Source organism: Nymphaea colorata, chromosome 9 (genome assembly GCF_008831285.2).
Source record: "Nymphaea colorata isolate Beijing-Zhang1983 chromosome 9, ASM883128v2, whole genome shotgun sequence".
Taxonomy (NCBI): domain Eukaryota; kingdom Viridiplantae; phylum Streptophyta; class Magnoliopsida; order Nymphaeales; family Nymphaeaceae; genus Nymphaea; species Nymphaea colorata.
In genome coordinates this window covers 15,334,715-15,613,839 of record NC_045146.1, presented here as the reverse complement: position 1 = coordinate 15,613,839, position 279,125 = coordinate 15,334,715, and the positions used below count along the sequence as shown (strand labels likewise).

General features: G+C 39.8%; 29 protein-coding genes, 4 long non-coding RNA genes, 1 other non-coding gene and 1 pseudogene across 52 annotated transcripts in view; 18 read left to right on the top strand and 17 right to left on the bottom strand.

Moving 5' to 3' along the window:
• LOC116259958 (damage-control phosphatase At2g17340-like) overlaps positions 1–1,144 on the bottom strand; it is a 6,319-nt gene extending 5,175 nt beyond the window's left edge. The window contains exons 1-2 of the mRNA XM_031637996.2: positions 732–1,144; positions 1–38 (exon numbers count right to left, since the gene is read on the bottom strand). The exon at positions 1–38 is cut by the window's left edge and continues 28 nt beyond it. Of these exons, the coding sequence (XP_031493856.1) occupies positions 1–38; positions 732–901 (208 nt within the window). The 5' untranslated portion in view covers positions 902–1,144. The remainder of the gene's footprint in view (positions 39–731) is intronic.
• A 1,174-nt stretch (positions 1,145–2,318) lies between these two features.
• Positions 2,319–6,183, top strand: LOC116261556 (uncharacterized). Its single transcript, XM_031640379.2, has 3 exons — positions 2,319–2,743; positions 5,158–5,307; positions 5,401–6,183. Exons 1-3 carry the CDS (start codon positions 2,522–2,524, stop codon positions 5,479–5,481), a joined length of 453 nt encoding a protein of 150 aa, XP_031496239.1. The 5' UTR covers positions 2,319–2,521; the 3' UTR covers positions 5,482–6,183.
• A 1,817-nt stretch (positions 6,184–8,000) lies between these two features.
• LOC116259867 (uncharacterized) lies at positions 8,001–12,494 on the bottom strand. Its single transcript, XM_031637829.2, has 6 exons — positions 12,222–12,494; positions 12,068–12,127; positions 9,774–9,927; positions 8,720–8,817; positions 8,585–8,650; positions 8,001–8,311 (listed from the first exon to the last, which is right to left on the bottom strand). Exons 1-6 carry the CDS (start codon positions 12,363–12,365, stop codon positions 8,273–8,275), a joined length of 561 nt encoding a protein of 186 aa, XP_031493689.1. The 5' UTR covers positions 12,366–12,494; the 3' UTR covers positions 8,001–8,272.
• A 2,877-nt stretch (positions 12,495–15,371) lies between these two features.
• LOC116261170 (probable folate-biopterin transporter 2) lies at positions 15,372–20,557 on the top strand. Its single transcript, XM_031639801.2, has 5 exons — positions 15,372–16,297; positions 18,955–19,214; positions 19,412–19,507; positions 19,595–19,765; positions 19,924–20,557. Exons 1-5 carry the CDS (start codon positions 15,919–15,921, stop codon positions 20,515–20,517), a joined length of 1,500 nt encoding a protein of 499 aa, XP_031495661.1. The 5' UTR covers positions 15,372–15,918; the 3' UTR covers positions 20,518–20,557.
• A 3,606-nt stretch (positions 20,558–24,163) lies between these two features.
• On the top strand, positions 24,164–26,184 carry LOC116260022 (aspartyl protease family protein At5g10770-like). Its single transcript, XM_031638082.2, has 2 exons — positions 24,164–24,423; positions 24,625–26,184. Exons 1-2 carry the CDS (start codon positions 24,264–24,266, stop codon positions 25,932–25,934), a joined length of 1,470 nt encoding a protein of 489 aa, XP_031493942.1. The 5' UTR covers positions 24,164–24,263; the 3' UTR covers positions 25,935–26,184.
• Positions 26,185–33,184: 7,000 nt separating this feature from the next.
• Positions 33,185–38,659, top strand: LOC116260480 (uncharacterized). 2 transcript variants are annotated; one of them, XM_031638861.2, is made up of 7 exons: positions 33,185–33,724; positions 34,522–34,803; positions 34,973–35,146; positions 35,259–35,365; positions 36,482–36,816; positions 37,198–37,834; positions 38,099–38,659. In XM_031638861.2, exons 1-7 carry the CDS (start codon positions 33,530–33,532, stop codon positions 38,109–38,111), a joined length of 1,743 nt encoding a protein of 580 aa, XP_031494721.1. In that variant the 5' UTR covers positions 33,185–33,529; the 3' UTR covers positions 38,112–38,659. The 2 variants fall into 2 exon arrangements, with proteins under 2 accessions (XP_031494721.1, XP_031494720.1); XM_031638860.2 differs by having other exon boundaries at positions 33,186–33,724; positions 38,112–38,659.
• Positions 38,660–41,501: 2,842 nt separating this feature from the next.
• LOC116260998 (protein transport protein SEC13 homolog B-like) lies at positions 41,502–42,872 on the bottom strand. The gene has a single exon (XM_031639568.1). It carries the CDS (start codon positions 42,855–42,857, stop codon positions 41,739–41,741), a length of 1,119 nt encoding a protein of 372 aa, XP_031495428.1. The 5' UTR covers positions 42,858–42,872; the 3' UTR covers positions 41,502–41,738.
• A 25-nt stretch (positions 42,873–42,897) lies between these two features.
• LOC116260999 (uncharacterized) lies at positions 42,898–44,055 on the top strand. Its single transcript, XR_004174219.2, has 3 exons — positions 42,898–42,976; positions 43,158–43,329; positions 43,416–44,055. It is a non-coding gene; the product is annotated as an uncharacterized LOC116260999 (long non-coding RNA).
• Positions 43,992–47,368, bottom strand: LOC116260997 (probable folate-biopterin transporter 6). The gene is made up of 5 exons (XM_031639567.2): positions 46,912–47,368; positions 45,663–45,919; positions 45,435–45,530; positions 44,829–44,999; positions 43,992–44,720 (listed from the first exon to the last, which is right to left on the bottom strand). Exons 1-5 carry the CDS (start codon positions 47,315–47,317, stop codon positions 44,136–44,138), a joined length of 1,515 nt encoding a protein of 504 aa, XP_031495427.1. The 5' UTR covers positions 47,318–47,368; the 3' UTR covers positions 43,992–44,135.
• A 3,457-nt stretch (positions 47,369–50,825) lies between these two features.
• On the bottom strand, positions 50,826–54,767 carry LOC116261541 (uncharacterized). Of its 3 annotated transcripts, XR_004174305.2 has the most exons (6): positions 54,312–54,765; positions 54,109–54,214; positions 53,146–53,826; positions 52,344–52,539; positions 51,466–51,556; positions 50,826–51,174 (listed from the first exon to the last, which is right to left on the bottom strand). XR_004174305.2 is itself a non-coding variant. In XM_031640358.2 (5 exons), exons 1-5 carry the CDS (start codon positions 54,386–54,388, stop codon positions 51,107–51,109), a joined length of 1,128 nt encoding a protein of 375 aa, XP_031496218.1. In that variant the 5' UTR covers positions 54,389–54,766; the 3' UTR covers positions 50,826–51,106. The 3 variants fall into 3 exon arrangements, 2 of the variants coding, with proteins under 2 accessions (XP_031496218.1, XP_031496216.1); XM_031640358.2 differs by lacking the exon at positions 51,466–51,556 and having other exon boundaries at positions 54,312–54,766; XM_031640356.2 differs by lacking the exons at positions 50,826–51,174; positions 51,466–51,556 and adding an exon at positions 51,563–52,055 and having other exon boundaries at positions 54,312–54,767.
• Positions 54,768–59,466: 4,699 nt separating this feature from the next.
• Positions 59,467–63,891, top strand: LOC116261296 (serine carboxypeptidase II-2). The gene is made up of 10 exons (XM_031639993.2): positions 59,467–59,848; positions 59,923–60,030; positions 60,543–60,638; positions 60,725–60,817; positions 60,930–61,015; positions 61,169–61,435; positions 61,664–61,797; positions 62,406–62,501; positions 62,767–62,872; positions 63,581–63,891. The coding sequence occupies exons 1-10, from the start codon at positions 59,572–59,574 to the stop codon at positions 63,752–63,754; spliced, it is 1,437 nt and encodes a 478-aa protein (XP_031495853.1). The 5' UTR covers positions 59,467–59,571; the 3' UTR covers positions 63,755–63,891.
• Positions 63,892–69,999: 6,108 nt separating this feature from the next.
• On the top strand, positions 70,000–77,380 carry LOC116260435 (autophagy-related protein 11). Of its 2 annotated transcripts, XM_031638774.2 has the most exons (7): positions 70,000–70,307; positions 70,411–70,458; positions 70,630–71,681; positions 73,147–74,851; positions 75,567–75,787; positions 76,471–76,684; positions 76,770–77,380. In XM_031638774.2, exons 3-7 carry the CDS (start codon positions 70,726–70,728, stop codon positions 77,184–77,186), a joined length of 3,513 nt encoding a protein of 1,170 aa, XP_031494634.1. In that variant the 5' UTR covers positions 70,000–70,307; positions 70,411–70,458; positions 70,630–70,725; the 3' UTR covers positions 77,187–77,380. The 2 variants fall into 2 exon arrangements, with proteins under 2 accessions (XP_031494634.1, XP_031494633.1); XM_031638773.2 differs by lacking the exon at positions 70,411–70,458.
• Positions 77,381–82,346: 4,966 nt separating this feature from the next.
• LOC116260042 (protein arginine N-methyltransferase 2) lies at positions 82,347–85,816 on the bottom strand. Its single transcript, XM_031638115.2, has 3 exons — positions 85,370–85,816; positions 84,879–85,295; positions 82,347–82,884 (listed from the first exon to the last, which is right to left on the bottom strand). Exons 1-3 carry the CDS (start codon positions 85,644–85,646, stop codon positions 82,556–82,558), a joined length of 1,023 nt encoding a protein of 340 aa, XP_031493975.1. The 5' UTR covers positions 85,647–85,816; the 3' UTR covers positions 82,347–82,555.
• A 3,551-nt stretch (positions 85,817–89,367) lies between these two features.
• Positions 89,368–93,976, top strand: LOC116261508 (protein CONSERVED IN THE GREEN LINEAGE AND DIATOMS 27, chloroplastic). Of its 3 annotated transcripts, XM_031640295.2 has the most exons (8): positions 89,374–89,765; positions 89,870–90,022; positions 90,999–91,076; positions 91,827–91,922; positions 92,823–92,858; positions 93,053–93,228; positions 93,322–93,487; positions 93,634–93,976. In XM_031640295.2, the coding sequence occupies exons 1-7, from the start codon at positions 89,520–89,522 to the stop codon at positions 93,482–93,484; spliced, it is 948 nt and encodes a 315-aa protein (XP_031496155.1). In that variant the 5' UTR covers positions 89,374–89,519; the 3' UTR covers positions 93,485–93,487; positions 93,634–93,976. The 3 variants fall into 3 exon arrangements, with proteins under 3 accessions (XP_031496158.1, XP_031496156.1, XP_031496155.1); XM_031640298.2 differs by lacking the exon at positions 93,634–93,976 and having other exon boundaries at positions 89,368–89,765; positions 93,290–93,563; XM_031640296.2 differs by lacking the exon at positions 93,634–93,976 and having other exon boundaries at positions 89,373–89,765; positions 93,322–93,563.
• Positions 93,977–95,120: 1,144 nt separating this feature from the next.
• On the top strand, positions 95,121–110,293 carry LOC116260620 (uncharacterized). The gene is made up of 9 exons (XM_050079606.1): positions 95,121–95,257; positions 95,386–95,425; positions 95,968–97,309; positions 98,373–98,833; positions 101,322–102,212; positions 102,364–102,453; positions 103,605–103,728; positions 103,871–104,017; positions 108,605–110,293. Exons 3-9 carry the CDS (start codon positions 96,082–96,084, stop codon positions 110,023–110,025), a joined length of 4,362 nt encoding a protein of 1,453 aa, XP_049935563.1. The 5' UTR covers positions 95,121–95,257; positions 95,386–95,425; positions 95,968–96,081; the 3' UTR covers positions 110,026–110,293.
• LOC116259918 (putative F-box protein At1g32420) lies at positions 100,328–104,313 on the top strand. Its single transcript, XM_031637918.2, has 3 exons — positions 100,328–100,869; positions 101,202–102,547; positions 103,605–104,313. Exon 2 carries the CDS (start codon positions 101,316–101,318, stop codon positions 102,234–102,236), a length of 921 nt encoding a protein of 306 aa, XP_031493778.1. The 5' UTR covers positions 100,328–100,869; positions 101,202–101,315; the 3' UTR covers positions 102,237–102,547; positions 103,605–104,313.
• Positions 110,294–112,077: 1,784 nt separating the features above from the next.
• Positions 112,078–113,673, top strand: LOC116259917 (putative F-box protein At1g32420). The gene has a single exon (XM_031637915.2). It carries the CDS (start codon positions 112,316–112,318, stop codon positions 113,612–113,614), a length of 1,299 nt encoding a protein of 432 aa, XP_031493775.1. The 5' UTR covers positions 112,078–112,315; the 3' UTR covers positions 113,615–113,673.
• Positions 113,674–115,156: 1,483 nt separating this feature from the next.
• Positions 115,157–118,997, bottom strand: LOC116260031 (probable prolyl 4-hydroxylase 9). 2 transcript variants are annotated; one of them, XM_031638094.2, is made up of 8 exons: positions 118,531–118,997; positions 118,348–118,441; positions 118,051–118,162; positions 117,614–117,716; positions 117,030–117,125; positions 116,288–116,353; positions 116,093–116,209; positions 115,157–115,467 (listed from the first exon to the last, which is right to left on the bottom strand). In XM_031638094.2, the coding sequence occupies exons 1-8, from the start codon at positions 118,657–118,659 to the stop codon at positions 115,384–115,386; spliced, it is 801 nt and encodes a 266-aa protein (XP_031493954.1). In that variant the 5' UTR covers positions 118,660–118,997; the 3' UTR covers positions 115,157–115,383. The 2 variants fall into 2 exon arrangements, with proteins under 2 accessions (XP_031493954.1, XP_031493953.1); XM_031638093.2 differs by having other exon boundaries at positions 118,051–118,208; positions 118,316–118,441; positions 118,531–118,988.
• An 8,629-nt stretch (positions 118,998–127,626) lies between these two features.
• On the top strand, positions 127,627–128,997 carry LOC116260619 (subtilisin-like protease SBT1.7). The gene is made up of 2 exons (XM_031639070.1): positions 127,627–128,104; positions 128,645–128,997. Exons 1-2 carry the CDS (start codon positions 127,627–127,629, stop codon positions 128,995–128,997), a joined length of 831 nt encoding a protein of 276 aa, XP_031494930.1.
• Positions 128,998–134,400: 5,403 nt separating this feature from the next.
• On the bottom strand, positions 134,401–136,886 carry LOC116261177 (subtilisin-like protease SBT1.7). Its single transcript, XM_031639808.2, has one exon. The coding sequence runs from the start codon at positions 136,767–136,769 to the stop codon at positions 134,472–134,474; it is 2,298 nt and encodes a 765-aa protein (XP_031495668.1). The 5' UTR covers positions 136,770–136,886; the 3' UTR covers positions 134,401–134,471.
• Positions 136,887–141,337: 4,451 nt separating this feature from the next.
• LOC116260618 (subtilisin-like protease SBT1.7) lies at positions 141,338–147,165 on the bottom strand. Its single transcript, XM_031639069.1, has 3 exons — positions 147,119–147,165; positions 143,684–143,738; positions 141,338–143,542 (listed from the first exon to the last, which is right to left on the bottom strand). Exons 1-3 carry the CDS (start codon positions 147,163–147,165, stop codon positions 141,338–141,340), a joined length of 2,307 nt encoding a protein of 768 aa, XP_031494929.1.
• A 490-nt stretch (positions 147,166–147,655) lies between these two features.
• LOC116260853 (uncharacterized) lies at positions 147,656–165,140 on the top strand. 3 transcript variants are annotated; one of them, XR_004174182.2, is made up of 4 exons: positions 147,656–147,924; positions 150,697–150,895; positions 162,998–163,975; positions 164,519–165,140. It is a non-coding gene; the product is annotated as an uncharacterized LOC116260853 (long non-coding RNA). The 3 variants fall into 3 exon arrangements; XR_004174180.2 differs by lacking the exon at positions 147,656–147,924 and adding an exon at positions 149,188–149,453; XR_007574171.1 differs by lacking the exon at positions 150,697–150,895 and having other exon boundaries at positions 147,658–147,924.
• Positions 148,356–148,439, top strand: LOC116261614 (small nucleolar RNA Z159/U59). Its single transcript, XR_004174317.1, has one exon. It is a non-coding gene; the product is annotated as a small nucleolar RNA Z159/U59 (small nucleolar RNA).
• Positions 165,141–166,302: 1,162 nt separating the features above from the next.
• Positions 166,303–169,025, bottom strand: LOC116261014 (subtilisin-like protease SBT1.7). The gene has a single exon (XM_031639587.1). The coding sequence runs from the start codon at positions 168,775–168,777 to the stop codon at positions 166,504–166,506; it is 2,274 nt and encodes a 757-aa protein (XP_031495447.1). The 5' UTR covers positions 168,778–169,025; the 3' UTR covers positions 166,303–166,503.
• Positions 169,026–173,205: 4,180 nt separating this feature from the next.
• On the bottom strand, positions 173,206–180,338 carry LOC116260145 (subtilisin-like protease SBT1.7; annotated as a pseudogene).
• Positions 180,339–182,217: 1,879 nt separating this feature from the next.
• LOC116261400 (uncharacterized protein At2g23090-like) lies at positions 182,218–185,362 on the top strand. The gene is made up of 3 exons (XM_031640136.2): positions 182,218–182,581; positions 182,663–182,703; positions 184,975–185,362. Exons 1-3 carry the CDS (start codon positions 182,509–182,511, stop codon positions 185,092–185,094), a joined length of 234 nt encoding a protein of 77 aa, XP_031495996.1. The 5' UTR covers positions 182,218–182,508; the 3' UTR covers positions 185,095–185,362.
• A 1,740-nt stretch (positions 185,363–187,102) lies between these two features.
• On the bottom strand, positions 187,103–194,957 carry LOC116260819 (casein kinase II subunit alpha-2-like). 2 transcript variants are annotated; one of them, XM_031639326.2, is made up of 10 exons: positions 194,313–194,935; positions 194,036–194,165; positions 192,355–192,549; positions 191,108–191,265; positions 189,506–189,596; positions 189,258–189,323; positions 188,460–188,542; positions 188,250–188,313; positions 188,059–188,127; positions 187,103–187,412 (listed from the first exon to the last, which is right to left on the bottom strand). In XM_031639326.2, exons 1-10 carry the CDS (start codon positions 194,696–194,698, stop codon positions 187,353–187,355), a joined length of 1,302 nt encoding a protein of 433 aa, XP_031495186.1. In that variant the 5' UTR covers positions 194,699–194,935; the 3' UTR covers positions 187,103–187,352. The 2 variants fall into 2 exon arrangements, with proteins under 2 accessions (XP_031495186.1, XP_031495187.1); XM_031639327.2 differs by lacking the exon at positions 192,355–192,549 and having other exon boundaries at positions 194,313–194,957.
• Positions 194,958–200,713: 5,756 nt separating this feature from the next.
• On the bottom strand, positions 200,714–204,184 carry LOC116261054 (uncharacterized). Of its 3 annotated transcripts, none has more exons than XM_031639650.2 (3): positions 203,728–204,184; positions 201,639–201,859; positions 200,714–201,433 (listed from the first exon to the last, which is right to left on the bottom strand). In XM_031639650.2, the coding sequence occupies exons 2-3, from the start codon at positions 201,717–201,719 to the stop codon at positions 200,870–200,872; spliced, it is 645 nt and encodes a 214-aa protein (XP_031495510.1). In that variant the 5' UTR covers positions 201,720–201,859; positions 203,728–204,184; the 3' UTR covers positions 200,714–200,869. The 3 variants fall into 3 exon arrangements, with proteins under 3 accessions (XP_031495510.1, XP_031495512.1, XP_031495513.1); XM_031639652.2 differs by having other exon boundaries at positions 204,037–204,182; XM_031639653.2 differs by having other exon boundaries at positions 204,055–204,165.
• Positions 204,185–209,805: 5,621 nt separating this feature from the next.
• On the top strand, positions 209,806–212,449 carry LOC116261053 (probable polyamine transporter At3g19553). Its single transcript, XM_031639649.2, has 2 exons — positions 209,806–211,481; positions 211,645–212,449. Exons 1-2 carry the CDS (start codon positions 210,478–210,480, stop codon positions 212,177–212,179), a joined length of 1,539 nt encoding a protein of 512 aa, XP_031495509.1. The 5' UTR covers positions 209,806–210,477; the 3' UTR covers positions 212,180–212,449.
• A 2,888-nt stretch (positions 212,450–215,337) lies between these two features.
• Positions 215,338–225,096, top strand: LOC116260525 (uncharacterized). Of its 5 annotated transcripts, none has more exons than XR_004174121.2 (5): positions 215,338–215,804; positions 218,304–220,254; positions 220,352–220,510; positions 223,714–223,814; positions 224,135–225,096. XR_004174121.2 is itself a non-coding variant. In XM_031638949.2 (2 exons), the coding sequence occupies exon 2, from the start codon at positions 216,354–216,356 to the stop codon at positions 217,527–217,529; it is 1,176 nt and encodes a 391-aa protein (XP_031494809.1). In that variant the 5' UTR covers positions 215,355–215,804; positions 216,352–216,353; the 3' UTR covers positions 217,530–218,001. The 5 variants fall into 5 exon arrangements, 1 of the variants encoding a protein (XP_031494809.1); XR_007574280.1 differs by having other exon boundaries at positions 218,304–220,258; positions 220,352–220,500; XR_004174120.2 differs by having other exon boundaries at positions 218,304–220,258.
• A 12,770-nt stretch (positions 225,097–237,866) lies between these two features.
• On the top strand, positions 237,867–241,047 carry LOC116260317 (1-aminocyclopropane-1-carboxylate synthase CMA101-like). Its single transcript, XM_031638565.2, has 4 exons — positions 237,867–238,180; positions 238,307–238,438; positions 238,673–238,833; positions 239,819–241,047. The coding sequence occupies exons 1-4, from the start codon at positions 238,025–238,027 to the stop codon at positions 240,780–240,782; spliced, it is 1,413 nt and encodes a 470-aa protein (XP_031494425.1). The 5' UTR covers positions 237,867–238,024; the 3' UTR covers positions 240,783–241,047.
• A 1,025-nt stretch (positions 241,048–242,072) lies between these two features.
• Positions 242,073–247,830, bottom strand: LOC116260319 (uncharacterized). Its single transcript, XR_004174082.2, has 3 exons — positions 247,688–247,830; positions 245,825–246,948; positions 242,073–243,110 (listed from the first exon to the last, which is right to left on the bottom strand). It is a non-coding gene; the product is annotated as an uncharacterized LOC116260319 (long non-coding RNA).
• On the bottom strand, positions 247,825–253,045 carry LOC116260318 (uncharacterized). Of its 3 annotated transcripts, none has more exons than XR_007574247.1 (4): positions 249,964–253,045; positions 248,467–249,879; positions 248,092–248,343; positions 247,825–247,962 (listed from the first exon to the last, which is right to left on the bottom strand). It is a non-coding gene; the product is annotated as an uncharacterized LOC116260318 (long non-coding RNA). The 3 variants fall into 3 exon arrangements; XR_004174081.2 differs by having other exon boundaries at positions 248,467–250,112; positions 250,221–253,045; XR_007574246.1 differs by having other exon boundaries at positions 248,467–253,045.
• A 451-nt stretch (positions 253,046–253,496) lies between these two features.
• LOC116261172 (probable xyloglucan endotransglucosylase/hydrolase protein 23) lies at positions 253,497–255,249 on the bottom strand. The gene is made up of 3 exons (XM_031639802.2): positions 254,861–255,249; positions 254,454–254,647; positions 253,497–254,068 (listed from the first exon to the last, which is right to left on the bottom strand). Exons 1-3 carry the CDS (start codon positions 255,116–255,118, stop codon positions 253,687–253,689), a joined length of 834 nt encoding a protein of 277 aa, XP_031495662.1. The 5' UTR covers positions 255,119–255,249; the 3' UTR covers positions 253,497–253,686.
• Positions 255,250–260,198: 4,949 nt separating this feature from the next.
• LOC116260806 (putative xyloglucan endotransglucosylase/hydrolase protein 13) lies at positions 260,199–261,785 on the bottom strand. The gene is made up of 3 exons (XM_031639308.2): positions 261,347–261,785; positions 261,039–261,232; positions 260,199–260,825 (listed from the first exon to the last, which is right to left on the bottom strand). The coding sequence occupies exons 1-3, from the start codon at positions 261,614–261,616 to the stop codon at positions 260,447–260,449; spliced, it is 843 nt and encodes a 280-aa protein (XP_031495168.1). The 5' UTR covers positions 261,617–261,785; the 3' UTR covers positions 260,199–260,446.
• Positions 261,786–279,125: the final 17,340 nt, after the last annotated feature.

The window sequence follows — 279,125 nt, the reverse complement described above, 5'->3', positions numbered from 1 at the left end:
AAGCGTCAGCAACCGAATCGTCTTCCTCCGCCCGCTTCCTATACAGGCATCACCATCAGTAGCAGGCATGCATCAGTAAAACAGTATCCAATTAAGAAATTTAGGGCAAAAGAGATGTGTTTACACCAAATCAGCTTATGAGAGAGAGAACAAGGAGATGGAAAAAAATAATAGTAATAAAAAATAAAAGAACAGGCAAGCTGCATATTTGCGCTGCAATGCCTACTCTAAACCCATCTACTTCTGTCTGGATAACTGGGTATCCACAAAGATATAACAATAACTCACAGGAAGACGCCCGGTTACCCACATAAGCAGGAAAAAACTAGGAAATCGGCATTTGGTTTGTTATACTACAAAGATATAAATAGACTCGCTGACTGCCCCTAAACTTCCACTAAATCGAATCAACATCTCGAGAAACGACATACTCACCCAGGAAAAGTAGAGAAACCCAAGATATCTGCATGTCCTTAGCAGATGACATAAGCCGGGTGTTGCCCTTCATTTCTAGACAAATGGGGTGGCATAGGAATCTTAAAAACCGACCTCCACTTATCTAAAACATTGGAATCTGGAAATTAGAATATATTTGCAAACACGCCGACCCTTTATATGTTTCTGGAGAAATGGGCGTCCTAAGATACCCCTCAAAATGTATCAAACTCTTGGCGAGACGGCAACCCAAATGCCAACTCGTTGAGTCAGGAGGCTGGATGAAGACAACATACCTGAACGAGGGAATGGATCTGCGAAAGACTTCGATCCACTCAAGCTCGGTGGCCGTAGCCTTGCGGGGATCATCCGAGGGGAAGCGATACGGAATTGTACAGGGCCGATACGTCAACTCGACAGGCTCAACCAGCAACGGAAACGGGACCATAGCCGAGAATGGCTCCATTGTTCTTCTTCTTCTTCTTCTTCCCTTTCTCTCTCTCTGGTTTTGAGCCTTCTGCTACTTCTCGCAGAATCTACCCGTCTAGCGATCGACAGGTAGCGATTGCTAACAGCATCGGATCGACGGCCGGTGAATCTTGAAGTGTTCAGCCGATCCAAGTGGCTTATTCTGCGCGGAAATGCTCCGTCGGGCGGGACGCCCTCCCAGAGGTGGCGGCAAACTTTTGCCAACGTCTTTCGCGGGGAAAACCACGCGACATCTGACAAAAATATCTGAAAAATATCGGGCAGGCGGAATGACCAACAGAAAAAAAAAATGTTTATTTCTCCCTAATTTTTTGTTGTCACGTAGTTAATACTTGCCATAAACGAAGAACAAAAAAAAGTAATTAGTATAAAAGGAAAAAGGAAATGAAGGCGAGACCAACTAAAATTGAGCATGAATCTGAGCATGAAATGAATTGGAACACGTCATAATAACATGATAAATAAATAAGTAACATGATGAAAACAAATGTTAAGTAAAAATGGAATAATTGTTTAACGCAATGTAACAAAAGGACAATTAATGTAAAGATATAAACGATTTCTAGTCAGCCAATAGAATTCAAATTATTCTACATCCCCATTTTGCTAATCGGACTCAGATTTGGACCAGGATTTTTAAAATTAATTTTCAAAGTCCAACTTTTATGTATAAGCGGGTCAGGTCATTATTGGGTTTCGGACTCTAATTCAGATTCAGTTAACCGAACCATCTTTTTTGCAACACCGACTTATTTTCATCTTTATGTCCAACTTTACTTAGGTCCCAGTTTCGAAACTGGATTCGTTAGATCAGTCACACTCATGTTTGGGCCGAACCTAGTTGCGTTCCGCCTGGCTCTCTATCTACCGGAACGGACCCAACCCAGCTTTGTGCTATGCCTTTCTTTTTCTTCACATTTGGATTAGGGACGGCCCATCTTATCAGACTGTGGTTTCGAATCCTATGGGTGTCATTTTCTTTCCATTCACAACCATAGAAAAAGAGAAAACCATGGTCGCAATTATTCGTTTTACACCTGGCAAGAACATCAAGGGATATTGTTCAGGCACCATTTCGCTTTTTTTTTTTTTCTGGAACCCTTCTGTTTGGTAGATATATGTTGATGTGCCAAGATTTCTTTTTTCTTTAAACGTCAGCTCTAGTTTATTTTGCCTTTTAATCCTTAAGCGCTAATAAATTCAAAGTATTTTTTTTTGTAACATGTAAATTAAGCTTTTAACAGTTTCGGCTTGAAACTTTAGTTGATTTGCAATATATTATCCGTTAGTCTGTATGATTATATTGTTAGAAAACAACTTAAAAAGCAAGATTACCACTTTATAGTATATATATATATAGGGGTTGGTATGAGAATGTTTTCACTTTTTCTGTTCCCCAACTTTCAGAAAATTAAATTAGAAAAAGGAAAAACGAGAAACTACAACAAACATTCAGAGCAGGAAGTTTCAGGAGCGCTAAGTCCCCACGGTTTCGTATTCCTTAATCTGAAAAATTCAACTCTCTCTCTCTGCCGTTTTGTGAGAAACGATCACAGGGAGGTTGGCGATAGAGGGTGCCAGAGGAGGAGGAAAGGAGATGTCAATTGGTTGGTGGTGTTGTAGCACAAGGGAGCCCGTCCTTCTGAATCCGTCTTTGTTGAGGGGTTTCTTTGGTCGGAAGGGAAGGGTGGTGGGGTGGACGATGCTCCCCAACAAGAGGTTTCTTAGACAATCAGGGGCGAGGGCGTCGGCCGTCGATTCCCAAGAGAGCTCTTCGGATTTCGTCAAGCGTATGGAGCAAGCGTGGTTGATCTCTCAGGTGCTCCCTCTTTCTATCACATCCACTAGAACGGTTTTTCAATATTGGGATGTTAGATTTTGGTGTATCATGCCATGTTCCATTTTGTCCCGCTTTTTTAAGCAGTCGTTACGTGAAAAAGCTCGTGAATGATGAATTAGGTGATTGTTTGAGTTTCCGTTCTTGTACGTCATGCTTATTGAGGTCTAACTCTATGAGAAAAATGAAATGATATGGTCGCCCATGGACTTCTAATCGGTATTTGCTCTTCTAGACAAAGGGAAGTGAACAAAATAATTATCAATTGAGGTCTAATTCTATGAGAAAAATTAAATGATATGGTCGCCCGTGAACTTCCAATCAATATTTGTTTTTCTAGAGAAAGGGAATTGAACAAAACAATTACCAATCTTTGTTTTTGGTAATTAAAATTCATTTTTAGTTTTGGAAGAGGAACAAAGGCTAAAACTAGAACGGTTATATCAATCAGAAGTTGATGGAATCTCATGCAGTGATTTTGGAGATATCTGAAATCTATGTTGGTGGATTGGGAAAGATGAACCACGGGAGTCCTTCGTGTCAGAGGCTTAATTAGCTTTGGTTGGGAGGTGACCTCTGCATTGATTGCTTACATGCCCATAATCTTTTGCGGTTGGAGTACTTTTGTAGCTTCTGCGGCTCACAGTCTTGATGTTACAATTACGTTTGGAAACCTTTTGCTCTTGTTCTTTTGCTAGGAGGCGGAGTTTAATAATACATGGGCTAATTTTTGAAAGCACACACTTATTAGTTAGCAAGTATATGTATAGGACTTTTTTGGGATGAACATAGTTGCATCTTCAATTGTTAAGTTTCAACAAGCATATTTCGTGGGCATTCCTCATGCGTTAATTTCGTTATCACTTGCAAGCAATGTCTTACTAGCGTAGGATTATTGTTTTTTTGGAACATTGTCCTCTTTGCTATTCTTACACGATCTTCTCCGGAGCCTGGGGTACAGGTAAAATACTTCTTTATCTCCTTAAAGTGTGTCATGCATGATGAATGACAAAATTATGACTGAGCAAGAGTCCTTAAAATTTTTGTTGTGCCAAGCCGGCATAATCACATATCTGTGTCTGAATTTTTGAACTACATATGGGATTGCAATGTAGGTGAGGGATATTTTGGCTGCCCTTGTCAATGTTGTGGTGGTCAGCTAATTCACTTTCTTATTTCTAAGAACCAATCCATGCAAGAGTGTTCATCTTCACACTTATGCTGGATGTATTGTCGACAAGGTGGGATCCACCTCTGGAGTCTGCTTTTGTATATGAAGTCTGCACATGTGAAGTCCCATTAAGTAAATTTCGAATTTTTATTTCTATAGACTATGGTCGACCAGGTTTTATTGCACTGAAATCGTAGAGTGAGAGAGAGAGAGAGAGAGAGAGAGAGAGATTTATCTTTTGCTTATTAGACTGTGGATGTGCAGCTTTGAACAGAAATTGGATAGGTGAGATAAATTCACTTTGGCTTGTATCTTTCTATAAGAAGCTAGGGTGTCACTGAATAAGCAAATTTGTGCACACTTTTATGACATACTACCATGGATAATTATAGCAAGCATGAAGTTATTTCTCATCCAGCGAGACTAATATAATTTCTGGAAGTTAGGGCACATACTGGCATCCATTGTGAGTAGTAAAAGAAAATTTATTAACCCTGCTGTCTTGGTCATTGGGGAAAGAGTTTGAAAAACCAGTGTTCTACGTATCGTATGATACGGGACCGTATCGTACGATACGTATCATCGCGTTTCAAAAATGTGATACGATACACCACCTATATCGTACAGTTACGATACAGGCATGATACGGAATAATACAGTTATGATACGGAATGATACAGCTACGATACGTTACGATACAGTTACGATACACTAATTTTTATTGATTTTTTCAGAATTTTTTCTATTTTTTCTGATTAATTTTTGTTTTTTTAAAAAATATGATACAGTTATGATACGTTACGATATTTTACGATACATTGTATCTTAAAGCCAAACCGATATGGCTTACGATACGCTTTTTACAACATTGTGAAAAACCCTTGAGACGTGATCTACAGTGATCGGAATTAAAAAGTTGGCAATATATGAACATTTTATGGTTGTCCAGTCATACCAACATTGGTATTGTAACATCTGTATTCATCCAGAAGGCATTACAAATGTGGCATAGATGTTTGAATATCAAGCAGAAAATAAATTGCTTTTCCCTGATGTTCACTTTGTTTGACTTTTACAGTTTGGAGTAAATCATTAGTAGGTAGTCACCTAGTTTGTAGATGCTTTTAGCGTTACAAGCTAAATGGCAGTTTAACATCATCTTGATCAGTTTAAAAAGAATTATGTGTTATATATATCATTAAGATCGTGAATCACCTGGCTACAGCAACCAAGGCCAGTAGTTTGCAGTACTTGCAACTCAAAAGGGTATGTGGAATGCAAATGGTGTGGAGGTACCGGCTTCTTCATTCTTGGGGACAACATGCTTTGTCAAGTGCCATCAAGGAACACCAGCTGCGTTATTTGTGCAGGAAAGGTGATACAGTACCTCACGTTATCAAATACTCAAGTCTCTAATGTTTCACATGCATAGTATCATTTGAACATTTGCATCCCTTGCATTTTTTAGGGCTCTGCATGCTGCTCCAGTTGTAAAGGCACAGGCTTCCGTGCTAAGTGGCTTGAGCAAAGGACTTCAAGCAACCCTTGACTGGTACTTGAAAGAAGAAGCTGCGTTAACTTCTCGAGAAGGGTCGGCCATCATGATTTCAGATGATGTTGGTTACTAAAGTGAAACTTCGTGGTTTTATGAAGACAGGATATTATTTTCCATTCTAGACTACAGACCCTGCTAGTACATTGGAGAGGCGGGAGCTTATGACTCACTATTTGTATAATGCGAAATAACTGAAGTCCAACAAAACTTTACTCAGAAAATATAATTTTGTGAGCCAATATCGAAGGCATTGGGCAGATAAATTCAGCAGAAAATCTGCAAACTGAAAGAAACTGTTAAAATGAACTCTGAATCGCCTTACCTGCAGATATCTGGTTTATTCAAGGGAGGATGCTCTGGCCTTCACCAGGTTGTGGGATTCTCCTCACGCACACCCAATAAAAACATGCAAGTACAGGCATTTATTAGCATGAAGTGAGCAGGGGCATCTACATGGGCATTGAATCAGACAAGTGTTTTGAGGGCCGTTTATTCGAGAAGCACACTTTCCCTACTCTGTTGTTGGACATCTATATGAAATTTAACATGCTACCAACTTTCAGAGTGCAACTAAGTTTTTCCACATTTATAATTGTAGTTTCAGCTTTCTAGGCATCAATTAGAACTTGTTGCTTTGTTTATTAGTCATGATTTGTAAATGTTATTAATTAGTAACAAGTTGATGAGTTAGTTGCCTGTGGAGGTTGTCTGATTTTGTCCTAATTAATTGCACTTCACAAATGATGTCAATGCCCAAGTAGTTGCCGAAGCTGAGCTTGACTATTTTGATCACCTGAACTCACTTGCTGGTATAACGGAAACTGTAAATGCAACTCAAATATGTTGACCAATGACTACCGTTTATTGAATGCATGGAAAAGGTAACATATATGTAAATGCACTGAAACATCCCTTACTCGCATGCACGAAAAAGAAACAAAAATGCAAAACCATATATGTGAAGAAATATTTCTTAAACGGTGTTCCAGATTACTGTAAAATGCAAGACAAATGGAGCAGTGTTTTGTCGTAGGAGATGGCCGTTACTTTAGATGGTAAGTTTAACCCTTAGATTTGAGAGGTAACCTAGCAGTGTCTGTGATCCTGGTTCCTATGAGCTCCTCTAGCCACGTCTGTCTTGGTTACCCTGCCATTGTCACCACGCACAAGGAGTGGATGGCACGATATGGCCTAACGAACACTCACACCGCTGATGAGGAGGAACATACACCATGGAGAATGGGGAAACGGAAGAACTATTTAGAGAGCATGCCATGTTCATCCAAACTTTTGATGCTCAAATCGACTCTTACAAATTGAATGTGAACTCGGTCCGAGGGGCTATGTGTTTCTTATAATGTTGGACACAACGGGCTTGTTGCTAGGCCATCGGTTCCGGTAATGACTTTTATGCGTTTGGCTTCCGAAGGCTTGCCGTAGGGTATCCAACTGGAGAAAGTTTAGTGCCGCTACACCAGTCAAAAGTCAGTCAGAATGTCGTTAAGTAATGTTTTTCATCTCTTCAAAAAGCATAGAGTTGATCACCAGGTTGGCTGCAGGCTGGATGGGGGGTTGCCTTCGAGTATGATAAGACAGAAATGGAACCAGCAGCAAAGACTGTTACCCATATACCTGGACGACTCAAGTGAAACCTGAAAAAGTTTTATAGGGGTGTTTGATTAATTCAAATTTAAAATCCACAGATCTAATATGCATATGACATGACTTGATTTGCTGATGTGGCAAAAAATCCATGATAAAATTCATGATTCATCAAACTAGGAATCTTAAGTCAGACCTAAGAACCATATTTAAGATCCTTATTTTGCTTCTTTGTACTGAAAAAAGGCCACATTTAAAATAAAAAGGGAAAGGGTATGAATATGATCTTAAATCCTCGGTTCTCAAATCCTGATGCTCTTAAATCCAAAGCTATCAAACACCCCTTAAGGGATGATCCCTTCTTTATCTGTAGCATCCAGTGCCAAAGACGAATGAGCCTCAGATTGTAAATGCAGTTGCCCGCCAGCCTATGTCTGTTGCCATTGATGTGAGCCCAGACTTCTTTAGGTCCCACATCTGTGGGTTCTTTACTGGACTTTGTGGAAGCCAGGTCAAAAATGGGGTGGCAGATGGTGAGTGTAGGACATCTGATGATGGGGTCCAAGTACTTACTGGTGAAGAGCCCATGGGTCCCCGCTGGGGAGAACAGGGTAATTCAACATGCTAAGATGTGCTACTACCAATCCAGACTGCACCTGCAGAAACACAGGATGCAGACCCAATGGGACAGATACATGGAAGTGTATCGCAGTATTCCTGCTTACAGAATGCCCCTTCACGAGAACAACTTTCACGAGTAGCAGTAAAACGCCTGTGGTGTCCCTCCCCACCTCCATCACCTCACAGGTGCGACCTGTGGTAGTTGAATCGCAGTTGCCTGCACGACAAGCATAGACCGTGCAAGCCTAAACAATTTCAATGCTGCACTGTATCATGAAAAGATACAAGGCTTGGCCAAAAAAAAAAACCATTTACTTCTAAAATTTCACATTGTTCAATTGTGCTGACACAAGAAAATGCTTCACTACAGCACCCAAAGATAAAGCTGACGACAAAAAGGAAAAACACGAAGCAGCAAGAATCACTCAAGAGCATGAGTTGATTGTTTAGTTCATCCATTAATACAGCTTCTTTGCCTCAAAAGGCTGTTCTACTAGCACAAATAATGCAATTCTGCCTATGTCTAAATAATTTCTGCTCCTGATTCAACTCTTGGATGCTCTTAGAGAAACGGAAGACCTCCACTAGAATACTCAACCTCCTGCAAAGTGAAGCCAGATATGAGAAATATGGAGTCGCGAATAGAAAGAGAGAAGTTACTAAAGTAAACAATCATACTCATACTGAAAAAACTTTTAGTTTCGTAGCAAAGTAAAATTTATGGGGGAGTACAAAAAAGAGATAAGGAACTGCTACAAGCAGCTGATTCCCGGCCAAGTTTGTGGGAAGTAGCAGTATACTGCGTCCACTAATTCAGCTCTTCATTATGACTTCAATTAGCAAGAAAAATAAGACTAGAACTTTATGAGCATACCTGAGCGGGTGGTAGGGATGAAACCCAATCAGATGCATGTGTGGGGAGAAGACCTAAAGCGTTAAGCTGCCAAGAAAATTTAAATTGGATGAGAAACTCGAACAATTGCACTGAGAAAACTAGACATGACTTTACCTTCCAAACACCCAATCCCATTGCCGCAAGATTAAGGGCAATAAAGACCAACTTAGGTGCAACGGTGTCTACTCTTGAATCCTTGTAAGGTTCAAAAACTGGAAAATGACGAAATGCAAGAGATAAGTAGGATACAATATAAACAAAACAGCATCCAAAGAGCTCGCAATCAAACATACCAGCAAATTCAACAAATGGTATTAGTAAGAGTTAATGACAATGACTAAGTATGAAATTGTCACCCAAAAACAAATGTCTAGAATAATCAGCATCAATTACCATTATAGCTAGCAACAAGTTGTCTTTATTATGCAGATTAATTGCATCCCAATATGAGCATTTGCATCCAGGAATTTTACTACTTTTCGTAATGAATGACCAATTCAAAATTATATTTCCTTCATGATGAGAAACTGGCCTTCTAGTTGGAAGCCAGGCATATGAAGAGTCCCACAATAAAGGGCAACCCTACAAGTTTGGAATCAGGAAATACCACCCCAGAGAAAGTATTTTTCTGACTGTAACTTTGGAAAAATTAAGGAGGGTGTCTCAGTTTTGCACATATTTAGTTATTTACAGTTGAGGATCCTGGCAATTACTTCCTCAATTTTGCGTATGTTCACAGTTTTGCTCAAACAACCATTTTCATATGAGTTCGAGAATATCATGAGTCCTGCAACAAACTTCTAGAGGGTCATTACTAGTACAGGGTGACATCATGCTAGACAGTCTTCATGGTCCTCCATCTTCCTAGAGGACTTTGACGAAAAACAGGAGGTTTTTTTGTTTTTTGTTTTTTTTTTTGGGTTTGGAGGGGGGGGGTGGCGGGGAGGGTGGTTTGTTGAGGCCTTGAGGGTTATTCTGGTGTTATCAGATGAACAAAATGTCAGCATTTGACAAGACCAACTTACACAACCATGTGCTTGATACGAGCAATATCCCCTTAAAAAGTACAATTTAAACTGGACGAATAATGAATTAGACAAGTTCAAATATAATTAGAGGGAGCATATTTAATTTACATAAGGGTCCTAAAAAAGCCAAGGGATCATACCTTTACCAACACTTTGTAGTGCACTTATTGGCTGCCAAAGAGCTGAGAATGTGATGCCGATACTAAATAAATGCACTGTATTTCCAGCCATCCACATCATGAAACCCATCATGAACAGATTCTTAAAAGGGGCTTGTGCCACTTCCCAGGCTTTCTGCCCATGCAAAATAAAAGGATATGTCATGGATACAAGGACAACTTCTAGAAGAACACTAGCAAATTGAACATGCTATTTACCCCTTCAACTTTTCAAGGAACGCCATGTCCATGTCATTTATATAATTACAAATTTACAACTTAATTCCTTCGCACATATTTATGAAAAAGTTTCAGCATCTGATTCACCATATTCTAGCTTTTCCAAATGAACATAGCACACTTAGGCCTCAGGTTGCATGTTTCTCATTCTTTGCTTGGTACATCTACTGATCTAAGCTACTATTTACTGTTATAAGGTGAAGCAAAGAAATTTATTTTAAAACACCCATGAAGATTTCTGCAATGATGCATCTATGTAATGTGGCTATTCAATTTCTACTTGCTTTATACAGTCAACTATGTAAATTTCACATTTGGAAAATGTGAAAAGAAGGCCCATCCCTGTATCTGCAACCGTATCCATGTGATATAGATGTATATACTTTCTAACTCAGAGGTGCACAGAACACTAAAGACTTCAATGCTTGCAAAAAGCTTCTAATAGCACAGGTGGTTAACAAGAGATATGCTTATGAATTTAGACACTTACAAACAAAATTAATGGCACTTTGGAAGAACTAATGCAATTCAAACATGTGGCACAATGAGCATAAATTATGCATCTAAAGCACATTTTCATGTTAGTTAAGGAACTCACTATATATCTGTCTTATGAACTTGTGAATCCTCTTATTCAGATCAATGGTGGAAAAAAGTTTCTAGAGATACTTTGATGTTATTCTCCTTTTCACGGAACATGTTGAGTCAGACGAGCAAAGCTGCTAGATTAAGTAATCACAATTTTTTCCAAACACCAACGATAAAAAAAAAAACCAGGGAAATCATAATTGAATAAGTTTGCATTTGTCACATACATGAGGATTCAGGCAAACTCTAAGTCTTATTATTTTTAGGTTCTCAAACTACAAATTTCTTAATTTTTGGTGTCTGCACTTATAAGTTATAACCTTAAAAATTTAGAATGCCCTCAATAGTTAGTAGTTTACGGAGAAATAAAAAGCACCATAACAGCTGGCAGACCATATGATATTGACAACATAAACATAGCTGAAGGGTGAAGGTAAAAAGGCATAAACTATTGAATGACAATGTTGACTAGAGACGCATGTTGGCTGAATTCCTAGAAGTGCATCTGTAGTGGGATCTAACAGATAGATTTGATACAGTCGGATGCTTTTTCTATTGTTATTTTCTACAAGATTTCCAATTACAGCTATAGATGTAACTTTATATTTTTTACGAACCCTATGGTGACCTTACGAATTCACTCTAATGGATTATAATGTTCATTGCAGTTCTTATGTTCCACATAGCATTAAGGAACAGATGGGAGATCTGAAACCAAAATGGACATATTTACAATGTTCAGACTTCAGACATTCTTTTGATTTTTTCTTTTCAATTGTTATTGCAGATGCAAATCACAACATTTTCCTCAATTTTTGACAAGTGAGAAGGAGAGCAAGCTGCAATCATAATTATCATTTTAGGATGATCATGGAGAAAACCTGTGCGTCTTACTCTCCATTTAGAACTTGTGTCCAACAGTCACAACTTTTATTTTCTCAATCGCAAATTGTTCATGCCTAGTGACTACAAATAAAAATACAGTACATCTAATAAAGAAGCTTAACAACGATTGGCTTAACGGCTATAAAGAAGACATTGTCTTGGTAATCCTCCATAAATCATTGATCTTCTCTCTGTCAACAAGCATTGAGATCATACTGCAGACTATAGGACATCAAAAAGATCCAAATACCACAAAAGACAACAAACGCAAAAGAGATATTCCCAAAACCACGATGACTTTGCTACCAGGGACGGTCCAACTAGAAAGTAGCGCAGATATTTTCAGAGTCAAAGGACTTTGCAAAAGAAATATCAAAGGCTAACTGAATCGGAAACTAAATGCACAAGGATCTGACAACCATCTCAAGAATCACCAAAAGTTCACCAATTTAAAAGCCACGAAATTGATCAAATCACCCGATGTTTCCAAAAAAAATCACTACCATGAAGCAGGTCAGAGTGGAAAAACGAGAGGAATGGAGGGAGGAGCATCAAGTGGGTACCTGCGCCTTCCAAGCTGCCTCTGTTTCCTTCCTCTGTCGGCTTCCTCCAGCACCATCCTCCTAAAATTGAAAAAATAAGCGTAATTTTCACCGAAGAAAGCAAAAATATCGTGGGTCTTCAAATAGAGGCAAAGAGAGAGAAAGAGAGGCATACGGGTTCTTGGGAGGAGCGGGTGAAGCCAAGAGGATCAGGGACGTCGCGAGTAGAAGAGGAAGAGGAGTAATCGTTGTTGGTTAGATCGATCGCCCACTTGCGAGAGTATCCTCCTCCCCTGCTGCTGCTCCCACCCTTCTCCATCCCCTCTCTCTCTCTCTCTCCCTGCGACCTAAGCAAATCTCAGGTTAATTACAGAAACCCTTCTTCACGGGAAAAAAGGAAGATATCGGTGATGAACTTCTCAATTGGCGCCCTCTCTCTCTCTGTGTCTCGCTTTTCAATTTTTCCTGTCACTGTTGTTAATCTTGGTTCATGAAAGCAAACATTTTTTTCCTAACAAGATTCGAAAATCGACCTAATGCAACAAAAGTAGAACCATGTTTCAATAGAAAGAGCTTTAGAGATTCAGTTTTCGATTTTTTTTTTGGAAAGATACAAAGATAAGAAAAGTTCTATAAGAATTCAAATGGCTTGATGACATAGAATAGTTAATAGTTCATAAAGTTGAGTAAAAATAAAACAAAAAAAAAAATCAGTTGCACCTAAAAACAAGTTTTATGGTGACAAACATGTCGGTTAAATTCGGCGAAATGCATTGGAGGGCGAGTAAGAATCTTTTATAGGGACATTGCTACTGGATTGAATTTGGATCACAGTTCTGATCAAACTTCTTCAAAAAAAATTCTACTATCAACAAAAAATACCACCTGAGTAACAAATTGGATCATAAGTAAATAATGGCATCTGATCAAATTTGGATTTGAATGTGGTTTTAAATACATATCTGATTAGATTTGGATGAAAATTCAAGTTCGGTTTGAAGTGCATATCTCATCCAAATTCCTGTACATTTTGAAAATTGGTTCTTAGTATATCATAAATTCATATTGCAGTTCAAATGCGGTTGTGTATTTAAAAGGCATATCAGATCCAGATGTGGATTTAAAAGTTATATTCAGATTAGATTTATTGTAAATTTAAAAATTCAGAATATAATTTTTCTTTATTCTATTTAAAGTCAAATTAGAATTTAATATATGAACTAATAAAAGGTACATCTGACTAATATAATTTCTTTAACATCCCCACATACATGTAAAAATGACAAAAACCTCTAAATTTTAAGGATCAAGTCATTTAATGAGTACCTTATGAGAGTAAGACAATATTAGTATCTTATCCAAAGCCTTTACCTTTTTAGGTGAGCAAGATGAGTATTTTATCTTACCGTTCAAAAGAGAGTCAAAGCTTTCACCCAACCCTTTTATCTTATAATACATACCAAGGTCTTGCTTTTGGTGTCTTGGGGTACCAAACTCTTGCCGTTCTTTAACTTTATGTCGGTGGTTTTTTTTTTGCAACACAAAGAGTTGATGTCCTAGAGTTAAGCAAGTACTTTTTCTTTAAAAAAATTTGTGTATAAATTTTGCTTACATATAAGTTATAGAGAGTGGGGGAACCAAAAATTAATAATGAACTAGTTTAACGTTTATCTGCTTCAAATAAAAGCAAAAAAAAAAAAAAAATTCTTGAAGATTAAAATTCAACAAGCTCATATCATATTTTTAGGTGGGTTGATAATATATAATAAGTCTTCTGTTGACTATTATGCTGAGTAGTTAGCCAAAGTTTGATTATAAAATGTTGAAAAAGCCAAAAGCTGGTTAAAATTTGTCACTCTGAATCAGGCGCGGGTGCAAATGAAGCTACATTAGCCACACGAATCCAATCTTATTAAAATTTCATCTTTTAAACTCGTTTTTACGTGCGACCAAATCAGTTCCTCAGTAAAATCGATCTAATCCATTGCACCCAGCCTTACACATACAGCAATTAAATGAAAATATATTCAGCTAAAAAATTTGTTGTTAGAAATGAGAAAGAAAAGATGAGTAATACGCTGCTTTTCTTGTTGTTGCACAACAAGTATCAATTAATTATTGTGTATTTAAACTTAGTTTTTAGATTTAATTTACATCAAAGTCCAGCCACTCTAATAATTGTGAGGAAACCAAAATTAAGTTAGATTATCATTACTGGGCTTGACAATACCAACTGTACTTTTTTATGGGATCTAAAAGTATTCAGTTATAGATTTACAATTATTTTGAACTGGGTGTTGGTTAACCGGATCTAAGTGTTGATTAACTGAAAGGTTCGATTAATCATTAGCTGATTAACTAGGGAACGCATCGGTAATATTTCTTACAAATTGAATTGATTTAAGAAACAAGGTAGCAGTGAACAAAGATTTATATAATAAGCTTAAGAGAGATGTATAAAGATGCTAAAAAGGCGCACTGTGTGTTCAAACTTTAGCTTGGCTTTGCTTTTTGAATCTTGTGGTGGGCTCCCTAATCTATGTCCTTTTCCTCGATAGCCGCCTATATATATATTGACGGTGAGTGGTTCATTCCACCGCCCCTAAGAGAGCCCACTGCTCTCCTGTGCCTGCCCTCTCTGGGTTTTTACAGAGCATGTTTCGTGATTTTTTACGATCAAAATATATAATATCAAAATATATAATATACTGGGACATGATAATGATAATAAAAGAGCCGAATCACATAAAGTGATATACTAAAAACAAGGTTGAAAATATTTTGGCAGGGGTCTGAACATTTTGGTAGCGTGATTAAGAGTAACCCACCACCTAAATAAAAGCTGTACCTCACCTTGGGGCCTGTCGGTGCATGGAGTGGAGCCCCCAATATATATGTAAGAGGAAGAGAAAGTCAAGTGATCTAAAAACCTATAATTGGATCACATTGATCATCATCGCTTTTATTTTTTGTTACAAATACAAGGAAAGTCTATAATATACAACTCATAATGAGAATGGCGTTAGAACTATTTAAAATAATTTTTAACTAAGACGATGTTTGACTGCAGCCCGCATTTGATAGGTTTAGAATGGTCAGATCTGAACCGTTTACGTGACTATCTAAGCAGTGAGTCTGGCCTTTGTCCCTTTATGCCGACGCTTATGTGTTATAATCTTCTGGACCGAGCAGTTGACTGGGTTAGTGTGGGCTCGGAGTGGCTCGAGCCCACCAGGGCAAGGGTGGCTCGCTCGCAGAAGGAGTCTGTTTTTTAGTTGCCGCCGGCAGAAGGGAAGGAGTGGGCAGGCTGGCTTCCACCTGTTCTTATCCGCGGGGCAAGGAAGATGTACGGGACGAGGCGCCAGCAGCAGCCTTTGTCTGGTTCGGTTGACTGTCGAGGGAACGGAAGTAACGAGCCGACGTGGGAGGAGGAGAAGGTGGTCGTTCCTCGTTTCTTGTCGATGTGACGTCAACCAATAGATAATCCGCAATCGCGATCTCTTTCTCTCTCTCTCTCTGTCTCCGTGTTCTATGGGAGATCGGAATCACGTCCGACCCAGTTTCCTGCATTTTTAACGAGATCGGTATCTGAGATTCCGTGAGGATCTCCGCTTCGCCTTGTGCGCGTGATCTCTCTCTTTCTCTCTCTCTCTCTCTCTCTTTTAGTTTTCTCTCTTTTAGTTTTCTACTCTGGTTCACGCTTGAATGAGATGGACGTGTGAGATTTCAGCCTCTTCTTGCCGTCACCGCCCTTCTCTCTTTCCATCTGACACCATTTTCTTCTCTTGTTCATACAATTAACGAGTTGGGTATCCGACATTCTGTGAGAAATTTGAACGGTTCTTTGGGTTTTGGGTAGTGGGGAGCCAAGAATGGGGGAGGAGGAAATGGGGAAGGATGGCGAGGAAGAAACGCTCGTTGGGTCTGATGAAGTGAAGGAAAAGAGGAAGGCTTTCCTGTTGGGAATTGCATCACCTGTTCTCTGGTTGAGGATGCTGGCGAGTGAGATGCATTGGAGCTTCGTGGCTGGGGTGATCGTGGTGTATGGGGTCGGCCAGGGGATCGGCGGATCGCTGAACCGATTGGCGTCAGATTATTACTGGAAGGACGTACAGATGGTTCAACCGTCTGCTGCCCAGGTTTACCAGGGGATCACAGGCTTCCCATGGATGGTGAAGCCCCTCTGGGGTCTTCTCACCGACGTTCTCCCCATATTCGGGTACCGGAGACGGCCATACTTCGTGTTTGCCGGTAAGAATCATACTTGATTTCTTCTGAACTTTGCATATGTCGGGTATTGCTTGGTATCTTTTCGTTTCCTCATTTCTGGTATCTGGTCAGGAGTGTTTTCTCTATTTTGTTGTCTCTTGATTTTCGTTTCCACTTAATCATGTCCTTTTTGTTTGCTTTTAACTTCTTGTTCTTTTTTCCCCCACATTTTGTGGGAATCTTGGTATCTTTATTGTGAACTTAGTGGAGAAGGAAAATCTTAGCAGATGACTTGAGAGAGTTCACGTCACCTGACAATTGCACCGTCTCCGACAAAAAAAGAAAAAGAAAAGGTGCCTTGTTCCACTTACTTAAAGCAGGGGAGAGAGAGAGAGAGAGAGAGAGAGAGAGAGAGAGAGAGAGGAGAGTATGTGTGTATACAGAAGGCTGATAAGAGTTGTCTCAGCGGGAGCCACATGGTGGCTTGAGCAGAAAGAAAAGAATATGGATTTGCTTGGCCCACCTTCACTAGGCTTGCAAGATCAGAGTAATTGTTTATAAAAGGCTAAAAGAAGAAGCATGGAGCTGCTTGTCCTAGCTTGTGGAGGAGAGGCTGTGAATTCCATCGATGACTTGACTCCAGAATGTCTTGGAGGGGCTGTGGGACTGAACCGCTTAGGAAGTATAGCAGAGAGAGAGAAAAAAAAATACCTAGGTCCCCTACATATGAATGTATGACGAACCTCTAAGCTTAGCAGATTAGTAAGGCATGAAACTTTGAAATCTAATGGGAACTTTTTTGCAACCTGATGCCCGAGTAGATTTAGGGGAAAGTAAGGTATGTTGAAGGATTTCCAGAAAAATATCCTGTCCTAATTGCTACGCATGGATTCCAGTTTATTGTATTGCAATGATGCCTTGTACGTCTAATTGATTATGGTTTTGCATCTGGCACCTGCAATATTACCATGTGATAACCTCAGTTTTCTTTCCTAATGATGAAGGAAACTGTTGAGATTTGTCATGTCAAATCTGCTGACCAGGAAGTGCATATCTGCTATGCCATATCCTAGTTGTTTTTCGGTGTAAAACTCCTGGGTGCAGCTCCCTTGCCCAATAGGAAGGTCTTCCTGTTTGGCCTTATGGCGAAGGTTGCATCCCTGAGTTCTGAATTCTAGACCTTCAATTTGGAGGCGTTAGACTAATACACCTACCGAACTGTAAAGAAGCCCTTGTAGGTTATATGATAGCCTCATTTGCTAGATATGGTTTACCTTGTTGAGCAGTGCAACCAAATTCACTTTCTTTATGTGTACAGAAATTTGCGCATTTTGGTAGCTCAGAATGCCAGCTTGGAAGTTATTCCTTGGAATTTACTGAGAAGCTACCTTTTATTGTTCTGGCAATGTAAACTGGGACAAGACATGTACGAGTATTTAAACATTAATCTTACACACAAAGAAATGGCCAATGTAAGGTGATCAAAGAAGATGTCAGGAGTCATGCTTAAATGGAACCTGATTGATCTAATGGCCTTTTTAATGCTTTTAATTCTGTTTAGTGTTTAGTTGATCTCGCATAGTTCTTAGGTGAACCAATCAAAGCCTCGAATTCGTACCGAAATGATGACCTTCAACCACTTTATGGAGCTTGTTTCAACCAATTGAACCAATCAGCTACAGCTTGGTGAAAGAATTCATTAACCATGAGGTCCATCTAACTGCTCTCTAGTGATATTTTTGAGTTTTGGCTTCTGTAATTTGATTCTCTGAAAGTACATTCTTGCACTTAAGGTTGATCTTCAATTGGTCCTGCAATAGGGATAAGAAAATATCAGTTTATCTGCTAATATGCTCTGGTTTACAGAACCCATACGATATTTTAGTTTCACTCCTTCCTTTCGTTTTGTTCACCTAGAGTCCTTTCATGTCAGAGTTTCACATATTTCCTAGTCATCCAGCTTCTTAACTGTTGACACGACCTCCTAGGTTTCCAAATTAGATCTAATGAACACTTTCCATGGATATATTACTCCGTGCCACAGATTTTTGGTCCACAAAATTCATCAATGCCCTGACATGCCTCTTGTTAAGGTTCGTCTTCACATGAAGGACAGAAAAATGTGTGCACACACATGAATGAACATGTAACTGAGAATGGCTATATCCACTGCTATTTCCTATTTCTGAACACACATGCAGTACTTTCTAGTCACAAGGGTATTTCTGCTATTAACAGGTTAACAGCTTTATACCAGCATAATCAATTGGCATTTTCTTTGAAGGCTTCTGTCTTTCACTAGCAGCAAGTGTGACAACTTAAACTCCCTTGCACCAGTCCTTTTCTCATATGAATATTCTATATCAGTTTTATTCTTCATCTTCTGCCGGTTTGTTAATTTACTGGGAGTTAACTCAGCAAGGATCAAACACATCCGAATTCTCTTGTGACTTTTCTGGCAGTACTGCTTAGGTGTTATCCTTTGGTTGAACATGTTTGTGTCCTTGGAATGTTGATTGATATTTACAAGTTTAAAGATGCACACACTCTTCTGGTTTTATCATATGCATGTTCTCTCTCTCTCCTTCCTCTTCTCTGCATGCTATCCAAGGCCGAATTTGTTCTTGTTTGCTTCACTATTAGTGAATCTGGCTCAGAACAGGTTGTGAAATCTAATGGTTGCTTTCCATGGAAAATAGGTATCATAGGAGTCTTTTCCATGCTTCTGTTAGCGCTGCACAAACAGCTGCATGTTCTGTTTGCATTGCTAGCTCTGATTGGTGGAAGTGCTGGGGCGGCAATAGCTGATGTGACCATAGATGCATGTGTGGCACAAAATAGTATACATCATCCTCCACTGGCTGCTGACATGCAAAGCTTGTGCGGATTTAGCTCTTCCATTGGAGCATTGCTTGGATTTTCTGTCAGCGGGTTTCTGGTTCATCACATAGGTGCCCAGGTTTACTTCATTCTCATCTTTGGAATAATTAGAACTTAGAAGTTTGTTATGTGGCATATGCAGAGACATTCATCATGTCACATAATGCTTGGCCATTTGTAATTGTTAAAGGCTGAAGAGTTCCAATAGCCTGCCTTCCCTGCTGTTTTGTTATATATAAATTGTACCTACCTGAACACATTATATGATGCTGATAGGGAGTGCTTGGGCTGCTGAGTGTCCCAGCTGCACTTGTCTTTATGATTGGACTGGTGCTAGATGAACCACATGTTCCAAGAGATTCCATCAGTCAGGCAAGAATGTGCATTTAGAAATCTAATTGCACTGATTGCATTTGTCTGAGACTTGATATCTCTTTTTCTTTTATCGTGGTAATTTAGGTGTATGAAAGGCTTCTGGAAGCTGCGGGGTCCATGTGGAAAACATTGAAATGTCCAGTGGTTTGGAGGCCATGCTTGTACATGTATCTTTCTCTTGCTTTGAGCCTGAACATTCACGAGGGGATGTTTTATTGGTATACAGACTCTAAATCTGGCCCCAGCTTTTCTCAGGTACACCGGTATTTTGTTCCTTTTTCATGGGTTCAACTTCAACATCATGAACTATTGCTGTCTCCTAGTGGATCCAGAATTTATTGCATATACCGTTTCCACAGAAAGAAAACCTTGATTACTTATGCACTTGTTTTTCTTACCGTCATCTTTTACAGGAGATCATTGGATTTATATATTGCATTGGTGCTGTTGGTTCTCTTCTTGGGGTGCTTCTTTACCATAATATACTAAAGAATTATTCATTTCGAAGCCTGCTATTCTGGAGTCAGCTGCTTTATGGTCTCTCAGGAATGCTGGATTTGGCTTTAGTATTGAGGCTTAACTTAAAGTACAACATGCCTGATTATCTTTTTGTCGTGATTGATGAAGGCGTATCACAAATGATCAATCGCATCAAGTGGTTGCCTCTTCTTGTACTCAGTGCCAAACTTTGTCCTACAGGGATTGAAGGAACATTTTTTGCATTGCTAATGTCTATCGACAACATTGGTGTATTCAGTTCATCATGGGGTGGAGGACTGCTGCTCCATATCCTCAACGTTACGCGTACTGAATTCAGTAATTTGTGGGTGGCCATAATTTTGCGCAATCTATTGAGATTATTACCACTTTCATTGCTGTTTTTGGTGCCCAAAAGTGACAATAATTCTCAGATACTTCCTACAGAGTTTTCCTCACCCAAAGAAGCTATAGAAATGCTTGAATCAGATAAGATAGAATTAGTTTCCCTTGTTCACAACACTCAATGATTCGGATATAACAGAAGTTGTATAATTTTGTATTTGCAAATTGATATTCAATGCAATCATTCTTTATGCGCAGTGTGAGCATATTTTATGTGTCATCTGATCACCATTCTAACTTCTTTTCAAAATGCTCATGTACAGTGAATGCGTGTAATTGCAGACACTGTAGTTTGGTAATATGGGATTGCCACTTCTGCTGATTTCACTGGTTGCTGCATCACCCATGAAGTACTTTTTTTTTTCCCTGAAATGTGAAAGGAAAAAGAAAAAGTTTGCTGTATCAGCAGCATCTGGATGAGTTCATATCCTTTCGAGCATCAAGCCCTCTAAAACAGCTGAGCTTCTTTGGAAAGCGTGCGATAGTTCCCCCCACCTTATAAACAGTCTGTAAGCTAAACATGACAGATTTTCTTCTGCAACTATTTTTGAATCTCATAGACTCATACCTTCAATAAGCTAAGCCCATCCGCATTTCAATTGACCCCAAATAAATATGAAAATTATAAGAACTGACCACTAGCAGTTCAACCAATTTGATTGATTATTCTAATTTGGTTACCATGTATTCAAAGATGAAAACTCATATATACACAAAGTAAATATAAGGACCATGTGAAGTCATATGTTTAGTTTGATTGATGATCAACTATTGTCATGCGACTACCCAATATGAAGCCATCCTGGTAGTTCAGCTGGGTTCTGGTCAGTTATTTGCAATCTGATCCCACTATCGTGGTCAGATTACTCAAACCTGTATATCTTTAAAAAATCATAAAAAATTCCACGGAGAATGAGTTCTCGTAAAGGTGTCACAAAACTGTAATGAGCTTGATCATGTCATAAAATCCAATCTATAAATAGTAGATTCCGTGATTTTCGTTTCCAAAGTTTTGGATATTCCACTGTATCTGTGGAGTGAGGTTATTGAAAAGCTAGAATGCAGCCAAAGAGCCTGGACGCCTATTGAACGACTAAATCAAAATAATCCCTCCCTTCCCGTCTGTCTACACACACACACTATATCATACATATGTGCCTATGTGTATGAGATAGAGAGCAAGAGAGAGAGAGAGAGGGGAGGGGGGGAGAGATAGAGAAAATGTGCATAGTCCATACTAAACTTAAGATAATTCTATTTATTTTTGTTTGTCAGTAACCATGCAGATGTTATCAATATAACTGATTCCAAAAGAATCTGTACCTACATCAACTAATTGCAAATGCAAATAATTTTGTGCAGACTGGAAAATAGATGGCTTATAATTTTCATAGACATGGTTGAAGTGTCCATTCCTAGCAAATGAACCAAAGGAAACATGTCTAGCGTGCTGTGTACTTTTACAAATTCGTAATATAAAGTATACCTAATATACATACATAAATATACATTCATATTTTTGTATGAAATTGATAAACTATCTAAATTTAATTCATAATATTTAAAATCACATTTATACTACGATGATCCAAACATACAAATAATTTATGCAGGTACGTACATGTAAAGGAAGGAAAAGGAAAAATCAAATTAAACCCACTGAAATAATTGAGGAGAGAAACTCTGGAAAGTTTAGTTAAAGCTGACAATTTTCTGAAGATGTATGTGTGAGAGAGATGGTTTTGCTTGAATTTTTTTTAGAAACTGACTTGTTCTTTACGAAGATAAAATTTACCACATTGCCCGTGCGCTTATTGAATAATTTTTTGGGGATTTCATGTGTACCATAAATGTTAAAGAAGCAAGCAACTACTAGCGAGAAGTTGACGACATCTTCAAGACGCATTAAATCCAATGTTCTTGCTGCGTTAATTGCTAATACCCACACACTTAGAAGACTCCATGCACAGGTACAAACACAAATTGCGAATGCTTCTGGTCTATGATCTAATCTCTATAAACTACCAAACATCAAATATTTCTTCACTAAAACTAAGCAACTTTCTAGAAAAGATTTAGTGACGAGCAGGTAGCAACCCTCCAAAGGGCACGATCGTTCTTCCAAGAAGGTGAAAAGCCAAATTAGCATATTTCATTATAATAATGCAACGGGCGAGACGTCTCATTCATATTGCAGCACTAAAGAACATGACCCAACTGTTATCTGCAAAAAACCAGTAAATAATCATTCTATTGGTGTCACACTGCATGTTTGCCTTCATTATTTAAATGCATCACGTACAGTTGAAGATTCGTTCTTGGCCTTTCTTCCTTGATTTATTCTCCACTTGACCTCACCTTTTCCTTTACAAGAAACTATTTGAGGGCAGTTCTAGATTAATACCAACTTCTGGCCCATAATGCTGACGATGGGCTTCAATTTTTTCCAAAAGAGAACAGTGCTTTTCTGATTACCAAAATGATCAATATATCATCCGATTTGGATTGGATATCTGATTGAACTGTTTCAAAAAAGTCAGATATAGAAAAAAAAAATGATATCCGACTAAGAAATCAGATCCAATTCAGGTTTAAGAAATGACATTCAAGCAGATTTGGATATACATAAATATCTGATTGGATTTGGATATGGATTCATATCGGATTTATTTTAGATAAACATTATATATCCCATACTCTTACATTTTAAAAATCAGCTAAATTCTGTTAAAAGTTTCGATTTAGATTCGAACATAAATGAAAATCAGATTCAGATTGTGAATTTCTTTATTTATATTGGAATCTGAGTATGTGAATATCTGAAAAAGTAGATACAATTAAAGATATATCTGACTCGAACCGGATCTGGTGACATCTCTATCTAAGACCCTCTTTTAGAAGTTACTGTAAAAAAAATATGCATGTACCAGGAAATTTAGAAATGTGACACTGGTTTTAGAGATTAGGTTCGAAAGGTTGAGCCCCATGGAAACCTACCACAATGTTTTTTGACGGCCGATGGCTCTCTGCCACCAAAAGGACGAAAAAAAGAATCAGGTACGGTGGAAACTTATCTTAGGTCTTTTGAAATTCACTCAGCTTTCATCATTTCTTGCTCACGAAGAACAAGGAACTTAGACTATAGTTTCTTTTGCCACCAGCATCGCCATACTCAGATTTTGTTTAAAGGTGAGAAAAGGGAAATGGAGGTAAGGCAAAACCTGATTTTCACCTAAATAATTGAATACATGTGGTTGGTGCGTGATGTATTGGTAGGTTCATGCCCAAATTAAAATTATTAGCTGCCGCCGCCGCTGGCGGCAGCCGATATTGGCGGCATGGTGGCAACAATGTGAGCCAAGGCATTGGGTTATCAGAACCAGTGGCTTATGTCTGGCTTATGAATGTGTTTACACATGACTTTTTGCACCTCCCATCAATTCAAACTTTGTATATAAGTGGCCCCTGGGGCTAAATTTCTATCTCCACCACTGCATGTAAGTCAAGGTGATGGACTTGCTGACAATTTATTTTAGGTGCGGACCCATTAAGTGATCTGGTTCTTGGTGGGCTTTCCCGATCAGGGAAAGGAAAAAAAAAAAAAAAACCAAAAAATTCATTAGCACACCAGCGTTTTGTTTTCAAATGAAGAAAAAAGTGAGTTTCACGCATTTGGTGCCAAAACTTCTGCATGTGAATGAGAACAATAATTGAGCCCCACAGTCTATTTGAGTGGGTCTCCATGACAACCCTTCCCCCCTTGTTATCATCCATAATTCCAAGAACATCAAGAATCTTCTCCTGCCTTTTTCTCTACTTTCCTCTTCCTTCTCTCTTACCACTCCAACCAACTCAATTCTGCCCAGAGCCAATGGCATCTTGTGCTCTTCCCTTGTGCCTTCTCTTCACCATTTTCACACTTTCCACAGTCTTTCCAGCCAACTGCATGCGATCATGGGGAAAGCACACAGTTCTTCTGAACCAGTTGATACGCCGAGATCGTGCATTGGAACCGCAAATGGTGAAGCCTGGTAAGGCTCCCTTCTTTACTAAATCCTAATGGGATATGGGTGTTCTCGAACTTTGGACATTGACATAGTTATGCACATGTTATGCAGTGAGCAGCAGGCTATTTTTTATCATTGCTGACAAATTACTGTTTACATAGTTTGTACAGTTCAATTTGAAAGTGTTTTGATCTAAGATTTTCAATTTGTTCCATGTTTTGTCAGTGTCATGGTCAGGCGTAAGAAGAGAAAGTGAAGGTGCCATTTTCCTCGAGTTGAAAAAACTCCGGCATTGGAACCAAAAAGGCCAAAACAGAGCTCTGGAATTTGATGCTGCCCGCGTGCTCTTCTTACAGAACACACTGAGGGAAAATGGTGGGCAAGGCACGTTGGTTGATTCATCAAAAGAGACTAGAATTCCTTTGACATCTGGGAGGAAGCTGGACACTCTCAATTATGTGGCGAGGATTGGAATTGGGAAGCAAGAGATGAATGTTCTTGTTGATACAGGGAGTGACCTTACCTGGGTGCAGTGCTCACCCTGCAGTAACTGCTACCAACAGATGGACTCACTCTATAGTCCCTCCTCCTCTTACATCCCAATTCCTTGCAATTCCTCTTCATGTGGATCCCTTCAGATATCTTCTGGCTGTGCTTCTGCTACTGCTACTTCTTCTGCTGCTGGTACTTGTTCATATGATGTAAGTTATGGTGACGGCTCCTCCACACATGGGGATATAGCAACAGACACACTAACACTTGGCACCGATACTATTGGAGATTTTATATTTGGATGCGGACACAATAATCGAGGGCTCTTTGGTGGAGCAGCTGGGCTGTTAGGCCTTGGGAGAGGCTCCCCGTCTTTGACCTTTCAGGCTTTTAACAGATACAATGGAGTTTTCTCCTATTGCCTGCCTTCCTCTCAAGAGACTACAGGTTCCTTGGTTCTAGGGGATCCTTTCTCCACTTCTGGTTACAACTCTACTGCCTTTATTTATGCTTCCATGATTCAGGATCCCCAAGTTCCAACATACTATTTACTTAATTTAACTGGTGTTAGCGTTGGTGGAGTTTATATAAGTGCTCCTTCATCTTCTACTCTTGGAACTGCAAGCAGTGGCAGGACTTTGATTGATTCGGGCACAGTCATAACAAGACTAGGCCCTTCTCTATACAAGGCGGTGAGGGATGAATTTGTCAAGCAAGCAATTGGGCTTCCTCCGGCATCCAGCTTTTCGATCCTTGATACGTGCTTCAACTTGAGTGGATTCGCTGCAGTGAACATACCAACTCTGCAATTTCACTTGAGCAGTAGTCATGGCGCCCCTGGTGGTGATGTTCAGATGAGTGTGGATTCATCTGGGATACTGTATGTAGTGAACAATGATGCTTCACAAGCATGTTTGGCTCTCGCGAGCTTACAGTCCGAGTCCGAGTATCAAATAATTGGAAATTACCAACAGCAGAACTTGAGGATTATCTATGATGTAAAGGAGTCCAAGGTAGGATTTGCACCAGAGACCTGCAGATAGGCACACCCATTAACTCTTTTTAATTTCTGATTCATGATCTGTTTTGTTGGTGCATCTCCAATCATCCTTTCTCTCTCTTCTCTTATTAAATGTGTATTAATTTTCTCAAATGCAGAAAAGGGATTTGAAGGAATTCCTCGATTGTATTGATTATATGTTTGTATGATTTGTTTTCTTCTGCTAAATGAAGTGCAACTTGTAAGGTGGGAGTGCTTCTTGTCAAGCAGTAAAAGATGAATATTTTGTTTCATGTGAGGGCACTTTCATGGGATGCAGTGGGCTCAGGGCTGTACAAGTATTGATCTGTGAAGTGGGTGTTACAGCTAGGCCCCTCTATCTCTTGGTCTGTATGTCTGAATTTCACCAGTGCTTGTCCCCTTAAGTTGCTCATTGCAAACAGGGGAGTCTTGTGTGTCGGTGCAGCCATGCGCTCTCAGCTGCTCGTGGTGTGAGTAGATTGGCCCCAACTGATGTGACCCCATGTGCCCCATCCCAAAAACTGTCGAAATAAGATTATTGGTGCAGAGTATATATAGTCTGTCTAACCAGAAAAATCTTTCTCTTTATATGGAAACGTGAGTGCTGTTCATCATATGGTTACTGTGGCTGAATGATTATTTTTTTGATATAATATAATATATATATATATATATGAAATCATAGATATAATGATGTTACAAAACGACACATGCCCTGCCATCTTAGCATATTACGTCCTTTCTCATCATTTTCTGCGAAGGCCAAGCCAAATTTTATGCAGTGCGCCGTACTGCAATCTTACATGCGCCTTTGCAAAAGTGATGAGAAAAGCTGTAAGGTGCTAAGATGGCAGGCGTACGTTGATGAGAAAGGCTGTAATGTGCTAAAATAGCAGGCGTGTGTCGTTTTGTAATGGCATTGCATCTATGATTGATTTAGTGTGTGTGTGTGTAAATGTCCAAAACATTAACATTAAATGAAGCACCAAAACTGTATATGAATCGGATTTTACAAGGGTCAGCTTTCTTAAACCCATTTAAAAATTGTGAGCTTTAACACACACACATGCATGTAAGCTAAAAATCTCTGATCTCTGGCCATTTTGAGCGGCATTCAATCACGGCCACTCAATCCATTATAAAAACGAGCATCCAATGCATTATAAAAACGAGCATGAATAAACACACTGCCCGATGCAATGCTGTAAGAGAAATCGGCAAAAAGTGCAATGACTTAACTTTTTCTGCACAACAGCAATGCTGAGATCAATTTTCCGATTGTCTCGAAAACACAATACATTGATCAAATGTTCATCTAGGAAGAAGGCGGTTGCAAGGACTGAGCTCCCCCTTATTCCTGATATAAGACTCAAATTATTGGACTTGATGATCAGATTCCACGAGTTCCTCATAATCAAGATTGGAAAGCCATCTGATACATACATGACTTGCACTACATAAAAATACATCTATTACCGACGGCCAGAAGTTGGTTGTTTCCTACTGACTTCATTTGGAACAATGTGGTAGAAGGCAAGAGGCGACTTAAAATGACATCATCTGGTTTCGGTTTTTCTCACTTGTCATTTTCAATAAGGATGTTCTTGGCTCTACATATTTTGGTTTGTATCACTACTGCTTCACATTGTTGGGGTGTAGTGGGTGTGGAACTCGATGATGAGTGTAAGACAACTTTTTCTCTTTTCACCTTTACCTTCAGTTACAGTGGTTGGCAATTTACGGCTCATTTGCTGTTGATGGTGAGTCTGGAAGAGTGCAACAATCGAATGTCCAAGACACGGCAGCTAGCGTTGCTTCAGTTGAATGCATCGTAAAGCCAAATATCCACATTGGCAGCAAGGATGACTCCAGCTTCTGACTAGCTCTCTTTCTCGCTTCCCTTCTTCTTCCTCTTCCTTTTGTTCTTGCTCGGGTTTATGTTCCTCACATTATTTGTTCTTATTTTCTTTGTTAAATTTTCTCTTATGTCACTTTTATCTTCTTCTTTTGCCTCTCTTTTATCTTCTTCTTTTGCCTTCTGTAAATTGGTGACGCCTTGTCATCATATTTTGTTTTTAATGAATTTCCATTTGGTCAGTTCTTTCTCGCTCTCTCTTTCATATTTTTGTTCCTTCTCTTTTGTTTGGTCGCTTCTTTGTTAACTTTGTTTTCTTTACTTTTTTTTTTTGCTGACTTTTTGTTTTTTGTTTAGTGACTACTCAGTCACCTAATTTTGTTAATGAATTCTCATTTTATTGGCTTTCTTTTCTATATACATGTGTGAGTAGTGTGTGCCTGTGTATAAGAAAAAACAATTTCTTTTGAGATTGGTTTCTTAAGACCCATCAATTAATTTAGTGAGTATATATATATATATATACCATCCTGCTAGAGAGGTAACATGCTGATTTCAAATTCACACACACACACACATATATATATGTGTGTTTGAATTTGAAATCAGCATGTTACCTCTCTAGCAGGATGGTTATTTTTTTTTTAAATTTTGTATCATTCGCTAAAAACTGTTGCAAAAGATGTATTCCATCCTTGAAAATACATGGAAATTTTGAAATTAGCAGGTTACCTCTTTGATCAGATGGCCACTTTTTTATTTTGTTTAAAAACTTTTGCAAAAGGCTTATTCTGTCATTGAAATCCATGGCCAAACAATAGGCAGTCACATATATACCTTTTGTGATGATTTTTAACCATACAAAATAAAAAAAAATTCATCTGGCCACATAAGTATGTAGCTGATTTCAATTCTTGTTGATTTAAACCGATTTTATATTTGAACGAGACAACAAATGCAAAGAAAAAAAGTTGACTGAGAAAGTTAAACAGAGAAGAGAAAGAATCTTTTATATATATATATATATATATATATATATATATATATATTGCACTTAACAAACCATTATCTCCATTTAAGTCATCAATGGGAACCAATAATAGACATTCATCGAGGACCCATGGTTCACCTATATATATATATATATATATATATATATATATATATATATATATATATGAGAGAGAGAGAGAGAGCCAACAAAATGGAAATTCATTTAAAACAAAATGTAATGACAAGACATCACTAAACAATAGTATAAAAAGAAAAAAGAAAAAAGTAGCACAAAAAATAGCAAAGCAAACAGAGGACAATGAGGAGAGACTGAAGGTGAAGTCATCATACGGCTAATGTGAAGGGTGAGGTGGACATCTGATTTTACAATACATCTAACTGAGCAACACTCGCTGTTTCTGAACATGCCATTGTTGCACTTTTCCCAAACCCGCCACCAACAGCAAATGAGCTAATGAGCTAAGCTCGTCAGGTAAATTGCCAACTATTGCTGATGAATGTGAAGGTAAAAAGATAATAAGCTGCCTCAGACAGAGGGGTGGAAAGGCCAAACGGTGGCAAACAAGTGACAAGAGAAATGACAATTAGCAAAAAGGTGGTCCATTCAGGAAGGCAAAATAGACATTGGTTAGCTAAGTAGGTCCCAAGGCACAAGACATTAGTTAGCTAAGTAGGTCCCAAAGCGCAAGAGATAGTATAAGGTATTGATGTGACCAACAATAACGAGCTAAGAAAAAAACCATGACACATGACAAAGGGCCAAAGAACCAAAGGGCACAATGAGAGAGCCATGGGACGGCCAACCCTAAAGTATCAAGTGACATGAGGCAAAGGTAAATGAGACAAAGGATGAAATGAGACAAGTAGGGGCAAGGTTTGAGGGTAGGTGAGAGCCAAGTAGATGAAAGTCGGCACGACAGAAAAAATGTTCTTTCATATGTTTAATGTGGAATAGACCGGACTAAGAGTGTGTCATGTGTGAGGGGTAGGGAAAACATATTTGGACCAAAGAAAAGAGGAAAAGAAGCTGGTAGAGATAGTTAGATGCCATAACTAAGAACAAAGAAAGATAGTATAGGTACGTCTGAGGTAAAGGATGCCGGAACCGCGCAAGAGCTGAGGACGGAGTATCAACCTTCAACTGCACAAGATGATCCGAGGAACGACCACCTCCCCAAGAGAGAGACAGAGAGTTTATATGTGTGTGCATGTGCGCTACAAATCTAGATTTATAGAATTCTCAAATGATGTTCCCCGGATATTATGTTATATCTTACTTTCAGGGTCATAGAATTTAATCCAACAACATATTTTGGATCCTTCTTCTTAAGCATGACGCTCACACACTCTCTCTTGTGTAGATACCTCTTAAAATTTTCCACAAGTTGGCAACGATCAATATTAAAAGAGTTACGGATCTGACCAAGAATAGAAACAACCACATGGGCTATAATGTGAGGAAACATTGGAACACATGCCATTGCACATGGCTTCCCCACAAGTGTTCGGATAGAAAAGAATCCCAAGGGAAAAAAAAATAAAAAAAAAAAAGGATAAACTCATATCTGATCCGGTGGATGGCCAACGTGGCTCTCCACGATTTATTAAAGAAACCAAAGAAATCTGGCATATCCACAGAAGTTGGAAACACCAAAATAAAGAAACCCAAAGTATCAGGACAAACAAGTTCCAATGAAGAAGGAGAAGATATAATGCATCATTCAATCCTCAAAGTATTCTAATATTATTGGAGGTTTTGCGTGTGCACGTACACGTGCATGCCACACACACATGCCTTTATATTTGTATACATGTATGCGCATTTACTTACATATATTCATACATACACACACTTACATAAGGATAGAGCCAGAAATTTTTCATGAGGAAAACTAAATTAAAGTTTGTAAATTTTGATTAAGGGCGAAATATCATTTTCAAAATTTTTGTATAGAACAAGGTGAAATTTTCTATAATTTACACATAATTTTTTTTTTTGAGGTAGAACCAGAGTTCATATGAGCTTTACCTTGACTCTGCCCTATACATACTTACATACACATACATAGTATGGTCTTTGCTGTCATGCTTTTTCTTATAGTCACATCAAGCAGGTTATATGGTCGAGCCCCCAAAATGCGGCGCCCACTTGTAGCTATCAACATTCAATGAATTTGGCGGGACCTATCTTTCCCTTCGTCTCATTTGCTTATATGAAAGGTTTGTGATGTTACAAGGTGTTTTGTTGGAGCACGGAATTGTGGTGAACTAAAACGCGTCGTCAATTCGTCTTAAGTCAAGCACAGATGTGAATGGGTTGAATTCGTTTCATTTATTGTCTACTCAATTTTCAATCCAATTATGATTAATAAAACAGTTGAGTTTGATCAGCATTTGTTCCTATTCAATTTTGATGGCTAAAACATATTGTGCCGTCATAAAGAGAGTAAATTTCAGAGTTAAAAGTCTCAATAACGAGAGAGAGAGAGAGCCGATAAAATGAAAATATATAACAAAATTTGGGGACATAAAGTTCCCTAACTATAAGAACAAATCGTAAAAGCAAAATAGAAGAACAGAATATACAACTTAGTAGCAGCACAAAAAAACATAATAAAATGAATGGAGAGAGAGTAGATAGACGGAGCAGCAGAGTCACCCAATAGTAGACGAATGACGGCGCCGTAGCCGAATAGCAAAATAAACATCTCCCTGCACAAGGCGTGCCACAGACTCTAACGATGAGAAGATGCTCCTGAAGACCCTGTTGTTGCGTTCCTTCCAATCGCGCCACCAAGAAGAAATAAGCCACAACCTCCAGTTACGACCCCAGGTAAAAGACACGTTAGATGAATGACAAAAGAGAGGAAAAAAATGAATAGAGGGTAGGTTTGAGATGTTACTAACAAAGAAAAGCCATGCAGAATTAAGGACACTATAGAAGAAAGAACAAGAGGTAAAAAGGTGAACCCGAAACTCAGTCGATGCGTGACAGAGGAGACATTGGAGACATTGGTTAGTTAAACCAATACCGAGGCACTGTAGAGAGAGAGAAAAAGATGTGTCATCAAAGTTGTTCTTATTTTCAGAATTCATTGCTTTGTTAAAATATTATTTTTCCACTTAGGCAGACGGTTGTTGGGAATCGTCGGCGGCTTTTGCCAATGAATACATGGTTATGGATCTAGCCTTGACAACATGTCCAATAAATATAAGTGGTTCATCTCATCCCAGCTCAGAGGTTGCAGCATCACATTCCTTGCATGAATCTTGTCCTTGTTAGCTACTCCTTCATCGTCAGTACTCACTCCTTTCCGCTTGATGTAATAATCAAGCAACGTTGAAACGACAACCTTTAGATGCAAGTGACAACCTTTAGATGCAAGTCACTTATTAAGTGTACTTCTCACGCTTTGGCTAAGTGCGCAGCCGCCTAAAAGCCTTTAACATAGGCTGTCCTCGTAAGGGGTGAAGCCAAGAATTATAATTTCAAAATTTTAATAAGAGTTAAAATATAATTTTTTTAAAATTTATATATATGACAGATAAAATTTTGTAAAATTTACCTGGCTAGGACCCTGCCGATCGACCAATGACTTATTGGTTGACTAGGTTTCCAACAGTTTTGTTGGGTCTAAATGAAAGAATCTAAGAGCTCTTTTGACAAACAACACAATTTTTAACTGTTTCTTAAATCTACAAACACTTTTTAATGTGTTTTGTTCATCATTTGCCAAACAAGCTCTAAAAGACCATTTGGTATTCAAAATAATGAGTAAGTGTTATGTAAATCTAACATTTAAATTAGGATAGATTCATTAAAACTCTTGAACAAGTGTTCCACAAATCGGTTGTTATTTTGGGCAGATCCATGAAAGGCTTATGTTGTGTTGTGACACTAAAAATGTGGTTAAGCAACCAAAATTATTTCAAAAAATGATGAAAAAACCAAGTTCTTCATTATTTTTACAGAACAAACCCTAAATTTTGTGCGTTTAATAAGGTAGATAGTTGAGTTTAATATTTACCGCTACTCCATTAAAACAAAAATAAAGGAGCAAACACCATATAAATAACGATTTGAATAATTTTTATCGTCATATAAATGCTGTTATGACTTTCTCATGGATAGAAATTTCTCGCTCTCCTACGGATCTAAGACCCGGAGTTGACCCGTATTCGACGCTTGGAGTCGGACTTCCCAAGGCCAAATGAATATATGGTAAGAAAAGTATAAGACGGCACTTGGGTTGGGTTGGGCGTCACGGAGATCCAAGTTGAGTCACTAAATTACTATAAAGTCCTCACCTTCTCTTCTCTGATCGGTCATTCGGCCTGAATTTTTCAGGTGCTTCGTGAGGGCAATGTCGGCACGATGGCCCTATAAAGAACCCCATGGCGGCTCGTTTGGCGGAAGGAATCAGCGTCTTTCTCTTTCTCTGTGTATTTTATCCACTCCGCCGTCTACCGAGCTGATCACGCACGTGCGAGCTTCTACACGAGCGAGAACGAGGAAGGGAAGGTTTTGGTTTGGAGAGAAGTGCGATCGCCGTGATCTTAGCGAGCGCTCACCGGCGTCCGATGCCGTCGAGTCCCATCGACGTTTGCCCTCGGACGTAGATCTCGGACCTCTGGGCCCCGCCTGCGATATTCTCGCGGCATTGTCTGGCCTTTCTGTCCTTAAGACGGAGAAGGACGGAAGAGAGAGGGAGGGTTTCTAGGGTCTCAGGGGACTTCTCTTGCTCCGGATGGTTCAGATGGTTGAGTCCTCCGGCCTGGAGCCGAAGAACGCGGCGGTGAAGCCGATGGCGGCGACGACGATGGCTATCGGGGAACCGGATTCGCTGAAGAGGTTGGCCGTGAAATTGGAGGCCGAGGATCCCGAAGAGGAGGAAAGCGGGCCGCCCGGCAAGAGGTCTAGGTACGAGGCGCCGTACCAGCAGGTATAAGGGGGCCCTTTCGGCCTGTTGGTTTCCCGTTTGTTGCTCTGATTTTGTTCTCTTCTTTATTTGCTTTGGGGGAGAGGATTGTGATACTCTTATTCTGCATCTGCTAAGAAGGAATTGGGAGTCTCGTTTGTTGTGCCTTCATTTCGGTTGTTGGAATAATTGGGTCTGCTTCATCATTTTCATTTGCTTCTTGTGCATCAGCGTCTGCTGTTGGAGGAATTATAGGGTCTCTTTGGCTTATCTCGATTAGTTGTTAGAATTGTCTGGGATCGAAAACTACTCAGGAAACAAATCCCCTAATAATCATGAGGTTGACGTTTGATTTCTTTCGTGATTACGATTCGGAAATTTGTCTTATGGAACGATCGTCTTTGATGGCCTTGAAGAGCCCAGAACCACGGGTCCACGGTTGGTTGGCAGCCCATTGTAAGTTCGCAGTTAGGCACCATTAATTTTCAGTGATACTGATGCTACTATTCATGCTGTCGCCACATCTTTCCCGTGCCGGAGTGTCCATATGTTGTGAAAGTGCTGGTACTTCTGTTGCTTTATTTGATATTCTTTCTTTCTGGTATGGAAATGGTAGTTGTTGAACAATGTGGTAGGTCTGCTTGCCGTCTAGAATATTTTTGTGGATATTTGTTAATTCAATTCGTCAAGGGCGGTCGACCTACAAGTCGAGTTTACAATACGCAGCAGGACAGGAGTTTCATGTCAGCTAACCTGAACGGAGTACTAGTTGGTAGTTTGCATCTCTGGTCTTTTCTTATTCTTCCGTGTTTATTTCGCAGTGCACCATGGGCACAACTGCAATTTCAACCCAGTCAGCAATATATAATCCGCTCGATGAACCTAGTCCACTTGGATTAAGGCTGAGGAAAAGTCCGTCATTGTTGGATTTGATTCAGATGCGACTTTCTCAAGGCGATGCTGCAACATTTGGAGTTGATGGCAGTGGAAACTTGGACCCAACAAAGAAAAGGGATTTGAAAAGTTCAGTTACGTCAGCTGCAACTGACAAACTGAAGGCTTCCAACTTTCCTGCCTCACTTTTAAGGATTGGTTCTTGGGAGGTAGATCTTTCTTGTAATTGAATCATTTCAGTCAATGAAGATTAGTCAATACTACCTTATTTTTTGCCATTCTTGTCCATTTCTGGTAGCCACTTTTGATGGAGTTTTTTAGCTTTCTACGTGGTTGATAGCTTTTTAACATTTTTTATCCATTTGGTACCTAATACAGTGTGTGTCAAGGTATGAGGGTGACCTGGTCGCGAAGTGCTATTTTGCAAAGCATAAGCTTGTCTGGGAAGTTCTTGATGGTGGTCTCAAAAGCAAAATTGAGATCCAGTGGTCGGATATCACTGCCTTGAAGGCAACTTTCCCAGAAAATGGGCCTAGCACCCTTGATGTAGTGGTAATACTGCTTAACGATGATTGAACTTCATGTATTTTATTCGCTTGTCTTGCTCTTCATAGTTGAAGATCTTGATAGGTTTTTATCGTTTTTATATATGTATTTGATCCAGTTGGCCAGGCAGCCTCTGTTCTTCAGAGAGACCAACCCTCAGCCAAGGAAGCACACCCTATGGCAAGCAACATCAGATTTTACGGGAGGCCAAGCAACCATACATAGGTAGTTATTTCTATTTACTTGTCATCTAGGGCAACTATACTGAGGTAATATATTTCTTACAGTATAGTGAATCTTATTCTTGAGACCTATCATTCTAGTAAAATAAATTTTTGCTCGTCCCCTTGTGTTTCCTCAATAAGGATACTTCTTTTGTTGGGTTGTGTTTTGAACTCATCCATGTCGCACAAGCCAAATTCTATAGACAGGTGTCACCTATATGCATAACCATATAATGAAGGGGTTTGAGATTGCATTTGTCACGCAATTACCGATTGTTTTGTGCATGTTAAGGCCACAATAAATCTTGTTTATTTAAATTTATGAAGATTTCTGTACCTTGAGGAGTAATTAGATTAGAAGTAACAGTGTTTTTCTTTTTCCCACCTAATTATTTGCAGACAAATAATTAAGCCTGTGTAGTGCGAAAAATCACTATACTATTTCTTTGGTATATGATGCTGGATGTCCACAAGTCTTTCCATCACCATGAACACATTGGGAAACTGTGCAGTCAGATAAAATGTGAATGATATGCATATATGGTGATTATAGTGTGCGGTTATCACAAACTTGACATCGGGAGAGTTCTGTGATCTGTGTTCCAAGTATACAATTTAATGGATGCTCTGGATGAACGTTGCCTGCATCTTGTGGAACTAGCAAATGTCTCCGAACCGTGTCCACGTTCTGTTAAGACCTAAGCTTGTCTTCACACCCTTTTGGTGTAATGGTTGATGATGAATTGGATTTCATTTTGCGGTTATCACAAACTTATCGGGAGAGTTCTGTGATCTGTGTTCCAAGTATACAATTTAATGGATGCTCTGGATGAACGTTGCCTGCATCTTGTGGAACTAGCAAATGTCTCTGAACCGTGTCCACGTTCTGTTAAGACCTAAGCTTGTCTTCACACCCTTTTGGTGTAATAGTTGATGATGAATTGGATTTCATTTTCTTTGTTATTTCTTACACAACAAGTTCTTCAGAATGGCATTAATTACCTGCTTATAAATGTTATGTATTTTGCAAGACTGCTTGTCCCAAATAAAACATAATGCCTGCCATCATGGTTTTATAACTCATTATTACTTTGCTATGATGAAACTATGTGTGCAGGAGACATTTCTTGCAGGTTCCTCATGGATTGCTTAACAAACATTTTGAGAAGCTTATTCAGTGTGATCCTCGTTTAAACTTGCTGAGTCAGAGACAAGATATACCAGTAGATTCACCATACTTTGATTCCAGGGGATCTGCATTTGATGACCAAGAAGAGTCTAAATGCCATGGATTTGATCATATGAAAAATGAGTACATGTCACCGTTTTCTGGGTTTCAGGACTCTGCATCAACAGCTACTGCCCAGACATCAGGCTCCAAGAGTGAGGCCATGGATCCTGCTAGCAGGTTGCGCGAGCCTGTGTCTCAGGAAACTCCATCTCCTAGTTCTGGTATGCACCTGTGCTTTTTTCCTATTTTTTCCTTCTCCAATATGATTTTAAAACTGTAAAATTAAGTGGTTTAAGCAGGCACGTATTTGTGCATAGATTGAATCAAGTCATATATATTTGCTTTGCATGGCAAAATAATCATGTCATTTATCAAAGTTGCACAAGTCATATACATTTGCTTTGCATGGGAAATAATCGTGTGATTTATCCAAGTTGCAATGGTTGATGATAACCACCAAAAAGGAAAAAAAAAATGATGTCTAATAAAGCCGGGGCTTAGTTTTCTTTGAATCTTCTTTGTTTATCGGGAATAAGAAAAACCTAGCCTTATGAAGTACTTCAGCCTTCTATCGCCTAAGAGGATTTTAAATTTGGGTGTAGTTATGGATTCAAGGGCTATTGAAGAACATGGAAGCATCGGAAATGATAAATCAAAAGGGTCAGATCTTTGGGAACAGTTCAGGAATCCTGCACTCCGTTCATCGATGTCAATGAGTGATTTGGTAAATCACATTGAGAACTGTATCACAGAACAGATGACGTCTGGCAATCCTCTTCCAGCTGGTGAAGGCCCCTGGAGCAAGGATGCATTGGATGAGATAGCTCAGTATCTGCTGAGTGATTCTCAGAATCAGACGGCATCTGATGAGCAGTGTCTCATGACAAGAGTGAACTCTCTCTACTGTCTCATGCAGAAAGATACAGGTACTGATCAAGAAACACATGCAACCAGTGAAAACAGGGGCAATGCCCAGGTACAAACAGATGGTCAATCTGATGATGATGATGATGATGATGATGATGATGATGATGCTATTTCTCCGTTAGGAGGCTATGGAAAAATGGCCAAATATGTTGCATCATCTAATGCTGAGATTGAAGATGGACCTGACCGCAAGCAGAGTACTACAATGTCTAGAAAGGACTCCCTTAGTGATTTGCTGCTTAATCTCCCTCGGATAGCATCGCTTCCCCAGTTTTTGTTCAACATTTCAGATGATGTTGGTGATCGAGCCAGGTAACAGGACTTGCTCTTTGTCTCCAAACTCCACATAGAAATTGTGTCAAACAGGTTTCTGACAATTAGTCTTGCAATTGTATCATCTTTGTTCGACTGGATTTAGATGTTGCAATGCTTGGATGTCAGGATTCAGATAACCGAATGTGATGAGTCCTGTACGAAATGTTTATCGTTTGGTATTTTTCTGTATGTCATTGTAAATTATTCACTTGCAGCCTCTGTCTTGCTTGTCTGTTTGCTGAATCTATTCATTTACCTAAGGTTTCTTTGGTAGTTCTGGAGAGCCATGTGAATGACAACAACAGAATGGCCAGCCGACTCAGATTGAGTCCACCTTATGTGCCTGCATTTCTGGAGGTGATATCTTCTTCTATGAGCCAAGGGTGCCTTTCTGCTGCAGAACATGGATGAAGTGTTACAGCCTGGACACGTCCTCTTTTATATACAAGCTGGAGCCACTGCGAGCATGAGTAGTTTCATGCACATCTAGGCGCTCTTTAAAAAATTGCAGTATTCTTCTGCGAGCCAAATTACTCCCGTGGACCGTGACACAGGCAACGTGTTGGAGGAGAACCTGAAAGCAACATTTGCCGCTGAATCCATGTCAAGAATTCTCTCAACTGTGCCATCTTTATTTGTCAAGACTTGATGAGGTTTAGGCTTAACACCGAAAAGCCAGTAGGCATGGCGTGAAGGATGTGAACTCGAAGAGTTGGCTGGGCCTGGAATCACCTTATCCATTGAGTTTTGCGGCAAGTGTTTGTACATATCTCTCTATTGAATGTTGTGCCTTTTATGGTCAAACATGATTTTATCTCGTAATCGTGACTACTTCACGCTACAGACCTTAAAAAGTCTTGAGCTTGCCAATCAAAGGAAAAACAAAGAAATAATAACTTGTGTTTCGGAAATAAGAAAATCATGACAGAATATGGAGATTGGAAGCTTTTTAGAATGATCTTGATAGGTTTAGCAGTGGGCGCGGTGTTGTCAATCTCGGTGCCTGAACGGGTAGTGCCCTGGCCCATGTGAACTGTCGAGCTTTGGAGCTTGTTCGGTTGTGGGAGCTGGCGCTCTCGCAACTCCAGTGATTCTTTCAAGGTAGTCTCTTTGTTTGGTTTTCTTAATTACTCCTTATATGTGTCTAATCTTCTCCCTACCAATGGACCATGTCGTTGAATGAGGTGTTTGATTTCGAATGCAGGTTACAAAAGGGCTGGGTAAGTGTCAGGTCATAACTGGGAACAGAAAACGGCAAATTTCTCAAACCGCATGTGGCCCGCTTGCAACCTTAGTCCTAACAATCAAGGATCATTTTATGAGGGTTGTTAATCTCCTTCGAATTACTTGAAATGACAGTACGCTTTTCTTTTTAGGCGTTGTGCCTTTTTTGTCACCGAGTCAGACCTTGTATGCTTGGTGTTGCCGTAGGTGCTTCAAACATCACTTTTCCCGGATTAGTCTCATCTTCAAACATCTTAAGGATACCCACCAAGATTTCCTTAGCATATCGGATGTTAGTTCCAGTATGTGGGCATGAACTGGTCTTAAAAAGCACTGTCATTCTCCAACATTGTGGGAAGCACCTGCCATTTATGCCTTGTATTAGATCAGCAGATACCCGCGTTTCACTTAACATCTATGAGCCCAAATAATTGATGCAACCACAACTTGTCAAGTAATCGTACCGATCTGCTACATGGTTGCACGTATCCCTATGCAATTAGCAAAAGTTAAGGTAAATGGGGACACTCAATAACCAGGAGGCCGGAATATATCACGTCATTTCTTTAAGCTGAAGCAATTTCCTTATTTGCATCGGGTCAGCTGTGGCACTTGCATGATACGTGAGACTCCAGAAGTTTATGGATTAGGTGAGCAATAGAGAGTCACTTCTTCATCCTCTATGGTGTACTAATAAATTTGTGGACCATCTTCATAAAAGAGTTGCAGGTGATCTGGAAGATGAACGTTTTTGGTACTTTTGCAGAACCCAGAGCAGAAGAGATTGTGCAGGTGCTTGTAGCACCATATCAGGTATAAGTCTCTGCCTCTTCCTGCAAAGAGGCGCACATTTAAACTTAATTGAATCATTGAATGCCGTTTAATGGGCAAAACGTTTTCCACTCTCACAAGGACCCTTAGCGAAGGTGAGTTGCAGCTTACCCCCTGCGTAGATTGAACACGTCAAAACAGCATGTTCGTTTAAGGGACAGAATTGTTGCAGAATCAGATGTGCACATCTCGTTTACTGCGGACGATTTAGCTATTGTTCTTAGTAAGGTAGTCACTTCTTTGAATATAGACGACGTTAAGAAGCCAATTAAAAAGTCAGAGAATAAAATACAGAAAGCCTTCAGAATTTTCACGGCATATGATGACTATATCAATCCCTTTTGCATTTTGATGATTAAAGCACATGCTCCAAACTAATGTTGTTACAATTGGTTTCTGAGTCTATTCTGTCTTCAAAATGATTCAGGGAATCAGCTGAACTGGAATAATTTAAAATTGGTAAAAACTTATTTATATAAGCAAAAAAAAAAACAAAATATAAAAAAATGCAAACATGAAAGATAATAAGAAACAAGTGATACCCTTGAATCGGAGACGAATTCGGTTCAAATCCGCCGATTCACGCAGATTTTGATGTTAATGCTCCCAAAAGAGTTCCCAATATGATTACATCCGCTAGCATAACGATCAATCCGTGTATGTGACGCTACTTGTTCTCAAATTGCTAAAAAACATGTCCAGGTGGATTTACGGCAAGATTTATTGCAAACAACGCTACTTTTAAAATTGGTGCAAGGTTTATAGTGGGTATGTCCTCTATAAGTGCAGCTACCCAAATAAGCAGATGAGACGAAAATTTCTTTGGAAAAAAAATGCACGCTCAGTAAGAAAAGGTAGACAAAGACATCTAGATGGACTTTCGGTTCCTTTGTCCTTCAGGTTCATCAATTTTAACTTCCAAAGGGAACTACAATACCATCTACCTCCCATGCTAAAAAATGATATTCAGTTCCTACTGCAACCATTCATTTTCAGATATTTCTTCAGAGTAGCAAATTTGAAAAACTCTGTTACAAGAAAATAACCGAGAAAGAAATAAGAAGGGAAAAAAAGCAAGAAAGAGAAAAATCGTTTCAATATGCACAGAGAAACGATATCAGGATGTTGTCAATTCTGGTAGAAGCTTGATCACATTCTTCACTGGATATGAAGGAGGCATTTTGTGAAGTGAAGAACAGAAGTTAGTGCTTGAGCACTTCTTCCTTTCTTCATCTCCAAAAATAATGCAATCTCAGGAATTTGTCAGCAAGTCCTTCGCTCCAACGGAGTCTAACCTACATTCTAAGTTTTTCCACAAACAGTCTTTCGAACTTCATACAGGAAGAATTGAACCAATTAAAAAACCAGCTACGATCGAGTAATGTTGCAAACACACACAGAGAAAGCCAACTTCATTTTCCCACACAGAAGAAAACCTTTCCGACCAATCGTATGAAACAATACAGAGATGTCATCTATTGGCCAACCACTACTGCAGAATAAACTTGCAATAACTATGATTGAAGCGAATAGGGCAACGATGAAACGCTACAAAGTATTGCAGATTTTTAGGTAACTGCAGCCATTTCCAGTAACAATTAGAAAAAAATTGACAATCAAACCACCACTAGCTAATTTATGCAGTGAATTCATCAAATACCAAAAAAATTTGTCCTCATTCCTCAAAGATAAACAAAAAAAAAAAACCTGGAGAACAAATAAAGTCACATAACACATTTCGTTCCTATCTGTGCAAAATCGAAGAAAACTGCTACTTAAAACAGAAGGAAGTATGAGATGGAGCAGACACAACCAATGAAGAGGGAAAAAGCAAGAAGATCGACCGTCACGCAGCAGGATCGACGGTAGTGACCTGCTGCCACTCTCCATCAACGACCTCCTTCCAGAGAGTGACCTCATTCTTACCGTCGGCGACGGCGAGGATGTTGCCGGTGAGCGACCACGACAACCTCCACACGGGCGCTTTGAAGTCGTTCATCACCTTCCCTTCCCATTGATCCCCTTCCTTCCCCACCGTCCAGACGACCACCGTTCCATCCTGCGACGCGCTGGCGATCGTCGACTTTGGTAGCCCCAGATTGGGCGCCCAGGCGACGTCCCTAACCCAATCGGAGTGCTTCTGCAGCGCTGGAAAGCAGTCCATCTTCCACACCCCGTTCTGGAGCTTCCACACCTTCACGGTGTTGTCGCACCCCCCAGAAGCAAGCTTCTGAACGGCGTCGGAGGGTGAATTGCTGACAAGGGAGCCGGGGGCTGTGGCGGGAGCCCAGGAGACGGCCGTGACGCCTACCGGGTGGGCCTGGTCGATGCGGGCGGTGTCCCAGCCGCCGTCGGACCGAGCGGTGTGGATGGTGATGGAGCCATCCGAGGATCCGCAGGCGAGGCAGAGCCCCAATTCGTGGGGAGCCCATGAGACGGAGTTAACCGATGAGGAGTGATCGGAGAAGACATGGGCTTGAGTCCACTGGTTGGGAGAGGCGGGATCTTCCCTCCAGACGATGACCCGGCCATCGTATGAGCAAGAAGCCAGGACGGAGCCGAACTTGGGGTGCGCCCAGGAGACCTGCCACACGGAGCCCTGGTGGCCGGAGAGGGTGGCGAGAGGCTGACCTGAGGCAGAAGAGGAGGAGACGCCGACGATCTTGATGGTTGTGTCGGAGGAGGCCGTGGCGAGCCGCTTGCCGTAGTAATCCATTGCGATGTCGTGGACGATGTCCTGGTGACCGGATTCGATCTTCTGAGAAGGCATCGTGGCGGCGGACACAGGGGGCCAAGCGGTCCGGTGGTTGGTCGGTGCCGGTGTTCTCAGATGCAGATATTGATGCGTTTTCCTGCTCCTCTCCTCCTCCTTCCTCCCCCCATTCTTATGGTCTCCATTCCAGTTTCTGTCTTGACGGCAGCCTGTCGACCGTCCTTGTGCGGGTCGGATCCTCATAAGATCCATGGACTTAATTCTCGTGAGAAGGACCCGGTGGTGCCTGCAGGTCCGCAGGAGGATTTATGTTCTCCTCAGGCAAAATCTTGTGACAAACGTTAGCAGGGGAAAGCCACAACCTGAACAAGGTATCCTATTTACAACTCATGAAGATCAATGTTCCTTGGTATATTTGAAATATATCACAAATAAGGTCGAATAGTTTTTAGTGTTAAGAAAAGCAAGATTATATACCAAAAAATTTATGATTCAAAGTGTATTTTTGTTTAAAGATAAACACTCCCTGACTATGATCATTATTTTGTTTAGCCCTTGACTGAGGGAGGCCCACTAATTCCGATGGAGAGCAAGCGTCTTCCAGTTCACAGGTCTCATTTTCTGAAAAGAACTTGTGAGAAAATGTGTGATAATTTAGAAAATCGGCCATCGGTTTTGTCCTCTGCAGTTACTCTGCTTGTCAAACATTGACGCTGTTCTTAAGGTTTTGTATTCTTTTATCTTGAATTTCTAAACGCTTTTCGACATGTTTGTGGCAGTCTTATTCATCGTTTCTGAACTGAACTTCAGATTTTTTAGGTGTTGACGCTGAGCATTACTGGGACCTGATAGATCACAAAAGAAGGCGGATTCAACTAAACCCAAGCCAATGACAGAGCAATCAGTGAGTTTTCTGCACTTTTCTCCACGAAACGCTTTTTCCTTTCAATTTTGGCTTTTAAAAATGCCCGTATTTCTCTCTCCACTTTATTTCTTTTAATTTTGGTTGTTGCAATTAATAACTTAGGAAGTCTCCCTTTCATTGCTTACATTAACCTTTTTTTGTAACCCATTTGACGAAAGCCCTGCCGTTTGTCTGAGCTTTCATTGCTGTCCTCCTGAAGCTTGGTAATCGAGGGTCACCCTTATCTTCGGGGGAAAAAAAAAATTTCCTTCTGACTAAAGTGGAAAACTTTTGAGATTACCTACCTGCTAAAATACACCAAGCTAAAATACACCAAGCTTCAACCTGATGGCAAAGGGCTCCTCCTACGCGCTTTGAAATTATGACACCCAAGTTGGCGGTAGCCTGGGAAAACTTTGCAGGCATCCTTTTATTGACTACCCAAACTGAAAACTTGTGTAGAGAAGGTTGTAAGTGCTGTAATATATGAGTTGCATAATTGTTATCAGTACAAACGATGGAATTCATGACTCTCTCTCTCTCTCTCTCTCTCTCTCTGTGTGTTGAAAAAAATATACACCGAAAGACATCTAAAACTGCTCCAGGTACCACAACTACGGATGAATTTATGCCCTGTCATTCATGGAAACCAACTGCAGGCGTTCGTCTTTCTCATCACTTCCATCGGCCTCCAACATCTGACTAGGAAGCAGAGCATCAGTAGGCCCTGTCTTAGGCACCAGAAAAATCAAGGCCAAAGTTGAGATCCTCAAGATATTCCTTATGAGAACAGCCAACCACAAGTTCTTGAAGTTGGTCCTTGTGACCTTCAACAGATGCAGAGCAAGACTTCCACTCCATTTGCTGCACAACCATCCAATGCTATCTATGCACATTAGTAGTGCAAAGAAGGTCCCTTCTATGCCAAGAGGGCACAATCTTGTACTAAGTACCATCATGGGCATCCATCTGAGACGAGAAACAATACGACCACTCATTTCTTCTATGACAACAAACATGTAGTCTGGCAGGCCTAATCTGAGATTGAGTCTCAGCACAAATGTGAGGTCAAGCATTCCTGATACAAAATACAGAAGCTGTGCAAGGAAGAGGACTGTTCTAAATGGATAGTTCTTGAAGACTTTTTGATACAAAATCACCCCCAGAATTGATCCAACAGCACCTATGGCATATATTATTCCAACAAACTCCTGCAAATGAACACCGAAGGAAGAGCTGGAGGCTTTGCATTTCGAAGATGCATGTGAACAAACTCAAAGAGTCGAACAATTTCATATTTGTTTTGTGAACACAGTTACCTTTGGAAATGCTGGGCCTGCTTTAGGATCAGTATACCAGTAGAAATGGCCTTCATGAGTGCTGTAGCTGAGAGCTATGGAGAGAAACATGTAAAGTGAAGGCTTCCATACTTCAGGACACTTCATTGTCTTAATCATGTTTCGTAATGCTCCATTTACCATCATAAACACCTTGGCACGAGTTGAAGATGCAAGGATAACATGTTGAGAGAACATTTCAGTAACAAATTTTGTACCCTAGTGATTATTATCAAAAGTTTAAGGTGCAATTCAAAGCATATTTCGTGTATACAAGACAAGAGAAAAACTGCCACTAGAAAAAGAAGGGGATGTTCAAAGTTGAGGCACTAAACTGGTTCAATTAGCGGGACACCAGCCTGTCACTCTGACCAGTTCCAGAGAAGCAGCAGCTTCCACACAGATACTGCTTAAGCACAGGCTTTTTCTGCTTATATTCATTCATTACCTACAAGGGCATTAACCCCAGAGTCCCAATATTCTACTGCCAGTAAAATCTATCTACTTTGTATTTTTGTGTTCCCAATGGCAAAATATGCTTCCACCCTGTAAGCAGAAAAAGATGCATCTAGTTTCTTGATTTAGTACCTGTCTGTCTGGTCGACTACTAGTTTTGCTCTCATTCAAAGTAAATCCTAGAGCGACGAGCATTGCAAGGGGAAAAGTGAGTAAAGCCAGTGCTCCCTGCATCAAACAGATAAGAACCAATCAGTGTTGATTATCAGAAACCAAAATAAAAACTGATGACAAGCATTCCAAGTGGGAAAGAGAAATTTTCTTTTAAGTAGGTAATGCTACTCTAGCTTGCAACCATACCTGCGCTCCCAGAATGCGAACTAGTATCCCACTACTGGAATATCCCAAAATGGCCCCAGTAGAGGAGCAGAACCCACAAAGGCTCTGCATATCTGATGCTAACGCAGGATACTTGATGCTATTCCGAGCTATACACGCATCTATGGTAACATCTGCTATAGAAATTGCAGTGCTAATGCCAATCAAAGTGCTCAGTGCAAACAGAATAGGAGGCTTCTTCTGCAGCAGTAGCAGTGCACACACGCTCCCAATAGTACCTGCCTGATACAACAGAATCAATTAAGCTCTCCTTTGAGAATATATCAAGAGATACAAAACAAACAATTTGACATCTTCCCTTGAGACTGAAATTTATAAACTTGCATATGTCATAATCCGTAAGGAGTAAGGATCTAATCTGAAAGGCTCATAAACAGTACAGTCTTGATCACTTAGACGCTAAGAAAGTGGGGAGAGGTGATATTCTAAGCCCCTGTCACTTGCAGCAAGTGTCTGCACAGAACAGAACCACCATACGGTGCAAAATGCCTCAGTGGTTGTTGAATGGCTCGCTTTTCAGCCTTTTCTGGCATGAATATTGACAACGACCTTCCTTCAACAAAGGATATGCATAACCCATTGATAGTCTTGATCACTTTGGACGCTAGGAAAGTGGGTAGAGGTGATAGTCTAAGCCTCTGTCACTTGCAACAAGTGCCTGCACAGATACAACCACCATATGATGCAAAATGCCTCGGTCGTTGTTGAATGGCTCGCTTTTCAGCCTTTTCTGACATGAATATTGATAAGGACCTCCCTTCCCTACACGTATCCAGCGATGAAAACGGTAGTCTACTATAGCAAAAGATATGCATAACCCATTGATTTTGAAGTAGTATTCACCATCGTGTTTGATCAAAACCACCAAACCCTTTCGTTATTGACATATTAAACTTGACATACTGTCCTTGAAAGCAAAAATTTGGTCTTCAGAGCACGATGACAAACATTTGGTATCCACACAATGATTCAGTATCCGCCTTTTTTACACCGTTCAACTTGAGACACTCTATGCTCTACGCTTAATCATCTACAAAGCAACAAAATGTTTGCTTATAATTTGCTGATATGACTAGTGAGATTGAAAATTATTATACCAATAGTTATTCGCGGGAACGGCTCATAAATGAAAGAGGCATGACTCGTAGCTCAAGTTTGTAATCTCAGAAGTAAGCCAGCTAGAAAGAGTAAGAAAAGGCATGCAGCCCACCTGCAAGGACAAAGTACGGCCGGCGTTTGTAGCCGGAAATCGGAAAAACGTCGGTCAGAAGTCCCCAAGCAGGTTTCAAGATCCAAGGCAAAGCGTAGAGACCTTGATACAGCTGAACCGCCGAGGGCTGAACCTGCTGGACATCCTTCCAGTAGTAATCAGACACCACCCGGAAGAAAGACGCAGCGAATCCCTGGCTGAAGCCATATACCAATATGACGGCGAAGACGAAGCCTGTTTCAAGCTCCCCACACAGCATGCGCAACCATTCAAAAGGCTCATTCAGGAGACCAACCAACCTAATGCATCCATCTGTCTTAACAGTTTCTTGGTCTTCTCGATCGACCAACATGCCATCTGCAACTAGAGGTCGCATTTCTTGTGACCCCTCTACCCTTGCAGCCATGGCGCTCTCTGCCTCTCTCTCTCTCTCTCTCTCTCTCTCGCTCTCGTGTAATAGGATTGACTCTTGAGTAGCAAAAACTGTGTTGACTACTATAAAAAAACAATTAAAGAATGCAGTAAAATGAGCCCACAAGACCTTTTCCTTTTCTTTATTTTTCTTTGACCAAGATGAACTAACAAATCCTTCTTTGTTGTCACTGACAATTCATTGGCTGCTTTTAGTCTAGTTACGTGGACATGTTGTGATTTGACCCGTCAATTAAGGCATTTTTACACTTAGAAAAAATAAATTAATTAAATATGGAAACAAAAGCATAGTTTTTTTTTTTTCATTTTGCTGAGAACATATTAATAGTAACTGACAGCTCACACAGCTGTGGTTAGTGTGACAAAAAATGGTTCTTCTTGGAAGCACAAATGTTAGGGATAGCTGCATTTTTCTGTAAAATAGTAAAGAATTTTCTTATCTGCTAAAAAAATTAGTTACCAACTAATCAACGTTGAGCAGAAGAACGTCAACTTTGAGGTGGTTGCAAAACATGAATGCGGTAGGGTTTCTTCTTGTCTACAGGTCTGACCTTTCTCACCTTTGTTTTTTCTGGGCAAAAAGCTGTGGATAGGGCCACCTTCTTACCAGATTATGTCAATGAAAATTTGCCACGAAGACCTAAGTTTTTTGACTTAGACTTCACCGTATGTCGTCGGTGCCGGCCAGACGGCACCTTATTGGCCTCTGACCAGCAACCCGGAGCCAAAGGCCTTGTTCACGTTCAGATGAACGTTGGTAGTGGAACATGAGCGACCATCTTTGCAGCACTCAGCACACAGAACCCAGGTGCATTCGCACTCAATAAAAGATTTCCTGGATGCCAAGGCACCAATTGCAGGTGTGGTGCTCTCAAGGTCCTTCCGGACTGAGGGGATGAAATTGATCATCTCCAGCAAGGCTTCAGACAGTTTGGGAGAAAGTATTATCAATACGATTGGTTCGAAAGAAGCGCATTTGCCGCTGATCTACTTAGGGGTGCCTTTGTTTACAGGTAAGCCAAAGGAGGAGCACTGTGCAGGTCTGATCAGAAAATTTGAAAATAAGTTGTCTTTGTGTAACGCAAATCTATTGTCTAATGCGGGTCAGTTGTGTTTAATTAACACAATCTAGCCTCAATATGTACTTATTGGATGACTTTTAGAATACCCAAAAGTGTTATCCTTAAACTTGAAAGATGTATCTGCAGATTCCTGTGGGAACTGGTGTTAATCGGAAAGGATTTCAGTTAGTTTCTTGGAAAGCTATCTGCAGACCCAAAGAAGAAGGGGGGGAGGGATTAGACCCTTGGAGAAGTTGAGTAAAGCCCTCCTAGCAAACAGGGTGTGCAATGTTTTCAACAAGGAGCCATGCAAGTCATGCATGGATGACTACATGGCTGGAAAAGAACTATATTTCTAGAACCAGGTAAGAGTCGTTGGACTCTAACATGACCATGAAAAGGAGCATGGCTGGCGAAGTTTGGGGTAGGGATGGAGCCGGATAGAAAATAATGTTCTTTGGGAGGTTGGAGATGGTACTATGATCAAAAGCCAGGAACAACGTAGCAAAGACAGCGATGACTGTTCCAGAGGCAAAGACACTACCTTTACATTTTACAGGAGCATAGTATGCCCTACAATTTGTTGCAACTGATCAGCCTAAGGTAGTGCCGTGATCAGCTCAAATGGTCATCTAATGAAGTTAATTGACTCAAAAGCGGAGATACTTGGGATGCTAGAAGTTTGAGAGGGGATAACCAAGTTGGTATCTCAGAATATATAAAAATAAGGCCCCTAAAAGAGCTTCCTGTCTCCTATACATAGCAAGCAGGAACAGACTGCCCACGTAGGACGGACGGAAAGAATGGGGCCTTCAGCTAGTAAACAGATGTCCCCTTTGTAAATGTCCAGAGGTATCCAACTCATTGGATGCAAAGTAGCTAGGGGAGTTTGGAAATGGGCGAGTAACCGTTTTGGAAGAAATAGAATTCCATGGTTAGACATTAATAAAACATTTCAATTCTGGTGCAGGATAGATCTGAGCTCATCGTGGCTTAAAAAATGTTGGCTCCCTTGTTTTCAAATTGTGAGCTGGAGAATCTGATGGCGCAGGAACAAAGAGGTGCATGGTGGTGAAGAGAGCATGTCACTTGCCAACGCCAATAAAATTGTGGGGCAGTCTTGTATTGACACATTTAGAGGCCTTCATTGGAGTGGAGGAGAGAACTATGCTGAATGTATGGCTTAAGACTGGTATCACATGTGCTACTAATGAGGAACTAAATAAAGATCGAAACGTAATTCAAATTTTGAAGCCTCGAAGCAAGGAAGCGTAGATAATTTATGGCAGTTTGGGTTGATAGTCTAGATGAAGATTTAAAATGGAAGCAGGTCAAGACTTTGCTGAGATGGAACTTCTCAGTTTCTGGCTATCTTTCAAGCAAGGATCACCCGGGAGAAGAAGGTAGTTACTACCAACCAAAGCTGGAAAAAGTGGGTGAATGGTTACATAAAGGGCAGCAGGTGGATTCCAGGACAATGGAAGGACATAAAAGAAAACAGGCAGAATATCGTATTCCTGAATTCCCTTCCCAATGAAAGCCAACGTGGATGGAAGGTATGATGCTGGCTTAGTAGTTTTGTGATTAATGTACAGCTTTTGTAACGGTTTTTTTTTGTCACAAAGGCGTCATTGATTGTTCTTTTTGTTTTCTTTCATGTATTTGTTGCAGCTGGTTCTTTTGTCCGCAGCTGATGCACAGCATCTACCTCCACCAAACTCTTCATTGGAACCAGAGGCCAGCAGACTGTAGATTTAATCCCTGAGAGTGTAAATTAGGTTATCGCCACATATGCAGAACTGGGCTTTCCCTGTTTACTAGTTTATAAGCATAAATAAAAGTGCATTTGACCGTTTGTTATAAACAAACGTCTTAATTTCATCCAAATAACACTAAACTTAAATCGAAAGACAGTGACCAATGTCTTCATAGTCGTAAGGTGGAATCGAAATGGTGATAATGGTGGCACTGCTAAACTAACGGCAGCAGTGGTGATGGCAACACCAGCGAAGTAGTTGACTGTTAGGGGGCAAAAATGGAAGTAGAAGTAGGAGAGCGGCCATGGTGGTGGCAAACTTATGGTGCTGTCGTGGCTGCAGCTATAAATAGTGACGGTGGCTGGGGGAAGCCAGTGGTGGAGGCGAAATTTATGCGGGTGAAAGCTGGTATAGTAGCAGGCCAGCAACGATGCTGCTGGTAGAGACGGTGATCATAATAAGATGGTCACCACAAACTTTGCTTCAAACAACCATGACACACACTTTCTTGCTAGCGATACCCAATAGACCTGTGGAGTCCCCCGTGGCTGTCATTTTACAATAACCACAAGACTTGCACAATCAAAGCCACAAATTTTCATAGGCAAAATGATCTGTGAGCAGCAAATATGGATCGTTGTTTCATATACACAAGAAGCAGGCGTAGATTACTAATCTTTAATCAATGAAGTCATGTACTTTTCAGCTGTTCAAAATGGTGGGTCGGGATACCAACAGTTTTTCTTCAGGGAAATTCCCTCACATATTAAATTCAAGCTAAGCCTTATTCTATTGTCTCATCTGCCAATGCCACTGATTATATTATTTACTGCTGCATCACAGACAGCTGATTTCATAAATGAAAAAAACTCCAAAACTCCCATACATATAAAAGGGCTTCAAGGCACACGTATACAATTTGTTGACATCCTCCCTTGGTTGTAATTATAGGTTTTGTGGTCTCCTGCCGCCGAATCTCCCAGCGAATACAATGACAAGCAATTCAACCACACCTGGAGAGAAGTTACAGCAGTAAAGTCAGCACATGCCGGTTTCTTCTTTTGTGCAGTGTAAACAATAATGGTAAATTGCATCTCACTTTTTTAAGAAACAAGGTAATGTGCAAATTTTTGTCTCTTACGAGAGAAAAGAAACATCTCAATACAAGTTTGGAACTAAATGTGTTGTCTGTTGAGGAAAAACAAAAATCTGGTGTATTATGTGTGCGTCAAACCCTTGCCGGTCCAAAAAAAAAGTACAGTTAATCAAAGAATCGATTGCATAATTTGTTCATAAATTATTACCCAAATCCGTAGTCCCATCACGAAGTGAGCATGAGCAAAACATTTGATGAATTGCGTTCCTTGTTCCTTTAAACTGCATGTGCTATGAACACTGCACAATCCAATCATTACCAAGTTATAAGAAAATTCTCTTTTCCTGCTGTACAGTTCAAAGGATTGATCAATGAATGCTGCTTATAGACATTATCACCAGTTGTAGGACGCTAGGTAATGCAAGGTTTGCTTCTTATAGACATATAACCAGTTGTAGGACGCTAGGTAACGCAAGGTTTTTGTAGTGATTACATTTTAAGTATCCGCCAGCAGATTTGCAGCATGCAGTCATAGGATAACATCACATTTTCTAAGATATTTTGGTTGGATACCTCGCTGAACTTGTCAAGAAAGCTTCCTTAAGCCATCAACAACCTTTTCTACTGAGGAAGTGGTCATTCAAATACACACTGGTGGTAGTACCAGCTTTCCTTTTGCGGTTTACACTTTAGGTTCTCCTTGGTTCATGACTCAGCAACTTCAAGAGCATGAAGCTTCAAAAATTTTCTTTCCAAAGCATTTATATACCTGATCTATGAAGCTCATAGTGATAAATCCTGCACCAGGAAGTACGAAAATAAATTTGTTACTTTGCAACATCACTATTTGGTGAATTTGAAACATCCTTTCTGCCACTACATATTTTCAGTTCTATAAATCCTTGCCATTGTGTTTTTCATTGCTTCCCCTCTTTTATTTAACTTCATTACATTAGGGCAATTGGTACAGCCATATTTTGTAGATCATATATTCCACTTCAAATAGTTTACAGCATGTGTTTATGTACAATGCTGATTACATGCATCACTTTAAAATCCAATTACCAAACAATATCATGCACTTACCAATCAAGCAAACTGCCAGTATCAACCAAAATGCTACTTGAAAATGACGACTATATTGAATGTGGTATTGTGATCTTTGAAGCTGCCTCTGGATTGCTCCAAGCCACCCATGAAGTTGCTTGTCATAAGAAATTTCAGGCTCTATACTGCATGAATCAAGGCAGCTGCTGCTTCTTTCATAACATGCATGCATAGCCTGCTTAAAATAGCACCCAAGATGGTCTGTTAGATCCACAAGTTTTTTGCACATCGTTGACTTAATTGGAAAAATGAACTGAGGAAAATGCAAACGAAAGGAAATGTAAACAAAAACAAATTTACAAACAGCAAAAAGAAACACTCCGAAAAGCCTGTATATGTGTATACACGTATGTTGCACGCATTATCAGAGAATCTACCTATATGAAGTATAAACTTGAGCGCTCAAAAGCCTCACGTCTACGCGTCCTAGCATATTGCCAGTAATTTGACCAAGATGGATGATTACACAGAACAAAATGTGAAAATATGACAGTTTAGATCAGAATGCAAAACAGGATCTTAAACCAACATGTTCAAATAACCCCAATTTCCCTCCCCGAAGGTTCTTCTCAAGTTTTATAACTATGACGTTCAGAACGTAAGCCGATAACCAGTCAATTTTGTCCTCCTTAAACAATGTTATCTAGCTTGAGAGAGAATTAGTCTGTTTCCATAGCATCATTTTTATTAAGCTGGTGCATAAAAAGAAGTAGATCGCATGGTCAAAATAGGTATTTAAAAAAGAAAAGAAACAAAACAACTCAAAAATCAGAGAAATTACCCTGCTCAATGGATGAGATCGACATCCCAAGACATTATCAGTTAGATGGTGATCCGCATTTTTCATTTTCTTGAAGCCATTCTTTGACCACTTCAACTTGGAGGAAGCCTCAATGTGCTTGATTAAGCCACTAAGGTTAACGATCTTGGACGGAGATGCTGCTAAAAGCTCATCATCAGCAACAGCAATCTTCCACACCCCGAAATCAGCATTTGCACTTGCAGCTCTCCTATGCCCATTCATAATCCGCTCACTCTTACCACCGTTAAGCCTCCTATCGTCCTTTTCACGAACATTAGAAGCATCAGCCAAATCGAGGACAACAGCATAATTCAAATCACAACGTCCTTCATCCCTGCTTGTTTGTAATACACCAGACTTCTGTACCGAAGACTCTTTGTCCAACGTCCCTGGTTTGTCATCCATTCCTCCAATGACCCCAACACGCCCATGGCTGCCCGAATCTCCAGCAAGAAACAAGGCAAGCTCATCGCGCTCCCCTTCATCAAATTGTACCCAAGGAAGAGAAGTCTTGCCATCCTTGAGAACTGATTCCTTCAATGAATCCTCAATCCTAGAAATCTGACCTCGTAGTGCAACGACGAATTGTTTATGCCTGGCCACCGTTCCCTTGGCCTGGCTGTTCTTGCCCAATCCAACAGCCTTCTCAAATTCCTCCAACTGCACTTATTCAGACAAACGCCCCCAAGAAAAGGAGAAAAGCATCATTGACATATCCAAATACAAAATTCCTTCTTCGACAGTTTTTCTGAAACAAGTCGGAGTTGCCTTTTTGCTTGAAGGCTTTAAAGAATTTATCGTACGAAGGCTAAAGCCTTCGAAGCATTCAACATATGGAGAGAACATGCAAGACAATGAATGAGAAAAAGTCCGGATCTCAAATTGGAAAAAATTTGAAGAAAAGGAGAGAAGGGAAAAAAAAAACAGAGAAATGGAGCTAACCTGCCATTTGGTGGTACCTAAGCCGGTTTGGAGCTCTCTTTGCAGCTCATGAGAGCTCAAATTTTTCTCGCGATCATGCGCCCACTCCCTAAACGTCGATTCCATCCTGAAAATGAAAAACCCAGATAAGAAAATTCAGCCCTATAATGGTCAAGAAAAGAACAACTAACAAAGGAAGAGAAACAAGAGAGAGAGAGAGAGACCTATCAGCGGAATCCTGGACCTCCTCAGCGGCGGGGAAGAAGGGATCCTTCTCCCACCGGTCGAAATTCGAAGCCATCGATGATGACAACTAATGTTTTTGAAAGAATGGCCAATAAATAATGTAAGATGATAAACAATGGAGAGATAGAAGGGAAATGGCTGCCTCTCTTCTTTCTCCAGCTGTTTTCCCTCAAACCGAACGAAACCAACTTCTTCCTCCCGACCTAGCAGCCCTCGGATTCCCACGTAGCTTCACCGATCCGATCACCCCCGTTTAGCTCTTCAACCATCTCTCTCTCTCTCCCTCCAACCCTCCGGTTGTTCGTTCATATGTAGGGAACCAAATTACACCTGTCCCTCTCCACTTCAAACAATGCCGACCGTCCGATCATATCTTTTTGCCGACAGAGGGGCGTCCAAGTCATCTGCCCTTCTCCTTCCTGCCGTCTTCTTTTTCCTCAGATCCTACCATGAATCTTCATTCTTGTTTTTATTGCCCTCTCTTTTCTCTCCCCTGAAAAAAATTATTTTGCCGTATTTTCTAAAAATTGACCTTTTTTTTTCTTTCTTTTTTAAGTTTTACCTTATGCCGGCGAGAAGAAGCAGCGTTTAATTTGCAGTCTTTCCTTTTTGGTGATTCAATACTAGAATTGGTTTCTCTTTCTACAGTAAATATTCCAAACAAAAATTAACCGTCTACCAACCACTGTTCTGTTCCGATCATTACGTTAAGTAGACCTTACCTCACTATATATTGTCTTAAATTAAAATTGATAAGTTTATTGTGAACGTAAATAGCTTCTTTCTCAACCCATTTGTATCATAATCATTTTTTATTATCTTCTTAATAATGTGTTAATTGCTAAGGAAGAGATCAGCTTAAGTTTCAACGGCAACATACTTGACAGAAACCAGTTCATCTCACCATAGAAAGCAGTAAATTATGTTATTTAATACTCATCTGTTTCGTAATATTTTTTACCATCTCTCAAAAATCTGTGCTTGTTGAGTATCGGTAGGGGTGGAACCAAGGTATGGCTTCCTTCAAAACTTTTAAAATATATATATATATATATTAGAAAATTTTATTTGTTTTATATAAAAATTTTGAAAAATGATATTTCAACTATAATCAAAATTTAAAAACTTTAATTCACTCTCTTCATAAAAATTTTTTTTGCTCTACCTCGCCATGGATAGAAGGAAATGGAGACCTAAACACTTCCCTAAAAAGTATTAGAAAAAAATACATATTGTAACGAATCCGTCCATATTTTTCTCGTTCTAAAGTTTTTTGAATTTAAAAAACAATTTAAACATTTTAAATTGATTATAATAAAAAATGGTTTGAAAACGACGTGATTTAACTTCAAATTCCGTTCGACTCTGGCCACTAAAATATGAAATCTAGGTTTCACCAGAAAAGTGGAGTTTCTAAATAGGAACATCTCCAAAATCTTCTCGCCTTCAGCTGTTCATCTTATCGAAGAAAAAAAAAAAAGAGAAAGTTGGTGTTAATTTATTCCTTTCTTGAGTCAAAGTTGGAGACGCAGACTCTGTCAACGTGGACAACATTTTTTACATTTGCTTCTCTTTTTTCTTCTCAATATTCAACCGATTGCGTGTTGAATCATCCTAAGTGCGTGGCTGGACCTCTCCGTCAAATTCGAAACCAATGATTTGAGTTAAATTAGCATGAGGAAAGGAGAAAATGGAAGATGGATACTCATATTTCCCGGATAATGTGTCGACCAAGAAATTTTCCGATGAATTGACGATGATCAATTGCTAATAAAATGCACACTTAGAATTATATTCTCTAAAAGAAAATGTTTCAATCTTGAAAGATTTCAAAAATTATTAGTTGTTTGACATTATAGTATTTGTGAAGCGGCAGAGTCAGAAAAATTGATTGATTGAAGGAGCACTCGTTTAAAAATACTCATACCTGCTGGAACGCTTTTAAGAGACTAGTGTGGGCAACGGCCCACACCAGCAGTCACCATGTGGTTCCGCCACTACTACTGCTATTTAATATTAAAGTTAAAAGATAAGCATTTTCATTTAAAAATTATGGCTTATAACTTTTATAGTTTATGCTTTTTTTTAATGTTTTCCTAACAAGGACATTTTACATTATTTAAGAAAAACAGAGATTTTAAATTATCATGTGTCATTTTAACACAAAGAGTGTCTTCACGTTAAAATTTCTCCCTAGAGGGTGTGTACCCACATTGCACCAAACAAGTAGGTTAAAAATCTTAACTTGGACATATTATCCCCATATTTACATTGAGAGTAAAATCTGCCGTAGATCTAAAGGATGGGAACATTTTGCCTTGTGACAAGTTCTTAAGTTTGCCTTCAACGCCTAGTTTTTTCATGTTCTAAACTTTAAAGACACTAATAAAGTGTATGGTTGACACAATTTTTTTTTTTTAAAGAATGCTATTAATTCAAAAGCTTATACTTTTTTAATACATTATAAAATGATTGAATGACACAAATATCTCAAAGAGGCAATTTAGGACTTGGTTGAAGAGCAGAACACTCATCAACTAAATGTCGTGCACTCACCATTTACAGTATAGAAAAGTAACATATATGAAAATCGAACTATCGACCGGCCTTCACCACTCCTCTTCAGAGCTAACCAAATGAAATGGTTGAGGGGCGGTAATATTTGAATAAGCAAATGATTGAGAATAATTCATGTATAAATACATATATATTGTGCGATTATGTGGGCAAATGTGACTGTCAGTGCTGCCTAGCTGTCTTAATACACCACGTTGTTGTCTTTAAGGAACACATATACATAACATTTACCAACTTTTGATTGTTAAATCTGAAAATAATATAAGTAATTATGTCATATTTCCTGAAACAAAAACATGATGGGTCTAAATCATGTATTCTGAAACCTGTATTTCAGGAACATAATATTCTTCTCATCATACGCCTTCTTAAGCTATGCAGTGCTCTAAAACGCAACAAAATAAGTAGAAGTATTTCATATCGCTTGGCTGAAAGTGGAAGCCCTCGTCTTCTCGGGATATCAAGATTACTTTCGGTGCTTCGAGGTGTAGTCCTCATATTGGCAGTTAGACTTGTTCTGACGTATTCGGGGCTGTAGTGCCTTGAAAGCTTTAGCCTAAGAAATGAAGAACAAGTTTATCATCCATTATTGCATTCCAGGCCAACGAGGCGTTGAAGCAAGAGGTAACTTTTAAGCAATCTGAACACAAGCTTCATGAACTCGAAGAGTAAAGCATTGAATCAAAAATAAAAAATAAAACGAGCAACTGCTTAATTCAATTCTCTTTTATGTTCACTTGTTCTTCCTGTCCCAGTTTGGAACCCAATTTTTCTTGTTCCCCTTTCCTCTCTCTTCCTTCCTTCCTCTCTCATTTCTCTATCTTCATTCTACCTTTTCTTTTTTTGGTGTCAAACTTGTGATTCCGGTCCTAATTTGGAACCGAATTTTCTAGTCCAACCTTACAACTCTCTCTCTCTCTCTCTTTCTCTTTCTCTCTCTCTTTCTCTTTCTCTCTCTCTCTCTCTCTCTCTCTCTCTCTATATATATATATATATATATATATATATATATATATTCCATTTTAACTGCTAAAATAGTTCAGGTTTGGAATGCCAACCCGATCAACTACTGCCGTATCTCACCTTATTGTTAATCGGACTGGGTTCATATTCAAATTTGGATTTGAAAAATTCTAAACCGAATCCAAATTCCTGCATGTAACTGGACTTGAATGTTTGTCATAATTAGAAATATGTTAGATTTGGAACAAAAAAAAAAAAAAAAACTTGTACCAAATTGGGATCAGATTATGAATTGAATTTGATTTCTTTAGTCTAATTTGAGTGAACATAATCTGAAATGGGACCCTTCTTATTAGGTTTGCTATTTTTGGCAAATATTTTCTTGTTGTTATCACTACAAAAGTAGGGAAGGAACTCCAAAAGTAGGGAAGTAGATTAATTCTTCAAGAGACGGCAGCAAGCAAATTCCTCCGAGCAACAAAAAGGATAAAAGTGATCAAACATGTGGTACCAGGCCGGGCCCGCTGGGTACCTGGTATCCGGCTCGATCGGGCCCGGGCTCGGGTCGAGAAAACGGGCTATCGGGCCGGGCTCGTGCCCGGTTGCGTGGCCCGATCGGCTCGGCCCGATCTGGCCCAATAATAATTTATAAAAAATAATTTTTATTATTTTTTATACTTAATAATGTGTATTTTATAATTAAAATATATTTTATAATTAAAAATAATTATTTTATAATTAAAAATATATATTTTTATTATCAAACAAACCGAACCTAGTCCGGCTCGATGGGCCGTCCGGGGCCGGGTCTTACCGGGCCGAGCTGGCCCGATGCCTACCCCTACAAACATGTGACCGGGAGAAGCATCACACGTCTCCTTCAGCTTGGCTTTCATAATCACATGGTAAATAATCAATTATGTGATGCTTATAAAATTAGGATACCCCTTAATGATAGTTAAAACTATGCTTTAACAATCAGCATTATTTAAGTAATATGACAAACTCAACTTGTTTCGTGCAAGGCAGCTGCTGCGAGACAATTCACGATGTCTATAAAGAACACAATATTTTTGGAAAGTAGACGTCATGTTTGTGTTATTGTTCTTGCTTTCGTTTTGTTTTTGTTTTTTTTTTCTCGTTTAATTAATTGAAATGCTTAATGTTGGGCAGGTGGATTGATCTTACATTTTTTTGTTATTTGGTTTTATTTTTAAAATGAAAGGGTTTTGATAAATAATTTGCATTTTGAATATTGAATATAAAAAAAGATGCACACACGAACATACGCATATATATTATATAACCCGTGAAATGCATGAGAAAATGTCAACAAATTATTGGGGGAAACATTTTCTTGATTATCATACTATGCACTAATGGAAAAAAACTGGAGTTTATCTAATGAGCGAATTTGAAACGGGATTGAAACAAGTGAATAAACAATTTTGAAAGGTTCGCGCAGGATTCTTTTGGTGAAACAGTCCTGATGGAGGCTGGGGTAAAAGTTTCTGACTAACCAACGAAAAAAGGCTCATACTAAAAGTACAAGACAGAGACCTCAAATCGTTTCTGTTGTAAAACTTTTCAGAAACTAAAAAGAATTCCTACCCAGAAAGCCGCCCAATAGAAAAGTCGGTCCCTTTATCATCTCCAAATCAGGTACGAAACACCGGAGAGAGTTGTCTCCAAGAAGTGATGGACAAATGGGGTTCTCTGGTTGTGCTCCTGGGCATCCTGCTGGTGTTCTTCTTGGAAGTCAAAGGCACCACCCTTGTGGAAGATGGGGATCCCATTTCCCAACAAGAGAAGGATAGGGTGCTTGAGCTACCTGGCCAGTTCTTCAATGTAAGTTTTGCTCATTATGCTGGGTATGTTACAGTTGACGAGGAAGCTGGGAGGGCTCTGTTTTATTGGTTCTTTGAGGCTGTGGACGACCCATCGTCAAAGCCTCTCGTCTTGTGGCTTAATGGAGGTGAACCAACTTCATTTCCCAACTGTTCCTTTCTGTATACATATATTTTTTTCTCATCTGGTTGTGCCGTTCAGGTCCTGGCTGTTCTTCTATTGCTTATGGAGAGGCTGAAGAGATTGGTCCTTTCCATATCAAGCCAGACGGAAGGACCCTTTACTTGAATCCATACTCATGGAATCAAGGTGAGGAGAATGATAACAACTTAAAGTTCTCTTCGAATCTATTCAATTATTCGTTGGGTTTTTTTTTTTTTTTTTTTGCTTTATCATCTATTTGAGTCCGTGCACGTGGAATCAAGATGGAGTTCTCGTTTAATCCATCTTGTGTTTGGTTTCTTTCCTCTTTCTGTTGGACCATTATTAGGACACTCGTTATGGAAGATTTAATGATTCAATTCTGTTTTTGGAGATTGCTTTTGTACCAAATGAGCATAGTGCAAATTTTTATTGTAATGGACGAGTACGCTGACTCTGTGAGGCAGACGTTTTTCATGCATGCCAGGGCATGTTTCTAATTTCCCCTCTTTAGTCCTTTCTGGCTTATTTTATTGGAGATTTCTGATTGATTTTCTAGCAAATACAGTTAATATGTCATGGAGTTGCATATTGTATAGAAATAAGGAAACATATATTTACTTGATGCTGAGGAGCTCAATTTCGTTTGATAATTTGACCCACTTCTTACCATATTTCAGAGGCCAACATCCTCTTCGTAGATTCACCCGTTGGTGTTGGTTTTTCTTATGCACACAATACTGAGGATCTATTGAACAATGGAGATAGACGAACTGGTAATTTTGGGTCGTTTCTTGATGCTTCTTTCTGGTTTCTGCTGCCCAAGTATGTTTCAGATTGACTTCTCCATGCAATTTTGCAGCGGAAGACTCCCTAAATTTTCTGAAAAATTGGTTCAAGCGGTTTCCGCAGTATAAAGGAAGAGATTTCTATATCACTGGGGAGAGCTATGCAGGTCTTGCCAATCTGGTTCACAAACTCGTATGCATATATATTGACATATTGTTCATATGCACGTAAAAAGCACAAGATGCATTTTATGATCAGGCCTGAAACTCGTGTAACAGGACACTATGTTCCTCAGCTGGCACATGCTATAGTGAGATATCAAAGCTCAACTGGCAAAAATGATATCAGCCTTAAAGGTTACATGGTAGTGTGTCCTTCTTTGTTCTAAAACATATAATAATGTTTCAGTGTTTCTATCACAGGTTATGTTTCTAATATCTTGTGAAACATTTAGCTTCATTTGTCGTCATAACTAGCTGAGAATGCAGCTAATAATATTCATATATACTGGATGCAGGTTGGAAATGCACTTACAGATGATTTCTATGATCATTTGGGGGTTTTTCAGTTTATGTGGTCAACTGGTTTGATATCTGATCAGACATACAAGCTGCTTAACGTTTTTTGTGATTTCCAGTCCTTCGTGCATACTTCTGACCAGTGTGATAGTGTTCTTGAACTTGCTGAGAAAGAACTTGGAAATATTGATGAATACAGTATCTATACTGCTACCTGTCAAATAAGCAATGCAACTTTCTCGAGTCGGCTGCACAGAAAAATGCACGTGGGTGACATCTCTAGCCACTTGATTTAATCACCACAATGATTTTCTTGCGTGGTTCTCCATCCTGCTACCTCCGTTTGACTGGGGCATTATATTAATTTAAGGGAAAAGAAATCTGCTTGAAGAAATGCAAGAACATGTGCAGTTCCTTTTTGAATACTTTATCGCACTTCTTTCTTATGTTTGTTTCCTTTTACTGGATATGACGTGCTGCCCTTCTTTGCACAGTCATTTGGTCGAATAAGTGAACAATACGATCCTTGTACTGAGAAACACTCAACCATCTACTTCAATCTGCCTGAGGTCCAAGAAGCACTACATGTGAACCCTGCATTTGCACCTCCACACTGGGAAACTTGCAGGTTTTGTTTTATTCCTTCTTCTGCATTAATCTTGAGACCAGTAGATTATCCAGGAGTTCCTTGCAATGGCCGATTATGTGCTCTGCTCACATGATTAACTGTATCTGTTTGGTAAGTCAGATTGACTTGAAAAAATGACAGTTAGTCTGTTGATCGTTCCTCTACTGGTCTACCCTCAAAAATGGCGAAAACTAGTGCAAGTAACATTCCTATTTGGCTCCATATTGGTGTACCCAATGTTACCTGCTAATATATCCTTATGTAGAGGCACCTTTCTCTTTCAGGTAGGTGTCCATGAAAGTTGACATAATATATTCTTACCCGGGGACAACTGTTCTTTGTCGTCCTGTTTCCTTGATTGTGAAACTTTTGCATAGTTTCTAGGATTTGCAGTTACCTTTTTGTAGATGGACTTGTCACACTTCACACTTATTTCCATATTTTCAGTTAACCTTTTATATACGGACAATGTGTTGGCTTTGTATTTGTCTCCATAGTTGGATCAATTAATCTTTTTTGTTCTTTCTATGAGAGCTTTCAACTGAATATATTGCAAGTCTATTTTCAAAAGCTATTTGCTAATATTCTTTCGTTTGGATTATATGCAGCGACATGGTTTCTGAACATTGGAAGGATTCTCCAAGATCGATTCTCCCTATATACCATGAGCTTATTAAATTGGGCCTTCGGATTTGGATGTTCAGGTAAATTTCAAGCATTTCAATCTCTCTAATGCTCAAAAAGTCCACTATGATAAACACGAGGCTTGTTTGCTTGTTGTTTCTCGTGCGTAATCTTGCAGGTACTGCTTTATATCTGCACCCTATAGTTACATAATTCCTGTAGGTTCATCATATTTTGAGAACATTATGGAAACCTGATTTTGTGGCTCACTTTTGCTTACATAGCCTAGATGCATTTTAGTAATTCAAATTATGATGCAGTAATTCTTCTTTCCCTATATTGTAGTGGTGATACAGATGCTGTTATCCCTGTTACATCAACAAGATATAACATAGATGCTTTGGGGCTTCCCCCCGTGACTCCTTGGCGTGCTTGGTATGTTGATGGGCAGGTATGCTATCATTGATGAACCATCCTTTCATTCATTATAGAAATATTTTCCTACTCTTTCTGCTTAAGGCTAGGGGTTGATGGCGTTGGATCTCAGACCTAAGGCTACCACACTGTGGTCTGCCCACCTCCCCTCTTCAGGACCAAGAGCCACTGGTTTCACCATGTAATGTCCATCCGTAATCCATACTTGTGAAATCCATGGTTTGCTTTAACCATGGATTTTCCCCAACACAGATTACAGGATCTAAGATCTGAGGCTATCAAACATAGCCTAAAGGTTCTTCTGAAATGAATGGTTTTAGAACAAGCTTCTGTACTTTATAATAGGCCTATTTAATTGCACATTATTCATCCCATGAATGTGGGCATTTGTAAAACCTTCAGAAGCAAAATAAAGCTTAGAAAACATAAAGTCAGATAAGATGTACATAAAAAAGCTTTGCATATGGTTTTTTAGATAGTTCATTTTGATCTTCTAATGCAGTTTGTCATTCGCTTTATACATTTAGCACTCTTGCCACTAAAATTGGAAATATTCTTTAGAAGTTAAAGTGAAGAAACTTCTGTTCCAATTTTTCTGACAATCAGGTCCTCTTGGTACTACCTTATATGCATACTTAGGTATAAGAAAAGAAAAGTCATAGTTACCTGTTCCTTGATCAACTTGTCATTTGATATGACTCCAACTATGTGGAATTGCAAGCAGGTAGGAGGATGGAGTCAAGGATACAAGGGGCTAACATTCGTAACTGTGAGAGGTGCGGGCCATGAAGTTCCTTTGCATAGACCAAAGCAGGCTCTTGTACTCTTTAAGGCATTTCTATCTGGAAGCACAATGCCGTCTTCACCACCACATTTTCAATTGGTTGATTCAATATAAGCTTCTTTCCTACTGCTTTAGTGGTGAACCTATTTTATATTTCACATTATTTGAAATAGGCAGATACTGTATGAACATGGGGCCATGGCAATTGGGAATAAGATCACATAAGCTGTGACTTTTCTTTTGTTTAATAACTTTTTGTTTGTGGCAATTACTTGTTGAACGTTTGTATACTTGCTAGTACATTTCAACAAGGCAGATTCAATCCAATTGTGCGTCGGACTAAACTTAACAAGGAGGGAAAACAAGCCTCCCTGCTGGACGAAATCAGTAAAATAGAAAAAGAAATGTTTTTCTTAAATGACAATTTCACCATAAGAAAATGAAAAATACAAAAAGGTAAATGGCATCATGCCCCCGTCTGAACAAAGCAAATCCTTACGACATCAGATCGACTTTGAACTGGTGTTTCAAATCATCATATTCATCTGATATGGTATTGTGAACCTCTGTTACCTAAAGCAACTTCAACCCCTATATTCTGTTGCCCAGACAACTTTAATATGGTAAATTTTCTTTTGGAATTCATAGCCGACCAACCAGCTAAGCTTTCAAAAGCTTGTTTGTTTTCTTTATAATGTAATTAAGAACCTCATTTGGTACTGAGCACTAAGGCGTGGCATTGCCAATCAAGGCAAACATTCTCAAACCATGTATGCAAGTGTTACACTCTTTCGCTCAACTTGTAAAGTCACTTTCTTCATTTGTTGAGGAGTTACGCATCTGCTTTTTCTTGCCTTCGGAGCCAGTAAGGGGTTGACCAACTGTGTGATATCTTATTTGATTTTATGTATCCACGAAAGTTTTCTGCAATGGCGACATGGGTTTTCATTTTGTTTTCTTTGCAACTGCACTATTACTGACTGGTGGATTTTGTGGAGCGTCATTTCCTTCTACAATGCTGAGGTGATCCTTCAGTTTTTCAAGTTCTTATTTTAGGATTTCATGAACCTGCTAGTAGAGCAAATCTTGCAATTACATAAACTTTTGAGACAAATGCGATACTCTTTCCTTCTGATATCCTACCGTTCGTCTTTCCAAATCCATGGATTTCTCAATTTCCTAGTATCCTCTCAGACTCTGTGAGAACATTTTGCTTCCTGCTGTGAGGACCTTGTGGCTTTCTTCTGGAAGATCTGTGAGGAATCCTGGTGGTTACCAATGTTGCGCGCCAGGATTCCTTGTCTCAACATTATGACACCTCTGCTGGTTCAAGAAGCTCAGTCTCACGAGTTTTGAGTCAAGTCCAGTGTCTCTCAATGGATCATGAACTTTGAAATAAACAAGTCAGCATTGTGATATGCTTCTAGTCTAAGTACATGGTACACCACACGATACGAGGGCTTTCCTTCTCCACGCATTATGCTTCCGGTGGATAACCAGGTAAGCAAATGCTGATTTTTGGTAGTGGGTAGGTACTTTACTGTCTCACCTGTCAATTTGCCTGGACATTTTGGACACCATGTCGTACCCTGAGCTTCCATCTTACAGAAACAACTGATACATACTTTGAATACTATTACCAGGAGTGAGGAGTGAGGAGCTCGTTTGAGCTATGACCTCTGTGTAAAGGGACGTGTGAGAACATGGGTGGCATTTGACCACATACTAGAAATTTCTCCACATTGTTTCAGGAGGGAGATTTCCATTCATGGTCTACCTTTTGGCTGCAATTCCCGAAAACATGCCTCACATGTATTATTTTTCCGGAGGAAGACTTCCTTTGGCAAATGAAAGGTTACTTTTACCATTGTCCTACATTCCTAGTTAACATGTTAGTTCAGTGGAATGAGATGGATTCTTGTCTTTTGTCCAAAAGTGAAGACCACTTCTAACTTAAAATGACTACTGTGACAAGTTAGCAAAAGCGGGATTTGTACTCTAAGGAAATCTAAAGAGGAGATACACTTTTGATATCATCGGCAAAAGCGATCTCCGTGGCTGACATTTCCCAATAAATATGACAGCCTTTATAAAAGTGGGCACTCAAAATTTCGCTCTAGACCAACTCTTAATTTTCTAGAATCCACTTGTCTGTAGCCAACTTTCATCTTTTCTTTTCTCACTGCTTGGCCGGGAAAAGAGATTCGTTTCGTGGCAAATAATTAAATTGCTGCTACTCTTGCCTCTTTTGCAGGTGGAAAAATGAAGGACCCCCATGATTCATGGAGCCACGTGAATGTCTATGTCTCTTAGGCCCTTCATCCCCCTAAATTTATCCTGCACCAGCACTTATGGCCATGAGATGTCGCCATCCATCGTCATGCATGCAAGGACAACCATTCAACATGGGTTGTCTCACCACATTGTGTCTGATATGTGATCTTAACACATGGCAGTGCACATGGAGCATGCCATCCAAAAAAAAGGAAAAAGTTCTTGGTCTTTGAATGCTTATCAAATTTGTAGGCATATGTGTGTGTGCGGAAGAGAGAGAGAGAGAGAGAGAGAGAGAGAGAGAGAGAGAGAGAGAGAGCCAAGTATTCTAATGAGGGATCCAGTCCTATGGTTCTTCTTCAAACTTGATATAGGATAATTTGATGTCCTAAAAAAGGTAGATATGCAGTGACAGGTGAGGATGTGTACACAGAGAGCAGAGGACAGAATGGTTTTTGGACAGCTTATTAAGCAGAGGAAGTACAAGAATGAACTCTATTCATAATTGGAGTCACCCTTCCGCCTATCAAGAAAGTCCCATCATCACTTTAGTCTTGCAGCAAAAGATGCGTACTTTGATAAACAAGCTCTTGATCAACGCCTGAGAGATATTTAGTGATGTAAACGGAATGTATTGAAGTCTATTTTACAAGTTCAAAATTTAAGTATTCTGACTTGGCAGCTTGCTTCTAACTTAATTGAAGCTCGAGGTGAAACTTTGTATTTGAATCGGATTCAAAACTAACTATGGTTTCATGAAATGTTTGATCTTAACTAGCCAATTGTAGGATTGGTTTTAGCTGACCCCGTCCATGGCCGGTCTTAGAGATTAGCCGATAATACCTATATGAAGCAGAAACCTGACTCTCTTACGTTTACTTTCCGCTACTTCGTCCAGGTGGGACCTTGGAAGCTTATTTGTTTATTCATTCAGTCAAGGCTGTGCTAATGTGCGGCTGAGGAAGAGTTCGCCATGGCCTACTGAGAGAAAAAAAAAAGTTAGAAATGGTGCCACTATGTCACCACTTTTGTAGATAGTATCTTATTAACACCGCCAAGTTGGACACTTGATCCTGAACCCTTGAGGAAGCAACGATAAAACTTTTTGGGGTTGTTTGGCAGCGTGGGCATCCTGTTGTAAGTGTTTCATGAACTTGCCCTACTAGTTGTAGTGTTTTGTCAACCTGCCCCCATTTTAGGGGCCGGTTTATGGAACACACGGTTCATGGAACACTCATAGAATGGAGACAGATTCATGAAACAATAGTTGTATTGTTCCATGAATCTGCCCTTATTTTTCGGGCAGATTAATGGAAGACTCACAGAGTGTCCATGCTGCCAAATGATCCCTTTGAGATGACTTCCTCTTTCAAGGATGATGACACCCATGGGACTCGAAGTGAGGACCTCCTGCCCAAGAGTCACACAGCCTCGTCCTCAGGCCAAACCTTTTGGGTCTTGACATCACCAAGCTGGTGGGGGAAAAAAAAAAACAGAGTTTGAACATCATGAAACAGTGTCCTATACAGGAAGATTGAAGCCAATTGGGTGCATGCTTGAATCCAAGATGACAAACTCAAAAGTTCTACCAATCAAATGCCTGTCAATATAGCAGGAGTCAAGATTGAGGGGCTTTCCTCAAGCCACATAACTATTGCTCCTCTCATCATGTTGGAAACTAAAAATTAGATGTTCTTGTTGGACTTAGTTGCCCAATTTACTTCAAACTTAGGTCCATCCTTGGTTCAATCTTCCACTTATTGAGAGTTGGTGAGATGCATCCAAAGTGGCTTGCAAGCCTATCTTTGGACCACACTAGTGGCTGAGTTAATGCTGTCATGTTTATGGCAGAAACATGTGAAAAGGATGTCATCCTTGTGGACTCTTGCTTGTATTTTTTGTCACATTTTCTTTGACTCATAGACATTAATTTCTAAGGGAAATTATTTGGGCATTTATATATTGAGTACCATACTCTCTAGTGAAGTCACATTTTTCAACTTGTCTGGACAATCCAGCCTTATAAGTGTGTCTGACAAGTCTCATTTGATGAAGAGATGTCTTTGAATGAGGTGATTTTAATCTTGGTTCATCTTTTTCTTTAAAAGAAATCACGGATTTAGTTTTTGGGGACCATTGATTTTTAAGTCGCTTGAATTTATTTGGATATCACCGTCATGTTATCCAAAAAAGGATTGAGAAAATTGTTGAGATTACGGGTGTTATGTTATCAATGACAGTTAAATTATATCTCTGCCTATTTTCTATTTTTATATGTTTGAAAGAAAACTAATTTAAACTAATTCGATTATTGGACAAACTAATCCCAACCAACAATAACAGAGATACAACCTAGTCAGAATTCCTAATTGCATCTTTTATTGGCTCAATTGGACCCTTGGGATGTGTCAGGATCTGCTTAGGGAAGGTTTTGCCTTAGATTTATGATTGTGAAAAGTAATCCCAACTACATCGGGTGAGCACGAGGTTACCAACCCACCGCCTGGAAAAGAAAGGCCCAAAGACCCCCTCACTCCCTCTGCCTCCAGGGTCCTGGACTACATCGGCATCAGCGATGCATCTTTCTTTTTTAAAAAATAATTGGTATGGGCAGATTTCTACTAACTACAATTGTGTTCTTAGTATTAAACTTTTGACATCATTCAAATTAAGGACTTAAATTCAACATCTAGCCTAGTGCACCCCTGCATTATTGTCATGTCGCAGATGTATATTGAACATGCATTATCTTCAACATCTTGAAAGGGTTAAATGTCACAGCCTCGTTATGAGAGCTGGGTTACTTCTATAAACTGATTCGACCTATCTCTAGTTCAGATCTAAAATCTTGTAAACTGTAACAAGAAAAAACTAAAATCACTAGACAACATCTACCATTAACTGTACAGCAGATTAAACGGTATTGTTTCTCCTAAAGATGCCTGGATTGGAAGGTGAAAATGGAAAAGTTTCGAGTCCGTCTCCTGATTCTCTCTAAATAGAACAACAAATGCAGTAATGAGTTGGCCAATGTAGAATTGCTTCGTACATGATATTTTTCGAAAGCCCATTTAAATGGCTTCAATGTTTTTCCCAAATAGAGACTTGGGCAGCAACCTTGAATCTATGTTTCCAAATGAAGTTAGAATATATATTGGTCCCATATTATTACTTGACAAAAGGAAAGCTTGCACATGAGGAACGAGAGTTTGCCATTTTTGTCATACTCAACATGTTACACAAATAAATACACGAACCATGTGTTTTTAACATAGAGAGGTTAGTCGCAGTAACAAATTCTAGACCATAAACAACCCTTTAGTTCGAAAATGAAGTGAGGAAATTGAAAACTCTAAAATTCTCCTTTCCACATGGAACAAAAATAGGATGCTTTGTAGGAATATCATAACGTGTGTGATAGTCTAATAAAGCATGCCAACCATTTTATAAATGAAACACCGAGGAAGATTCCCAATTAGATTCTACACAGAGTCCAGCTTTTATTTCTTTATTAGGCAACACATAGTTCAGTTGGTCCACCAAAATTTCCGTGTAGAAGTTTTTCCATGAAACCAAACTCTGTATTAACAAGTCAAATCATCTATTTGGCTGGAGCTTCAAACTAAGCAAGAAAATGATCTAACATCCAATCATTCGTTCGTAATAACTGCACATGCATCATGAAAACAACATTTACAGCAGAAGAAGCGAAACAGCAACAGGACTCTTCTATTTCCAAGGAAAAAGAAAGGGACTGGTGAGTCGCATTATGGGGAGATTCTCATAATATTTTAACAAACAGGTTTCTTGAGAAGCTATTTATATATAGGAACTGCATCCTTGTCATATCAGCATAACGGAAGGACATACGGAGAAGACCATATTTATTAAAACAAGGCAGGCTCTTGAAAATATTGCGTTTTTAATTGAATTATGCATTTAAAAATTTACGATATTTTCCATATTAACGGTGCTGCTTGTGAATTGTGAGTGTCGTAATATTTATTATTTATTGTTCTTGTTTGTGCGTCAAACTAAAATTGGAAGTGATTAAAGACAGGAAAAAAAAAAGGAAATACTTCATCGCTTCAAAGATAACTTGACAAAGACCATCCGTTATTTAATTTTCTTCGTAGGAACATCTTGCTGTTGGGGAGGGGAAGGTCTTCTGCTGTGGGTGACGAGAGGGGTAGCTTGTTGCAGAAGTATCTCATCCATCTCCTCCGAATAAGTAAACCCAATAAATTGTATGAGGTAATTAAAACTGTGAAGATAACGAGGAGAAGAGGGGAAGGAGAAGGAACCGGGTTGCTTGAAGGTGAAATTCTTGTGGCACCGGTTGGGAATCAAGCGTTCGACCATCCTCCTTCTTCGAGGGGGTTGCGTGATTGAGGTAAGCTTATCGTTTGTGGAATTCGATTCTCATCATAGCTTGCGGTCTTGCGGTTTTATTTGATGATGGGTTTTGTTTTCTTTCTTTATTACGGGAAATGAAGATGATGGGGGATTGTAAAGTGGAGAAAATAAGGATTCTCCTTTTTTAGGTAATGATCAGTATTCTTGAAGAGAGGTGCCCATTTGGAGTTGACGATCTGTTTCTACAGAAATTCTGTCGAATTATCATATTTTTCTATATCCGGCACGTCATGAATGATCAGCGATAGACGGATTTTCTATTTTGATGAAAACACTGTTTTTTTTTTCTCTTATGATAGGGAATGGGGTTCGAGTAAATCCGATTTGGGGATTGTGTATACGTGGTGATTTTTGAAGGAAGTTTTCGTGCTGTGGCTTCTGGTGTGCCGGCAGCAATGAGTTCCGTCGGGAGCGAGTATGTGAGTGGTGATGGTGATGGTGGTGGGAAATTGGTGGTTCATGTTGCAGAAAACGGCCGCAGTTTCGAAGTCGATTGTGATGAAGGAATGTCTGTCGCGGCAGTTCAGGCTTGCTTGGAGTTGCTTTCCGGGATTCCTTCCAATGTACAGCTTCTCCTATGTGGGGATATGAAGCTCGAGACAAGTCGGGCTCTGTCGGCTTACAAACTCCCCTGTTATGGGCGCGATTTGTTTTTGTATAATCGAGCTAGATTGGTTCCTGATTCTCCCCCACCAGCCCCTGAGCGGATTGAAATGCCAGAAATTACGGAGCCTCCATCACCTTCGTCGTCTCGGAATCCCCATCCATTGGACGATGCACCAGATCCAGCATTGAAGGCACTGCCTTCTTATGAGAGGCAGTTCCGCTACCATTTCCAGAAGGGACATTCTATCTACGGATCATCTCAAGCAAAATTCGATATATGTAGACGGCTTCTAAGAGAGCAGAAAGTGCAAGAGAAAGCACTGGAGACGGCTAGGGGAAATATGAGCCATTTTTACCAAATCATTAATCAGATGTACATGGATTTCATGAGATTCTTCTCCCATCAGCATCGATGCCACTTGGATCTCTTGACAAACTTGGACAAGGAAGTGGAGAAATTGAGGTCGTGCAAACTACATCCTGCTCTGCAGACTGATTCACGCAAATGTCTACTGGATTTCATCAAAGAGGATGGCCTGCGGAAGACTGCTGAGAATTGTGCTAGCTCACACAAGCAGTTTGAATCAAAAGTTTTGCAGCTGAAAACTATGTATTCTGAACTGAAATACAGAGTTGATGATCTGCTGTTAAATAAATCCTCCATTGGCATTAGGGAAGTGGAGCACATGATAAAAGACCACCAACACCATCTAGATGAGCAGACCTGTATAATGCAGTCACTGAGGTTTGTTATATGCTCTTCTCTGTTGACTCAGATTATTGTGATATGAGATCTTGTTTACATCTTATTTGGCAAGCAATCTCAGCTACCATCTTATAAAACCCCAAGCACTTTATGCAATTTATGGAATTAGATTGTGTACAAGCTAGAATTCCCATTGTCCTTTTTGTTCCTGGCTTCATCCTTGATATTGTCTTTTGAAACCCTAACTTCTGTCCAATTATTATTTATAATTATGTCCCCTAATTTACTAAACCTGTTCTTGTTGAAGAAATAGGAAGTAATGTTGACTTGTTAAGTTTTATAAACTTGAATTGTATGTGTGCAATTTGACTTCTGCTCATTGCTTTTTCAGATGTCATTTTGTACTTTAGTTTGGCAGAAGTGTGAACTGAGAACACTAGTCTCTTCTCTTTGGAAGCCGAGGGTCTCAAATCCTTGTCTCTCTTACATGCTTCCACCAAATGGAGGATCTGAGACCCTCAAGTTTCAGAATCTTAGATCCTCATTTATATGCCAAAAAGGAAAAGGTCAGATCAAAAAGACGGTTCCTTTCGCGTTCCATTGCAAGTTTAGTGTAACTGAGATCCTCTGCATCTCAGGCACATGGCTGTTGAATGGGGCCTTCGTGTATGTACTTGTTCAGTGTCAACATAATGAAAAATATGCAAGTTTTACATTTATACATGCCAGTATTGTAGAATTTTTTCTTCTCTCTGGGAAGTGGTGAATTTAAGACAGTTACAAATGTCATTCTCAGTTCTCAGGTTTTTAGTGGTGAGGTTTTTCTCGGACATATTTTGGTAAAGTTGTTTGTCTTGGGAAAACTTTAGGAAAATCTCGACAATTTTTTTGGAAAAGGAAAGTTTTTTAAATCAGGTAAAAATAAAACAAATTAGAAACTAATAAGAAAAATTTTAAAATAACTAGATAAAATGATAAAAAGGATGTTTTTTAGTAATGACATGAATGAAGATAAATAATTTCACTTTTAAACTTTAAGGCAAAAGTTACACTAAAATAACACAGAAAAAAATGTGATCAGAATGTGAAATAGATGTGTTAAATTTATTTTGGAATTTAAAAAAATAAAACGGGTGTTTTCATATTAATGTTTTCTAATGCAATTGTCAGGTCTTTTTGGAAAAAGACACAATATTTATGACAGTGGAATTTAGTTCTCATTGGCTGGAACATTCCCCTGTTGGCTGTTTTTAGCTTTATATGGCAACTCAACATGCTCCATCTAGGTGAAAATTGAAAAAAGTAAGAAATGATGTGCCAAAGTTCATAAAAATGTTCAACTCCTCTCAAGTTCTGAAGTGATTATGGCGTAGACAAGGCCACAAGGAAATGCATGTTCCGGTCAATACTTTAAGATTTGCCCTTGCTCTGTTTATGAAACACACTGCGCCTTATGTTAGTAATTGGCAACATAGAGGTTCTGAAACTTACTTATGTGCTGCAGCAAGGATGTTAACACTGTCAAGAAACTCGTTGATGATTGTTTAAGCTGCCAGTTGTCTGCATCAATTCGTCCTCATGATGCAGTTTCAGCTCTCGGTCCAATGTATGATGTCCATCATAAAAGTCACATTCCCAAGATGCAAGCCTGTGATCGTGCTATTGGCAAGCTTCTTGAATTTTGTAGGGTTAAAAAGAATGACATGAACTTATTTCTACATAATACTATGCAAAAGATAGCATCAGTTCAATCATGTATCAGAGACATCCGTTTACAACTTCCAGCATTTAAGGAAGCAATGGGGCGCCAAGATGAGCTCTTTGGTGATCTCAAAATAGTACGTAGAATTGGTCCTGCCTACAGGGCTTGTCTTGCTGAAATAGTCAGGAGAAAGGCTTGCATGAAACTCTACATGGGCCTAGCTGGACAATTAGCAGAAAGACTGGCAAGGGAAAGGGAGGCTGAAGTTAGAAGACGAGATGAATTCTTAAAAGCACACAGTCCATACATCCCTAGAGACATACTTTCATTGATGGGGTTATTTGACTCCCCTAGTCAATGTGATGTTAATATAGTTCCTTTTGACACAAATTTACTTCAGATTGATGTGGCAGATATAGATCGTTATGCACCTGAATATATATCAGCATTGTCATCAAAACTGGAGAAGCATGCAGCAACATCAAAGGATTCATTTGCCACTTCAACTTCAAGTTGCCAGTTAGGACAGATTAGCGAAACGTCTGTAGATACACTTCAGAAGAATGAAACAGAAGAGCTCCTGGAGGGCTGTGACTCTGTTGAGATTGCTGGAACAAGCAAAATGGAAGTTGAAAATGCTTGGCTCAAAGCAGAGCTGGCTTCAGCGGTGGCTCTAATCTGCTCATTTAACCCTGATATCAGTTATGAATATCTGGATGATAGCAAGGTGGAGAATTTATTAAAAGTTAATGCAGAAAAAACAGCAGAAGCATTGCATCTGAAGGATGAATATTGCAAACACCTCCAAGACATGATAAAGGTGAAGCAGATGCAATGCGTCTCCTATGAAAAACGTATTCAGGAGCTTGAACAGAGGTTATCTGAACAGTATCTTCAGGTGCATCATGTAACGGATGAGAAAAATGCATCTCAGTCATCATTGAAGAATGATAATTATGGTTCAGTTATATCTGCAGGGGCAGAAGGACCAGGCCCCTACGGTTCTTCTGATCCCATGGATGAGGTCTCTTGCACCTCAGCTCCAACAGATGCTAAGGAAGACCATTTGACTGGCCAGCTAACTAAGCTTCAAGAAGGAATGGATGAAAATATGGCTGAACTTTCAGCCTTGCCACAATTACATGCAGATGCTTTGCCTTGTTCATCTGATGCATCGATGTTAGATACACGTCGAGATGAACTTCTGACAAGTGATAAAGATGGAATGGATGGTACAGCAAAGCAATTGTTAGGAAAAACAAAAATTGGCACAAATGGGAAAATAAATGATCAACTTGAGACAGGTTCTCAGGAAGTTAATGCTACTGAACAATCCAACGGGGCTTCCAAAGTGGCAGAGGCACTAATTGTAGAACTTAGAGATGCACTGGAAAAGAAATCAAATGAATACAACGAGACTGAATCAAAGCTTAACTCTGCTTTGGAGGAAGTTGAATCTCTCAGAAAAGAACTTGAAGTTAGTCTGAAGCTCTTGGATGAATCTCAGGTGTGTTAACCAGAAACCTTCTTTCATTGCACCTACTAAAAGTGCTCAGTGGGGCCATCACTTTCCCTTTGCAACTGTTGCTGTATCTGGTCTATCTTTAGTTTTTTCTTTTCATGGTATTATTTCAGTTCTTTTTTTCAGGTTCCTCAAAATGTTTTTTAAGTTGTGTATTTTTTTTTGCCTCATTTGAAAGTTCTTCTACTTAATTCCATAGACCATACAGCCATAAGGTAGAAGATACACATGATTGTTTGGGGTAATTCTTGTGGTACATGCGTTAGCTCTTGCTAACAAGCTGCCACTTTATTTACTCACACCACTATGAAAGCCCAGCTCTCACTTAATCGAGCTGTTTGTCATTTACTTTTAGGGTAAAGTTCCACGGATTATGTACAAGTATCGTGGGTTGGGCTTATTACATGCTAAGGTTCTCCACCCGACCTGATTCATCTCACTAGGAGATGGAACCTATCATCTACTAAGGACTTTGGATCCCACTAATTGGGTCCGACTCTTAACAATATGAGACGTGAACAACTTGAGTTTAAGGCAACTATGTATGGTGGTTTATGTTGTTTCTTGCACCAAAATGTTAGAATGTTGTCATGTAATGTTCCATAGTCTGATGTATGGTCACACATGCCATTTTCTGCTTATTTCTAGTTGTTTTTGTTGCTATGACAAGTGCACAAGTTGATTTTTTTCTGTTGAGCAGATGAACTGTGCACATTTGGAGAATTGCTTGCATGAGGCAAGAGAAGAAGCACATACTAATCTATGTGCAGCAGATAGGCGAGCTTCTGAGTATAACACTTTGCGTGCTTCTGCTGTCAAAATACGTGGGTTATTTGAAAGACTTCGTAGTTGCATAGCTGGATCAGCAGGAGTAGGTGGATTTCCTGAATCATTACGGTCTCTGGCTCTTTCTTTGGGAAGGTACATAGTTTTTCTCGAATGATTAGCTTGCAAGATAGTTTAATTGGATGAAGTTGGTCCTATATAGAACCTCTAAAAAGGATCTCTATTCCAGTTTCCTTTTTTTTTCTTTTCCTCATATACCATGGGAAACTAAATGCTCCATGTTCATTTCCTTGTACTTCATTTTGATCCTTGCAAACTGACAGTTGCCCATCGATCATTGTAATCCTCATATTCATCTAATTTAATTATCATTATTAATATCTGAATGAAATAAGTAGGCCATGTTTACTGGAATGAATTTATTCTTGAATGTTGCAATGCCAAATCACTCTTGTGAAAAACAGTTGTCGGTGCTAACTGCCACTTTTATTTGGCAAATTTTTTTTTCTGAATGGCACGAGTTCATACCAAGCCCAATTTTTGTGGCATGTTTTCTAGCATCACATCTCTTTGTGGTGGTATTGGATCTCATGATTTGGAGAAGCAAATAAATGCTTGTGCCTCACACCAGTTTTAGGATGCTTTTTTTTTTTTTTGCTTGTCTTTCTTTTCCGGCTTGCTGCGGTGTTGCATATTGGTGTCTGCAAATTCATTAAGCATGACTGCTTTCCTTTTTCTGCAACAGTGTCATGATGTACTTTTGTATCATAACATTCTGTTGGTGATTCTTTTTTGCACTCTTCTGAATTTCGTTTCAGCTCTGCCAATGAGAGCGAGGATGACATTGGTACAGAACTTCATGTCTGTATTCGGGTTCTTGCTGACAAAGTGGGTTACATTTCTCGGCAACGTTCTGAGTTTCAAGAGCGTGGTGCAAGAGCCGAAGCTGCAGAGGCACATCTCCTGAAGGAATTAGAAGGGAGCAATGAATTGGTTAAAAATTTGTTTGCAAAGCTCAAGCTTGAGAAGCAGGTTAGTATCGCTTATTTGTCTTGATGTTAATTTTACTAATTGGTTCAATGTACTAATCAAGCGCATTTGCAAAACTATGTTACAGGCAAACAAGGATAAGATTTCCATCGGTCGCTTGGAGGTTCAAGGGATCGCTGCTTTCATTCTCAATTCTGAGGGACATTATGAAGCTATTAACAGAAACTATTGTAATTATTTTCTTTCATCAGAGTCAGTTGCCCTATTTGCGGAAAACCTGCCAAACAAACCAAGTTATATAATTGGGCAGATCGTGCATATGGAGCACAAGGTAGTAAGGGCAGCAATTCCCTTTGGAGAGGAAGTAGTCACATCAGATCCATTGGACGGAGCTGATATCTCAAAGCTTCCCGTGATAGGCAGGTCCACATGCATTGGTAGAGAACCAACGGGTTCCATTTGTAATCCTTACAACCTCCCGATTGGCAGCGAATATTTTGTCGTGACAGTCGCCATGTTACCTGATCCTATTCAATCTTCTTAGGCAGGGGTCCGTCCTACTAATCAATAGCCATTAAGGGTGTAAATAAGTTCTGTTGCTAAACTTTCTTTTGTACAGTTACAGTTCTCTTTGACTGATCTCGTTGCTCGACATGTTTTTCTCTCTTACTGTACAGCCAAATCAACATTGTAATTATTTGTGAATAACTTCCTGGTGGACTATTTGAAAGTCGTTAAGATTGGTGCCTTTTATAGCCTCTGTGTGTGCCTGTGTTGGGTGGGGGTTGGGTGGGGGAGAGGAGGAGATCCTTGATCATTAATTCTTGGTTGAGATCTTCAGGAGAAGCATCTTCCTACAATTGGCAAGTGGGAACTTCCACTCTCCCCACAATGAAGGAAAGCTTGGGTAAATTCGTTTTCTCAGTGAAGGGAGTCCGTTTCTTAGTCGGAAGACCTCCACTCAACTACTCTCTTGATTCCAGTGTATTATCTGCGTCCTTATTTTCTCCTCCCACTCCGTCCATATTTGTGTTTTGCATGTTCAATTTTTTTTCTCACTCAATCCTTACGCTGCTGCTTGTATTTATGTTCGCTTCAATTTTTTTCGATCAAGTATCCAGCTTCGCAGAATCGACCCTTCTACAGCTGCACTTCTTGCATCCATTTTATACAGGGGTGGCTTATTGAGAGTTGAGATACATTCAAAATAGGTTCCTTACCGTTTGCATTAAAAAGAGCAATTAGTATTTTACAAATTATAGATGATCTTATGCAGGCTAAACGTCATACGTAGTGGATGGATGCCTGAATTTCCAGCATTCACATGAACTTATATGAGATTCATACAAAAATCATATGAATCTTCCAAAAACTTCTGTAATAAGAAGCACCGGCCATTATCATGGCTACCTTATAGTTTGTATAAATCAAGTTACTCTGAAAAATCGAAGCAACATAGCGGTAGCTTTATTTAGGATATTATACAGGTTCAATTATATATCCATCATCAACTTATACAGTCAGGGAACCCAGGGAGATGCTTAGTGCTGTCCCATTGAACTTGTCGCTTAGCCGCTTAGGCCTGTGAATACCAGTCATATATCATGAGCTAAAAGGGCCCAGTAGCTGTCGAGTCCCTTGCATTTAGATGATGTGGGAGACTGTCGTAATGACAAGCATGGCTATTAAAGAGTAGTGGGGTTCGGTAATGCCGACGAAAGGCTGCTGGGAGTTATGCTCCTTCCATTTATTGAAGAAGCAATGACATGTACAGGGCAAACGATACAAACAATGCAAAGCATCCAAACCAGTTAGCACAATTCTCTGGCAAACAAAAACAAAAACTCTGATGCCCCTACATTGATGCTCAGTAATAGACACCCTACCAAAACTGACAAAACAAAGATCGCGATTAATCCTTCGCAACAATACTCCCTGACTCCTCATCCATTGTCCTTCCATCTGTCCTGCTCCCAAGGGGTGAGGAGTTGCCTCCCTGCTTCTTTTGTAGGCAAAAGAGTGGAGATAGCTATCCTCTTGGTGCCCCCACCTAGCATGCTGTCACCGTTCGTCCAGGCCACGCGGCCTCCAAGCCTACTTTTCAAGGACAGTGGACTCCTCGTCCCCTCCAGAGAACCATCTCTCCTTCAACAGCTCCATTTCCAGCTTCTCCTCACCTTAACCCGACCCTGATACAAGGCTGGTCACCAACGCCCTGACTTCTTCATTCCATCAAACGGCCAAGAGGATCCTCTTTCTCCCTGACCTGAATGTAACCATCTGAATTGTACAATTGACCGCTGCGACCTCCTCTAGACTCCCCTGGCAAATAACCCCAGTTCTCGTCCATATTTTCAACAATTCCGCTTCCTCCGTTTTACATATGGAGCTGAAGACATCTCTACAAGTATCCCAGACTTCAGCATGAATTAGTCGATGTTAGGAACTGCAAAATTGTCATGGCTCATACGGTTTCTAATGCTTCAGATCTTCCAAATTACCATGTCAAAAGTGGCATTCCAGCACTTACGCACTCAGTTAGGCCTGATACGGGAATGTTACCAGAATTGAAACCCATTACAGATAGTCTGCCATGGAATGCGAGACCTTCTAAAGACTCTGACTACTCTTTTCCACATATTCTGTGCAACATTACATTTGATAAGGACTTCATTACTTTCTTTCACCTTGCCACAGAGATAGCATCGGTTGGCAAATTGAAATGCATGCTTTTTGACCCTGTCTTGCGTGTGAATCTTGGAGTGCGAATTCCACATTCAACTTGTCCCCGCTGGTAGTAGGAAAGAGTGCCTTCATTCTGACACAGTCCCAAAAGTCTCTAGCAGACAAACCCTTCAAAAGCGTGGAGTAGCTAGCAAGCTGGTCCTCCGCTAGCTTGAACCCAGCCTGATCAACCATCCCCCTCACCAAGGAATCAGCGCATCTGAACTCCTGGCCAAGCCTCTGAGCCTCATTTAGTGTCAGATTGATCTGATTCCCTACAGCACTGTACACTTCTCCGCAGATATTTTGTATAAGCATATCTTCCCTCCACCTGTCTGGCCATCTTTTTAAACCATTTTCTACTTCCACATGACTTTATCCTTGATTTTGCTCCAGGCCCATCCAAAACTTCTCAGCACCAAGACCCGTGCCATAGACTCTTGAGTGTCCACAAGCTTTGGCCTCTGCCGAAATGCTTCCTTTCTATCCAAACAGCAAGCAGAGAATTACTATTGAAGGAAGCACAAAGCCTACTGGCTAACATGCCCACGTTAAAGGATTCCAGCGATTTCAGTCCTACCTCTCCCTCCTCCATTGGTTTGCTCAGGGTCTTCCACGAGATCTGTCTGATGCTTTTCTTCCTTCGTTATCAGCCTATAAAAAGCTGGCCATGCTGCATTCAAGCCTGTGAGGACAGATTTGGGGATCTTCAAGGCAAGCATCCAATAAACTATAGTTATGTTTGATGAGGCAAAGGCGTCCTGCGTAGGACCAACACTGCCCCTTCCATCGACCCAATTTTCGTTCAAATTTGACGACTAAGCTTGAGCATAGATCCTCAGCTAACTTTTCTGCAAAAAGTTGGAGACCTAGATAGGTCATGGCAGCTTTGCCACTCTCCATCCTCCAATACGGGCCAATCCTCTTTTTTACCAGCACCGACATTGAAGCAAACAAGCGACGACTTTGCATGGTTGATAGCCAGCCCTGCTTTGGCTTCAATGTCCTCCAGGAAGCCTCTTAACATTCCTCAGCGACTTGCGGGTAGCTGACTAGCTGTACTAAAGACCAAAAAAATCGTCAACATTGAGGCACTTGAGGTCCTGTATACGGTCCAGACATCTAGGCACTTGAATCAGTCGGTTGAAGTTGCACTGGATCAACTTTCTATTACTGACCTCCATTACTAAGATGGAGAGGTAAGGGGATAATGGGTCACCCTGATGCAGACCCCTCTTGATCCCAAAACTTCCACTCCTACTGCCGTTGAGCATAACTTCATGAGATGTAGATGAAATGTACGTTACAATCCGCTGCACCCAGATCGAGTGAAGAACAAGCAATCTCAAACTGTGGCTGATAAAACCCCAAGATCATCTATCATACGCTTTAGATATATCTAACTTCAAACATACCGCCTTGTCCTTACAGTTTGCAGGGTGAAAATCATTTCATTTGCTAGCGCAATCTGATCTTGGATAATCCGCCTTTTAACAAAGGCTCTTTGGGACTTACCCACGATTCGGGATTAGATCTTTTGCATTCTTGCCACCATAACCTTAACAATAACCTTATAGAGACTGTTGCAGAGGACCATGGGGCGGAAGTCCTCAACTCTCGAGGCTCCTCTGAACTTAGGGATCAGTAGGAGCACTGTTTTATTAACAAATTTCACGATCTTTTCTTATTTGAGAAAGGTCGATACTACTGCCCAAAAGGTCGATACATGCTCTTAAAGAAAGCATTAGGGAATCCGTCAAGCTCTAGGACATTGTCCTTGTCCAGACCTTCCACCACATTCCTCATTTCTATAAGAGAGACCTAGAGTTCTCATCTAAAACCGTTTCCCCTGCAGACAATTCCCCAAGGAGGGTGCCTGAAGCAGAGTCATCATTCATGAATCTCTCGAAGTACTGAGTAGCTGCCTCAATAGCACTGTTTGTGGAAGAGTATGCTGCGCCGTCTACTGCCAGGAGACCAATCCGATTTTCCTTCCTCTTATTATTTGCGGCTGCTTGAAAGAAACGAATGTTTCTATCTCCTGCCCGAAGCCATTTAACCCTGGCTTTCTCCCTTCATTTCACTTCCTCTAGATGAAGCATGGAGATAAGATTCTTCCTCAGCTGATCCTTCTCATCCGTAATACCTGCCCTCTTGTCTCATTAGCTAACTGAATTTCCTTGAGCCTCGTACATGTATCTTTCACCTCGCTTTCTATTCTGCCAAAGACCTCTTGTTCCACTCTAGCAAGGAATCGAAGCATCGGACAACCCTCCAGGTAGACCTGCCAGTCACTAGTAATTAGCTGTTTGGCTTCTGGGACCAGCAGACACGGAGGGAACAGACGGAACTGCCTCTTCCTGATTCCGCTGCTAATAGAACTGTTCATACAAATTATTAGGGCGTAGATCTGACGTTAGGGCAATGTTCGTGAAGTAGCGTTCCATTCAGACACTGGTCATGACGATTGGTGAGATGATGTAGGTGATTAGATGACCATGACGAATATGGCCTAGATCTTCAGGCCGTCGGCACCATACCGATGACAATGAGGGTTCAAAACTTACTCAGAAATCATGTTGCTTTAAACTACTATCCGTACTCTACACATTACAGCAAATTAATTGCGGACCTTATGCTTCCAGCACCTGGCAACAAATAATTTCTCCAGGTTCTGACGCGACTTTAAAAGACCTCCATCCACCTCCCATACACTCGTTAGATCCGACTTTGAGTTTGTTGTAGTTAAACGGGTCACAAACTCATACATTTCACTAGTTTAATACAATGTTTTTGGCTTTGCTATGTACAATTTCTAAAATTTTTTGTGTGTGTGGGTGTGGGTGTGTGTGTGTAGAGAGAGAGAGAGAGAGAGAGAGAGAGAATATCCTGGCCCTACACCCAAGTTTTTTTGAAATAGAATTGTACCTGTGCCAGAACCTGCATTCATATGACAAAGAAACCCGACATGGGTTATCCATTGCCAAGCAACTTCCATCATTCAATTTCAGTAATAAAAGTATAAACGAGAAGAACAAGCTAACTTACAGGAGTTGGTAAAGGTGCAAATTCCAGAAACACAATAAATGACTGGGTAAGGCAACTTCCCAAAGATTGAAAATCTTTGACATACTTGACTCACAATTCACCATGTACCCATAGGAGAAAAAAGAAAAGAAGCAAAGTTCACTACTCCGCCGGCAAAGAATCAGCATCACAAGGGATATGACAAACAGGAAGGTAATATGTATCCAACTGCCAATATTTCTGTCTTACGCCTTCCCATACTTTTTCTTCCAGGCAAGCCTTTACAGGCAAGGGCACGAATTCTGTGGAGTAACCCAACTGCCCAAGTTCTAGAGCAACCAACTGACAGTAAACAACATGAAAAAATGCGTTATCTCCACAGAGACCATTAAAGAATGAATACACTCCATCAGGCTTAAGAAGCGTGGGAAGGAGCTCATGGAACTCTCTGAGATCTTCATAATACTCCCCATAGGTGTCGAAGAAAATACCTGGATAGAGATAAATGGATCAACAAGCTTGGCAACAAAAGCTCACCATTTGGTATTCTTTCGAGTTTCAACTTTGAACAGGTCAATTAAATAATATGCATTATTCGACATAAATATGCAGTATTTCAGCCTGCGCTAGATGGCTACTTAATTACACAAAGAATGGGTCGCCTCTTGTCTAATAATGTGTTATGGAGGAACTATAAATAGAACCACGACATGATATGCATTTGCAAGTTCTCCAACAAAGATACTCAACAAGAAAAGGTTTGTTCACTGAACATATTGGTGAAGGAAGCAACAGTCATTTAATAAGGTAAAATAAGCAATCCTAGATGATCTTGGAGAAGAACACTTGGTCATGCTTCTTCAGGCTCTTTCAGAGTTAAATACAAGGAAAAAGAGAGCCTACGTCCACATTTTTCAAAAAAATTGGGTCGAGTGAACTGTGTTCTAAATGATAAAAAAGGAAAAGAAAAGAAATGTTAACACAGGTAAGGGCTAAAATCTTGTGTCAGTGGAATCTAACTGAAAGCAACATGATTTTTATTTAGAAAAAGGCCTTCAAACAATAATAATGCTCAGCATCACTCCTGTGGAACATCAAACTTCAGAATTAATCTTCAGGTGCTTAACCATAGTTCCAAATTTATATTCACTCCTTCTGGAACATCACACTTCCTAATAAATCTTCAGTTAACTGTGGTTCTAAATTAACATTCCTCCTGGTACATAAAACTTCTGAATAGATCTTCAAACAGTTAGCCAGGGTTCTAAATTATGCAACCAGAACAATCTAGAGATCCTATATCAGAAAAGAGTACAAAGTAGCACTTGATCTTCATCTTCCTTGATAGAGAGAGAAAAAAATCTGCTGCATAGTGATATTAGGAGTCAGGATTAAGGATCCACAAGATGATCAAGTGGGAGATACAAGTTATAACCGCTAACTGCTAAGGCTGGCAATTTGTTGACCGAATCCTTGAACTTTCTAAACATGCTAGCATCCGAGACATCATAAACAAAACAATGTTACAACTCCAAGTAGAGTAATAGTCCTATTTCCTGAATTGAGAGCAGTACCAAGTGTTGCCCTAGGAAAAACAATCAAAGTATGCTCACTAGGGCTCCAGGATTTAAAATGGTTACGTTTCCAATATGGATGCGAAACTGACTCATTCTTGTGTTAACTTTCTACAGCATAAAAACTGACTTGCTAAACACCGTGCAACCTTCTCTCTAACATGGTTCATTGAGAAGTAACAAGAATACGAAGGAAACTATACATATCCGAACTTGTTGAGACAACACATGCCACTGAAGAATAGTGAGAGCGGTCAATAATAAAGTCACCCAACCATTACATGAGATCAATGATCATACCACAAAAATACTGAATATTTAATTTAAGATTCATGAAGTGTTTCATAAGCACCAAAAGAGAATGATAGGCACAAAGGCTTAGCATCCACAGAGACCTTGTACAGGTAGCCAACTGAAGTGGATAACTCAAATTACAAAGCACACTCGTAGTCACCAACTGGATAGCAACTTGCCTCGTAGAATTTACATGATGGAACTAATAAAACTTAAAAAATCTAATCATTAACCAACAATTACTTCAACTACGTGTGATAAAACAGGGAATTCAACCACACGTCGTGAAACATGAGATTACGTCACACAGTAATCTAGAGGGGTAATTGCACATTTAAAGGAATATAAGATTCATTAAGCGTTAACTTGCAGAGAAGCCTGCTGCAGGTACCAGACTCGAGTGGACAAATTAACACTGATAAGGACGGTAATGTCAAAATTGAATAGATATTTGGATGGTAGAATATACATAATGGAACTGATAGTGCTTAGATCAAACAGACATTATCCCAGGACCCAAGCTATATGCCATGAAACAGGAAATTCAAGTACGTCTTGAAACAGGGTCGCAAGAAGGCAATCGATAAAAGTCTCATTTTTCAAGTTTGCTGATATACCATCATAAGTTTCGAGCTGTGGGATCACATCCTGCCACCGACCAAAAACAACCTTCGTATTGGGCTTCTCCGTCCACCCTGTACGAATCATTCGATCATACACATCTGGATGAGCCTCAATTATGGTGTGAGAAAGGGGCGAGTATCTCTGAATGGCAGTGTCCACAAGCCCCATCCCGAACCCAACATTGAGAATATGACCAACACGTCCACCATCAGCACCACTAGAGCAGACGGCCTTCGCATGAGCTTCCATCAACGGCTTCTCCCACTCCATCATCACGGCCTTACTCTCGGAATCCATCAATCTATCTTCACTGAAGCATATCCTCTCTTCCAAATAGCTCTTACCACCCTCGCCGTCCTCGCTCTTCTTCCTCCTTGCTATCGTCCCAAGCACCAGCTCGGCTTGAATCCCTGCCAAACGAAGAAACAAACCGAGGGTGAGAAAGACACGAGTAGGTTGGGCGTTCAAGAAGGCCACCACCTGCCTGCATTAAGAAGGAGGTCGAAGGCTTCCTGGTGGCCGGATTCCATGGCGAGGTCGCCCGCGGATTGGCCGGACGGGTTGAGGGCGTTCCAGGGAGCCCCATATTCGAGCAGGAGCTTGACGATGGAGGCGTGGCCGTTTTCTGCGGCATGCATGAGAGGCGTGAAGCCGCTTCCGTCGAAGCACGAGACGTCCGCACCACCCCGCACCAACTGTTCGACTCTACTGTGATCACCATCGCGAACGGCGGCGCACAGTTTCTCGCCTTCGTTCTCCATCTTCTAATGCTAGTCCAGGTAGTCGAGTGGCGAGCAAAATTGCGATTCTTCCTTCAAAAGGTTGGTCGTCATGTCCTGAAGGGCCATAGGTTAGAGATCAGCGACAGCGTCCACTTGACTTGGTTTCGCTCGGACCATGGCACTGAAGAATATTTAGTCCGAAGGTCCGCCGGCAATATATGAAGTCAAATTGTGTTGAAAGTCACATCCTTCAGCATGGGCAGTGAAGTTTAAAAAGGCATGAAGCTATCAGAAACTAAAATTCGAATCATGGGAAAAGAAATTGAAGCCTTAATGAGCGACAGCAGGGCGACCTGTGGCTTCGTGTGCGCACTTGCCGATACGAACTTGTATGTATTGGTTCCTCAATATAATTTAGTTTATTACACTTGGTAATCGTCAAATCTAATATTTTTTTATATTAGTACTCCCTAGTCATAAATTTCTGGCCGTGTGACTGGCTAATAGTCGCATTTCATACCAGCATTTCATCTTCAATGGGAGGGGAGATACCTTGAAGAGACTGAACCCCCTCTTCTTTTTCAAACTTTTTCAGGACTTGGGTGAAGAGAGCAGAATCAATTAAATAAAGCTTTGCACATTCATCATAAATAACACTCATAAGAATCAAACCAATGAAGGCTCGATCAAATATGCTATACTCCTCAACCAGCCCTTATTGTTGATGGTAGCAATTTTTTTCCTCTCCTCCCAACCACCCCCACCCCCACCCTCATGCAAGATAGAAGCATAACCAAATCTTGTAATTGGATCGAGTTAGATTTTCAGTACTTGTAAATGGATTCAGATCCACAATCCACCCCTTTCCCTATAAAAGGGGACATTGGGTCATTTTGTAAGGTAGTCAATTAGTTGAAGAAATGAAGTGTTTTCTTGGGTCTTCGCGTCGGTTCTACTACACCTGCCGGCAACAGGACTCCATCAGGAACTCCTTCCCTTGGAACATGACAGACTTCGTTTGCAGCAAGTAAAGTTGGATACTTTTGTGAGGTATTTTGTGTGTGCTGCAGAAACGAGCAGAGCATTTCTCTGATATCGTCTTTGAACTCATTCTTGAATTCAATGAGTCTTTCGTCCATCGTCTTGGTTAAGACAGCAAGATCCTGTTTAATGTGAGTGATTTCAGAATCATGCTTCGTCATTGCATGTTGTAGAAGTTCTTCATTTTCTTCTTCAGATTGCATGATTTTTGTTGGGTTTTCTTCATTTGCATTGGATGTAAACTCTGCAACTCTTTTTTTTATAGCAACAGAATCATTTGCCTTTTCTTTGTCTTTTGCTTCTCTTGCAGCCATGTGCATGGATACCAATTGATGCAAGAAGAATTAAGATTATTGAATCTTAGTCTAACTGCATTCACAGCTAAACTAAAGTAACTAAAACTCAAGCAAACGAGCAAGAAACAAGAAGAACAGAAGAAAAATAAGAAAACACTTCTCTTCAACTGATTGATTGCCTTACAAAATGACCCAATGTCCCCTTTTATAGAGAAAGGGGTAGATTGTGGATTTGGATCCATTTGCAAGTACTGAAAATCTAACTAGATCCAATTACAAGATTTGGTTATGTTTCTATCTTGAAGTTGAGCAAACCTTGCTGACCTTAACAAGACAGGAATCTGATTTATCTCATATCTGATTTATCTCATATTAGACAAGGAGTTGTTGCTTTAAAGACAAAAGTGGATGGATTGGGAGTCTCCTTCGATAGATTAATGGACGAATGAAGAGAAATGTTCCGCCTGGCTTTGCAAAACATGCAAATCGTTCATGGACTTGCTATTGTAGACGTTCGTTCGGCCATCGACGCTTGTGATGCTGGAATGAGAAGAGGTGAACAGTCATCGAGGGTCCCCATCAGAGCTCTCGCAACTGTTTCATTTTCTTTCCATCGACAGACGGCAGCCGCGGGTAGACTGGGGGAAGGAAGTTTTCCGGCCATCATTCCTCCGACCAGTGGAGGGGGGTGGGGGGGGGGGCAGGAGTGATCGAAACCGCCGATGAAAGAGACGGTGAACCTCTGCAAGAGGGGGTCGGAAACTGCCAGATTATTGTCTACGAGTACCACCCGCCGATGTGCAGGCGAAGGAGTCTTCTTCGACCCAAGAGATGACGCCGCCTGCGTCTGTCCTTCTTGTCTCCGTGGGTAAGTGGCCGAAGGTGCGGCACTCCCCGACGACTCCATTCCCGACAATGATGGAGTAGGGAGCGTTGCAAGCGTTCATAGAAGCCCTTCGATCCTTCTGCAAATGGCAGTAGAAATCAAGAGGCACCACCATCAGATCGGCTTCCGCTCAAGGCGCTCGTGGGTTTGGGCTGGTCCCTTTTGAGACCGGTTCAAGCCGAACCGGATTTTGAACCCAATTCGGTTCCATTTTGCCTGATTCACGAGTATGAGGGTCCAAATCTGGGTCCAAACCAGTTGTTTCCATCATTTGATACTGGATCTGATTTGGGGATGTCCATAGATCATATCCAACCTTGCGTTTCTTCTCCCAAGCCACCACCGAAGTCGCCACCTTGATCATTATCAGAAGATAATCAATAAACCACCACTTTAGCTTACGCAGGCGAGCGGTGGAACCTTTTTGTTCAGAAGATCCAAACCTTGTCCAAACTCTCTAGGGTGAAGAATCATTTTGGCAGAATGAAAGATTTAAACTCGTCGAGGGCGGCTCTTCTCCAACTAGGGGAGTCCGATGCAAGATAGAAGCATAACCAAATTTTGTAATTGGATCTAGTTAGATTATTAGTACTTTTAAATGGATTCAGATCCACAATCCACCCCTTTCTCTATAGAAGGGGACGTTGGGTCATTTTGTAAGGCAGTCAATCAGTTCAAGAAATGAAGTGTTTTCTTATTTTTCCTTCTGTTCTTCTGGTTCCTATTCGTTTAATTGTGAATGCAGTTGGATTAAGATTCAATAATCTTAATTCTTCTTGCATCACTCTTGTTCCTTACTCGTTTGCTTGAGTTTTAGTTAGTTTTAGTTTAATTGTGAATGCAGTTGGATTAAGATTCAATAATCTTAATTCTTCTTGCATCACACCCCGAACCCTCTTTTCAGCTAAATCTTCACTCTCTCTACCCTTTAACGCCGTCCCAATGAAGTCTTTCATCTTTACTATCCTTCCAAATGGCCATGACTTGAACACCATTTTTGGATTCAGCTGTTAGCAATTGGATAGCATTTGGGTCCTCTTCCAATTCCTCATTCTTGTAGCAGCGGACTTGATTTGGCCCAAATCAGCAACAGCTCCTTTTTCATTATCCTTCTATCCTATTCTTAAAAGTGTCCGGACAAGCATTCCAAATTATAGCTCAGATTGCATTAGCCGAACAGCTCTCCAATTGGACTCAGTACAGAGTTTAATCGAATTGGAATGTGAAAGTGATAACCGACAAATATTTTATAGGCAAACTGGGGATCTTGCTTTTGTGAGATACAGATTCAGTTTAAAAACTTATCAAGTCCAAATGATTAAATAAGGTCACACTGAGTCGCATGTGGTAAATGCTGGACCTGGCTGAATAATGAAAAGCAGGGAAAACTGGTTTCCTCGAGTCACCATGCGTTACGCACTGAATCTTTTATAGCAGTTGCGCAGGCTTCCTGCTGCACAAGCAACGCGGAGCACGGACTCCCCAACATTCCGTATCCTGGCCACAATTAATCGATGGTATTCCAACCATCAAGATAATGTAATCTGGGCCCATGAGATACTTCTCCTGCCACGCAAATGTGGATGGCCATAACCCCGCCAAGAAAAGTTGACAGATCTGCTCTCTCTCTCTCTCTCTCTAGGATATAGTAGGAGCGAGGAGAGAGAGCCAAGAGGAGAAGCAGGCAGGATGATGCTTCGGCTGAAGACGTGCAATTTGATTTATGGTGGCGGATGTAAAACAGAGGGGAGCATCTGCAGGAGCTCTGCTCCCGTTTGTTTTCTGAGAGCACCCAAAAACTTCGGTTCTAGACGTTGGGTTTTGCTCGTGAGCAAGGCATTGAAAGATGAAAGGAACGGAGGCGCCAATGGTGGCTTTGTTGGAAAGAATTGGGATCCTGGCTTGGAAATTGAAGTTCCATATGAACAGAGGCCGGTGTGTATGCTTGTTCGTTTCTACGCTGACATAACAATTAATATGCATCATAATTCTACTGCGCACGGAAATTTCACTTTCATTTTTTATGTACAAACTCTTAGGTGAACGAATACGCGTCTCTGAAAGATGGGTTCTTGTACTCATGGGCGCAGCTTAGCCCTGGACCATTTTTCCTTCGGCTTGGTGGGCTTTGGTTGGTGGCCTTTGCTGTTCTTGGTGCACCAGTTTCTGCTGCTAGTTTTGATCCTTCCCGGGTATCTTTAAAAAGTTGTGGAGAGTTCTACCGTTCGCAATTGGCTTTTCTGTTTTAATGTATTATCTCCTGTGCGTTGTCTTATTTTTTCTGCATGCTATATATACTTCGAGTTCATGCATTTACTGCAGATCCATCATCTGCTGTAGTCAGTACCTGTGGAACGTCGATCGCGAACTTAATGGATCAAAGTAATCGACTGCATGAAAATAATAGTTCATCTAGATGCGGAAAAATCATCACCATCACGAGACAACAAAAATTTTGCTCGACTTGTTCCCGATGCATAGTGATTCAGTGAATGATTACATAAACTGGATCCACCTCTGCCTCTTGGTCATTGATATTTTATCGCATGTTTATTTGGTTGTTGAATTCCACCAATACATGGCTACTGTTTTCTTAAAACATGATTCTGTGAAGCAGATACCTGCATTAAGCGCATCGTCTTCATAAATAGGTTGTTTTTGGCTTTGCAGCGTGTCACTTTTATCCTTGTTAAATTACCTAAAATTGAGTTGTTGAGGATATCTTTTGTACCAAAGCTAAAGGTGGTGGTATATGTTTTACTTTCTCTTGTAAGAGTAGCAGATTGAAATAAGGGAATGACTTGAAAATGGAAGAGAGTGGTTGCAGAATCCCTCTACTTAAAAATTTACTGTTAAACTTAAGTTGCATGTATTGAATAAATCATGGAGATTCAAATATATGTATAGGTATGGAAGAAAAAGAATCTTAATATGCTTTTGAATTTGAGGCTCCTTGACACTTGATTCTGTAGATTTGTAGATTCATGCGTTTAATATGCCTGTCAGCAACTGATTCCCGTTCCACAATTACAACTGATAATGAAATTGAACATCAGGCAGCTTAAAGGTTTATGTGTAGGTGGTAAGAACCGTCTGATGGACACTTCTAGCAGAAATTCTTGGATTCTGATCATAACCAGTAATTCCTTCTCCTTCCTGACAATGCAGGAGACTCTAAAGTTTTTGCTAGCTGCTGGGACAGGACCACTTTTTCTGGTGTCATTGGTTGTTCTGCGCATATATCTGGTACATACTCCAGGTTTATGTTCAAGTAGTAGTTGAACACGTCATACAGAAAGGTTTTATAATCATATCTTCTGAAATGTCATTGGGCATCAATGCTGTATACTTGGATGCATTCAAGTCATACCATCATTCCTAATAAGTAGAGTCGTGGATTGTAGTTGTTTGCTGGTGGGGGTTTCCTAGCAGGTAGATACTTTCAGCCGATTTAATAACCAATTTGAGGTGCTATTTCACTTTTAGTTCACTCATAGAGCATGTAGTTCAACAGTGGTGATGAGTTTCCATTGAAAATTTCAACGATCTATCTTTTTTCTAACTGACAAAAACTACCAATTTTTCTGCTTTCTAACATGATATTTCTTTATTGACCCCTATACTCCATCTACCTTGATAAAACCAAGGCCATTTTTTTGGCAAACTAGCTGCAGATTGTGCTGCACTCTTGACATACACAGAATTAATGGAAAATCATCTAAAAGATGACTTATTAGATAGTTCATTATCTATTCAAGTACCATTTGAGCCATTAAAATGTAATATTCTTGGGATCAATTTCAATACAGTGAACTTAGCTATGGTCATAAGTAACACGACTAGGTGTTAGTATGACCAGACTGCTGAGTTACATAGGTATATCTAGATGGATGATTGATCAAAATTGACAATGGCCTCCATCTTTTTCTAAACCTAATGGTTCCTTGGAAATAATACTTGGATCTCTTAATGAATTTAAACTTTTTTATGCCACAGGGATGGAGTTACGTTGGTGACAGGTTGCTGTCAGCAGTGATCCCCTATGAAGAGAGTGGCTGGTATGATGGACAAATGTGGGTTAAGCCACCAGAGGTAAAATTTTCCAGAATAAGGCATAAAACATTGTATGGATATGTCGTCCTCATTCTGTAACTGGAGATTCATCTGATGAAAGACACCTGAAGCCAGTTTGCTTGTATCCTATTTATAAAATTAGATTTTCAGGACTCAAAAAACCTGACTTTATGCGGCCCTGAAACCATCCAGCATGCTGTCTTTGTCTAGCAAACTTAGCAGCAATAGCTAGTCAGGCTTCAAAAATAATCCAGTTGAAGTTCCTATCATCAAAGGTGCCTGACCACAGTTCCCTCACGAACCAAATTATGCAGCTCTTCTATGATGTTAAATTGGTCTCCTTTTCTGTTCCGATTGTGGTGTTAATGTGTTCTCACTCTACATATATTGGTTCAAGTCCTGTCGTATTCCAGATTTGCACACTATGCCACTTCATTCTGTTGGTTGCTTCCTAGATTATCTCCCAACATCTGTCTTATTGCTTGGAAAATATAGAGTTTAAATGATTGTGCACAATGATATATTGGAAAGAATCACAGCTATGCTATTCAGAAGATGTGTGGACTTTAAATTTGTGCTTCATATTTTTGTTATTTACTCTGACCTACTCAACTGATGATGCAAATGACATAAAGAACTGCGAACTTTGAAAGAAATGACTGAAACAACCATTAGGTCTAAGTTGCACCTAGTTCAACATGCATATGTCATGCACTTCCTGAAAGTATAGTTCGGTTTACATGTTTCATTAATGTGTGACTAGTACTGAAAATATTTCCCTTCATTTCAAAGCTTGAATCAAATGAAGAATCATTTGGTTTATTGTTTTTTTGTGTAGGCAACTTCAATTGATTTAACCTTCCTACCTGGTATTGTTTTGGCTGAATCATGATGGCAGTTTATTTTAACTTCCTGCAGGTTTTAGCTCGTGATAGATTGTTGGGTTCTTATAAGGTAACAGGCTCCACTCCTATGATACTTTTGCTATTTTCTTGGTAGATCATCGACCCATGCACATGCATGTTTACATTCATAAACATTCGCCTGAAGGGATCTTTAATCATTTATTAATATGTGCCATGTGGATCTATCCTCATTTTTTATTGTCTTTTCCATGATGAGCTTGTAACCAATAAATGTACAACCAGGTTAAACCAGTAATAAAGTTGTTGAAGCAAACCTTGTTGGGCACCGGTGTGTTGCTTGTGAGTGCTGTGTCACTCTTCATCTTTGCTGACCCAGTTCAGAATTTCATACGCCCCTCTCCTGCACTGAACGAGAAGAGCTTAAGCATGTTAAGTCCAAGCACAAAAACCAGCATGAGGTACCCAAGTTTTTTACATATGAATCTCCATTTGAAGTTGCTCACTATAAGTTTGTTTCAGTTGCGTACCTCAACTAAAAAAAGGTGTTACAGGAGAGAGGAGTTGCTAAACTTGCCAGTGGAGGTTATAAATGATGACGACCTTGCAGCAGCAGCTGCTGAGGCTGCTGATGGCAGGCCTGTCTACTGCAGAGACCGATACTACCGAGCATTAGCAGGTGGACAATATTGTAAATGGGATGATCTTGTAAAATAAGATGTAAGTATTTTGATATATGAATTTAATCTGTCAACACTGTAATGTTTTTAGCATAAGCATTGATTAATCTACTGTATCTGGTTGACATTGTTGAAATGGATGTTCACGGTAATGGGGTTTCTTGATTAACTGCCATGCTATGGCAGACCATCTTGCAAGTGAGTAGAGAAGCACATCATCAGCAAAGAACGCCATCGTGGCATGCTTGCCAGGGAAGGTGATGAAGGCAGAGCAGGGATCAAGGGCATGAGATTGAAAGAACATCTATGCGATTACAATTTAGAAATCGAAGTTTGAAGCTAGTTTTCCAAATTATATCTGTAGAGATGCTTTATATACGCGATATTAAGAACCTAAAATTCGTGCTGTGATGGTTTTCTTGAACATGTCATGTATTTTATAAATTATAACTTACACATCCTAGATCATTCGATTTTGGATCCTTACAAAACCGATTTAAGCATAACAACCATTTCCAGTTATGATTAAATTGCGTTTTGTACCTTGTAGATGACATGTATACAGTTGAAACTTCGGAAAGGATTCAAAAGGCTGATCTTTGCAGCATAGTAACACAACCATTGTGCAGTTACATTGCATCTGATCCTTGCTTGGATGACCACCTTTCTGGAACTACTAACGAGTTGCTGACACGAGGCATGTATACAGAAACCAATTTAAAAGAATCTGACTTGCCACCGATCAAATCGACAGCAAAACGCTACAATTGATGTGTAAATTCAGAGTATACTGTTCCAATATAAATAGAATTGATACAAATAACTTAAACATCTTTCATTATGTTATAACTGATTCGCACAGGATCATGTTAGCAGGCATACTTGAAACGCACTTTGGCAGACGACGTTATGTGCTTATGTTGCACGATAACCGAAGTTCATTGAGATCAAGAAACGCAATACTGCACAATAAATGAACATTGATAAACGTTACTGATTGTTCACATTAAGTTGAAAACGGATTCAGGTGCGTTATTTAATGTCTGAAATTGTCTCTGATGTAAGCTGTTTGTTATCCGCGCTACAAAGATGGTTTTGAGAACATTTTTTATGGAAAAAAATGCCAAGCAAAAACTTTTCTTCCCTGAATGGTGAGTCTAAGACACTGAACAACAGTAAAGAAAAATGCAGAACAAGAAGGTACATAAAAGCGAAGATAGTAGCACTTAAATTTAAAGTAAATGGAAAACATGAAGAACAAATGCGATTTTGAATGGAACCGATTAGGAGGTAGTTTGTAAAGTAGTTTTATGCGCTTTTTTCAAAAATAAAAAGGCAAAAAGTTAGAAAACTAAGTTAAAAAGGAAAAGGTTGATGGTATTTCTAAAAGGATGCGCTCTTGTATTGCTGATGAGTTGAACCGATTTGCCACCACCATTGGTAGAAAGCAGGATAAAAACCAATAGAAATTCATACTTATGAAAATATTTGTCATATATATATATATATAATTGAAAAACGAAAAATTTCGTTGAGAAAAACGAGGATAAATAATAAAAATTCGAAACAATTTACCGTCAGGTTGAAAACAAATTATTTGAAAGAAGCGTTCCAGTGAAATGAGCCTGTACAAATAAAGAAAATTTAAAAACCTACCCGACCCGCCGGACCGACCTTAGATATTCCTCGCACGCCAGTTAGAGCGTTGCGCTCCTCTCCCTGTCCACCGCTCTCGCTCGCAGCAGGTCTTCGTCTACGCAGCACACAACCATCTCAGCGGCTTCTCTTCCTCAGCATCCACTCTCCCGAGGTAGGCCCTCTCTCTCGCGTCCCTTTCTTTATTTTATCTCTTTTCACTGCGTCTTCTTCTTCTTCCTCATCTTCTCCTCCTTCATCTGTTTCTTTTTTCTTCTCAACAGTTTTTCCATTTTTCTGCAGCGATCTTCCCGTGTGTGATATTGAGGGGCGTAGGTTTCAGGTGAACTGATTGCCCCTTTCCATCTCCTCCCTTATCATCATCGTCTTCTTTCTCTGTTCCATTTTTTTATTAACAATTTTCGTTTTTGCCGGTTGTTATATTGATGGGTGTGGATTTCCGGTCATTTGATTGACCCGTTGGTTCCTCTTCCCCCCCTTCTCTTGTCCCTCTATTCTTACGAGTGAAGCTTGTGAACAGTGTTATAGTTATCATCACAACACCTTATGGGCACCGTTGGCTGCTTTGGACCTCTGATCATTGTCTCTTAACTTTTTGCATTTTTTGTAGAATTCTGAACATGCATCCTATCGGTTTGCTTATGGTCCATTTCCTTATCAAAATTGATTCATCTTTGATACCCCCTGTTGATAAAATTGATTAGTTGCTTCTAGTAGATATTAAACACCTCGTAAAGAAGAGTAATGACCCAAACTGTTCTTAATTTCATTGACAATTTGTGTTTCTTTTCGGCATTGTAGCTACTCAACTTAAATTGACGGCCTCTCTCTCTCTCTCTCTCTCTTTTGCTCTCTTTGTGACAGTTTAAAGTTTGGAACAACAGAGAAAAATGGAACAGGAAAGGGGCACAAAAAACCTAACTGCCTAATAAAGGCCGCTAGCAAGAGGGATAGACGCACTAAACTGAGGAACTCACAATGGAGGAACAAAATTTTGTTTCTGTTTCTTCTTCTTCTTCCACTGCCGCCTCGATGTCGATGATTTCGGCCATCCCCAATGACGTCCTGGAGAACATCCTCTCGCGCCTTCCAGTGAAGGCCCTCCTCAGATTCCGGCGGGTTTGCAAAGGGTGGCGCTCCCTGATCGATTCCGATGACTTTGTGGAAGCTCACCTCAGTTTTGCCAAACTCCACGAGAAACCCTCATTTGTCGCTGAATTGGACGAAAAACTTCATTTCTTCGATGCCCACGATCTCCACTTTGTCGTCAGCATGAAGGAACTTTGGCAGAGCGTGCCATTGGCGCCATTGAGTGGTGACTTCGCGAGCATCCTCTCCACCCTCTCTTGGTTCGATGGGCTCTGTTGTATGGGTATCGATGTCAACTTCTTGATTCCCAAAAGGCCGAGAATATACCAAATCATCAATCCCGCCACGCGGACGAGTGTGAAGCTTCCAAAATCAGGCCTTGGCTGCCCGGAAATCTGTCAAATCGTCCGTGATCCGGTGACTCGCGTGTACAAGTTGCTTGTTGTGGAGTCCATGTACCCCAAATTCCGGGCTGAGATATTCTCCATTGGCGTTGATGCCTCGTGGAGGAAGCTTAACGGGGCGTTTGGTTGTCATCGGCCATTGTACTGTAGACCATTTGTTAATGGGGCCATCCATTGGATCTTCCATCCTATGTTATACAGGAAAACTGGCCGGGTGATTAAGGGGACGCCAGTGACAATAGTGGCTTTTGATGTCAGCCAGGAGAGGTTTTTGACTATACGGCCGCCGGAAGGTCTGAACGTAGATGAGAATTTTGATTTCGTGGCGGATTTTCGAGGGTCTCTGTGTTTGCTTCACTTCGACGTGCCAGGCCTGAAAATGGAGTTCTGGGTGTTACAGGACTATGATAATTCTGTCTGGGTCAGAGAGCATATTGCTGATTGTCACTTTCTTCACAAGGGAGTGGATGTGTTCAAGATGTACACAATCTACATGGGGACTGTGAATGACACAGAGATTCTGTTTCTGGTGAAGGTGATGGGATTAATAGATGAATCAGAGGATGAAATCTTCAATATCTCTTATAATCCTGATCACGCGACGTTCGAGACTGTGGAGCCTAGAGTTGCAAACGAGTTAGAGTATCCAATATTCAATCTATATATTGAGAGCCTTGCCGGCAGGAATACTACTGGACATGAGAATAATGCAGGTAAAACATGTGAACGACATCGTGATTTTCCTCATTTTGCAATTATATTCTTCAATTGTGTACGTGGTAGCCTCTAGTGGTTCATCACCTTTTCATATTTAAGGGTGTTGGAGATGTCTGAAAGGATTATGAACTGCTGTAGAAACTAGAAAATGATAATAGATACGGGCACCATTCTTTACAAATTTCTTAAATACATGGCTATTGCATTATCTTATCCAAGAAACTGACTCCGTGAACAATTAATGGAAATCTAGTTCGGTATGTTTTCCTGTTCTAAAGCTTTTCTTTGTAGATAATAGTCCCTGCAAGCTTCTGCCTCAGTCCAAAGCTTGCTTCTTGCAAAGTGCCTTTATGAAGCTTAAACTCCAAAAGCTTAAAACTCCAAACAAGGAGGAAGTTTTAGAAATCTGTCTTATTAATGAGAGGCTCCCCTTCTTCTATGAACCAAGAAACTTTTTCTCCTTTTGACTCTCGATTGATTCCTCTGTGCTTGTTGGTCAGTTTCCTTGTGCTTCTCATAATTTCATTCTCATTTTCTTTCTTGTTTTTTGTTTTTTATGATAAAGCATAGCATTCTTGCTATTTCTTTCTTCTCATTTCAATACAGTTCCTTTTCTGTTTCTGCTTTATTCTTTGACCTTTCCACTTTTTTTTCCGTCGACACAATGTTGTCATGGACACAAAATTATCATTAGGCAACTGCTTCCTTCTTTCAAGTATTTCTGGACAGACTTGACCACTGGCTTCATGTATCTCTTACATACTCCAACAATAATGCTGTAGAAACAAAGCGTATATTGTTTCCTTGAGAAAGCAAAATAATTTCGGGCAATAGCTAATCCCAAGAACTAATTTGTCATTTCCGATCAGGTAAGGAGTCCAGTTAAACCATTTGGGTTTTTGTACAACTCATTATCATCACCATGAGCTTATTTTAGTCCCATGCAAGTAAACCCTTGATGAATTTTACAAGCAGGGAACCAGGGAAGGATATAAATATGTACGTTTGTTGTTCTTGCAGTTCCTTCCTTTCTTGCCTTAATCTTTTTTTTTTTCGCAGATAGTGGTGGTGGTGGTGATGGTGATGATGATGATGACGACGACGACTATGATAGCTTTTATGATCCTGGTACCGGTGATGGTGTTGACGATGTTGAATATGAGCGTGAAGTTGAATTTGGTTTTGATTGGGACGACGTTAATGGTGGTGATGGTGTTGATCATAATTTGCATGACTATTATGGACTTCTTGATGATTACTTCATTAACGAGAATTTGGATGATGATGATAATGATGGCAGTAGTGATGGTGTTGACAATGTTGAATATGAGCGTGAAGTTGAAATTGATTTTGATTGGGACGACGGTAATGGTGGTGATGGTGTTCAGCATAATTTGCATGACTATTATGGAGTTCTCGATGATTACTTCATTAACGAGAATTTGGATGATGATGATAATGATGGCAGCAGTGATTATGATGACGATGATGGTTTTGGTGTTCATTGGACACAATTCTTGTGATTTTTCGAAGCATCAATTGCTGAAAGCACTTCTTTTCCAATGAAGGACTTGAATATTCTCTTTTTTATATCAGAGAAGGGTTGATTGACTACATGTAGAGCTTTTGGTGTATGGATTAGTGAAAAACTTGATGTCAATAATACTCATTTTTGGTTAATAGGCATTGGAGCGATTGAATATCTCTGTTCTGGTTGGATTTGTGCTATTTTTGTCACATTAATTTGCCTAAAGGAATACAAATTAGGAGCAAAGAATAGTTACCTATGGGCTGGGCGATTTTGTCATTTTCTGTTTTTTCTGTTTATTATCAAACTTAGTTTGAATTATCTGCTCAACATGTATTCTTTTTGCTGTTTTTGCTGTCTTTTTGGTGATGGTCAATGGACGTAGTGAATCAAAGTGTTTGCAATGAAAAATTAGAGCCACAGCAGCATTTTTTATGGAGGAGGATCCCTGTTCACCAAGTAAAAGGAAAAGGCAAGTTTATGTTTCCATGTAGTACTTTAGAATAAAAGTAAAATCTCAGTAAATTTATGTTTCTTTGGGATAGGCCTGCGTCTGGGTTGCTTTTGACGATTATCTTCTGATGTTAATCTGGGGCATGTTGGTATGCTCTTTTTGTCCTTCTTCTTTTCTCCTTTGGATTTTGGATTTTCAGAATTTTGACATATAATTTCTTTATCTTAAGAACAAACTGTGTGCAACAAGTTGTCCTGTCTGCAGCATACAATGTGCTACTTGTTTACTTGTCTCCAGACAAGTTCCTCAAGAACTTGATCTTGACCATGTGGCTGATGATTGATGAAGAATCGTCAATGGTGCTCCTGGATGTAATTAGTCACTCGCCCGTCCTGCTGTTAAATGGTTCTATCCACCTGATTCATGCTGACACTTCGTACTTTGCGCTGAAGATTTTCACGATGCATGTTGTTCCATCAGGAGGGGCTGATTGTGGCTTTTGATATTGGCAATGAGAAAATTTAAGATAATAGAATTTCCTGATCATTCTGCAGAGGCCGTATTCCAGGCCAAGATAAACATAGTTGCAGCTTTAGGCAGATGAGACCCTTCTTCATAATAAAATCCCAAGTGAGATGGAAGGTAAGTACAGCAGGCAGATATATGTAGATTAGTTAGTGATGAATGTAACTATTGAGTTTGCTACAAGAGCAAACAACAGAACAGATAATGGAGCGTTTTGGGCATACGAAGCAAATATATGTGATAAGGATTCCACAATTGGACACATTCATGTGGATGTTGATGTTTGGGAGTCTTACATTACGAAGATAACAACAAAGTATATATATATATATATATATATATATATATATATATATATATATATATATATAATTTCACAAAAATATGCAAAATTAATACAAAACATATGAGAAAAACACAAAAGAGGTGAAAATTACTTTCTGGATAATTAATATGAAAAAATAATATGCAAAACTTTGAAATTAATATAAAAAATGCAAAAATTGATATGTTTTTTTCTTTAAAGCCCTGTCCAAATGTGTCACCATGCCCGTGTCCGTGTGTCAGCATGTCAATAACACCATGCCCGTGTCCGTGTGTCAGCATGTCAATAACACGGGTAGAGCGGCAAGTCTGGCAAAGTCTCATCATTTTTCTACTTTGTGCATCAAACAGAGTCTCAGATTGGAAGAGGGAGAAATTTTATTCTGTAACCATGAAAAATTTACCATGTTAAATTTCACCCGACAATCAAACAGGCCCTTAGTTTAAAGCATGGTATTGTGTCTAAACTTGCAACTGACGCCTTTCCAGGGCCATGAAGCTGTAAATCATCAAACCGCAGCTTTTGAGATGCATACGTTTTATTATGGTTCCAGAACAGGAGACAAATTGGTAAATTCTGTTCATTTGGATAATCTCTGAAGCAAAAAAAGCTCTGTCCTCCGTTGCGGAGCACTGGTTCTTGAGAATCAAAAACGTTCCCATTCCAAAGAGATGTTCATGGCTTTTGATGATCAGCTTCTGTTGAGAGGACGCTGCAGTTCAAGGTGACTGGAATTTTTGAAGACCTTGATGCTCATCCCATTGTTTTTATAGCGAGTTTCGTATCACGCACGGAAGCTTATGCATTTTGTGGTCCAAGATGATCATACGGTCCATTTCATTATCAAATTGATTCATCTTTGATACCCCCTGTTGATAAAATTGATTAGATGCTTCTGGTAGATATTAAACACCTCGTAAAGTCGAGTAATGACAGAAACTATTCCCCTTAATTTCTTTGACAATTTGTGTTTCTTTTCGGCGTTGTAGCTACTCAACTTAAATTGACGGCCTCTCTCTCTCTCTCTCTCTCTCTCTTTTGCTCTCTTTGTGACAGTTTAAAGTTTGGAACAACAGAGAAAAATGAAACAGGAAAGGGGCACAAAAAACCTAACTGCCTAAGAAAGGCCGCTAGCAAGAGGGATAGACGCACTAAACTGAGGAACTCACAATGGAGGAACAAAATTTTGTTTCTGTTTCTTCTTCTTCTTCCACTGCCGCCTCGATGTCGATGATTTCGGCCATCCCCAATGACGTCCTGGAGAACATCCTCTCGCGCCTTCCAGTGAAGCCCCTCCTCAGATTCCGGCGGGTTTGCAAAGGGTGGCGCTCCCTGATCGATTCCGATGACTTTGTGGAAGCTCACCTCAGTTTTGCCAAACTCCACGAGAAACCCTCATTTGTCGCTGAATTGGACGAAAAACTTCATTTCTTCGATGCCCACGATCTCCACTTTGTCGTCAGCATGAAGGAACTTTGGCAGAGCGTGCCATTGGCGCCATTGAGTGGTGACTTCGCGAGCATCCTCTCCACCCTCTCTTGGTTCGATGGGCTCTGTTGTATGGGTATCGAATCTATCGATGTCTTTCCCGAAATGCCGAGAATATACCAAATCATCAATCCCGCCACGCGGACGAGTGTGAAGCTCCCAGAATCAGGCCTTGGCTGCCCAGAAATTTGCCAAATCGTCATTGATCCGGTGACTCGCGTGTACAAGTTGCTTCTTGTGGAAATTGTTGTGGAATCCATGTACCGTGAATTCAGGGCTGAGATATTCTCCATTGGCGTTGATGCTTCGTGGAGGAAGCTTAACGGGGCGTATGGTTGTTACTGGCCATTGAACTGTAGACCATTTGTTAATGGGGCCATCCATTGGATATACAGGAAAACTGGCCGTGTGGTTGAGGGAACGCCAGTGACAATAGTGGCTTTTGATGTCAGCCAAGGAGAGGTTTTGGACAATGCGGCCGCCAGTAGATCTGAACGTAGAGGAGCATTTGGATTTCGTGGCGGATTTTCGAGGGTCTCTGTGTTTGCTTCACTTAGACGTGCTGGGCCTGAAGATGGAGTTTTGGGTGTTACAGGACTATGATAATTCTCTCTGGGTCAGACAGCATATTGCTGATTGTCACTTTCTTCACAAGGGAGTTGATGTGGACAGGGTGTTCACAATCTACATGGGGACTGTGAATGACACATAGATTCTGTTTCTGGTGAAGGTGACGGATGTAATGGATGATTCAGAGGATGAAATCGTCAATGTCTCTTATAATCCAGATCGCAAGACGTTTGAGACTGTGGAGCCTAGAGTTGCAAACGAGTTAGAGTGTCCAATATTCAATTTCAATATATACATTTAGAGCCTTGCTGGCAGGAATACTACTGGACATGAGAATAATGCAGGTAAAACATGTGCATGACATCGTGATTTTCCTCATTTTGCAATTATATTCTTCAATTGTTGTTTGTGTACGTACTAGCCTCTATTGGTTCACCACCTTATCACATTTAAGGGTGTTGGAGATGTCTGAAAGGATTATGGACTGCTGTAGAAACTAGAAAGTGATCATAGATACGGGCACCATTCTTTACAAATTCCCTAAATACATGGCTATTGCATTATCTTGTCTAAGAACCGACTCCGTGAACAATGAATGGAAATTAGTTCGGTATGTTTTCCTGTTCTAAAGCTTATCTTTGTAGATAATAGTCCCTGCAAGCTTCTGCCTTAGTCCAAAGCTTGCTTATTGGAAAGTGCCTTTATGAAGCTTAAAACTCCAAACAAGGAGGAAGTTTTAGAAATCTGTGTCTTATTAATGAGAGGCTCACCTTCTATGAACCAAGAAGCCTTTTCTCCTTTTGACTCTCGATTGATTTCTCTGTGCTTATTGGTCAGTTTCCTTGTGCTTCTCATAATTTCATTCTCATTTTCTTTCTTGTTTTTTGTTTTTTATGATAAAGCATAGCATTCTTGCTATTTCTTTCTTCTCATTTCAACACAGTTCCTTTTCTGTTTCTGCTTTATTCTTTGACCTTTCCACATTTTCTTTCATGGACACAATGGTGTCAAGGACACAAAATTATCATTAGGTAACTTATTCTTTCTTTCAAGTATTTCTGGACAGACTTGACCACTGGTTTCATGTATCTATTACATACTCCAACAATAATGCTGTAGAAACAAAGCGTATATTGTTTCCTTGCGAAAGCAAAATAATTTCGGGCAATAGCTTATCCATAAGAAGTAATTTGTCAGTTCGGATCAGGTAAGGAATCCAGTTAAACCATTTGGGTTTTTGTACAACTCATTATCATCACCATGAGCTTATTTGAGTCCCATGCAAGTAAACCCATGATGAATTTTTACAAGCAGGGAACCAGGGAAGGATATAAATATGTATGTTTGTTGTTGTCGCAGTTCCTTCCTTTCTTGCCTTAATATCCTTTTTTTTTTCCGCAGATAGTGGTCGTGGTGGTGATGGTGACGATGATGATGACGACGACGACGACGACGACTATGATAGCTTATATGAACGTTGTTGAATATGAGCGTGAAGTTGAATTTGATTTTGATTGGGATGACGGTAATGGTGGTGATGGTGTTCATCATAATTTGCATGACTATTATGGACTTCTCGATGATTACTTCATTAACGAGAATTTGGATGATGATGATAAATGATGGCAGTAGTGATGGTGTTGACGATGTTGAATATGAGCGTGAAGTTGAATTTGATTGGGACGACGGTAATGGTGGTGATGGTGTTCAGCATAATTTGCATGGCTATTATGGACTTCTCGATGATTACTTCATTAACGGGAATTTGGATGATGATGATAATGATGGCAGCAGTGATTATGATGACGATGATGGTTTTGGTGTTCATTGGACACAATTCTTGTGATTTTTCGAAGCATCAATGGCTGAAAGCACTTCTTTTCCAATGAAGGACTTGAATGTTCTCTTTTTTATATCAGAGAAGGGTTGACTGACTACCTGTAGAGCTTTTGGTGTATGGATTAGTGAAAGACTTGATGTCAATAATACTCATTTTTGGTTAATAGGCATTGGAACGTTTGAATATTTCTGTTCTGGTTGGATTTGTGCTATTATTGTCACATTAATATGCCTAAAGGAATACAAATTAGGAGCAAAGAATAGTTACCTATGGGCTGAGCGATTTTGTCATTTGCTGTTTTTTCTGTTTATTATCAAACTTAGTTTGAATTATCTGCTCAACATGTATTCTTTTTGCTGTCCTTTTTGGTTATGGTCAATGGACGTAGTGAATCAAAGTGTTTGCAATGAAAAATTAGAACCACAGCAGCATTATGGTTATGGAGGAGGATCCCTGTTCACCAAGTAAAAGGAAAAGACAAGTTTATGTTTCGAGGATCCATGTTCACCAAGACTCCCAAGTAAAAGGAAAAGACAAGTTATGTTTCCATGCAGTACTTCTTTAGAATAAAAGTAAAAAGTAAATTTATGTTTCTTTGGGCTAGGCCTGCGTCTGGGTTGCTTTTGACGATTATCTTCTGATGTTAATCTGGGGCATGTTGGTATGTTCTTTTTGTCCTTCTTTCTCCTTTTGATTTTGGATTTTCAGAATTTTGACATATAATATCTTTATCTTAAGAACAAACTGTGTGCAACAAGTTGTCCTGTCTGCAGCATACAATGTGCTACTTGTTTACTTGTCTCCAGAAAAGTTCCTCAAGAGCTTGATCTTGACCATGTGACTGATGATTGCTGAAGAATCGTCAATGGTGCTCCTGGATGTAAATAGTCACTCGAACGTCCTGCTGTTAAATGGTTCTATCCACTGGATTCATGCTGAGACTTGGTACTTTGCTTTGAAGATTTTCACGATGCATGTTGTTCCATCAGGAGAGGGTTGATTGTGGCTTTTGATATTGGCAATGAGAAAAGTTTGCCCTGTCCAGGTCACTTAGTTTAAAGCATGTTATCGTGTCTAAACTTGCAAATGAGGCCTTTTCAGAGCCATCGTGAAGCTGTAAATCATCAAACAGCAGCTTTTGAGATGCATACGTTTTATTATGGTTCCAGAACGGGAGACAAATTGGCAAATTCTGTTCATTTGGATAATCTCTGAAGCAAAAAAGGCTATGTCCTCCGTTGGGGAGCACAGGTTCTTGAGAATCAGAACGTTCCCATTCCAAAGAGATGTTCATGGCTTTTGATGATCAGCTTCTGCTGAGCGGACACAGCAGTTCAAGGTGACTGGAATTTTTTAAGACCTTGATGTTCATCCTATTGTTTTTATAGCGAGTTTCGTATCACGCACGGAAGCTTATGCATTTTGTGGTGATTCGTGCTTAGGCCGCATTTGGGAAAAGCTGATTATATTTAGAATTTTTTTTTTAAATATGTTTGGGCATTTGGCCATTTGATGAGAATGAGAAGTTGAAACTGACTTCTTTCTTTTTTTGCTTTCAAACCTGCTTAGGAAGCAAGGTACCCGCCATTTACAGTGCAGAGAATAGTACTGATGAAAGTCAAACTACGTGCAAACTTTCACCAACCGGCCAGCCCAATCAGTTATATTACGCTTTTTGAGATTTTTTTTTTTAATGTTTGAATGACATTGTTGTGGGAGATACGATATCTGTTTCAGCCGAAGGTATTAGGGAATCACCATTAAGGTGCGCTTTGCAGAAGTTTTTTCCTTCCTATACCAGGTCCAAATGTCAAATTTTGCTTGCTTTTTGTGGGTATGTCAATGTTGAAAACCTGACAACAGAATTGAACTTTCACGGGAGACTCTGCCACTGCAAGCAAGCGAACAAACCGAGCAGGTCGTTACTTCGCCTACTAAATAACTTTTGTATTTTGTGGCCGCCTCTCTGAAAGTTGGCTTTTATATGTACATCAACAACCAACTGTATGTGGAACTTTTAGTGAGAGAGAAACATAGGTGTATTTGGTTATTATATATATATATATACACACACACGCTACGTTTGTGTATGATGTTTTCTTCTTAAATATTCCTAAGCTAAAAGTTTGATCTATATGATGGCCTAGCGGAAACTGACTTTTATTTTTCTCTTCTGTGATCTTAAAGTCTGTAGCTGAAAGCACGACAAACAATATAAGCTTAATTAAAATATGTTCTTTTGTGGAAAAATTACTAATAAAACAGTCGATTTATAGGTTCTTGAAAAGTCCAACAACAACATCTAAACCAACTAATTTGGTTAAAACTTAAAACAACTTTAAATTTGAAATGTGAACTAGATGCTCTGCAAGGCTGTTTGTAGACTAGCAAATATATATACCATTGGTTTCCAAAGATTTTCATGAATGATGTTTAATCTTTGTTTGCTAGAAAAGTATTAAAGCAAAACTAATTGTCCATAACTGACATCCCCTCGATCTTAAATTCATTTTGTTAGGAAACTGATAAGCTTTCTTGTTGCAAAAAACAGAGAACAGAAATTTAACAGGCCTTCATCTGGATTGTGAGCGTGCTGTATCAGTACCCCAACAAATTGTTATTGAGCACCATACATTACATGCAGACCATTTTGATTTAGCAGTGCCATGCTTTTACTGCAAAATTCGGTTGTTTTTCTTTATGGAGATTCTAACTTGTGTTTGTTGGCCATGATGTGAAATAAGCTGGCCACGGAGATCTCAACATTGTGCCTATAAAATCTCTCTCTCTCCCCTGAAAATCCATATAAACTGAAAAATCTTTGTTGCTTTCATGGCAAGCAACTAGGCAAGTCGGTACCAGTTCCAAATTCCATCACGTTTAGGCATATTCAAGAGGTTTCTTGCACAGGTTAGCTTTCTCAGTCTCTCTCTCTCTCTCTCTCTCTAGTCTTTGGGGTTAACGTTACGTTTCATTGTGTACATGGTAGGAGGCAGGCACATCAAGTGACCTGCCTTCCAAGGAAGGTTCCTCCGAAGCAAGTCATTCTGAAAGGAGGAGGTTACAGTCTAAGCTCATACTGAGTCGCCGTTCAAAGGCCGCTAAAAAGAAAACAAAAAATCTGAATAGCCCCTCATCTTGTTAGCAATCATTTTCAGGTTTGTCTTTGTCTGTGGAAAGTTGTTCACACACATCTTTTTTTTTTTTCTCCCTTCAAATTGAGCTAGGAAGGAAAAACATTGGAATTCACGTTTAGCCACACCCTTGATAGGTAAAATACTCAGAGTTTTCCCATAATTGCATTCAATGTTAATATGCATGCGTATTGTACGATACGTATCGTATAGGTCGAATAAACCTATACGATACACATTCGATACGCGATACATGTGTATATCGTACTTGTATCGCTTGTATCACACGATATGGGCGATACACCCCCGTATCGTGCGATACGGGAAAAAAATTAAAAAAGGGTTCGGCGGCCTTTTTTTTGCATGTTCTTTTAAAAGCTACGCTCATCTCTCTCTCTTTTCTTGTTTCTAAACACTGCAAGAGACGTGAAAGGGAGAAATTTTCTCCATTTGCATCAAGCTTTGCTGGTGAATAAACTTTCTTTCTCGTTGTGATGATGGTGGGGACGATTGACGAGGATTATTGTTGAATCATGAAAGATGATAACTATATGTTCTGACTTTTGAACTTATGAATTGTGATGTAATCGAATTATTGCTTATTATGTTATTTTGAATGTCTCATTTCTTATTTTGGAATGTGTTGTTGATACTTCATACTTCATAATTCATATACATGAATCATGAATGTTCCTTTAAATACATTTTTCTTGATTTTTTCTGATTTTTGCTTGTTTTTTCTGATTTTTCTGATTTTTTTTATTTTTTTTCTATTTTTTATGATTTTTTCTATTTTTTAAAAATTAAAAAATTAAATTTTACGATAGGCATTTATAATACAATACGACATATAGGTCGGCCCGATCGATACGGAATACGCTATGCCTTTGATAACATTGGTTGCATGTTCTTTTTTTAGTGTGAAACTAATGGTGAAAACACTAATATGAAAATTTGTTTCTTTTTATGTTAAAACTATTCATTTTAAGCCTTCATAAAATCTTATATATTTCTTCGATTTTCTTCTTCTCCTTACCGGCATGGATCTTTTTACTGAAAGACCGTAAGGTTTTTACCTGATAAATTTAACCAGAAAAAATGTGTTGGATCACTTGAAGACGAAGACAGGATGTGAGGAGCTTATGTACATGGAAGTTGCAGGGCAGGAATAAATTTATCATTTGCGTGTAAATGTAGTTCAAATCATTTCCAACGTTATCCATGGACTTTCGAGCATGCTAGCTGCATCAGCATCGCTTAAAAGAGAGTTTTCTTCTGCATTTTCTCTTGAAGTTTTCTCTCCCTCTGATTTCATTGACTTTCTTGAAACAAGCAGCAGAAAAAGGAAAACGATGGGAGGTTGGCAGCTTTCACATTGGCCAACTCATGTGCGACTCTGCCTTTGGGCTCTCTCTCATAAAAAACAGAGGAGTTTCGTTTTGATGGAGCTTCTCTCCGGAATATAAAGGGGAGAAGGGTTCTCCTGAAATCGATCATATTTAAGATCAAAAAGCTGTTCCTTGAAGAGCAATTTTGTCCTGAAAGAGACATGTTGGTATCAATGGAGAATGAAGGCAATACTTCTTCTTCACCTGCCACCCTCGCCATTCCCAGCATTCCAACAGATGTCGCCATTACCATTCTCTCAAAACTCCCTGTGAAGTCCCTCCTAAGGTTCAGGTGCGTTTGCAGAGCTTGGTGCACCCTCATCGACTGCAAATACTTCAGAGAAATACACCTCAATCAAGCCAAGCACAAGCAGAATCCAACCTTCGTCGTTGAAACGGAGGAAGAACTCCATTTCACAGACACTAAGAATATGATCTTCCGCATTCGGAAGGATGAGCTCTCTCAGGCGATTAAAGACATAACATTGAGAAGAATCAATTCCGTGAATCGCAACCTGTCCATTTTATCCTGGTGCAATGGCCTCTGCTGTGTAGCCAACTTCGTCTCTCTGGCAGGCCCAAGAAGCCCTCAATTCTACCAGATTGTCAATCCAACAACGCGGCGAAGCACAATGCTCCCGAAATCCAGCCTCCAAAACCCGGAAATCTGCCAAATTGTCTATGACCCTGCTTCTGGTATGTACAAGTTGCTTGTCGTTGAATCCGTGCGACCCCATTTCAGGTCAGAGATCTTCACCATTGGCGCCGATTTCTCATGGCGAAGTCTCGACGGAGCCTATGGCTGTCACCGGCCGTTCGAAAAGCCATTCGTTAGTGGGGCTATCCACTGGATCTTCCATCCAATGTTTTACAGACAAACTGGCCATATTGCTAGGAGTTCACAGATGCTGATTGTGGCCTTTGACGTCGGGACAGAGAGGTTTCGGACTCTGTCATGTCCCCAATGTATATCTCTAGACGAGAACCTCGATTTCTTGGCAGAATTTGGTGGATCTCTGTGTTTGCTTCACTTCAATTCTACTACCCAGAAGTTGGAATTTTGGGTGTTGAAGGATTACTGGAATTCAGTGTGGATCAAAGATCATAGCGTTGAATGTGAGTTCCTTCGGAGGGCTGTGGATTGTTCCTTTATGCAAACTGTGCATTTAGGGACAGTTGGTGATGAGCAGATAGTGTTTCTGCTCAAGTTGAAGAAACAACCAGATGAAGAAGATGAGGAACTGTTCACACCGACCTCTTTTCTTTGGCAAGAATTCGTTGTTTCTTATGATCCCAATCGCAAGATACTCAGATGCCTGAATTCTAGAATTAGGGAGGATATGAGGTCTAAACTCGGTTTATACGTTGAGAGCCTGACTTACGCAGAAACAGTTGACTTTGAACTAAGTACAGATGAAACCTATTCTTGGTTTCTTCAAAGGTTTATGAGTGTGGAATAGCCTTTCTTTGGCTCAACATATTGCCTGTTCGTGGATTTAATGTGAATGTGGCGGTTCCAATGATGGATATGCACCATCAATATCTAGAGTCGTAAACGATAAACATCAACAAAAATAAATTTGTAGTTTTTTGAAAGGATCTCTTTCTTGCTAAGTAACTCTTGCCCGTCTATTGTACTGCTTTTGCTGAGTAACTCTGCTCAGTCTATCCACTCTCTCTCTCTCTCTCTCTACCTTAAAATATTATACTGCTATTTTGTACATTTGTTCTTATATTTTGAGGCTTCTTATCTCCAACTTTTGTTATGCATTTTCATTTTATCGGCTGTTTTTCTCTTTTTATATGTTTCTCTCTTTTCACTGTATGCTTTTCTCCTCATATATATATATATATATATATATATATATATATATATATATATATATATATATATTGGACTTGTGCACTTGTTCAAAAAATGGCATTCAACCACCAATACTTATAGTTCATGTACACCAATACTTATAGTTCATGTACTCTTGCTCCGTCGTCGTGCAGACCAGTGAGCTTATTTCAAATAACCAGTATATTTAAATTTGACAATTAAATCAAATTACATTTAAGGGATCACGATTTTTTATCTCTCCAGGTCAACAAATTTGTAACCTTCCTAAACGCCTATTTATTGGAACATCATGTTTTACTGTGAAACTCTTTCTTTATTTCAGTTTCTCTATTAAAGTTACATATATTCTGAAGGTCATAATTTTTTTTGGCCTACATAGTCCAAGCTTTTAATACTTAACTTAATTGATCAGTAAAATAATACATTAATGCAATCATATAGTATGTCAGTAAAGGTGAATGCAAAAAGAGGATTGTACACATACATGTCATTCGCTAAGGTTATGTTATTTCAAATCCATTGTGATTTGAGATCTGTGAATTTAAGATCAAACCATCCTTCATCCAACTTTAACTTCATGGTTTTTAACATGTAACGTGAATTTAAAATTTTGATCATCCATTTGTTTAAATTAAGGGATTTCATAGAATCATAACAGATACCTTTTTATGCAGTTTCGAATATAAGATCCGACGCTATAAACACAACCTAATATAATACGATGATAACATCAATTTCACAAATCAAACTTACCGCACTTCAAAGTAGCCACGTTGTTCAAATGACAATGCTAATCAAAATCCTCAACAGTACCATGATCATCGAAATGGTGATTACGCTTTTGATCGGCACGACTTTTTGCAAAATATTTAAAAGCAACATGCGTGAACAACAAAATTTGGTGGTCAACTTAGGGGGAAAGGAGGAAATATTTTGTTGAGCGAATGATGTTGACCTAAATTTTGCAGTCTTATTTGTTTGTCTGCCTTCAACATTCATCAAAGTTTTGGTTTGTATTGAGCAAATAATTTTCCGGTGAACGGCTGCTGAGGATCAAGCCAAGAGACGGCTTGAGCCGCTGTTTTGTACTTGAAACATTTTGTGAGTGTTTTATGAATTTATTTAAAAAATTAAAGTAGATTCGTGAAACACTAAAAAGAAGTGTTTATGCATCTACACCAATTAGTAAAGCAAGTTTGTGAAATATGTTTCATTTACCATATGATTTCATATTGTTTGAAAAGCATTTATGAAATCCAATGGGAATCATATTGTTTGAAAAGCATTTATGAAATCCGCGGGGATCATATTGTTTGAAAAGCATTTATGAAATCCAGCGGGGATGGGAATGAAAAAGAGAAGAGAGGAAAAAATAAAAGATCTCATCTTAATTTCTCATCATTCAGTTTATATGTTGAAAAATGTGTGATAAAAGATGTCGTTAAAGCTGGTAACGTGAAAGCGTTAGCTTAAATCAGCTAATTTAAATCGAATTGATGGCCAATGGATTTGGCCATCTCCAAGTCAATTCAAGATCGTCACGCGCCATACGACTTTTCAGTTTTCAATTTTTTTAAATATTAAAAAAAATTAAGCTTTAATGAAAAGCCTATTCATAATCCTCTGAGCTGCAATGCTGCATCACTGCATTGCGTGGCCGATTGAATTCAATTTCTAAATTTCGTACCAGATTTCTTCGTTGCCTTTAAATGATGAAACTGACATGGTGAAAGAAGAAGAAGAAGAAGAAGAAAAAGAATGGCAGGCTCAGACAAGATGAAATGGAGAAGTTGAATCTGCAATCGGATCGATGAGGGCGCCGCGCCCCTCAAAAGAAACGGAAGCTGGGCACTTGGGTTTTGACAAGCAGTCAACTCAGCACATTATATAAAGCGTTGCAGGAAATGGACGATAGCCAAGGGAAGGAGACGAGGCCTGCCTCAATGGAAGATCAAGAAATTTCTTCTTCTTCTATAGCTACTACTGTTGCAGTTCCTACCATCCCTACTGATATCACAATTACCATCCTCTCAAAACTCCCTGTAAAGTCCCTCTTAAGGTTCAGGTGCGTTTCCAGAGATTGGCGCGCCATGATCGACTCGAAACGCCTCATAGAACTGCAACTCGATGAAGTCAAGCGGAAGAAGAACCTGTCGTTCGTCGTCGAAACGACCAAAGAGCTCCATTTCTTCGATGCCAACGATATGCTCTTCCACCTTCGGAAGGACGAGCTGTGGCTAGGCGTTCCGGCACCCCCACAGGGAAGCGTCCAATCCGAGACCCGTCTCTCCGTCCTATCATGGTGCGACGGCCTCTGCTGCTTGGCCGCCAACGTCTCTCTCATTACCGGAGGAAGGTGCCCCATCATCTACCAAATCGCCAACCCCTGCACACGGTCGAGCGTGAAGCTCCCGGAGTCTCACCTGAGCAAACCGACAATATGCCAGATTGTTCGGGATTCCGTCTCCGGCGCCTATAAATTGCTGGTCATTGAGAAGCATCCCGATTTCAGTTGTGAGATCTTAACCATCGGCACGAACGTCTCGTGGCGGAAGCTCGCCGGGGCCTACGGGTCCGACCAGCCATTGCTGCAGATGGCGGCCGTCTGTGGGGCTACGCACTGGATCTATCGTCCCAATTTTTACAGCACAACCCTCCATGCCGCTGAAGATTCGTCGGCGCTGATCGTCGCATTCGACATTGGGGACGAGACGTTTCGGACTATACCGTATCCCCTACGCGTGCTTCCGGACGAGAACCTCGATTTCGTGGCGGAGTTTCGAGGGTCGCTGTGCTTGCTCCACTTCGATGTCGCCGACCAGAAGATGGAGTTCTGGGTGCTGAAGGACTACGCGAGTTCGGTTTGGAGCAGACACCACAGTGTGAGGTTCGAGCTCCTTCGCAGAACGGTGGATTGCTGCTCCATGCGTGCAGCTTATATGGGGACGACGGGTGATGAGAAGATCGTTTTCATGGTCAGATTGATGGAGCGGCCGGATGAAGACGATCACGAAGTGTACATTTTCGCCTTTTACCTCTGGGAAGAACTCACCATCTCCTACTGTCCAGATCGCAGGACGTTCCGACTGGAGAAACGGAGAGTTGCAGAGGATTTGAAATCCGAGCTCAGCTTAGGCATTGAAACCCTGGCATGTGTTGGGCATGACGCCACCGAGGTCAAGACTCCGCATGATTTCCTGTAAATATAAATGGGAGACACCGTAGTCTTTTTCGCTCGATGGCACAATAAATTTGTTTTCCAAATAAATCATTCCAACTCTCATACGCACAAATTTAAGGCAGTTCTGAGCTCAAATTGCGTGTGCTAACAATAGAATCTTATGCTTTCTAGAGTATAAACAAAATTAACTCAAGAGGTTCATGTTTGGTATCTTGAATAACTTTTTTCTTTACTTAGAAGCCGTCATCATTATATAGCTTTAAAGTTTGAATCGATGAGCGAAAATGGTCGGAGATAAAGAGGTTCGACTTCTTCAGTCGATTTTTGGCCGTAACAGTCAAACATGGCCCAAAAGATGAGGGACGAAGAGCTGTTTGTCCGATACATCCTTGTGAGCAATTGCTACGTTTATCTTTCCCTTGTGTAGGTAAAAGTATAAGTCCGTCCGACTTCTTGTTAACAATTTGAACCGATTCTTAAGGCAATATTTTCTAACAAAAATCTTCTTCTTTCGTTAAATCAAATGAGGAAGACCTTCTTAGCGAGAGAGTAGTCCATTCCATTTTTGTTTTCTGGCAAGCCAGCAATAGGTAGCTCTGGAAACTGAAGTAACTAGAACCAACACCAGGTAGTTCATTTTGCACCAAGGTTGTCTTTAGTGAATAAGCAATAAGCGGCTCTTAGGAGTTGGGATTAGTGAGTCAAGTTGAAAAGGGTTCAAATTGCTTTTTAACTCCACTCCTTTAGATCCGGTAGCCAAGCAACTCGGCTACAGAATATGTGTTCATATACTTGTACGGGTGGCACACAAATGCATGACAATTTCTCAGATACAGGACTGCACAACAGGTGATGCAAACCATTTGCACTCACTCATCCTAGTAAGATAAAGTTTGTTCAGCGAAAAGTAGACCCGAAAATTATTAGCTGAAGGCTCAGCAGGTCATAGATTTGTTGGTCCTGGATGCAACGATTTCCATATAAGAAAACTGTCCTTTATGACATGCTTCAACGGAACATATGCTCTAATCGACATTTCCATTACACGCCAACCAGGAGTATGTGGTTCTCATTGGTATTTACACTGGTAAGCTACAACACACGGTGGCCTAATCTGACACCTCCTGTCATCGATTCTCTTTGGTAGTACATTTGGTTGTCTCAGATTTGTTGTGCACACTCATGGTTTTCCAACTGAGTGCCTCGAACATGCCTAAACTTGTTCATGCATAAAAATGCGTACTTTCAGACTGAGTTAACTGTCATCTAAGCTCCAACACCCGCAACTGTCTATGACATTTCTACTCAGCAGAGATGAAATAAACCATAGTAACTGCATCATACATGTTTAACATAATTTTCAAGTATTGGATCATCTCGTGATGCAGGAAATTATATAGCTGAAGTAATGAACTTCAAGAGTACAATTGGCCATGGTATCTTTGCATGCTAAGGCTACTGGTTTTTGCATAAGATATTTGAACTTGGAGGTCCAGCGAGCTTCCAGGGAGTCAAAGATATTTTCTAGAAGTACAGAAGAATAGGCACAAGTACCATCTGGATGTTATTCAGGAAAAAAAATGTTTGAGGTTACCTTTTGTTTCATCTTTTATTCATCTTTGTTGGTTAATCATTTTTACAGACGTGAAAATACATCATAAAAAGTAAAAACAACAAAAAGGACCAGACCGTGAAGAGGGCTACAAGCCTACAACATTACCATAATTTCCTCTACACCCATCAGTGAATCAATCTGGCAAGAAAAGCCAACAATGGAATTAAATAAAGAATCTAATTGTCTATCTGATCTCTGATCCATTTTGTTGCCACCCATTTTTCACCGTTTATTACAGGGCAACTCCCATGTAGTGAACTCTGCAAACATGAAAAATCATTTTTGAATTTGACGTGCCTTCAGGCTGAAAGTGCTAATCAACGAGAAACATTTACCACCACATTGCAGCCATGAAAAAACTATAACAAATAACAACCCAGTAAGAGGATAAGAAAAACTTGTTCATGTACAGTACTGCTGAAGGATATATGAAATCATGCAACTATATCATCCAAGGTTTCCAGGATTTCACATCCAACTATCCAAGAAACTCAGAACAGAGGAAAACTTGTATCATCAGTCAATTGCAATAGAACAAATGGGGCTACTACATCCATTTACAGATTAAAACACACGTAAGTGAGAAAATAACCAGTCAAAAATTTAAAATCAGTTGTTTTTTCACCAAAAATTGACTTGCAATACATCTTAACTGAAAACACCTAGAATCCACAGAAGCTAAAGAAAACCATGTCATAAGACAACCTAATTTAGCGGATGCAGTCTTCTGGCAGATTGCAAATAATCGTTTTGGTTTGATGGTGCATTCTGGTGATCCAAATAAATAGTTTCCACAATTAAAAGCTCTAATTATACAAAAAAGAGCATCACATCCTAACTAATGGTTCATCATGATCAATTAGGAAGTTAAAAGGGAAATTTTACCACATCGATTGTGCCATTTGGGAAGAGTGAATAGAAAAGAAGTGCATCCCCTTGTTTTGGCTTCACTTTCAGACCAATACATCCTTTGTAGTCATAACCAACATCAACATTATCATCCTGCACGGAACTGAAAACTCATAAATGAACCTCAAATTTGCAGCTCAAAATTGAGAAGGAGAATCTATTTAAAAGCACCTCAAAAGGAAACATTGTTTCTCCACCTTCCTCGACATCAGTTAGGTACAGTAGAAAAGATGCCATCTGGAAAAATTTATCATTACAGATGCTGTAAGCAACAAAGGATTGAAATACTATGTCTATGATTTTGACTGTGAGGTATGGTGTTTGGGAATTCCAGCAAAATAAATAAGCAGCATAAACCAAAACATCCCTCTTTACAATGAAAAGTTCCAAGGCTACATCAGAAATATTTTAAGAAAAAGGACAACATGTTAATGTCAATGTTCTGTTATTCTGTTACTTCCATCTGTTACATGGAGTGATGCTGGTTAGGACGTGCGAAAGGTCCAGAGTTCCAAAAGATACAGTATTCCGATTGCATAGAATTTGAATTTGAAAGTTTATTTGCATGATGGAACATATAAGAAGATACATCTTCTATGAATCCATAGACATTGAGGGTTATTTAGCAAAAGGACTCGGAAGTGCTGCAAGTAGATTAACAACACTCCCACAATGGGAAATGCTGTGTTTGTGACCCATGTTTTGTTCGAAACATAAAAAAGTGTGACTGTTCATCATGTAAAAAATTGTGCATTTTATTTATGCTTGAACAAGACATATCAGATCGTAGAAGGAACAACAGAACACTGTCAATGTAGATGATGCACCAAAATTTAATGCAGACCAAAATGACAATAGAGGAGCAGGAGCATGTATAAATGATAAAGTTTTGAGTCTACGATGTCGATGATACCCTTTGACTCTTTTGTGGACCATATTCAGCAGGATTGAACACATCATAATGTGAATCATACTTCTGACCTCTTTGATACCGCAGGATATTGAAAGCCTGAAAGAAAAAAAAAAGAAAAAAAAAGAAATAACAACAATGAACTACCAAGTTATGCTAAGTCAAGTCAGCAATGAAAAGTAACTACAGACATTGAATAAGCTGTTAAATGATGACACCAAATGCATAGGTAAAACTAACAATTAAGCTCAAAGGAAAAGTAATTCATGAAGACTAGAAGGAAAATGGAGATGAAAAATATGTAAAACAAAAGGCGGTTGTTGTTGACTACGTTTAATGGTTTAGTGATCCAAGAACAACAAACTAAAAAGAAAAGATAAACTACCACCACAAAAACAGCAAAATTGAAAGACACATGACAGAAACATGTAAAAAGAAGCTGGAAAACCGAAGACAGAATTTGTTGAGAAGAGCTGTAGGTATCACTATACCAAGTCTTACGAGAACCAACTACCAAGACCATCCTGACGTTTACATGTGACATGAATGGCATTAAAACAACAATCTCATAAAAATCTAAAGATTACCTCACCATGTGATCTTGGAATCATGGTCACTTTTGCAATCTTCTGTTCTATGAGGTCCAAAGTTCCGGTTTTATCTTCTGCTGCACTGATAAATGTACCTGAACTGTTACAGAGTTCATATGGATCCATAAGTTAGGAACTTTCGGACCCGATATCAAAATTTTGCTAAGATATTATATGCTATAAGTCAGATGCTGGAAATATTCTGAAAATAATTATCAAATACAGGGGTCTCGATTTAAACTGCCACTGCATTTGTGAGTCTAGCAGATGTGATCAATACTTTCAGCTAGAAACCAAAGTTTTCGTTTGTAAAATTTACTCGAAAAACAGAATGAAGTACGAAAATGGTTCCTAATTAATTAGCATCCAGATAAAAGAGAACTACGAAAAGGAAAGCGGATTCTGATGACAACCAATTTTGACCGCTTGCTTACCTAGTCCTGATTCCCTTGGTATTCTCAGCCGTTTCTCCCTTGCGCAACATGAGCGTAGAAGGTTCCAAGTTGTTCTTGGCTATCCGGATTATGGTCTGGCATTGCTCTGGTTCTGCAAACCTCGGGAAAAACAAGGCACAAGGTCTCCAACTCAAAACCTGACTCCCCAACAAGAGATCAAATCCAATCAACTATTCATTCCCAACAGGAAAGCAAAGGAAAAAGAGGAGGCAAAAAACTTCAAACGTAGAAGTCAACAGGAAACCTGGAAAGGAATGGAATTAAGGGAAGGATCACCGGTTCTTCCGTGCGCCATCGAAGCAAAAGATTCCTCCTCTTCTTCCTCAAGCAGTGTCCTATCTCTTAGCTCCGGCAAGCTCATCGAGGCATCCTGCCAAACATCTTCATCATCTTCACACACATATCTGCATACAGACGCACGCACACAGACACACAGTCACACACACAGAGGTGCCTCACCTGGGACAGGAGAAAAAGAGAAGCGAAGAAGCCGGCGGCAAAGAAGAGGGAGCAGAGGATGAAAACAAGCGGTAGACCCACATGCCTCCCGCAGTTCCAAGATGAAGACACCCTGCCCTTCACTTTCATCTCTCTCTGACCTACTTCTTCTCAGGCAGCACAGAAATTCGGTCCACCTTCCAGTATACTAACACAAAGTATACTAACACAAGCTAATCAAAGATACAGATAGCTAAGGAATATCCCTGCACAAAGCTAAAGAAAAAAAGGCAGTTCCCTCTGTCACCGCTCTTCCTTGCCCGTGAAAGCCGTCTCTTTGATTCTTTTGGTCTCTTTGAACGTCTGCTGGCCCTTTTTTTTCCAATTCCACAATGGTCAGTGTTAGGTATCCCCGAATCCTCTGCAGTCTTCACATACCAACCTACCCGGACACCACCAAATCTCCAACGAAGCAAACTTGGAAAATTCCCTCTTAGACGCTTACGTTCATAAATTTTGAACCGAAGGAAGTCGCATTTTCTCGTTATTGTTCAGTCTTTAAAGATTGCTGAACAAACCAAAATGAAAAGGAAAAATAATCGGTGATTTTATGGCATCTCGGCTCCTTTATTTGTATTCTTTTTCTTTCTAAGCTGCTTCAAAGTATTATTTGTTTAGACCCACCACTCATGTTTTTGAATGGATTAGCTTTACAGAAACTTTCATCGACGAACGTAGATCATTCAGGAATTTCTTTTTGTTCAAGGGCCACCCACATTTTCTTTGGTGGATCTGGAGCGGCGAAGGCCCAACCCAACCAAAGACTGCACTTATTTTCAGCGACGATCGCGGTCACGCTGAATGCGAGGTCGGTCACATGCGTGTGAAAGCAAGACTGCACCAAACGCGGATCATGTGAAGCTTGCAATTAACTTAGTCAAAAACCTTGCGCCTTTCCATCATGGCGGTTTCTGCATTTTTCTCAATTTATTTTCTTCTTTCCCATGTCGATGCCTCAGACAATTTAATTGTAGTTAAAAAAAAAAAAAAGCAAATTGTCGGGTGCAGAAATCTTAGGGATCCGTTGCAATAACATGAGGTTATTCAACATTTTGCCAACATTAAAATTAACTTTTTTTGCTGGCATGATTCATTTGGGCCATTTAGCATTGCATTATATTCTGTAGGACTTCACAGCAGTTTTATATAAAAAATAGGTTATAAAGTGAATGTACGCAAGTGGGTACGTTGATATTTTTGTACTAGAATCTTTCTCTCTCTCTCTCTCTCTCTCTCTCTCTATATATATATATATATATATATATATATATATATTCCAAACTATTAGGTTAGGTATAAAGGCCAGGCCGTTTAATTTTTTGCTAAAAAAAGTTTTAAACAAAACAAAAACATCCTAATATGTTTACAAAAACTGATTTGTTAAGAAACATGCTTTAGCTTAAGTTGTTTTCTGGAGATTTCACCATCATCAATATTTGGATCTTATATGAGCCATTCAATTTTACTTATATAAAAATATAATTAAATTTAAAAAGTGATTGCCTCAATACATGTTTCCCAAGAATTTATTCGTAAGATCACATCTGTTAGCTTGCAAAAAGTACATTATAACCGTTAATATCTGGGACAATGGCAAACTTAGGTAGCGGTCAGAGTACTTAATTAATCTCCTATGATTTCTCTTGTTTGAAAAGTTCTGATTACGGAGCAAACCTTCCTCCGAGAAAAAGAAAAAAAATGCACAAGCAATTCTAGTCGTCATTCTGGACACGCTCTATATATTGAGAAAGAAAGATTCAATTAAAATATTTTGGGAATGTCCTAATGTATGTCCTGAAGACCAGAACAGAACTACTGATATATCGGGTAAGATCATTATTTTAAATTGTGGTTCAGAGCATGGATGTCATTTTCATGGCACGAGCTATGGAGGTTCAACTCATCTATTGTAATCTTGCCACTCCCTCATTTTCTTCATCATGCTTGCTAACCTAGAGTTTACTCTAGTAATCTATGGCTGCTCAACAAAGAAGAAAAAGAAGACTTCATTGTCCGTATGAATGATGTAGCAACGAATGAGATGGAAGATATTAGGCAGCAGGGACTGTGGTGTTTGCAACATGTTCGATGCAAGTGAGGAATTTGTGCACCGATGAGTTTCTTGTTGCAGTTAGTGGAATTGAAATTTGTTGCAGTGGTGCACTCGCCCTTCCATTTGGCCGGAATTGCGCCGAGTTCGGCATCGTTGTAACACCTGCTCTCTGGCCAAACGCCGGTGTCAAGCACTCCAATTATAATGCCATCCCCTTCCTTTGAGTCCGGTAGCATTCCAGTAGCGGGATTGAGCCCAAGAAACTGTTGGGAAAACGAATGTGTAGCCCCTAGATATAACTTAGATACAAACTCGAATTTATGCAAAGAAAATCCAGCAAAGTCTCGATGTCCAAAATGATTCTCAATAATAATTTTGACAAAGTATACTTTAAAATGTAAACTATTTATTCATCAAATTAGATACTACAAAAGAGGACTCAAGAAAACTCACCTCGGCTCATGTAGTGAGCTAAAAACATCCAACACCCTTGCAGCTCACACTTTAAACCTCATCACTCGAGCTCATGAAGTGAACACACAAGCTAACACTCACGAGCACAGACTCAACTCACAATTTTTTTTGACGCACTCCTCAACATGCCCATCATCCCTATTTATAGGGATGAGGAAGTCGGTGGATGATACTTCCACTGATTTCTACACTTTATATTTTTATTTATTTTATTTTTCTTTAATGATTACATAAGCACCGACTTAAGAGAAGAGGCTCAAGACGGTTCGTGAGAGTCGGTGATGACTCTTGACAATCTCCCAATCATTACCGACTCTTTACTCAGAACTCTTAACATTCTTCGAAACTTGGTGAATGTTTGCATTGGTAAGCCTTTGGTAAAGATGTCAGCAACTTGATCTTCTGAAGCGATTGGCTGCAACTGAATTTCTCCTTTGACTACAAAAGAGGACTCAAGAAAACTCACCTCGGCTCATGTAGTGAGCTAAAAACATCCAACACCCTTGCAGCTCACACTTTAAACCTCATCACTCGAGCTCATGAAGTGAACACACAAGCTAACACTCACGAGCACAGACTCAACTCACAATTTTTTTTGACGCACTCCTCAACATGCCCATCATCCCTATTTATAGGGATGAGGAAGTCGATGGATGATACTTCCACCGATTTCTACACTTTATATTTTTATTTATTTTATTTTTCTTTAATGATTACATAAGCACCGACTTAAGAGAAGAGGCTCAAGACGGTTCGTGAGAGTCGGTGATGACTCTTGACAATCTCCCAATCATTACCGACTCTTTACTCAGAACCCTTAACATTCTTCGAAACTTGGTGAATGTTTGCATTGGTAAGCCTTTGGTAAAGATGTCAACAACTTGATCTTCTGAAGCGATTGGCTGCAACTGAATTTCTCCTTTGAATACATTTTCTCTTATAAAATGATGTTCCACCTCTATGTGTTTCGTTCAAGCATGGAAGACATGATTCTCTGCAAGTCTTATTGCACTTTGATTATTGCAATAGAGTCTCACAGCATAATCCACATCTTGTTTAATGTCTTTCAGCAGTCGCATCAACCACACACATTCTTGTGCTGCTTGAGATGCTGCTCTATATTATGCTTCTGTTGTAGACAGTGAAACTGTCGGCTGTCTCTTGCGGCACCATAAAATTTCACCACTTCCAAGACTAAACGTATATCCAGTGGTTGATCTTCGAGTTGATAAGTTTTCAGCATAATCCGCATCACAATGACCAACAACTTGACAAGTTGGCCCCTTTTTATAAAGTATACCAAAGTCAAGAGTTCCTTTGATATACCTTAATATTCTTTTTTGTATTTTTAAATGTGGCTTTCTTGGAGTCTGCATGAATCTGCTCACTACACCAACTGCATAGGCAATGTCTGGTCTTGATAATGTTAAGTAGGTTAGGCTTCTAATCAGTTGTTGATACATAGTAACATCATTCAGCTTGTCTCCTTCATCAATTCTAAGTTTTGCATTTACCTTAATTGGTGTTGAGATAGGTTTGCAACTGAGCATACCATACTTACGTAGTAAGTCATGAGCATACTTCTTTTGGCTTAAAAATAATCCTTGAGTTTTGTAATCAATTTCCAATCCAAAGAAGTGTCGCAACTCCCCTAGCTCTTTCATTTCGAATCTCACCGTGAGATGTTCACGAACGAGATTAATTTCTTCATTGTCATCTCCAGTAATAATTAAATCATCAACATAAATTAACAAAATAGTAAACTTCATAACTTTGGACTTGACAAAGAGACTTGAATTTGCTGAAGCGACTTGAAATCCACTAAACACCAAAAATTCAGCTATTTTCCCATACCATGCTCTGGGTGCTTGCTTCAATCCATAAAGTGTTTTTCTTATCTTGCAGACGTAGTCTGACTTGTTTGGAGATTTGAATTTTTTGGGCTGCTTCATATAAATTTCATGATCGAGATCTCCATATAAGAAAGCATTTTTCACATCAATCTGTCATAGCTTCCAAGATTTGCTTGCAGCAATGGCTATCAGAATATGCACAAATGTAATCTTTGCAACAGGACTAAAAGTTTCTTCAAAGTCAATATTATACTGCTGAGAAAATCCTCTCGCGACTAGTTGAACTTTATATCTATCAACTGAGCTATCTGCCTTTATTTTTATTTTGTAAACCCACTTACAAGTAATGGGTTTTACTCATGTAGGCTTTGATACGAGCTCCCAAGTCTCGTTATGCTTTAATGTCTTCATTTCTTCTTTTATTGTTGCTTGTCATTTTTCAACATCTTTTGTTTATTCAAAAGAAGCTGGCTCGATTTCCTCCATGATGGCACAATCTGCATCTGCATACTTTGGATTTGGTTTTGGTATTCTCGTTGATCTTCTTAATGTTATGGGTGCTCCTTCTGGCTCTTCAAGTTGTGATGGTCTTTCTTTTTCTGCATTTCTTTGTTGAACAGGACTTACTCCTGTTCTCCATGGATCTGCACGTTCTTCTTGTCTTGGGCTATGAACTTGTTTATCTGGTCGTCTTGCTTCTATGACTTTCGGCTCAGACTCTCCTTAATTTATCTCAAATTGTATTTTGTTTCGAACATCTCTCTCAAAAACTGGAGTCTGGAAGCGTCTTCTTCTCTTTTGACCACCACGATGATGCTTCATCGAATATGACGTTATCATGTGCTAGGATTAGCACATCTCCATCCTTTCCGATACGGATCATATCCAACAAAGACACACCTCTGTGCTTTTTTGTCGAACTTAATCATGTGCTACTTATATAGAAAAACATAACATACACAACTAAATATTCTAAAATAACTCAGAGACGGCTTTCTTTTATAGAGCATTTCATATGGAGACTTAAAATTAAATCTCGACATTGGTAGTCGATTAAATACGTGTACAGCGGTGCTGACACACTCGATCCAAAATCTCGGTGGCATGTTCGTTACATGCATCATGCTTCGACATGTTTTTGCTATGTGGCGATTTTGTCGTTCAGCCACTCCATTTTGTTGTGGCGTATATGCATATGTAAATTGTCTTCGAATACGATGTTGCCTCATGTATGCCATAAACATGTTGGATGTATATTTGCCACCATTATCGGTGCGTAGACACCGAATTTTATATCCAAGTTCTTTTCTCACCATTTGATGAAACTCCTTAAACTTTTCAAGTGCTTCGGATTTTTGTTTCATAAAATAAACTCAGTATATCTTGAAAAATCTTCAATAAATGTGATAAAATACCACTTACCTCCAACTGATGGGTCTGGTACTTTGCCGAATACATCTGAATGCACAAGTTCGAATGATGCTTTAGCTTTGTACTTAGATTCTTTGAATGGCCTCCTGTGTGTCTTTCCATATTGGCATCCAGCGTAGACTTTGTCTGCTCGTACCTCAAGTTTCGGCAGGCCAATCAACTATCCCTTATTAGACATCTCTCAGAGTTTGTTGTATCCAACGTCAGATATCCGCAGTGTCTTACTTCTTCATTTTGTCAATATATGTTGTTTCTGCTGACATAACATATATTGATTCAACTTTTCTACCTTCAAATATGGGAGTTCCTTGAACATCTGCGTCTTTATAAACTTTCACATTATTTGGGACGAACAAAACATAGTGCCCTAAAGCTGTAGGTTGTGGCACAAATAACAAGTTCTTAGTCATTCCTGGAACATGATAAACGTTCTGTAAAATCCAGTCTTTACCGAAGTTGACTACAACATCTGCTTCTCCAATATGTGCCACTAGGAGCTTTGTGTTGTTAACAGTAATAACAACTCGATTTCCATCATATTCTTTCATACTTAAGAACTTGCTCTCATCACCAAGCATATGGTTTGAACATCCAGAATCAGTTATCTAATTTTGATAATTGATCTTCTCTTCTTTTTCTTTTATAGGTTTTATATGCTCAGAATTGCATCTTTCTTGTGTAATATACTCTTTAACCTCCATTGAGTGTAAAAACGAACTTTTCTGTGCAGTCTCATTAGCTCCCCCATGTTGCTTACTTGTCATGACTGTATTTCCTTCATATATTCTGACTCGCTGTCACGAGCAATATAACACAATTTTCTACATCTAAAACATTTCTTCTTTGGTCTCCACTGCTGTATAGTTTCTCTTGTTTTCTTTTTTATATTTTTTTCTTTTTTTCGTCAATATTCCTACTTGGAGACCTAATGACTGGTTTAGCTGACCAACGTGATCTCTGACCTTTACTAAACAACGCTTCCTTATTATTTACTTTGAGTGAAAGTCCAGCCATTTGCTTTGTTAATGTTTCTTGATTAATCAAGAGATTCTCCAACTCCAATAATATTGGTTGAACTGGCTAACCTTCAACACCAATTATAAAACTACCAAATTCTGGACGAAGTCCACAAACAAGGATTCTCCGTATACGGGCCTAACTAATCTTAGACTCAGGGTCAATTTGAGATATCTCCCTACAAATATTTTTAACCTTCATATGATACTCTGCTATCGACATGTTTTCCTAAGTTAATGTAGCTAATTCATTTACTAACAATTGTAGACAGGCATCATTAGCTCGAGAAAATAGCGTTGCAAAAGCATCCTATGCTTATTTAGTAGTCTTAGCATCACGTATATGCTCTACTAAATCCTTCTCAATTGATACCTTAATTGCAAATAGAGCTTTCCATGCTTTGATCATTCATTTCTTTTTAACTTCCTCATCGACAGGAATATTAGTGTCTGATCTCAATACTATCTTCCATAATTCATGTCTTAGAAATTACGACTCCATACAAGATTTCCAATAGCTGTAATTGCTATTGTTAAAATTCTCAATATTATTTAATGCAACCGCTAATGCCGCCATAATTTCATAATATAATTGGCCCAATTAATCTCACTAGTAAAACGGTCCTTAAACTGAACATCGCTTTGATACCACTTGTTGGGAAAGCAAATGTGTGGGCCCTAGATATAACTTAGATACAAACTCGAATTTATGCGAAGAAAATCCAGCAGAGTCTCGATGTTCAAAATGATTCTCAATAATAATTTTGACAAAGTATACTTTAAAATGTAAACTATTTACTCATCAAACTGGATACTACAGAAGGGGGCTCAAGAAATCTCACCTCTGCTCATGTAGTGAGCTAAAAACACCCAACACCCTTGCAGCTCACACTTTAAACTTCATCACTCGAGAGAGGAGGCTCATGATGGTTCGTGAGAGTCAGTGATAACTCTTGAGTCGGTGATGATGGCGTGGAAGCTAGCAGATGTTAGCTGGAACACTGTCTCGGGCAGCACAAAAAGAACGACGGGCAAGCGGCGGAGGAGCTTGGCTTCGTTTTCAGTCAATCGGGTGGCGAAGCCTTTAAGGATGGTGGAATAAGTGTAGATAATGTTCCTCACCTCTTCTGAAGCCGCAACGCGCTGACTGGTACCACGTCTTGGCTGAGAAAACAACTGGAATGTGGAATTCTGAGATGCGCACAATGTAGGTCTGCTTCTGGCCGGTGGCTAGGATGGCCAAACAAAGGAAGAGAAACAATTATGTACATTTGTAGTTTCATTTTCTTCTATCATCATCTTCTCCTTCTACTATGACCAGATTAACAACAGAAGTTTGTCAACTTTTCCTTTCCTTAAGGGCTTTCCATCGTGGACAGTGGCTGCAAGTAGAGAATGGGCATGCAACTCCTTCGTGGAACAAGGATATGCAGAAATAGAGGAGGAGAATGGAAGGTGATGACAGGAAACGTAAGGGTGAGCATCAATATATAGGCGCCCGACTCTCGAAAGAGTCTACACTGGGTGTTGCTTTATCGACAAATTCAAGTTTCAAATATGGTCAGTCTTCCTTTTTTTTGGCAAATTTCCACAACTTGGACAAACTAATGTTTTAAAATTTTTTGTTTATATGCTTGGAACAAATCCACTCTCATTCCTTTTTATTGCTTGCAAAGTTTTAAGTATATCAAGAGCCCCTTAAGATTTTAAATATATCAAGAGCCCCTTAAGAAACTGCCATAAAGCACACTTCCACCCCTGCTTTATGGCGGTTTCTTCCTATTCGGTGCAAGCAATCAACAAGTGCAATGTCCATTTGAGACTATGTATGGGAAAAAAAAAACTTTGCAAGCAATAGAAAGGAATGAAAGTGGATTTGTTTGGAGCATATAAACAAAAAATTTTAGAACATTAGTTTGTCCAAGTTGTGAAAATTTGCCAAAAAAAGAAAGACTAACCAGACAATCATCTTAAGAGCCCCTTAAGATTTTGAAACTTGAATTTGTCGATAAAGCAACACCTAGTGTAGACTCTTTCTAGAGAGTCGGGCGGCTATATATAGATGCTCACCCTTCTGTTTCCTCCCATCACCTTCCATTCTCCTCCTCTATTTGTGCATATCCTTGTTCCACGAAGGAGTTGCACGCCCATTCTCTACTTGCAGCCACTGTCCACGATGGAAAGCCCGTAAGGAAAGGAAAAGTTGACCACCTTCAAGAAGAAGGAGACGATGATGATGAAGAAAATGAAACTACCGTTGTATCTAATTGTTTGTCTCTTCCTTTGTTTGGCCGTCTTAGCTGCCAGCCAAAGCAGACCTACATTGTGCGTGTCTCGGAATTCCACATTCCAGCTGTTTTCTCAGCCAAGACGTGGTACCAGTCAGCGCGTTGCAGCTTCAGAAGAGGTGAGGAACATCATCTACACTTATTCCACCATCCTCAAAGGCTTCGCCACCCGGTTGATTGAAAACGAAACCGAGCTCCTCCGCCGCTTGCCCGCCGTTCTTTCTGAGCTGCCCAAGACAGTGTTCCAGCTCCAGACAACACGGAAGCCTCTGTTACTTGGGCTCAATCCAGCTACTGGAATTCTACTGGACTCAAAGGAAGGGGATGGCATTATAATCGGAGTGCCTAACACCAGCGTTTGGCCAGAGAGCAGGTGTTACAACGATGCCAGACTCGGCGCAATTCCGGCCAAGTGGAAGGGTGAGTGCACCGCTGCAACAAATTTCAATTCCACTAACTGTAACAACCCGACCCATTCTTAGGCTGGAGCCCCTGGTTCGACGGATCTCAATCTGCCCCTTAGTAGTTTCGGTTCAATTCTAAAAAGGTTAGGAACCAGGACAATCATCTTATTAATGGTCTCATTTTATAAGTCATTGAAGATCCCTCACAATCTTTGATACGTGACTAAACTTCTGGGGTATTACAATCCACCTCTCTTAAAGCACACGCGTTTGCTCGTGTGGGACTCCAGGTCCGAGTGTTGAAATCGACTCTGAATACCACTGTAACAACCCGGCCCACTCTTGGGCTCGGCCCCTGGTTCAACGGATCTCAATCCGCCGCCTAGTTGTTTCGGCTTCAATCTTAAAAAGGTTAGGAACCAGACAATCATCTCATTAACAACAATAATATCATTAATGGTCTCATTTTATAAGCCCTTGATGATTCTTCACAATTTCGATAGAGTCTAAACTTATGTCATGTTCAACAAAAAACTAAGTGCACAATTCTCTACAGCTCGTTATGAAGCAGTTGTCCCCGTTAAGTCGAGATCGCCTAGAGACGACAACGACCACAGCAAGAACACGTCGAGCATGGCCGGTGGCATGCGCGTCCCCGGCACGAGCTTCTTCAGTTATGCAACCGGGACAGCGACTGGAATGGCAGCGCGTGCTCGCACCGCCGCCTACAAGGTGTGCTGGGCCAGCGGTTGCCATGGCTCTGATATCCTCAGTGCAATGGAGAAGGCAGTCAACGATGGGGTGGACGTCCTTTCTCTTTCCCTCGGCGGCCAACCCAAAGACTTCACTTGCAATTTTAATGAGAGTATTTTAGTCATTTCATACTTATGCACAATTTATAATATATAAAGGTGTCACATAACCAGCTCCACTTGATCTAGGCAGGTTGGAGGTTTGAATCTAGAACACAAGAGTGAGTGTTCTAGCTCAAGCTGACCCAAATGCCCCTTTTTTAAGAAAAATAAAGGCCTCAAAAAACCCATTTGTAAGATAAAAATGGAAATGAACAACAAATTATGAAAAAGACATAAATGCCCCTCATACAGAACGCTTGAAAGAGTTGAACACCGGATTAGGTGTCCGTTACGCTCAATGCACCCTCACTTGGATTTGGAACCTTGTTTTTCCCTTCTTACATGGTTGAGATTGAGTTGCGCGTGCACACCTGCAAAAAGAAATATGTGCCAAGAAAAAACAAAGGAGGAGTTGGTGGCATTTTAGAAAATTTTGAGGGCATTTTAGTCATTACACACTGCAGTTGCACACGTAACTAAATTTGTTTGCATATGGCTTACAAACGTAACAAACATATGAGAATTGAAATGAAGACAGCTACGGCCTCTCTCTCTCTCTCTCTCTAACCAACTAGAAACTAAGCATCCATTATCATGGATATTTCAATATGCATGTATTTTGTACCAATATATATATATTTTATCGCTACACATATTAAAATAATTCATGTTATATAACGTTCCATTTTTTATAAAGTACACCAAATTTTCATAAAAATTTCACGTTCATGGTATTTTCTTGCATGTTCTTATACTAATAAATATTGAATAGGCAGAAATGTGGCAGTCTTGATAAGAATTGGGTTACTTTACACTTTTTAAATTATATTGATACGTCGAGTTTCATGCGAATAGTTTCACTTGGTATACTTTTAAAAATTACCATTCCGGAAGAACTGAATAACTCTTGACAAATTCCATATTAATTATTTACCAGTCTTCATAATCATGATCAGAATAAAGGAATATTAGCTCAACAAGCTCTGTTTTAAATGTGAAACTACACAATAATTAGTTCTTATAAATATGAAAAAAATATTTTATTGTAACTACTTGCATGGAAACTTGCGAACTAATTAACAATATTGTCTAGGTTTATATTAGTTCAACGAATAAAATATTACCTGAGGACTCGAACAAAAGGTAACCCAAAGAATAAGTAACAATATACACTAGTGATTTTAGAATCACTCAACATCAAAAGCCTTTAACGGCTCTACAACTCTTCAATATTAAACTTTTAGGAGTTTATATAAGGTATTGGGCAACTAAAGCACTACGTTAATCAAAATTGTTAAGAATATTGAATTTGTTTATATATTTAAAAATAAAAAACTACCATAAATATAAGTGGGTTTATAATGTAGACGTTTATAAATGTAAACAATCTCACGTTTTTTTTTCTCTCATTTTAATTAAAAACCTTAAACTTTTGTGGTCGATCGCTTGCAAATGCAGTTAAAAGCCTTAATTAAAAACAATCTAAAAAACCTTAATGAAATGGTCGACCACTTTAATTAAAAAAACATTAAAAACGGAAAAAACGCATTTTTAAAGCAATTTTTCTCATTTTTTCATTATTTCCACTTTTTTTAATTCCAAACAGTATTCCTTTTTCATTTTCTATTTTTTAGTTGTTGCAAAATTTACGTATCTTGTGATGTTTGTGTTATTAGTTTCTCACTTATTTTATTTTTCTTATTTTTAATTTTTTAAAATTTTAAAAAACTTACTGTATTTTTTTTTTTAAACCACCGAGACGTTATTTGTAACTATGATGTGGACACCTCTATGCGCCCAAGAGTCATATAGTTTGTTTGGATGGAGGGAGAGGGGGAAATGGAATGGAAAAAATGATCTTTCCAGTGTTTGGATGACTAATTAATATGAAGGAGAAGGAAGTGAGAACTAATAATTGTGTTTGGATGCAAGGGTAATGAAAAGAAAAAGAGGGGAAGGAAATGAAATTTTAATGTAATTTCAATCTCTTTTAAAATGAAGAGATTGGAACGAAAAAAAACAGATGATCATTCCCTTTCCTTTCTTTTCATTTCCCTCTCCATTTTCTTCCCTTCCATCCATTCTTTTCTCTCTTTTTTACTTTATCCAAACATAGCGTTAGGCTCTGACACCATAAAAAGATAACAGAACGACAAGAAAGAAATTAAGTGGTTCGACGAGAAAGAGAGAGAAGAGAGAGAGAGAGTCTCTATGTCCACGAGGATAAATTTTCGCTCTCAGTTTCTATGTTATTTTGTGAGAGGTTCTATTATATATTATGTGTGTACAACAATTTGTTCCATCAATTTCTTAATCTTTTGGATTCAGCAGTTCACAACAATTATCTCTTTTCTCAAATCCAGCTTGTTAATATTGGTAATGGCACCTAGAACCCTTAGTTTCCTTATATTTTGCATTGTAAGGTTTATAGCAATTATCTCATTTCCTAAAATTCAGGTTACTAACATTGGCAATAACAACCATATAGCTTCTCATGGATGGAGGTAGTGTCCTTGTTCTCCCTCAAATTTTAAAAAATTCAAAAAACGATATACAAATTTCAAAAAATTTAGTTTAATGTAATAAAATATTTGAAAATTTCTATTTCAACTCATGTTAAAATTTTGAAATTATAGGTTGGTTCTTTTTCTTGCAACGAAAAAAACTGGTGTCAATTGCATGCTTTCCATCTTGAGTTGGATTCTTTTTTTCGGGGGGAGATTTGATAGCCTTAGTTTGTAGATTGACCTGGCATGGCAAAAGATCCACATAAAACCCATGGTTCATTAAACAAACAAATATATATATATATATATATATATATATATATAACACTACATTCGTCCCTGACTGCCTTACATTGACTGGCTCCCTACTTTTGACTCGAATTAGGTAATGGAAGAACACTTCTTTTTTTTTTTTTTGGTCTCCCAAATGCAAAGGGATGTAAATGGTTTGGGTTCGGCTTAGATTGAACTTTGAGTTTCTATATATCCGGTTAATCGAGTCTCCTGCTCGAGAGGAACTATCCGACGCATTCCCATCTGAACCAAGATCTTTCTTTTCTCCGGAAGACACAGAAAGAGATACCGAACCTACATCGGAGGAATCCAACTGAATTAAATAAGAAGAATAAGGAACCGTAGGGAATCAATAGACGCCTTACCACTCTCAAACCAAAAGCTCAAGTTCGTCTCACTAATCTTCAAATCAGGGCTATTGCTGTTAACATTAATGGAGCCCTAAGGAATATGAGAAGATAAGAGGGCTATGCTCGGTAGGGAGAAATTAGGTACAATATTTATTAGTATAAGAACATGCAAGAAAATGCCATGAACTTGATATTTTTTAAAATTTGATGAAATTTATAAAAAAAATGGAACATTATGTAACATGAATTATTGTAATATGTGTAGCGATAATATACGTAGCTCGATAGAGAGATTCAAGAGGCCGTACCTGCCTTCATTTCAATTCTCATATGAAGGTGTTTACGTTGCTAAGCCATATAAAAAGTTGGCTATGTGCAAGTGTGTAATGACTAAAATACCCTTCAATAAAGTATCTCTTTTGGCGCCAAATCCATGTGTGGGTGCATTGATAAACACCTAATCCGGTGTTTTAACTCTTTACGTGTGACTGTATGAGGGGCATTTGTGTCTTTTTATAATTTATTTTTCATTTTTATCATTACAAATGAGTTTTTGCAGTTTTTTTTTTAAAGGGGCATCTGGGTCAGCTTGAGCTAGAACACCCACTCTTGTGTTCTAGTTTCGAACCTGCAACCCACCTAGGACCAAGCGGAGCTGGTTATGTGCACACGTTTATGCACAAAAAATTGTTTATATGAGTATGAAGTGATTAAAATAGTCTCATTAAAACGAAAAAAAAAAAAACTTATTAAAGGGGTAAAAAGGGACAAAAAAAAAGTCTAAAAATGCTCATTACTTTACAAAAAAAAAGTCAAAAATACCCTCAACTCTCTTTGGTACATATTTATTACATGCACAAAAGTATGCACCCAACTCTATCTCAGGATCAAGCTGCTATCACCAAATATCAAATATATTGAAGGATCAAATCCTACAGTCAGGTAGACTTGATCGGAGGCGTGTTTGTAGATGTTTAATTTGGTTTTATATATATTCTCAGTGGTATTCTCTAGTTGGCCATGAAGGGCAAAATTTGACAAAAAGTTACATAACTTTTTGAAAGATACAGTGAGCAACATACACAGAGATCGAGTTGCTTGCAGAGATGTGTGCACGGACAAATATACACCAAAGTCATCAATATTTGGATGTTATATGAGCCATTCAATTTTACTTATATAAAAATATAATTAAACTTAAAAAGTGATTGACTCAATACATGTTTCCCAAAAAATTTATTCGTAAGATCGCATCTGTGTAAGGTTAGCTTGCAAAAAGTGCACTATAACCATTAATATATGGGTCAATGGCAAACTAAGGTAGCTGTCAGAGTACTTAATTAATCCCTTATGATTGATTTCTCTTGTTTGAAAAGTTCCCATTACGGAGCAAACCATCCTCCGGGAAAAAGAAAAACACTGCACAAGCAATTTTAGTCGTCATTCTCAACACGCAAGAAAGATTCAATTAAAATATTTTGGGAATGTCCTGAAGACCCAGAATTAGGTATATATCGGGTAAGACCATTATTTTAAATTGTGGTTAATGTCATTTTCATGGCAAGAGCTATGCATGTTCAACTCATTTATTGTAACATGCTAAAAGTTTAGTTTCATATTAAATATTACGAAAGATCTTCAAGGGCTTATAAAAGAAGTTATTAAAATAGTTGGTTTTTAGTTTTTTTTTTTTAGCTAAAATTGAAACTATTAAATGATACGTTGGGATCTGTCAGACTAGAGACCTGAGCTCAGGAGTGAGCCAAGTCATTACATCTATGCTTGATTAAACTGATGGCCAAAGAATGTATAGAAAACATTGTACAAAAGACAAATCGTTGCAATGGATTTCTTTCTGGTTAATAAGAATTTAAATATGGTAATGTCGGTACAAGTTAAAAAGTAATTTTTTAATAAACAACAAATTAAGGTTAAGTTAAATCTCAGTTCAAGCATCTTAAGCTTGAGCTAAGCCTGCCAGCCACTATAATTTTGATAAAGAAGGGGAGCAAATCCATGGGCCATGGCTGTAAGAGGGAAGGCACCGCCGTCAAGGACAAAGCTTCAATAATTTGAGATGACATGGTTTTCCCCCATGTAACCTAACTAAAAGCACATATGCAAAGTAGAAAGAAGAAATGAAGCAGACATGTAGAAAACAATTCACAGTCGCTTTAAAACTTACCCGTACTTCTCAAACACCAATTCAGTATTCAAATTGCTCTCTCTTTATTCATGGATGTTATTGCCATTACTACATTTCACATCCTTATTTTGTAGACAGAAAAGGAGAACGCAGTACACGAATCGCCACATATACGTGGAAACGAGGCAAGAAGACCACACAAGGACATCAGGCGGGCTAGAGAGAGAGTCTCTTATACCCAGGTGAAGACGATGGGGCTGCGGACTCGGTGTTTCCCATCGGACCACTCCAAGTACCCAAATTTAAACGTACCACGTGGTAAGGAGGTGGTAGAGGTGAAGGTGACACTGTAACTCATCTTCATTCCCACTCTTCTGAATTGGAGCACCTGTGGACGCACCACTGTCTTCACCGGGTAAGGCGATGAGACGGAGACGGAATACCTCGACAGTGGTTCTCCCACATTGGTCACCGTCCTCATGAAACTAACGGTTGTTGTTTTCGCTGCAGGGAATTGCACCGCAAAAGATGGGTAGTTCAGGCCACCTCCTACTACTCCCTTCTTGCAAGTGAATCTCCGTCGAGCGACCACCGCGATTTGTTGCTCCGTGTACCCAATCCCGCAAAGAAAGTTCAGGTAGTCATTGGCCGTGATGTCATACACGAGGCCTGGATTCAGCGCCTGTTGTGGAACGACATGTCCCGCCCCATGAACCAATGGCGAGGATGGCTTCCCTGTCGCCGAGTCCAGTAATGGCTGCCCATTGGGGTAGGCAGAGTAGGATGTGGTCATCAAAGCCGATTTGATGGCTGCTGGGCTCCAGTTAGGATATGCGCCCTTGAGGAGTGCAGCCAGGCCGCTCACATGAGGGCAGGACATGGAGGTGCCTGAGATGATGTTGAAGTCGACTCTGCGTTTGTCTTCGGCCATTCCTGTTGGTCCACTGTTTCCCGACCAAGCAGCAAGGATGTTCAGGCCCGGTGCAATCACATCGGGCTTCAAGATCTCCGGCGTTATAGGATTTGGGCCACGCGAGGAGAAGCTGGCGATCACCGGAGAGGGTTTCACTCCGACTCTTGTCGTCCTGGATATGATGGTGGCTGTGGGCCTTGGGTTGGACAGGATGTATCTAAGGATCGCCTCTCCATTTTTGCTGCTCACGGTCACAGTCGGGAGGAAGTGTGCTTGAGCTAGAAGTTGATAACCATCTTCCTCTACGCCGGCCACGATAATCCCAACGCCACCTGCGGCCATAACAGCAAGACCCTGTTGAAGAACAGATGCCAATCCATTTTCGCAGAGAACGATCTTCCCGGCAACCTCGGCGGAACTGAGCGACCCGCTCAGGCAATATTTGCCGGTCCAATGGTTGCTGGCATTCCCAGCATAAACTATTGGCAAGGTTGGCCTGCTCGTCAAGGACTTGCCACCATAGAGTGATTGACCGACGTAATTCTTGCGATTGCCAAGGATGGCGTATGATGGAAAGTCACGATCAATGGAGCTTGCCCCGACGGTCGTGATCCATGGGGCGACATTCCGAACGGAGTAGGGCGAGGGACCGGAATTGCCGGCGGAGCAAGAAACCAGAATGCCGAGTTGCACTGCACCAAAGGCGCCGATGGCAATGCTATCGAGGTAGAAGCTCTTTGCGGGGCCGCTGAGGGAGAGCGACAGGATGTCCACTCCGTCGCGAACGGCCTTGTCCATGGCGGCGAGTATGTCCGACGAAAAGCAGCCCCCGAGCCAGCACACCTTGTAGGCAGCTATGCGGGATCTCGTCGCCATCCCTTTAGCAGTCCCAGGCGCATAGCCGAACATGCTTGCGTACCGCACAGCAGCACCACCGGCCGTGCTGGCCGTGTGTGTCCCATGGCCTTGGTCGTCCCGCGGCGACCTTGATTCGCTCTGCTCGTTGATTGGGCCGTTTGCGGCCTCGTAACCAGCGGAAAAGAACTGGGCACCGATCAGCTTCCTGTTGCAGTTGCTCACCTTAAAATTTGTCCCGGCCTTGCACGAGCCCTTCCACTTGGATGGGATCGGGCCGAGTCCACCATCATTGAAGCTCTTGCTCTCCGGCCAAATGCCTGTGTCGAGCAACCCAATAATGACGTTGTCCCCTTCTTTAGATCTTGTCAACAGGCCGCCTCGACCATTGAGCCCGAGAAAGGATGGTGTCCTCGTCGTGTCTGGCTCGTACACCATCTCTGGGAGCACGGCCAGGACACTGGACTTCTCCCTCAGGAACTCTGCTTCCGTCGCCGTCAGTGAAGTGGAGAAGCCTTGCAGGATAGTGGAGTAGGTGTAGATGATAGTTTTGTTATCTGGTTTATCAGACACCGAGTCAAGCATTGTTAGATACCACGTATCGGGACTAGAAAAGCTTGTTGGCATGAGATCTTGCTGGACGTGCACGATGTAGGTTTGCTTCTTGTCCGAGGCGACGACGCTCTTGACATGGCAGATTGCCATGAGAGAGATGAAGAAGACGCAAACCAAGTGTTGCAACTCCCTCATCTTCCCCAGCATCGTCGTGAACCAGTAAGTTTCTCTATTCTATGGCTGCTGAAGAGGACGTCTTAGTAGGTGAAACGAGGAGATAGTGTTCAGAACGAAGTGATGAGACGGAAGATAGTAGGGAGGATGGCCGGTGGTGTTTGTGTACGACGATATGCTTAATGCAACTGAAACTCTTTCACCAAGGACGTTGGAAACAAGAAGTTGCAGGAATCGAGCTAGGAGAATGGAAGGCCATGACAGGAAAGGCAAGAACATGCGTCTATATATAGGCACCCGACTGTCTCAAGCGACCCTTACTTGGTTGACATAATTCATGATGTTTCAGATATGATCAGTCTTTCTTTTCTTGTAATCCTCCACAGCCTGGACAAATTAATATTTAAAAAAAAAAGTCGTTTACATTCTCTTGTGAACGTCCTAGTTCTTAATTTCTGATCTTGCTGTTCTATCAATGTAATTCTCCATCAAGTTACTCGGTTGCCTGAAGTGTAAGAAGAAGACCAAGTCGAAAATTTCAAGTCAAACTGATGATCGTCATGAAGATTGCTTACCAACATTGAAAGACAAATACGGTGAAGGATGTGAGATGCTCCATGAAAAAGAATTGCTAACAAGATTTTCACGACATTCAAATGCTTACCAACATTGAAAGACAAACAGGGTGAAGGATGTGACATGCTTCATGATAATGAAATGCTAACAAGATTTCCACTACATATTCTCGGTGATGGCTCAGACGGGGGGGGGGGGGGGGGGCATTTGATAGGATGGAGATCAATAAAAAAAAAAAAAAAAAGCAGTAGAAACCGGATTACATTTCTTATACATTTCAGGGCAGCAAGTCAGATCTTTGAATGTACTTAAGAAACGGAGCGTAAGAAAGGAAATCGCACTAAAATTTTCTTTAATTTATTTGATGATTACAAGATGTAACGTCGAGTAAAGTAAACTCCTCGATCTTAAACTTTGTACACCTAAAAGATTTCTTCCTATTCATCAAATGGCATTTCAAGGAAGAACGGAAACAGTTGGTGGGGCATAATTCAATAATCTTAATGTTTTAAGGAGCACTTATATATATGAACAACCAAACATAAAAAATTACTAACATCAAAATAAGTGAAGTTTGTGAGGCTGCCCATACGCAAGGGAAACTAATTGTCAATGCTTTAATTTGCACTTTTCGCGTCAAACATTACCATCCAGCTATAGAAAATTCCAACTGAAATTTCTTAGGTTGTATTTAAAGCATTCCTCCAAAAAAAAAAAGAAAGGTTTTTGACAACTTGGGTTGTCAATCAATTTTTAAACCCTGATTTGCGTGTTTGGATGATAAGACTAGACGCATTTTGTCAAACACCGGAGCTGGCTGGTGCACAACTTTTTTTTGTTTTATGCTTCATGACCAAAATGCTCCTAGTTAATAAAAGAAGGGAACTTTTTTGTAATGACAAAAAAAATTAAAAAAAAAATTAAAAGATGAAAAAGACATTTCTTTTTAAATAATTTCTATAATACCCCAACCCCCACCTTGTTTTTTTTTTTTTTAAGTCCTTACGTCTTGTGTGCACAGAGTGGAGCACGCAACACACTCCCCACATACACCCCTTTGGAAGCAAACCAGCTAGGAGATATGGCTCCCTTCCCTTTTACTTACAAATGGATGAAAAAAAAAAAAAAATAGTATCCTCACAACACTTCCAATACCGCAATTTGTTCCCAAATACATCCCTTAGTTTTGAAGATTAATATAAAATGGAACATTTTTTATTTTTCGAGCGTGCTCAACCACTTATTCCACAGATTGAAGTTTTAAATTGCAGGAATTAGTGTTACGGAATAGTACTACTCGATTTCTGTCGTGTGTTGTATAAGTTTACCAAATTAATTTAAGTCTGACTTTTGCATGTTCAGTCTTCAATTTAATGACCTAAACTCATTATCTATTTAATTTTGAAGGAAAATTTTTCACGTTCTCGAACAATCTGGGTGTTCTGTTTCATGAAACCAAAACAATATCTCGCCGATATTAACTCGAGCAAATTAAATTGCCATGCAACAGATCATACTTTCCTCTGTTCTGCATTTTTGGATAATATATGGCAGCCACCATGTTGCATGAATATGGCTAAGATCAAGTGTTGTGAGTGTGGAATCCATTATTACACGTCTATTCAGGCTATGAGTTTTAGCATGCCCTGCTTCTTGTGTTTGCATCTGTTTGCTTTCATTATGAGGAAGTTTTCTAAGGCGTTCGAAATGGAAAACATGGAGTTCAAAGACATGTTCATATAATACATGTCGTGAAAGAGGCGTTCGATATCGTGCTAGAAAGCACATGTCCATAGGATGCATGTTCTAAAAAAATACCATGTTTTAGTTACATGAAAGATTATCTGATTATGGATGCTGGTTTTACATTCAACAGTCAAACAATGGACACGATCATATCATATTTTTAAAACAAGAACGTGTTTTAAGATGACAATGTTGATCTTCTTACATATTATCAAATGTTGAGTATTGTGGCTAAATCAAAGATCAATATCAGTGGGATTTAGAAAACAAAGCCTGGATGATCATGTGATTGCTGACAAGCCCAAATTCAGTATGGGATTTTTAACTTTTTGACAAATTTGATGAAGCTAGACATTTGATTCCCATCATATGTGAAAATCCATACCTGGTTTTGCATTTCTACATTTTCGTCCAAATTCTGTGCCGTCTGCTTAGAATATGTTTTATATTTGCCAAAAGATTAAATTAAGTTCATCTCAAGTTTGCATATACGTTTACATGTCTGAAGTCAACGAACTATAATTCAACGTCCTCATAGAAAAAAAAAAGAAATTGATATTCGTCATTGCATCCTTAAGAGCAGGGTTCTCTTTATATTTATACAAATATTTATGGAAAGATATTGCTACTTATTCTTTGGGTTATCTTTGATTCGACTCCTCAAGTCGAATATTTTATTCATTGAACTAATATAACCTAGATAATATTGTAGTTTCCATGTAAGTAGTTTCAATAAAACATTTACTTATTTTTTCATAATTATAAGGACTAATTATTATGTTGTTTCACATTTAAAACAGAGCTTGTTAAGTTAATATTCCTTTATTCTGATCATGATCATGAAGACGGGTAAATAGTTAATATGGAATTTGTCAAGTGTTATTCAGTTCTTCCGGAATGGTACTTTTGAAAAGTATACCAATTGAAACTATTCGCATGAAACTCGACGTATCAATATAATTTAAAAAGTGTAAAGTAACCAATTTTTATCAAGACTGCCTCATTTCTGCCTACACAATATTTATTAGTATAAGAACATGCAAGAAAATACCATGAACTTGATATTTTTGAAAATTTGATCAAATTTATAACAAAGATGGAACGTTATATAACATGAATTATTGTGATATATGTAGCTATAATATACATAGAGAGAGAGAGAGAAAGGCCGTACCTGTCTTCAGGTGAACGAGAGGGTCAATCCCACCCCCGAAGCGAAGCCCCAAGGCCCCCATTCATTTCAATTTTCATGTTATGTTGCTAAGCCATAGAAAAAGTTGGTTATGTGCACACGCACCAGCACAGTGGTATGTAATGACTAAAACACCCTCAATAAAGTAAAAAAGAAAGAATTTTGAAATGATAAAATAAGAATTATGAAAATATTAAAAGATTAAAATGTACATAGCTTTATCAAAATTTTCTAAAATGCCACCACCTCTTCTTTGTTTTCCTTGGCCCATATTTTTTGCATGCACACACAGAGGCTCTGTGTGCACGCAACTCAATCTGCACGATATAAGCAAGAATGGGAGACCAAGTGATGCATCATTTCCATGGCGCCTGCGCCAATGCAATCCAGAACCTTGGAGCCTAGGAGAATGGCCTTTGTGGTTTTACGCCTTATACCGTTCCGTTTAAGTAAATATTTAATTAGAAGAGAAAAAGATGGGACGGAGTGCCTCTAACACCCATGCATAATCCGTTTATTGCTCCATCTTATCCTAACCATCTTCGACATTTGAAACTTACCTCTTTTGGCGCCAAATCCAAGTGAGAGTGCATTGAGCGTAAGGGACAAACACCTGATCCCGTGTTCAACTCTTTACTGTATGAGGGGCATTTATGTCTTTTTCTTAATTTGTTTTTCATTTTCATTTTTATCATTACAAATGGGTTTATCATTGAGCGTAAGGGATGCCATGAATGGTTGTTCTCCCAAGTAACCTAACTACAAGTTCATCAGCGATCGGATACAGATACGGCAGAGAAAAGAAGAATTGAAGCAGATAAATACTCAATGAACACGACCTTGGACATTAGCAGCTCAAGCAATTCAGTATTCAAAAACTGCTTTCTTTATTTATCATGGACGTCATTACTACTCAGACATCTGCCATTCTTATTTGTAGACCGAAACGGAAGACAAATTACTCGAATCACCAGATGTGCATGCTGTCCATGCCCGGCGAAAGATACAGAGAAGAGAATCTAAGGAAAACCAAGACCACACACAAATACAAAGCCGACGGAGAGTGAGAGACAAAAGAGACAGTAACTTATACCCAGATGAAGACAATGGGGCTGCGAACTCGATGTTCACCATCGCACCACTCCAAGTATCCAAATTTAGAGGTACCTAGCGGTAAGGAGCTTGAGGTGAAGGTGACGAAATAGCTCATCATCTCTCCCTCCCTCCTAAAGTCGAGAACCTGTGGACTTACCACTGCCTTCACTGGATGCGGCAACGAGACATAGACTGAGTACATCGACGGTGAATCTCCCACATTGGTCACCGTCCTTGTTAAGTTGACCCTTTTCTGCCCTGAGCCCTGGACTGGGAATTGCACCAGGAACGATGGGTAGTTCAGGCCACCTCCTACTACTCCCTTCCTGCAAGTGAATCTCCGTCGAGCGACCACCGCGATTTGTTGCTCCGTGTACCCAATCCCGCAAAGGAAGTTCAGGTAATCATCAGCGGTGATGTCATACACGAGGCCTGGATTCAGCGCCTTTTGTGGAACAACATGTCCCGCCCCATGAACCAACGGCGAGGAGGGCTTCCCGGTGGCCGAGTCCAGCAATGGCTGCCCATTGGGGTAAGTAGAGTTGGACGTGGTCATCAAGGCTGACTTGATGGCTGCAGGGCTCCAGTTAGGATGTGCGCCCTTGAGCAGTGCAGCCAGTCCGCTCACATGAGGGCAGGACATGGAGGTGCCTGAGATGATGTTGAAGTCGACTCTGCGTTTGTCTTCAACCATTCCCGTCGGTCCACTGTTTCCCGACCAAGCAGCGAGGATGTTCAGGCCTGGTGCAATCACGTCGGGCTTCAAGATCTGTGGCGTTATAGAATTTGGACCACGAGAGGAGAAGCTGGCAATCACCGGAGAGGGTCTGACTCCGACTCTTGTCCTACCGGTCATGATGGTGACTCTGGGCCTTGGGTTGGAGAGGATGTATCTAAGGATCTCGTCTCCATTTTTGCTGCTCACGGTGACAGTCGGGAGGAAGTGTGCTTCAGCTTGCAGCTGAGAACCATCTTCCTCTACGCCGGCCAAGATAACCCCTACACCACCTGACGCCCTAACAGCAAGACCTTTTTGCAGAGCAGTCGTGTTTCCATTTTGACACAGGACGACCTTTCCGGCGACCTTGGTGGAATCGAGCGTCCCGCCGAGGCAGTAGACGCCGCCGTCCACGGAGTTGCTGACATTCCCAGCATAAACTAGTGATACAGTTGGCCTGCTGGGCAAGGGCTTTCCATCGTAGAGTGATTGGGCCATGTACTGGTTGCCATTGCCCAGGACAGCATATGATGGAAAGTCACGATCTATGGAGCTTGCCCCCACGGTCATGATCCAAGGGGCGACATTCCGAACAGTGTAGGGCAAGGGACCGGTATTACCGGCCGCGCAAGAAACCAGAACGCCGTGTTGCACGGCACCAAAGGCACCGATGGCAGTCGTGTCCTCGTTGAAGGGGCTTGGGGGGGCACTGAGGGAGAGAGACAAGATGTCCACTCCGTCGAGAACGGCCTTGTCCATGGCAGCAAGGATGTCTGAAGAAGTGCACCCCTTGATCCAACAGACCTTGTAGGCAGCTATTCGGGCTCTGGTTGCCATCCCTAGAGCTACCCCACGCGCATAGCCAAACAAGGCTGCATTGTCGACAGGAGCGCCACCCGCCGTGCTGGAAGTGTGTGTCCCATGGCCGTCATCGTCTCGGGGTGACCTCGATTCCTTCGTTTCATCGATTGGGCCGTATTGGGCTTCGTAACCTGAAGAAAAGAACTGGGCACCGATCAACTTGCTGTTGCAACTGCTTGCATTAAAATTTTTCCCTGTCACGCACGATCCCTTCCACTTGGACGGGATGGGGCCGAGCCCATCATCGTTGAAACTCCTGCTCTCCGGCCAAATGCCCGTGTCAAGTACCCCAATAATGACGTCGCTCCCTTCTTTCGACCTTGGCAACAGGCCACCAGCACTGTCGAGCCCGAGAAAGTGTGGTGTCCTCGTCGTATCTGGATGGTACACCTTCTCTGGAAGCACGGCCAGGACGCCGGGGTTCAACCTCAGCGACTCGGCTTCCGTAGCAGTTAGTGAAGTGGAGAAGCCATGTAGAACGGTGGAGTAGGTGTAGATGATGGTTCTCTTGGTTGGTCCGTCTGAGACTGAATCAAGCAACGATTGATGCCATATGTCAGGAGTGGAAAAGCTCATTGGCATCAAATCATGTTCGGTTTGCACAATGTAGGTTTTCTTCTCCTCCAAGGTGGCGGCACCCACATGGCAGACCACCATAACAGAGATGCAGAAGAATCGGACCAAGAGTTGCATCTCCCTCATTTTCCTCAGCATGCTTGATAATCTGGAATCTAATTTCTCTGTAAATCTATATATGGCTGCTGAAGAAGAAGAAGAAGAAGTAGTAGAAGTGACTTTAGGCGAGTGGAAGATACTAGGTAGGAAGGACTATATGTTGTTGTGTTTACAACATGCTGAATGCAAGCGAAGCTGAACTTAATTTCATCAAGGACATCGGTCCAAGCTGTAGAGAATGGGCATGCAACTCCTTTGGAAAACAAGGAGTTGCAGGAATGGAGGAGGAGATGAGAGGAAACGGAAGGGTGTGCATCTATATATAGGCACGACTCCTTCAAAAGAATCTACATTGTTTATTGACGAATCCAAGCTTCAAATACGGTTGGTCTTTCTTTTTAGGTTACACTCTACAACCTAATTTTTTTTTTTTAAGTTTCAAATATGATTCGTCTTTCTTTTTTGGTAAATCTCTACAACTGCTTGGGAAATGAGGGTCTTAAAAAACTTATATTTATATTCTCTTGACAATGGTAACTTTCAATTCTTTTTGCTGCTTGTAAGGTTCAAAAGTTCACATGTTTTTAATTTTCCTTCAACAGTATGTAATGGCGCCCTTGATATGCATCAGACTCCCACAGACACCTAAGAACCAACAATCCTTTTCAATTTTAGTTATTGCTACGAACGTCATACATCTCAGGAAGTCGGATTTTTCATGTAGACACAAGGAATCATTTAGAAAGCGTAAAAAGGTATTCTGTAGAAACAAGAATTAGTTCTAATTTTAGAGAATTCAGTGAAGATTTGTTTGTATCTGATGGTAAGATGTGGGTGGAGCACATGCACTGCTCTTGAAATGTACACCTAAAAGATTTATTAATCCCATTCAAGAAAACGGCACTCGATGAAGAAAGTGGGTTTCACTTGATAGAGGTAGAAACGTCACTTCCTTTTCCATGTCAACAACTAACTGTTACATAGTTTAAAACTCAACTCTTGGATGACTTCTTCAATCTTCAAGAACTCTTCATGTGTCATTGATGGCATCATTAGAAACTCTTGGCACGTCACTAAAGGTTTCTAAGATATTAAAATATTAAGAGTTTTAAATGTAGATGGACATCAAACCAGGTACTTTACAGACATAAAGTTAATAATCGAGTCTGTCCTGCTAACTAAGCAGAGTGGGGTTATGCTGCCGACAAGGGCTTCGGGTTAGCCCGAACTAGACTTTGTTGAGCCTTGGCTGGAATGCTTTGTGGCCGAACAAGACGTTCGGCACCGTTCCTTCATGGCGGAACAACACTGACTCTCCGTTCGGCTCCTTCACCACGTTCTACATAACTAATCCATTCCCCAAATCACCTAGGCCCTTGTTTATCAACCGTAGCTAGCATATGCACTATTGTCCGATGTAAGGGGCATTTTAGTCATTTTAAAAAAGAAATAGACATTTTATGCATATCATCCTTTTCATTTTCCACATTTTGCCGTTATAATGGGGTTTTCCCTTTGACAAATTAGGGGCATTCTGGCCATTTCACACCTAATGCACCAAAAAAAATGTAAGATAATTAGGCAGGTAAATCAGGGATCAAATCATTAATCTTACTAATTTGATTCTTTATTATGTTCATGAAGAAGATACAACATGTCATTTATGAGTAGGTGACATCTTTGGCGTGGTGGCAATTTAAAAATTGTTTAGGATAGGCTTGCAGCTGGATCACTGTGCTAGCGAGTTCACTTAATGACTTGAGTAGGTTAGGTTATAGATTATATTTTCTAAAAATAGAGAAGAAAGTAAGTCTGCCAGGACTTTATTTTTTATTTTTTCTTTAGGTAAAATTGAATAACATGTAATATAAATGTATGTGTGTAGTGGCGGAATGTATAACAAACAAGATCTTGGAGCAGATGATGATAACGATTTATATTCATGAAAAATCAATTTAAAAAGTGTTGACATTAAGTAGCCCGATCCTTTTTTTTTTGCAAGACTCTCTAACTGATCTGTCTTGATAATATTTAGCATAAGAGCAGATCATTAAAAAAGACCGTGAACTTTTCTTGATATTTTGGAAAGTTTTGATGAGATGTATGAAAGAAAAAAAAAAAAAAAGACTATTGTACAACATGAATTGTTTAAAACGACTGAAATTTTGACCTTCAAGGTATGAACACATGGGCTGAATTTCTTTTATGTTATTTATATCTAGTTTTGTTTTTAATCTTCCCTTTAAATTTTTTGTTACCAAAAGTAAATGTAATGCAGGGCTGGAGCAGCATCTTAACATCCAGACGTGGCAGATCTTAAAGAAAGAATATGCATTCCATCAGTTCACCCTTACTAATGGCTAAGTTCCAACACTACCTGTGATCATAATGAAAGCAATTTTATAAGACCATAATGAAAGCAATTTTGTAAGATAGAAGAGGTGAGAGGATATATCAACCATAGTCGTACATGGGGTTTAAACGGCAAGTTTTTTCTCAGTCATATGTTTTTTTTTTTCAGAAAAAAATTGACAAATTTTCAAACAATTAAAAAAATACTAAAAGTAAAATGCAAAAATAAAAATGCGGCAGTAAACAGTGTAAGAAAAGATGAAAAACACCAAAACAGAAAAAAAAATGAAAGAGATGCCCAAAATGAAAAAAAAGGTGAAAAAACATGTTTTTTTTTATTTTTTGTTTTAGCATTTTATTCAAAAGAAGGCAGTTTTTAGGCATCTGCTGGCTCATTTTTGTGACTCTTTACTAGCAGCAAGGTTTTTTTGAGATATAATACGGTGAGTTTGAAAAATAGTAAAACATAAGGTAAATTTATTAAAATTTTTAAAAAACTAAAAATAGATTAAAAATAAAATAAGTGAGAAACTAATAACATAAATCAGATTTGCAACAAATAAAAAATAAAAAAAACTGTTTTGGAAAAAATTGCTAAAAACGCATTAAAAAGCTCGTTTTTAATTTTTTTTAAGTGTTTTTTTATAGTTTTAAATGGCCAGTTAATTTATCACGTTTATTTTCTTTTTACATTTTTTGAAAAAAGAAAAAAAAAACGTGTTTTCTCTGACTATAAAACAAAGTTCCTGATGATCCTTCACGCCCTAATGGCACTGCCAGGAGGAAAGTTCCCCTCATATCATGCCCCAATGCATGGAAGGTGGAATCGGGGCTAAGCCCTTCTCTATTGGGCCCGAGTGCAGGACCCAGATCCCAATCTGACCTAGAGCTTCGAGCCTAGGAACTGGTTTCAAGTTGATGCCCGATTCATTCCCTCAAACTTGTCTCGAATCCCTTTCTAGACCAGATCCAAACCTATCCTTTTTACTCAAACCCAAAACTAAATCCACTTCGCAATAAAAACCCAAAGCCAAGCTTGAATCCTATTTGTAAATCCATACCCCTACCCAAACGCAACCCTATCTTGAGACTTAAATCTATACCCAAGTCGGTATCTAAACCTAGTTCTATATCCAAACAAACTTGAACCAGATATATGATACTGACCTCTCATATGTACCAGTACGCCTCTGGAGATGAGAGATTTGATTCATTTAGGATGGCCTTGAGGAGATTTGTGCAAGGCAGCAACAGAAAAGATCTGGTTCTAAGAGTTTGGTTTTCTGTTTGCTTATCGTTGTAGATCCACATCCATCGTTTTGCTATTGGTCTGTAGACTGTAATTCTATATCGGGGCCTTAGGGTTCATTTGTGAGCAATTATCAGTTTATTGAAAAGCCTACTTCTTCTTTGTTCCTTAATTTCCCTTTTACCATTATTTTTAGAATTCAAAATATAACGAAAAAAATTTCAATTTAAAACTGAAAATATGAGCCGGAAATCGAAATGTAAAGGCTACTCTCTACATGAGATGCACAGCAAAATAAATAAAGATGAATATAATTTATACCTATTATGTTGGGAACTCGAAGGCTTAAATATAAACCTGGAATTCAAGAGATAACATTGCATAAACAAACATTCAACATATCTCTCAAAGTTGTTTTACGCTTAAAATTTTAAAAAGGTGTCCTCCCATCAAACAAGGGAGTGAAAAAAACTGTCCCTTTGAGTTGATTTCCGGAATTAGTATTCCAGGAATATCTTTCCACCCTCGGGGGTGGAAGAATTTTTCCGGAGAAGAAAATATGGCCGTTCTCCTTCGAGGAAGAAAGAAGGGGACGGCAGTGCGAAGGATTCCGCAGTAGCTCTTCCGCAGATTAGCGGAGTTGCGGGAGAGGCTTTCTCTTCGTCGCCCCCTTCATCTGCTTTCCTCTTCTCTCCCCCGGGCGCCTCCGCCGACGGCAACAGAGGTAAAACCCTAACCCCCGTCCTTCCTTTCCTTTGTTCTATCCCTTCCCTTCTTCTGTTGTTCTCTTCCCGTTGTCCCTAACTTTCTTTCTTTTCAAGTTTCTGTATTCCTATGTTTTCTTTTCTGCGTCAGCGTTATTATCGGGTCTGATTCATACCATTTTCATCTGAGATGAAGTACAAGAGCGTTATCCTGTTCGTGTTCACGTAAAGGAAGCGCCCAAATCTCGCTTGGTCTACGGAGTGTTCTTTCCTTTTCCCCAGTTTCATTTTTCATTTTTCGTTGGTTTCGATTTATGGGATGCATGTGCCGTCCATCCCGTGATCTTCACGATGGGTTTCTTGCTTCTTTGATGCCTGTATGTTTTGTCTACGTAGTTTCATTCGTTTTTGCCAACAGTGCTTTTCTCTTCTCTTGTACTTCTTTTCTGAAGGCTCTGACGATGATAAAAAAAAACTTTCGTGCTTCTGAGAATTTCCATGCTCAAGAACACATGGAGACCTGAACTGAGGAGTCTCTGGATCTTCTTCTTTTTATTCTTATCATTTTCTGTTGTCGTGCTCCTCCCTTTCTTTTGAACAAAAGGGGAAAAGCTCTGTTGGGAACTTGTTTCTTTCCCTATCGTTAGGAGGACTCACTGGAATAGTCCTGGCAAATTCTGGGCTAGACATTGCTCTACATGATACTTATTATGCGGTTGCACATTTCCATTATGTACTTTCTATGGGAGCCGTTGGCTTGTTGTTGCATTAATTTCGTTCCCCTTACTGTTTTATTACGTTTTCTGTTCAAACAATCGAACAATGTCAGTTAACAGGTCCTCTATTGTGCGCTTCTTACTACTTTATTTGTAAACTGGTAATTGGCACAGAACTATGTTTGAGAGCAGCTATTGAGGAAATGACTGGTGGTAGCTAGGTCTGCAACTTACTAATTACATCAAGGATTTGAGGAAATGGAAGAAGCCGTGATTTTGCATCTTTTGCAAGTCTAACTTGTGCAGATAGCAATCAGTTTCATGCTGCCTGCTTGGACACATCACATAGGCATGTTCCTATACTCATGTCTTCTTCTTCTTCTGAATACTTTGGCTGGGGCATCGAAGTATCCTTTTCTTTTCAATAAATTCTTGTCTTGATAATTTTGGACTCATTTTGCACTAAACCAAAAGGTGTTTTGTGATTGTTAGGCACAAGTTATTTCAGCATTTCTTATTTCAGCATTCCTTTTAATTTCTGTTGCTGACACCTCTGTGTGCTTTTAGGTTAATTTTTCCTTTTGTAACGGGTCGGGTCCAGTTAGGTTTGTGTTAACCCAACCCATCACGTCATGTGATTAAGCTCGCTTAAGAATGATTAAACCGTAATGAAGATTATTTTGGCGTGAGGAGAAGCTGGGCTTTGTGTGGCTGCATCCGTGAGTTGCAGTTGGGACGGCGGTCTGCTAATCGTTAGTCAAGTAGAGGCTAACAGCGATTTTAGGATAATCAGCTGCATTGAAAGATGGAACAAGCTTAAAGGTACCCCACAGGTTTGTATGCCCCTAATCTGCAGTAAGTCTTAGTAATTTCATTTGTGAGAAATAAGAATAACGATTCTATTCAATCAGTTAAATTGATGAGACTGAGGTCAGATTTTAAATTTAGTGCTGATTTTCAGCGTCAGGTCACATGCGGCTCCGAAGTATGGTCTTTTTGGTTTAATGGGTCCATGAAAACTGTTCTTAGCGGATTTCAGTTTAAAATCATTAGCTCCAATACGAACAGTCATCACCTTGATCAGGTTTAAGTTGTCTATAGGGTGTTCTTTGTTTGATTTTCTGAAAAATTTATTCACTGATTCATATGGGTTCACCTAGATGTATGATGTCCAGAAAAAGGGAAAAGAAAAAGGTCCGACCCCTGTTGGACTGACCTTTCTTCATTTCAGACTAGCAACATTATGGAGAGTGAGTTTGGCCTTGGTGAATTTTACCAGTCTTGAGTTGCCACAGTACTTGAAGAATAGACTTCTGAGGTTGGATGAAAATGTGTCAAGCTCAGTAAGTTAGACTTGAGATGTGATGTCTAGGGGAAGGTATAGATGGTCCCCTAACTTGAAGATGGGACTGAGAGTTTCTCTGGAAGCTGTGGTTGTGGCCAGGAAGGTTTTGGGTCTATCACTCTATTATCATCTTAACATGGAGCAAAGGAAATCTTACTGAGGTGATGGCAATATGAGCTGTCTTAGTTAGGGCACTGGACATAACCCCTACTAGAGCCCATGTGATGGTCCAAAAGACTCCAAACAATGTGTCTCATCAATTGACATGGAGTGGCTTTTGTTTTTTAGATGGATTTCAAAACCCTTGCTCCAACGAGCGTGGGTTTCAAAACATCCTCGCTTGTAGCGAGTGAGAGATGAGATCCTTGTTTGTTGGAGCTTCAGAATCTGAAACCCTCACTCGTTGGAGCAGGGTTTCTTTCTCCAAAACCCTTGCTCCAATGAATGAGGGTTTCAAAACACCTTCACTCGCAGCGAGTGAGGGATGAAACCCTCGCTCAGCAAAGCAAAGGGTTTCAGATCAATTTGAAACCCTCACTCAGCAAAGGGTTTCATATCAATCAGAAACCCTCGCTCAGCAAAAGATGGTGATGGAGCGAGGGCTTTCAGATTCATGAACCTCGTTCCAGCAAGCGATCTGAAATCTTCATTAGCGCTGAGCATGAGCAAGGGTTCCTTGAAAACCCAAAACATAAAATCCAGATATCTGATCTGATTCCTCTTTTCCGCAGATCCTATGCTGTCATCTCTTTCATAGCAGCAGCATGCTTGCTGCCATCTTTGTCCATAGCCGTACTGCAACACACGACCCTTCAATGGTTTTAGATTCTTAACATGGCACACAATAGATCAGAAATTGAACGCAGAGTTCATGCTGTAATTGACAAGTTTGCGGAACATGGACTTCGATCCCTTGCAGTTGCATATCAGGTATCACCAAAAGATCAGTTCATATTACACTTGCATGAGCTTTATAAAGTAATTTTGTTATGCAAGACATGTCTGGCATGTGGTGTTTTTTTCAAGAAGTTCCAGACGGAAGAAAAGAAAGTCTTGGAGGCCCTTGGCAATTCATAGGTTTTATGCCTCTGTTTGACCCTCCTAGACATGATAGTGCAGAAACTATCCGAAGGGCACTCAATCTTGGTGTCAATGTTAAAATGATCACAGGCACTTTTGTCATTCAGGCCTTACCGTTCACCTTTTACTGTTAACCTACCATTGCATATGATTTGATGGGGTCATCTAGTAAAATGTTTGATTTGCTTTTATCTTGCTGATTTTGCTGTGCAACCTTCAACATATTTGTTACACCTGTTAGGATTGTCATCTGCACCAGCCATTTCTTTAATCCAATGTTCTGCATGAGCTTGATAAGTGGCAGACCTGTTATAGGTGTTTGTCTTTTTGTTTCTTCCAAATGGTTTGCAAGCATAACCATTTTTCAGGTGGTCAGTAGGCAAAACGTCAGATTTCAGTACCACCCAATTTTCTGCAACCCTGCAATTTGCTGAAATTCTCATGCTTGTTGACTTTTAGGTCGAAAATCATTACCAGTTATAACATGAGAAAATTCATGTTAGCAATTTAATCATTTATGTGTCATGTATGTGAAGTTCACCTATAATCAGTACAAATCCTCTGACTATTTTATGTGGTACTTTCTTAAACTAGTGTCAGATACTTTCCCTATGGTTGTTCCATCATCATCCACACAAACTAGTTCCTACATACTTTGTGAGGTGAGTGGGAACAAACATGTACCCATCTTCTTCTTTGCTTGGCCAAAACAAAGATGAGTCAATTGCTGCTTTGCCTATTGATGAGCTGATTGAGAAGGCTGTTTGTTGGCTTTGCTGGTGTCTTTCCTAGTACTTTTCTCTTCTTTATTCTCAAGGCAATATTTAAGCATTTAGCAAATACATGGTAGAAGCTTCCTCTCTCTCTCTCCCTCCCTCTTCCCCTAGTAGGCAAGTACTTGCAACAATGGCTAGTATACAGTGAACATATTGATTGTTCTAACATTAATTTATGTTTGATTGGTTCAATCCTAAAAGTTTGATTGATTCCTATTATTTCACTAGAAGGGAGCATGTCATTAAACGAGTTTGTCGAGCCTTAATCGAGTCAAGCTCAATACGTAACGATGAGTATCAATTCTATTCAAACAAGTTTGTCGAGCCTCAATTGAGTCGAGCTCGATCTCAACATGTAACTGCTGGGTTGAGCTTGAGTTGTTGCCGTTGAGCTATTATCGAGCTTGAGCCGAGTCAAGCTTCATTGACACACAAGTTACTTGCCCTCTTTGGGTTTAGACGGTTGAAAATCGGTGGGAACTCCACCGTCGATCGAACAAGAGGAAGAGGGAGGAAGGTGATCTCTCCCTCTGGCCTCGTTTTCCTCTGGTGTGGGTTGCTGGAGTCCGGTGGAAGTTCCACCGTCGGTCGCTCAAGGAGAAGAAGAAGGAGCTCTCGCGCGAGGAGGGAGGCGTTCCCGTGAGGAGAGAGAACACCCAACGATAAAATGAGACGAGGCTTGGGTTCGGCTGATTTTATATCAAAGTTGGGAATTTACAAAAATAGTCCACCGTATTAGCTAATTTGTCGAAAAAGTTGTTATAATGTTTAAAACTTCATGTCGCAACCTTTTTGCTTAAAGCTTCTTCAACAAGAGGCTTACAAAGGTTATTTTCATCAAGAACTAGAGTTTTCATTCGAAATTGCCAAGTAGTGCCCTCCGGTTTCTTAAAAATTGCCAAAAGGAATTTTTTATAAGATTTGTTTGAAATTTCAGTAGAAAACCGAAATGTTATGCATTATTGCTTTGTGGTACTTTTATTTTTACTTAGAATTTCAGACAAAGAGTTATGAAAATAAATTCTCAAAGTAGAAAGAGAAGGCCACGTTCTAAGGGTTTAAAAATGTAAATCTCTTGCTTTTGAATGGTCATTTTATTTGAAAATTTTTGGCGTGATATTCCGTATGATGTTTCTCTATCAGACTCTGTTTTGTTGCCATTATTAGAAAATGGCTTATTGCTTTTGTTTGAGAAACCGAGCCTAAGGGCGGTTTCTGTGAGTGGTAATAGACAAGGTTTAGTAATGGTAAACCATCACATTTGAAATTCGAAGGCGAAACGTGGACTTTGTGTGATGGTTTATGTGAGTGCGAGCTTTTGTTATTGTCGAGTGTTTGGTTTTTTTTCCGGAGGGGCGGTGCGCGAGAGTTCTCTGTTGTTGCCCACTCCTCTGTCTGTACTGGAGGGCCCACAGGGTATTGGGCGGCACAAGGGCCCGGGGTTTTGTTTTTTTTCTGTTTGGGAGCGAGGCGTCTCCTGGTCCCTCAAATCGGGTTCCTAAAGGGGCCATGCTGCTGCAGCGGCGATCTGGGATATCTCAGGAGCCTTCACTACAGGTGCCCTCGATCCGTTGGATCGCTTGGTGATAATGTTCTGTTCTGCCCGTCAGTTGTACCCACGGGGTTTTCTGTTGCTCGGCACGATGACCATGACATTGTTAGAGAACCACGGTTGGAAGCCTACAAAATTTTGGAGGTTGTGCACACCTCGTTTTGTTCTGATAATGGGTCGTAACTTTTGTGTGTGTAAAGTTTTGGAAAACTTATGGTTGTAGTTCACAAGGCCTTTTTGGAATCGTTTTACGAAACTAAATATTATTTTGGTCCATGTTCCATTCATGGCCGAATTTTCTCATACTCAGAGGAATTTTGACCCTTCTTTCTATCTCTACAGATAGTCCTTGATAGATTCTGGTTCACGGAGTGACGACCTCAGTCTTGTGATCGACGAGCATTGACATTCTGGACAATGCGTCGGTTTTGGGCTTAGTGGTCATTCTAGTTCTTTGTGTCCAAGTGTTTTATTTTAATACAGTGCATTTGTTTAAGTTTTGGTCATGAGTCAATGTTACTTCTGCTATTATTTATATGAATTAAAGAAAAAAAATTTTAGTGTAAAAAATTAGGTCGTGACAATTTTGGTATCAGCGCACAGTGTCCAGAGTCAATGCCAGTGCCGATGTCGATCACAAGCAGAGGAAAGGTTAGCCAAACCTGTGAGAGAAGGGTGTTTGTGTTTTGTTGTGAATGTTGAGTTTCAGAGTTTTGTAGTAGTTCTAGTGAATTGCTTTACTTATGAATACAACTGTTATATTTTGTTTTCCTCCGTGCGGTATAGTTCAATGGCACGCACTAGAGGAGGGAGTGTTAGTGGAAGAGGGAGAACTCCTCGCAACACCAGGAGCCGAAACGCGGAGACTCATCCTACTGGACCTAGGACGCCTGGTGGAAATCAACAACAGCAAGCGTTCATCATGAACACCTTACATATGATCACGACATTGATGCATGGTCTGGCGCAAAATGCTTCTGTAGGAGGAACTAGTACAGATACAAACGGAACGACGAATGGTGAGGCATGGGGCACAACTCACCAACAGTTTATGAGCTTGCATCCACCGAAGTTTCATGGGAAAGGCACTGTTGACGATGCTGAAGAGTGGATAAAGGAAACTCAGGAGATCTTTACCACCCTGGAAGTGCCTAACAACAAGAAGGTTCGGTATGAAACCTGCTAAGGAATGGTGGCAGACGCAACGTGAAGTGAAGTTTGCAAATCACGAAGCGACTTGGGGGGGATTTAAGGAAGCCTTCACACATGCCTACATCCCAACCTTCACATGCGAGAAACGCATGCAAGAATGTTTGGAGCTTCAACAAGGGAGTCTGAGTCTGCACGAATACGTCGTCAAATTCAGACATTTGGAAAAATATTGCCCCCATGTGTATACTGTTGATGTGGACCGAGCAAATAAGTTCGTCAGAGGACTCAAAGACGAGTTGCGGAGCTAAGTAATTAGTAGTCGCCCAAGAGATCTAGACGACGCTATCGACATGGCCACATGTCTTGAGGAGGACTAGAACGGGACGCAAGGGACAAATAGGAGGAGTGAATTTCTGCGATCCAAGTCAAGGCCAGACATGTTCAAGAGAAGTTGCAATGACAGGGTGAACCAATGGGACAAATTCAAGAGACAGAGGCCGTCAACATCCAAGCAGAACGATGAATTCCCCAAATGTCATCGCCAACACCCTGGTAAAACGTGTTACAGAGAAATCAGAGCATGTCTTTACTGTGGAATGCAAGGTCATTTTATTCGTGAGTGCCCAAAGAAGAAAGAGGCAGAGTAGAGGTGTGGTGCAACCAATCAGCCCGTAGAAAAGAAGGTACCTGGGAGAGTTTACGTGACCATGGTTGAAGATTTGTAACCCACTGACGTGATTGAAGGTACCTTTCTTGTACAATCTCATTGGGCTCAATTTTGTTTGACTCTGGTGCATCGCATTCTTTTGTTTCTAAGAGTTTTGCTGAACTTTTAAAGTTAAATAGAAAGAATATGTCGGATCAATTGTTAGTTGCTACGCCCATGAGAAACAAAGACACATGCAAAACATATCTAGAAAATGTGAAAATAAAAATATATGGACATTTATTACCAGCACAGTTGGTGGTAATAAATATGATGGGGTATGACGTAATCCTAGGAATGGATTGGTTATACCATCACTATGCGACGATAGATTGTAAAAGGAAGAAGCTGTGGATTTAGTTGGAGAATGGTCAAAAGATTGAATTTGGGGGAATCCCTTGTTGGCTAAATCCTGGATCTGTTTCTTTAATTCTTCTAGTTCTGCTGGTGCCATTCTATATGAAGCCTTAGAAATAGGTGCAGTTCCTGGTATCAACTCGATGCCAAACTCCACCTCTCGTACAAGAGGCAATCCAGGCAAATCTTCAGGGAACACGTCTCCGAAGTCATTCACCGTACGCACCTCACTAATGGGTTTTAATTTCTGCTCGATTGCGTCCATGCTAACCAAATATGCAGTGCACCCATTTTCCATGTATTTCCTTGCCTTGCTGAGACAACCAACTTTCTTTGATCTTGGGGCATTTTTACCCCAAATTCAATCTTTTGACCATTCTCCAACTGAATCATTAGCTTGATGGTATAACCAATCCATTCCTAGGATTACGTCATACCCCATCATATTTATTAACACCAACTGTGCTAATAATAAATGTCCATATATTTCTATTTTCACATTTTCTAGATATGTTCTGCATGTCTTTGTTTTCCATGGGCGTAGCAACTAACAATTGATACGACATATTCTTTCTTTCTAACTTTAAAAGTTCAACAAAACTCTTAGAAACAAAAGAATGCGATGCACCAGAGTCAAACAAAATGTAAGCCCAATGAGATTGTACAAGAAGGGCACCTTCAATCACGTCAGTGGGTTTCAAATCTTCAACTGTGGTCGCGTAAACTCTCCCAGGTACCTTCTTTTCTACGGGCTGATTGGCTGCACCACGCCTCTGCTCTGCCTCTTTCTTCTTTGGGCACTCACGAATAAAATGACCTTGCGTTCCACAGTAAAGACATGCTCCGATTTCTCTGTAACACGTTTTACCAGGGTGTTGGCGATGACATTTGGGGCATTCTCTGTCTCTTGAATCTGTCTCCTTGGTTCACCCTGTCACTGCGCCTTCTCTTGAACATGTCTGGCCTCGACTTGGATCGCAGAAATTCACTCCTCCTATTTGTCCCTTGCATCCCGTTCCAGTCCTCCTCAAGACATGTGGCCATGTCGATAGCGTCGTCTAGATCTCTTGGACGACTACTAATTACTTGGCTCCGCAACCCGTCTTTAAGTCCTCTGACGAACTTATTTGCTCGGTCCGCATCAACAGTATACACATGGGGGCAATATTTTTCCAAATGTCTGAATTTGACGACGTATTCGTGCAGACTCAGACTCCCTTGTTGAAGCTCCAAACATTCTTGCATGCGTTTCTCGCATGTGAAGGTTGAGATGTAGGCATGTGTGAAGGCTTCCTTAAATCCCCCCCAAGTCGCTTCGTGATTTGCAAACTTCACTTCACGTTGCGTCTGCCACCATTCCTTAGCAGGTTTCATACCGAACCTTCTTGTTGTTAGGCACTTCCAGGGTGGTAAAGATCTCCTGAGTTTCCTTTATCCACTCTTCAGCATCGTCAACAGTGCCTTTCCTATGAAACTTCGGTGGATGCAAGCTCATAAACTGTTGGTGAGTTGTGCCCCATGCCTCACCATTCGTCGTTCCGTTTGTATCTGTACTAGTTCCTCCTACAGAAGCATTTTGCGCCAGACCATGCATCAATGTCGTGATCATATGTAAGGTGTTCATGATGAACGCTTGCTGTTGTTGATTTCCACCAGGCGTCCTAGGTCCAGTAGGATGAGTCTCCGCGTTTCGGCTCCTGGTGTTGCGAGGAGTTCTCCCTCTTCCACTAACACTCCCTCCTCTAGTGCGTGCCATTGAACTATACCGCACGGAGGAAAACAAAATATAACAGTTGTATTCATAAGTAAAGCAATTCACTAGAACTACTACAAAACTCTGAAACTCAACATTCACAACAAAACACAAACACCCTTCTTTCACAGGTTTGGCTGACCTTTCCTCTGCTTGTGATCGACATCGGCACTGGCATTGACTCTGGACACTGTGCGCTGATACCAAAATTGTCACGACCTAATTTTTTACACTAAATTTTTTTTTCTTTAATTCATATAAATAATAGCGGAAGTAACTTTGACTCATGACCAAAACTTAAACAAATGCACTGTATTAAAATAAAACACTTGGACACAAAGAACTAGAATGACCACTAAGCCCAAAACCGACGCATTGTCCAGAATGCCAATGCTCGTCGATCACAAGACTGAGGTCGTCACTCCGTGAACCAGAATCTATCAAGGACTATCTGTAGAGATAGAAAGAAGGCTCAAAATTCCTCTGAGTATGAGAAAATTCAGCCATGAATGGAACATGGACCAAAATAATATTTAGTTTCGTAAAACGATTCCAAAAAGGCCTTGTGAACTACAACCATAAGTTTTCCAAAACTTTACACACACAAAAGTTACGACCCATTATCAGAACAAAACGAGGTGTGCACAACCTCCAAAATTTTGTAGGCTTCCAACCGTGGTTCTCTAACAATGTCATGGTCATCGTGTCGAGCAACAGAAAACCCCGTGGGTACAACTGACGGGCAGAACAGAACATTATCACCAAGAGATCCAACGGATCGAGGGCACCTGTAGTGAAGGCTCCTGAGATATCCCAGATCGCCGCTGCAGCAGCATGGCCCCTTTAGGAACCCGGTTTGGGGGACCAGGAGACGCCTCGCTCCCAAACAGAAACAGAACAGAACCCCGGGCCCTTGTGCCGCCCAATACCCTGTGGGCCCTCCAGTACAGACAGAGGAGTTGGCAACAACAGAGAACTCTCGCGCACCTCCCCTCTCGGGAAAAAACCAAATAGTCGGCAACAACAAAAGCTCGCACTCACATAAACCATCGCACAAAGTCCACATTTCGCCTTCGAATTTCAAATGTGAGGGTTTACCATTACTAAACCTTGTCTATTACCACTCACAGAAACCGCCCTCAGGCTCGGTTTCTCAGACAAAAGCAATAAGCCATTTTCTAATAATGGCAACAAAACAGAGTCGAATAGAGAAACATCATACGGAATATCACGCCAAAAATTTTCAAATAAAATGACCATTCAAAAGTAAGAGATTTACATTTTTAAACCCTTAGAACGTGGCGTTCCCTTTCTACTTTCAGAATTTATTTTTAGAACTCTTTGTCTGAAATTTTAAGTAAAAATAAAGTTACCACAAAGCAATAATGCATAACATTTCGGTTTTCTACTGAAATTTCAAATAAATCTTATAAAAACCTCCTTTTGCCAAATTTTAAGAAACCAGAGGGCACTACTTGGCAAGTAAGTCTCTTTTTGAAGAAGTTTTAAGCAAAAAGGTTGCGGCATGAAGTTTTAAACATTATAACTACTTTTTCGACAAATTAGCTAATACAGTGGACTATTTTTGTAAATTCCCAACTTTGATATAAAATCAGTCGAACCTAAGCTTCGTCTCATTTTATTGTTGAGTTTTCTCTCTCCTCACGGGGACGCTTCCCTCCTCGCGCGAGAGCTCCTTCTTCTTCTCCTTGAGCGACCGATGGTGGAACTTCCACCGAACTTCAGCAACCCACACTAGAGGAAAACGAGGCCAGAGGGAGAGATCGCCTTCCTCTCCCTCTTCCTCCCGTTCGATCGACGGTGGAGTTCCCACTGATTTTCAACCGTTTAAACCCAAAACCAGAGAGGGGAAATCTCTCCTTCGCCTGCGAGATCCGGCGGTTGGGTTCTTCCATTGCCGCCGCCGCCTCTGCTCTCGTGTTCCAGCACTACCACCGTGAGAATGATGAACTCCCAGCTTCAACATTGTCGTCACAGTCTCCCTCTCGCTGCGACAGTTCAGAATCAATAGGAAGAAGGGAACGACAGGAGGGATTCTGCAACTCCAATGCCGTCTCCCTTTTTTTTTTTTGATTGGTTCTGTTCATCGATGGCGCTGAGGGTACTTTCTTCCACCCCTCTTCTCTGTTTACTGATTTTGGTTTACCCGTTCTCTCTTATTATTATAATTTTTTTTTTTTTTGGATGTTGTGTTAGGCCCGGGATGGCAACAGAGCCTTTCCCCTTGAGATATGCGTATTCCGTTTGGTGGCCAGACCCTCCGTGAGGGTTCTGGTATATAATAAAGATTCTTTTCCTTGTTCTGTATCTGTCGTTGGTTTGAATCCTCTACCAGAGCCCTTAACTTAGAGAGACATGCTCTGTTTTAGGGTCGATTGAATTAACATGCCTTACACCTAGCATGCTTTGCTTCTAGAAAACCAGAGATGAATTGAACTAAGAACATTGTGTAGCATTACCATCATACAATACTTCATGCATAGATTCATGTCTAGGCGTATAAATTCATAAACCCGCATGCATATGTATCTATAAGAACTCAAAATATACAGGCTTCATGCTAGATTCAGGACTGAAAATCCCCATACCTGTGAAAATCTGAGATTAACTTCCAGCAGCAACCTCTGCTTCTGGTTCCTTTCCAGCAGCCACGAGCCTCAATCCCAACAAGAGAGCAAGAAGGAGGACATCACGTACTCTCTCTCTTTCTATCGTTGAGTCTTTTCCTCTAAGAAAGCAGTTAATGAGTGGTTAGTTGTCGTAAAATGTGATTAGGTCTGCTCTTATTTCCATCTTTTTCCACTTTTGTCTCCTTTTGATAAACTTGACAGTTTTAAAGAAAACGTGGGTCTTACAATACATGAGTAATCCAATGAGCATGCCCCGAAGAGTTCCCACATAGACATTATGGCGATTTCATTTTGTAGCTCATAAACTCTAGCCATATTACTTTGTTTGCCAAAAATTTCTATAATAGAATTCCCATAATTCTTTGATAGTGTCCTTAAACATGAAACTTTCATATATTTGTGGCCCAATGAAATTAAGAATCCAATACATAACTATATTCAGACACCCAATTATCATCCATGGAAAACAGGTTTAGGCATGGTACCTGAGATGTAATCCCATAATTGTACAAGTTAGTCAGTTGGGTCTTGTGCCATCTCTGTTTCACATTTGTTCATTTTCTTTGTGATGCTTGTAGGGAGACAATTTGTTCAATTTGTTCTCAGTTTGTTCATGCCCATGGGTGCTAAAGAAAAAGATAAACTAAGTATGTTACTATAATGTCACAGCCTGCAATCATATAAGTTAATTTAGTTGATTCTTGTACCATGTTTGTTTCACTTTGTTTTTTTTTTTCAATGTGATGCACATGAAGATGTTAATTGATTATACAGTGTCCCGTCATTTTGGTATCTTTTTTATTAAACCATTTAATGAATTATGAAATGCTCCTCACCGTGCAAATTTCATGCCTCAGCATGATGACATTGAATTGTTTCTCGTTATGTACATCTTTTGTTTTCTGTGATGGTTGAGTATCCTTTCGTTGCCTCTAGTGCAACATTTGTCTTCCATTATTTAAACATTGAGCATATTCTATGTTAAATATTCGAAGGGCATTTATAGTTTGATGAAGTAAAACAAGCTTCTTTTGGTTGACTAGCTAGACAGCCAAAACTCTTTGCCCATACTTCTGATAAAAGTCCATTCTCCTCTGTTTGAAATTGCCACAAGTTTGCATGTTTGATTGCCAAAGGTGACTGGTGTAATATGTGGCATCATGTGGTGTTCTGTGTATGATTTCTCTAAAAAAAAGAAGGAATTGTTTCCATATTCATACTGATGCTTTTAGAGGATGCAACATTTTTTACTTCTATTGTCAAAGACTGGTTAGTCGACTAGAATATGCCATGAGCCTTCCATATTAAACGTTATGTGTATATCCTCAAGCAGTTATTTTTTTATTTTTTAATAATGTTCTTTATTTGCTGCAACAATTTTATCTTTCTTCTAATTTAGGTGTCAAAAAGTGAAGGTAAATTACAAATGGTTTGTTCTCTATGTAATTGATGAAGGTTGAATGTGATGCACAATAAGCCAACTTTGATAGTTATTGTAGGTTGCTCTAAAAAAAATGTCAGTTGTATCGGCTGTTCTTGATAACTATTTTCGTACATTGGATTGGTACAGACTGGTTGAAGTTTATTTCAGTTTACTCTTTGCATTCTAGAAGTCTGAAGGGGAAACTAAACATTGGAAATTGAACTGTTCAATTTCGTGTGAAAGATGCTAAGGGAAAGCTGAAAGATTAAGTTGGAAGAGCATTGTAAAGGACCCATGATTGAATTTGCTCAACATTTCTGTCAGTCCCTCTCATGTCCTTACACAAAAATCCTCCAAGCTGAAAAATGTTCATGTGTTGCTGTTTTCAGATTGATCATTTAACTTTGAAATCCGAATGTTAGCATTTATGCAGGCATCTTTCCAATATTTACTAAACAAACAGGGAGAAAAACATGCCACTCTGGGAGTATTCATTTGCTGTTGGTGGACCAAACATTACATTCATGATCATTCAAAATCCTTGACCTGCACTCCTCTGAGAACAACAATATCCAATGCTTTGATTATAATTGTTGTGTTACCTTAGGAGGGCACGTTTATTAATCCCGTTTGTATCTGATGGTAAGATGTGTGTTGCGCACATGCACTGCTCTTGAATATACACCTAAGAGATTAGTTTAAACTTTTTTCAAACAGAAAATGTTTACCTCCAACTTGCATATAAATCCCCACCAAATTTACGTATTCAATTTAGCAAATTCAGCCATTCATGAGTTGAAATTAAGTCACAGATTCCTTATTTAATTTGGAGGAGATCTACACATTTTTCTTTTTTTCGTGATCTGTATATCTTTCTCTGTTTTAGTTTGGCCGGTAACCCTGCACCTTCTTTCATGACAGTCAAGTCATAAGGTTTACCACACACAGCTTTTAGTTGACTTGTCCGTTTCATGAATATGTGAAAAACCCTTGAAGGGATGTCCAATTGGCATTTGGATTGCTGCATGGCAGAACAAGTCGTACGTTTGACCACCGCTTCAAGGCGGAACAACACTGACATTGATCTCTCGTCCATCTCCAGGAATGCTTTTCTGGCATTCCAGCTCCGTGCTCCGTGGAAGAAATATTTTTTTTTCTTCAGTAAATGTTTTTCAGAATATATTTTTTCAGGACTTTTAATTTCTTCACTACTTTTTTTTGTCCTCATGGGGTTGCCTTAAGGGTGAACAACGCTCGAGCTTGACTCGTAAACGAGTTTGAGCTGCATCATTTGTTTAATGAGTCGAACTCAAGTTCACGAGTCGACTCGTTCAAATAATCGAGTCAAGTTCGAAAAACCATTAAACATCGACTCGGCTCGAAAAATGTGTACCGATTTTTACCGACTCGTTTTTAATGGAAAAACCCGGTTTCCCAACTCGATTTTTTACCGACTTGTTTGTCTCAGGTGGGAAACTTTACTTCTCGTTTTTGCTTTTCATCTCTTCTCTCGTTTCGAAAGTTTTTGGCCCCAAATGCTATGAAACCCTAACTTCTAAGTTTGTTACTTTGCACGTCGCAGCTGACGGCTTCGCAGCCTCCGCTTCAGCCTTCAAGGATCCTGCCTGCAGCCAAGAGAGCAAGCAGCAAGCTTCCTGCCTGCATGAAGTTCTCTCTCTCTCTTGCTTTCGTTTTTGCATTTTCATTTTTTATAACATTGCCGGTCGGGGTGTCACTTCATCTTTCTGTTTGAGGTTCGGTGGGGGTGTCGCTTCAGCTTTCTGTTTGAGGTGTTGTGACTATGATATTTATGCTCTCCACTGTTCGCTTACTATGTTGGCCATTTCTAATGGTCGGCTTTTCTTGCTTCTTGGTGCTGCTTCAAAGAATGTTGTTACAAGATTCTTGGTATTATTTGTTTCTATATCTGAGGTATATATTGCATTTCTGTTTCCCAGTGTATCCTTTGTTGCAGCTCTAGGTTTCCTTCTTTATGGAGGGAGGTAATATTTTATTTTTCTCTCGGTCTTTGTTCTTCATTTCAAAATGAGAATGGCATATATGGTATCTATTCCTCTAAGTAGATCTTAGGTTAAGATCTCTCGTGGTCCTTCGGTTCGCAAAACTTTAGCGCAGGAGGTAAAGACTTTTGGCGCATCAACAGTTATAGTTGGTGCATCCAAGAAGAACACCCTTGGAGTTGGGTACAACCAGATACATTGTGTTTTCCTTTGTCCGGCACTTTTATTTTCTAATTGTTGTTATATTTTGTTCATCTTCCAGGTCCTCTGTTTCAATTGCTCGATATTGTGCTAGACAATTACCAAAAAGCTGTTCAATTTTGGCTGTCAGTAATGGAGAAGTTATGTTTCAAAGAGAAGCATCGGCATTAAATCGTCAAGGCTCCTTTTTGCAGTTTAAAGCAGTTCATTCGTATGATGATACTTGCAGTTCTTAGTCATTCACTGAATGTATTCTGCTTTAAATTGAACACAGGCTATTTATGATGTTGAGGCGCTTTCCTATTGAATCCAAGGGTCGAAGGAAAAAGCTTCATGAGGTCCATGTCTTTCTTTTTCTTAGTAGTATTTGTCATGATAATGACTCTGCTCTATTCTTTATTTAATTACCTGGGTATGTTAGGCCTACCAATGGTTGACCTTATGCAACTTCTTGGTGCAACACAAGCTAACTTCTGATCAGCCATGCCAATGCCTATGTGTTGAGTTGTCCTATTCCAGTGGAGTTTGTTCAGTATTAATATTTTTTCTCTTTTTTCATTACATCTTTTCATGATTTTGCATTTTTAACGATTATCATGCTGCATATTTATCTTTGGAGCCACTCAAGGCCCTTGAGATGAAGCTGTCTGGCCCTAACAAACTAGGAAAAATGGACTTACCATGTAGTGAATCTTCATGGACTCTTCATTTTTACAAGCCCTTTTTTGTTGTAGTTTCTTTCATTTTGTCTCGTAGTTATACTCATTATGTCGTATTTAGATACCTCACTGTGGATGACAATGCCTGCCTCTTTCAAGACATGCTCTCATTTTCCATTTTCAATGCGTAATTCTTAACACTACCAACTAATTCCTTCGCAGAGCTAAGACCCTGATTGACTCTTTGTTGCTCCTCCAGCACATTTGCTTCACAGGCAGCAAGTAATGTGCTAGCAATCTTTCCAGTCCAGTGCTGCTGGAACCATCTAGGAAGCTTAACAAGAACTTTTCAAGCTCATCAAACTTGCTACTTCTCCAACGAGGATCACAAGATAAGACTAACCGGTCAAGTACGCCATCATCAGTAGATGCTGAAAGTTGAAAGTTTTGCTTCAAGTGCAGAACGTGCAGAGACAGGATATAGTATTACATCTTCTGTGTTCAACAGCTGTTGAGCATCCTCCTCAACCTACATGCATCAAATGTGCTTTCAATTATACACATGAAAGCATCGGCAGTTTCTAGTTTTCTGAACTCTAAAAGAAATGGTTGCAGACAAATATTGTTTCAGGCAGAAATTAGAGAATGAAATTGGTAACACGTGATGCACGATGGCTGTAGAAAACTTAACCTCCTGAGGACTCTTATAGATATCGGCGTTGTTTAGAATATGACTTTGGTTTAATAACTGCAGTAGTTTTTGGTTTTTAATTTGACATTGATTATGCCACTATTAGTACTGTAATTGAGTTTGTCGAGCTTTAATCAAGTTGATATATTCAAATGAGTTTGTCGAACCTTAATCTAGTCGTGGTCAACATGTAACGAAGAGTACGAATTCTATTCAAACGAGTTTGTCGAGTTTTAATCAAGTCGATCTCGAGCTCAATATGTAATTGTCGAGTCAAATTCGAGCTGCTGCCATCGAGCTATTCTCGAGCTCGAGGTTTCATTGGTTGAGCTGAACAGGAGCCGACTGAACTGAACTCGACTGACTGAACTCGAGCTTGACTCGGCTCATTGTAGAGGTATTTTAATCATTATATGTACCTGGGTGTACAATTTTTGGTTACATGCATTAGTGTACATGTGCACAATCTTAGGTCATGTGTTCTTCGGGCTTACTTTCAAAGGTAGGTGTCAAACACATACAATTTGGAGCCAACTGGATGATCTTAATGCATATACATGTAGTAGATATGTAAAAACAAAAAGGGAAATATTTTACTATTTTTTTTTAAATGGGCATTTGAGGACTTCCATCTTTTCACTTCCAGTTTTTGGCCAACCAAGGGTAATATGGTCATTTCGCACCTGTATATGTACAGGTCACACAACATCACCATAAAAAATATTTGGCAGTGAAATAGTCGTTCCATTGCGATTGATGCAAATATTAACTCTGTCCTTAGTCCAACCCTTCACATTGTTTTTTTCATTCCAGACTCTCAGAAAAATCATCCAATGACATGGATTCTCAACTATGGTTCTGAAGTTTGAAGGTGTTGACTGTAGGCCATACATTATAGGCGCAGCTTGAGGAACAAAATATGGAGAATTGAAGAAATGGTTTCCGTGCTCTCTATCGTCATGGGTCAAGGCGGGTGAGAAAGGGTTGGCCAACTCAGTGACCCTCATGCAATCTACAGTACTTGAGAAACGATAAAGGGCAACTCCGACATGAAATGGGAACCTACAATTTTTGATAAAGAATAATGGAGCTGTTCCATCATACCAGATGGAAGCCATGGGCTGAGTTACTTTCAACAGTGTGGGACGCCATTGTTGCTTCATGAGCAAATTACTAAAGCATAATTCAGAAGGGGAAAGATACATGAAGAAGATACAGAAAACAATTGGGAGCAAGTTTAGTGGCTGTGTATATTCCTGTCATTAGTCGCTTATTCCTGTCATACACATATTGCTTCAGGCATTCAACAACCAAACTGACTCTTTATCTATGCCAAGTTATTAAATTAAGCTCCATATTGTTGGCATGTTACGTCGAAATTCAAACAAAGAAACCACAGACGGAAACTCACTTAACACTCACATAGTCGCCCACCCATGGCGAAAGTTATTGAGGAGAAACTAAGGCAGACAAGACTACACAGATGGAGAGAGATATGAGAGAGAGGGAGAGTCTCTCATATCCAGGTGAAGACAATGGGGCTGCGAGCTCGGTGTTTACCATCAGACCACTCCAAGTACCCAAATGTAGACGTACCGCGTGGTAAGGAGATGCTTGAGGTAAACGTGACACTGTAACTCATCTTCTGTTCCACTGTCCGGAATTGGAGCACCCGTGGATTTACCACTGCCGTCGCCGAGGAAGGCAATGAGACGGAGACTGAATACCTGGACGATGGATCCCCCACATTGGTCACCGTCCTTGTTAAGTTGACGCTTTTCTGTGCTGGGCTAAATTGCACCACGAAGGATGGGTAGTTCAGGCCACCTCTGCCCTTCGTGCAAGTGAATGTCTGTCGAGCCACGGCCGCAATTTGTTGCTCCGTGTACCCAATCCCGCAAAGAAAGTTCAGGTAGTCATCAGAGGTGATGTCATACACGAGGCCTGGATTCAACGCTTTTTGTGGAGCAACATGTCCCGCCCCATGAACCAATGGCGAGGACGGCTTCCCGGTGGAAGAGTCCAGCAATGGCTGCCCATTAGCGTAAGTAGAGTAGGATGTGGTCATCAAGGCCGACTTGATGGCTGCTGGGCTCCAGTTAGGATGCGCGCCCTTGAGCAGTGCAGCCAGTCCGCTCACGTGAGGACAGGACATGGAGGTGCCTGAGATGATGTTGAAGTTGACTCTGCGGTTGTCTTCATCCATTCCGGTCGGTCCACTATTTCCTGACCAAGCAGCAAGGATGTTCAGGCCGGGTGCAATCACATCGGGCTTCAAGATCTCCGACGTTATAGAATTTGGGCCACGCGAGGAGAACCTGGCAACCACTGGAGAGGGTGTCACTCCGACCCTTGTCTTGCCTGTCATGATGGTGGCTAAGGGCCTCGAGTTGGAACGGATGTATCCAAGGATCTCCTGTCCATTTTTTCTGCTCACGGTGACGGTCGGGAGGAAGTGTGCTTGAGCTTGAAGCTGAGAACCATCTTCCTCTACGCCGGTCACGATAACCCCAACGCCACCTGCTGCCATCACAGCAAGGCCCTTTTGAAGCACAGTTGTGAATCCCATTTCACAGAGAACGATCTTTCCGGCAACCTTGGCGGAACTGAGCGACCCGCTCAGGCAATACTTGCCACTCCAGTAGCTGCTGGCGCTGCCACCATAAATTAGGGGCAACGTCGCCTTGTTGGTCAAGGACTTGCCACTATAGAGTGATTGACCGACGTAATTCTTTCGATTGCCTAAGACAGCATATGATGGAAAGTCACGATCTATGGAGCTTGCCCCCACGGTCATGATCCAAGGGGCAACGTTAGTGACAGTGGAGGGTGAGGGACCTGAATTCCCAGCAGAGCAGGAAATCAAAATGCCATGTTGCATGGCAGCAAAGGCACCGATGGCCATTTCGTCGAGGTAGAACTGACTCGCGGGGCCACCGAGGGAGAGCGACAAGATGTCCACTCCGTCGCGGACGGCTATGTCCATGGCAGCGAGGATGTCCGACGAAAAGCAGCCCCCGATCCAGCACACCTTGTAGACAGCTATTCGGGCTTTCGTTGCCATCCCCTGAGCTGTTCCAGGTGCATAGCCAAACATGCTTGCACCGGGAACAGGGGCGCCTCCGGCCGTGCTGGCCGTGTGTGTTCCATGGCCTTGGTCGTCCCGCGGTGACCTTGATTCCTTCGTTTCATCTATTGGACCGAGTGCGGCCTCGTAGCCCGCAGAAAAGAACTGGGCACCGATCAGCTTCTTGTTGCAGCTGCTCGTCGTAAAATTTGTCCCGGCCATGCACGATCCGTTCCACTTGGATGGAACCGGGCCCAGCCCACGGTCGCTGAAGCTCTTGCTCTCAGGCCAAATGCCTGTGTCGACCACGCCAATGATGACGTCGCTTCCTTGGTTGGACCTTTGCAGTAAGCCGCCTGCACCGTCGAGGCCGAGAAAGTGTGGTGTCCTTGTCGTATCTGGTTGGTACACCTTCTCTGGAAGCACGGCCAGGATGCTGGGGTTCGCCATTAGGGACTCCGCTTCCGTGGAGGTCAGTGAAGCGGAGAAGCCTTGGAGGACGGTGGTGTAGGTGTAGATGATGGTTGTCCTGTCTCTTGTATCAGACACTGACTCAAGCAATGATAGATACCAGAGCTGAGGAGTAGAAAAGCTCGTTGGCATCAAATCTTGTTGGGTTTGCACGATGTAGGTTTTCTTCTCCGCCGCGGCGAAGCAGACCACCATAAAAGAGATGAAGAAGAAAGAACCAAATGGTTGCCACTCCCTCATTTTCCTCATCATGCTTGTTAATCTAGTGTTTACTCTAGTAATCTATGGCTGCTCAATAAAGAAGAAGAAGAAGAAGAAGGCTTCTTTGTCCGTGAGAATGAAGTAGCAACGAATGAGATGGAAGATACTAGGCAGGAGGGACTATGGTGTTTGCAACATGCTCAATGCAAGTGAAGCTGATCGATCTTCCATCGTGGACAGTGGCTACAAGTAGAGAGAGGGCGTGCAACTCCTTCGTGGAACAAGGATATGCAGGAATAGAGGAGGAGAATGGAAGGCGATGAGAGGAAACAGAAGGGTCAGCATCTATATATAGGCTCCCGACTCTCGAAGCTCTGGGTGTTGCTTTATCGACAAATTCAAGCTTCAAATATGGTCAGTCTTTCTTTTTTGGCAAATCTCCACAACTTGGATTTTGTTTATATGCTCCCAACAAAGTCTACTTTCATTCCTTTTTATTGCTTGCAAAGTTTAATTTCATATTTTTTTTTCCTTACATTGTCTCATATGCTCAAGAACATCCTCAAGTAAACAATATCCTAGTTATTGCTATGGGCAAAATAGCTATACCTCCCATAGATGCATCCTTGGAGATCATATATGCTTAATTGCTAGCTAGTTACCAAGAAATTGACATGTATTAACCAAAAGAAACAAACGAAATATTCGATCGAGCGACATGTTAGGCTTGCTAACACTCGCACATTGTATTTAATTTACATTTCTAAAAGATTTCTTCCACAGAGTTAACCGCTTCCATTCGGCCTAGCTTCTATTCACATAACACCTAAGAATCAATTCATGAGCTCTCTGATGTTGAACTTGTACGTGTTTACCAGTTGGCAGACCTCGAGGAATTATTCTTGACGTACATACTGCAAACCCTATATTATGAACCAGTTATATGTTCGGTCCAAACACATGTTCGGCCCGCCTTGTGCAACGAGGCCCCAATGTGAATTGGATATGAAAAGGCCCTAGCAAATGTTGGGGAGGCCGACATACAAGGTGCATGATGGCCTCATGAGCTTCCAGGAATTATTTACAAGCTGAACTTCACGTGCCAAGCCGCAAATGGCTCTTCATGATATATATATATATATATATATATATATATATATATATATATATATATATATATATATATATATATATATATATATATATAGAGAGAGAGAGAGAGAGAGAGAGAGAGAGAGAGAGAGGACGTTGCCTGCATTTCCGAGGTCTTTCTCTTATTGTTTCAATGTAATTGCCTACTCAAGTTACTCAGTCGCTGGAAAAGTAAGGAGAAGACTACGCGAATATATTGCAAAGTCAAACAGATGATGAAGGTTTCTTGCCAACATTGCAAGACAAACTAGATTTAGTGTCTCACATACTTTACAAATTGATAGGCCAAGAACATTATAACCACTACGAATTGCTCAGAGGGGCCTTTGGTAGGATGGGAAAGGAAAAAAGTATTTCTGTGAACGGAAAGTTATACAGGTAAAATCTTTTAATTTGTAAAAAGGCCGTGGAAATTAAAAGGAAAGTGCAGTCAAACTTTGTCTGTTTTTTATGATAAGATGTTCTGCGGTAGAATGTACGACTGAAAGGTTTCTTCCCATGATCAAAACGGGAGCCAAGGGAAAATGCGGGTCTTGACTTGATTGAAGTAGGAACGCTACTTCCCTACATTTTTTTCACTTTTCACATCAAACATAACGATAGCCAGGAAAGAATGTGCGGATTTCCTCCGTTTAAATTTCAGCAAATTAATTAAATTGGATGATAACAACTACAGTACAGCTTTCCTCCGTTTGGCTGGATGTGTGAGAAGTACAGAGGCTGTGTTTAAGCATCTTGGCGTCAACCTTCCCCAGTTTTTTCACCATCTTCATGATCTTCTTTTCCTTTTGGAGCTAGCTAGGTGCATTCCTAGGTCCCAGCGCTGCCATTTTCTTTGGCGAACATGGCTTTGCTGTTTTTGGTGGCAGATTGGCTGATTCTTGACGATATCTTCTTTTGCGGCATTCTTATTACTTTTCTGGCTTGCTTTTCAGTCTTCAGGTTCAGAAGACTATTTTTGTTAAAGCCTTTTGGCCTTCTGATTGCATGGCTTCTCTTCGACAACATTATTCTTGTTGAACTATTGTTTTTTTGTCGTCCATTTCTCTTTGGATGTGTTTGGTTCAACTGCATTAATGGGTCTTTATGGTTAGGGATGTCAATGGATCAGATTTGAATTGAATATACCCTTAACCGTATCCATTTTTTTGGATATACATATATTCGCATTCAAATACGAACAAAGAGAAGTTGTACTCAAATCTGAATTTTGAACGAAATTTGACCGATTTTCAAAATGTAAAAACACTAATTCGGGATGACATTTATTTCCGATGTTTATGTGTATACCAATCCTAAACCGAATCATATTAGATGTCATTTATTAAATCTGAATCCAACCGGATTTCTTAATTAAAGATTTTTTTCAGAACTGTTCGGTCAAATGTCTAATCCAAATCGGATATACTATTTATGGCAGAGCATTGACCTTGACAATGCATCTTACTAAAGCATTTGATGACGAACACATTGCATTCTTGAAACCCATGTTTCTTAAAATACATGTTTCAAGACTGCCATCTTGCAATTATGGATGTTCAACAATATTCCAGTAATATATATATATATATATATATATATATATATACTCGTATAATATCTTTGAAACAAAAACATGTTTTGTACTAGTATAGATTACCCCCTGTAGCATTGAGTTTTTCACTGGTATAGGCCTCTTTTTTTGTAGAGATTCAACATGTAATGGTATTTTAGGACTATATATTTCAAAAGCACAACGTTTTTCTTATCAAATGTCCTGTGTAGTAACTTTTGCCTTGTGATACATTAACAGCATGTGCTAGCCTTTTTATTGATTACCCTATCTTTAACTTGGCTGATAAGGTCAATATCGATAAGAACGCCAATGGATTAGTGAGTATCATCAATTGATGTTCAGTGTGATTATAGCTAAAGTCCAATATTAGATTAGATAGAAAGCCTTACTGTGATTGCTGAACAAGTACTCGAAATTCAGTATTGGATTTGTTGAGAAATTTCATGAAGAAAGATGCTTGTAATTCATACATTTATGTCCAAATCTAATTATGTTTAGTCAAAAGGTGGTAAATAGCCGTTTACACGTCAAATCTGCAAATCTATTTACATCCTTAAAGTCAAACAAGAGGACCTTTATACTTCATAAATAATTCGTAGTAAAAAAAAGAAAAAGACCGCTATTATTATTCACTCCCAATTCTCTCTCTCTCTCTCTCTCTCTCATATTTTATGGACGTATATGTGAGGGGAGATTGTGAAAAGATTGTTGCTTGTTTTTGGATTGGTTCTGTCTTACTCCATAGATAATTATCATACGTTAAAAATGATATGACTTAGATAGTGTGCATTTGCAGGTTTGAGCAGCTGAAAGAAAATGTTTATTTTTTATATTCAAATACAAGTTGCTAATTATTAAGTAGTTTCATTTTTCAAATTGATCTTAATAATGATTCCAACTATGCCTGATTGAAAAGTGAAGAATAATCCGTCTTTTTAGCCACGTCGGGGCTATGGCTGAGTGGTTGAAAGCTCCTCCCCCGAAGAGAACATGTGGCATTTATTAAGAAGGTGCATTTGATTAGCTTGAAACCAATGAAAATTATAAGCAAACGCAGACCAATTGTGTAAATGAAGCTAAACATTTGTAAATCAATTTGAAAAGCGTTAAGTTACACATTTTTAGCAAGGTTGTCTCACATTAAGAGAAGAAGGAAGAACATGTGTCTTTCCCGTTTTCTCTTTATAATGAGGCTTCTTTTGTGCTTCTTATTCACTTCAATCCGACGTTTTGAATCTGACTTGCACTTTTTCAATGTTGGGGGCCGAACACAAAACCTGCTTGGCATCTACATAAAGGAGGCCGTTCCTTTCGGCACTCATTCTTTTTTCCTTCTGCTCTAAGCCACGCACATTCTTCCTGCATATAAAAAAGTAAAACTTGGGATAACATTCTGCTGCTATAGTAACCTTTCCATTTATGATGTGCTATGCTTCTTTATTTTCTATACTTTTCACTTATTTCTTGTTCCATATGGATGTAACTTTACATTCAGAAGATCATGAATTTACAACAAATAATATTTAAACATGTAATTATTTTCCCTTCTAACTCGTTTTGAATGTCCAAGAAACATGTTCTGATGTTGATCATTTAAAATGGAAAGGTTAACATCAGAACATTAACAGCAGTAATAGCATTCCATAGATATGTATTCATTTAAATAAATTATATCTCACATATTATTCGTCTGTTTCACAAAAGTTCAACTTGTGCAGCATATTCACTGTTTCACCTCCTTTCCCAACACACACACACACACACAGAGTCTCTCACATCCAGGTGAACACAATAGGGCTACGAACCCGGTGTCTTCCATCCGACCTGATAAACTGAGACAATGATTAGAAAAGAAGGAGGTGGAGAAAAAGAATGGCACACGGTTTACGTGGTTCAGCTTTGCAGCCTACATCCACGAGCAAGAGAGACCAATATGATGATATATTCACCACTGCCGATACACTTGTCTTTATACATCAAGGGAATATTAAAAGGAAAGGAAATTTGAGAAATTTCCATAAACAATGTATACGTTAATTGATGACCGTTGCCCAACTTTATTTCCTTGCCAATAGTTGCCATATTGATCTTCTTTTGGTCGTTGCAATTCTGTCACTCCCCCTCAAGTGGGGCGTACATGTTGTGACATCCCCACTTGCTAGTGGCTATATTCAATTTCAGTTTGCTGACTCCTTTAGTTAAGGCATCGGCAACTTGATCGGTGCCTTTAATGTAAGGAGTTCTAATTTCTCCAGATATGACTTTCTCTCTGATGTAATGACAATCGATCTCAATATGTTTGGTTCTCTCATGAAATACAGGGTTTGTAGATATGTGTATTGCAGCCATGTTGTCACAAAACATATCCATTGGCTTGGTAATACTAAAACCCATTTCTTCAACAAGGTTCTTAGTCCATGTGAGCTCACTAGCACCAGATGCCATTGCACGGTATTCTGCTTCTGCACTAGACTTAGCCACCACTCTCTGTTTCTTGCTTTTCCAAGATACTAGATTTCCTCCGACAAAAACACAGTATCCTGTGGTAGATCTTCTGTCACTAATGTCACCTGCCCAATCAGCATCAGTAAAACCAACAATGTCAATATTTTTGTTTCTTTTATACCAGAGTCCTTGCCCTGGAGTACCCTTCACATATCTGAGGATGCGATCAACTGCGTTCATGTGAGATTCTCTTGGACTTTGCATATATCTGCTAATGACATTCACAGCATAAGAGATGTCAGGACGAGTAACTGATAGATATATCAACTTACCCACAAGTCGTTGGAACCTTTCTTTTTCAACTTCAGGTTCATCATCGCAAGGTCCAATTTTGAGGTTTGGTTCAATAGGAGTGTCTGCCGGTCGAGCATCTAACTTTCCAGTCTCCTTTAAAATATCTAATGCATACTTTCTTTGACATAGCATAATACCTTTATACGATTGAGCAACTTCAATACCAAGAAAATATTTGAGTTTTCCCAAATCCTTTATGTCAAAGGTTTTCTTTAAGTAGTCTTTCAGAATCTGAATGCCTTCTGTATCATTTCCAGCCACAACTATGTCGTCTACGTAAACTAAGACCACAGTGATGTTTTCCCCACATTTTTTGACAAATAAGCTATTGTCTGAGTGACACTTGTGGTACCTTGATTTTTCCAATGCCTGACTCAACTTTATGTACCAAGCTCTAGGAGATTGTTTTAAGCCATATATAGCTTTATTGAGTTTGCAGACTCTTCCTTTCCTTTCATCTGGGTGACCTGGTGGTAAAGACATATAAATTTCTTCATTGAGTTCTCCTTGTAAGAAGGCGTTTTTGACATCTAGTTGATGTAGACTCCAATTCAAGTTGCAAGCAATAGAAAGCAATATTCTCAAGGTGTTCATCTTTGCGACAGGAGCAAATGTTTCTTCATAATCCAACCCTTTAGTCTGTGTGAACCCTTTAGCCACTAGACGAGCCTTGTATCTCTCTAAGGATCCATCGCTATTGTACTTTACTCTATAATGCCATTTGCACCCCACTATGTTTGTGTTTTTTGGTGCGGTGACAACCTCCCATGTTCTGTTTCGCCTTAGAGCTTCAAGTTCTTCATCCATAGCCTTCCTCCAATTAGGATCTTCTTGAGCCTCTTGAAATGACTTAGGCTCTTGAATGTTATCAAGATTTCTAACAAACTTGGCATGATTGTTGGAAATTTGATTGTAGGACACATATTTGTTGATTGGGTAGGTTTCATAATCTACTAGGCGTGAAGGAGCGTGCCTAATTCTCTCAGATCTTCTGAGAAGTGTTGAGTTGTTCTCTACATCTTCGGTAGTAGTTGCAAGTTCTTGATCATTTGTGGGGCTTTCATTCTCAGCATGAATCTCATTATTGGCTCCCTGTACATCAACCACAGTAATAAACAAGTCATCATAATCATGCAAAGTTGAGTTAGTGGGCTCCCCCTAACTTTGTCCATCTATATTGACGTTAAAGTAAGAGAGAGATTCATTGAATTGCACATCACGGGAAATAAAAGTTTTTCTAGAGACAGGGTTATAGCAAACGTACCCTTTACTTTGCATATCATAGCCCACAAAAATGCATTTAATAGATCGAGGACTTAACTTGTCTCTTTTTGATGGATGTTGCCACACGTATGCAACACATCCGAACACCCGAAGATGATCGAGCTTAGGTTGAGATCCCATGAGATGCTTGATAGGACTATGGTAGTTCAACAATTTGCTCGGAGTCCTATTAATAACATAGCATGCTGTAGAAATAGCATATTTCCAATAATTTTTTGGTACATTCATCTGAAATAAGAAACTTCTTGCTACTTCGAGTAAATGTCTATTTTTCCTTTCAGATATACCGTTTTGTTGAGGTGTATCCACACAAGACGTCTCATGTCTAATACCATGTTCACCAAGAAAAAAATTGAAATCATGATTTTTATATTCAGTGCCATTGTCAGATCTAATACTTTTAATTTTCAGTCCATATTGAGTTTCAATCATTTTGTAAAAATTTTTGAAGTGAGAGAACACTTCGGACTTATTTTTCATAAAATAGACCCACGTGGTCCTAGAAAAATCATCAATGAAAAGCACATAGTAACGAAATCCATCCATAGAATCAATAGGCGCAGGGCCCCAAACATCAGAGTGTATTAAATCAAATGGTTTTTGGCTAATGGAATCAGATAAAGAAAATTTAGGTCTAGTCATTCTAGCAAATTTGCATATTTCACACTCTCTACAATTGAAACAAAGATTAGGAAATAGATATTCTAAAATTCTAGAAGATGGATGTCCCATCCTTTGGTGCCAAATTTCTCCATTGTTGGCATGATTCACGTTCAATGCATGATTCATAGTTCTTATTTGATAGAGTCCATGGATGAGTTGCCCTTCACCAATCGTCTTCTGAGTCATCCGATCCTGAAAAATAACATTAGTAGCAGAAAATACTACATTGCAATTTAATTCCTTTGTAATTTTAGCAACTGATAGGAGATTGTTAGTAAGGTTAGGCATGACAAGCACATTGCTTAAATGACTTTTGTTAAAAAAATCTATTTTACCCGATCCATTGACAGCTATTGGAGCCCCGTTGGCAGCAGCTACAGGACCAATATCTTTAGAATGACAATAGGAACTTAAGAGAGAAGATTTATTGGCCATGTGATCTGTTGCTCCCGAGTCAACTATCCATTGTAAATCTTGACCATCAATGTTATTAACAGAAGTAAGAGCCATACCTGATTTGATTGTACCTTTGTTCCCCAAGTTGGTTGCGATGCCGGCAGTTCTTTGGACTTGAAGTTCTTTAATCATTTCAGCCAATTTGTCCAAAGTGATCTGATTTTCCAATGAAGTCGTGGCATGATTTGCTTGATTGGAGTTGTGATCTCTTTTTTCTTGATTGCGAGCCATGCTTCTAATGAAAGAATTCTGCCCTTTTTCAGGTTTCCCATGAAGGAACCAGCAGGAATCTCGAGAGTGCCCATTCCTCTTGCAGTGAGTGCACTTGACTTTCCTAGAGTCCTCACGTTTGTATTTGAATGACCTCTCACCGGTGGTAGAATAAGCATTATTGTTTGTTGCAAAAGCCAATTTTTCTTCATTGGGTATTTCTTGATAACCGTCAGCCAGCATTCCCATAGCCTTACGCCTGGACTCTTCACGCATAAGCAAGGATAAAACTGATGCTAGAGAAGGCAAATCATGGGCCATAAGTATTTGACTACGAAGTTGTTCATAATCATTAGGCAGGCCGGCTAAAATTTCAAAGATGCGATCTTGTTCACGCTGCCTTTTGGCCTTAGTAAGGTCTGTAGTAAGAGGTGAGTATATGTCCATCTCATCCCATATTGCTTTAAATGTACCAAGATATTCACTAATAGATGACGTTCCTTTTTTCAAGCAACCCTTCTTTTGTGCTAATTGATACATACGGGCAGTATTGTATTGTTCTCCATAAAGGTCTTTGGCCCCTTGCCAAACTTCTTCGGCGGTTTCTAAGAAGGTAAAACTTGTTGCGATCTTGGGCTCCATAGAATTTATGAGCCAAGATGCTACAGTGTCGTTGGTGGACCTCCATTCCTTGTATTTTGGATCATTAATGGCAGGTTTTTTTATACTACCGTCAATATAATCCAACTTAGATTTTCCACTAAGAAATCGTGTAACTGCCTTAGACCATGGCAAATAGTTGAAACCATCAAGCAAGGTGTGAGTAATTTTGAGATTGGGGTTACCTTGTTCATGAACGACAATCTTATGCATCGACCCATCGCTGGTTTGAATGATGGTGGCTTCATCGTTGTCATTCCTGGTTTCCCTTTCTTGCTCCATAATGACTCACTGTTTGAAGCTTGATGGTGTTTGTCTCATATGATCTTCTTATGCTCTGATACCATGATAAACTGAGACAATGATTAGAAAAGAAGGAGGTGGAGAAAAAGAATGGCACACGGTTTACGTGGTTCAGCTTTGCAGCCTACATCCACGAGCAAGAGAGACCAATATGATGATATATTCACCACTGCCGATACACTTGTCTTTATACATCAAGGGAATATTAAAAGGAAAGGAAATTTGAGAAATTTCCATAAACAATGTATACTTTAATTGATGACCGTTGCCCAACTTTATTTCCTTGCCAATAGTTGCCATATTGATCTTCTTTTGGTCGTTGCAATTCTGTCACGACCACTCCAAGAAGCCGAACTCTGCCGTGCCTGATGGCAACGACGTCGACGAGAAACTGACGGTGTAGCTCCCCATCTGTCCTTTCTGCGTGAAGTTCAGCTCCTGTGGCTCCACCACCGCCTTCACGGTCTCCGGCGAGGACACCAATACGGAATAGCTCGAGTTCCCGGCCCCCACATTGGTCACCCTCCTCCTAACGACGATCGTCTCCTCGGCTATTCCTGCTGCAAATGGTACCACAAACGATGGGTAGTTCAAGCTGCCTGCTTCTACGCCGGTGCAGTTGATGGCTCGTCCGGCCACCACCGCTATCTGCGTCGGCGTGTACCCGAGGCTACAGAGAAAGCGGAGGTAGTCATCGGGAGTGATGTCGTAGACTAGTCCTGGATCCACCGCCTTCTGAGGGTTTACATGCCCTGCACCATGAACGAATGGCGTTGACGGCGCCCACGTCGTGGAGTCCAGCAACGGGCTGCCGTTCTTGTAAGCAGTGTAGGCGGTGGTCATGAGGGCGGACTTGATGGCCGCGGGGCTCCAGTCAGGGTGCGCTCCTTTCAGCAGTGCAGCCAGCCCGCTTACGTGCGGGCACGCCATAGAGGTGCCGGAGACGATGTTGAAGTCGACCCGGCGAGCGTCGCTTGCAAGCTCAGTCGGCCCCCTGGCCTGTGTCCACCCTGACGCCCGGTGCAATCACATCCGGCTTTAGTATTCCCGGAACGACGGGGTTGGGGCCCCGAGATGAGAACGCGGCCACGACCGGCGACGGTTGGACGTCGACCCTCGTTTTCCCAAACATGATCGTCGCCTTCGGGTTCAAGAAAGAGGTGGCATAACGCCGGATCTCGTCTCCATTCTTTTGCCCGACGGTTATCGTCGGAAGGATGCTCGGTCCAGTAATGAGCTCCTCGCCGTAAATTGCAGCATTGGCGAGGATCATTCCGACGCCGCCTGCGGCCTTTACGACGGCACCCTTTTCGCTTCCCCGGTTGACACCGGGATCGCACAGAACGATTTTTCCGGACACCATCTCCGGGATCAGCGATCCATTCAAACAGAGGCTGCCAGTCATCGGGTTGCTAGCGTTGCCAGCATAGATGAGCGGCAGTACAGCCGTTGCAGGCAGGGGTATGCCATTGTAGAGCGAGACACCGCTGTAGGTTTTGCCGTTGCCGAGGACTGCATACGCCGGAAAGTCCCTGTCGATCGTGCCTGCGCCGACGGTCATGATCCAGGGAGCAACGTTAGAGACGGTGGATGGGAGGGGGCCATCGTTCCCGCCGGCACACGAGACGAAGACGCCTCGCTGCACGGCAGCGAAGGCGCCTATGGCAATGGGGTCGAGGAAGAAGTCTGTGGGTTGGCCGCCGAGGGAAAGAGAAAGGACGTCCACCCCATCGCCGACTGCCTTCTCCATTGCACTGAGGATATCAGAGCTATAGCAACCGTTGGCCCAGCACACCTTGTAGGCGGCGATGCGAGCACGCGCTGCCATTCCAGTCGCCGTCCCGGTTGCATAACCGAAGAAGCTCGCGCCGGGGACGTGCGCGCCACCGGCCGTGCTCGACGTGTGCGTGCCGTGGCCGTTGTCGTCTCTAGGCGATCTCGACTTAACGGGGCCCCGAGCTGCTTCGTAACCAGCGGAAAAGAATTGTGCACCGATGAGTTTCTTGTTGCAGTTAGTGGAATTGAAATTTGTTGCAGTGGTGCACTCGCCCTTCCACTTGGCCGGAATTGGGCCGAGTCCGGCATCGTTGTAACACCTGCTCTCTGGCCAAACGCCGGTGTCAAGCACTCCGATTATAATGCCATCCCCTTCCTTTGAGTCCGGTAGAATTCCAGTAGCGGGATTGAGCCCAAGAAACAGAGGCGTCCGTGTTGTCTGGAGCTGGAACACTATCTCGGGCAGCACGGAAAGAACGGCGGGCAAGCGGCGGAGGAGCTCGGCTTCGTTTTCAGTCAACCGGGTGGCGAAGCCTTTGAGGATGATGGAATAAGTGTAGATTACGTTCCTCACCTCTTCTGAAGCCGCAACGCGCTTGAGCAATGATTGGTACCACGTCTTGGCCGAGAAAACAGCCGGAATGTGGAATTCCGAGACGCGCACAATGTAGGTCTGCTTCTGGCTGGCGGCTAAGACGGCCAAACAAAGGAAGAGGCAAACAAATAGATACAACTTCAGTTTCATTTTCTTCATCATCATCTTCTCCTTCTTCTTCTACTATGACCAGATTAACAACAGAAGGTGATCAACTTTTCCTTTCCTTAAGGGCTTTCTTAGAAGGAGAAGACTCAGAAGGACAAAAGTTAATGTGGTATTTTGGAGCTTTTCCTTGTTCAATATATAGATTGCACACACAGTTCCGTCATGTGGATGCCCAGCCAGTGTTTCTGAAGGCATGCATGTATGGGAGCTTTGAATTGGCAATGCTTACTTTCTTTTTTCCCTAAATATCATGTTCAACAGAATAATTGGCTGGAGAATGTGCCATTCACGTTGCTTGAATAAGGCGGGGATCATCTTATCAATCGTCCTGTTTTTTATTTGAAGCTCACCTTTCAGTACAATTTAAAGATAAAGCTTCGTAATTCCTGACTCTTCAAACCTGATTTTAACAATTTCTGACATTTCATGTTAACCAATCTTATAAATAGACGAATTTATTAATGTTATTTCATTTCATATGGTTCAATTTAGTCTGAATGGCAAAGCCATGCAGTCGACATTAAAATAATGTTATTTTTCTATTTAATTTGGATGGGATCCCGCGCATACAGAGCGGATTCCGATCACTAGTTTATGCTAAAAGATGAAAGATGTATTGAACTCTTGACCTCTTTCAATTTGAGGGCCTCGATTAACTTATAATATATCAAGCCAGTGAAAAAGTTAAAACAACTCTTCTTTTCTTTAGGTTTTTGGAATTCTGAAAACCATGGCACCTCATGTGCAAGGTCAATATTTTGTTTCTTGCTTACTTGGTTTGGTTGGCGTCATCTACGTTAACATGGTAATCCACTTGTTCTTCAGTCAACACATTGAATCTATTGAAATGACTATGACCGCCCCCGCCTCATGATTTTTTTTCTCCAATAATATTAATTTCTCCTTGGATAATTATGACTATGTATTGGTTATCATTGCTTTAAGCACCTCAATATAAAAGTGCGCATGACATTAAAAAAAAAAAAAATCATTCCTTACTAAGCACATCCATATCAATTAGACTGCCACCAGCAGCCCCTGCAAAAAATCACGAATCCATTGGTCTTAAAAATAACGAGGTCAAATTAATACATGTATATATTGATCAGGTTCATGTGCTCTAGAACTAACACGCAGCAAAGATTAATAAAAACTTATCTTCGCTTTAGTCGTTCCAATGCAAATTAACCAGATTTTAAAACAAATAAAGGTACAAGGAACTACAAGCTTGAGAAGAACATGAAAAAGTGAAAATTTTTAAAGAAAAGTCTCTCCCAATTACTTTTCTGGAAATTATATTGATTGGTCAATACTTACTTTTCTGCAACTCCGTTTATTCATCGAATTCTCTTTTTGAGATATATATTTTGCTTATCATAAAAAAAAAAAAAACCTTGCAAATAATAACCTAAAGAAAATTTCTGTCAACTTGAGAAATAGAACAGTTAACTGCCATTTTCCAATATTATCTTTCACTCTTTAGGTTCTTATTTTTTTCACTCTTGTGATTTGCCAATATACTGCTTAAAAAGTTAATTTGGTCTGGTAATAAATGAAAATATTGAAAAATTAATTCTCAAATTAATAAAAGTTCACTTCATGCTCTTATTTATTAATAGGATTCACGAAAAGTATGACTTTTATTTGAAAAAAAAAAGGTAGCTTCCTTTTCAAAATTATATAGCAAAAGTCAGCATGAAAACTTGAACAATTTGTCTTATTTGCAATGGGCAACTAATAATACAAATGAATGCTTACAATTACAAAGAAAATTATGAAGCATTAGAGAGGAAAGAAAATAGTTGGAGAAAGATGGTAGACGACTCTTTAATGGGCGAATATTTGGCTCGAAGAGGGGAAGGTGGGATCCGCACGGCTTTCCCGAATAATTCAGGAAAGAGAAAGCGGCACCATGATTTCTGAGGAGGGGGAAACAAGGCCATAGCCCTTCGATTTACCTCCTCCTATCTGCGGCTGCAGGTGGTGTCTGTCCCCACACGCGGAGAAGAGAGAGGGAGGGAGAGACTGGTCCTCTTCCTGGGACTCCATTGGTGTAAAAGGGAGGAGGGGAGGGGAAGAGAAGAAGACTCCCCACCGCCTTAGTCTGTCTGTCCATATCTCTCTGCGTTTCTCCCTGTTTGAATCGAAGAAGAGGACAACCATGGGGGGAGGCAATGGTCAGAAGGCCAAGATGGCGCGTGAGAAGAACCTAGAGAAGATGAAGCCCTCCAAAGGTCTCTCTCTCTCTCTCTCTCTCTCTCTCTACTAATGCTTCGCAAATGATCTTACGGTGAGCGTGGATGTGTCTGATGCAGGAAGTCAGCTGGATTCGAACAAGAAAGCGATGACCATCCAGGTCTCTTTCTCTCTCTCTTTCTTTCGTATTCACATGCTCCTCGTTAGGCTTTTCTCGTCTCCTTCAGTAAAGATTGCTCAAAATTTTGAAATTTCCTGTTCTGGGGGATGGGGCATAATCTTCTTAAGATCCACTTCGAAGATTCCTTAATACACTAGGGTTCTGTTTTTGTGGCCAGATTGGGGCTTAGTTGATCATTGAGTTTCTGGGCATCTTCCCTTTTTTTTTGTGTTTAATGTCTAAATATGTGAACTATGTGTTTCTTTGGACGTAAAGATTGTAAAACGAAAGAGATCTTCTCTTTTCATGTGCTTTGTTTTCTGTCCTTTTTATTTCTATTTGTTGAATTTATTGGAAAATTTAACTCGTAAAAATTGTCAGTGACCGTTCTTTGTTAAAGCAATTCATCTTGAAGAAATAGCGGTTCCGCGTGTTTGACAGTGTGGGGTCTCCTTGGGGATATGATCGGTGCATTGTCTTTTTCCTATTTTCAATTTTTCGGCGCTTTGATTGTTCTATCATATGGGAGAACTGTTGCATATTTGCAATTATGAAGAAATTGGTCTCTCATTTGTTTACTGTGCTAAAATTTCTGATTTAGAAGAGGTTAACTGAGATGGATCACGGATGAAGTCAGATTTGGACACCGATACATTTACCAGAAAATAAATATCTTAATGTCATCTAGGCAGCTATGATGCTTCTGAAGTGAAATTGAGACTGTTTTTGTTGGAGTCAGGGAAGGGAATTTTATTCGGAAAAAAGATAAACGTGGCCACTGAGGATATTCCAAGAAAAATGCGGAGAATACAGAGAGTAGTAATAGAGAAACGATGGTTCTTCAACCATTGGCATCTCGGATTAGGAGTTAGTGGAGTATAACCTCCGATGATGAAAATAAATCAAGTTATTTGCATGACTTTAATCTTTACACAGTTGTGAGAATGAATGTTCTTCACCAATAACTGGCATCAGAGATCTTGACGGGTACATGAGTAACATGACAGAGGAATGAGTGATCCTGCCATTACCTCCACCTGTAAGTTATATCAAGGATCAAGGTCCAAAAGAAGGCAGGTAGTGAAATTTGGTTTTTACACACTAGAAATTGGCCTACTTCTCAATAAGGATTTTGTTTGGGTGTTAATGCTTTTTAATGTTGTTTGTTCTGCTTCTGGCTCACCGATTGAGGCATAGAACATCTACATGCAAGTATTTCTGTTATTAGTAACTACCTTTAGCCTGTTAATGGTTCAATACGCAGTTTCAGGTGTGTCTTCAGTCTATGCATTATGTGATGCCTTGTCCATCTTTACCTATTGGTTGGTGATGAGACTCTGATTTCATGTTAAGTGAGAAACTGTTTGGTGCACGTATTGAATGCCAGATTCCAGATGCAGATTGGGGCATAGAACTTCCACATGCAAGTGTAGTAACTAGTTTTCACCTGTTGATGGCTTAATACCCACTTCATGGGTCGCTTCAATCTGTGTATTGCATCCTGCCTTTTTTCTAATTTACCTATTGGTTTGTGATGAGACCCTGACTTAATGATAAGCTAAAAATTCATTGTTTGGAGCATGCGCCAAAGGCCATGCTGTTTGTATAGAGGCGTTCCTTCCTGTTATGTTTCTGTACTCTTTGTTTCTTCTAGAGTCATTCCATGTTTCCCTATAGTTCTATTTTAAGTATTGTTTATCATTTCAGGTAGTATATGCTTTATGGTAATTGTGCTTGAGATTATTCACTTCTTTCTCACGAATGAAATGCTGTTTGCTTTATCTTGATGCCTGATTTTTTAAAAGTACTAAAACTGTATGTTACATGTAAATTGATTTGATGGCAAGTTCTCTGTAAATGTCTGAGAATCCTTTTGGCTAGGATGTTGGTAAATTTACCTAAAGTCTGGTTAGCATGGCTTCCAAGGCATCGATTTCAGTAGGTTGTTCATTCACAGCTTCTCAAAGCTTGGTGCTTGCGAAGGCTGTCATGTTTGAAAACTGAGAAATACAATCCAGTATAATTTCTGATCATCTGCGTAACACGAATACAAAAATTTCTGTGTGGAAAACTGTATCTCTAGACTTTGTTGTGCATGTTTATGGAATGGAGGCCACAGCAAGATCAATCCTTTGTTATCCAGTTTGGTAATAAATCAGCTATAATGGATTCCTCAGATGGAAGCTTAAATAATATAATTCCACACAGTATCATTTCAGTTTCTTTTTTATCCTTTCCGTTCACAAGTATGGCGGTGTTGTTCTTGTGCAGTGCAAGGTATGCATGCAGACATTTATATGTACAACATCGGAAGGGAAATGCAGGGAACATGCAGATGCAAAGCACCCCAAGGTGGATGTTTATCAATGCTTCCCCCATCTCAAGAAATAAGGCTCAGTTGGTCTACTGTTCTACTACAGAAGATGAAAGTATCACAATATGCAAAAGCTTCCAAGACTTTGAGAAACAGTTGTCTGGAACCTTATTCCCGTCTCTAGACGCTTTGTATTGCTTGTGATGTCTATATATAAAACGGGGAGATGTTAAATCCAAAGTGACACTTTCTTCTGTGGATTGTCCAGCTTAGTTGCAACACCAGAAACTGGTAACGACGTTTCATATGGAACTTCCGAATTTGCTTTTGATTCAATTTATTTTATTTCCTGTTCCCCGTCCATCATCAGTTTGGACTTGGCATGTCATCAAATTGCTTTGCAAGGAGCCATCTATTGTTCATTTAGCAAACAGCTGCAGGGCTTGTCAATATTGATTGGATCTTACCAGATAGATCACACTGATATGAATCAAGTGGGCAGACATGGGCCTGGTTCTATCCATGAGTCCATGTGATGATTATCATGTCGGTGATGCTGGACCAATCTTCCCATCCTGGTCCATGATTTACTGGGACCATGCTGGCTTGGCACAAGAGTATGCCTTTTTAAGTGCTTGTTAGCTACTTGCAGCTGAACAATTATATTACATGCCCATGGGTGATTTGATTGCATCCCCAAGGCAATTACACTCATCTGAAACAAATGATCCCGCTAACAAACTGTAATACCTAGATAATTCAGTTCCTTCTATCCAAAATCTATATTGGCATCGTCTTTTTGTGATGATCCTGTGCTTCTCGTCATTAATAATTTCATTGCTTACCAGCTGTTCGATTCCTCTAAACTGGTCGATGTTGATCTGTTTGAAAGTCAGTAAAATCTTAGCAGTCGACAACACCGTACATTGTGGTTTTGGAACACATGCTTTTTTAAATACGTAATTCAAAAACATTATATTTTTTATTCAAAAAACGTGTCATCATGTCCAGAATTTGAATATTGGATTTGAAGACAGTCTTGATTATCACATCACATTTTATGAAGAAGCTAGTATTTTTGAAACGTCTTTTAAGAACATGTGTCCCTCGAACATTACGTGCTTGTTATCAACTATTAAGGATCTAACTTTGGTGGGGCTTCCTTCTAAGTTCTAAGCAATGCAATGTAAGATATTCACAGAGAATGTGAAACAAGACCAAATTCCGACATCAACAATGTCAAACGAGCATGTCCATGTAGTCAAACGAGTATGCCCAATAATGAGTTATATATGTAGTTCAATGATGGGCATAATCAAATAGCTTACTCTTTCTCCTCATTGCATATCAAATGAGCATTTCGACGATACGAGATGGAGGGAACTGTCTGGGTATGGCTATAGTGGTTTCCACATATATTAGAAATATAATGTCTGACGACTGACCTTTCCTTAACGTGAAATTGTTTATGGTGAATTTAACTGTAAATGTATTCAGAGAACTCAGAACTATAAGACCCAAAAAAAAAAAAAAAAAGCCAATATGCAGATTGAACTTTATAGGAAAATTTTAATCTAAAGTTTTGTTAGCACATAAAATTTATCTTAACATCAAATTTATGATTGTTTTTATATCTAAATAGTTTCTTCTAATTTTGATTGATGTCGATTCCTTGAAAACCCCATGTATGACAGATTAAGCATCAATTACTATTTATCATATTAATATATTGACGATACGTAGTTATATCCACTACCACGGGCCAATGCATGTCTCATATTAAACGATATATTGAGAAATTTTCTTGTTTACAGGATGTGTATCACCTAACACGGGCCTCTAGGCATTAGGCACTGATGCTGATGATACTGGCCTTGGATCCCACACTTTTTACTGAATATTCCTCTTTAGTATTGAAAATAAAGAAATTTTATTGGCATTTAAAAAGAAGAAAGAAAAATGAAGAGAAATAGAGAAGCCAGTGATGGTGTATGCTCTTTCTCTAACATTTAACAAGAATAGTCGTGTAGAGAGAGAGACCAGAAATGCACTTATAGAACCTGCAGAAAAGCTTTCGGACAGAGCTGCACGTAAGCATGTACATTTATTAGATGGTTGAAGATGTATCCAGTAACATCTCTTACACTTGTGAAACATTTGTTTGATGCACAATGACTGAAATTACAGATTTAATTGTCAAAATCCTGATAATAGACCTCAATAGACCACGGTACACATGTTCAGGGAACAAAACAACCAACAGTTAAAGACTCAACAACTGAGACGATGATAGCACAAACAAGAAAAAGGACTAATGGATATCCAAGCAACATGATCATTGCGTGCGAGTTCTGCCATGTTCTGCAGCCCTGACTTGAAGGAAGTACGGGTGTGCCTGCAAAGGTGGAATCAAAACATCAGAAAAGGCTACGACAAGCTTGAAGCAAAACCCACGTACATATCATGACAGCAATGAATTAGACATTACTGGAAGCTTTCGAAAGTTATTGTCATGGTAAGTCATGAACTACCGCACATGCTTGAAGACAGGCTACCGTTGCAAGTAATGCATATCAGTGTCTGTCCATCTTAAGAATTAACAACAGATTGAACAAGTCCTATAGATAACAAAGGGTCCACATGCTTCCAATTTTTCCTGTGCAAAAACAACTAGCAGCCACGGATCGACTTTGTGCCAGAATATTAAATTATCTCGCATCCTGATTCTTAAGCTTGTGGAGACAACTATTGTATTTTCCACTTGCAACTTTTTGAAAGAAAAAGGCACCTGAAAGCTTCCACTTAAAGATCAAAAGGAACAATAAACGTTCACTAAATAAATGCGAGAAATCTAGTCACATGAGTATTAAAATAGAAACGACAAAAGATTTGTGTAGAGGAGAAAACCATTTCACAAAAGCTATTTTATAAACATGCAAACATGACACCATTAACAAATTCAGTCGAGGGCAGCACTAACATAATTAGTACACACTCCAATAACAAGATAAGTTACTAGGAATTAATAAGAAATAGATTACCATTGCTTCCCGTGCTGTAAGTCTATCTTGGTGATCATACCGAAGAAGTTTGTCAAGGAAATCAATTGCCTGTATGTCACAAAACATAATAAATTAGCTGATAGTATCAATTACCAACTGAATCTCAAAGTGTATTCACCATCATTGGAAAAGAAACTTCTAGAGGAAACCCAAAGAGAATGTCATATGACCTCTGGAGAAACTAAATGTTGATTGTCCGCATTGATATATTTGGACCAGGGCTTCCGACTATGCCTGAAAGTAAAAGGAGCAAAACGGGAAGCAATAACTAGTTATATATTAGCTGGTAGTTTGTAATTTGTAGGAGGACCATTTTCCTGTACTCAAGAGGTTATCATGAGCGGTAATGACTAACGTCTAATTGGAAAGCTTAAGAATACCTGCCAACTAGGGCATCCAGTTGTGGATCAAGCTCCAACCGGTATTTGTTTAGGTAAGCATTTAATTCATCTGTACCAAGTACCTGGAAAATTACCAAATGTAAGAGATTGCATCTAAGATAACAAAAAAACGCTAGGAGAAAACCCCCAACCATAAAGTGGTGAAGTAACTAGAGCTTCCATGCTCATTTTTAGTGCCTTCTAAAAGGTAGTATGTTGATAATATAGCTCAACAATCTTCAGCTAACATGTAAGAAACATCATTATGTCACTTCCCCAATTAACTTTCCAACTCAAAAAACCTCAGGGGTATATTAATCTGGTCCAACATGTATGCTTGCATATAGTACTTGAACTTAAATACAAGGAGTCATTTACTTATGTATTGGAAATTTGGAAGTGTTACAAATCCCCAGATATAAGTCCCCTGCATTTAAGACTTAACTGAAAAAACGTGGACATTTTATGCCACTATCAAAAGTGCATTTGAACATTCACTTTCACTTTGTGCTGTGCTGGACTACTCATATGTTTGATGTATCTACTAAACTGTTGCTGCACAGAGATAGCAAAATCAGCTTTCTGCTTCTTGTAACTGAGGGCATTCCTAATTCTTCTTCCATAATCAACAACATGAGATGCTTCCATCTACATATCATATACTAGAAGCATGTGAACATGAATGACCAACAAAAGATACAACACAACAAAAATAAATAACGCCAGACAAACTGAGTTTTTTCTTTGCAGAAGAGTAATATCAGGTCCAGATGAATCAAAATTTTCCTACAGTAGTACCTTGGCAATCTTAACAAGTTGATCATGGTTATCATGGCCGTAGAAGAAAGGCTCCTTGCGAAAGATCTGAACATTGCCATAATGCACCATGTTATTCAACAAAAACAAAAGAGCCTCATCTCATACAAAACCATGCCCTTCACATTTCAGGAAAAGAAAGAAGTTTTAAAAATGAAATAGAAGAGTGACAACATGTCACAGTGCAAAGGAATAGAATGCAAGAAGAATACAATAAATATGCCACTGACCATTCCTGCAAACATGCAACCAAGACTCCACATGTCCAAAGAGTAATCATAATCTTGTAAATCAACCAACAGTTCAGGGCCCTTGAAGTACCTTATGAGGCAAGCAATAAAAACATAAATGAGTAAGATCATGATGATTTAGTCATAAAGTAGAAAGAAAGCATCGATAAAATTACAATCAGTAAAAACTACATGAAGGTAGAAGCAGCGCTCAATTATCGCAAGTACTTGCACATATAATGCAATACAAAGGAAAAGGAAATTATACCATTAGAATGATACATTCTAGTAGATGGACTTACATAGGCATCATGTTTGCATCGTGCAAGCACAATGTTGAAATTTTTAAGGTCGAAGTTTGATTTTTTTTTCTTTTTTCAAGATTTCCAAGAAAGCCAATTCCTCTTCTATACTTCCCTTGCAAAACTGAAAAGGAATCCATAAGCAATGCAAGTTGCCTTACCAATAAAAAGAACAAGGTGAGAAAGTGCTTCCATGGCATGTGGATATGAAAAAAAAGGTGTGTCATCTCTTAAATACTTGATCCACTTATTTAAGAACCCAGGCCATTTGACAGTTTTGGCTCCCTTGGGCAATACATACACGTGCACAAAACAGACCAATACAAACACATACACATCTACACGTGCATATATGCACAAACAAACATATATAAATGTGCACATACACACATAACATGTGCATGCCCATACATGCACAAGCATTCCCTGTAAATTTTTTTATGCCTAAGAACATGCGCATACAGAAACACCACATGCTCCTTATTTCTATGAAATTCCAATATTCAATGGCAGGAATAATTTGTTAAGGTTTTTGGCAAGAAGCTTCCAACTTCCACCAGCATGTGTTGGTGCCAACAGAATCCACTTATTTTTATCCTAGTAAGTTGTAAAATAATTTGGTTGTTTCATTCGCCACACACATTTAGTAAGCCCATAAAGAAAGCACCAAAAGGCATTGTGCATCTGAAAAGCACAAGCATTTGTTATTTACACTTTTCAAAATCAAGTAATTACAGGTAATCAGAACCAACATGTGATTCACTATCATTGCAAATCATATAAATTCCTGAGCTTGTTAGTGATAATATCCTAGATCCTTTCACATTCATATGCATGCATCCATTTGAGGTTTTGTGGTTACTGCAGTCCTTTCAATTCCCCAGTGCAAAGCAATGTAATGGCCATATAAAATGGAAATGGAAACCTTTTTAATGATTCAAAGACATGCATGCATATGCACAGTATATGCTCAATCATAAGAACTAGAAACAGTCACCACCAAATTACAAAGTCAAGAATCCATGTTATTAGAGTTACAAAGCTAACAGATAAGGTGAAATCCATAAAAAGCCATTCCATTGCCAACATCCATGTTGCCCTTGTCATGTTAAGAGAGACGACCTTAAAAGGTAACAGACAGGTGGCTCAGCAGTCAGCACTTGAATTAGCTCTTAGGGAAAGCCAAGACATAGCCATATCATATAACATTAAGGTACCAGCTATAAGAAATACGGGAATCATTTACTAGAGGGTTCAGTAACAAATCCAGAATACATTAAGCAACCATTCTGCGCTTTACCTTGAAGCAACTCGAACATTGTACTCCTTGCCAGGATGATAAAATTCAGCCAGTCCCCAGTCTATCAACCTCAGCTTTCGCAATTCATGGTCTATCATCACATTGTGAGGCTTGACATCTCGATGCATTATTCCTTGTGAATGGCAATAATCTAGAGCCTATGAAAATACAAGGTAACGAACAATATATAAATTTACAAAATATATTCCAACACATCTTGAAAGAAGGGCACAAAAATGCTAGAACGGATCCATAATTGTGAAATACTGACAGAAAAGAACACAATAGTTACATAGCATTACATGCATTTTCATTTTTCAGAATTGATCAAAGAATAAGAAAAAGGTAAAAAAAACAATAACAAATGCAAGAAAACTTTTTTGATAAATATAAAAAAGGTAACAGTTTTAGCAATTAAGATATTATTTTATTTCAAAACTTAAGCCCCCACAAACTTTATGATGAAGCCAACTATTCCAGAACACACTCGCCATGTTAGAAGATATATTCTTTCTGAGTTCAGATTTCTGAGTATTAATTTGAATTTCCAAGAAAAATGATAATAACTCTTAATCCGCCTATAGATAAAAAAATATGAGAAAAAAATGAAGTACATGGGACCTCCGCTTCATACGGCTCCTCAATGGTCACGAAGAAAGATAAGAGTTGCTTAGGTACTTTTTAGAAAAAATTAGAACTCAGCAGACTTTTGAGCCCATCTGAGCACAATGATGAATAATATTAACCATGATTCCAAGTCTGGCAAACCAAGTTGAGCTAGGTAAAACAAGAACAGGTAGTGAAAGACAAACAGCTGAGAAGTGGGACCATGACAGCAAGGAAGAAATGACCAAAAGAAAGAAAAGATGCACATGCTTCTTAAGCTACACAAGAGATATTGTTCTTTTTAAACTGACTCCAATCATGCAGATGAAGGTCAACTCTTCAAAATTTATATCAATAAATAGTGAAAATTGGGATGTTATAGAAAAACAACCCAGCTGTGGAAACACAATCAAATACTTTTCCTTTTTTTTAAAAGGTAAATGATCATTAAGGTAGCATAAAAAATGCACATAAAGGATGGGAGCAGCTACGACAACATTCAGGATGATAATGATAGTCATCACAAACTGGTTTTCTGACACCTAATGAGTTGTCTAGCAATTCAGCACCTACTCATCCAATGGAAAAAGCCAAAAAGGAGTGAGAGGACAATGAGTTGGTTACAAGATATATCTACACACCTTAAGCAGCTCATATATATAATAGCGTATGTCATAATCAGTCAATGTTGGGTATAGAACTTTGAAGTCTGTACTATTAACATATTCAAAAACCAAGCTGGGAGTTTTTGATTGTTGATCTCGAACAATATCAAGTAGCTTCACAATGTTTGGTCCTCCACAAATATTTTGGAGTATCTTGATCTCCCTCTTTATCTGCATCACAAATTCACAGTAATTCTATAGCACGTATCTGATATATAAAGACAAGGCATGGAAAAGATTCACAAAGTGCTATCTCCAGCAGCATAGTTGGTATTAATGCTGCCAAAGAGGCAAACAGAGTCAACAAGATGAAGAAAGAAACCAGTGGTTCACAAATGCCCAAGTAGTCAGTACACATGAAGTGGGAAGTGAGAAGTTAGAAGTTAAGCAAAACAACCATAGAAGAGCAGATATGAACAGGAAAAAGGTATTACCATCTTAGTCACGGAAGCAATTTATCTCTAACCTACATGTTCAGGAATAAGAACCCAAAAGGAAGGTTATAAACTTCAATAGGATCTATATCTGCATACTTTATAACAGCATCAGACTGAGATTAGAACGAACCACATCCAAAGAGCTTACATAGTACATGAAAACAAGGACAAGGTTTGAACCTGACATTCTTGGTCTATAAGGGCATTTTATCATCGAATATAGATTTTAATTTATGTTTGGCCGTCCCGATACTACAACAATCACTTTGTTTTTAGGATAAAACGATCTTCACAAATAAGTTGAAAGAGGAACGACAACAGGAATACAAAAAAGTTAGTGACCCTTATTCACATCCTAAGACGAGGTTGATAAATATGCATTTCCATCACACGGGAGATGGTAGGACATGCTGATGGAAGTTATGAATTAGGGGCTCAGACTTTTTAACATCTTTGGCCATTCATCCACGAATGACCCCTATCGAGAATGTATTGAATGTATACAATTATACAAGGGGTGGTAATAGAAACGAACAATAACAACTACATGTTCACGGTAACCAGCATTTGCTTCGGTACTCTGCAGACCAAGCAGATGCTGGTATTTTGACACTAAAATCAATCGCTTGAGCATATCCAGGAATTGCATATCAGATTACCAATATGTCGACTTCACTCCTGCTTGCTAAAAACACCAACTACCTAGCAGTTACCAATAACCAGCGTGGAAAGTACTTAAAAAAACAAACGAAGAAAAGTTAGAAAAAATCGTGGGACTTGAAATAAACCGTTATGAAATAGAATTTTGGATAAAGGATAGACGAATCATGCAGTTTGACCTAAATCTTGTACAAGTATAGACATTTATGTACTTTAGATCATAATTTCACGCGATATGACTAAACAGATTGAAAACTACCATACCGTCTAACAACATAGAATCAACTGCCTTAATCAACGTCTTGTTTTGGCGATGTGTTCTGCAAGAAGATTATTATTTTCTCTGTCCAGTTGCACAGGATTTTTAGATCAATCAGGGTCGTGTTTAGACCTTTTTTGGACCTAAACTTGAAACGGAAGAATCATTGCTATTTTTATTCTGCTGTCTGAGCCACTAAGAATTCTTGCAGGCAGATAGATATCAGAAGGATCGAATGAAAAAAAGCAACAGCAAGGAAAAAAAAAAAACGTGATGTCGAATTAGAAGGAAAGAATCCCACCTTCTTCTTCTTGACAGGCTTAAGAATCTTTATGATGCATCTCTCCGAGTTGGTCACATTGATGCCCTCGAACACCTCGCTGTATTTCCCCCTCCCCACCTTCCGAACTACCTCGTAATTGTCCTGATCCCTGCATTATTCGCCACCACCAAAGAAAAGAGACAACTTAGAAACTCCAAGCTTTCGCACAACCACCTTCTTCTTCCACCCAAAAAACCAAAACAGAGTAACAGACATAAGGAGATAGACTAGCAATAAGAGAATCCTTAGTCTGTACCCCCACTGGACGGTGAGAGACTCGTAGTCCCAGTAGTCCTTCGGACGGAGGACGTTGACGTCCGCATAGACACGTGACTTAGACATGGCTGCGCCCCTTCTCCTGCTCGAGGATTTTCCGACGACCTCGCCGGGCCTGTCAACGTGGGTGGGCGGGACAAGTAGAGTAAGACGATGACCGAGGTGACAATGATTCTTATTACTACTATGAAGAAGACGATGTTGGCGGTGCTGCTGGTGCAGCTGTTGATTATCCTTCTGCACCCACCACTTGTTCTTCACAGATTGATATGCTTGATGGCAATGGTGGCGATGAAGATGATGAGACAGCACAACAAGGATCAGAAGAACGTAATGGAGGAGAATCGATCTCCCCACATCTTGCATCCAAAATTTTACCCTTTTCCTAGTGCAAAGCCATCAATCTTGATGCACATTGAGGCTGAGCGCCAACCGGGAGAGAGCGAGAGAGAGAGGGCAGAGGCAAAGAACCCTTTGTTGTGGGTAATAAACTCAGAAATGCTGGCAGATCATTTCAGCCTTTCAGGGCAGCCTTTCTGTGTTCGGATATTTGTGTTGACGAGAGTCTGGATCTTGTGTTTAGATCTCTTGACAGTGATCACTCATCCTGATGATTGGGTGTGGGATTGCATCTTCCCGACTCAAGATCGAACCAACGGAGCTCACTTTGGATGCCAATGGTTTAGAAAATTCCGTAGTTATTTTTAATTGGGTAGTGATATTTGTTATTGGATCTCGGCCCCTTCATATTGGGCTGGACCCAGAACCGTTCTCCTCCTGAAAGACTAATGCACGATGAAGATAAAGAAGAAAGAAAAATTAAAATTTTTTGAAGAGAGATTATTTAGTTTTCATCTCCAAGAGAAAAGCAACTAAATTTTGAAGAGAGATTCGTTTATTATCTTCACCTCCATCTTCTTTTCTCCCATGTGATTAATCTCTTGGATCTTGAATTCTTGATCGCATGTTGGACGATCCTTACTGTCAGTGGTGCATCTAATTGCCAAACAAAATTGGTGCCTTCGTTCAAGAATTTCAATTGGTATGAGGACATAATAATGTGGCTGGGAAACTTCCAATCTTTTTTCTTTATTTACTTCTAAATATTTTTTCTAAAACATTTCAACTACAGTACACATTTTGGGAAAAAAGCTTCAAAATTTTCCATGGCATCAGATGCCTTCTTGATGAAGTCCTTCTCCGTCAGCCAGAAGCCAGGAATCATTCTTCAAGCATTAAACAAGGCCTTGGATGGGTAAAAAGGATCGGTTTGAAGTGGAAGACATGAGCTTCTTGACTGTTCTGTACAGAATTGATTGACATTCAAATTATTTTCTGTGAATAGATCGATTAACTGTAAAACCCATCAGTTAGCTTCTGTTGCTCCCTTAAGCAGTGGCAAATTCAGCCTCAAATTGCAGGCCATTTTGTAATTACTTGTTGTGTGTTTTCAATTTTAATACGTATAACGTAGGTTTGTTTTCTACCTAAGCTTGCCCATCCGAAGAAGAAACGGGAAAGAGAACCATATATTCATAAACAGTCAAGGACATTACAAACCGACTAATTAAGAACAAACTCCGTCATTAGAAGCTGATCATGGGCTATAATTCTACGTAACATACAATTTACATGTAACACGAGAAATGCATAGCAAAGGTAAAACATCAGATGCACAGTAACTTTAAAACATTTATAAGATATATATAAGATGTTTGTAGTATGCAATATGCATTTTTGTCTAATATGTGGTAATACAATACTTGAGTGATCCTATTTTTTGTCCAACATTTTTTGCTTAACGATTGATTTATGATGGAATATAAGTTTGAATAGATGGGTTGAAAGTTGAAACCCATGAGAGCCACAGACCTTATGATTAATACAATCTAACATAAGTCTGCTGCTTTAATTATCAAACTTCAACTTGGGAAATGGGACTGGGCCGTGCTCATATTTTTGCTTCGGTGGTGATCGGAGTTCATTTTTCTTGGGGGATCACTATACCAACTTCCTTTGGCGTATACCGATGAAGACTTCGCATGTGAACATTTGGCAGAGGTCACAAATGACCCACTCCAACGTACCTCCCTCTAGAAGCAACAAGATAAGATTTCACATCTTCTAATTAAAACATTTTGTAAAGATTGATGATTTTTTCTTCTTAGTTGGTAAACTCAAGAATCAGACCCGAATCGGCAGCCAACTGGGTCAGCAAGTTAGTGAGTTGACTCGACGACCTGGCCGAGTCATAAGAATCGGACTATCGACATGTATCCGAGTTACCAAGCTGTAACTCCCTATCTTTCTAATTTTTTCCCAAATGATTTAATTAACTACTCACTATTTAAAGGCTTGATGAAATCATGAAAATGTAAAAAAAAAAAAAAAATTATGTTCTCTCTCGAGTGGAGGTCCTGAATGACCATCTTCACGTCAAAAGAGAGAGAGAGCCAATGAAATGGGAATATATAATAAAATTTGGGGACAAGAGGTTCCCTAAATACAAAAACAAATCCGCAAAAAAAAAACATACCACAAAAAACACAAGCAGGAAGAACAAATATACAATACAATGCACAAAAAAATAAGAGAGAAGAGGAAAGACGAAGCGGCACAGTCACCCAACCGCAGTCAGGCGGCGACGCTTTAACCGAATGGCGAACTGGATATCCCCTTGCACAAGACGAGCCACAGAATCTGGTGAAGAGAAGGTGCCCCTGAAGACCCTGTTGTTGCGCTCCACCCAAATGCGCCACCAAGCTGAAATGAGCCACGGCCTCCAGACATGACCCCAGGAAGCAGTCAGATGGGGGGAAGGACAAAAAAGGAAGAGAAGACGAATGGATGGTGGGTTTGGAAGATTACTAACAAGGGAAGACCAAGTAGAAGCAAGGACACTAGAGAAAAAAGGGCAAGAAGTAAAAATGTGGACTCGAAACTAAGTCGCAACAAGACATAGGGGACACTGGTTAGCCAAACTGATGCCAAGGCGCTGTAGGTGATCAAAAGTGTTGATATGGCCAGTCAGAAGAAGCCAGACAAAAGCAATGGCACGAGGAGATGGGCCAGGAGACCAAAGAGACCGGGGGGGAGTGACGCGACAGAAGGACCAAAGGAGGCCAGGTAGCAAGAAGAAAAAGTGAACTCACGAGTAGGTGAAATGGGCCAGGATGGGAACATGGACGATGAGAGGTCAGCAAGGCAGAGGAAAAGAGGAAGGACAGAAAGCATGTCAGACCAAAAGTGAGAGGGAGAGGTGTGAGAGATAGAACTATGCCAGACGCTAGGGGAATGCAGGTCGAATTTTGAACTAATGAATTGGATGATGGGAGAATCTTCAGTTGCTAACCGCCACCACCAAGAACACAGGGAAGACTCGCAAGCCCGACTAAAGTTGGTAACCGCAGCACCCCTAAGAAGACGCGGAAAAGCAACCACATCCCAATGCGCAAGGCGATCTGAAGGTCGATCACCATCCCAAACAAACCTACGAATAAGCTTATCAAACCTACACAAAACAGCCACAGGGGGCCGAAAGACAGACAAAGCATGGAGATGGACCGACGCAAGGCAATGCTTAGCCAGAGTAATCCGACCTGAGAGAGAAAGCAGCTTTCCCTGCCAACACTGAAGGCGATCCGTAAGCTTCTGCTCCACCCCATCCCAAAAAGAGGGAGCAGGAGGCGACAATGTAATCTGAAGTCCCAAATAGTCCATGGGCAGGCTAGTAGCCTTACACCCAAAGCAAGCTTCCGTGAAAAGTACCGTGGCCGGATCCGCGTGAATGAGGGAGATGTGACACTTGGCGGAATTGATAGAGAGAGCCGAGATGAGCTCAAAGATTAATTTTTATCATTAATTGTTACCTGATCAAGAGGAAAAGCTCAGGTAACAAAATGACAAAGTTAAAGTCTTCGATGGGAAAGTGGCACCTCTTGCATTTTCCTTTTAATTGCCTACTACCTCAACTTACTTTTTTAACACTTTTTTTTTCTCTTTTGTTTTTTCACATAAGCCCAAAGGTTCCCCGCATTCCCCTTGCCATTGGGGTCCTGAACTGTATTGGCGTTAACGATAACAGTACTGCATATCGTGTCCTACCACCTTAAGATGCAAGAACATAACGCTCATAGAAGTCGAACTAGAGACCTGCCCTTTTACAGACACTCAACCCAACTAGCTATGCTATGCTCCTTGAGGCGACTCCCTCTTTATTCAACATGGAGAAACGAGAAACAGATTTTAGTTATGATTTGTCTAACTATATTTCTAATCATAAGGGAGGTCATGAATCTAATAGCACCAGCTTAGCTTGTATTTATCAAGAAATTATCTCTCAGTCTCTCTACCAACCACCTGATTCTTCATGGGTCTATGGGCGTTTAAAGATTGATGGTGAGAACATACTTGCAAATGGTTGGTTTCACTTTCTATATAAGAAAAAAATAAGCAAAGATGGTGAATAGCTTAAGAATAAAGATGAATTTTTACACCATAAAGCTCCCGGCATGTCAAACTCAAACTATTTCAAGCCAAGTCACCAATCCAGTGAGTCAGCCGATCTTGGCCGAGTCGCCCGATTTTTTGTGATAACTCGCTTGGAACTTGACTCGTGGCTCAGTTAGAGAACCATCTCGAGCCAACTCAGGTGACTCCCGAGTTGAACTCGCAGAGTTTGCCAACAATGCTCCGTCGTGTGCTAATTCTTTTATTATGGCAACGATGTCATTGAGTATTTTGGACTTACTAAAATAAGAATGCATGTAATCTAGTGGTAAAGAATATTCATATTAAAAAAATTACAGCTAACTTTGTTTTCTATTGTTTCAAATTAAGAAAAGTTTACTTTGGTCATTTATTTGATTTTTTTTTTTGTGAAATATGTGGTTCTTATACAGAAAAACTTCAAAATATTGTTCATGTTTAAAATTGTAAAAAAGGCAAGGCAAAAGACGAAAATTTCCCCTTTTAATATCATGATAAGGAAACCACTGAGTTCTTTCAGCCTCTCAGTCTTACCATTGAAAAAACAATGCAATCTTATGAAGGCTTCGATCAGAAGAATATTGTATTTTTTGAACACTTGCTCTTATAACACATCAGTTAAGAAGACTGTATGTTTCTTGAAACAACTTAACATGATATTCTTGAAACATCCCTTTGTGAACATACGTTTCAAAAACACAATCTTCCTTTTAGAATGCCCTCTATTTGCCCTCGTTCTAGCTGTCTCTAGTTGAAGCCGAAGCACTTCATCCTTGTGCATTAAGTAAGATTTCTCACTAGTTCAATCTTCCTTTCACTACTGTCTTTAAGTTCGCCTGGCTAGTTACACGTTGGAAATGTCATGAAATTAGAGGTGTCGTCACAGTTCACAAAGACTGAAAAGTACATACAGATTGATTTGTTTGTGTTCATGACGCCACTTAAAGGAAGAACACATATACCAAGTAAAAGTAAATTCCATGAAGAAGGAGGTCCCAAACATTCATTTTGATCGTACATTAAGGAGAACCATAAGTGAAATATCATAAGTGGGGTTCTTCTAAGTGTCATTTCGGTGGTGTGCCATAACTCATGGGTGTAAGGTATAGGTTGGATTTTAATTGCTGTGAAAATGTCATGGCCAATGAAAATATGGTTTTTCACTAATGCTGGATATCACAGATTTTCCTCCCTATATATTGTTGATTACACTCTACCCAGAAGCTTCATTGATTTCCGTGGCAAAATGTCCTGTTTTGAGTAGAAAAATTGTGAACAAACAAGGGGGGCGTAAGATTATAATATCTTTCGAGGCAGTTCTCCAAAAGATGCATAGAGTTGCCCTCTAATTGCTGCCATCATGGTAATCGCACTTCACGATGATGTGAAAGTGGGGCTTCAGACCCAAAACCTTTCAGTTATGAGTTAGTAAATGATGATCTCACTATCCAACTATCTTATTCTAATATCACATAAACCTTTAGATGCCATTCAAATTTTTGAATTTAAACCGTTATATATTCTTAAGATGACATATATTACATTCGGCATGGCTACATACCATGCTATGAAACATAAAACAAGCTCAAGTCAGCTTGGCTGGAAAATGGCAAAAACAAACAAAAGTAAAAAAATATGCACATTTTGACAAACCAAAAAGATGGTCTTAAAGTAATGGTTTTAGAATCTTGTGTTTCGCCACTATCATCCATACAGAGCCTCGGAAGATGGAAAAGAACATAATTGTCTTACTGGCAAACCGTTTTCTTTAAGCTTTACGGGAAGCTTCCTTTCTGAGAGAAATGTTCCTAACACGTCTCGAATTATGAAATTTTCTTCGAAATAGCACCTTTGAGCAATTTACCCCAGCTGTGCATGACTATGTATGCAATGTGAGCTCAGCAAAAATATGTAGGGATTCTTTAACTAATGACGCAATATCATAGTCTTAACATAGTTTCGGTTTAAAAGAACAGTCGAGCTGAAGTACAACCGAAAACAAAAGAAAGAAAAAACTTGAGTTAAAAAAAGAAACTGCCCATATCATGTCTATGTCACATTCAAGCTTAACACTGGAAAAAACCACAGCGGTTGCCTTTCTTTTCTAGAGAGCTCTTCCTCACTGTAAGTCTTCTTTTGCTCATTGCAGAAACTTTCCCAGCTAGGTCCTGTTAACCTCTCCCTTGAGTTCAACCATGGATGGCTTCCAATAACTGGGGCTTGGGTGGAGTCATGTCTAGCCGACATAGAAGGAAAAGATCCATCAAGATTCCAATATATGGGTTCCTTCTTTTTATTTTTCTTCTTCTTGTTTCTAGATCCAGTGCTCAAGGTCAGTTCAATGTCAGTCTCTTCTTCAATCTCACTCTCTAGAGAAGCATCTTCTGAATTTTCTATAAAATTTTTCTCAGCCTGGTGCTCCAGATCAATCATTGTTTTCATCTGCAGAGGATCCTTGATTTGGTATCTAGTACCTTGTGCACTTAGTCTTGCATGTAGACTAAAATTTCGAGAAGCAGAATCATTCCTGGTTGCTTGCAGCATAATATTTTTGTTTTTCATGTCACTCATTAGCAGTTTCTGAACATGATATAGACGATGAAGCTCACATATCTGCACTCATTCAGGAAAAGAAAAGTTGGTGCTATTGCATCTATTATCAGTTTAAGCTATGTCCTGAAAGATCTAGTAACATGACCACATCTAGTGGAAGGACAGGAGATTGAGAACGAATAAGAAGGGATTTTCAAGGACATAAGTGTGGGAGATTCGCAACTACAATGAAGAAGAGGAAAGAGAGTGCTGGACAACAATTCACCTGCTCTTTAAAAGTTTCTTCATGCTTTAGCATAGTTGATTTCAAACATTCTTTCTCATACTGCTTCAAATGTATCTCCATGGTTGAGGAAGTTGCTGATAATATCGGTGCTTGAAGTTGATCCCAGTGAATTCTTTCTTTAGAAAGTAGGAAAGGAACCTTAATCAGTGCTCCTGGAGTAGGTATTCTTCTGTATCAACTCAGATGAGGATATCTTATACCTGCAATGAAACCATGTGTTCTAAAGGTCAAGTTTTCAAAAGTGCAGTAACATGGACGGACTGCAAAGCAAATAAAGGAATAAAGAAATGCTGTTGAGATGATTGATACACCAAAGGTGTCTAATTTTACGGAACAGAAATTCATCATGCTATTACTGTACATCTTAACAGGATCCTATGATACATAGTGCGGCTGAACAAAGAAAACAAGGAAACCATATTAAAAGCTGTGTCGATTTTCTGTGTACCACTGGCAGCCAAGGAACAAAAAAGAACTAATTTTCTCTTCATCTAAGAAAGCAAACAGAAAATAAAGCTAGTCATCACTGTATATTCTGTATATTCTCGCAGTCAAGATTTAAGAAATTCCGTAGCCTCAACTAAAAATTGGTAACAACCCTACACCAATGACACACCAATCTGCAGTAGGAAGAAAAATTTTTGGGTATTTCCTGAAAAGGTCAGCTGAAGAAATAGACAGATGCTAAGATGAACAGCGGAGTGCAGTTCCAAGAATAGCATGATTCAGGCGTTCAGCGAACCCCACCATGTCTTTCGTACAACATCCACAAAAGTAATCAGAGCCAGCCATTTCCTCCCTTTCTAGTTTGAATATTTTTGGCAGTCTGGAATTACTTGGTCTGATACTTCGAGTAAAATCAAGGCCATTGTGCTGACTCTTGCAAGCAAGTAAATTTTCCAATCCTAATCAACCAGATTTCAGGAGGAATATGCAACTACATAATTGTAAGTTTGTAACAGCCATTACTCCATGAATGACTGACTATGTGGTGCATAACTGTGTCCAGAGGCGGCATCAATAAAAAATAAATGCATTTCATAGCAATGGCAAATGCGATTCCACATGTGAGGAGCTCCCATTGCTAAGTATGTTTGTTCCTGCATTTGGAAGTCTAGCATAGGCTTCTAAGTGTACAACATTATCCAGATTAACGTGTCCTTGTTTTAATATCTGAAACGTACAGCTTTTAACAAAATTCTTCCTAACAATCGGGATAGGCAACTTTCGAGTTCTTTCACCAATCAACACAAGTCCTAAAAGTCACACTCCGCAAGGCGCTTGTTTTGCTTGATGGAGCTAGGTTATCTCCTGTTTTACCTGCCATATGGTGCTCCCATCAACAGTTTGTCCAATTGAAGCTCAAAGGACATGGTGGTACCTTTTCTAGGAGTCCTGCGTTTCTCATCCGAATGCACAGGACATGGAGAACATAAACCATTTTCGGATTATACAGTATACACCTATGGGGAACTCTTTTTCTCTTTATAATCTGCACATGCTAATATCTTCCAACCAAAGTAGCACCTCAAGATCACAGACAAGGATAACATCTATTTAAAATACTAGTCTATCGTCTTCTTGAATTAGAGCTTGAACATAGCCATGCATGAATGATAGGATCATTTGGAACAGTCAGACCCCAACCAAAAGAGAGATCCGGTTCATGGTTTCTGAAACTTTCTGAAGAATTGTCGCGAAAAAATGGAAAATGAATTCCCCAAACCAAAATCTATGATGAAGCAGAGAAGAGAAGAAAATTCAAATACATGTCTTAAGAATGCAAGGAAATCATGTTCATAACCGAAAAAGCGACTGTTGGTAAAGATAAAAGGCAAAATCCTTGGCAGCGAGAAGTATCACATGACAGAGTCACGATCAGACTTTTATTTTCCGCTGTCAAGAAGAGGACTCGCAGTTCCATAATATAAGCAATTGCAGAAGGCGCATAACGAGGGAAAACAATCAAACAGTAATTCTTTCTGATAATTCGTGCAATGATCCCATATCAGATGAGACCATAAGAAAAGGGATGACTCAGGAATGAGCAGAACTTTGCAAATCATACCTCCCCAAATGCAGTGCTCTCTCCCGATTATGCTTGCAGGAGTTCTTTCATCCCACAAGAAACAAACGGTACGCAAAGAGTCTTCAACTTGAGAAAAAAAAGGATGAAGGCACTCGTGACTCAAAAGGAAAAGGGCACACTCTGAGAAACTAAAAGTTCACTCCACCAACCTTAACTCTATGCTCAAAACAAACAAAACAAAGCTGAACACATGAATGCAAGTCACATGTACCACCGACCTCTACTCGACACAATAACAGTTGTCCATGAAATCAAAGCCTCATATCAGAATCGAATCTAACACGATACCTCAGACAGAAGACCCACCACAATCAGATAGCGTTAAACAAAACCAATTTTGACCAAAACCCAGCAGAGAACAAAGTGAAAAGAAGGAAGATCCTTCCTTGCCCCAACAGTAGAGACAAAATTCCAGTGCCCAGAGAGGACCAAGCCCACGAAGATATATACAAAGTAACTAGGGAATCTACTAGGCTTTTAGCTAGTTATGTCACATGTGGGCATGTGGGCATCATTCTTTTCCAATTTTTTATTTCTTTTACTCCTCATCTTTGTGCTTCCTTTTCTGGGTGGTTCTCTAGGCAGAGGGTAAAAAGGAGTACATGAATTTGCTCACCAGACATAGTGCAGTCGTATGCACGCGCTGCTGTCCCAAGAAGGGGCAGTGGGTCCACGGGGGGCTACAGAAGATGAGGTATGAATCATGAGAAACATCTTTCCAACTTCTGCAGTAACTCTGTTTTGAATAAACAAGCGTACAAACAAGACAGTCAATGCATGCTCTCAGATTCCCCTTTTTCTAATCCTTCTCTCATTTTCTGAGTCTTGTTTTAACGCCAGATATTATTTTGAATAGAAAGGTGGTTTCTGATGCAGCTAAGGACATGCTTGCCGCACTCAAACCACTGAAATGATATCATCCTTCACGGTGGTATATTTTATTTCCATCGGGTCAGCTGCCACTTTTCTAAATTTTCACTGAAATCTAGTAACATTTTCTATTGACACAGCATTGGGTTATCATCATATGCATGAGTAGGTGGTGGTGGGGGCCGGCCTACAAAATTCACGCCCTTGGGTACTGTGATCATTGTACAGGCTTGAAGACAGGATGCTGTGTCAAATGTCAATGCATCTCATTAATAAATAAAAGGTTCCACCATAAATGGAATCCGATTTCATCTGGATACCACAAATTAAAACGGAGCTTAAAAAGTAAACCATGTCTTATTAGAGTAAGTGGGGAACAGGAAGGCAATACGCAAGCTTTATTATAAGATGCTACCCATCAAATCAAATGCCATGAACAGCGGTAGTGGTAATTCGCATTCCAGGGGGAGATTCATCAGCTTAACAGTTTTACCCCAATTATTTACTCATCCCTACAAGCTTGGCTAGACGATAGTGCCGCACTGCCATTTACTTGCACCATCATTGTTCATCATTCACATGAAATGGACACATGGGAAGATCCTGATTGTCAGTTCCTTGTTCAAACGGTCCTCAATAAGTAGGAGAAGTGATAATTGACTGGCTGCAGCCCTAAAAATCTCAGTGCCCGAAGAGGAAATTTGCAAAAACACATCACATTAATAAACAAGTCTCTGTCTGTCTGTCTCTCTCTCTCTCTGTTCCTGATAAAAAGTACACTCTGCATTATTTGAATATGCAACTGAACCAAGAAAAAGAAAAGAACCGAACCTTTTTGCAAAGTTCTTTCTGAATCATTTTGGTTCAAAACATGATTCTCTTTTGGTGCTTTACCAATAACAAACATATTTACATGTTCCAGTGAACAGAAAAACACATACGACTGCACCTCAACGTAGGCGTTTTCTGTCAGTCTACGACATAAAATTGCAGGAAGCTAGTCCTTCATCTGTGTACAGTACGCATGTGCATGTATCTGTACTGTACTCATTTGTGCAGGGCGGTTTGAAGGTGGATTTATAGTGCTCACTGCCCATTTGTCACCCCTTCCAAATGAAAAACCTCTGCCCACCTGAAAGGTTCTACAATCAAGGCACTGCCGCAAGGAACACACAACTCAAATATGAAACTTCTGAATTAAATAAGTTGGCTTGCATAACTCATGATCCCACTCTGTTTGCTCCTGCTGCAGATGAGTTTGACTGCTCGGGTGGAGTACTCGAGTAGTTTCCCTTTACGAGACACATTCATGCGCCCAAGGAGTAGGGGGTCCCGCCAACTGCAGAGGGCACTTGGAGCTCCATAATGAGCAGTGGCGTCAATATTTGTACATTATATTGGCTGCAAAATTTGAAAAGTTTTTGGCTGGTAAGAGGTAAAGATCATACTTTTTTTTCAATTTATTACATATTTTTAGTTAATTTTAAACAAAGAAATTAAACTACAAAATAGCCTAGTAGATACCAATGTCGTTTGGCCGGCGTGCTGTATCGACGGAAACAGACAGTAATGAGAGTAATAACAAGACAAATACATGACAACGATAACCTCACATTCTCGACAATAAGAATAACAAAAGGAGCAAACATGTAAGAAGACAATTTATTACAAACAACGCAAGTACAAGGGATGTTCTGACCCTCTTTAAATACAGAGTTTAAGGCAATACGGCAATGCCGGAAAGTGACAACGATACATACTCAATCCCAAGGGGTGTTTAGCAACATAGTGTTACATAAGCTTGTCCTAAAAATTTGGAACAAAATTCTAAAGCGCCATGTTTTAGTGTTTATGAATCTGTCTCAATCTTCCAAACGTATCCATAAAACGGGGTGTTAATGTTCTTGTTGCCAAATGTCTTATAAGATTCTTAGCAGTTTTTTAGTGTAAACTTGGCCTACATTTGTGGTTAATAATACAAAAGTGCTTTGTATGGAGAGTGGCAGTGTTGGCACCTTTCAATTTCAATTATACAAGTCATTTAGGTCCCGTTTGATGCATAGGAAAAAGACTGTGTATAGTTAGAATTTTACCTCGTTCGGTACAGTTTTCTCCTTGGAATTTTACCTTGTGTTTTTTACTGAATTTGGAAAAAATTCCCCCATCAAAAAGTCGGACCTCTTTAAGTCCGATTTTTTTTCCATGGTAATTTTTTCTTAAAAATTTTACCGTCGTATGTATCAAACGTTACCTTAAGAACAGAGTCAATAGAACCCGCCAATGAATTAAACTTAGTAGTACATTATTTTAATTTCTACATTAAAAGCCTAAAGCGGCTCCTGGTCTAGTCTTGGCTAACTAAAGCCTAGCAAATACGACATTGCTCAGATACCTTATAGGAAACTACCTTGGCTAATGAATTATATCACACATAAACAGATCTTTGCGATTATAAAATTGATGGTGGTGGTCTCAAAAAAGCCGTAGCTATGTGAAGCAACTTAGGGGTTAAGAGAAATGAAGATTCCCACTTGCAGCGGATTTATTTATATGGGATCGCATGAAAATAAAAGGTGCGCATGGAGTTGGTGGGTACTTGTGTCGTTAGGGATCAAATTAGGGAACAAACACTGCCCAAGAAGTAGTTGTTGGGCTTTTAAGATGGGTTGGGGCTCATAATGGGCGGTTGCACAATTCAGTGTGGTGTGGGCTCGAGACAAGACAGCTGGAGGTTCATTGATCAAAGAGCAAGAGCAGGAAGGAAAACATAATGATCCGTTGCATTACATCACTCGTACCACAAGCCTACATCACCCATTAACAGGCAATGTTGGCGATTGACCCCTGCCCTAACCTGTTCGAGACGACGACCTGCCCTCTTTTTCAAGATCAGCAACTGGTCCATCTGACTGATTGAGTTGGGTTGGTTGCTTGTTTATAGTCACTTTTTTACCCCCCCCTTTTTTTTACTGAGCTAAAATCTTAATACGTGCTATCTTCATATAATCTAAGAATGTTGAACTTCAAATTAGAGATGTCATTATAAAAGCTAAGTAGATTAGTTCTTGTCTTAAAATACATAATTAACAAAACTTCAATTGACCTTGGGGCAATAACTCAAATCCTCATATAATTGAATTGAACCAGGTTCATCATCTGTGGAGCATACACCCCACAGAGATCCCATGTATCTTCGCTTGATCAAGGCAGATGTTCATATCATGCTGCGTATTGGGCAGAGAGTGGGCCCTTATGCTTTCTTTCTCTTTGTTTGTTTTTGCTTTTGTTTGTTTGTAATACTTGGTGGCACCTTGTCACCCAATTTTGTTTTGCGACCCTCTCTCTCTCTAAATTTAGGCAAGGATTTTCACTTTCATTTGTTGTACAAATGACATCCATTTCTCTTGCATGCTACTATTTAATAGTGCTAGTTTTCATATATATATATGTCTACCTTTGTCCTCCAAGACAAAAATACATAAGATCTTTAATGAATTAAGTGATGATGAAAGGATTGAGAAAATTGGATGAAATGGATCCAACTCAAGTCTTTTTGAAGGCATGAAGTCCTCTCTTGAGGAAAACATACGGTTTCTTCAAGTCCTCTGTCAAAAAAGAAAAAAAAAGGCATCTATAAGGGGAGAGTGTAGCTGCTGAGGGTAAAACTAAAAAGGAGGGAGACACTCAGTGGCTTCCGGCAACTCACTTGAGGTTGAGACAGACAAAAGGCAAAAAATTGAGCAGTTGAACGTTGATACTAAGGGCGGATGCAAGAGTGAGAAAAGGAAGAGGGAGGGACGTCCGGTACTCTCGGAGGGTCATCAAACTGGGTTTCATCTAAGTTCCTTGGATCTCAAACCTATGGTGTCTTTGACTACCTCAGATTTAAGATCCATGGATCTAACATGGCATGTTTTTACTAACATGGTAAAAGATTCGTGACAAAAATTCATCAGTTCATCAAACTAAAGATTGAAGTTAGCCTAAGATCTCCACTTGAAATCCTCACTTAAGAAACAATATCTTTCATCTTTCAATCGTCCTGTTACACATTTGAGGCAAATCATCTTCCTATTTTTCAGATCCATGTTTTAACTCACACAACGAAAGTCTAGAATGCCACTATGTTGAGAAATGATCAACTTGGTCCCTTGATCAGTGGATTCAAAAATTGGAGGCGATGCTATCGACCACTACAATATAGACAAATAAAATGAGCAAAAAAGAAAAACAGCAAGTACCAATCTTTTTATGGAAAATTCTGAATGCAGGGCAAAAGCTACATCGAAGAAGACCACTGCATCTTTTCTCGCACAAAGATGAATAATACCAAAACGAGGAAACCCAAAGAAAAAAGAGCCTCTCACCACTCTATCATGCTTTTCCTATTTCTTTAACGAACCATCGGCAGAAACACACTTAAATTGTGTTATTTTGTCGAATATTTTATGGCTGCTTGGCAGGCTTGCCGGCGAGGGGATTATAATATATATATATATATATAAGGAGAGTGAGAGAGGTTCGTAAATATCATATCATTTAGGTACGAGACAAAAATCAGATTCATTCAAATTAATTACTAAAGCATTTGTGTTGCAATCTAACCTTATAGATAATCTTAAGTGTAATTTGGTGAGAAACATATATTAGGTTAGTCATTTTTTTTTTACTTTAACACTATTTTTTCATTAATTGAAAACAAATGGTTATTTTAACATCAATATTTTGATAGTAGAAAGATCTTTTTTTTTTTTTTTTACAAAAATAACTTGAACTAAGAATTGATTTATATCAAATGAATGTTTACAAACACATTAGAAGGTTCATATTTTGTTAGATATTTGCTCATTTATATACGGCGGTACTCCTAAGAGTTTTTTTAATTAGCATCGCTCAGCCCAAAATTCCTGGGGTTGCCGCGGTTTCTGACAAGGTCAAGTTCCGGCCAAGATGGGCGGGCCATTGGCGGTCGCTGACTCGCTTGTTAAGGCCAAAATTGCAGGACAGATATACTAAGTATTGGAAGCCACGTTTAACTCGACTTCAATGAGGCGTTCCTGGGGTTGTTTGCCATGTTATTAATCTGATGTTAACATATTGATTCTTCTAAATGCCTTCACGTGCTTTGTTTTCTATTGTCAATTCTGAAGTAAAAAAATGATCCCTTCTTCTTCTGTTACCGAAGGCCCGAGCAACGAGACTTACGACCATGGTTATTGGTTAGGGATGAAGTGATTCACCCTTTAGCTCTCTGTTATTTGAAGTCATTGATCTCTTTCGTTGACGTCCAACCGTTGACTTGATCCCCTTAGATCTCCAACCTTGAGGGCATCGGGTGGCCGCCATTTCCACATCTTCTCGTGCTCTCCAAGAGAAAGTGAGACCAATATTCTTTACGCCACCCGATCAATGAGATCTTATTCCTCACCGTTTAGCAAGTGGGCACCTACCAATTTTTGCAAGATTCGTGACGGAAAGAAAGGTGATTGAGGAAGACTTCCATCGAGAAACTTGTAAAATTTCTTTCGGGATATCGGTTTACCTGCAGATGGGTAGCAGCCAATATGGACAAATCATTCACGGACGATTGTAGAAGAAAATGCCATCCCCTTGTGTCAATACCCATCTTCTATGCAGATGGGGATGTCTTCAGGCTCTCCGTTTCCTCTGCAATTCGTTTCCTGCGACCGTATGGGTACAAAAACTCCTTACCTTCCAGCTCCTCTCTGTTGTCGTTGCATACATATTATGTTTTTGAGAGATCTAATCGGAAATTAAGCTGTCACCCGATAGTGGTGAATTTTGGAAAAAGGAATATTGGATAGTCGATTTTTTCGCACTCAGTTTTGGGGCGGCTCGATGGCTGATGAAGAATTGAGGCAGGAGGATGATGCCTACAAAGGAACGTCCGGTGGTAGTTGTAGTAACAATCATGGAAATAACGGTAGGTTGACACTCATCCCTCTGATCGCCCTTATCTTTTATGAGGTCTCTGGTGGGCCGTTTGGAGTGGAGGATTCGGTTAAAGCAGGAGGGGGTCCTCTGTTGGCCTTGTTGGGTTTTCTAGCTTTCCCGCTCATTTGGAGTGTTCCCGAGGCACTGATCACGGCAGAACTATCGACAAGTTTCCCTGAAAATGGTGGTTATGTTGCTTGGATATCTGCAGCTTTTGGGCCTTTTTGGGGGTTCCAGGAGGGCTTTTGGAAATGGTTCAGCGGTGTCATGGACAATGCTCTGTACCCTGTTCTGTTCCTTGATTACTTGAAGCACTCCGTTCCGGTTTTCAGTATGGCCATTGCTAGAATACCTTTCCTGCTGTTCATGACATTCTGCTTGACATACCTCAATTATAGAGGCCTAGCCATAGTTGGCTTTGCGTCAGTCGCGCTCGCTGCCTTCTCTCTTCTGCCATTTCTTGTGATGGGTGTACTATCAATTAGAAGGTTGAAGCCCAGAAGATGGTTGGTTATGGATGTGAGTAAGGTAAACTGGAGGGGGTACTTTAATAGCATGTTCTGGAATTTGAATTACTGGGACAAAGCCAGTACTTTGGTTGGAGAAATTGAGAACCCTATCAAGACATTCCCGAAGGCGCTGTTTGGGGCCGTCATTCTGGTCATGCTTTCTTATTTGATCCCTTTGCTTGCTGGTACTGGAGCTCTGGAGATCAGCGCTAGTGAATGGAGTGATGGTTATTTTGCTCAAGTTGGGATGCTGATTGGTGGTGCATGGCTCAGGTCATGGATTCAAGTGGCGGCAGCATTGTCTAATATAGGCCTTTTTGAAGCAGAAATGAGCAGTGATGCATTTCAGCTGCTGGGTATGAGTGAAATGGGGATGCTTCCTGAAATATTCTCTTACAGGTATTTGTCGTTCCCCGTGAATTTTGTGTCCCAAATGTGTGCTTATAATTGTTGTTCTTCTGTCTAAGTATTTTGATTATTTATTTGATTAACGTCTGGTTGAGCAAAAAAGGAACCGTCAGCAAGAAAATTGTGACAGCAAAGCTTAAACGAATTTTTGCAGATCAAAGTATGGTACACCAACTTTGAGCATTTTATGCTCCGCAACTGGAGTAGTCTTCCTGTCCTGGATGAGCTTTCAAGAAATTATTGAATTCCTAAACTTCCTCTATTCGGTTGGGATGCTTCTTGAGTTTGCCGCTTTCATAAAGCTACGAATAAAGAGGCCAGATCTTCCTAGGCCATATAGAGTTCCTTTCGGAACCACTGGGGCAATTATTATTTGTCTTCCTCCTGCTTTATTGCTCGTTCTTGTTATGTGTCTCGCTTCATTGAAGACTTTTGTTGTGAGCGCAGCTGTGATTATACTTGGGTTTGTTTTGTATCCTAGCATGGAATATGTGAAGAATTACAAGTGGCTGATGTTTGATTCCACGGTTCTACCTATAAGCCAAGTTCATGAAGCTGCTCCTGCAGTCTGTGAAGGCAAGGAAGTAATAGATGAGGCATCAGTATGCCTTCTCTCTGACCCATCTTATGCTAAGAAGGAAGAACATAATGAAGATAGCAGTATGGAAGGAGTCTTAAAGTTGGACTAAAGCTTTCTCGAGCATAAACAATGCCATTGTCCAAATGATATACTTCAGTTTGTTGAAGTTGTAAATTTTACCATGTAATGGGTAACGAATTGTTTCTATATGTATCTATTTCCTTCAGTCAGCAAGTTTCAGCATGTTGACATTTGTCAAATACATGACGCAGCTTCTTTTTCCTGAAAAAGGATTCAGTTAGTGTTTTTTTCCATTGTTCTACCTAAACTCTTGTTGCTAAATCTCATTGTTAATTCGGTATTCTTTTTTCACTGGCTACCATTTGAATCAGCTATCCCTTTGGTGTGTCTTGCTTGGCGCACAGACGTAACTCCATTGAATCTGAAGCAACCAAATATGCACATGAAACTTCTTTTTCCTGAAAAAGGATACAGTTAGTGCTTTTTTCCATTGGTGCTGCCTAGACTCTTGTTGCCAAATCTCATTGTTAAATTGGTATTCTTGTTTCACTGACCACCACTTGAATCAGGTAGCCCTTTGGTGTGTCTTGCTTAGCGCACAGACATAACTCCATTGAATCTGAACCAACCAAATATGCATATGAAAATCTAGGATCTTGGACCTGTTACACTTGTAGAAGCTGACAGCAAATGTAATCAGGGTGCTGGGTTGGAAGGCTATGTCAAAAGTACGGGAATTCTTCTGTTAATGTGAAATCGTGCTTGTACTTGTAGTTCTTGTAGCAACATCATTGTGGCGGAAATCATCTTGCACTCCTAGAAGGTATGGACATTATGCAGCCTGCATTGATAAGCAATTTACTTGTAAAAGAAATAATTTACGAAGCATCTATAGTTTACAGTTTACACAAAAGGTTGGCTATTGCTGGTAAAACATCATTTCTTCTGACAGGCTTGGAAACAAGGACACCTGTGATATGCTTTAATTTCCCTTTTTTATTACCTCAGCTCAGCGTAGCAAAAGTTACAGGAAAAAGTTGGAGTCCATTTCAGCATCCATGAGAGGATCAGAAGACATTTCTAGCTAAAAACTATTGTAGTAGGTGAAATGAACATGGTTGCCCCTCTAGGCTATGGATGGTAAGGCTTCAGAAACGTGCTGAAAATGGAGCTGAAAGGATCTTGGTGTCAAACTTTCAGCGTAAATTACTCTTCATTGAAGTTATTTTAGCGCAAGAAGAAGCTGCACAGAAGTTTCCAGTGTGCACGAAGAGCTTCTGTAATTAGAATCACAGAAAGACACCTAAAAAAAAAAAAAATTCAAAGCATGTTCATGCTTCAAAAAGTCTATACCTGCTTGAATTAAGAGTAGGCTATCTAGTTAAATTCATGAAAGATGTTTCGGTTAGAAGTTGTTTGCTACTACTTAATGACCAAGTAACCAGATTCCTTTGGGTATATTGCGACTAATTCCGTTTTCCAATTGGTTTTCCTTGAAATGGAATGTTCCGGTGTTCGACTATAGCATTATTGTGTTTGTGTGTGTGTGCGCGCGTGTCTGTGTATACAGACAGAGAGAAGAGAGAGAGAGAGAGAGAGAGAGAGAGAGAGAGAAGCTACCATGATATGTTAAGGATGACATCAGATGACCACACAAACTTCAATAACACTAAAATTTCCTCCTTTATACTCTTGGCCCATGTCAATTGCTTACTCCCTTCGATCGTCTTTACCGACCCTGCATCACCTTTAAAGCCAACCGCTGGGACACTGTTTGGGATTGTAAAGTATCAAGTCATTCTTTATTTTTTTGGATTAATGTGAATTAGTATTCTCTGATCGTTCTCGATGAAAGACGTTAATTACCCTTTGCCAGTTTCATGGAACTAGTTCAACTTAAGGCCTTGAAGACAATGGCCATGACCAGTTCAACACCCATGCATGTTCTGCTGATTGAGCAGAAAGATCAACTGAGGAGACATCCATTAGTTGCTCTATATGTTCTGAACTATCATATATGTTTGGGGGCAACGATTGGTGTCATCGACTCACAGAAAATGTCGGTTATTGTCTTAAGAAGAGATTCATACACCTGATTACATAAGATCTTCAAAATGAAAGGTGTGAAAAATCCATATTTTCGATAGGGTAAGTTCACATATTTCATATTAGTGCACCTTCCAATGCAAAATTTATATATGAATGCTACTATCACTAAAATTTTTTGTAAACTTGTTGGGTGCATGAAATAAAAGAAAGAATGAAGCAAACTCAATTGCGGGTTTTGACATCGTCAAGAAATTTATGTATGCCCTTTGGATTTTGATCACCAACCCATTGAGAGAAATGTGATACTTAAAATTAAGTATGCCCTTTTACTTAAGAATAACCTTTCCATTAACATTAAACACATTCAAACTTTACCTTAAATGCATTTCCCCCCAAATTCCATTTCATCCTGAAAGAGTGGAAAATCATATGCTTGAGATCCTTCAACCATGTTTACCAATCGATGATGCACCACTTTATTCAAAACAGAGGATTCACCCTCAATTAAGAGCAGCTCAAGATAAGTTATTCCCCGACAAGGCCTTTATCTACATAGAGTTGAACCTTCCTCAACGTTTGTTTCTAGGTGAAACTTGTCCAATATAGGTTCATCAAGTACTAGTACTATTATTTTTGATAAAAATCATTTTCGCTGTTTAAGGTGAATTAGGGTAAAAGACAGTTCTAAATGAAAGTTAGACTAATTTGGTTGAGAGAACAAGTAATCTTCGTAAATAAGGTAAAATTATGCGTAACTATTCCATCTTCTGAAACTCTGTAAGCAAAACCTTTTCTCCTCTTAGAAAAGGGAAAACATTTCGTCTATATTTCCGCTCTATCATTGTTTGCGTGAAATTTGCTTTGCATGTTTTTCCTTTTACCGACCAAACGTGCAAAGTTTTTAAAGTATATCCGAAAACATTCCTTTTCGCTGATTAAGTGGAGCCCAAAATTTTTGAAGTGAATCAGAGGTCCGGTGATTAAGAAAAAAAGGAAGATTTCCATGCTGAAAGAAGCATAGTTTTGGAACTACTGAATTCAATTCCCTGTTTTATCTGGGATATTCCTAAAAGACAAGAAAGAAAACGAAATGGGATCTCATCTCAAGACGTACCCACCTACTTGTTTCCTTAAAACAACACAAACCAAAAAACCTGCTTGGGGATACACATGAAATGCCAAACTGTGACGCCGCTATCTTCACATAATGTCCCGACCAACTTCATTTGAGCAGCAGTTCTTTCTAGTATCCGCCACTAGAACTGACCACCGTCCATCTCCGGGATGGACGGCCCGGATCCTGCTCCAGCGCCGTGATCTCGCTACTCGGTCCGGCAGATCTTAGCCTTGGTCAAGAAACCGGTGGCGCTGACCAGGCCTTCTGGTCTGTTGACTCCACAGAGAAAGAGAGAGAGATTTTCTCCCCCAATGTTTCCCTGCGTGGAATTAATGAACTTTCGCTTGATCTTGTGAAAATCTCGCGGGCAAACACTCTGGCCTGCTCAATCCGGTTGCGGCTTAGAGGTACAGAGCAAAAGAAGAGAGCGTAACGAAGGCAGAAAGAGAGATAGAAGGGCTTGATCAACACGAGACGAAACAAAAGGTGGAGGGAGAGAGAGAGCAAGAGGAGGGAGAAAGAGAGTGGGAGCTCATTATTGTTCGTGGTACTTGTTCTTTCCCTACTTGTGATCTCCTTTTCTGGCCTTTCCTTGGATTGATTTCGGCTTCACTTTGCATTTGCGCTTGCACCATATCAGTTTTCTTCCTTGCCATTCTTCTGATTGGTTTTTTGGCTCTTGTTTGAATAGTAAGAATTCCGATGCTTCTTGTTCAAAAACAACCGCTTCAATGGCTCAGGCTAAGGAAAATCCTAATTGGGGTTTCTTGTTTTCCTCATTTTCTCCTAAACTTATAGCTTCAGTCGGGTTCTGCAAATTCTGAGGTTTAGTCCCGCTAGTTCGATTGATGAGCTAAAACCCTAGCTGATTCAGCTCTGCCATCGAACAGTTTCGTGATTTTTGGTGCATAATTGAGCTCTAATTTGACTAGAACGCAATATCCGTTCCAAATTTGGGTCAAGAGCCACAAACAAAAAATTGGTTTTTTTCCAATGTTATGAATTCACAAACCCTAGTTGTTTTTTTTTTTTTTTTTTTTTTTTCTGAGTTTCTCGTTCTCTGAGCATTTCTATTTCGGGAATTCGGGGAGCAGCAATGTCGCCCTCCCGGCAGACTCCGCGGGTGGATGTCATTGAGATCAAAGCTCAGCTTCTCGACAAAATCGGGCGGAAGAGGTCGGACCGGTATTTTCATCATCTTACAGGATTGCTTAGCTCGCGATTGAGCAAGAAGGAATTCGACAAACTCTGCATTGCTGCGATCGGAAGGGAGAACATTGCGTTGCATAATAAGTTGATCTCGTCGATATTTAAGAATGCTTCTCTTGCTGATCTGCCTCCTCCGCTCTCCAAGGAGGCTACTAGTGAAGGGTCGCAGAGTGTCGGAGTTGGAGGACCGTGTCAGAGAAATCATCTTTTTCATGATCCCGGCCGACCATGGTGCTCCCGCAAAGTCAGGACGAAGAGTCTGCGAGATTGCAAGGTTAGAGATCGGCCAAGCCCACTTGGGCCCAACGGGAAAACTAATAATTCTGCTCAGCATAACAGTAACTCTTATGACGAGCCGACTGTGAGAGCGCCAGATAATGGGGGGATGAATTCATGTGATCTGCACAGACCAGTGGAGCAGAACATGGCTGAGATGGTTTCTATTGACAGTAGAACTTTTGTTGAAGTTGTGACAGTAGAAGAAGGGGAAGAAGTTGAGCAAGAAGAAACTGTTAGCAGCAGAAGCCCTCTTAGGGCTCCCTTAGGCGTCCCCTTTTGTCCTATGAGCATTGGTAGTGCACGGAGTGATCTAACTGGTGATGTGAGTGGGAGCTTTAGGGAAAACACAGAGCTGCCTGATGCTGAATCCTTGAGGAAAAGAATGGAGTTAATGGCAAACTCCCGTGGCCTTCATGGAGTTACGATGGATGCTGCTAATTTGTTAAACAATGGACTGGATGTTTTTATGAAAAGGATGATTGAAGCTTGCCTGGTTATACCGAGAGCAAGAACTAGGCATTATCAACAAGCAATGCCACATGATGAGAAACAATTCCAACAAGTTCCATCAGTTAATCATTTTGCTGGTATGAATGGCTTTTATGAGAGTGATCTACGGCTTCTACGTGGCAGAAGCCCTGCTGTCTACAGAGAGACAACACAGCAGAGTTTTATGGCCTCAATGCTGGATTTTCGGGTGGCAATGGAAATGAAACCTCATCTTCTTGGAGAAGATTGGCCTATACAGCTCGAAAAGATCTTGTTACATTCTCTCTCTGAATAAAGTTTTTCTTAAAGTTCAATGAATAGGATTGCCATGTACAGCTTGAGAGGAGGATGTGCTGATCTGCACTTTAGAATAAGGTTCATTGAAGCTAGGGTAATATTGAGATATTAATAACTCGGTCAGTTCGTCATTGCGCGAGAAATTGCTGTTTTCTCTTCCAGCACCAGAAAGTCATACATTATATCCAACAGTAGGCTGCGAGCTTGGTAATTGGCGTTGGTCCAGATGGATGATAAAATCCAGTGTCGGGAAAATGCTTGGCACCAATTGCGGAAGGGCAGCAATGCAGTTAGTGCGTGAACTTGGACAAGAGTGAAGGCTATAGCTTCATCATCTTCGAAATGTGCTTAGTTAGCTGCAGCTCCAGTTTGTAAAACGAATCTTGAGTTCAAGGATGTCATTATACCAGGAAAGTCTGTAATTTTTTTTCTTCCCATCTTTCTAATAGAAGGTCCATTTTTTTCTTAAATTCTGCTCAAATCAGTATATTTTAGTTTGGTGCAGCTTCATGAAAACATTAACCTTACAACCGGCAATCAAGGAACTTTGTGGCTCAGGCTTTGTTGACAACTCAAATTGAGCATTTGCTGGACTTGTGACTAGAATTAGTTTAATTTGCTTAGAGATAAGTGCTACATAGTTACTAAGTTTCAAACGTAGTATGTAAAACTGCTGGAGCATGTAAAAACATTGAAGAATATCTGGACCATTTTGTTAGTGGATAATGTAAAAAACAGAGAGCTAGATATAATTTTCTTTTTTATTTTGCAGAACCTTGGCAGAAAGCAGAAACTATGAGTTGCCATGAGTATTTTCAAGGCGAAAAATCAAATATGCAGTTTCACATGAGAGTTAAGGAAAGGAGCTGTTTGGAGTGAAAATGGTTCCGGATATGTAATTTATGCCTCTTTTGATACCTCTATCTACGACCATAAACTAATGGTGAAGGGACACGGTTTATCTTTTCCGTAGTATGTTGGAATATCTAGTTTAGTCTGTTAGGTGATTAACCAACAGCATGATCAGGATTCATTCATTTGTACCTCTGCTAGTGACATCTAAGCAATATCTGTAGAAACCCTGTGAACTCATGCTCGTGAAGGTGCAGAACGATGATTCTTGGAAAGACCGCATTTGAATATCTGCTCAACAGTTTTCTTTGTTTACACCATTAGTTTAAAATTAGCTTTTTCTCTAGTAAAGCATGTCCTGCAACAAACTTAAACTAGCTTAATTTTTCGCTACCAACTTGGAATTCTCAAGTGTCCCTGAATCAGTTTCCAAGACAACTTGAAGGTCTTCCATGAACACAAAACCAAGGCCAAACATGGAGATTTGAGACCGGCCATTGAGCTGAGAAAAACTGCCTGCCCAAGTATTTGCTTTACATCATAAGCTATTCTTCTGCATATCATAGTCACAGTCATCAACAGCTCACTTTGTGGAAATATTTCAATTTCTTTTCGACAACAGAAATTTTCAATCTTGGTTGCAACATTTTCCAAGTGAATATGATGCAAAAAATATATCAACTGACATATCCTCGAGAAGTCCGAGGGAAACCAGAAAATTTTAAAATATCGCTAGACCACTTCCCAGAGTTTTGCCGAGAATGAGATGTGCAACTATGGAAGTACGCTTCTTGCCCGTAAAAGTCAGCTTCCCACAGTTACCCATAATAAAACTAAGTGACGTTTTTCATCATTGTTATTTTAATATCAAAAAATTACTCTAGGGTAACCTAAGTACTTCTTATTAATTTTTTTAAAGGTAAAGTGATGTTTTTCAGTGATTTAACAGTCAACAAAATAAATTTATGAACCTTTTTAATTAACCAGGGAAAACATATAAATATAAAAAATTAGGTGTCCCTTTTTATTATTGCCAAACCCGTAAGTATGTTTTTGAAAGTTTGCTATAAATTAAACCGGAAATCAATATTGAGAAAAATGACAGATATATTCTATTTTTTAGAATTGGAGCTTCTTTTTCTTTCCAAGTGATGTTGATCACGAGAAAAAAAAAGTTTGATGGCTATTCTTAATCTTTTGTTAAAGCATTATGTTGCCAATCGCTGCCAATTCAAGAGGGTTTTGAGAAATGGCCTTAAAGATGAAGTTGCATTACTAACGTCACCTGTGATTGCAAAAAGTGGGAGTTCCATGACTATTCTTATTTTTTTACGAAAAGTAGCCATACCAAAGCATTGTTTCTTTCGTGGCTACCTATTCAAGTGGGTGTTGGGACAAGAATGAAGTTGCATTGTCAACGTCATTTTAATGTAATTTATGAAGTTGTATCACTAGTTTGGTCTGCAATGCAATGTTTTGTCAACAACTGTGCGGCCAAATATTAAATTGTAGAATGCAAAGCATACTTCCTGATCGAACGTTCCTTGTAGTTCCTCTTCCAGAAAATGCCTAAATTGAAAACAGAAATGCAACCAGTCTACCAGATCAGAACAGATCTTTTCTTTTTTGGGAAAAACCTTTTAAATTCCTCTTCGCCACCGGCCTCATTGGTGACCCCCCGGAAAGCAATTTCTTGTCTTTGTCTCTTTGCCTCTTCCTCATCTTCCTCTGCTGCTGCTCCTCCTCCTCCTGGTCCTTTGCCACCAACTTTCTCAGGAGGAGCCCAATTGCCACCACCATCACCATCACTACCACCGCCATTCTAGCACCTTCTTCAACCACAGTCATCCCTGCGGTTTCGTGGCATCAGTGTCGGTCAGCTACCTTCCGCTTGTCGCCATTTGCTTCTGGATATGTGGTTGGTTTTTTATTTTTTTACTGAAGTTTTCTTTCGTTAAGGTGTTTCAGGTTTCGTTGGCGATTCCTTGAGCAAGAGCATGTTCATATCTCTTGTTTGGTCTTCAGACGAAGTGTAGAAATAGCGTCCTCGAAGGCGCATCACGGGTACATGAGGGGTAGCCATACGGTCGCACACCATCGACCGAATCTTTTAGCAGGTTGTGATCGGTATGGAATTCTTTCCGTTATTCCCCTCCTCTGTTGAGCTCGTTCTGAAACTGGAGTAGGCGGTGGTTTGGGTGAACAGTGTTTCTTTCTTTTGACGGTAAATTTTTCTTGATGGTCATGTTTCCGGTCCAATTATACTTCTTCTATAGTGGCGAGAAGTGTTTGATTGGGAATATGAGTTTAAATAGATTTACTTGCAGCTGCCTTAGCGATCTCCTTGGGGTGAAATTCGAGGACAATCTAGCCATTAAGAATGTTGGTAACTATGTTAGTATACCAGTGACTGTGCTCGTGATTATCAGCATAGATGCGCACAGGAATTTTTTAGATACATTTTGGAAATTTCATCGTACTTCACGGTCCAGTATAGGTAAGGTGCTGCATACAAACACTCCCTTGTCATAAAGAGTTTCCCATGGTTGGGTATGATGTGCCTACAACCGCGTGAACTGTTTTGCAACTGATGAAAAATAGTTTGCATGCAAAAGAAGGTAGACAAACATGTCAAGGTAATCATTCAATTCGCAGGTAAAAGGATTTGCTTGACATCGTATAGAATGATTAAGTAGCAGTTATAGTTGTGAAAAAGCGGTTGTTGTGATGATGGTGGGATGGGCTGAAGCTAGAGAAATTGGGGCTTCATGTATCAGCCGCTAATATGCATTTTCTAGTACACACAGATCATTCAATTTTTACTCTCCATCGCTGGGGCTAATATGCACTTCCTCTTGGGAACATCGGTTGTGGAAATTCTGGTGATGTTTCCAGACTCTGTTATTATCAATAAAATAAATTAATAATCGCGGTTCTCATTTATATTCTATATTAGAAAACACACAATCAAGCACCTGCCAAAAAAATGTGCACCAATTTCCTAGAAAGGAAGGTATAGTGTTTCTTGAAATTGTTGAGCTTGCAAGAGCAAATAACAAGTGATGAAATCATTTTCAAGTCACAATAAGTTAGAATGTGGAATGGCCTTTTTGTACTGCATATCCAGATTATCTCTCAACCTATGTCACATAGGTATGGGTATGGGGAATCGGGCACAGGTACGGCAGTTTAGAAAATCTTGGTACGGGGGTACGACCAAATATATATATATATATATACAAACACATTATTAAGACAATTTTTAATAGTTTCTTCTATAATTTCTACATATAATCTCATAAAACATAAATAAACTAACACAAATATGGTTGAAATGTAAGAAAAAAAATGAAAAAAATATGATTTGTCCAGCCGTACCATGCCGTACCACTAAAACAGTACCGGCATACCACTGTGCTGGTACTGGTATGTGGGCTTATCCCACGTACATTGTGACATAGCTCTCAACTCAATATACAGATTTAATGTGTCTTTTTGACTTTGCACGCAGTTTACAGTAGCAAATAATGGTGCATTTGAAGTCTTTGGTTACAGGAATGGGTCTAGTGCTAGACACTAAGTGACATGGATACGGGAAAGTTGCATGTCGACATGCCAACATGGGTACGGTGACACACTTGGACATGTTTTTTGAAAAAAAAAAAAACATATTAGTTTTTACATTTTTCATATTAATTCTAAATTTTTGCATATTATTTTTTTATATTAGTTATCTAGGATGCATTTTTTACCTGTTTTGCATTTTTCTCACCTGTTTTCTATTAATTTTGCATGTTTTTTGTGGAATTTTGCACGCTTATATATGTGTACATGTATATATACTTTGTCATATCCCCGTTCCCATAAATTTTAAAATTGCGATGTCTGTACCTGCTCCCCTATACCTGTATCAGTATCCGTCTGACTTAAGCTAGACATTGACAATCCACATGGCTTTTCATCTACAGCCCACAGGCAATCTTATTTTGATCCAACCATATTATGGTGGACTAGATCCTCTTCTGGCGCAAAGGTGCCTATATTAACTCAGATGACAGATACTTTGGAAAGCAGAAATTATAAACAGGAACCAATTTGTTCTTAAAGCTTTTGCCTTGGTAGAAAGATTCTAAATTTTTAATTTAAAAGTTATAACTGTTGAATGGAGTCATCTTGTTATGCAGCATCTTTTTTTCCAAATATTTACTTTCCTACTTGAATATAATTTAAAAGTTATAACTGTTGAATGGAGTCATCTTGTTATGCAGCATCTTTTTTTCCAAATATTTACTTTCCTACTTGAATATTACATTTTTCAAGTTTTTGATCTTCTATAAATTTGGTCTGGTGTCGGAACCTAGTACAGATAGTTGGAAGTCCAGGTTCCTTAATATAAGAGGTCTTTATTTATGCATAATTCAAGATCCTTCCATTGATTGACTGCTGAGGAAGAATATGCTAGCATATGCTTGCATATAAGTTGGATATGTCATATGAGAGTACTTGTTTATTGTTTTTTATGAATCTGCAGCTGATCCACAGGTTCATGAAGATAGAATTGACTCCATGTGGTGTGTTTGTTGAAAATTTTTATAACTTTTTAGTCTTTACTATGCTCTGTCTTTGCCTCTTGGTTGCTTCAGGATACGGACTTCTTTAACTTCAAATAATTTTTTATACTCACAACTTTAGAGTTTAGTCCATTAAAAATTGTGTCAATACTGCAAATTGGGTTTGTTTACGAGTGAATGAATTAAAATTTGAAATGTTCATGCAGAATTTGATGGCCAAAGAAACTAGTCATGATACCATAGCCAGAAATCTTTGTTCCATATCCAAAATTTTCTGGTCAAGTGAAGAAAGATATGATGGTGTATCTTCATACATGTGGTGATTCAAGTGTAATGACACCTATTACTTTTATTTCATTTTGTGGAACAGAAGTCTTCAAATTCTATATATAGGAGAAACTTCTTTTTTCCTTGGACTCACTATCTAAAGATAAGTGCATGAAATGTTGTATCCAGTATAGGATATCCTTGACTTTAGTACTAAGCTCGTCATTTTGTTTACTTTGTGGAAAGTAGGATGTTACCTCATGAATTGCTGCAGTGGCACTGGCAACACATTTTCCTGTCCTGAAAAGCTGTCAGCTAACTACCGGGAAGGCTGAAAATTAAAAATACAACAAAAAAATCAAGTGTTTGGTGTGCTTGAAATTGTCATCAATCTGATTATGGTTTCTATCATTTTCTGTTTCTAATCCCAATTCCATACTGAATTAATTTTGACGCATTTTTCTTGTTTTGTGTAAATTCTTGTTATTTTAGGTGCTGATACCTTCAAAGTTCAAACTTGGGCCATGCAAATTCACCTGTGGTTCATAAATATTTCACCTGTGCTTCCTCCTAAACCTCTTGAATGTAGCCAGGTGTGTTGCTCTAAAGTATATGATGTGGCTACTATTGGAACCATAGTATCTTCTCTGTTCTCATATCTGGAAATTGATAACTGAAAGGATGGTATTTCCATGATTACTATTTTTTGTTTCAGATATTATATTGTAAATATTGGTGGACACATATACTATTTTATATGTGAGAGACATGTATGTAGGACCTTATTTCTGTTGGATAGATATGTCTGCATGCCAATGTTTCTGATTACCATGCAACGGTAATTAGGAATAATCTTGGTATTTCAGTTATAGTTTTATCTCCTAATAACGTTTATGAGATTTGTGGGCTACAGATGGTGAAGCAGGCAATTCGATAACCTGAAGGTGCAGAAAATTTGTGATGAATATTGTTGATCATCCTTCATGTTCAAGGACCCTTGTAGTCTTGGGGAGGTGTGGGTGGAATTAAAGAATGCAGTAGTGCATTTCAATAACAGGCTCTCAATATGAAGATCTTAAGGAAATTTTTTTCCTTCAAAATAGGTGATCATGTTCACTTAATTTTTTGTTATAGATAGTTTGCAGTGGAAGAGAAGTTCAGAGTATCATAGTTAGGGAAAAAGAGATTGGTTTCCTGATACACGTGACAAGTATGCAACATTTTCTGACTTTATTGTTGTAAAAGTATAGATTATGTCATTATGAAACATTTCCAGCAATTTTACTTACTCTTCCTTCACAAAAGAGGATCATGAAACAAAAAAAATTAGTTTGCCTAATTTTTTATTATTTATAATTTGGCTTGGAAGAGAATTTATCGAAGTACTGAAGGTTGGTGAAAATAGATTATTATACTAGCTTGCAAATATTTTTCCAACTTTACTGGATTAGAATTCATGGGTGTCAAATATTATGTTCATCACAGTATTAACCTGACTTTGTGGGCGGAGAATTCCTTTTTGTCAGTGAGGCATTTTGAAGGTGGCGACTGTATTAAAGGTGGGTTTTCCCATTGGACGAAAGCTTTGCTGCAAGAGCAGCGACCTTTGGATTCACTATTTTCTGTCATATCTGTTGACAAGGGAGGGTCAGGAGGACAGTCGCACCTGCCAATTTGAATTTCATGACGATACATTGGAAAGGTCTTGGACTCCAGTTTAAAGTTTTAAACTGCAGTGTGCATTTAATCAAAGGGAATATCCTGAAACTGAACTAAAAGCTCCCTCTCTCTGTGTCTCCAATTGTTCTTGGAGCAGAAAAATATTACTGGAGCTGGTTGCTGTCTACTGATATTAAGGATGAAGTATATACAGTTCCAATTGATAATACATGTTCATTTTAAACTTTGTCTCAACTAGGGCTTATAATGCTTAATGATCTTGCTATTGGATTAAGTCAAATCTTCCAACTTTGCGTAATTTTTGGAGGCTGTTTTTATCAAGTTTGTTGGCAAGTTCAGCATGGAGTTATAAGCTTCATGCTTTGCGGATGAACTGAAACAAATAACCAAAGGGGATTAAGAAAATGTGTGGAAAATAGACGATATATTTCAAGGACTGCAGCAGTGCGTCAAGTAGTTTATTCCTCTTACAAACTTGATTGGGTGCGTGTTACACATGCGGATGCTAGTTTCCAGTTTTTGCATATTAATGGCCTGAGGGAATATATAGAGCTGATGCACTTCCATCAAGTTCAGGGGGCAAAAGGCGTGAGGGTTGCATTAGCTAAATGCTTTCCAGGCATTACAGATTCATGGGATGGTTTGTTGCTGATCTAGGTGTAGATTAAAATAAGTGTCTATGCTCTGTCTTGTTGTAAGGGAAGTCGAAGTCGAACTTGAAGTTATGTGTTTTGACCCTGAACACACAGAAAGAACGGTTTTAACTATTATTTGCTCAACCCAAGAATTTTTACCATGTCCCCTTTTTCTTTTGTCGAGAAATGCATTTGTGGTTTATTTATGTTAGGAATCTGTTAAACCATGGCCTTTTCTAGAATTAGCCTCACTGCTTCTGGTTTTCGCTTCCTGTTGCTTCCTCAAATGTCAAATCCCTTCAAGCAATGTAATAATATTCTTGAAATATTTCAAGGCCTGCTTCCACTTCTCATGCGTGGCTTCCCATACACATTTCCTTCATGGAAACTATGGGCTGAGAATTCCCATCCACCTCAAGAGTGAACCAAAAAAAAAAAATCCATGTCAAAAGAAGCAGTGTGGTCAATTTTTGGTGGGGGGCACACTTTTGTCATTATCATACCGGCCAATATGCATCATACCAAAATGGCCTAAGCCAAGGTTGGTTATTTAGTTATTCTAGGTCACTTTTAATTATTTTTTGAAAGAAGAAACGTAGTCTGAGACCGATTGAATCACTTGTGTTATTGGAAGTAGGAAAATTTTATAAGATTTGTTCTTGATTATGCAAATTGGATAGCCTCAATGCTGTTATATCATTTGCTTTTTACTGTTGGCTGTCAATTTCATTTTTGAAAGGAGCTTCAGAGCTTTAATATCAAGAGTAATATCATAAAATTTAAATGCAAATTCACGCGCACATATTATGTAGATGTATACACACGGAACACAGGCAACAAATAGCTCAGAAACTCTCGTCAGCCAGTTGTGCCCCCTGAAAAAACTGATTTTTCCTTTCTGTTGGTAGGAGGCTTTTCACTAAATTTTTCTTTTGCCTTTATTGAGGCATTTGGTCTTGTTGTCCTAGTTATGTGTTCGATCGAGAATACATGTTCAAGCATGTAACACATAATCCTCTCCCTCCAGCGGCCTCAGGTAGTATCCCTGTACCAAAAGGAACTTGAAGCCATTAATGACCTTTCAATTCTTGGCCTGGAGGTCCCAAATTCATTCATAATGGTATTTCATCTTGATGGCAGCACAGGTCAAACATGTTGGTATGATGATGGAACCAAAGAGAAGGGGATTATATAGTCTAAAGCTACTGTTAAGAATGATGGAGCTTTGGATGCTCAAATGGGAGTCTGAAAGAGCCATTTTTTATGGTGATAGGTACATGCGACCAACCTGAATGGGGTTGATTGCTGCAAGTCAAAATTGTTGAACGCTTCATCTTCAATGCTGAGATTGGGAAACATGAATCGACAGGTCCATTGAGCAGAGAATTTCACTGGAAAGGTTTGTATATGTCAAACATCAACTGAAGCCCTGGTAAAGGATCATGTGAATTTGGTAGTCAAACTTAGGGAACAGTTACCTCGGGAAACTGGGGATCCAAGGTTAGGGGAGTGACATATACCATCAAGCTATCTCCTTTTCATCCTTCAGTATCATTTTCTTCAGTGGAAAAGATAACAATGCCTGACACAAATAAACGGCTTACTTGGGCTCTGTTTTCGACCCTCTAAAGCAGGTGACAGATCTGGGATTTGGCTGCCCCTGTTCGGCCGCTGTAAAACCCTTCAAAACCAAAAGAGAGAGGGAGAGAATGTGTGTGCGCATTTCCTGGTAATAGAACCTACCAGAATAAACACTAAGATCTCATGCGATCAATGTTCTGTTACTGGAAGATGGTTAGTGAATAAGAAGATTCATGAAGAGTACCTACCTTGATCATGACATAAAGTGACAATATCAAAAGCCTTTCGTTATTTGTGAACGTCATTGATAGTAACCATGATTGCGTAGTCCAAGTACGTGGGGATCACCTTTAAGAAGTTCTAATTGGACTTGGTGAAATCTTGAGTTTACTAGTCAATATGACATCTTCTAACACCATTCAAGTTACGGTTCTGACCAGCTGAAGTGGGGCATAGACATAAATACTAGCTCAAGGCACAAGGAAAGAAAAAAGGCCTTTCGCGTTCGACCCTGATATATAGGAAGATGATATGAGACTCACCTTACATGGGCTTGGCATCGTATAATTGATTGGATAGCGATTAATGAACCAAGAAGTAGCACTTATCAATGATAAATTATGTGATAGAATTATCATCTGGACTTGTCTGTAATATCTACTCTCTTGCTTAATTGATATAGAAAAAAAGGCATATTTAGTTAATTAATTTGGAAACATAGGTAAATGGGTTATTAGAAAAATCTCCCCTAGATTTTTTTTTGCAACTCAATTAAGTTTGTATAGACTTTGCACAACAGTCCTTGCTTTGTGGAATATAATGCAAAATAGTCATTCGCTTGCATCGTTTCATAAATAAGTCTTGCATTTGGGTGTGCGAAAAATACCCGTTTCGGCAGCACTGCATCAGTTTGCCGACCGATACAGAGGAGAATTTTCCTAATTTTTATGTAAAAATTAATTGAGAAGAATTTTAAAATAATTAAGCAACAAAAGGTACTTGCTTCCCGGAACAGCATCATTTTAGCAACGGACGGATACAACACGATGACGACCGCTTCGTTAAAGTGTTGAAGTACTGATTATTATAAATGCTTTATCATGGTTAGGTATAGTTAAGAAAAGACTATTCTAGCGTTGCTTAGTTGATGTACTTGTTGTTCGGAATCGTTAATTAAGACTCTTATCATGGAGTTGTGTCTCACAAAACAGACCACATCGTGCAATCTTCATGTTGATAAACCTGACAGAACAAAACTGGGAACGACGGGTCTTTTCAATGTATGAATGTATTGAGAAAAGGTTCGGGAATTAACTGTCAGGCTTTCTTTGATCACAGAATGCAACCCATTCGAACGAACATGGTTTTCTTGACACGGTCACCATACAAAGTGTTATATATATATATCGATTCGCCAGCTAATTGCTGGATGGTTAAAAGTCAATTTAACCATTGCAAAGAATACCATAAACCTTTGTTGCAGCATCTTTGTGGCAATTGCTTTTTAACCACATTTTTTAATTTGTGAAGAGAAAGAAAGAAAGAAAGAGAGATAAAATGGAAGTTCACTTACAAAAAATGAGTGATGAGTAGTTACAAAAAAAGAAAAAAAGAAGACAGCAAACGAAAAAAAACAAAGAAAGAAAGAGCAGAGAAGAGAGAGAAAACGAATAGTTGATCTGCGGCCGAGTGCAACCGCTGGCCATGGTGAGTGCACATCAGTCTTCACCAAATAGTTAATAGAGTCCTGTGTCTCTGAACTCCCTGTTTTGTTGCTCCTCTCCAATACTTCTTTAATCATTTTGTCCCTAATTAAGGGCAGAATTAGCTCAGTTCACCCAGCTTGCAAATGCAAGGTGTGAGCTTGATGAGTATAGTGAATGGAGCAGCCATAGAATTGTACCAATTAATCACCCTTGTACATAACAAGTTTTAAACAATAGTTCACGGGATTTTGGTAATGACAGGTGAAGAGCTCTGATATCTTTTTCTCCCGATGTGTTTACTTCGTCCATTACACTATCCTTCTCCCCAAGAAAAATGCAGCCCCTCAAAGAAAAAGAATCCCTGCAAAATTCGACGCCGGGCTGGGCAGCTGGGGAACACGCTTACAAACTAGATCTCCCTCATTTTTCCCGTGAGAAACCAAAATAATGCTTTGACAGCTTCGCTTGATCAGAAGCGACTCTCCCCAGCTGCAAAAGTCCATGGCAGATCAAGCGACTCTCCCCAGCTGCGAAAGTCCATGGCAGGCAGCTTGACATGACCGCAGCTTGTAAGGGGCTGTGCAGCTACTCGTAGCCCTACTTATTCTCGTTTTCGTTTGGTTGATCCACGTGGTAAGCAGCCCATCTCATACGTCTTGGCACATGGCTAGCACATGGCCGCATGACATGAGAGCAACACCAGAAGTAGGTTGGAGAGGTCGAGCCTGCTATCCACCATCCTAAACCACGTCCAGCGTGGGCCATTCACACCCAGAACTTTTCTCAACCTTCGCCGTATATGGCCATGGTCTGGGAACAAAGGCAGCCATCCGTTCGTCCCAATCTACGTCACTGCAAGAGCTATGTGTGGAAGGAGGCTAAGATGTAGCTGGCAGAGCAGTGGATGCGTGTGCTGCTACTAACTAGCTCAAACGTACGCACTATATGAAGGGTCAAAGAGTCGAAGGTGAGATGACATGCCCTTGCCATGTGAATGGCAGGATCTTATACCCAAACCGTTTCATTTCCCCAATTTATTTTAGTACCCTGGTGCCCGTTTCATGTGGGCAGGCTGCATTTTAGGGAGGAGGGGGCTTACCTTAGAGTCAGGGGGAGCACATTCTCCTTCGGTGTACATAGCAATAATCAATAGAGTTGTTGTGCATGTGGTGCCCGCTTTCTTAATTTCCAAGCAGTGCCCACCTCAGACTTAGATCTGCACGGATGTTTGATCATGTTACTCTTAGATTTCATGCTCACATGACTTTAGTTCACAGTATCTGTTTGAGAGAATACAAAGTGTATTTACGTTATTTCAGACAATCACAGAAATCTCAAGCGGTTCACCAATAGAATTTACGAACCAAATGCAGCCAAGAATGTTTGTTCCCGTCTTATCAACGAGCGAAATGAAGAAAGAAAATATCCGACCCTGTCCAACTCTTTTGGGCACCTAAGTGAAGTCTCCTCCCAGTTTGTGAACTTGGTAGGGGTAGCTAGGCATTCAACTCTCTCTCTCTCCACAATCCTCCTAGTTTGTGAACTTGGTAAGGGTAGCTAGGCATTCAACTCTCTCTCCCTCTCTCTCCACAACCACGAACCAGAAGAAATTGAACTTGGAATATGTAGCGGCCACTCACTTTATCAGCCAGAGAACAAGAGCTATTAGAAAATTAATGCGGGCGTAATGGTACATGTCTTGCATGGAGTCCCTTTCTTTCAATGAAACCAAGAACGTCTGCTGGGATTGATGGGGAATTCATGTGCTCATAAAAGAGGGAAATGTGGTTGTCCTGCAAGAGTGAGAAGGTGCATGCATGGATGTGACTAAATCGCTTACAAAGCAAAAGATCGTGGCCTGCAGATGTTTCCATCTGCAGAAACCCGTCCACAGGAATGGAATGGTGGGGGGAATGCACATGAAAAGTAATCCAGCTACCAACATCGTCTCCGACCTCTCATCGTCGTCACCATCATCATCTCCGTCGGCATGATGAGAGCGACGGACAAAATAATCTTCTCTCAATGAAAGAAAAAGGAAGGAAAAAAAAAAGGCAAAAAGAGAGAAAGGTATGCGATGACTTATTTCCCTAAGACTGTAGAGAAACGCATTTAAGGCATCCTTTAGCTGCATGATGGTAGCTTCCTGACCAGTACCAGTTTAGTGTTTCTCTGTAGGTTGACATGGCGATGGGAGGAGATAGCGAGATATTTCTGCATGAGGGCATGAACAGGAAAACCGATGGATTCATCAGGCAACCGTGCAGACGTCTTTCATTCTTCTCTTTAATTTGTATCTTCTCTCTTTTAAAGAGATGTTGGGTTTTAAACCACTGGATACAAAAACCATGTACGCCGATATAACCGGCGGCGGAAACAACCATGATGATAAGGACGACTGGTAAACCTGCTGAATGAATTGAACATAGAGTGTGCAGGGAGAGCGTGAAAGTTAGGGTAGGCAAACTCTGACCAAACCATGTCCAAAAACGGTTCACCCTGTGTTCGGCCAGTTCCATCAACAAATGGCCAACAGCGTGCATCTCGTCTGCGTTCGGCCCTTCCATCATGGAAGGGGCATAAAACGCTTCCAACTACACTCATGTACTTCTGTGTCAGCGAGAGGTTAACTTACGATCCATAAAAGAGACTTAAAAACCCTCTTTGCATGGTATTATGCTGTATCAGTACCTAAGAGAGGAAGAGGAAGAGGAAGAGGAAGAGGAAGAGGAAGACGAAGAGGAAGAGGAAGAGGGGGAGGGAAAATAACACCCACAAAAATCAAAGGACCACACACCTTGCATACAACTGCTTTCTTTTCAATCTTAAAACATTACAGTTGTGTTTATTTTGGTTCACAGCAAATCTGAGATCCACGGTATTTTGAGATCCTTACATTCATATATTTAAAGTCGGACCCCCCCTCCTTCTTCCCCTCAATCCCACTCCAAGTTCATCGTTTTTAGCATATATCAATGCTATTGATATCATCAATTTGTTTAAACTAACGATTTCTCAAAACACACTTTACTCTTTTATGCACATTGGAATATTAAATTAAAAGCTATCAAAATAACTTGTAGGGATTTAAATGTTCCACAAATGTCACTTTTCCCACAATGATTCCATTGTCGGTCAGCCGGTCATGGTTGAGCCGCTTCTAAACCGTTGTCGCCCGCAGTTTCCATTGTACAGTTTCCAGTATTCACTGTTCACTTTCTGCGTCGATCAGTTGTTCCCGTGAAACAGACCCGATGATCTTGGTCGCACCCATCACGTCCGGCCCATGTGCGTGGCATCGAAGCTGGCTTCTCCTTCCAAATCACACGCTGACACATACACATTCTACACACATACCCACCTGATTAATGGATTACCATTATGAATATTAGATTCCTCGAGTCCAAATTAAACTCGTATAAGAAGTCGTTGTCACCAATTGAAGACTAAAAGCCATGTTTGGTTGGATCCGTTTTGCGCAAGAACTGACTCCATCGTCTACTTTACTAGATTTTGGTGCAATATCAGCTGTGAACCTTCGCCCACTCCAAAAGCACTTCAGTTAGAATCTATCTAATTTATTTGTTTCTGTTTCTTCGTCAAACTTACTTCTGCAGATCCACGTTTGGCAAACAACCACCCAATTATGTTTGGGTGCCCTTTATCGTTCAAAAAGGAAATTCTTGTATCACTCCATAAAGGGGTTGACTATATATATAATATATAGTAATACCTCAACTTATCACTGTGTTTTCAATTGTGTTAGTAAAAAGTTTCGTTATTTAACCACATAAAGAGATTATTAGTTGCACATGGAAATGTCCCTTTATCTTGACGTACTTCATTTGCATTAAATATTGTTTCTAAAGCAGTCAATGTAAGCATATGTTGCGACGATATATATGACGAATGGACGTGATGCCAACAGCATGCAACGTGCATGCTTCTGTCAACGTCCTGAACCAAAATGTACAGGATACGGAAATTCCAGGTCCAGCCACGTTGGTGAACCGATCCTGCCCAGTAAGACGATCGAACCCGTCTGAGAAAATATTTTGCCATCCCAGTTGCTATCTGAATATTCTGAATGCTAGCTCAAGCAAACCTCTATAGCGTGGATCATGTTGGGAGTTGTGGGCATGCCCTCTCCTTGGGATACTTGAAGATGCATGTAGCAGTCTCTGAAAGTTTCATCAAAACTCGTGGTTACTGTTCATACAGATGAGATCTCCACAACAGAGGACTATCATGACAACAACTTCAGGATCAGGCTTTTCCTTTCTTTCTATAATGCGAAGAAAATACAGACGATTATTGATCGATATTATACTCAAAACGCAAATTTTGTCTTTACAGGCTTCGGAATACTTGTTGGCTGCGTTTTCGTGCTCTAGTATCGCCTACTTGGTTTGACCATTCAAATGGTAGTGAGAAAGTAATAGTGATTATTACAAGTCACGATGATGATAATTGATAAGGAAAAGGAACTTACATATGTGCAATAATTCACTAATTATGCGCCTTACATTCATTTTAGGCAGTCATCATAATAAATGACAGAAAAGGCACTATATGCATGAAAGGAGCTAGGACTTAATCTAAAGCTTAAGCCTCATTAAATTCAGAAAGGGCATTTAATCTTGATGTCAACTAGCATGGTTTTTGGCTAGTTTGGTCTCGCTTAAGCTGAAATATTGGTACTTGAATACGTCAGAGTATACGATCGGAATCAAGGATTAGATTTGGCTAAGTGCACATGACAGATATGTGGCTTTAAACACAAAAATTATGTTCATGTATCTCACCTCGAGGTCTGGATGCATCTGAAAAGTCCTTTAGTGCTTTGTCCATGCAAGGATGACATAAATCCACTTGCTGTGGTCCAAATTCATTCAGGTCTACCACCACCTGCAGAAATCTTGCTTTCACGATGGCTAGCTCTGTCTTAGAGCAGTCATGCATGTAAATTAAAACGCAAAAGCTTTTTCTGTATACAGATCTAGTCATATGATGCCACCCCATAAAAAACAAGGGCATTGTCAAATAGCTAATTGGCTTTAATATCTTCTTCACTAAAATCAAATTAAGATCTAGTTATGTGTGGGCAAACACAATGTACTTGACCTTGGCAAAACTATCTGAATCTGAACCTAGGGGTAGTGAATACCTGTCTGAAAGCAGAAAGTGAAGAAAGCAGAGACGCCGATTTAGTATCTAAACCCTGACTAATCTTCACAATAGTCATTACTCATAATTGGAAAACTCAATCCTAGTGTGAAAAGATACAGGGTATTTGACAAGAAGAAAGTTGCGTTTTAATTTGGAACGCATGTTCTATGAACATTATGGTGTTCTTATTCCAAGAAATTATAATGTGATTATAGATGTTGTTCTTAAATCCAATAATTAACAACCGAACATAATAATACCATGTTTCTAGGACAAGAAGAAGCCATTTTCAAATTATGCATATGTTCTAGGAAACCTTAATTATCTACACTGCGAATGCCTCAAGAATGTCTTTAAGTTAATTATGGAATATAATGAGCTTGAAATCTAGATAAAAAAAAAAAAGTGCTCATCACCAGGTCGAAATTAATTAAGTATACTTGCATTGAACACAGAAGAACCATTGGATTCCATAGCTGTTTTCTAGGATATGCTTGGAGAATATGATATCTACTATTAGAAGTACACGTAAAGAATAAGCAATAATGACTAAAAAAGCAAGTAAATTTCCCATATTGTTGAAGCACACCTAAGTTTCCTCGTGGTTAAATTAGAAAACCCATGACTTTAATTTTGTTCAGTCAACCGTTAAGTTACTGAAAAGCACTATTTTTCCATCTAAAAGGGAGCATGAGAAATGTACCTAATTTGAAAATAAATGCATTCGTTTTTTTTGCATAACTTAATAGGATTGTTAATAAAAAAATAATTATATAATTAATTTTATATGAATAAGAAGTTAATAATTTGGATACAGTTGAATATGAAAGAAGAATACTGTTCAGCATAGTTGAAGAAGCGATTACAAACTAATCGAAACTAATGATATATTTTTTATATTAAGAGCATAATTAATTTTCGTCTTTTGTTATCTCACTGAAGCAACTTCAGTGATAAACTTGGGCTACAGCTAACAAAATGCTAGCTTTGATTAAAGGCGCAAAATGTAGGTATGTCCTTTAACGAACATTAAAAAGTTATATCCGCCTCAATATCATTGCCGAATCTGTACAAGGCGTGCTTTTTCTTTTCTGGAAAATCCCAAAAAACAAAAGAAAACAAGGTTGGTAGAATAATTTTGTAATAATAAAAGCATAGATTCTTAATAGGAGCTATATTTCGAAAGATGATAAGATCCATTTTGACCAAAGGAGCCGGAAGCAAATGAGCCTTTGAAATTTTCAAAGGGACATTGTGACAGAGGTTATCACAGGAAAACCGAAGGAGGAGGAGGGTGATGAAGGAAGAGATCCAATCAGCATAGCATCAAGCCAAGCATCATTCCATTAGTTCGGAATCCTGAAATCTTCCGGCAGCCACGCAACAGCACTTGGCACCGAGAGAGTTAATTTCTACCGTCATCAACCTGATCCTGGAATCCCGCGGGGAGATCAGGCAGAATAAGCGGTGGCATCTAATGCGGAGAACGTCCATGGTTCAACATCTGGTGGACGGTCTGGTCTTCTCGGATGGACTGTACATTAATTTGGACCGTCCAACTAGAAGCGTTCTCTTTGACGTCTCAGCAATTGTTACAATAAATGACATGGGATTGGGGAAGCTTGCTACAGCTTTCTACTCTTTGACTATTTACACTTTCCACATTACTATTGTTATATCCTGGCTCTTTCTCTCTCTCTCTTTCATATATTAGAGATGGATCGTAATTGTAGAAGGGATGCTGATGCTATTGGGTGCAAATGAGATGGGTGGTAGGTTCTTGCTGGTTGCTGGAAAGTCTAGATATCAATTCCATATAAATTTCAGTTTATAGCGTTGATGTCGACTTGGGCAATCTCGAACCATCGAGTTAACCTTGTCCACATGTCATAAATTATGGTTGATCCAACTTTAATAATCAGTAGCCTGTGAACGCTAGTTGAGTTGGAGTTTTATGAGATTAAACAGTAAAGAACATATGAGACTCATAAAATGAAAAAGATTTTCATGGTATCTCTTTAGAAGTAGGTTGTGCATAATTTGCAGATCGTTTTTGACTGACGCAGAATTTGTCTTGAGTGTAGACAATCATAAGCGAAGCAACCGCATCACGATCATAGAAACAGCATCTATGAAAGGCAAAAGGGAAGTGACAATATTATAAAAAGATTCACAGACGTGCAAGAAATAATAGTCAGGAGGGCAGGGGGCGAGAAGCTTTGCACTGCCACGACAGCGACCGTACCTATGTATTTCCATGCATATATCACCCCAGCACTATTCATGAATTTGCAGTTTCCTCGAACATGGTATAGAGCCCTTGTGGCGTCACTTTTAGGTTCTTGTTTTTTCCTCTAAACACATTAAAAATTGAGAGTGACAAGTGGATAAGTAATGCAAAAAACCAGAGCTGGTAAGCTGGTTTGGTATTTCACATAATGAATTCGTTGGCCAAGTCAAGTTCATGACAACTTACCCTGAGGTCCCAATGGTCCAAAACTAAAATTGATTTCCGTGAATGGATTGATACACTCCTCTCTGAAATCTAAGTAAATGAGAGATTTCATTCATTGCTCATCACCAGTTTAGGAGAAGCTTACTTTGAATTTGAATTTGTGGTATTACAATCAATTGGCTATGCCACTTGAAGGCTTTGGCCAAAGATTTTTTTCTTTATTCATGTCTTTTTAAGGAAAGGAGAACCTTTGGTTGTCAATCTGATGATGAGAGGGATTAGGTGTAACAATCTAACCCACAAGGGACTTAGGTCTTTGAAGATCTCTTATAATCTTCAATACAAAACTAAACTTTTAGAGAGTTACAACTCATTTCCTTAAGACACACGTGTATGCATATGAGACTGCAGGTCTGAGTATTGAACGAGCTCTTATACCAACATAATAAACCAACCTGCTTTCCCATTGAACTTGAGCCCCTGATCCCGTAGATCCCAACCTGGTCATTAATAGTTCTGGTTTCAGCCCTAAAGCAAAGTAGAAATCAAAGGCAACTAACTAATTAATAATCTCATGTAGAAGCTCTTAAAATATCTCACTGCCTTCAATGCAATACTAAACTTTTGAAGTGTTATATTAAAATGTAGTTTTCATCCATAATATTTGAAATATGTTGGATCCCAATGACTATCTCAACCTCATCATAGGGAATTCAGTTGCATTTGGCTCTAGATCTCTCCCGTCCAAATTTAAACTCATCTACGGCGACTTGATGATACCCCACCCCGTCCGATTGACAAGCCTTAAGTAGTGGACTCATCGCGAAGCCTTCAATAGCTAGCTTAGAGGAAAGAGATGTGAGGAAATAAAGGAAACCTCCTGCAGTTTTCTCATGGAAACTGGCGTGCATGGTGAAGGGCACCCAACAAAAAAAGATAAAATATCTGGCACTAATAACTGCAGTTACAGTCGCGCCAATAAACAGGCATGGGATGTAGGTTCCCTTTCACCAAGTGACCTTCTGTGGGGGAAGAGACAAAATGAGAGAGATGACTCTTAACCGAACCCAAACGTTGACTTGATGGTTAGGAAGAACTGGAGTAAAATTCTAGAGTGAGAAAGTGGGTGCCGTCAGCCAAACAAAGGATCGAACCCGACGAAACAGGATGAGATGGCTGCGGGCCCAAATTGGCCAATTGGTGTTCTTTGAAAGGAACGCAAGATTATGAGACCGGGGCCGGTCCCACCGGCAGCTAACGAAGTGCCGGTAGCAATTTGCACATCTTCCAAAAGGATGGGGGCAAAGGTTTATAAATCATCATTTGAATGGCCTTCACCCACCAACTGATGCCTCCATAATTTTCCTCTATAAATAGTACAGGCCGCAATTTCATAAGCATCATCGAAAGAGAGAGATATCTGCGTTCTGAGAAATCATAGAGAGAGAGAGAGAGAGAGAGAGAGAGAGAGAGAGAGAGAGAGAGAGAGAGAGAGAGAGAGAGAGAGAGAGAGAGAGAGAGAGAGAGAGTTTTGCCTTCCTTCCGAGAAGTCCTTCTGGTCATCATCAGTTGCGTCCATGGCTGCCCAAGGAATGCTCTCTAGGAAGATCACATGCAACTCCCATGGGGAGGACTCTTCCTACTTCTTGGGATGGAAGGAGTATGAGAGAAACCCATATGATGAAACGAACAACCCAACAGGAATTATACAAATGGGTCTTGCAGAGAATCAGGTAGATGTGGCTTAAATTCACCACTCCAAACTCAAGATGATGCTTCTCTTCTTCCTCTTTTTCCTTCACTCTTCTGCATGCCATCATTATTTCAAAATTATCTGATCGCCTCATACTGTTTTCCAGCTCTCGTTTGATCTCCTCGAGACGTGGCTGTCTAAGAACCCTAAAGCTGCCACCTTCATGAATAATGGCTCATCCTTGTTCAAACACATGGCACTCTTCCAAGACTATCATGGTCTGCCTTCATTTAAGAAAGTAAGACCTCTCTCTCTTTCTCTCTCTTATGGTGATGTGGTGGAGTTTTGAATGGCGTGGAGGGCACCCTTCCTAGTACTTTATCCCAAGCTTGTCACGTTTGTGTTCATTATTTCATGTGCCATTTAATCCACATATGTCACATTAGAAGCAAAGAACTAAATTTATTTTCTTGGGCTGTCCTGTCTTCTAATGTGATAAGATAGACTCACTTTTGTCTCCTTTTCTGAACAGGCTTTAGCTGAATTTATGGGTGAGATTAGAGGCAACAGGGTAAAGATTGACGCTGAGAGGCTGGTTCTTACAGCAGGAGCTACTTCGGCAAATGAGACCCTAATGTTTTGTCTGGCTGAACCAGGAGAAGCTTTTCTTGTTCCTACGCCATACTACCCTGGGTATGGTTCAGCCTCAATAAATATGTTCTTGCGTTTTGGTTCATGGTATATGAGTTCATTCGCCATTGCCATTGTTTTGTATGTGAAGAACATGTCCATATATTTCTTTCCTCCATAAGATAATTGTTTACGGCCCCCATATTTGCTGTAGATTACAAAGTCAGATATGTATGCGTGATTTCAGTGATCGAATACAACAAAAGAAAACCCTTTTCATGTAGAGATAGACCGTCGGCTGGATTACAGTTCCACATGAATCTTGAAGGTTGATGATTGCAAATCGAAAATTCTTTACTTTCACGCTCTTTGATTTGAAGCAGACTTGTTTGGAAAACTCAAGTTAATGTGACTTTACAAGTGGAAGCTGTGCTGTTTTCCTTTTTCTTTCTTTTTTTTTTTGGTTTTGCATGATATAAAATTTGTATTAATGCCATTCTTCATTTACCGGTTCCATGTTTGGGTATGCTGATGTTGTTTATCGGAATAATCTGCTGCAAAAAAGAAAAAGACCAGTCTGATTACCTCTTTTAGATGCATATATAATCGAATAAGTTAATTGAATGACAACCGCAAGAAAGGAAAAAGCACAAGGATTTTACAGACTTCAGAGACACTCCTACTTTATGCCTGCATGAGAATTCCTACTTATTAAGGGATTAAAGTACAAAAAGATGGTTTTTTCCTTTTACAGAACAGAGTTATGTAAAAGCCCGTCCCAAGATCCACGGAAATTAAGGAACAGATACCAGAAAAAGAAGAAAGAATCTGGCTTTATAATTTAAAACACCATGAAACGAGACGATAAATGAAAAAGAAAGAGACGATAACAAATTCAACTAATACATTTTCCCACGGATGTAGGCCCTAATTCCTTTTCCCTGTAGGATGCATTGATCCTCATTATAAAACACCATGCCCATCTTCTTCTGAAATACTCATATTTCACACTTTATCAATTAATCTTTATGTTGGTCATATCTACCAGATTCGACAGAGATCTCAAATGGCGTACCGGAGCCGAAATCATTCCCATACATTGCCATAGCTCCAACGGGTTCCAGCTAACTGAAGCATCACTGCGAGAGGCATACGATGACGCAGTGAACCGCAAGATGAAAGTGAAGGGTGTATTAGTGACCAATCCTTCCAATCCATTGGGAACAACAATGAGCTCCAGCTCCCTCAAGGTGCTTCTAACATTTGTTGGTGCAAAAGGGATACATCTGATCTGTGATGAGATATACTCGGGCACTGTGTTCTCGTCTCCAAGCTTCATCAGCGTTACAGAGGAAGCTCTGTTAGCAGAATGTAATGTGTCCAAGGATTGCATTCACATTGTTTATAGCCTGTCAAAGGACCTTGGTCTTCCTGGTTTTCGCGTCGGTGTAATCTACACCTGCAATGATCATGTCTTGGCTGCTGCCACGAAGATGTCGAGTTTTGGATTGGTCTCATCTCAGACACAGTATCTTCTCTCCAAGATGCTCTCGGACAAGAAGTTCACCGCGAATTATATCGCAGAGAACAGGACAAGACTGAGACTGCGGCAGAAGCAATTCGTCTCGGGACTAAAGCGGTGCGGGATCGGATGCTTGAAGAGCAATGCTGGGTTGTTCTGCTGGGTCGACCTGAGTAGCCTCTTAGAGAGTCCCACTTTTGAAGGGGAGATGCAGCTGTGGATGAAGATGCTGCACCATGTTGGGATCAACATCTCGCCCGGCTCGTCGTTTCATTGCTCCGAACCGGGTTGGTTCAGGGTCTGTTTCGCAAACATGTCGGAGAAGGTACTCTCTATCTCGCTTCAAAGGATCAAAATTTTCGTAAAGCAATCCCGTGACAAGCAAGGAAAAGCGCCGGCCATGGGTCCAACCAAACCAGCAGTGTCCCGGAAATCTTTATTCACACGGTGGATTTCCCGTGCCGACTCGGCCGAGTCGGAACGTTTCTAGGCTTTAGTTAACATGTTCCTTCAAAATGTACAGTAGTCATTTTCTTCCTTTCTTTATTTTTAGTCTTCTTTTTTTTTTCCAATCTTCTCTGAATGCTTCGCATCCCGAGAAGCTGGATTCGTGTAAAAGCAGAGATATTGTTTTCCATTCGGTTTAATGATAAGCTGGGTTGTCTCATAAAGTGTCGATGCAATCTGACTGGTTTGTGGACCTACCTTATTAATGGTATAGATAAGGGCGTTTGTTTGGATGGAATTGAGTTTGTATTAGTGTTTCATAAATCTGAACTATTTTACTATTTTATCAGTAAGATTCACGAGATGTTATATTACTATTTCCCTTGTCAAACACCTTGAAAAAAAAACCAGTCAATTTTGTTAAAAAGAGAATTGATGTATTTTAGAAACTAAAAAGAGATGTCAATTTTGGACTTCTTGTTTCTTTTTCACTATATTTTTTATCCTCATAAAGACACACACACACACATATATATTTATTTATTTATTTAACTAACGAGGAGCATTATGATTATTATACCTACATACAGTTCCAAAACCTAGGTCGCTGTGGAACCGACCTAGCTTTTAATTTAAAAAAATAATGGTTCAATACTTCAATGTTGTGGGGAGTTTAATCAATTAATGCATCAGTGAGGTCCATCGGTTCAGGCGTGTCTTTAGACTTGCGTTTTATCTCTGATCGTCCGTCGTAGACCCTGCACGGAGAGTCGGCCACACTTGGTTTCTACAAAACTGACTAGGCCGAATGCCGGGTCCAATATTCAATATGCAACATCATTTGGCTCAACATGCTACTTAGATTGCTTTCAACTTTTTAACCACTTCGCAATTCTATAATTTCATAGCTATTTCCTTGATTGAAGGGATCGAAGGAAGCATACAACTTATACCCGTGTGCGCACACAACGCCGATTTGGTTAATAGAGCTGGTTCCCCACCATGGGATGGATAAGATACCTCTCTCTCCAATTTCGAAAGATAGAATTGATCGTAAATCATCTTCATGGCTTAGCCAGCCTGATTTTTCAGGCTAATTTAAAGGAGATAGTTATGTATTAATGAGCTCAATAGGTGGTTGGACGGCTGGTAAGTCTAGTTGCAGGTTCAATTCCTGTGGTTGTCAACTCCTTTGCATATGCCTAAGCAAGGATAGGGTCTAAAAGTGGGGTACTAGTGTTGGTATCTTTAGGGCCACCAACCAAAGTCTTTCACCTACATTGCAGTTTCCCTGGGGCCCAAACCAGAAAAGGGAAGAGTAAGTAATCATAGAGGCCATCTGAAACTCAACTGATCGCATTTAAGTTGAACGAAAGTTCGATAGCTCTGGTGCATCTTATCTCGCTTGAGATAACTTCGGCAGGGCCGGCCTTATGGCCTCAACCTGTCGTCAAAGAAACAAAAGAAAAAACAGTCCTTCATATGTCTTCTTCCTTCTTGTGTGTACAGGTTCCTTGCATCAGAGAAGATGAACAATCAACCTCACGCTCTTTCAGCTTGGTAAAGTTCTGACATAAATAAATTTTTGTTCTTTCCTGTGTCGTTTACGCATTTTCAATGTATCACTTCGTTTTTATCAGCAGCACAAAGTAACCACGACCAATATTCTCAGATTCAAATTAATTAGCTTGTGTGGCCCGACTTTTCACAGATAGATCATATATTCTGATAAATGAGGAAATAATTTCTTCTTCAATCACTCTTCATGGAGAAAGAAGCTCTCTTTTACATCCGTCAGCTCTATCTTTATGTAGCAAAACCCTTTTGAACTTGCAACCCATGATATTTTTTTCAGCTTTCTCTTGTTCACTGGGTTGCATGCATGTACAGGTAAACAAAGTATTCACAAGCATGTCTTTATGTTTCCTCAACATTTCGAGATACTTAAACTTTTTCTTCCTTGAAGCGCATTCTTATAAACTTAGTCGATCTACCAAAAAGCATCCAATCAATTCAGGTCCCTCTGATGTAGATGAACGAATTTCGAGAAGGATCTTTAACTGGGATGTTGAATAACTGCCTGAACGATTCCATCTCAACTTGGACGAAGAAACATGGTCCCCAAAATCTAGAGTTTGGATTTGGATTTAGTGCATGGCCCATACCAAAGCCCCAGTCTATGCAATCCACATATTTGTGGTGCCATAAGGACCTCAACTGAAACTATGCAATTATTCGTTCTTTTCAGACTCAAAGTGCATGTACCTAAGATCCTAGGTCCTGCTCCTGAGATTTGAGATCTGAATCGTTTAAACAGGATGGTACGTGTAATCATAAGCTTTCTTCGCAAATTTTGCAATCCAAAATGATCCTATACAAACAAGCACATACACACCTCAGGCACTTTAATATCACTCCAACTTTTTATATGGTGATGCATGTTTTTTTTACTTAATGTAACCTTATAAATGTGATCTTACACTCAATTTGTAGATGTTTCCATTTTCACACTTGTGCTTGTCAAGTAAGCCAAAAGAATCAACAGATCACATAATGCATTAATCTTGATGATTAGAAAACAAGCATTTTTTACAATTAATTCGAACTAAAGCATGATACATAGCAAACAAACAGTAAAGTAAATAACCGTCTTGGTGTGTTTGGATTAAGTCATGAAGTAGTTGTTTTGGGTGTCAGGATTTGTACGTGGTACAAACCTTCAGATCGAGATGTAAACTGTCAATGAAAAACCAATCAGCGTAAAAGAAAAACATATGATCATTACTCATAGATGTCATTCATGAGCCAAAAAAGTGATCACAAGGAGTTGCCACTAAGAAAGAGCAGTCCTGCAAATTGGGAACCAGAAAACCTAGACAAACTACTAAACCTGGAGCTCCGAATGCAGATAGCGCCAAAAGACAGCTAACCACTGTTGGCTGCATTCTATCTGAGATCAAAAAGGGTCTCATTGAAACAGCAAAATACACACAGTAGGTCACTCAAGAGCTTAATGTTGGAGTGTGGAACATTGGAACATTATCTCTATTTAATAGCCTTCACTAATTTCCGCGGGCTTTTTTTTATGAACATTCATGTAATTTTGTGTTTTGCAGGTTTACCTAATCCCCATGTTTAAGAAGAGGGCAGTTACTTGTATTCTTTGATTCTTATGTGACAGTGAAAAACTCTGTGCAACTCTGTGGAGCCCTAGACAGTGAACTACGTAAATTCTGTGTGTTTTTTCCTTTCTTCTCTTCTTCGGTTTCTTCTTAAGAGAGAGAGGGTGAGAGAAGGCCTTGTTCCTAATACTTAAGACATTCAAGCCGCTCTTTCACTAATTCATTCTCTTCTAACATGTACAACTCACTTCCTCCTGTTCAGTGAACGTTTCTAGTGGATGATCTGACATTTCGTCCACTCCAATTTTCTCGAGCACCAGGCTTGAAAAATTGATTAGGCTGTATTACTATCACCGGTCTTACCACAGATCCTCAATGCTAGTTTTCCACAAGAAGCACAACTAATACAGGTGCGTGCAACGAATACATAACGTAATCTACGTGTGTTTGCAGTTTGCAGAAAAAATACTGCAAACATAAAACTACATATTGATCTGGGAGTACCTGAGAATTCCCAGTCCAGTATCTTACCATGGCCGTCCTTTATAAGGAGCAATTGTTCTGTGGATCACTTTCCTACAATCAAACCATGGAACAGTGGATTTAGAAGATTTTACAGACTTCAGACCCAACGATGAAGGATAACCCATTTGTTAGAAGCCATAAGCTGACACAGCAAATTCATGTTATACCCAAGGTGATGACTTTTCGATATCTTTGAACAACTTGAAGGCCCCCTTCATAGCTAAACATTGTTTGAATTCCAGCCCTTATTCTTTAACTGGATCGCAAACAAATATATGATCTCAAAATCTTTTAACTTGAAAGGTTGGCATATACATTGCTTATGGATACCCAGTCCTTCTCATAAAGGGGCGCTGTTTGATAGCCTGGATGGTGATTATTCAAGACTGGTGAAGCCTTCACTCTTTAATTTATTACGAGGGACCATACCATATGTTTGGCTCTCATTGATATGTATCTGATTGATGAGCAGAGAAAGGCATGTTTGTGGTATCCTTGAAAGAGAAGCTACTTGCATTCTGCGGCCAACGTTCTGTGTAATAGGTTGCTTGAAGATTAAGTGTTGAAAATTGGATATGTAGGTCAGTTCATCATTTATGGATCTCAACTCCCACTTTATTTCTTTTTCTGGTAAATAACATCTACATTGATTCTGTCCACTGCCGGTATATAAGCCTCCTCATTTGTCTGAAGAATAATTGTACCTAGGGACCAAACTTTTGTCCGCGCTCATAAAGAAGTAAAAGGTCCTCAAATCTTTGAACTTCGCGATGCATACCATTATATTCTGTCAACTATCAACGCCACTTCTGAACTTAACGACTTAAACTCAAGTTATAGAGCAAGTTATGCTGAAATAAATGACAGCGGTAGGCTTACTTAGATGAAGACCTTCCAAGGAAAAGATGACTGATGGAGGTCTTCAAAAAATCGCATGTACACAGATTTCAGCCCTACCCTTTAAGTGACTGTTAGGAAACAACCCAAATCAGGTAATCCAAGAGCATGAAGCCATTTTGGAGGCCAAAACTGGCTCCTAAACTGACGCGTTCTTCCTTGCTGTAACCTCCAGATGGGGTCGCTGACACCAGAAAGTTGTACTACCATTGTATTAAAATGAGGTGGACAGTGTGTCTGCTCCACTAAGGCCGTGTGTGTAGAAAATTGGGAGGATATACTTGAATTTAATTCCTCAAGATCCAAATCCGAATAATGAATATGGAGAGAATCCAAGACAGTCTCGGTATCCCCAATAATTTTTGTTAACAAACTAACAGGACGTCACTTTAATCAAAATTTAATAACTGGACTGAAATAAGCTCACAAATTGAACCCATAAAAACACAAGCACTTCAACAACTAACAACTTAATATCTATAAAACAAAATGCTTTACAACATAACAAAGAGGAGCACCAAGGATAAAAAACAAAGCTCACGTAGTAAGCATGGCCACCAGCAGTTCACGCATGACCCAAAGGGAACAACTCCTTCCACTTGACGCACCCACGCTTCACTTGACACCACACATAAGAAATTGTACACTGAGAACCCATGCGCTATTTATAGGAGTGAAAATGTCAGTGGTGGAGACTTCCACAACATTCTACAACTTGGTAAAATATTTTCTATTTTTTATATAGCACACGGTTTAGCAAAACAAGAGACTCCGGCTCTCTAAGTCGATATGCTTAGACTTGAGCTTTCTAGAGAGTTCTTAAGAGTCGATGATGACTTTTCACAGTGTGGACGTGGACAGTTGTTATGGGTAAGGCTGTACTACGCATTTGCCAAATCCTACAAATCTGGATCTAGCGTATACAGCTTCATGTTCGGATGCCAACTCTCAACATGATTTTCTGAAACTGAATCCAATTATGTCAAAATCAAACAAACACACTTATTCGAACTTTATTGCAACTCGGCTTACAGATTCGGGCTCTATTTGAAGCTCCCAGATTTGAGATCAGAAAAATGCAAAAGCACTTTCATAGGAACTTAGAGCTGGAACTTCAAGCTCTGCCCAGAAAAAGACACGGTCTTGATCATTCGAGAGGTTCAGCTTCAACTTCAAAAAAAGTGGAGTGTTACCTGGTTAGGCCCTCCATGTTCGATAGGGAGTGAGGTGGGCTCAGCCAAGGACAGGGCAATCTGCTCCACTTGCAGCACGAATTAAATGATGAAAACCACCGAACAGATGGATCCTGAACGAAAATTTTCCACTTTCACTTAACCTTATCCGCCACTAAGTAAATGCTCTGCATAAGGCCGTTCGCGAGTGGATGAGCTCATCACCATCCACCAACCTAATTATATTCATGCAAAGCCACCATTTTCACTCCGTCATTTCTTCAGACTGAAACTTCGAGTGCATTCTGCACTGCAACATCCTTTTCTGAGACCCATTCGAGCAGAGCATATCGTCTGCCTAATCATATTCTTATAATGATACTATATCTCCAGCACACATTTTGATTACGGTGGCCACTGTCTTGAGCTGGCAATAATGATGCATTATTTTGGTAGGCGCCACAACTTGCATAACGTGTTCTGATGAAACAAACTGCTGCCAAGATGTCAGATCCTTGTAAGAATGTAATTTGGCAGGTTGCTATATCTGCTCTATGTTGATGCATTGGAAAAAGCACAAACAGGAAGTTCTTCCAAAAATGTATGGTCCCATATTTTCTCGATGAAGAGATGCCCGATAAAAGTGAGGATTTTTGGCTAGATTAACGACTTACAATAAGAGAAAAATTTCAAAAATTGTGGACAAATAATAAGCTTTCCCAAACACCAGGGCTTAAACACCAAAAAAATTCTAGAGCTGGTATTTCATTAGCATCAATCTGGGAAGGTTTAGTTTGATTATCAGACAAGTTACGCCACAGGACTACCACAAATCAAGCACGAATAGGAAGCAGCCACGCAAAGTTAGCTCCACAAAAGAAAGTAAAAAGTGCTTCAAAGGGAAAAAGATCAAGGGACACGCCGTACACTTGCCAAAGCAATTGTGTCTCAAATAGTCATCAACGTGAAGAAAATATCGCACGTTGGGCTGACAAGTTCAGTCTAAATAGCAAGATAAAAATCTTTGACCCTTTCAAGGTCACGATCAATCTGCTCAGCAGAATAAAGCAGCCAAAGAAGAAAGCGCAAGGTGGACTGAAAAAGGTGATACATCCCCAAACTTTTCAAGGACGCTCATCATAGTGAAAAACAAAAAAAATGTACGGGAGAAAATGTAGATTCAATGTCATATACCAACTAGTGCCACAGCTCAAGGTGAAAAAGAACCTTACCGTCATGGACCTCGTGAACTCTAAGCACATGATGCTCTATCCTTCACCAATCTCAGCCCCAGTGCTGAGTAGCTCGGAGCACAGCAGCAACTCCAGTGACCAAAGCCTATTATCTGCAGTGCAGCAGTCAGATTTTATACCAATTCGTCCAGTCATAGCACTTGGAATTGGTATCCTAGCAATTATACTTTCATTTGGTTTTCTCGTTTGCCTCTACACGAGGCTTTGCAACGGCAGCACCATGCAGATGTTTGCAGATCAGTCAATGCCCCAGTCTTCCAAAGCGAATGTAAAGTCCAAAACAGCAAGGATAGTTGAGTTTGTTCCTGTGTTTGGTGAAGGCAGCACAGAGTGTGCAGTGTGCTTGAGTTCATTAAGGGACATGGAATTGTTAAGGCTTCTACCTGATTGTGGTCACATTTTCCACAGAGAATGCATCAGGAAATGGCTAGCGTTGCACTTTACTTGCCCAATTTGCCGTTTGGAAGTGGATCCAGAGGATGTTGTTTTGACCAAGAATATCAGACTTTTCAGTAACCAAGGAATTTGAGAGAGAGAGAGAGAGAGAGACAAAGAGAGAATTGGTCATTTGTCTTCTTACTAGGTCTTCCTATCAGGAGACACACCAGGTCTGGAGCGGAAGTGCTGATCCCCATCTGTCAACAGAAAAGAGATGAGTAGATCCTTCCTAGTTTCGCTATCTATTCAATAATGTTTTACCAATTGTATATAACATACAAAATGAAGAAATGAGTAGATTAGTGTTTCTGCAGAATCACCTTTATATGTGTCCTCTGTGTCACCATACCACACATATGAAGCGCACTGAAGGAAAATTAAAACGAACTTTCCACATCAAAGAGAAGACAAGAACAGAAGGAAAGAGGAGCTTGAGCCAACTATAAAGGTTAAAGCACCTATAAAGTCACAAAAAGCGAAAACCTATTTCTCACATCCTCAGCACTGAAGTTTAGAACATAATGTAAATCTGGATCTAGAATACATCTTCAGTGTGATTATCCTGATTGCTTTTATGAAGCAGGTCAAGGACGCAGAAAACTCAATTGCAGAAGAAAAATGAGAAGACCTTTCCAGATAACATAATCTTCACATATGTCCCAAATATGGTTGTATTACTTGTAAAATATAGTCTTCTAAACCCTCAAAAATGTATCCTCTGCTTTCTACATTCACAATCCTCATAGTGGTCATAATGTAGTGTTGGAGTCTGGAGCCTAATCTATACTTAATAGGCTTCCCTAATTTCTGAGAATTTTTTTTGTAACGGCATTCATGTAATTTTTCCTTTTACGGGTTTCCTCTAATCCCCATGTTTAAGAGGGGGCGGTATTTTTTCCTTGTATTCTTCAATCCTTCTGGGATAGTGAAAAACCCTGTGCGGCTGTGGACATAGGAGAACTCTGTTTCCTAATTATGTAAAAATCCTTGTGTCTTCTACTTCCTCCTCGTCCTCTGTTTTTTTTCTTAGTGTCGTGAGTGAGATAGATAGAAGGCCTCATTCCTAACATTTAGAGCTCCACAAATAAGTACGAAAAAAAATGATCTAATCTTGAGGTACTATAAGAGGCTTTTTCAACTGTGATGTATAGGGAAATAATGTGGAATATGCTGTTTCCACAACAATGCAGTATGTGAAATCATTGAATTCCAGTATAATTTTCCTAACATTCAATTTCAGAAGATACATAACTCTAGGCAATAAATCAAGAAGAACATAATCCAAACTTCAGGTACTCTTTGAGATTTCAAAATATGCTGCTGGACAAAATAAGGGAACTGAGGGCTTAGGGCTATAATATCTGGACAAAGTAAAATATTTAGGAGAAACTGTTGAGGATTGCTGCTTACATAGATCACATACGACTCAGGAGAGAAATAAGCATCTGGAAAGCTGGGGCTTAGGCATACTGCAACAGTAGCTTATGGCACAAATTTTGTCATATATAGCAAGAATATCTTCAAGATAGCCAATCTCATTGTACCTTACTTGTGGGAGGAAAACTATAGGTGGTATGACGAGTATGGCTCATGTGACAAGGTTGCTTTTGAAATAGAGTGGCAGTGTGGTTAGATTGTACCAGTCGAATATATGATATGTAGATTGCCAGGAGAGTCCTTTACTCCTGCTGTAAAAGGTAAATCATTTTTTGGAACAGGATATTTCCTGCAAACTGTGAAACATGTAACATGGGAAGATTTCATCCAGCACACCAAAGTAGCAGCAACAGTAAAGATAAGCTGGCATTCAAAAGTACCTAGATTGAAATATCTTCAATAATGATGTCATTATTTCACTGCAAGGCATCAATGGAGGAACTCTTTCGTTCCCCATAATGAAGGAACAAATGATTGCCATTTTGATGAGAGTGCTTCTGTGAAGAAAATATGACCATGCCATGAAATGCTGGACAAAAAGAGTAGACGCATCCTAATGAATCAAACCACGTTCGAGGCTGGGAATGGGATTAAAACCCAGGTAAACAACATATGAATTAGACAAAGGAAATCTAACCTTTTCAAATAGTCAAAAGCAGCAATATCATGCTTCATCGTGCTGCATGTTTAAGGTTCCAATAATACCAATTCAATCCAAGCTCAGGGTTTGAGAAGAAATTCAAGAATACTTTGGATAATGTAAATCCATAAACTAGAGATTCATTCAAGTAATATGTCTCCTGGAAAATTGACCATCTATCTCTTTTCCCTCCTAAAACCTTTAGTTCATAGACGCAAGATGAAAGGCCATTACTGGAGGGTGCACCCCACTATGACTGCAAGTAGGCCAAAGATGCAAAAATAACTAAGAACACAAAAAATGTTTAAATGATGCCTAGTGAACATATAAAGACAGCTACATTGTCCTTAGCACATAGACACACAAGTATGCAGTAAAGGGGCTTAATCAAACTGATAGATCAACAAACAAGAAGGCCATTGCTCACATGAGAACGCATGGTTGCTCAAATCATAAAATAAACAAGTCAAGAAAACCTACAACCTAAACTTGACAAATTTGAAACCATTAATTTAGCAACATAAAATTAAGTGAAGCAGAATATGCCCTTTTAACACGGTAACAAATACCAGAATGACATCATAAGGTCATTGTTCTGACAGCATTCTACAAGCAAAAAATGTAAAAAGAAAAAACACATTTTACAACTGTAATCAATTCCACGAACAGATCCATATGAACGACGAAAACTACCAAAGCTAATCATATCGAAAATTATATATATTATTTTGCAGATGACATTTTTGACCAGATCTCATTACCCATGGTAAATCTTTATAGTTTTCCATCATGAACATATCAAACAGATGGTTGTATGAACACTGTTGATAAAAATTAGAAACAACAACAACAATGCATGTTGAGGCAGCAAAATGACTACTGATCTGATGCATATTGCACCATAGTCAAAGACTTGAAAGAATCATCCAACGCCATTTCTTTGCAAGTTTCTTGTCACAAGCTTTGTTTCTTTTTCTTCAGATTGGTTATTCTTGGGAACATAGGATGAATAAAAATTTTAAATGTAAAACTGTTTAAAATTAACTGTGAATCAAGGATGAAGTGCCTTGAGTTATGTTGCGGATGGCATTTTCTGGTCTGTATATGGTGACTGAAATTTTTGTTTTTGTTTTTTTTTTCCTGTCACACTTTTTCAAAATTTTCAATGTGCATGCACAGTTTATAAGTTTGATTTGCAAGAACTAACTCTTCAACTGTAATATCTGACATGCGTGAAAGTTCCATAAGGGTTGAAAAGTGAAAACAAATAGAAGAGCTTGTAACCATTCTTCAAATTTTTGGAAACATTTGGATGAATCTGATCAGTAGATTGCATTAGGAGTCAGTTTGCAGCAATGTGGAATGTTGTGGATGCTACATCACAATGCAAACTACCTAAGAAGAATTTTGTTTTCGATGGGAAGATTGATTGTCAAAGAGGCCTCCAGATGTTACTTTTCTTGTTTACACAGGATCAAGTGAATCCTATGTTTCGTAAGGGGTTGAACAGAATGAAAACAACATTTTGCAGAACAAAACAGATAGACCAGCTTGAATTCAAAATTTGGAAACACTAGCTGAATCAGATCAGTAAATTGCATCAGGAGTTCCAATGTGCAACAATTTGAAATGCCATTGGATGCTATATGATATTGGAAACAATCAAGCTACCTAAGGAGATTTACATTCTCAATGGGAGATTGAACATCAAAAGTGTCTCCAGATGTTACTTCTTTGCACAGGGCTGCATGAATGTATAATATCTGAATTTCTTAGTAGTCATTGGTCCAAATTCCCACTACGAAGTCTTCCATGAAGCTGGTGAACAGAACGTAAGAGGAGAACGTAAGGGTGTGAAGTTGAATACCCTAGATTAAAACCCAACCTTGCCACTTCATTGCCTGAGCTTTCTCCGTAGTATTTTCCTGGTAACGCTTGGTGGTCCAGGCACTCTCACAGTTCGAAAAAACGAAGACTTCACGATAACTACTTCGTGTTTCACCACGATAACAATCATTCGAGCCTCGTTCTTAACCTTCAGCATTAGGCGCCAGAAACTACTTTTCAACAACTTAACTGAAATTCATCCATGTTACCTTCCAATCAAAAAGTACATAAAAAGAAAGACCAATTCAGTCAAACGATTGCATTGCCTAGTATAATTATCCCAACTCCAACATGTTGAGCAAGTGCTAGGAGGGGAATATGGCGTCAAGTTGAAGACTTTAAATCAAGTCTAAACCATGTCATTCTGTTGCCCGAGTCTTCCTTGGTCTTGGAAAGGTTTAGTACTAGGACAGGGGATTAACAACTCACGCTGTGTCTCCAATGCACAACTGCGTTCGAGGCGAGACAATCGTAAGTTAGAAGCTTTAATCTCTATACCCGTTCGCGGAGGCGAAGCGACCAGACTTCGCTTCTTTTTGTAATTCGATGACGTTAACGCCTTTCTGGATACCATATCGACATTTTTGCACTTTGGTTAGAGAATCGGTCGTTAAACAGAAACGATCGAGCAAACCAAAGTCGTATCTGGAAGAAAGAACGAAAAGGCAAAGAATTGCAAGAAAGAATTCAAGGAGCAGATTGCTTATAAGCGAAATGAGAAACCAAACCCTAAGTTTGCCACGCGATGAAAACGTCAACGCAGAGCCGTCACCGGAAAACCGCAAGTTCGGCGTTCTCAGCCGGTCGGCTGCTTGAATATGCCGCGGTAGCGCGCGAAGAGGCACCAGAAGGTGGACAATATGCTAGCTCGTGCTAGCCTTGTTGAATGAATGAGCGGAGTTCGAGTTAGGAAAGACACTCATCTAAGCGAGTTTGAAAAGCTTGGCATCGGACAAAGTAGCCGACTGAGTGCCCGACGCTTTAAATAAGCCTGATTAAATTCGGTAACTCATATTTAATATTATTTTATCATTTAAATATATAATTATATATTATTATAATTAATTATAATTATATATTATTTTATATTAAATTTAGGGTCGAGCTCAAACTTGATGTGAATTGAACCGTTCAAACCAAGTCGTTCCCCATGTTAAAAATGTATTCCTTTAAATGAACACAAAAAAAAAAAGAAAAACGAAAATCTTCTTGAACCATAAATAAACTTCAATTTCTTATTCTAGAAAGGCCTTTATTTCGATTTTCAAACAAATTAAAACTTTGAAAAAATGAATCCCAAAAGTTTTATAAGGCTGGTAGTTGAAATTCTTTTCCGGCGAACATTAATTATTATCGCAATAGAATGTGGCATAAACGCAAAACAGATTAATCATGCCATTCAGCTTCCTTTGATTAATCATGTACATAACATACAATATGTTCGAAGAACCAAGGCTTTAATTAATCTAATAATCTTCATACCTGACACTCATTATTTCTTATATAGTTCTTGAACAAGATTAATGTGGCAACTAATGAATAGAAGTCCGGCCGGGCCAACAAAATCTACGTATGGTCAAGCCAAGGAACACTCTGGTGGGAGGCCTTGTGGAAACCTCTGTGCATCACTGCAGTAGTTGTAGGTCATGTAGTTCTTTTGCACCCAGGCCAGCTTTTGTTGGTCCGAGGCCACTAGAACCTGGTTCATCCATGAAGACGAAGACGGTCCGCACGATGAACCGGAGCCGGACCACACACAGCCATTGATGTCAACATTGCTGAAGCTAGCTGTGAAAGGAGCCTGGGTCCAGTCGGTCTTGACGCGGCCTCCCTGGGTGGCCCAGTCCTCTGCATCCCACAGGCTTGAATACATCCTCATTGCCTGCTTGCTTGGATAAGCTACTCCTGATGATTCATGATTCCTGTACACTCTAATGGGAGTCCCGTCCACGTACCACCTTCATTTCATCATACAATATGTGAATCACCATGCAACAAAATATCTCTATGCATGTATGTGTGTATGTATATGAGTATGTACCCCCGAGTAACAAATATCCTCCACATATTATAATGACCTAACCAACTTTCACACCAGGCTTGAGCTTTTTGTTTGATGGATCTCAGACGGCTTTGATTTTGATTCAAAAAGACTCAGAAATAGGACAACCAATTACTTAGTAACTTTCTTAAGTTTTTGAAGATCTATCACAAACTTTATTAAGAAACTAAATCTTTTTGAAAATGGAGTGTTAGACATGCATGCATGAATTGGTATGCAAAAGAGTTGAAAACGTGACATTTAATTGAGCATGTTAAGATATGTATTCATGCATGACTTACATTATCTGTTGGGGATTCCAGAGGATGGTGTAGGTGTGGAAATCAGCAGTTGGGTCGAACCAGAGGTGAAATTGCTGCTCTTTGTTTCCCTTCCCTTGTGTGTAGACGTTGGTGTGCAGAGTGTAGGGCTGGCCACTAAGGTTGCCCAGGAACTCCATGTCTATCTCGTCGTGCAGAGCTCCTTGGGAAGACAGCTGCTCCAAGATTAGAAGAAGGAAAAAGCCATCAGCGTTTGCCTACTCGCATATATTCAGAAAGGATGTTCACATATTACATGTATATCATGTGTCAACTATGTAGACTGATCACTATGAGTTTTTCCAACATAAAATTCATTGCCATGCATTGACATTTCCATCCTTCTCTCATGTCGATCAAACACCATTAGCACTGCAAGGTATACTTACGTAGTAGGCAGTGACAGTGCCAGCTGAGTTGCCATGAACGAGCTTGATTTTCATGTCGAACTTCCCAAAGAGAAACTCCTGCTTGGATTGGAAACCGGCGCCGGATGACCGATCGAGGGAGAGGCTAAGCTGCTGGCCGTTGTTGGTGACCACGGCCCTCTGACCTCCCCAGGTGACATCGACGTCGGTCCCGAAGTTTGCCATGGATGCGCTGATGAACGCGCTCGAGAGCAGAAACAGAATTGCAGGGGAATACATGCTGGGGTGAAAGAAGTAGACTCAACTCAGGCTGAAGCTTCTGATTAATTGCTAGAAGTATTATAAGATCAACAGCGTTTATGTATTTGCAGGAGTGAAGTTGGTGTAGAAGAAGAAATTGTGTGCGAGAGAGGAGTAGTTCAACACCTCACCGAAGCCAGTGTATTTATAGCCACCAATTGCACTAAGATCTAAGAAGAAACCTAAAAGCAAGTCTACAGACGTGGGAAAGGCAGCTGGGCATGGGCTGTAATAGGACCCACTCACTCGCCTTTATCATAGAAACCAGAAAAGAAAATGTGCATACAATTATTGGCTTACTTTTGCATTTTCTGTGACTTAATTTGTCCTCATCTTTCATCGGCATTTTGGTTTGAATATTTGTGCTTTGTTAAATTGGACGTCTACATTGGAATTATATGAACATTTCTTTGACATTCAAAATCGAAGGCTGCAAGGGTATGAGCCCGCCTCATGCAGATATGACTTGCTGCATTATATATATAGTTCTTTCTAATGAGGAAATGTAAAATCCATCTTTCATTGATCCTGTCTTGAATTTACTAAAGAGTTCTAAGCTATAGTTCTTTAGGTTAAGTTGATTTATCATTAAAACTATTTCTTTTTAGTGGGATAGCATATATAAAATGGAACGGAATTAGGTATATTTTTATTATGCGAGTACTTTTTTTTTAATGAGACAAAAATGGCTCTGTAATGACTAACGCAAGTACTAATCATGGTTAAAAGTGAATTTTCCCTAGAGATGAACAATGAACTTTCGAAAGTTCAGAGTGAATTTGGAAAGGTAAAACATTTTATTACTTTTCAGTAACTTTTTTTATCAGGCAACAACCCGTGGTAATACCTAGGCAAGTAGGTGAACTAAACATGAACTGCTTTTTTGTTTTTATTTTTTAAATCATGGGAAACAGTGGGGGCCTTTTAAAGTATGGACCAGAAGAACAATATAGTCTGACTCTGACCTCACCTTCCAGCTATCCAATTGTACCCCAAAGTCTCCTGCTGTTCATAACCGCAATATTACCCACAAAAATGTATGATATCAGGTTATTTTATAAGTCCAATGGTTGCACATATAAACATAATGAGACAAATATGGGAAACACGAAAGGGTAGTCGATGATAGTAGAAGACATGAAGGGACAAAATTTTTTAAGTGTGTAGGACGAGATTATACTTTTTTAATTTAAATCAAGTTTGGAGACATTCTTTTTATTTTTTTATAGTATACGACGAACACCATCCCAATCTATGATTATGAGGGGCATTTCAAAACCTGGTTTTGCCTCTGAAATCTCATTTGAAGACCGTTTGGATGACATCAAAGCTGGGTTTTGTCAAAACCAGTTTTGGCAAAAATTTATTTTCATAATTTTCAGAATCAGATGTCACTACACCCAAGTTTTTTGAAAGTGTCATCCAAAGCAATTTTAATTTTGGATAACTGTGTCTGGATTTCAAAGGAAAGACGAGAATGGCTCCCAAGATTGGAAGTCAGAGGTCCAAGTTTTCACTATGTGTGCAAATGGTTTATGAAAAAACGAGTTTGCAGAAGCCCACGGGAATCTTCCTCCATTTATAGGTTAAACCAAGCAATTGCTTGTTCATAACTCACAAGTCTTTTCTGCCTTTGAAGAGAGAGGAACAGAAAACCCATCTGTTCCTCATTTCTGACAGAAAAAGGCAGAAAGGAAAAATCGAGGAAACAGATTGGTCGTGGCTCTGTGCCCTCCTCCGACTTCTTATTCAATAATTTGGTCAATCAAATAATTGATATCTTGTTTTTCTATGAAGGAAAACAAGTTCTCTTGATTAAATTATTCATTGGTAGGCTGATTTGTTTGTGTGCTAGGTGCAGAGTCTATTAAAGAAAGTTTACCTTCTCCCATTGGATGCACACGCATAACGTCACACATTTCAACAGGGGAAGAACGCGTCTTGTACAAAACAGTAGCTACTTTTCGCTGAAGAAGCATAGAACAGAGTCTTTTGGTGCTTAGAATATAATTTATAAAGAAATATTGTGATCACATTCAGAGTTCTATACTTTTATTCTCCTCGAGAAGGAGAGCAGGACCTCGAAGATCTAATAAGTATCACAAGCAGGGCGGAACATGGGGAGAAGATCCTCGCGGGGGGAGTTCTTCTGGTAACACCATCGAACCCAATTATTTTCACTCCCCATTTCTCATGATTCCAATAATTTTGAGGTACACTTGCCATGGTAAACACATGTATATGACAGCTAAAAAAGAACTGTGCACAAAAATTTCTGACCTCCCAAAGACGATTTCTCACTCAGATGTAATCACCCTTATCGCTTGCACGCTGTTTAGTTACAACTTGCAAGTCAAATCTGAATATGTCACTGCCCAATGAGGAGGCACATATTTGGCCCCACAGTGATCATGTAGTCTCAATATGAGGTCATCAAACTTTAATGGGTAGAAAGATGGGGATGGGCCAACCTTGCAGCAGCTGAACCTCAAGTTCATACCCATTAATTATCTCTTTCCCCAACAAAGCTTGGTCTTCTAATGCCAACCACCGACGCCCTTAGTCCTACTTCTACTTCATACATTCAATCATTGATATTAATATTATATCTCCTTAGCTGTAATCTACTGTTTTTGGTTTGTTGATCTGCTGACATCTTTAGGTTGGTGATGGTAATGCAGAAAACATGCTACTACGCTTGACCGACGGAACAGTTACTGCACTATGATATGGTCATTTATTCGAGTTTGAAAAGATCAATTTTATGGTCTCTGAATCGAGGAGTTGATGTTTGGCACACTTGAATCTGTCAAAGAGGATTTATGAGGACAACCATGTTAAATCCGTGTTCAACACTTTGAGCTGTCATCTGTAATTACCCTTAAAAGTGGCTTTCTTTGCCTGGAATAGATAGTATTCATTGATAAAGAAGAAAGATATGATGGGAATGAATGAATGCTCTTTACCAACTTGCAGGAAATTCATGCCTTGATTGTACAAAAGTCCACCATTGGAGCTGCTCGTGGAGACCATATTTGAAATGAAAGGAATTGCCTTCAATTCAAGCTGAACAAACGGTTGTGGGTATCGCTTGGATATTAAATAAGCTGACCTGAAAATCTGTTTATGGGATGGCTGAATGTGGCAGCGAGTGGGAAAAGGGTCTGTCCATTCGCTTAGAGATTTGAAAAATGGAACCCAACTTGTCTAGGATTCCCATAATTGGGGAGAATTCATTTACCATCTTTTTTCCTGTATGTTTCATGGTTCTTACCTGTTGGAGTTTTTTTGTTAACTTTAATTGGAACAGATCTAGGTCACATGGACATGGGTACGACCTGGAACTCCGCTGTAGTTCAAGATTTATTGGAAAAGAGTATAGAAGGACACGGACAGGGGTGCCTGGATCCTCGCCTCCCACTGCGTCTCATGATGTCCAGGTTGCCATGCAGTTTTTCAACATTCTTTGGTGTTTTGCATTAATCCAATTGATTGGATGAAGTTTTGGATATCCAAGATTATCACAAGTATCATGCCCTTACGATGCACAGATGTCCTTTACAAGAGCTTTACAATCAATAGTTTCCACTTACTGTGACTCATAAAATCCTAGACATCCATAAAAAGTTTATGATACTCTAAACGTTATGTTGCATCCATTTATGAAATTACCTATATTCAAAGACAACCAAAATATTTAAGAACATGATTTTTGAGGGTAGAACACGTATGTATAAGTTTCCAAGTAAACACACACACGCGCACACACGCAACGCACATACTGCTTCAGCCGATTCACATGTTTAATGTGGATTGGTCATATAAATAAGATAAAATTTTTAAAAAGAATGAGGTTAAAAGTTATTTCAATCAGGCATCGCCGTTTGTGAATGAAGGTGACACCAGGGGAGTCCACTTGGAGAAAAATTTGCAACGTAGTAAATGGCAGGGCCACATACATTTTCCGGCCTTATCGAGACATGGTCCACACTCTGTTCGTGCCCCACTGCTGCATGCCAGCCGAGTGAAGCAGCTGGAGCTCCCAAGATCTACCCTTGCAAGCTGTGGCTTGAGTTTTGTTTCCATAGGGAACGAGGAACCCAGAATCCTCCCTTCCTCAGGGGCCTTCTAAATTTGCATCAGGATTTAGAGTGAGAATAGTGATTCAAGAGCATAAGAAGCCACAGAAATCAAACTGATGATAGGGTTCTCACCGGCTACCAGTCTAACCAGTTACATTATGCACCTTTCATGACAGGGTTCTCACTAGCTAACAGTCTAACCAGTTATATTATGCCCCTCGAGACAGTTTGAGCTTGTTGGGAACTGGGTCATGGCGAGTTTTGCACCTGGCACTCGGCTTGCTCAGCCCAACAGGCCTAAATGAGGCTTGAACCTAGCCAATTTCAATTTTTTTAAAAGCAGTTTCATTTTTTTTCTTTTTCCTTTTTTTGTCAAAGATATAGTATGACTATTCTTTGCAGCTCCTTTTGCTCTTGTAGTCATACCCTTCTCCAAGGCTGCCTTTTATGCGGATATTTGGAAAACATGGATCTTAAAGACTTTTAAAAGCGTGCATTTGAAGTCTCTCTCAGCACGAGTCATATATAGTTCAGCTCCCTTACCTAGATCCAAGGTAAACCACCACTAGGGCTATTGACCTTCAGCCAATAATTATATGCAGACTTGAATTACAATAATTGTTGCTTAAACCACCATGATACGTTGGTTGCCCCTATAGTCTCTCCCTTTTTCTCAATCTATCTCTTTTGAGTAAGTTGTAGGCAGGCAGAGCTTATCAGTTCCCACCATTAGATACAACCCCAGTATTGAAACTTTTGATCACCTCAGGAAGGCCTCAAGTTCAATCTAATAAGCCACACGGATCCGGTGACTTCCTTTTCTTTTTCTTATACGTTCGCTTCAATCCACGATGCAGTATCTTGTTTGGCGACATTCTGCGAGGAATATACTGAGGCCCGAATACAATCCGTTCACGTTCTGCGTTTTGATGCCACTCAACGCTAAGTGCGACGCATAGTTTCTACCACAAGCTTCGTGCTATTCAAACTTGTTCACGAAAACACATAATTACAAATATTTGTGTAAACTGTAAAAGTACAAGTGATGTAGAAAGGATCCACTATCACACTAGCTCATGTCCACTGGCCCGTTCACAGGAGCTGAAACAGAGTTTGCGAGACCGAAAGGAAAGAAACAAAAAGTTCTGGCAATAAAACACCCTTTTATTGCAAGATTTGATGAAAGAATTTCAAGAACTACTTTTGTATGAAGTGGGCAGGCTGCTTAGAGTGAGCACTCGGGTGGGAGACCCTGTGGGAACCTCTGCACATCTCTGCAGTAGTTATAGATCATGTAGTTCTTCTGTACCCAGTTCATCTTCTGCAGGTCCGAGGTCACCGCAGCTTGGTTCATCCAAGCAGAAGAGGAAGCATCGCATGAGGAGCTCAAACCTGTTTTTGCGCATCCGCTGATGCCGATGTTGCTGAAGGTTGCGGTGAAAGGTGCCTTTGTCCAGTCGGTCTTGACGCGGCCGCCCTGTGTAGCCCAGTCCTCTGCATCCCACAGGCTGGAGTACAACCTCATCGCTTGCTTGCTTGGGTAGCCTATTCCTGCTGATTGATGATTCCTAAACACTCTGATGAGCCCTCCATCCACATAAAACCTGCAAATCATTTCAAAAACGTGTTCTTTATTAGTTTATTGTTACTGTCACTGTTATTAAGATTAATGGAGCCTTAATCCAACAGACAGTTCTAACTTGTAAGTGCATTTGAGCAACCTAAAAAAGCCACTTGCTTAGGATTGCTTCTTGTAAAGAGAAGGGACAAGCTTGAGGATCAGTGGATTAAAGATCTGTGGTGCGTCTTCGACTTACATTATCTGCTGGGGATTCCAGAGAATGGTGTAGGTGTGGAAGTCAGCAGTTGGGTCGAACCAGAGGTGGAATTGCTGCTCTCTGTTTCCCTTCCCCTGTGTGTAGACGTTTGTGTGCAGAGTGTAGGGCTGGCCACTGAGGTTACCTAGGAACTCCATGTCTATCTCATCATGGAAGGGCCCTTGGGAAGACAGCTGTTACAAAAATAAACGAAGCATGAGCAATTTGATAGGACTTCATTATCTGTAAGAAGTTTTCCGTATTAAAAGGCATCCCTTCTACAGAGGAAAAGAATTTCGGAAACTTACATAGTATGCAGTAACCGTGCCTGCTGAGTTGCCTGGGACCAGTTTAATTTTCATGTCAAACTTGCCAAATAGAAATTCCTGCTTGGATTGGAAACCTGAACCTGATATCTTGTCCAGAGAGAGGCTAAGCTGCTGACCATTCCTGCTAATCGCGCCACGGTGGTCTCCCCATGTGATGTCGACAGTGGATGAGAAATCTGCCATGGAAGCAACGAAGCATCCAAGCAGCAGAACCAGCAGCAGAGCTGTAGCACTATGGAAGGAAGACATTTTGGGGAAAGGTTTTAGCAAGAGCGCAGTTGAGTTAAGCTTGAAATGAGGGGAATAAGTATGGAAGCAGAGAGAGTAGCAGAAAACTTCAAGTGGCAGTGGCAGCGGCGATACTATATGAAATTGAAGTGTGTCTTTGATTTTAGTGTGAGGAGAGTAGATACACTGAGCAAGCTATTTATAGCTACCCAAGACAGCACTGAGAGAGTGTCCCACGTCTGCCAAGAAGAAGCATCTGAGAAGCTGTGAGGAGCCAGCTAAGCAGTGGCTGTCATGGGGACCATACTCTTGCTCACTTATCCAACCTTTATTTTTAGAACTTCTTATCTACTATGGTCATTGTCAAATTTCTTTTCCCCTGTTGTTGGTAATAAACAAATGTTTTTTAAATTGGATACTTTTTGAACTTGTTTTGACCTCAAATTTGGGATGCTAGTATTGTGGTCTGTCTATTTCACCTACTGCAAAGAAATGATGACAATAGGTGGCTGCAATTATTGCTTGAAAGCACCAAACCAGGACATTGTATCAGAAGTTAGAAATGAACCATCTATCAGCTTGTAATGAAGCTATTAGGTAGATCACCGTCTTCAGCCACAGGCTTTCAGCACAGCTGGCTGCAAGAAATGTGCTGGTTTTCAGCCAAGCATCCATACTTTGGAAAAGATATGATGCATAAATCTCATTTATGAGTTCATCTTAATCAGTACATAAGATAAAAAGCATACATGAACTCAACCCCATCTAGACTTTGATAAAAAAATCAAGTATGATGGGGGTACCAAGAAATTCAAGAACCTAACTACGTTGGTTTGGAGAGAAAAATGTCGGATATAACTACATCAGGGCGTACATCCTTTACAGCTGGGTTGGATCTGAGCACACTGTGGAGGGGACAGTGGGCATAGAAATCAGTACAAGTCTGCACCATAGCTAGCTGGGGTTTCATTGATTTTCTAATGAATAAAATCAGGTTCTCCTTGGTTTAGGAGATAAAAACTGATGTGTTTCCTGTGCAACATACTGAATGTAAAAAGGATTCAGTAAGCGTCAGAGATATTTGTTGCTGACGTAAGCTTCTGTAGTCATCTGGGAAACAGCTATGTGCATGCGTGTGTGTATATATATATATATGTGTGTGTATATAGGTTATTGGTGTGGGAAATTGATAATGATGTTGGAGGAGCTCTTTTGTTCATATTGGCTAGGGGCAGACCACTAGCTGGTGTTGGAAGACAGATGTACAAAGACCATCTTGAGTTATTTTGTAATGGTTGTTGGTTTGTTTCAGAGAAGCACCCCGATGACCAGAGAATGTCTAAATGATCCTCTCTACAAGGAAACCAGTCAAATGGAGGCTTGTTCTACATGATCTGTGTTGTTGCCCCAGCCCCAGTAATGTTAATCAATGCATCGTCCATCGCCATTGTCATGGATTCAGCAGGAGAGTTCATGGAGCTCGACTTGGGTAGGGCGCGTTCATGTGAAAGTGCAGGCCGCTCCTCAAACACTTTTATCAGAAAACGCATACTCAAACAGGAACCGGGAAAGTCATGTTTGGAATTTAAACGACTGCGGCACTGATAACTTGAAGGCCTAACACACAATTGTTGATTTCATAAAGGTCTTCACTGTAAAGCGCACCTCATTCTTTTCCAGTGGTATAGAGAAGCGTACACGAAGTTGGAGTTGAGATCAGCATTCTTGATTTGTTTATTATTTGTGTAGTCTTTTCTAAAACCAAGTTGCCCAATAATGCAAGCGCCTAAACATCAAGTACACGGATGCCCACTTGGGGTACCAAGAGTATTATGTCTGAAGCTACTGTTTCTGGTTGGTCCCTTGTACCACTTTGCGATATTTGAACATTGCATACCAGATTTCACGTGAAGGAATATACTTTACTGTGGACTATTGCAGTCTTGGAAGAAACATGTTACTTTATCTTTTACCCCTTTTCTGGTGGTGGTAGCATGCTAGCAATTAGCACTTATTCTTCTGCACAGGTCGCTTCATATTCTCTATTGCCATTTTTTTGATAAGTAGATTGACATGAAAATTTTGCTTTAGCATATAAATAACTCTACCTGGTGCACATTATAAATCATCAATCGAGTTTAATAAATGATTCATATTTAGTGAGAATCCTAAAGATATGGAGTGAAAATTTTAACTTTTCGAAAAATGCCTTTCCTGAATATAAGAGCGACTCAATCATCAAGAATCAAGCTGAGGAAATGCGTAGCTGTCATCCCTCAGCATGCGAGCCAAGGGGATGAAAAAGGAAGAAAGAAGATCAAGTACCATTATTTTTGGCTACGGTTTGGCGTCCTTGGCTCAGTTCTCAAATTCAGTGGACCTGAAACAGATGGCCTCTGTAGGGTTGGAACGAAGAGCTGATCATCTTTTTTTCTTCAATAATAATGGAAGATCAAGTTCTGAGATCTTCAAAATCCTAATAAAGACCAGTCTTTAGCTGAATGCTTGTATTGGGCAATCCCAAAATCTGAGTTCCTTAGGCTTTCATTTCACCTGATCAATCTGATATCCAAAGCAATCAGACACACCGGAAGATTCTGATCTTTCCTTTGGATCTGAGATACAAGCTAGCAAATATGTTTGTCCGCCGAATGTCTTCTTAAGAGATCTAAAATCTCTCATGAACCATTTTGGCAAGGATGTGTACATCATCGCAAAAATTTCTCCAGATGATCAATCCAGAGTTCATCAGTGCATGCAGAATGCAGGAAAGAAAAGAAAATGTAGGGGACACCTTTGGAGTCTTTTTCATTTTTTACATCAACAGCGGGACGGTGAATTTCACCCTGTGAATCTTTCAGTGTTTAATGAATCACTGTCCTTCCAAAATATCTTTTACCTGAAATAAAAGCGACTCTTCTCATCAAACACTGTTTTATGGGTTTGAAGTTTTTTGTGTTCCTATCCAATGACATTGACATTTGGATTATCTCATAGTGCTGTTGCTTGAGGCCCATGCCACATCAACCGGCCCCACATGACATCTTATCCAAGGCATTCAAACATACTAGAAATGATTTTCAAATATATTTTTATATACTGTTGTTTGGTGTGCGCTCACGAGTGGCAGCAAGGAATAGGAACTAGTGGGCTCAATTTGAGCAACGTGTTTGACATGGGTTGCCACCGACGACACTTTGGCATCTAAGGTCGACAACTTTTCTTGTCGATTCTGGTTCTGATCTTCATGATTATCTTTTGGTTCATTTCTTGGGGCAACATACATCTCGATCCATAAGAAACACATGTTTGGCATACTTCGTCAAGGTTACCTCTTGTCATATCACTTCAAATTATGTTAATTTGGAAAATGAAGAAGATACTACCCGCCTTTTCCAGGAAAATCCACGGCACGGCGGCTGATTCTTTAATCATCGTTCGTTTGACTTGCTGCCCAGTGCCGTGCAGCGCTACATATGTGAAATGTGGGTAGAGCTGCAGAATGAGTTGAGCCAATTCAGGCTCCTGCCGGTTGAGTTCGAGCTTACAAAAATAGGTCGAGTTCGAGCTTACAAAAATACTCGAAATGATAAATGAGTCGAGTTTGAATTTCAAGAACTCGACTCGATTCGCGAACCAGCACTCTATATAATACTACTAAAACCAATTCACCGGTTTTAACTTTTAGGATAAAAAATCTTTTTTACAAGTTACACGAGTTAATGCTTAGACGATTTACCGTCTAAACAAGTCGAGTTCGAGATTGATTTTGTCTAGTAGAGCTAGAGTTTTTTGAGATGTTCCAGTTTACCAAGGTCGAGCTCAACTCGGCATGTGTGCATGTAGGCACCGGTTCGGCAGCCCCACAGGTTTGATTTACAAATAGACTTTTACAGCACGACTCCGAAGAGTTGAATTAACGATCGATGGGGTTTCAATTGTGGACAGCTGCCAGGTCGTTGGCATTAGTGCCATTAAATCGGTGCCTGTCCGGCGGGGGCCGTATTTGTTTAGCCATTGCATCGTCTCAACAACGATGCAGAAATAAATGCCTGACCTCCTTTAAATGTCATCCGATTGGGGCTGAATATCAGTTTTGAATTGATTGGTTCATCTCGATATCTATCCGTGTTTAAATAAAATAACATAAACCATTAAAAAATTCCATTTCTAAGCAAATTACAAGGCGGCGTATCGACCGAAATCCGATCTGGTGAAGTTTTGAAGACAATACAAAAACCAACACTCAATAACTCTCCGGCACTGGCCGGCAGATTGTGAGGCGTGGTGATCCCGACCATCATGTTGGTAGTCGAGATTCAGCTCTCATGGTTTCACTTCTTCCTTGAAATCGATGATCTGCGATCTCAATTGTTGCCGGGATTTGGGTTTTCTCGGCGTTGCCAGATTAAAGAAGAAACGGGCAGCTGCAGGCTGCGACTACTTTTTCTTCTCTTCCTTCTAGAAAAAAGAGGCTGAAATCTTGCTATCTTGAAAACTCCGTTCAAGTATTAATGTAGCTTCCGAGGCTCATAAAATTCCGGTCGAAAAGTGGAAATCATGCCCTGAACGGCGAAAAGTGAATGGTTTAAGATCCGCCAACACCGGATCCCATGTTTCAGAGAAAAGTGAAGAAGAGAAATGGGGGAGAGAGCTAGCTGTCTCGACCGGCTTTAGTATGAAAGTTTTGGGGGGCCAGACTTTTGTACATGGTGAAACGAACAGCAGGGTTAAGTACTGGAGAGTAACAGGCTGAGATGTAGGGCCAAATGTCTGCAACCTGCATGTCCCCTCTCAATTGGTGTGGTATGTAGTTCATTTCGATCTGCCGACGAGTCAATTACCTAACCTTCACGGGTGCACCTTTTTCACAGGAAAGTTCGTTCCCTGAGAACAATACAGATGACTGGTTTGCTTTCTTTGATTTCATCACTACAGAGATGCCACAGGGGCTCATGCCAGCATATATATATATATATATATGTATCGTTTTCCAAAAACCCAAGTGCTATAACTATAGTTGGAATGCTAAACAATCAGAATTTAAAAAAACTTGAAAGTTCTACAGTTTAATAAGTTGGATGTAGAAAAATAGTTGCCATCCAATGAAATTGGGATCAGATCAAATTCACATTTGGATTCCATATTGAATAAACATCCGATTAGATATTAAGCATCAATATGGCCTGTTAACTTTTCCTATATTTAGCATCAATATTTTTTGAAAGTCGGTTCTTTAACATATGATGATACAGTTTGGATCAAGTTGTGAATTTAAAAGCAGAATTTCAATCAGATGCAGGTTGTCAGTTTAAAAGTCGGATGTGGACATGGTGTGAAGTCGAATGTGTCTATATGAATGCCATGTTTCATGAATGTGCCCATAATTCATGTTCATGTATGGAATACTGCATTCCAAAAAAACGTACCATTCCTGTTATCAACCCACCCTCTTTAACTTGAAGAAATAATTTGGTCCTGTCAAGAAATATTTGGTTTGATTTTGTTTGTGGTCTGCGTTAATGACTTCCTGCCCGTCAGCTCATATATAATCATGCCAAACCATGCATATCCTTGGGTTCAACATATAACTCTCTCAAGCATATTCTATTGGAACAATACTTTCTCATTAAGGCAGGCATCTTCCTGCATAGCAAGATGAAGGGTGTCTTCGTATAATGTAGTAAAAACACACACGCACACACATAGAGGGAGAGAGAGAGAGAGAGCTTTGCTACTAGCTAGTGATGCATATTTGAATCTAGTGTCATTGATGGGCCCATATAAGTATATACTAATGAAGTGAGGTTGATAAATATTGTCTCAAGCATAATTAATATGCTAAAAAGGTTACCTTTGATGTAAAGTTTCTTGTATTAGGTGAAGAATGAAATTATTTGCCTTGAGCCTTAAGGTCTAGGAGAAACCCTCACTGAGCATAATCAACCTAGCTTGATAACATCGATAATGTCAAATCATATAAACACAATACGTAACTCGTCATTTTATAATATTAATGTGCCTTCAGTCTCGAGGTTTGGTAGGCGCCTTCATTATTGATCATAATGATGAGAAACTTAACTTGATAACATCAATTATATATGTCAGATAGTTCGTCCTTTAGTTCATATGTGTAAAGATGTGAAATACAATAATTTGCCTTGAACCTTGAGGTTTAGTAGGTGTTTCCCACGATCATAATGGTGGAAAATTTTCAGTTGATAAGATCAATGAACACTGAACTTGATAGGAACTTTTTCAGATTAGAAAGGCGGCGTTAGGCAGACCTCGTCCAATTATCCCTTGGAGTTCAAGCTGGTTTCGCCTCTTTCAACTTAAAGTTCCTCAATCGATCACCTTGTCCGGTGGATTGAACTCTTGCTGTCAAATAGGAACGGGTTACTGGAGAAAAGAAAATCATTGATCCAAAGCTGATCTGAGATCAGCCACATACCCTAGTGGATTTGAGATCATAATGGTTTTCAATTTTTTTTTATATTGAAAGAACATACCTCTGAGATCGCATAAAGGGTGTTTGGCTATAGCAATTGACTGTCGCTGTTAGGGCTGTTCAACAAGTCGATCTAACTTGAGCTCGACTCAAACTTGCTCGATAAACTTGACTAGAACTCGACTCATTTATTAAACTAGTCGAGTTCGAGTTAAGAAATGAATTTGATAACCTAAACGAGTCGAGCTCTAGGTTAAACTCGGTTAAGCTTGAGAAAGAAATATAAAATGTGTTTCATAGATTTATCAAAAAAAGTAGATTGCTCAAATGAGTATACACATATGTGGATGGTTTCATGTTCAAGTCTATATGCTGCCTCTTCCTTTAAAAAATAATTTTTTTAATGAAATGTTTGGCTCTGCTCAAGCCAATCTTCGGCTTGAGATTAATCAAGTAGAGTTCGAGTTCGAGTTTTAAGAACTCAAGCCGAGTCGAGCTCGAGCTAAAGAAATTGAACTGGAGTCGAGCTTGAGCTGAGTTCGAGTTCCTTTCAAGAGAAATGAGCCAAGTTCGAGCTGGCTCAACTCGGTTCAAACTCACTCAAGTTGGCTCAAACTAGCTCATGAACAGCCCTAGTTACTATTCTATGAATCTACCCCAAAAATTATGGCAGATTCCTGGAATACTTTGTGATGACATTTTATGAATTGTCTCAAATTTTTTAGATAGATTTATGAAACAACAACAACATGTTACTATTGCGAAACAACCCAATAGGAATAGGGAACAGAGTTCAAGGGACTCAGATCACCTTGAATTTTCAATCCAAGGTAATCAAAAAACGGTCATAGGGAAACAGGGCCTGATACAGAGGTCTAAAAGATATTTGAGCCTGTTGAGCTATAGCTACTTCCTAAGCTCTGCGTATTGATACTGCAAGCAAGAGCAAGTGCCAAGTAGGCAACGGAAACAACAAGTTTCTATGGTCCAAGAGATCACTATTCCATGGATGTGTTTGGAAGCCCTGAGTCAAAAGAAATCCTTTCATGTTGGGAAGCAAACAAGAACTCATGAAGTTTAGAGAGGGGGGGAAGGGAGAAGCCGAGGAAGGACTCTAATATATAACATACATAAGAAGTTATCCAATATCTTTCCGTTGCTGAAGTAGTGATGCACATGAAAAATGAACTGCCTTGATGTTCACAAGCAGAAGTTGATCTAGGTCGGCTTCAGAGGGTCGGATCTGATCAGTACTGTCTTCGAAATTTGAACCTGAGCTCCAACTAGGACCACAAATTATCGTAGCATGGATTTAATGTTTATGTCATGGCTCAAATCCTTGGATCCCAAGGGAAAGTGAGGGTTCTGACTTGAACTCCATGAATTTCAAGAGGCGAAGTTTACAAACTCATGATCAATCCCCGTAATTCAGACAAAGGATTTCAGATCCTTATCAGAAATCAAGAAACTAAAATCTTTAAGATCCAAGAATTTTGTGATCTGGTCGGGTCACCTCAGATATAAGATCCTTGGTAATGAAAAAAAAAAAACAACAATATTTGCATGTTCTGAACTCCAAACTTGTAAACCTGTGGCTTTGACTTGTACAACAGAGCTGAAAAGGCCCATACTTTGCTTCCTCTATTGACCCTCCAATGCCATTGCTGGGTTTCAAGAGAAACAGAAGCTAATATTCTAGACCATGCATGCACTTTATGTAGAGTTCATATTGGTCGTCCACTTTTGAGGATGTTGGATGGCGAGCCGTGCCACCTAGGCTGTGTCAGCTGCGCAAGGAGCTGAAGCTCATGTGATTTGAACCAACAATCGGCCATTTATCAGCCATTGGTTAAAGTATGTGCGTCAAACTCCTTGGGGCATGCTAGCAGGGATGAACATAAGCCGAGTTGCGCTGACTCAAACTCTGCTGAAGTGGATAAAGCTCAACTCGAGCTTGGTCTCTTGAGCCTAGAATGGCTCGAATTCAGATTGGCTGGCTCTAGCTAGGGATGTCAACGGATCAGATTCAGATCAGATATATCCTTAATCATATCTGTTTTTTCGGATATTCACATATTCGAATTCGAACTCAGATTCAAATCTGACTAAAGAAAAGTCATATCCGAATCTGAAATCCAATTTTACAATCCAAATCCAAATTTTGAACCGGATTTTACCAATTTTCAAAATTTAATAGCATTAGATACATAATATTCGTCTAAAAATGAATCTGATCCGAATCCGATCGGATATTTATGTATATCCGAATCCGAATCTAATCGGATGCTATTTATTAAATCTGAATCCGATCCGATTTCTTAATCAGACACGAAACTTTTTTCTATACCCGATTTTTTCGGATCGGTTCGGTTCAGTTGGACATCTGATTTAAATCGGATATATTGACATCCCTAGCTCTAGCTGATTTGTTTAAAAAAAAAAACGAACCTTTGAAGATGGCGGAAACAACCAGGTCCAAACTATGAATCTCTTCCTTACTAGCAGCCCCAGCCCAGCTGTATTTTTTGTTTTACTATACCGAAACACCTATTATACATTAATTCTCCACGAGATCAATCGAGCTTAATCGAGCCGAGCCTGGATAGCTCGGCTCATTTTCTTAAACGAATTCATTTTTAAACTTGAACTTGATGCATTCATTTATCAAATGAGTCCAACTCTAGCTGAGTGTAAATTCGAGTCGAGCCCACGTTGCCTTGGCTCGTTGAACATCCATACTGATGCTAGAAATTGGATAATTGGACTGGTATTGGAGAAGCACATACCAAAGCACAGTGCGCCTACATATATCTCCATTATTATTGTGTGGGATTTTTCTACTAACGCAACACTTTTCGGTAATAAATGCAAACTCAGGTTTTGTATTTATGAATTATGATTTATGAAAAAAAAAATTTAAAGAACCATGATTTAAACTTCTACCAAAATATAGGCCTCACATTTCTGATATTTTCTCATACAGGCCCCACTTTTTTTACTGATAACTCCGATTTTTTGAGGCCTACATCTGTGTTAAGTGGGCCCCTGGGCTTCTTAAGCCATAACACGTAGCCTCCTTCACGATCTTTGCCATTATATTTTAACATTACCTAAAAATATCAGTTATCATGAAGGGAGTAAAAATAATGTTTTTTTTTTCTTTTTTTGTGTGTGTGTGAAAATCTGAATAACACTTTTAAAGTAAAACCAAAGGTCAATGTTGAAAAAAAAAAAAAAAAAAAAATTTCAGGTGATTCAAACTGATATGATTCAACTTGAGGCATCGCCTTAGCAGTGGACATGGAAAGGATCTTATGAGGAAAATGAGAATACGAAGCCCGTAGTTGAAATTTCCTCTTTTTTTTTATTAACAGCCTGAGGCCAAGTAAAAAGCTTCCGTATCATGTAAATGTCAATGGGGAAGAGGTCCAGACTTTCAATTTCCAGCCCGTTTAAGTGGATGATGGTTTCTAGCCAACTGAACATAGTTTTTGGTAGTCTGATCTTCATTAATTATATGATGAATTTGGTGGCAAACCTTCAAGTAAGGGGAGAAACAACTCTCTCTTGCATGTGCACTCTTAAGTTTCTGTACTAGACTTGAGTTTAGGACGCCAATCTCTGGGAGTTCTGTCTTCCTTTCTGAATGAGAAAGCTTCCTAATGAATCAGGTCATATTCCCTCCAAGCAAGGGGAGAAACAATTCTCTCTTGCATGTGCACTCTGAAGTTTCTGTACTAGACTTGAGTTTAGAAGGCCAACCTCCGGGAGTTCTGTCTTCCTCTCTGAATGAGAAAGCTTCCTACTGAATCAGGTCATATTCCCTTCAAGTAAGGGGAGAAACAACTCTCTCTTGCATGTGAACTCTGAAGTTTCTGTACTAGACTTGAGTTTAGAAGGCCAACCTTCGGGAGTTCTGTCTTCCTCTCTGAATGAGAAAGCTTCCGACTGAATCAGGTCATATTCCCTTCAAGTAAGGGGAGAAACAACTCTCTCTTGCATGTGAACTCTGAAGTTTCTGTACTAGACTTGAGTTTAGAAGGCCAACCTCCGGGAGTTCTGTCTTCCTCTCTGAATGAGAAAGCTTCCGACTGAATCAGGTCATATTCCCTTCAAGTAAGGGGAGAAACAACTCTCTCTTGCATGTGCACTCTGAAGTTTCTGTACTAGACTTGATTTTAGAAGGCCAACCTCTGGGAGTTCTGTCTTCCTCTCTGAATGAGAAAGCTTCTTATTGAATCAGGTCATATTCCCTTCAAGTAAGGGGAGAAACAATTCTCTCTTGCATGTGAACTCTGAAGTTTCTGTACTAGACTTGAGTTTAGAAGGCTAACCTCCGAGAGTTCTGTCTTCCTCTCTGAATGAGAAAGCTTCCGACTGAATCAGGTCATATTCCCTTCAAGTAAGGGGAGAAACAACTCTCTCTTGCATGTGAACTCTGAAGTTTCTGTACTAGACTTGAGTTTAGAAGGCCAACCTCCGGGAGTTCTGTCTTCCTCTCTGAATGAGAAAGCTTCCGACTGAATCAGGTCATATTCCCTTCAAGTAAGGGGAGAAACAACTCTCTCTTGCATGTGCACTCTGAAGTTTCTGTACTAGACTTGATTTTAGAAGGCCAACCTCTGGGAGTTCTGTCTTCCTCTCTGAATGAGAAAGCTTCTTATTGAATCAGGTCATATTCCCTTCAAGTAAGGGGAGAAACAATTCTCTCTTGCATGTGAACTCTGAAGTTTCTGTACTAGACTTGAGTTTAGAAGGCTAACCTCCGAGAGTTCTGTCTTCCTCTCTGAATGAGAAAGCTTTCTACTGAATCAGGTCATATTCCCTTCAAGTAAGGGGAGAAACAACTCTCTCTTGCATGTGAACTCTGAAGTTTCTGTACTAGACTTGAGTTTAGAAGGCCAACCTCCGGGAGTTCTGTCTTCCTCTCTGAATGAGAAAGCTTCCTAATGAATCAGGTCATATTCCCTTCAAGTAAGGGGAGAAACAACTCTCTCTTGCATGTGAACTCTGAAGTTTCTGTACTAGACTTGAGTTTAGAAGGCCAACCTTCGGAAGTTCTGTCTTCCTCTCTGAATGAGAAAGCTTCCGACTGAATCAGGTCATATTCCCTTCAAGTAAGGGGAGAAACAACTCTCTCTTGCATGTGAACTCTGAAGTTTCTGTACTAGACTTGAGTTTAGAAGGCCAACCTCCGGGAGTTCTCTCTTCCTCTCTGAATGAGAAAGCTTCCTACTGAATCAGGTCATATTCCCTTCAAGTAAGGGGAGAAACAACTCTCTCTTGCATGTGAACTCTGAAGTTTCTGTACTAGACTTGAGTTTAGAAGGCCAACCTTCGGGAGTTCTCTCTTCCTCTCTGAATGAGAAAGCTTCCTACTGAATCAGGTCATATTCCCTTCAAGTAAGGGGAGAAACAACTCTGTCTTGCATGTGAACTCTGAAGTTTCTGTACTAGACTTGAGTTTAGAAGGCCAACCTCCGGGAGTTCTGTCTTCCTCTCTGAATGAGAAAGCTTCCGACTGAATCAGGTCATATTCCCTTCAAGTAAGGGGAGAAACAACTCTCTCTTGCATGTGAACTCTGAAGTTTCTGTACTAGACTTGAGTTTAGAAGGCCAACCTCCGGAAGTTCTGTCTTCCTCTCTGAATGAGAAAGCTTCCGACTGAATCAGGTCATATTCCCTTCAAGTAAGGGGAGAAACAACTCTCTCTTGCATGTGAACTCTGAAGTTTCTGTACTAGACTTGAGTTTAGAAGGCCAACCTCCGGGAGTTCTGTCTTCCTCTCTGAATGAGAAAGCTTTCTACTGAATCAGGTCATATTCCCTTCAAGTAAGGGGAGAAACAACTCTCTCTTGCATGTGAACTCTGAAGTTTCTGTACTAGACTTGAGTTTAGAAGGCCAACCTCCGGGAGTTCTGTCTTCCTCTCTGAATGAGAAAGCTTTCTATTGAATCAGGTCATATTCCCTTCAAGTAAGGGGAGAAACAACTCTCTCTTGCATGTGAACTCTGAAGTTTCTGTACTAGACTTGAGTTTAGAAGGCCAACCTCCGGGAGTTCTGTCTTCCTCTCTGAATGAGAAAGCTTCCTAATGAATCAGGTCATATTCCCCTCGACTGATAGCTGCACCTTTTCTTCTCTCCTTGCTTCTGTATTTTTCTTCCTTGTTCATCTCCTTAATCCCAGAGATTACCCCTCAAAAGAGATGTGGAAGCTCATTATAGTGTTTTTGGGTCCTGCAATGCCATGGGCACATCCTGATTAAGAATCCAACATTACCTATGAAGTTGGAAAACAAAGAGAGGAGAGCACTTCATGCCTACTGGTTTTCTCTCACAAGCATGTAACAGTAAAAAATGGGTTGATGGGCATAATATTAACTTCAACAAAAAAAAAACTTTTCATTAGAGAAGGAAAACACACCACATTATTATGTTATGCACAACCCAAGACCATTCCTTGGTACACTTTGACACAAATACCAAAGCATATATTTATAACCTCCATACTAATGGCCATTAGATGCATGACATTAAAAGACATTAAAAAACAAAAAACTCCTTACGACCACCTCAATTCATCATGTCATAACTACATGGCATTAAAGCAAACAAAAGAAGAACATCAATGGCCCATTTATTTCATGCATTTATAGAAACAAAAGTTTGCATCATATTCTAAAAAGTTCGTGTAAAACCAAGAAGATTGAGATTGAAGAAGGGTGTCATCCTACAAGAAGGTGGATCAGTGAGCATGAACACCAACTTGCTGCTTTTGATATACATTTGACGCGTTGGTGCATGTGAATATAGATGCAAGAGGGAGATATTGGGTTAAGTAAAACTATGAATCCTGTAAATTTGTCTTAGTCCGGCCTTTGAATGGGTCCTGTTTTTTTTTTTTATGAGAATGCAAATTAAAACGAAAGTGGGATGAACATTTGCAATTGGCGTCCCAAATATTATTTATCAGCTTTCTTTTCTTGGATGCATGCATGATATTTGTTTGAAGGAGAAAAGAAAAACAATGACACGAAAGAAAATGTTTGTATCAAACGGGGGTCCAAATTAAAAGTTCCGACTCAGATCAGATCCATATTTTCTGACCATGCTTCGCTGGATTCTTATTCAAATTCGAAATTGGATACCATTTTTGAAAATGGAATTCTGATCTGGTACCATAAGATCAGAAATTTTCGTATCAAATTTTGTCGGACAATCCCTGCTGAGTCGATCCCAATCAGACACTGGACTTGCATTGGGCTCGGTTATAAAATGTACATCTAATTTCAAGCCGATCAACATTTGCACTTGATTTTTAAGGTTGGGCGGGTTGAGTACCCGATGGGAATCTGATACTCGGCCCAACTCAAGCCCAGCTCTGGTTCGAGAAAAAGGCACCTGCCTGGCCTGATAAGCTATGGGATCGGCTAGGGTGGGCTCCACTAAGCCCGGTTCGGCCCAATAAGATTTTTTATTATATATTTTTGTTGATTTTTATATATAATTATAATATTTTATTATGATTAATTATATTTATAAAATATTTTATATTAATATATATTTTATATAGACATTGGGCTCGGGTTTTAGGTGTCAGGCGGGGTTCGGTCCCAGGTCTGGGGCGTTGGGCTGGTCTTGCCCGATGTCCAGCCTTACTGATTTTCGCTTGTAAAGTGGGGAAAATGACTCAATCGCACAGGTTCAAGGGGTTTCTACGAGTGGGTCCAGAAATTGGTGATTTCGCCCTAGTAACTTTTCCTGAACCATTTGTTTTGACTATTTATTTAACCTATTTTTTTTGTTCTTTGTAAATAGTTATGTATATGTTAAAACAATATTATTTTAGTATCTATTTGTTTGTTCTTTGTAAATAGTTATGTACATGTTAAAATAATATTATCTACAGGTTTCTAAATTCATAGTTCTAGTATTATGGTAATCATGGAGTATCATATCAAGTATACGTACCTTTGGCGCTTTACTTGAAGCCCCATGGAGGACAGAAGCAGAGACCAGGAAGAAGAGGAGCAGCCTGGTTTCTTCCATGGGCGACATTGAAATTAATGGTGTTCTTCCTCCTCCTGGAGGCCTTATTTGTAGCTGTGATCATGTGGGAAAAGGCCAAATCGAATTTGTGTGAGCTGTATGGAGTAGAACCTTGCTGTGGCCAAGTTAGAAAATTTGACTTATTGATGCTGTAGTCCTGGGATCTTTTCTTTTTCTTTACTTTATTTCTTTATTTTTTTCCTCATTTTATTTTTCAGGAGGATTAAGACAGTGGGCAGATATATTATTCCAACAAAGCATGCCTTGTCTTCTTCCTTTTCTTCCCCATATATATGAAAGACTTACTTGACATTATGCCATTATCTTCAACCGGCTTGAAACACTGTGTTGCACACACACACACATGGGACCTAGACTGGTTGAGACTGAAATAATCAGGTTTAGTTTAGTTGGGATATCAAATCAGGTTGTTACTGTTGTTGTTTTCACAGAGATTGACCCATTAGGCAACAGATAGCTAAGAGAATAAAATGAATAGGAGTGTGTTTGATAAGAAACTAGTTAATATTTAATTTCACATTTCGAATAAATTTGTTATGACAATAGCTTAAGATAGCTAGAAGGAGACTTAGTGGATACGGTCCTCCTTCAAAGTTAGCATTATTCTTCTATCATTTATTTATAAATTTTTCATTTAAGTAAAGGCGAGCAATTTTGAAGTTCGCATATCAATATACGGATAGATATCTATATATAGCAAGTAAATAAATGACATGGAAGTTTTGTGTGCCGATACGTCCTTTCAAAAATTAGTAGTAAGAAACCGACGTTGATCAAAATATCCACATTACTCTCACTCACCAAATTATTACGTCTATCACTTTAGTAATATTTTTCATTTCTCGAGTTAAACAGAAACGCATTTCAAGTAGTTATTTCGCAGTTTTTTGCTAACCAAATTGTGACTTTTACGTGGAAATTGCAAAATATGACTTTTTAAAAAAAATTATAGTGGAAAGGTAGGCTTGTATGCAACGTTTGGTTGTGAATCTTCATTGATTGAATGATAGATGATATGGGTATTGATTATTAAGGTCCATATAAGCAAGGATGTTGGCACGCAATGAGCATCACGAGAGAAGATAAAGAGATCTTCTTGGCTTAACGTCGTCCACAATTTTGCCGCCTCCTGCCACGATGATGCCATTGCTTTGTTCTCCCCCTTAACCTAATGACTACTCATTAAACTAATTCCTCAACTCATCGCTCATGAGTTCTTTGGAGCCAAGATGGATTACCATTCAAAGGGCTCATCAATGGCGAAGGCGAACGACATAAGAACAGTCGTGAAGAAAATCTCATGCGTTTATTCAAATTAAGACAACCTTCGTAACGTCATCTCGTGCGACTTACAAACTTGGGACCCCAGCCGATCACGATGTATACATAATTTGCCATTTGAAAAGTATTTGTGTGTTTGCATGCATATACAAATATAAAAGAACTAAAGATGTTTAATATAATATTTCACAATATATACATACATAGTCATTTGAAAAGTATTTGTGTTTGTTCCTACATATACAAACATAAAAGAACTAAAGATGTTTAATATAATATTTCACAATATCATTTGAAAAGTATTTGCGTGTGTGCATGCATATACAAATATAAAAAGGACTAATGATGTTTAATATAATATTTCCACAATTCAAGTAATGAGTTAGCACAACTACCAAGGTCTCCAGCTAACAGGTGGCTGATCATGTGCTCAAACCTAACCCTCGCTTCGTATATACAGTTCGGTGAATTATCATATGTAATTAATGGCCTTTGGACTGCTTTTTCCGCATAAGGTTTGATGGTTTTTGGGAACAATTTTGTCCTTGTGACAATTCTTAGGGAAATTTCGATGGTTTAGCTTATCTTGTTCGTATTTTTTTTTGAGTGAACAGGAGGTTAATAACTCATCACGCAATAAAAGGGGCCTTAAAACGCCCTTTCCCCCTCCCCTCATACCTTTGGAGTCGTAGACTGCATCGGCGTTAATGATGATAGTGAGTTGCATCGGTGTCAATGATGGTAGCGGTTACCTCTCAACTTAAGTATTGCCATACTATTTAAGACACAAATAATGAAATTAGAAATCTACCTTTTCACATACATCTAGCTCAACCAATCATGTTATGCAACTCTTTAAATCGGCGTTAATGATGATGATAGTGAGTTGCATCGGGGTCAATGATGGTAGCGGTCACCTCTCAACTTAAGTATTGCTATACTATGGCAGACACAAACAATGAAATTAGAAATCTACCTTTTCACATGCATCTAGCTCAACCAATCATGCTATGCAACTCTTTAAAGCTATTTTTGCTATTTCATATGGCAGTTTATTTTTTCCCATATCACATTTTACCATTATGAAGGGTAGGGCCGTTCAACGAGTCGAGCTAACTCGAACTCGACTCAAACTCACTCAATAAATGAGTCGAGTTCGAGTTAAGAAATGAACTCAACAACCTAAACGAGCCAAGCTAGAGTTAAGTGGGCTCAACTCGGTTAAACTTAGTTAAGCTTGAGAAAGAAAATATATAAAATACATCTTATAAAATTATCAAAAAAAGTAAATTGCACGTGACTGGTATGTGAGAGGCTTTATGTTCAAGTCTATATACTGCCCTTTTCTTTAAAAAATCATTTTTTAATGAAATGCTTAGCTCGGCTGAACCAAGAGGCGAGAGAGGGGGGGCCACTTAGGCCATGGTCCCACCGCAGCTAATTGAAAAAAAAAATACATTAAAAAAATTTAGTTGCTTAATGTATTTTTTGGATTCGGGTTTAGTTTAGCCCTACTCGGATAAGTTTGTTGGACCGTTTGACCCGCCCATGAAAAAAATTCTCGCTCCGCTCTTGGCTCAAGCCAATCTTCGGCTCGAGTTGAATCAGTTCGAGTTTTAAGAACTCAAGCTAAGTCGAGCTCGAGCTAATGAAATCAAACTCGAGTCGAGCTCAAGCCGAGTTCGAGTTCCTTTTTCTAAAAGATTTTTTAATCAAAATTGTGCCTT

What these genes read in the sequence shown, in the direction of transcription:
- LOC116261556 (XM_031640379.2), top strand. Translation starts at nt 2,522, where the DNA reads ATGTCAATTGGTTGGTGGTGTTGTAGCACAAGGGAGCCCGTCCTTCTG. An exon ending in AAGCGTGGTTGATCTCTCAG is followed by an intron (nt 2,744 to 5,157) that starts GTGCTCCCTCTT and finishes ACCTGGCTACAG; the next exon opens with CAACCAAGGCCAGTAGTTTG. An exon ending in GCGTTATTTGTGCAGGAAAG is followed by an intron (nt 5,308 to 5,400) that starts GTGATACAGTAC and finishes TGCATTTTTTAG; the next exon opens with GGCTCTGCATGCTGCTCCAG.
- LOC116259867 (XM_031637829.2), bottom strand. Translation starts at nt 12,365, where the DNA reads ATGGAGAAGGGTGGGAGCAGCAGCAGGGGAGGAGGATACTCTCGCAAG. An exon ending in AGGCAGCTTGGAAGGCGCAG is followed by an intron (nt 9,928 to 12,067) that starts GTACCCACTTGA and finishes TTGCATGGGCAG; the next exon opens with AAAGCCTGGGAAGTGGCACA. An exon ending in TGGGATTGGGTGTTTGGAAG is followed by an intron (nt 8,651 to 8,719) that starts GTAAAGTCATGT and finishes TTTTCTTGGCAG; the next exon opens with CTTAACGCTTTAGGTCTTCT.
- LOC116261170 (XM_031639801.2), top strand. Translation starts at nt 15,919, where the DNA reads ATGGGGGAGGAGGAAATGGGGAAGGATGGCGAGGAAGAAACGCTCGTT. An exon ending in TTCATCACATAGGTGCCCAG is followed by an intron (nt 19,215 to 19,411) that starts GTTTACTTCATT and finishes TGATGCTGATAG; the next exon opens with GGAGTGCTTGGGCTGCTGAG. An exon ending in CTGGCCCCAGCTTTTCTCAG is followed by an intron (nt 19,766 to 19,923) that starts GTACACCGGTAT and finishes CATCTTTTACAG; the next exon opens with GAGATCATTGGATTTATATA.
- LOC116260022 (XM_031638082.2), top strand. Translation starts at nt 24,264, where the DNA reads ATGGCATCTTGTGCTCTTCCCTTGTGCCTTCTCTTCACCATTTTCACA. An exon ending in ACCGCAAATGGTGAAGCCTG is followed by an intron (nt 24,424 to 24,624) that starts GTAAGGCTCCCT and finishes ATGTTTTGTCAG; the next exon opens with TGTCATGGTCAGGCGTAAGA.
- LOC116260480 (XM_031638860.2), top strand. Translation starts at nt 33,530, where the DNA reads ATGGTTCAGATGGTTGAGTCCTCCGGCCTGGAGCCGAAGAACGCGGCG. An exon ending in CTAGCACCCTTGATGTAGTG is followed by an intron (nt 35,147 to 35,258) that starts GTAATACTGCTT and finishes TATTTGATCCAG; the next exon opens with TTGGCCAGGCAGCCTCTGTT. An exon ending in GATGTTGGTGATCGAGCCAG is followed by an intron (nt 37,835 to 38,111) that starts GTAACAGGACTT and finishes TTTCTTTGGTAG; the next exon opens with TTCTGGAGAGCCATGTGAAT.
- LOC116260998 (XM_031639568.1), bottom strand. Translation starts at nt 42,857, where the DNA reads ATGGATCTTATGAGGATCCGACCCGCACAAGGACGGTCGACAGGCTGC.
- LOC116260997 (XM_031639567.2), bottom strand. Translation starts at nt 47,317, where the DNA reads ATGGCTGCAAGGGTAGAGGGGTCACAAGAAATGCGACCTCTAGTTGCA. An exon ending in TTCGCATTCTGGGAGCGCAG is followed by an intron (nt 45,531 to 45,662) that starts GTATGGTTGCAA and finishes TGTTTGATGCAG; the next exon opens with GGAGCACTGGCTTTACTCAC. An exon ending in CAGGCCCAGCATTTCCAAAG is followed by an intron (nt 44,721 to 44,828) that starts GTAACTGTGTTC and finishes GTTCATTTGCAG; the next exon opens with GAGTTTGTTGGAATAATATA.
- LOC116261541 (XM_031640356.2), bottom strand. Translation starts at nt 54,388, where the DNA reads ATGGCTTCGAATTTCGACCGGTGGGAGAAGGATCCCTTCTTCCCCGCC. An exon ending in GTCCAGGATTCCGCTGATAG is followed by an intron (nt 54,215 to 54,311) that starts GTCTCTCTCTCT and finishes TTTCATTTTCAG; the next exon opens with GATGGAATCGACGTTTAGGG. An exon ending in TAGGTACCACCAAATGGCAG is followed by an intron (nt 53,827 to 54,108) that starts GTTAGCTCCATT and finishes GAATAAGTGCAG; the next exon opens with TTGGAGGAATTTGAGAAGGC.
- LOC116261296 (XM_031639993.2), top strand. Translation starts at nt 59,572, where the DNA reads ATGGACAAATGGGGTTCTCTGGTTGTGCTCCTGGGCATCCTGCTGGTG. An exon ending in TCCATACTCATGGAATCAAG is followed by an intron (nt 60,031 to 60,542) that starts GTGAGGAGAATG and finishes ACCATATTTCAG; the next exon opens with AGGCCAACATCCTCTTCGTA. An exon ending in CCACACTGGGAAACTTGCAG is followed by an intron (nt 61,798 to 62,405) that starts GTTTTGTTTTAT and finishes GATTATATGCAG; the next exon opens with CGACATGGTTTCTGAACATT.
- LOC116260435 (XM_031638773.2), top strand. Translation starts at nt 70,726, where the DNA reads ATGAGTTCCGTCGGGAGCGAGTATGTGAGTGGTGATGGTGATGGTGGT. An exon ending in AGCTCTTGGATGAATCTCAG is followed by an intron (nt 74,852 to 75,566) that starts GTGTGTTAACCA and finishes TCTGTTGAGCAG; the next exon opens with ATGAACTGTGCACATTTGGA. An exon ending in CTGGCTCTTTCTTTGGGAAG is followed by an intron (nt 75,788 to 76,470) that starts GTACATAGTTTT and finishes ATTTCGTTTCAG; the next exon opens with CTCTGCCAATGAGAGCGAGG.
- LOC116260042 (XM_031638115.2), bottom strand. Translation starts at nt 85,646, where the DNA reads ATGGAGAACGAAGGCGAGAAACTGTGCGCCGCCGTTCGCGATGGTGAT. An exon ending in CGACCTCCTTCTTAATGCAG is followed by an intron (nt 85,296 to 85,369) that starts GCAGGTGGTGGC and finishes TTCGTTTGGCAG; the next exon opens with GGATTCAAGCCGAGCTGGTG. An exon ending in ACAGCTCGAAACTTATGATG is followed by an intron (nt 82,885 to 84,878) that starts GTATATCAGCAA and finishes ATCTCTATCCAG; the next exon opens with GTATTTTCTTCGACACCTAT.
- LOC116261508 (XM_031640295.2), top strand. Translation starts at nt 89,520, where the DNA reads ATGATGCTTCGGCTGAAGACGTGCAATTTGATTTATGGTGGCGGATGT. An exon ending in CTAGTTTTGATCCTTCCCGG is followed by an intron (nt 90,023 to 90,998) that starts GTATCTTTAAAA and finishes CTGACAATGCAG; the next exon opens with GAGACTCTAAAGTTTTTGCT. An exon ending in TGTGGGTTAAGCCACCAGAG is followed by an intron (nt 91,923 to 92,822) that starts GTAAAATTTTCC and finishes AACTTCCTGCAG; the next exon opens with GTTTTAGCTCGTGATAGATT.
- LOC116260620 (XM_050079606.1), top strand. Translation starts at nt 96,082, where the DNA reads ATGGAGGAACAAAATTTTGTTTCTGTTTCTTCTTCTTCTTCCACTGCC. An exon ending in GTGCTGGGCCTGAAGATGGA is followed by an intron (nt 102,213 to 102,363) that starts GTTTTGGGTGTT and finishes TTTCTGGTGAAG; the next exon opens with GTGACGGATGTAATGGATGA. An exon ending in TGATTTTGATTGGGATGACG is followed by an intron (nt 103,729 to 103,870) that starts GTAATGGTGGTG and finishes ATGAGCGTGAAG; the next exon opens with TTGAATTTGATTGGGACGAC.
- LOC116259918 (XM_031637918.2), top strand. Translation starts at nt 101,316, where the DNA reads ATGGAGGAACAAAATTTTGTTTCTGTTTCTTCTTCTTCTTCCACTGCC.
- LOC116259917 (XM_031637915.2), top strand. Translation starts at nt 112,316, where the DNA reads ATGGACGATAGCCAAGGGAAGGAGACGAGGCCTGCCTCAATGGAAGAT.
- LOC116260031 (XM_031638093.2), bottom strand. Translation starts at nt 118,659, where the DNA reads ATGAAAGTGAAGGGCAGGGTGTCTTCATCTTGGAACTGCGGGAGGCAT. An exon ending in ACCAAGGGAATCAGGACTAG is followed by an intron (nt 117,717 to 118,050) that starts GTAAGCAAGCGG and finishes ACTCTGTAACAG; the next exon opens with TTCAGGTACATTTATCAGTG. An exon ending in CAAATGGCACAATCGATGTG is followed by an intron (nt 115,468 to 116,092) that starts GTAAAATTTCCC and finishes TCATGTTTGCAG; the next exon opens with AGTTCACTACATGGGAGTTG.
- LOC116260619 (XM_031639070.1), top strand. Translation starts at nt 127,627, where the DNA reads ATGATGATGAAGAAAATGAAACTACCGTTGTATCTAATTGTTTGTCTC. An exon ending in AATTCCGGCCAAGTGGAAGG is followed by an intron (nt 128,105 to 128,644) that starts GTGAGTGCACCG and finishes AATTCTCTACAG; the next exon opens with CTCGTTATGAAGCAGTTGTC.
- LOC116261177 (XM_031639808.2), bottom strand. Translation starts at nt 136,769, where the DNA reads ATGCTGGGGAAGATGAGGGAGTTGCAACACTTGGTTTGCGTCTTCTTC.
- LOC116260618 (XM_031639069.1), bottom strand. Translation starts at nt 147,165, where the DNA reads ATGAATCAAATCTCTCATCTCCAGAGGCGTACTGGTACATATGAGAG. An exon ending in CGTACTGGTACATATGAGAG is followed by an intron (nt 143,739 to 147,118) that starts GTCAGTATCATA and finishes CTTCCTACCTAG; the next exon opens with TATCTTCCACTCGCCTAAAG. An exon ending in CTTCTTCTTCTTCTTCAGCA is followed by an intron (nt 143,543 to 143,683) that starts GCCATATATAGA and finishes ACCTTGGAGGAG; the next exon opens with AAGAAAACCTACATTGTGCA.
- LOC116261014 (XM_031639587.1), bottom strand. Translation starts at nt 168,777, where the DNA reads ATGATGAGGAAAATGAGGGAGTGGCAACCATTTGGTTCTTTCTTCTTC.
- LOC116261400 (XM_031640136.2), top strand. Translation starts at nt 182,509, where the DNA reads ATGGGGGGAGGCAATGGTCAGAAGGCCAAGATGGCGCGTGAGAAGAAC. An exon ending in GAAGATGAAGCCCTCCAAAG is followed by an intron (nt 182,582 to 182,662) that starts GTCTCTCTCTCT and finishes TGTCTGATGCAG; the next exon opens with GAAGTCAGCTGGATTCGAAC. An exon ending in AGAAAGCGATGACCATCCAG is followed by an intron (nt 182,704 to 184,974) that starts GTCTCTTTCTCT and finishes GTTCTTGTGCAG; the next exon opens with TGCAAGGTATGCATGCAGAC.
- LOC116260819 (XM_031639326.2), bottom strand. Translation starts at nt 194,698, where the DNA reads ATGCAAGATGTGGGGAGATCGATTCTCCTCCATTACGTTCTTCTGATC. An exon ending in ATATATATGAGCTGCTTAAG is followed by an intron (nt 191,266 to 192,354) that starts GTGTGTAGATAT and finishes GTATTTTCATAG; the next exon opens with GCTCTAGATTATTGCCATTC. An exon ending in CTGGATGCCCTAGTTGGCAG is followed by an intron (nt 188,314 to 188,459) that starts GTATTCTTAAGC and finishes TTTTACTTTCAG; the next exon opens with GCATAGTCGGAAGCCCTGGT.
- LOC116261054 (XM_031639650.2), bottom strand. Translation starts at nt 201,719, where the DNA reads ATGGAGATACATTTGAAGCAGTATGAGAAAGAATGTTTGAAATCAACT. An exon ending in AAGAAACTTTTAAAGAGCAG is followed by an intron (nt 201,434 to 201,638) that starts GTGAATTGTTGT and finishes GAATGAGTGCAG; the next exon opens with ATATGTGAGCTTCATCGTCT.
- LOC116261053 (XM_031639649.2), top strand. Translation starts at nt 210,478, where the DNA reads ATGGCTGATGAAGAATTGAGGCAGGAGGATGATGCCTACAAAGGAACG. An exon ending in CCTGAAATATTCTCTTACAG is followed by an intron (nt 211,482 to 211,644) that starts GTATTTGTCGTT and finishes GAATTTTTGCAG; the next exon opens with ATCAAAGTATGGTACACCAA.
- LOC116260525 (XM_031638949.2), top strand. Translation starts at nt 216,354, where the DNA reads ATGTCGCCCTCCCGGCAGACTCCGCGGGTGGATGTCATTGAGATCAAA.
- LOC116260317 (XM_031638565.2), top strand. Translation starts at nt 238,025, where the DNA reads ATGGCTGCCCAAGGAATGCTCTCTAGGAAGATCACATGCAACTCCCAT. An exon ending in TGGGTCTTGCAGAGAATCAG is followed by an intron (nt 238,181 to 238,306) that starts GTAGATGTGGCT and finishes ACTGTTTTCCAG; the next exon opens with CTCTCGTTTGATCTCCTCGA. An exon ending in CCTACGCCATACTACCCTGG is followed by an intron (nt 238,834 to 239,818) that starts GTATGGTTCAGC and finishes CATATCTACCAG; the next exon opens with ATTCGACAGAGATCTCAAAT.
- LOC116261172 (XM_031639802.2), bottom strand. Translation starts at nt 255,118, where the DNA reads ATGTATTCCCCTGCAATTCTGTTTCTGCTCTCGAGCGCGTTCATCAGC. An exon ending in GCACTGTCACTGCCTACTAC is followed by an intron (nt 254,648 to 254,860) that starts GTAAGTATACCT and finishes ATCTTGGAGCAG; the next exon opens with CTGTCTTCCCAAGGAGCTCT. An exon ending in TGGAATCCCCAACAGATAAT is followed by an intron (nt 254,069 to 254,453) that starts GTAAGTCATGCA and finishes GATGAAATGAAG; the next exon opens with GTGGTACGTGGACGGGACTC.
- LOC116260806 (XM_031639308.2), bottom strand. Translation starts at nt 261,616, where the DNA reads ATGTCTTCCTTCCATAGTGCTACAGCTCTGCTGCTGGTTCTGCTGCTT. An exon ending in GCACGGTTACTGCATACTAT is followed by an intron (nt 261,233 to 261,346) that starts GTAAGTTTCCGA and finishes TTTTTGTAACAG; the next exon opens with CTGTCTTCCCAAGGGCCCTT. An exon ending in TGGAATCCCCAGCAGATAAT is followed by an intron (nt 260,826 to 261,038) that starts GTAAGTCGAAGA and finishes AATGATTTGCAG; the next exon opens with GTTTTATGTGGATGGAGGGC.